The sequence below is a fragment of the Saccopteryx bilineata genome, chromosome 12, assembly GCF_036850765.1.
Source record: "Saccopteryx bilineata isolate mSacBil1 chromosome 12, mSacBil1_pri_phased_curated, whole genome shotgun sequence".
Classification (NCBI taxonomy): domain Eukaryota; kingdom Metazoa; phylum Chordata; class Mammalia; order Chiroptera; family Emballonuridae; genus Saccopteryx; species Saccopteryx bilineata.
Window position 1 is genome coordinate 14,110,915 of NC_089501.1, and position 283,460 is coordinate 14,394,374.

The 283,460-nt window shown below is 39.4% G+C and overlaps 4 protein-coding genes and 2 non-coding genes across 15 annotated transcripts; 4 read left to right on the forward strand and 2 right to left on the reverse strand.

Annotated features, from left to right (window-relative positions):
• The first annotated feature begins 24,738 nt into the window (after positions 1–24,738).
• TRNAA-AGC (transfer RNA alanine (anticodon AGC)) lies at positions 24,739–24,814 on the forward strand. Its single transcript has one exon. It is a non-coding gene; the product is annotated as a tRNA-Ala (tRNA).
• A 6,674-nt stretch (positions 24,815–31,488) lies between these two features.
• On the forward strand, positions 31,489–116,974 carry DCBLD1 (discoidin, CUB and LCCL domain containing 1). 8 transcript variants are annotated; one of them, XR_010727660.1, is made up of 23 exons: positions 31,489–31,814; positions 55,892–56,104; positions 71,380–71,514; positions 72,920–72,971; positions 77,239–77,311; positions 83,821–83,954; positions 90,483–90,523; positions 91,502–91,717; positions 92,095–92,219; positions 92,493–92,640; positions 92,728–92,835; positions 95,023–95,107; positions 95,346–95,395; positions 96,383–96,502; positions 99,297–99,865; positions 101,318–101,590; positions 102,053–102,129; positions 103,844–103,963; positions 104,965–105,180; positions 106,100–106,235; positions 106,525–106,608; positions 108,344–108,508; positions 112,351–116,974. XR_010727660.1 is itself a non-coding variant. In XM_066248012.1 (15 exons), the coding sequence occupies exons 1-15, from the start codon at positions 31,562–31,564 to the stop codon at positions 99,800–99,802; spliced, it is 2,259 nt and encodes a 752-aa protein (XP_066104109.1). In that variant the 5' UTR covers positions 31,490–31,561; the 3' UTR covers positions 99,803–101,093. The 8 variants fall into 8 exon arrangements, 1 of the variants encoding a protein (XP_066104109.1); XR_010727662.1 differs by having other exon boundaries at positions 106,100–106,213; XR_010727661.1 differs by lacking the exon at positions 108,344–108,508.
• On the reverse strand, positions 116,637–155,091 carry GOPC (golgi associated PDZ and coiled-coil motif containing). 3 transcript variants are annotated; one of them, XM_066248017.1, is made up of 9 exons: positions 154,584–155,091; positions 133,483–133,647; positions 131,880–131,903; positions 128,844–129,019; positions 127,337–127,502; positions 123,632–123,727; positions 122,038–122,202; positions 119,790–119,913; positions 116,637–117,316 (listed from the first exon to the last, which is right to left on the reverse strand). In XM_066248017.1, the coding sequence occupies exons 1-9, from the start codon at positions 154,869–154,871 to the stop codon at positions 117,186–117,188; spliced, it is 1,335 nt and encodes a 444-aa protein (XP_066104114.1). In that variant the 5' UTR covers positions 154,872–155,091; the 3' UTR covers positions 116,637–117,185. The 3 variants fall into 3 exon arrangements, with proteins under 3 accessions (XP_066104114.1, XP_066104112.1, XP_066104113.1); XM_066248015.1 differs by having other exon boundaries at positions 119,733–119,913; XM_066248016.1 differs by lacking the exon at positions 131,880–131,903 and having other exon boundaries at positions 119,733–119,913.
• LOC136316523 (small nucleolar RNA SNORA5) lies at positions 137,200–137,332 on the reverse strand. The gene has a single exon (XR_010727753.1). It is a non-coding gene; the product is annotated as a small nucleolar RNA SNORA5 (small nucleolar RNA).
• Positions 155,092–164,568: 9,477 nt separating the features above from the next.
• LOC136316202 (nephrocan-like) lies at positions 164,569–179,538 on the forward strand. Its single transcript, XM_066248064.1, has 3 exons — positions 164,569–164,839; positions 174,358–175,259; positions 177,569–179,538. The coding sequence occupies exons 1-3, from the start codon at positions 164,651–164,653 to the stop codon at positions 178,014–178,016; spliced, it is 1,539 nt and encodes a 512-aa protein (XP_066104161.1). The 5' UTR covers positions 164,569–164,650; the 3' UTR covers positions 178,017–179,538.
• A 17,734-nt stretch (positions 179,539–197,272) lies between these two features.
• On the forward strand, positions 197,273–237,704 carry NUS1 (NUS1 dehydrodolichyl diphosphate synthase subunit). Its single transcript, XM_066248023.1, has 5 exons — positions 197,273–197,814; positions 223,183–223,308; positions 224,705–224,854; positions 230,667–230,766; positions 234,937–237,704. Exons 1-5 carry the CDS (start codon positions 197,400–197,402, stop codon positions 235,025–235,027), a joined length of 882 nt encoding a protein of 293 aa, XP_066104120.1. The 5' UTR covers positions 197,273–197,399; the 3' UTR covers positions 235,028–237,704.
• Positions 237,705–283,460: the final 45,756 nt, after the last annotated feature.

Genomic DNA, 283,460 nt, shown 5'->3' on the forward strand with positions numbered 1-283,460 from the left:
TGAGAAATCAAATTCTTTAAAAAGGAAGTCTTATGAATGTTTACCATTTATAAGTGAGGGTATGTTTATTAATTAGTATGAGCACGACACCAGTTAATTTTGAATATAGACTTCAGACTTAAAAATGTTCTCCCAAGAGTACATCACATTCACCTAGGTAAGAGAAGAGTGGGATTCTTTCAGGTTTCTTTGCTTCAAAAATTATTGCAGTGGTAAAGTGAGCTTCTTGGTAAATCAGGAAATGGTTCTTGACCCTTAATATATATGGAGAGTTTATTAGGTTGAAGATACGGTATTGAGTTTCAAAGAACTTTATTTCTCTTGTTTTCCACTATAGGTCTCTAATGCCAGAGCCCTCACCTTTTCTGTTTACTGGAAACAGCACGGTGAGTAGAACATGGATTCCCCTATTAGCCTATGTCCAATCCTGGCTCCACCTATGAGCTAAGTGACATCGGGAATTACCTAAATTCTGTTGGCCTCAATTTCCTCATGCATAAATGGAGATGATAACAGCCAGCCTAAAAGTTTCAGTACCTGCCACATGGTAACTTCTTAATCAATTTCTTCACACGTTTAAGAGTTTCGTCACTTTATATATTCAGGTTGTTCCAGTTAAGGTTTAAATTAGTCATAATGATTTGTTGAATGAATACCCAATAGTTATTGAGTGCCTACTATTTGCCAAAAATCAGGCAAGGCACTGTGAAAACCATAGTAAGCCAAACAGTTAAAAATATTGTCTTTGTGTGGGTAGGGCCAAGGGAAGACAAATCAGATATAAAGAAACAAAGCATTATTAAGTCATTATATGGCAATCAATTCTAAAGAGAAAAAAGGACAGGTTTGCAGGAATAGAAGGTTAAGTCTTGCAGGTTGCTATTTTAGATATCATACCATTACATAAACTTTATATAATTTTTTTTATTAAACAAGATATAATATTGTGATTTTAATTGCAACCGTGAACTAGTCTTTGCTAACATAACAAGGTTATCTGGTCACAACTTAAAAACATTTGCAGATTGTTTTCTTTAGCTATTTATATTTAATAAAAGTTTTCTCAATCTCTCACATACTTTCAACAAGAGCACTTGAACCACTTACAAGTAAAGATCACGAGTGAGAACAAAGTGTTTCTTTTAGAAGGTCCTATTGCTATGATGATCGTAGATATACTGCTTTAACTGAGAGAAGATGAAGGACTAGGAGACCATGACTTTAGATTTAGCAAGGGTCTGCGTTTCCTCATCTGCATCACTGCATTTGCAAATGTGGCAACATATATGTCAGACAAAGGATCCAATCATATCCAACGTAATTTTAAAATGCATAACGGTTCCAAAACCCCTCTAAAAATAGGGGTTTAGAATAATATAATGTTATATTTAAAATAATTAATATTTGTTCAAATATTAACATTACTGTGTCCTAAATATTTAAAATATTTTAACTAAATATCAAAATATAATTAGTATTGTGTTACTTATAATGTAATAATATAACAAATATAAAATATAATTTCATGTTAGTAAAATATAGTTACAATATAATTGAAAATATTATCATATCTACTTTTCTATTTCAAAGACTGAACTTGGAGAAACAGGTATGTTTAAACCACAGGCACCAGGACATTAATAACAGCCTAGGGAGTGGGGCGCAGTGCGGAGCCACGGCGTCATTACGCAAGCCCGGTGAGAGGGAGGTACACGGCTTTGGGGCCTCAATCAGGGCTTCTGTTTAAAATATAATCATTAAGGAAAAGAGTCTGCAGTTGGAGTTTTGGAGATATGCTATTTGAGTTTTTGCATTCATATGTTATAGTTTAACTTCCCTGTTTTGAAATGTATGTACAATTCATAATGGTTCTGTTGGTTTTCTTCTACCGCGAGTGTTGGATCACAGAGAATCATAGCTGTTGTGAAACAAACACGAGGCAGGTCCTCTTCATACACTCTTAATGAGTAGCGTCTGTGTATACCACATACCGAGAAATGGTTTCTGTGTGATATCTTGCTCCATTTTCTTATTATTCAATACAATAATTATTAGCATGTCCATTTTACAGTTGAGAAAACTGGCCTGAGAAGGTTAAAACAATTTCTTGGGTTCATACAGGTAGGAGGTACCAGAACTGGGACTGAAATCTATATATATCTGACCCTAAAATCTATAATCTTAACTTTAACCTTAACTTTGACATTAAACTACCATTAGCCAGGCAATATTTGCAGTGGGTCATCAGCATTCTTTTCATCTTTTTCAACTGAAATATATAATTAGAATGGTCCTACTCTTTGTAAAAAGGAAATGTATGCATTTTATTTAGTACTATCAACTTAAAGTTTATAGTAGCCCAAGGATCTATTTATTTACTTATAAAAACAGCTTTATTAAAATATGATTCACATACCAAGCAATCCACCCATTTAAAGTGTGCTATTCAGTGGCTTTTAGTATATTTACAGAGTTGTGCAATCATCGGCACTATCTAATCTGAAAATGTTTTCATTATCCAAAAAAGAAATTCCTACCCATTAGCAGTCACTGCCCAGTCCCCTCCCTCCAACCCCTGGCAACCACTAATCTACAGATTTCTCTATCTTGGACATTTCATACAAATAGAATCATATATGTCGCCTTTGTGCCTGCTTTCTTTCATTTAATATGATGTCTTTAAGGTTTATCTATGTTGTAGCATGTATCAGTTCTTCATTCCTTTTGATTGCTGAGTAATAATACTTTATCATATGAATACATCACAGTTTATTTATCCACTCTACAGTTGACAGACTTCTGGATTGCTTCCACTTTAGAGATACTATGAATAATGCTGCTAATGGCATTGGCTCTATTTACTTTTGATTCATTAGAATCTTCTTTTACCCTAAAGAGATTACTATGATCTCTCATAAGTCTGCGACAGATTACTTATAACTAAGAATGTTAAAATCCTATGGCAGAATAGTAGAATGTGTTATAATTAGGGTAATTAACTCATCCTGCTTTCCCAAAACTCCCAAATTTTAGCACTGAAAGTCTTTTGTTCTGGAAAAACTTTTAATTTCAGGCAAACGAGAACAATTGGTCACCCTAGATTGAGATTTAGCTCAGAAGGCAATTCTAGAAAAGCCCACTTCCTGGGATGAGTTTTGTGACTTCTCCTGAAGGTACAGTTATATATATATTTTAAGTTGGCTTATGCAGTAACTATCATTTTACATACTTTCATTTTAGTAGGAAACAATTATTCCTTTAATTCCTACAAGGTGGACAATGCCTGAAAATTTCACATATACTAATGTTTTCTTTTTCTTTCTTTTTTTATTGAGTGGGAGGGTGGGAGGCAGAAAGACAGACTCCTGCATGTGCCTCAACTGGATCCACCTGGCAAGCCCCCTACCAGGTAATGCTTTACCCATCTGGGATGCTGCTCTGTTGCTCGGCAACCAAGCTATTATAGTGCCTGAGGCAAGGCCAAGGAGCCATCCTTAGCACCTGGGGCCAACTTGCTCAAACCATTTGAGCCATGGCTATGGGAGGGAAAGAGAGAGAGAGAGAGAGAGAGAGAGAGAGAGAGGGAGGGAGGGAGGATGGGGGGGAGCAGATGGTCACGTCTCCTGTGTGCTCTTACTGGGAATCGAACCTAGGACTTCCACACACTGGGGCCAATACTCTACTGCTGAGCCAAACAGTGAGGGCCCACATATACTAATTTTAAAGCATATCTATTTATCTATCTATCTATACACACACACACACACACACACACACACTTTATTTGCCCTGCTTTGTGTTGTGTGTAATATATATATATTTTTTTTGTGTGTGTTTTTCTGAAGCTGGAAACGGGGAGAGACAGTCAGATAGACTCCCGCATGCGCCCGACCGGGATCCACCCGGCACGCCCACCAGGGGCGACGCTCTGCCCACCAGGGGGCGATACTCTGCCTCTCGGGGGGCGTCGCTCTGCCGCGAACCAGAGCCACTCTAGCGCCTGGGGCAGAGGCCAAGGAGCCATCCCCAGCGCCCGGGCCATCTTTGCTCCAGTGGAGCCTTGGCTGCGGGAGGGGAAGAGAGAGACAGAGAGGAAGGAGGGGGGGGGTGGAAAAGCAAATGGGCGCTTCTCCTGTGTGCCCTGGCCGGGAATCGAACCCGGGTCCCCCGCACGCCAGGCCGACACTCTACCGCTGAGCCAACCGGCCAGGGCGTGTGTAATATTTTTTATCATATTCATCATTATTATTATTTTGTAGGAACTCAAGGCTCTCAGAAAGAATAAGAAGGTACAGAGATTTGCTATATATCCCTTGTTCCCACATGTGCAGAACCTCTGCCATTATCAAAATCCCCCACCCAAGTGATACATTTTATTATTTTTAAATTATAGTTTATATTCAATATTATTTTATACAAGTTTCAAGTGTACAGCATAGTGGTTAGACAATCATGTATTTCACAAAGAGTTCTCCCTGAAACCTCTAGTACCAACCTGTGTTAACATTTGTTACAAGTGATGGCCCTACATACTATAGTTTTTAGATGGAGTGCGAGTTAATACCAGTAATTACAAGACTTCTCTAAGAAATGAGAAGCCTCATGTCCACAGGGTGGCAGTGTGACACCCATAAACCAAGAGAGAATAGAAATAAAAGCTATATTGATGAAATCTAATCTTTTGTTTGGACTTTAGATGTTTATGGGGAAATGGAAAAGGCCAATTAACTACTTATGAGATCAACTGCTTTTTTTATACTGGTAAACAGCTACACATGGTTAACTATTTTGTCTGTTACTCATAGGTTTAAGACAAGAAAGACAAATTTAGATTTAAGACTTCTATAAAGCTTTTTATTTTAATTGCTTCTGACAGAATTCAAACAGAATTCTAAGACTCTTTGAGAATCTTAGAAGCCTCAGAAAGCACAAAATGTAATGTTTTCTTCATTCTTTCCACTAAAATAAATAAATAGGTAGATAAAATAAGTAAATAAAACCACAGAATAGGTCACATTTTCAGATTCTATACCAGCCCATGACCTTTCATAGAATATAACTTGACCCCTTTCCCTCCACTTAAAGAAAGGATATTAATATGCCAAATTTCAGCTGAAAGACAGGGATATTATAAGGATAACCTAGAGTCTTCTCTATTTTTTTCCCCCATTTTTCTGAAGCTAGAAACAGGGAGAGACAGTCAGACAGACTCCCGCATGCACCCGACCGGGATCCACCCGGCACGCCCACCAGGGGCGATGCTCTGCCCACCAGGGGGCGATGCTCTGCCCATCCTGGGCGTCGCCATGCTGCGACCAGAGCCACTCTAGCGCCTGAGGTAGAGGCCACAGAGCCATCCCCAGCGCCCGGGCCATCTTTGCTCCAATGGAGCCTTGGCTGCGGGAGGGGAAGAGAGAGACAGAGAGGAAAGCGCGGCGGAGGGGTGGAGAAGCAAATGGGCGCTTGTCCTGTGTGCCCTGGCCGGGAATTGAACCCGGGTCCTCCGCACACTAGGCCGACGCTCTACCGCTGAGCCAACCCGCCAGGGCTAGAATCTTCTCTATTTTTAAGTTAATCCTTCACTAGCTTCAATACTTGATTTTTATAAAGAAATTACTTTTATACCAAATCTGAACACGTGAGTGTTAAAATTCTTAAACTAAGAAAACATAATTCTAATACAACCTCTCCTTGAATGCTAAAGCTCATTCTAAACTATTCTTAACTGTTACATATCTGAGAAATGGTCACAAAACTAATTATCATCTACATTGGTTCTATTATTATAAACCCAATGCTTGCAGGTTTGATATTCATAAATTATATACATTTCTTTATTTATAGAATAAAAAAGGAGTCCAGAAGAAAATGTCTATTTTTTCCTTAAAACGGCAACCAACTAGAATTTGGAAACTGTTTCATTGTTTGTTCACATCATTAAAAGCAAGGGTAGGGGAACCCTCTTTCCCAGAACAATACTCAAACCGACAAGAAAAGCAGCTGGTCTGTTAATGATTTCTAATGGTGCTCCTGGTCAGCGTTCGCACTTGGTTAATCAGGAGGCACTATAGACTCAACAACTGGGAAAAGATAAATTAGCAAAGGAAGAATTAAAACATAAATTAAATATGAACCTGGTGACATATATATTGACAGCCTCTTCCTTTTTTATGTCAGCTCACAATGTCCAAGGAATAAAAAGCAATCTGATTCCTAAGGGCTCTCCATGCTGGAATATGTTTTCTTCCAGGAGTCTCTGGTCCTGACCCTAGTTGTTTATCTTTCATTTGCTCATGTTGACTCAGACATTTATTATGGCATTGCTGAAATTTAAACATGTAGACAGTGAATATCTAATCTAAGAAATAATAAGCATATGTTTAAAGCCTTATCCTGCTCTATGAACTTTTGTTTTGAGATCTAAATGCCCACTTCTATTACTCTTCAAAACACAACCACTGTATAATTATAATTAGATTGAACAAAGTTATTTTTGTGTTTTTTTTAATATAAACAACTACCCACCAGGACTTTAACCCACTTGCTGCAGAGGATCTTTGAGTCATAAAATATATATCAAGGACTGTGAAAGTTGCTTTCCTTAAAAAATTAATGTGCCCTGGCTGGTTGGCTCAGCGGTAGAGCGTCGGCCTAGCGTGCGGAGGACCCGGGTTCGATTCCCGGCCAGGGCACACAGGAGAAGCGTCCATTTGCTTCTCCACCCCTCTGCCACGCTTTCCTCTCTGTCTCTCTCTTCCCCTCTCGCAGCCAAGGCTCCATTGGAGCAAAGATGGCCCGGGCGCTGGGGATGGCTCTGTGGCCTCTGCCTCAGGTGCTAGAGTGGCTCTGGTCGCAACATGGCGACGCCCAGGATGGGCAGAGCATCGCCCCCTGGTGGGCAGAGCGTCGCCCCTTGGTGGGCGTGCCGGGTGGATCCCGGTCGGGCGCATGCGGGAGTCTGTCTGACTGTCTCTCCCTGTTTCCAGCTTCAGAAAAATGGAAAAAATAAAAAAAATAAAAAATAAAAAAAAATAAAAAATTAATGTATTGTCTGGCTTAAGCAGTACATTCTTTAAATCAGGGGTAGTCAACCTTTTTATACTTACCACCCACTTTTGTATCTCTGTTAGTAGTAAAATTTTCTAACCGCCCACAAGTTCCACAGTAATGTTGATTTATCAAGTAGGGAAGTAACTTTACTTTATAAAATTTATAAAGCAGAGTTACAGCAAGTTAAAGCATATAATAATAATTACTTACCAAGTACTTTATGTCAGATTTTTGCTAAGTTTGGCAGAATAAATCTTTATAAAACAACTTACAAAACAATTTATAAAACAATTTAACTTAGTTAAATCTACCTTTTTATTTATACTTTGGTTGCTCCACTACCACCCATCATGAAAGCTGGAATGCCCACTAGTGGGCGGTAGGGACCAGGTTGACTACCACTACTTTAAATCATATTGCCTGATACATGTAAGTGACCATTCCTAATTACTTCAAATTAATTACTTTCTCTTTTATAAGAGGCCAGGGACTTCCCACTGACAGTTTCTCAATAGATCCTGAAGTTTATGTAATAATTTCTTTCGATAGAGTGGGCAATACAAACATTCTTCTGATATGAATGATGCTTTTGAGAGCTGAGTCTTTGATATTTTCTTTAAGTTTGGTTGCTCACCTTTATAACAGATTTCAAAGGCCCATTCAGATAACTTGCTTGTTGTTGGTTACTTATTAAGGTTTGTCCCCAGGAAATTCTTCTGTGAGTCGGTTGCTATCAGAGAGGTCCTGAAAGTAAACTAGAACTTCCTGAAGGTGGCAATCACAGCAGCTCTCATTTGTTGAATGATTTACTGACAAGGGCTAGACATCTAATCCTCACAACCCTGAAAAATGGCTATTACCCACAAATGCAGATGAGGAAACTGAGGCTGGAAGGCCCAGTAACTTACCTCGTGCAGACAGTTGTCTGAACCAGGGTTTAATATTCTCCTGCAGCACACTGCTGCCCTGGGATTCCTCACACAAGGGATGACAGGGACTTGTTTGGAACCTGTATCCCTACCCCAAGAGGCAGCATGACAAGGTGACACAGGTCCTACCCCACAAGTTAGAAAGCTGTAGAGCTCTACCCCAGCTCTAGAACAGAGAACTTGCCTTCCATCAAAATATAATTAATGGAATGTGTTTTAAGGTATCTGGGTTTAATTTATTTACTTTTTTACTGTGGCAAAAAAAAAAGCATACAACAGGGGGTTCCGGTTAAGATAATAAAGTTGGTAAGCACTGTGCTCACCTTCTGTCATGACTACATCAAAATTACAATTAAATTATAGAAAAATCAATCTGGAGAACCACTACGAGACTGACTGACTGGAACTCCTATAACTAAGGATATAAATAAGGGCCATGTCGAAACTAGCTGGAGGGGCGAAGGTGCAAAATGGGCTTGTCCCACCTCAGGTGTGGCAGTTGAGAATTGAGCAGGATGTCTCAGCTGTAGCGGTGCCCACCAAGGAGCAAGCGGTCCTAGCTCCATGCCAGGCTCCTGTCGACGAAAGAACATCCAGCCTAAGAGAAATCCTTGTAAGTGTTTACTTGAGCCAAACTGATGACAACTGTTGGGAAGCAAAATCTCAACATATTGAGAAAATGCTCCAGAGAATAGCAGTTTTCTGGCTTATTTTATATGCTGGAATCAAAGAAGACATTGGAGGGAAAGGGTTATATGAAATCTATCAGTGGTAGATTAAGGAGGTGAAAGAAGGCAAAGTGAGGAAATATTTGAGATAAGATAAAAAGTACAATGGGGAGACATGTACTTCTTTTATACTGGTGGATACAGGATAGTTAACATGTACTGCGCACAGAGATGGTATTTGAACAACAAGATAATAATGAGGGGTTCTGTGGTCTTTTGCTCTGGTGCGAGGTTGTACCCTGAGAGATCTGAAAAGAGGGGATTACTTGGACATTCCAAAGGTATGTTATCTTCATTACAAGAGGATAATACACAGAATCACTTAAGGATTGACCTTTGTCAAGGAAGCTACCAGCCTTGGACGTGACTACATCTATGACTCACTTCTAGTTAGGAATGTTTATGTTCAGACCATCTCATGCAGTTACTTTCAGCCTGAGTTTATACAGCCCTTCATGCAGTTTTCCCCTGAGTCGTTAGGATTATTATGTGGCCCCTTTTTGTTCACATTGCCCTGCCTGGGAATCTGGTGCCAGGAAGAATAGTCCCCACAGCAGCTGGCTGTGATATCAGCAGTAATTCCATTCTATCCTGGTGAGACAGAGGGTTGCTGAAAACCCACCAGGCCTTTTAAAGGGTCCATGCACAGATTCATTCACTCACAGGCCCACACCCTGAGCTCCATCAAAGGGTCAGCAGCTCAAAAGGTACCAAAGACATATGGGGAGAAAAGGAGTTGTTTGGCTTCAAGATGTGAGCTTCCATTGTCTTTGTCTTGAGCTCTCCCCTCATGCAGCCCACAGGGGTAGGCAGGCACCAAACCTGAATCTGCATTAACCAGGTAAACACCTCATCCACCCTGGTGACTCCCTGAGACCCTGCTCCACCAAACACTGCCCTTGGCTCCTTCAGCAGCTGTGTCTTTCAGGAAGCTTTAGCTTGTACTGCAAGATTTCTTTAAAAACTCTCTAAGGTCTGCAGGCCCCAGGCAGGCAGCAGCTAACCTCCACATGCCCTATACCTTTTGCAGAATGGCCCAAAGCCCAGTGCAGGTGGCAGCTGGAGTCAGATCATGGTGTAGCATCTCCTATGTGCCTCTGGGCCCAGCACAGAGAGCTACCAACTGAGGATTGCTTTGTAGTTCTGTCCAGGTGGCCCTAGGCTGAGCACAGGCAGTGGCTGATCTCAGCCTACATCTGAGCCCTTCCCGAGAGGCCCCAGAACCAATATACTTAGCAGCCAGCCTCATACCACAACCAAGCACCATTCAATTGGCTCCACAAATTGAATACCTAAAGGGTGGTCTCCATAAGCACCAGACCCCCACAAAGGCAAATCTCACTCCATGGGTTCAGCCCCAGCTGGGTTCACAGCTAGTCCTCACTGCCAGTCAGCCTGAAGGTCAACTCCACCAACTGACGAGCAAAGAGCACTCAAGCCACAACATAATCTATACAAGGGACACTCCTGAAACACATTGCTCAGGGGTCTAGGGAGACTGTGCGACTGAGCCTCACAGGACACCGGACACCTACTATGTAAAGCCACCCTAACAAGACTGGGATACATAGCAGATCCACCTAGAAACAAACACAGAGAGGCAGCCAAAATTAAGAGACAAAGAAACATGTCCCAAAGAAGAGAATAGGCCAAAACTCCAGAAAAAGAACTAAACAAAATGGAGACAAGCAATCAACCAGATACAGAATTTAAAACAATGACTATAAGGATACTCAATAAACTTAGGGGAAGAATAAATCAACTTAGTGAGAACTTCAATAAAGAGATAGTATATATAAAAAAGACAAAGAAACCATAAAAAAGAACTGATCAGAAGAATACAATGGGCCCTTGCCGGTTGGCTCAGTGGTAGAGCGTTGGCCTGGCGTGTGGGGGACCCGGGTTCGATTCCCGGCCAGGGCACATAGGAGAAGCGCCCATTTGCTTCTCCATCCCCCCTCCTTCCTCTCTGTCTCTCTCTTCCCCTCCCGCAGCCAAGGCTCCATTGGAGCAAAGATGGCCCGGGCGCTGGGGATGGCCCCTTGGCCTCTGCCCCAGGTGCTAGAGTGGCTCTGGTCGTGGCAGAGCGACGCCCCAGAGGGGCAGAGCATCGCCCCCTGGTGGGCAGAGCATTGCCCCTGGTGGGCGTGCCAGGTGGATCCTGGTCGGGCGCATGCGGGAGTCTGTCTGACTGTCTCTCCCCATTTCCAGCTTCAGGAAAAAAAAAAAAAAGAAGAAGAAGAATACAATGACTGAAATACAAAATATACTAGAAGAAATCAACAGTAGATTAGATGAAACAGAGAATTGAGTCAGTGACTTGAAAGACAAGGTGGCAAAAACAGAACAGTAAAACAAAAAATATCTAAAGAAGTAAGGATAGTTTAAGGGGGCATCTGGAGACAATATCAAGCATACCAACATTCATATCATAGAGGTACTAGACAGAAAAGAAAGTAAGAAATTGAAAACCTATTTGATGAAATAATGACTAGAAACATCCCTAATCTGGTGAAGGAAACAGACACACAAGTCCAGAGAGCACAGATCCCAAAGAAGATGAACCCAAAAAGACCACACAAAGACATACCATAATTAAAATGGCGAAGTTTAAAGACAAAGAGAGAATCTTAAAAACTGCAACAGAAAAGAAGTTAGTTACTTACAAGGGAGCTCCAATAAGACTGTGAGCTGCTTACTCCACAGAAACTGTAGGCCAGAAGAGGTTGGCATGAAATATTCAAAGTGATGAATAGCAAGGATCTACAACCAAGTTTACTCTACCCAGCAAGGTTATTATTTAAAATTAAAGAGCTCATAAAGAACTTTCAAAACAAGAAAAAGCTTAAGGAATTTATCATCACAAAACCAGTATTACAGGAGATGTTAAAGGAACTTCTTTTATAAGAAGGAAGAAAAAAAAGGAACATAAATATGAATAATCAAATGATAATAACTATTTATTCTATTTCAATGTTTATTTAATGAATTTTGGAGAGAGGAAGGGAGAAAGAAGAACATCAATGTGTTCCTGTATGTTCCCTGACTGAGGATCTAATTGGCAACCTCTGAACTTTGGGATGATTCTCTAACCAACTGAGCTATCCGGCCATGGTGAGTCAAATGACAATAACTAAATGCCTATCAACAATCACTTTAAATGTAAATGAATTAAATGCTCCAATCAAAAGACAGAGAGTGGCTGAATGGATAAGAAAACATGACTCATATATATGCTGTCTACAGGAGACCCATTTCCAATCAAAAGACGCACACTGAACATAAAGGGATGGGTAAAGATATTTCATGCAAATGGAAATGAAAAGAAAAGGCTGGGGTGGCAATATTTATATCAGACAAAATAGACTTTAAAATAAATTGCCCTGGCCATATAGTTCAGTTGGTTAGAGCTTCATCCTAAAGCACAGAGGTTGCCAGTTTGGTCCCCAGTCAGGGCACATACAAAAACAGATTGATGTTTCTGTCATTCTCTCCCTCCTTCTCTCTCTTTCTCTCTCAATTTCTCACTCTCTTAAATCAACAAGTAAAAATAATTTTTTTAAAAGCCAATTACAAGAGAAATAAAGAACACTACATAATGATAAATTGACCAATCCCTTATAAACATTTATGCATCCAATATAGGAGCACTTAATTATATAAAGCAAATATTGACAGACATAAAGGGAAAGATCAACAATAAAACAGTAATTTTTGGGAACTTTAATACCCCATTGACATTAATGGATAGATCACCAGACAGAAAATCAACAGGGAAACAGCAGCCTTAAATGACATATTAGACCATATGGATTTAATATTTTTAGAGCATTTTACCCCAAAGCAGCAGACTATACATTCTTTTCAAGCACATTCAAAACATTTTCCAGGATAGATACAAGTTAGAACACAAATGTTCTCAGTAAATGTAAATAGATTGAAATCATATCAAGTATCTTCTCTAACCACATGGCATGAACCTAGAAATCAGTTACAAAGAAAAACTGAAAAACACACAAACACATGGAGGTTAAATAACATGCTACTCAACAACAAATGTGTTAACAAAGAGATAAAGGAAGAAATCAAAATCTATCTTAAGAAAAAAGAAAATTAGAACACAACAAGCCAAAATTTATGGAAAACTGTGAAAGCAATGTAAGAAAGAAATTCATAGTAATACAGTCTTACCTCAAAAAACAAGAAAAAATTAAAATAACCTAACCTTACACATAAAAAAACTAGGGGGGAAAAGCCTAACAGGAGTAGAAGGAAATAAGATTTGAGTGGAAATAAACAAGATAGTCTTTTAAAGAAGTCATTCAAAAGATCAATAAAAACAAGAGCTGGCTCTTTGAAAGAATAAGCAAAATTGGTAAACCCTGAACCAGCCTCATCAAGAAAAATAGAGGACTCAAATAAATAAATGAAACATAAGAAGTGACAACTGACATAACAGAAATACAAAAAAATATAGGAAAATATACTGCTCACAAAATTTAGGAGGTATTTCAAAATGAAAATGAAGTGACAAAATATCCCCCAATTTTTGTGAGCAGTGTACTACAAACAATTAAATGCCAACAACTTGGACCATTTGGAATAAATGGATGAATTCCTAGAAATATACTATTTTCCAAAACTGAGTCAAGAAGAAACAGAAATTGGAACAAATCAATAATTACTAACAAAATTGAATCAGTAATCAACTTTCTACAAACAGAAGTCCTGAACTGAATGGCTCCAAAGGTGAATTTTACTAAAATTCAAGAAAGAATTAATTTTTCTTCTCAAACTATTCCAAAATATTCAAGAGGAGGAACCTTCTCAAGCTCATTTGATAAGGACAGAATTACCCTGATTCTAAAACTAGGCAAAGACATCACAGAAAAGGAAGATTATAGGCCAATATATTTGATGAACTTAGGTGCAAAAATTCTGAACAAAATATTAGCAAATAGAATTCAGCAATACATTAAAAAGATTGTACACCATGGTCAAGAGGAATTTATTCCTGGGATGCAAGGTTGGTTCAATATCCACAAATCAATTAACCTCATACACAACATAAACAAAATGAAGAATAAAAATTACATAATCATATCAATAGATGCAGAAAAAGCATTTAACAAAATCCAGCATCAATTTATAGCAACAATTTTCAATAAAGTGGGAATAGAGGAAATATACCTCAATAAAGGTCATATGAAAAACCCAATGCTAGCAGCATAATTAATGGTGAAAAGCTGAACTCATTGTCCTTAAGATCAAGAACAAGACAAGGATATCTACTTTCACTACCTTATTCAACATAGAATTGGAAATCTTAGCCACAGCAATCAAACAAGAAAATAAAATAAATGTATCCAATTGGAAAGGAAAAAGTAAAACTGTCATTACTTGCAGATGGTATGATACTATATATAAACAATTCTAAAGATTCCACAAAAAAAACTACCAGAACTGATAAGTGAATTTAGTAAAGTTGCAGGATACAAAGTTAATATTCAGAAATTGGTTGCATAAATATACACCAAAAACCAATTATCAAAGAAAGATTAAGAAAACAATTCCCTTTACAATTGCATCAAAAAATACCTAGGAATAAATTTAACCAAAGAGGAAAAAGATCTATACCTGGAAAATTTAACACATTGAAGAAAAACATTAAAGAACATACAAATAAATGGCCGCCATACCATGCTCATAGATAGAATTAACACCATTAAAATGTCCATACTATCAAAGCAACCTATAGATTTAACATAATTCTTTCAAAATGCCAAAGGCATTTTTCACAAGATAGAACAAATAATGCAAAAATGTATATGGGATCACAAGCTTGAGAGAGGTTTTATTTTCTGTCTATGAGGAATACAGTATTAAAAAATAAAGCAGTTTGTTCAGGGCTCATAGTTAGCAACTGGCAAATCCAGACCTACTAAACCAAGATCTTCTGGTGGGGGCGGTGCTTTTAAGTATAAATGTTTACATCTAATTTTTATTTCTGAGGAAATTCTTTTCAGGCCTATATAAATCAGTTTTATGATGAAAGAAAGAAGGAAAGAAAAGAAAGGAAGGAAGGAAGGAAGGAAGGAAGGAAGGAAGGAAGGAAGGAAGGAAGGAAGGAAGGAGAAAGAAAGAGAGAGAGAGAGAGAGAAGAAAGAAAGAAAGAAAGAGAGAAGAAAGAAAGAAAGAAAGAAAGAAAGAAAGAAAGAAAGGGAAAGAAAGAAAGATAGAAAAGGGAGAGAGAGAAAGAGAAAAAAGAAAGAAAGAGAGAGAGAGGGAGGGAGAGAAGAAAGGAAGGAAAGAAGGAAGGCAGGAAGGAAGGAAGGGGAGAGAGAAAGAGAGAGAGAGAGAGAGAAAGAAAGAGAAAAAGTGAGAAAGTGAGAAAGAAAGAAAGAAAGAAAGAAAGAAAGAAAGAAAGAAAGAAAGAAAGAAAGAAAGAAAGAAAGAAAGAAAGGTTATCTTGTTCACAGTGGCCAGAATATGGAAACAACCAAAAAGCCCATCAATAGATGACTGGATAAAGAAGATATGGCACATATACACTATGGAATACTACTCAGCCATAAGAAATGATGACATTGGATCTTTTACAGCAAAATGGTGGGATCTTGATAACATGATATGAAGCGAAATAAGTAAATCAGAAAAAACCAGGAACTGCATTATTCCATACGTAGGTGGGACATAAAAGTGAAACTAAGAGACATTGATAAAAGTGTGGTGGTTACGGGGGGAGGGGAGAAAGGGAGAGGGAAAGGGGGAGGGGGAGGGGCACAAAGAAAACTAGATAGAAGGTGACAGAGGATAATCTGACTTTGGGTGATGGGTATGCAACATAATTGAATGACAAGATAACCTGGACTTGTTATCTTTGTATATATGTATCCTGATTTATTGATGTCGCCCCATTAAAAAAATAAAATTATTTAAAAACAAACAAACAAACAAAAAACCATATTATGTTCTGCTAAAAAAGAAAGAAAGAAAGAAAGAAAGAAAGAAAGAAAGAAAGAAAGAAAGAAAGAAAGAAAGAAAGAAAGAAAGAAAGAAAGGTTATCCAAAAGAGTGCTTTGGAAATTGTAACTTGGGTTTGAGGGTTAGCTTCTTAGGGATGCCACTGATGTTTTACGAGGTTTATGTTTTGTTTTGTTTGTATTTTTCTGAAGTTGGAAACGGGGAGGCAGTCAGACAGACTCCCGCATGTGTCCGACCGGGATCCACCTGGCATGCCCACCAGGGGGTGATGCTTTGCCCATCTGGGGCGTTGCTCTGTTGCAACCAGAGCCATGCTAGTGCCTGAAGCAGAGGCCATAGAGCCATCCTCAGCGTCCAGGCCATCTTTGCTCCAATGGAGCCTTGGCTGCGGGAGAAGAGAGAGACAGAGAGGAAGGAGAGGGGGAGGGGTGGAGAAGCAGATGGGCGTCTCTCCTGTGTATCCTGGCCGGAAATCAAACCCGGGACTCCTGCTCACCAGGCCGATGCCCTACCACTGGGCTAACTGGCCAGGGCCTGTTTTATGAGGTTTTGTTTGTGTTTTTAATTCTCTCACATTTCTACCTAAACAGAAAGTGTTCAGAAAAGTATTTTGTGAGAAAATGGGTAGATAAAAAGATGAATAAATCAAATAATAAATGAATGAATTAATCAATGAATAAATGAACTTAGAATCATTTATCTATTTAGTTGTTGATGAGAAAATATAACAACATTCATATTAGAACCATTTCTCTATCCATTTATTTAACAAGCACTTTAATCTATTTATTATTTTCTCACTTCAATTAAGCACTGATAATTCAAATATAAAATTGAAAATTACTCTCCCACTTATATTGATGTAACTCTATTTGATATGCCAAGAATTTTGGTTGCAAATCAACAGAGATCAATTGTCTACCTCTTTAACGTACTAGAAAGTGTAAAACGACAAGTTGTTCAGCTTTTGTATCCATCCAGGTGCCAAAGAACTTGGTCTAAATCATCCTTTGCTTTGACAAAGGCAACTATTGCTTTCATTAAAGTTTACACTACTGTCTATACTAGCTATTTTCCTACAAAAAAAAAAAGTTGAAAAGTAATTTGTTCTAGAATTATTAAAAGTAATAATATATAGATAACTGCAAAAGCAGGTTATAAGTGGATGTAAAAGAATTTTGAATAAAGCTGAAGTGAGCCAGGAAAATATCAGGAGACCAAGACAAACAGGCCTAACCAGCTCTTCTTGTTCAAAAGAATGGAATCTAAAATTAGTTGGGTCTAACACCGTACAATGATTCCTCAAAGGCCATCTCATAAATTTACATATATTAAACCAAATATTATCTGCATTTCAAAATTGTATTTATATAATGGTCAATAGAGTCATAATGTAATAATTATACTTAAATATCAATAGAAACATTCTTATAGCAAAAACCAGGCTCAATTCTGGAAGTTCTGGAAAAATACACACCAAAATGTAACTGACTATCTTGAGAAGGTGAGGGAAAGGAATAAAGAAAACAAAAGACTTTAATTCTATCCTTCATTAATTTTTTTTTTTACCTTTCTTACAATAACTTAAAATTACCCTTGCATTTTAAGTTGAAGGGCAATTAAAACTTTGTTTATATTCAACTTCTGGAGTTTATGTGATAAATAATTCCAAGTACCATAGATTTCTACTTTATATTATAAAGATACCTACTTATATTCATATTCATTTCTTTTAGTTCAGCATGCATGAAGACTTAAGCACCTGAATGAATAGGACAACCGCAGAGATCAGAGTACGAGCCTTGGAAGATGCATATTTCTAACCAGATTAGAAACATTATAGCCAGCAAAAGTTTTCACAGTCAGTTTTCTCAAACTGGAACTGAAGAAATTAAAAGTTAAAAGGCATTAATATCATTCTAAGTCAGAAAAAAATTTTGCAAACCCAGCTATATATATAATATACATTTATTATAGATTCTTATTTAACTACAGCTTTCTGAGCAAAGTCTACAATTATATAATACAAAATACACATATTTCAAATTTACAACATTCTGTAATGCAATCACATTTAACATAATGGTTTAAATGGAAGGTACTTCTTTCTTTAAAGCACTTCCATGTGTAACTGGTTTTAACCAAGAACTTAGAATCCATTATAATGAACTTGGGTTTATGAGTTAGATACTGCAGAGAGGCATAAGATGTACATTTTTAGAAGAGTACAAAAAGTAGACTTTGTAATTATACTGATGGTTTTCAAATAGTAATATCAAATCATAACTCACTTATCGAACAAAGGTGGGGACTTAGGTGTGGCACATGAGCAACTGTTCAAATAGCTGAACTTAACACTTTGAAGTGGCTTTTTATTTTTAATGGTAATCTACTAAAATTGAGTTATGTTCTCACATGAATGAACAGACTATATGGAGTAGAAATCAGCTTTGCTTTGTCCTGAGGTTCAGGGACATCAATTATTGTACTGCATGGGCCTCTCCATGACTACTAAGGTTTCATATGCTGTTGGGCTCCCTTACCACCTCGATTGCTGTCCGTTGTTCACAGCATGCTCAAAGCCCCTTGTCTTTTTTGCTTCTTGTACACCACACCCTAGGAACATAGTAGTAATTGAAAGTAGCCAGCAAAACCCTGATAAGCAAGCTTGTTTAATTTGTAAACTTAATTTTGCACACAAACCTGAGTCAATAGGCTCTGATATGAAGCTCTGATAACCCCTCTCTGGTGGTGAGAACATTACCTTTATGCCTCCACTTAGTACGCTGCATTTTGCCAAATGCAGGCTGCACCTTGATGCAGGTGGGTGAGATGGTAGAAAAATTAGTTCCCAAATAGTAAAACCACCCAATGCGAGTTATTGGCATGCCTATAACAGCTGCAGTCTCCAAGAGTGTTCCTAATAAATAGTGCCCATGCCTCCCATTCCGTTATAAACAATTTAAGTCATAAAGTGAAAAATGGGCCTGACCTGTGGTGGCACAGCGGATAAAGCATCGACCTGGAACACTGAGGTCACTGGTTGGAAACCCTGGGCTTGCCCAGTCAAGGTACATATGAGAGTTGATGCTTCCTGTTCCCTGCCCCCCTCCTCTCTAAAATCAATAAGGCCTTTAAAAAAAGAACAGTGAAAGGCATTACCAATAGACCTTGGTAGTGTGAGACCCAACTGGGCCTACTGGCAAAACTATAGAATTAGAAAGATTTGTCCTCCTAATCCTGGTCAGCCCTGAACCCAGGCAGGCCTATATAATGGAGGCTCCCTCCCAAGAAAAAGGGAAGAACTGAGCTGTGTCTTTCTTGATTTACCAATTCCACTTAGCTGATGTTTACCTTACACTATCTCAGTTTACAATTTTATATACAACCAGCTTTCGATGACTTCTTCTTTAATTACCCAAGCACAGAAACCATACTCATTCCAAGGCATAGTCTCATCAATGTCAAGAGTCCATAACATACCCTTTTATTTATTTAGACACTACCCCTTCCTGTTTTCTTCACATGATAGGAGTAGTTTATATGTTTTCTTGATTTTGTATGCAACCTTATAAAAAGTATTGTTATGTGTGTATTTTAAAACTTTATATAAATTTACATGCACAAGGTCTTATTCTGTGTCTTACTTTTCTTATTGCACACAATGCTTTTAAGATCTGCCTGTGCTATTAGATGTTGGCCAGGCTCCTTGCTTTTCTAAATGTTGCATAGTGCTCCAACGTATGGAACAACCACATTTCACTCTTTCCACGTGATAGACATCCTGATTCCTCTGCATCCTCATGCATGACCCAGTATGGTCCGATTATAGAGCTGTGGGTACCTAACCTGATTGAGCACTGCCAAATCAGTCTAGTTCACATTCTCTTCCACAGTGCAGGTGGGTTCCTGTTACCCAACATCCCCGCCAAATTTTGTATTATTTACTGCCCAGCTTCCAATAGGAGTTCTGCTAACAAAGTATCAAGTCTTTGGGATTCCTTCTAACCCGCTTCTCATTCTCCTAATTACATGTTCTCTATTCAGATAAAAATTCCACTAAGAGAATTGTTGTCTAAATAAAGACTCAGAATCAAACCCATAAATGGCTCTTTATTGACTTAGAAATCTCTGTGCTAACAAAGATAACTCAACTTCTTGATGTCAAGATTTCTATCTCCTCTTTTCAGGTCTGTGGTGATCTCCATGGCGTCTGGAGCCCAGGTTCTTTTAAAAAGTCATATGAAACAAATATTAAGTTTTTAGAGAGAATGAAAAACATCCTCTTTGAAAAGGCAAAGCCTGTCTCTCTCAAGCTGAAATTCAATCCTTCACATATTTAACTAAATAAGAACCTGTTCTTGAGACAAAGGTAGGGGAAGGTAGGAGATACCAGGTTATGAAAAGAGAAGTGGATAATAGTTTTTAATAGGAGTCCCATTTCTGACTCCTTATTAAAACTTTTAATTTTAAACTTCATCGAGTTTCAGCAATCAAGACATTTATCAGGATAAGAATTGGTGAGCTTTTATAGAATTGACAAACCACTCCACTGGGTGGAGCCAGTCCGGACAGGGCCTTAGGAAAGGCCAGACACCACTGCCAAGATCTGCCTGCTCTAATGCTTTCCTTTTGCTGGAAAGAAATGCATCTCACACTCTGTGAGAACCAATGGAAAAGAGCCTGAGTTGCTGGAACCATTCCCTATGAATTCATGGCATGATAAGTGTAAAAATAAGTAAAAGACCCCCACTGTATTGATAAAGAAAAAAAAAGAAGCTCATCTCCTGTTTAAATGGCCTGGTGGCCTAAAATGGGCAGTTTTCTTCAAATGATAGAGTCAAATCACACATGGAAGTAAGGAGAAGGAAAGAAGATGAAAATCAGACCCTAATCTCCTAGCTGAGGTTGAGAGAAATAGCCAAAGCTTTTGAATGGAGAGCCATTATTTGTCTCAAGGTCATGGTTTTGCTCACTAAGAGGTGTTCCAGCCTGCATGCCTTCATGGACGCTCTATTCTCACCGCATCACATCACATACTTGTTCTTTAAAACCCTCAGGTCACATGGAAAGGCCAGAGGATGGAAGCCACTTCTCCTTGTTTTAAGCTTCCAGTAATATTTCCCAAAGATGCCAAGGGATCACCTCCACTTCTCCAGTGGCTCACATTAGCATCAGGACAGTGTCCGGGATGGTTAAGCAGAAAGTATCACAGATTGCCCAGTCCAGCCTCCTCCCTGCAACAATGAGTAAACTAAGGCCCAAAGAGGGGGAGCAACTTGCACCAGGTCACAGGCTCTGGAGCTACAACCAGACCCGGTTCTCCTTGACTCCTTATGCAGAGCCTTCCCCTTGTCCCATATATCACAATAGCGTAAGAATTGGAAACAGCGGTGGGGCTGTGCTGGGAGCTGCTCCTTTCTCCTATTCCTTCCTCTCAGCTTCCCCAGCTCTAACTACATTGGTTTTAATCTCAGTGATCAGAGCTAAAGGTCCAAAGGTCAGTTTCAGCCTCAGTATGAGAGGTCCTCCAGCCCTGCACCCTAGGGCTTCTGTCTCCCACTAGGGTACTCTCTCTTACCCTTGTTCCCCAAACTCCCTCTCCAGCTTCTTCTTCCCTGGGTTGTAGGCTCAGATGGAGTACCCAGAGGGCAAACGGGGAGGCACTGGAGCCTGTTAGCTTAGCCTGACATTCAGCTCTGGGTCTGATTCCAACACACAGGTCAACAGTTTGTGGTTATGAGTGATGGGGAGGGCTCTTTTCCCTTACCATGAGGATTCTGAATGATACTTGTTAAAGACTTGTGGAAGGGCCCTGGCTGGTTGGCTCAGCGGTAGAGCATCGGCCTGGCGTGCGGGGGACTGGGGTTCAATTCCCAGCCAGGGCACATAGGAGAAGCGCCCATTTGCTTCTCCACCCCCCCCTTCCTCTCTATCTCTCTCTTCCCCTCCTGCAGCCAAGGCTCCATTGGAGCAAAGATGGCCCGGGCGCTGGGGATGGCTCCTTGGCCTTTGCCCCAGGCGCTAGAGTGGCTCTGGTCGCGGCAGAGCGACGCCCCGGAGGGGCAGAGCATCGCCCCCTGGTGGGCAGAGCTTCGCCCCTGGTGGGCGTGCCCGGTGGATCCCGGGCAGGCGCATGCGGGAGTCTGTCTGACTGTCTCTCCCCGTTTCCAGCTTCAGAAAAGAAAAGAAAAAAAATAATAATAATAAGACTTGTGGAAGTCCGGGGGGATCTCCCCAGAGTACGAAGACCCTGGCTCAGCCTGCTAGATGCAAGTGAGCCTCCACGTTGCCCTCCTTTCCCAGACAAGGGTCCCAGGTCTCTGGGCTGAAGGTGGGAACTGTGACGACAGCGAAGCTCGGGGCTCTCCTCCAGCAGGCCTCACTTGTCTGTCCCCTCCCTCTCGGTCTCACACAGAGTTAGAAGGTAGAAGTGAGCCACTTGTCAGACATGGGCTCCTTTAAACCTGGGACAAAGCCCCCCACCCCCTTTCCCTACCTATTGTCCCTCTACTGAATGTGTTTGGAGACAACAAAACAAAATAAAAATTCTGCCGTTGCCCAGCCCCCCCCCCCCCCAATCATGGAAAACAAAAATGAAATTTCAAATACATCTGGGAAACATAAGTTCAATAAATAAGTTTCTTTGCTTCATACCTTAGTGCACTCTGTAAATCTCCCAGTAGGCATCAACATGTTTCCTGGGGGACACAATTAGGAAACAGCTCTCTTAGAGTTGTTTTAAGAACCAGTTTAGCTCAAGTATTTAAGTATCCTTTCGAAAGTATTTTTTTTAACTATGTAAATTCATTGCAGTCAGGTAGAACTTGAAATAGGGTTACCCCTTTGAAAGTTGCTCCATAAATCAATAAATAATGAGTTGGAAACTGAATATGGGAACATGGGAGAAGGCCCCGGCAGGAGAACACCTGGTTATCTAAGGAAGAAATAAAAATTGGAGAAAGGCCCGTTTAGGAGGCACGGGCAGACAGTGCTCCGCTCAGCTCTGCCCTGGGGAGAGGGTTTAACTGCTATTCCAGCTGCTTAGTGCGGGTGACAGAAATGCCCACATGGGGGTGACAGTATCCTAGACGAAACTAAAGCCAGGCACCCCCAATGCTCCTTTTTTTTACCATGCCTCATCCTTGGACCCTCTCTTTCATCTGCTTAGTCCAGTTTTATTTTTTAATTTTATTAAATTTATTGGGGTGATATTGGTTAATAAGATTATATAAATTTCAAGCGTATAACCCTAGATTATCTGTATACTGCATTGTGTGTTCAGCACTCAAAGTCAAGTCTCCTTTTGTCCTTCTATCCTCTTCTATCCTCTTCTACCTCTCCCTGCTCCTTCCCTTGTGGTAACACCATGCTCTATGTTTGTGGGGATTTTTGTTTGTTCGTTAATTAGTTGCTTTCTGTTTTATATCCCACATATGAGTGAAATTACATGGTTCTTGTTTTTTGCTCTCTGACTTATTTCACTTAGCATATTCTTGAGATCCATCCATATTGTCATAAATAACAGTATTTCATATTTTCTTATGGCTGAGTATTATTCCATAGTATATAAATACACCACATCTTCTGTATCCAAACATCCATGAAAGGATACTTCAGCTGTTTCCATGTCTTGGCCATTGTGAACAATGCACATATAATAAATGTTTTCAAAAGTTTCAGGCAGATATCCAAAAGAGGGATTTCTGGGTTATATGATTTCTTTAATCTTAATTTTTTGAAGGACATCCATATTGTTTTCCACAGTGGCTGAACCAGTCTACATTACCCCCAGCAATGCATGCCCTTTTCCCCTACAACCTCTCCAACACTTGATATTTTTTTGTCTTATTGATAATAGTTATTCGGACAGGTGTGAGGTGCAACTTTAATGTGCTTTTGAGTTGTATTTTCCTTCTAGCCAATGAAGTTGCGCATCTTTTCATCAATTGATTGGCCATTTATATGTCTTCTTGGAAGAAGTGTCTGTTCAGGTTCTCTGCTCATTATTTATTGTATTGTTAAGATATTTTGTTGCTGAGTCGTTTGAATTCTTATACATTTTGCATATTAGCCCCTTATCAAAGGTATTATTTACAAATATCTTCTCCTATTCAGTTGGTTGCCTTTATTGTTTTATTGATGGTTTCTTTGGCTGTGCAGAAGTTTTTTAGTCCTATTCATTTAAAATTGCCACATTTTGCATATAACATGATTCTTTATATAGAAAAAACTCAAAGAAAATACAATAAACAAACACAGTAAAGTTGCAGGATACAAAAATCAATGTATAAAAATCTATTGCATTTTTATATAGCAGTGATTTTCAACCTTTTTCATCTCATGGCACACATAAAATAATTAATAAAATTCTACAGGAAACCAAAAAATATTTTTTTTGCCAATCTGACAATAAATAGGTATAATTAATTTTTATTGTTTTACAAAAAGAATAGTAATTACCTACTCTTTTTGCTCCAAACTGACTTTTTAAAAAATTAAATGCCTATACTTGTATATAAGGATTTCTCGTACCAAGAATCAACTGATTAGATGCAACCTTATTATGTGACATGACCAATAAGATGCAACTCTAACATATGACATATTTATGGTTCAAGACAGAGCATTCCACCAGATAGCTATTGTTGTGTTGGCTGTCAATCTAAGAAAAAATAAGTCAGCACCCCTGACAAACTAGTCAGGTTTGCATGTTTTTAAAAATTCTTGTGGCACACTGGATGAAAATCACTGCTATATACAAATAATGAAATTTCAGAAAAAGAAATTTTAAAATGAATTCCATTTGCAATTGCAACAAAAGTATAAAATACCTAGGAATAAACTTAACAAATGACATGAAGGACCTATACACTGGAAACTGCAGGACATTATTAAAAGAAACTAAAGAAGCAAAGATACAGAAATATAAAATTTTATAAAATAAATCCATGCTCATGGATTGGAAGAATCAACAGAGTTAAAAATGACTTTTTTACCCAAAGCAATATATGGATTAGATGCATCTCAATAAAAATCCCAATGGTGCCCTGGCCGGTTGGCTCAGCGGTAGAGCGTCCGCCTAGCGTGCGGAGGACCCGGGTTCGATTCCCGGCCAGGGCACACAGGAGAAGCGCCCATTTGCTTCTCCACCCCTCCGCCGCGCTTTCCTCTCTGTCTCTCTCTTCCCCTCCCGCAGCCGAGGCTCCATTGGAGCAAAGATGGCCCGGGCGCTGGGGATGGCTCTGTGGCCTCTGCCTCAGGCGCTAGAGTGGCTCTGGTCGCAACATGGCGACGCCCAGGATGGGCAGAGCATCGCCCCCTGGTGGGCAGAGCGTCGCCCCTGGTGGGCGTGCCGGGTGGATCCCGGTCGGGCGCATGCGGGAGTCTGTCTGACTGTCTCTCCCTGTTTCCAGCTTCAGAAAAATGAAAAAAAAAAAAAAAAATGAAAAAAAAATCCCAATGGTATTTTTAAATAAATAGGACCAAAAAAAAAAAAAATCATCAAATTTGTATGAAACCACAAAAAGACTCCAATAGCCAAAGCAATCCTGAGAAAATAGAACAAAGCCAGAAGTATCACTCTCCCTGGCTTCAAACTATACTACAAAGATAATCAAAACAGCATGGTATTGGCAGAAAGACACACAGGCAAATGAAACAGAAGTGAGAACCCAGAAATAAACACACATATATATATGAGCAAGTAATTTTTGACAAAGGAACCAAAGACATAGAATGGAGAAAAGAGCCTGACCAGGCGGTGGCGCAGTGGATAGAGAGCATCGGACTGGGATGTGGAAGACCCAGGTTCGAGACCCCGAGGTTGCCAGCTTGAGCGCGGGCTCATCTGGTTTGAGCGAGGCTCACCAGCTTGAGCCCAAGGTCGCTGGCTCAAGCAAGGGGGTCATTTGGTCTACTGTAGCCCCCCAGTCAAAGCACATATGAGAAATCAATCAATGAACAACTAAGGAGCTGCAAAGAAGAATTGATGTTTCTCATCTCTCTTCCTTCCTGTCTGTCTGCCCCTATCTCTGACTCTCTCTCTGTCTCTGCCACACACACACACAAAAAAAAGATGAAAAGAAAAACTTCAATAAATAGTGATAGGAAAATTTGAAAACTACATGCAAAAGAATGAAGCTAGACTGCTATTTGTCAACATACACAAAAATTAACTCAGAATGGATCAATGACCTAATTATAAGACCTGAAACAAACAAACAAACAAATACACAAAAGCAAATACAAGAAAATAGAGGTACTAAACTTACGGATCTTGGTCTTAGAGATTTTATGAATTTTATCCCAAAGGCAAGGGAAGTAAATTCTTTTTTTTTTTTTTTTTTTTTTTTTTTGTATTTTTCTTAAGTTGGAAACGGAGAGGCAGTTAGACAGACTCCCGCATGCACCCAACTGGGATCCACCTGGCATGCCCACCAGGGGGCGATGCTCTGCCCATCTGTGGCGTAGCTCTGCTGCAATCAGAGCCATTCTAGCGCCTGAGGCAGAGGCCACAGAGCCATCCTCAGTGCCCGGGCAAACTTTGCTCCAATGGAGCCTCGGCTGCGGGAGGGGAAGAGAGAGACAGAGAGGAAGGAGAGGGGGAGGGGTGGAGAAGCAGATGGGCGCTTCTCCTGTGTTCCCTGGCTGGGAATCGAACCCCGGACTCCGGTATGCCAGGCTGACGCTCTACCACTGAGCCAACCAGCCAGGGCCCGAAGTAAATTCTTAGTTCAGTTTTAGCAAGAATCCTGCTAATTTAGTTTACAGAGAATACCCCACCTTTGATGATCTGATCAACCTGGGTATCCGATCAAGTTCCTGTTTTTTCACCTTTGATGTATAAGTCCTTCACCTGCCTTCATCAAGAATCCTGTTAAATGGGTTTAGCAACAATCCCCCCCCCCATATTTAATGTCTTCTCTTAGTAATTTTTTCTTCCACTGCCCCCTTATTCTGCTCCTTGGCTGAAAATCTCTTATCTTCACTGTATTCAGAGTTAAAACTGATATAGTTCTCTTACTGCCAGTCTTTAAAAAAAAATAATTAATTTGCTTATTTTTATTTATTTATATTTTAATTGAATTTATCAGAATGACACTGGTTGGCAAAACCATTCAGGTTTCAAGTGCACAACTTAACCACCTCTCTCTGCATACTGCATCGTGCTCCCTCTCCTTCTGTCCCCATTTTCCTCACATCTGCCCACCTCCACTTTGTCCCCACCCCTCTTTCTCTCTGGCTATCACCACATTGTTGACTATGTCTATGTGTTATGTACATGTGATTTTTGGCTCATCCCTTCACCTTCTTCATCCAGTCCTCCCAACCCCCTCCCCTCTGACAGTTGCCAATCTGTTCCGTGTGGCCATGCCTCTGTTACTATTTTGTTCATCCGTTTATTGTGTTCATTAGCTTCCACATATAAGTGATATCATATGGTATTTGCCTTTCTCTGACTGTTGCCGGTCCGGACACCTATTACAGTAGTTCCAAATAAAGTTTTCCTTACTGTTTTAATAAGTGTCAGAATAAGTTTTTACGTTAACAGGGGTGGTGGTGGGGATCCAGCATTCTTTTTTTTTTTTTTCATTTTTCCAAAGCTGGAAACGGGGAGGCAGTCAGACAGACTCCCGCATGCGCCTGACTGGGATCCACCTGGCATGCCCACCAGGGGCGATGCTCTGCCCCTCTGGGGCGTCGCTCTGTTGCATCCAGAGCCATTCTAGCACCTGAGGCAGAGGCCACAGAGCCATCCTCAGTGCCTGGGCCATCTTTGCTTCAATGGAGCCTTGGCTGAGAGAGGGGAAGAGAGAGACAGAGAGGAAGGAGAGGGGGAGGGGTGGAGAAGCAGATGGTGCTTCTCCTGTGTGCCCTGGCCGGGGATCGAACCCAGGACTCCTGTACGCCAGGCCGACGCTCTACTGCTGAGCCAACCGGCCAGGGCCGGATCCAGCATTCTTACTTTGTTGTCTTCAAACATTAGAACCATTCAAATAATCCATCTCCACCTTGCTTTTTTCTCATGTTTACCTGATAACCTCTGATGGATTCTAGCTTCCAACGTTATTTATAGGTTAAAGAGAATATTCACCATTTTATGATTTTCACTGTTAATTAGTACGTTGGCATTGATGCTGTTTTATATATACCTGTGATTAATCATGGAGTAGTATTCCCAAGGTCACACTGAAAAAAATCAAGTTTCTGGGGTCTGGGGTCACAGATAAAAGAACCAGAAGGTGAGATCTGGCCACAGTGAACAACAATATTTAAGAATCCCTCCTAGATCATAGGAAACACAGCTACCTAATGAACATCAGCAAGCAAAGTTTTTGAAAAGTTGACAGGGAATTAAGGATGAGGAAGTAATGTGGATAATATAAATTATTGTGGCTGCTGTATTCAAAATTTAATCTTTCTTCTCTCCTACTGTGTGTATCTAGGACTCAATCACATCTGTGTTTCTATTTTCTCTCAGATCTACTATGGCTTTTTCCTGACCTGGGGATCTTATTAAAATGCCGATTCTGGTTCAGAGGTTCTGGCAGGGCTGGGGACACCTGTCTGCGTTTCTAGAAAGCTCCCAGGTGTTGCAGATGCTGCTTGTTTGTTGGCCCTCTTGAGCACAATAGGGAAAGTGCATCATATCCAATTTAGGAATAATGCCACAAACTCTTAATTGGCCTCCCTGTCACTCTTACCAACCCGTTCCCCACCCTACAGCCACTGTGGTCTTTCTAAAATGCATATCTGAACAAGTTCCTAACACTTTCCCTACTTCCCACACCCGTGGATCCTGCTCCTGCCTCCCACTCTGCCTTCAGGCTCCCACTCTTGTCTCCAGTTCACTTTCCTGCCCTGATATATGAGGCTCCATTCCTACAAGCACCCTGTGATTTCGACTTCTGAGCTTTCTCACAAGTTCTCATCTGACATTGTTTTTCTTCTAATTCCCATCTTCACCCCTCCCACACCCTCTCAGGCTTTTGAAATCCATTTCTCTACCCTTTCTTCCTCTGTGATTCTATAACTGTACTAATCATTGAACTTATAGATTGTACTTATCAACCTATATTACTCAAATTTCTTTTTATTTTCATTTTTTTAATTGACTTTCTATCATTAGATCATGAATGGGAGAGAGGAGTACCTGTATTCATTTTCAATGTATCTCCGTCACATTGTTTCATATATAGAAATGTTTTTAATATATTTATGAGTTGACTGGAAAAGGGAAAATATTCAAGAAGTAGACACCTTTAAAGGCCTCAAATGTATATCTCTTTAGGTCTTCTTCATAGAGCGGCATTATGAAATGTTAAAGATAAAATTGATTAGGCTGTCAAACTGAACTACAATCTAAAGCTTTGTAACAACTGTGGAAAAATACTAGGCTTACAGTTTGTTTAAATTCTTTCTTACCTAAGGCTAAGCCATACAGAATAGTTTATTTTATATATAAAACAAGGCAGACCTGACCAGTTGTCTTCTATTTTTTACAGAAGAGCTAGCAAATATGAGCATAAACTGCAGTAAGATATGCAAAATAAGGAAAGACTGGATGGTAAGTGATGGGAGGGGGGGGGGTTAAAACGTGAAATAGCCTGTGATAGAGTCCTTTCCAGACACATGTTCCACATGATGAGCAGTTCTTGAATCTTACCATGTGAGATGTTCTAGGTAGATCCTGACAATTCTAATTCTTCTTAATGAAAAATGTTATTTTATGTAAAGTTTTGAGATCCCTTAATGCATTATAATGAAAAAAATCAAAATGAAAATCTTCTTAATAATAAAAAAGTACACATGCTCCACATAAACATGTATGTAGTCAAAGTACAGTATATTAATTCAATCTGGCTTATTTATTTTATTATATACAAAATATAATTGATAACCTGCTATATTTTCATATTTTTCTTTTACTGTGCTTTTAACTAGAGATTTTCTTTTATTTTTCAAAGAAGAAATAGCATAATAAAAGCTCTAGGATCCAGCTGGCCTTTGTTTTCTCCTTGTTACCAGATCTCAAATCTCTCCCCTGTCCTGGATAAGGATTCTAGGGTAGAATAGATTACTTCATTTCCTATCAAGGTATTACCTAGATGGGAAAGGTCAACCCTGGGATCCCACCTGCCTTACTTACCCTGTGAATTCCTCACTAGCAATCAATGCTCCCATTGTCTTTCTTCATGCATAGCTCACGGAGCCACACCTGTCAGACCAGCAACAGCTGCCCAAACTCACCTTCTTAGAAAGAATAAAGAGAATAGGGAGACAGGGAGAGCTGGAGATAGGAAGTGATTCAACAGATCAAAGATATCTTTTTAACTTTTGCATGTGAGAATATTCAATATTTTCATGGATGTGAATCTACTTTCAAGACAAGTGTGATAAACCTACTATTTATTGAGTACCTCTTCAAAGAAACTGAGGCCCAGAGAGAATCAATCCCTATCAGTGGCTGATCCAGGAATCAGACTTTGGACGAGTTTCGTTTCCAATGCCCACGTTCTTTTCTCTAAACTCAGCTGCTATTGAGAAAGCAAAACCCCAAAGAAAATCTCATTTGGGATTTCAATAGCGTTTTTATTTAGTTTAAAAGTAAAGATGGAAAAAAGGGAATATATGTATGAAAGGAATCTCTTCGGGTATCCAAAGAGCACGTGACCACCAGTACATGACCCGGGAAGGACTTGTTTCTCCTCTTCTCCAATACTTCCTCAGTACTTCCTCCTCTCCGCACCTGCAGGTGTAACTTTGGCTGAGAGTAGCCAGGAAAACTGCAGGGCTCCAAGAAATGGTGGGGCTAGGTAGCACGCAGACAAAGCCCGGGAGGACGGCCACCGTACTGGCGACATCATAGAGTGTTTATTATATATACTTATTCTCTCCTTGTTCATTTCCACTGCTACTTCTCCTTTCAATAACCCTGTAATTCTCCACTTTTTCAACTTGCTGTCCTTCAAGACCTCCACACGCCCACCCAGAGAATCAGATTTGATCACTCCTCTGTCTGAACCTTTCGTAGTTGTTCATTGCTCTAAGGATCAAGTTAAACATCCTTCAGGTGCCCCCCACGCCAGGTCCTCATCATTCCCGCTGGTTCCTGTTCTGTTGCTGGGGCTTCCATGTCTGGCCAGGCACCCACCTGTTTACCCTGCTGCAGCCGCCCTGGCTGGCCCTTTCCTCTCTCAGCTCCTTGGCACACTGTGCCTGTTTTTCTGCCCCCTCACCTTCTGCTTTTCCCAAGTTCCACTCACCCTGAGTTTCAGTTTAGATGTCACTTTTTAAGTGAGGCCTTTCCTGGCTGATTCCTCCTCTCCCTGCCACAGTCTTCTCAACCGCCATCTAATTCGATCTCTTGGAATGTGCTTAACTGGCATTCTTCCTGTCACCGATTGCAAATTGCACTGTGGCCGGCAGTCACACTGCCGGGTCTTAGCTCGAATGAATGGATAGATGGATGGACGGACAAATGAGAGAATGGATTAATTAATTTGACTTGGATTTTAAATGTCATCAGCACCATCCTATCATCACAATGTTTCGAGCCCCTCGGGGGCATGCCCAGCCCTTTCGGGCTTCCCCAGCGCGCGCTCAGGCACTCTGGGGAGGACCCGGACACGGCGCGTCCCGGGGCAGGTCTCACGGCTAGGTGTCTCCGCGCTCCCAGGTTCACGTGCACAGGGGAGGAGGGGCGGAGGGAAATGGGAGTGTGAGAGCTGGGAGCTGCGGGTACGCCTCCAGCCCCGCGGACAGCAGCGGCCCGCGAGTGCAACTTCCTCCTTCGGGGGCCGGCGCGCCGGGCTGAGCGGGGCGGGGCGGGAGACACCCGCGCCGGGCTGGGTCGGGGCCGCCCCAATGGGATTCGGAGCCGGGCGGCGGCTTCGCCCAGTCCCGGCGCCGCGCTCAGCCGCGGAGGAGGCGGCCCGGCCGGGGCAGCGGGGGCGCTGCGCCCGCCGAAGGGAAGCCGAGCCTGCCAAGCTGGCGCCCAGCGGGGCCATGGTGCCTGGCGCCCGCGGCGGCTGCGCGCTGGCGGGGGCTGCCCGGTGCGGCCTCCTGGCCCTGCTGCTCGCGCTCTCCGCCCCGCGCGGGCTGCAGGCGGAGGAGCCGGGTGAGTGGGGAGCGTCCGGGGGGCGGCGGGCGGGGCCTGGCGGGACCGCGCGCGGGGGGCTTCGGAGTCGCTGTCTGCACCCCGCGGAGTCCTGCTCTCGCTGGCCGACGCAGCTCGAGTGAAAAATAAGTTACTGCCTTCCGATTGCTGCCCCACCAAACTCCTCTTTGCCCCTCAAACCAGAGAATCAACTTGGCGCTTCCCCACTTTCCCCCCTCGCAGCCCCACTGCGTGGTTTCCAGACTTCCTGACCGCACCGGCCCGGGGAGAAGTGACATGGCCCAGGGATCGCGAGCGGGCGACCCTGGCCGCCGTAGGCGAGGGTCGTGAGCGGGAACACTGCTCTCAGGCGTCGTTTGGACCGAGCTGCTCAGCGGTTGGGCGGCCGGGCCCTCCTGGTCGCCTCTCCCCCCTGCCCAGCTGGGACAGTAGGGAGATGTTTGCCCGCGGCTGGCCCGACTGCGGCGCCGTCACCAGTGTGCCGCCTGTACCCGAGTGGGATTCAGGTGGCTCGGCTCCTTCTGGGGGTAAGAGCGAGTCAGCTCCTACCCAGGCTGATCTTTCTCTGGACCTGGTTCTTGGCTTCCAGTTGGAGCTAATTAATTCACAACTGAGTTTACCTCTGCATTTCCACCAGATTAAAGCAGTAAACTGTACCAGTCTAGGCATATCCTTGATAATTCGCTCTTTATTGATAGCAAGGGGCAACTTTCTGTGGAGTTTGTTCAGTTTTTGATCCTCTCCTCCCCTACTTCTGCCCCTGTACAACGGTAGTTGTTTAATAGCAGTGAACCTATCCAGAATATTTTGACAGCTCCTCCATCCCATGTATTCTGAGACAAGAATGAAAACTTAACCCAATACTGGCATTTTCTCCCCCCCCCCCCAGACCTAATATCCATTCCCAGTCTGAAACATGGATACTCAAGGTCTTGGTAGTGGTTACAAGTTTGCTTACAGACCAAATCATTTTTTTAATGCTAAAGTTTACAGGAGATCGGTCTTGTCACTGTAGCAGAATTCTAGGCATATTGTAAAAATTTTAATATATGGGATTTTGATCATGGGTGTTTTAAACATTAAGAAGTGTTTCTCAAGTTCCTATTTGAGGATCCACGTTTAATACTGCACATCTGTGAATCACTCCAATAATGTGCCCCTGTACTAATCTGGCCAAAACTGTCACCCAATCTTTCCAAATAAAGTTTCAGGTGTTATACAGTCATTCCAGCTATTAACTGGGCACTTTGTAGACCAGTTCTCTGGTGACAAGTGTGTGATGGCCCAGATTCTTACCGAGCTTCAAACTTGGGACTACTGAGCCTGACTGGTGGAAGAAGACATTGTCACTGGAGCTTCCGTGAAACATCCTATATATTTAGGGTGGTAAAAGAACCAATAAAGGTGTGGGTGGTCAGTGACAAAAAAAGTAAAACTTAGATTTGGGACATTTACTGGAAAAAAAAATCAAGGAACTCCAGTTCTGATACCTCTTGAGCGAAGTGGTATAGTCAGTGAGTTTTTGCATATTTCTCACATGTGTGATTTTCCTTTTTAGCCCTCAGTCACTTATTTTTCAAGTTTCCATGAACTAAATGCATACCCACTTTGGGTCTTGAGATATGCTGCTGGCTATAAAGTTGGGTGCTGTCAGAAGGGACATTAATGTTCTCAGTGTTTAGAAAATCAGAGGGCAGGCTTAGCACAACAGTTTGTTTTTGATGAGAAGACATTTATTACATTTTACCTCTATTGTTTTTGGAGTCAGCTTAGCCTGGTGCTTCTTGTGTCCCCAGCCTGCCAGATCACCACTCTCTCCCGGAGGTTATAAAGCCCCAGCACCGTATTGTGAATCAGAATTTCCAAAGGGTGGGGCCTGGGAATATGTGCTCTTAATAAGTTCTCCCAGGTAATTCTGATTCAAATCAGCGTTGAGATACTAGAAACACTTTATGATGTTAGAATTTTGATAAAGTGCTACCATCTGCATCATAGACAATTTAACATTAGAATATTAGAAGGTCTGTTCTTAAGTCATCATTCCTTTATATTTGGCTAAACATGGGAGAGCTGATACCTACTAATTTTGATCAGTGACTTCTTAAAAAGTAAGCACAAACTCCAGCACCTTCTGTATCATTGTGTGCACTCTCCCAGACTTACCTTCCGTCTCTAAGGTCTGAGATCCTATCAGCCTTGTACACTGTAAATTCCTGAGAAGAACAGCTAAGATTGTCTATATCTTCCTAGCACTTGACAGAGGTGTTCAATAACTGTTTCTTGGATTGAGTTGAATAATCTTTTAGTGTTTAGGAGATAATTTCAAATTACTTTCTAATTAATGGCAACTAAGTAATAAAATCTACTGAAGTTCTGCATGAAGGTATGTCTGGTGCTTCCACTAATTAATTTTCTTTAGTAAGCCCAGGTCTCTTGGCATGCTTATTTCTATATGTAAGGATGCCTTTTAAGTGAAAGTACAGCAGAAAGAAAAGAACATGCCAGAAGAACAGTAAGTACCATATATTTTGTCTCCAGTAGATGTAATTTGTAACACTCGAACATTAAGGTACACTATGTATTTCAGGAAAGAAAGACTTTATGTTAAAGGTTTCATTAAACAAATCAAAGGATATTATTAAAGCAGGACTTGAACTCTGAATAGTGTCTCAAGCTGTACAGTGGTACCTTGAGATACGAGTTTAATTCGTTCTGTAACTGAGCTCATAAGTCAGTCAACTCATGTATCAAACAAATTTCTCCCATTTAAAATAACTGAAATAGATTTAATCCGTTCCAGCCCTGTGAAACATCCCCAAACCATCCTAAATTATGAAAAAAGACATTTTTAATTAAGAAACACACTTTACCAATGCATAATAAAATATATGAAATAAAAGGAAAAAGTATTATTTAGTACTGTATTCTTACTTTGGAGACAGATGAGTGTGGCTAACGGAGGTGAATGGTGGAGGAGGGAGGGAGGGAGGAAGGGATGCAGGCACTGTAGACACAGAAACTAAAAATGCACTTTCTTAACACTAAATGTAAACTAAGATTGCATTTCTTTACTTTAAACAAAACTAAAACTGCATTATCTTTACTTAAAATGAAACCACAAAAACCTAATTGTAAAAAAATGCACTTTCTTAACTTTAAACTTAACCTAAGCTTAACATTACATATTTTTCATTTAATTATCACCTGTTTTTGCCTTTTTGGCTGCACTTTCGGCACTTTTACTTGCAGGACTTTTGAATAAAAATCTATCCAAAAAGGTTTGCTTTTGCCTGCCTTTTAAAATGTTATGGAAATGTGACAAACAAGTGTCATTAAAAAGTGCTGAAGCACAACCAGTTGAAACTTTTTCTGGGTGTTTTTTTTCAACGAAACTTGAAAGCTTCTCCCACATTGCCAGCATGTCTTTAATTTCACTTGTAGAAATCACTTCCTCTGACTCTTCCTCCTCCTCACTACTAATCTCTTGCAAAAGTTTCATATGTTGCATCATCTGTAGCTCCTTCAACTACTCAGTTGAGAGTTCCTCCTCATGTTCCTCAATGAGCTCTTTTACATCACCCTCATCTACCTCCAGACCCATCAACTTTCCGAGGGACACAATCTCCTCCAACGCTTCTACCTCAGTCTCGGTCTCTGGTTCGAATCCTTCGAAGTCCCTGTCTACAACAACATCAGGCCATAACTTTTTCCATGCCAAGTTCAAGGTTCTTCTTGTAACCTCTTGCCATGCCAAGTCAATAATGCACAAACATATCACGATGTTGTAGTGATCTTTCCAAAACTCTCAAAGGGTTAGATTTGTACTCTCAGTCACCTCAAAGCAGAGGAAGAACAAGGGCTTTGTGTAAAGCTTTTTAAAGTTGGAAATAGGCCCTGGCCGGTTGGCTCAGTGGTAGAGCGTCAGCCTGGCGTGCAGAAGTCCCGGGTTCGATTCCCGGCCAGGGCACACAGGAGAAGCGCCCATCTGCTTCTCCACCCCTCCCCTTCTCCTTCCTCTCTGTCTCTCTCTTCCCCTCCCTCAGCCGAGGTTCCATTGGAGCAAAGATGGCCCGGGCGCTGGGGATGGCTCCTTGGCCTCTGCCCCAGGCACTAGAGTGGCTCTGGTCACAACAGAGCGACGCCCCGGAGGGGCAGAGCTCGCCCCTTGGTGGGCAGAGCGTCGTCCCCTGGTGGGCGTGCCGGGTGGATCCCAGTTGGGTGTATGAGGGAGTCTGTCTGACTGTCTCTCCCCGTTTCTAGCTTCAGAAAAATACAAAAAAATAAAAAAACAAAAAAATAAAGTTGGAAATACCTGCTGATTTATAGGTTGCAAGACTGAAGTCATGTTGGGTGGGAGGTAGAGGACTTTCATGTATTTTAACTCATTTGAGAATGTCATCTTCAAGACCAGGTGGGTGGGCTGGAGCATTTTCAAGGATTAGTAATGCTTTCATCGGGAGTTTATTTTCTTGAAGATATTTCTTCACCGCAGGACCAAAGATGACATTTACCCATTCAATAAAAAACTGCCGAGTAACCCATGCCCTAGCATTGGCGTGCCACATAACCTGCAGTTTTTCTTTAAGAATCTTTTGAGTCTGAAAGGCTCGAGGATTTTCGGAATGATACACTAGCAGTGGCTTTACTGTACAGTCACCACTAGCATTTGCATGTAATGCAAGGGTCAGATGGTCCTTCATGGGTTTATGGCCTGGCAGCTTCTTCTCCTCTGCAGTGATGAAAGTCCTCTGTGGCATTTTTTCCCAAAACAATCCTGTTTCGTCACAGTTGAACACTTGTTGGGGGATGTAGCTTTCCTTTGCGATAAGCGCAGCAAAACGTGCGATGTACTCCTCAGCTGCCTTAACATCAGCACTCACAGCTTCACCGTGCCTCACCACTGAGTGGATGCCAGATCTCTTCTTGAAATTTTCAAACCAGCCGTGACTTGCCTTAAACAAACGTATCTTCTGCTGCCTCTTTTGAGGTTGATGGTTCTTTCTTCTTCAAGTCGCTGTAAATAATACGTGCCTTTTCCCATATTACAGTCTCCAACACTGTATCTCCTGCCAGCTCTTTCTCTTTCACCCACACCAACAGAAGCTTCTCCATTTCTTCATGGATATTTGTCCTTAATTGGGACAGAATTGTAGTTCCTTTCGCTGGATTTGCACTTTTGATGGCATCCTTTTGTTTAAGGATGGTACAAATAGTAGATGTATTGCGGTCGTACAGCCTTGCCAGTTCAATCACTCGTACACCACGCTCATGTTTTCCTATTATTTCTTGCTTTACTTCTATTGACATCATTCTCTTTTCCTCTCACCACTGTCCTTTACACTCACTTTCTTCGGCCCCATGATAGCACACAAAAATAGTTAGTAAAAAATGCAAAAATGATGTAACAACGAGTACAGCACACGAGATTCTACTTGATTCTGCAGGTAACATGTGAGAAAGAACGAGATACTGGTGTTGTGCTGTCGATACTGGACCCATGCGCCAATGCACCAGCTAGCGGCAGCTTCCCGAATCATGACTTGTATCTCGGAATTTCACTCGGATCTCGAACAAAAATACAGACTGAGTCACAGCTTGTATCTTAAAATTTTTTTTTTTCGTATGTTGGTATCTCAAGGTACCTGCTTGTATCTCAAGGTACCACTGTATTTATCAACTTTTCATTGCATTGAAACCCTTAACCTTGTGCTGACAATCATAAAATAAGAAACATATCTGACATTTACAAGAAATTATGTTTTAAGATTAATGAGGAAATTAAATTAATTGCAGCATTTAGCAAAGATTTTAGTCATGTTACAGCAAAATTACTTTTCCGGGTAAGTATTTTCTTTTTTTCTTTTTCACAGAGACAGAGGAAGAGTCAGAGAGAGGGATAGATAGGGACAGACAGGAACAAAGAGAGATGAGAAGTATCAATCATTAGTTTTTCGTTGCGACACCTTAGTTGTTGATCGATTGCTTTCTCATGTGTGCCTTGACCGGGGGACTATAGCAGACCGAGTGACTCATTGCTCAAGCCAGCGACCTTGGGTCCAAGCTGGTGAGCTTTGCTCAAACCAGATGAGCCCACGCTCAAGCTGGCGACCTCAGGGTCTCAAACCTGGGTCCTCCACATCCCAGTCCAACGCTCTATCCACTGTGCCACCACCTGGTCAGGCAGGAAAGTATTTTCTAGAGAGTTTTGAACCTACTACTCTGTGTATCTTGAAGCATAAAGTCAATTCTATGCATATTAGAGCAGCAAATTGTTTTGCATTTTTAAGGAACTAATACACATAACCCATCTGGAATTGCACTTAGCGCATAGTAAGAGGTCAATAAACGCCAACTATCTTACTATTTCCTACTGTTTATTACCATTATTACTGTTCATCTGACAGACATGGGGCACTTTTGTTCTGCTTCCCCCACGCCTCTCACACTTCATCCTTCAGCATACCTGCCCACATTCCCAGTCATGCCGCTGTCCTGCTATTTCTCAAAGGTGTCAGGCACCCTTCTACCTCAGAGCCTTAGCATGTCCCACTCTCCCTGCCTGGAACCGTCTTGCCCCAAATACCTAGACAACTGCCTCTCCTTCATTTTTATTCAACTGTTGCCTTTTTGTGGCAGGGATCCTTTACCATATGTATCCCACTCATCGCCCGCAGAACTCCATACAGTTTTCCTTTTCCTGTGTTCACTCGTCTCTAGAGCATTTACCATTTTCCATCAGAGTATATAATTTATACATTTAATATCTTTGTATTTCCCTTATAAGAATACAAGGCCCACGAAAAGCTTTGCAGTGTGAACCGTGGTCAGCATGCGCCGGTGCTCCGTGGGGATGGGTGTTCGGTGGAGGACAGGCGGGTGCTCAGCGTGGATGGGGTGAGACGACAGGGAAGACAGCTGCTGCCCTGTTGTTAAAGACGCAGAGCTGACTCTAGTTGAAAATCAAAACCCGTAATAAAATTATATGTCTAGTCCAACTGCTGTTTGTAAATAAAACGTCTGAAAGTAAAGATGTAAAACAGAGGAATCCATTCTGCTCTATTCGAGGTCTGGCACGGAGGGTGAAAGGAAAAGTATAGGCAGACTCCCAGATTGCTTTTTTAAATTATTATTACTTGACTAGGAGTAATTTTGCCTTTTTGCAACTGAAGAGTCATGTTGATGTCATCTTCCAGATGTTCCTTCGCTACCTTGTGTGTATAAAAAATAGTTGTTTGCCTTGGGGGTGAGGGAGCGGGAGAGATTTAACTCATGCAGATGAAATGGCGCTTTCTAACCTGATGTGAAAATGAATTTTAACTGTGGAACCAGCTGCCAGCCTTGCCTTTCAGAGGGAGTTGAAGAGAAGAGGTTTTATTTAGGGGTAGGAGTGGAGTGGGAGAGAGGCTAAAGGATCCATGAGATTAGAGACAAAATGGAGCCTTTTTTTAGTCACCACCAGGGCCTGGTACAGCGCCTGGTAGAGAATAGGCTCCAGAGAACTGTTTCCTGAGTTAGCACATGAGCCGGGCGTGGTGGCGCACGCCTGTAGTCCCAGCTACTCGGGAGGCTGAGGCGGGAGGATCGCTTGAGGCCAGGAGTTCCGGGCTGTAGTGTGCTATGCTGATCGGGTGTCCGCACTAAGTTCGGTATCAATATGGTGACCTCCCGGGAGCGGGGGACCACCAGGTTGCCTAAGGAGGGGTGAACCGGCGCAGGTCGGAAACGGAGCAGGTCCTAAGTTAGCACATGAACACTGTGCTGAGGTTTCAGAGAATGAGGTGAAGGGTGATGTTCACTAAATTGTTTAAAGAGAAATTACATGTGCATGACTATTGTGATGTCTTAGGAAACACTGTGGAGGTATTCAAGAAAATAACTAAATTCAGCTCTGATGAGGGTTGGGAATCTCTGCGCCTCATTTGCAGGAAACACCAGGAAAGCTGCCCTGAGTTAGATGCTGGCAGAGGAGCAGTGGTGTACTGATTTGGACCAGGAGGGTAGTGGTCCCCTAAGATCTGCAGATGCTTATGCACGGAGTTCATCGGGGGCCTATTTTACCCGTGAAGATCATTTTAGGACAGTGTTAAACATTTGTGACATTAGCACTATTCTAAGCCATATTGCCATGTATGCCTTGACTAGTTACTGCCATTTCTATTTGATCTATTAATCTAGTTTTTATGAACTATTTCCTTGGGAGCTACATGCTGTGTGCAAGTATACCTTATGTTTGCAGAAATGACTTATGTCTTATATATGGTCATTTCAGGTTAGGTTGATTTTGTTTTGGTAGAAAAAGCAGCAAATAACATTGAAATAAGGCAAAAGTTAATTGGTTCCATGTTATCCCATTTCTTCCATTTTATAAAGCTACACTGGAGCTTAAAAAAAAAAAAAGAATAAGTTTCTTTTAGGATAGAGATTTTTTTTTTTTCCTGTATGTTTTCCCAAAGATCTTCCTAATGCTTACAAGGCAGAGCAGTTGTGGAATAAGCAGGGTATTGACAAATAATATTGTCCTGACATACCATAACCTTGCAAAGAAGATGTTATACAGAGAACCACTAAAGACATTTTTGGCACACACACATGCCACATACAAATATATATCTCCACAACAAATAAACATGCACACACATACACAATGCACACTTATATACTGTCTACTCTCTACTGTTCATTTTTACTAAACATTAGGTAGACAAATTATATGTATATAAAATTTGTATAATGTATAAATATAGCAATAGAACTAACACATGGATATTCTGTGTAGTATCTACATGATATTATATTCTGCTTTTTTTTTCAACTAAACATTTTATTAAAAGCTTTTCACCATACTATTTGGAAAAAAATTCCAACTTTATTTTTATGTTTATTTTTACAGTTAGCTTTCAAACAAACCAAGAATTCATTTTCAAGTAATTCATTGCAACTGAGGAATATCAAAATGTAAAAGTAGAAATTTTGTTTTGGCCAAACAGATGTGAGTCCTGTCAAGATTCTTGTCTTTTATATGATTCAAATAACTTTTCCTTGCTCTCAGAGTCAGGGTAATTTACTTGTCTGTCTTTTATTTGAGAATAGTTACTAAATCTAACTTTAAATTCACTAAGTATTAGAAAGGAAATGTGTATTTCTTGTTCCCTCTTGAATGAGATTCTTAATTTATATTTAAAGGGGTCAACATTTCAATGATTAGACTGTATGAAGTTTATCTTTACTGAGAACCACATTTGTTTTTATATTGAGCATTTTTCAACTCAAATTTCAACCACTACTCATAGCCTTTTTTTTTTCTGAAGTGAGAAGTGGAGAGGCAGAGAGACAGACTCCTGCATGTGCCTGACTGGGATCCACCTGGCAAGCCCACTAGGGTGTGATGCTCTGCCCATCTGTGCTGTTACTCCGTTGAACCAGAGCCATTCTAGTGCTTGAGGTAGAGGCCATGGTGCCATCCTCAGCTCCCAGGCCAGCTTTGTTCCAATGGAGCCTTGACTGGAAGAGGGAGAGGGGAAGAGAGAGATAGTGAGAAAGGAGAGAAGGAGGGATAGAGAAGCAAATGAGTGCTTCTCCTATGTGCCCTGGCCAGGAATGGAACCCAGGACTTCCACACTCCAGGCCGATGCTCTCCCACTGAGCAAACTGGCCAGGGTTCATAGCCTTTTAATGTTCAACACATTTTACTAGAAGGGCAAAAAACAGTTTGTTCATTCATTACAAATTTAAAAATTTTGGATACCAGTACTATCCAGCTTCATTTCATGATTGAATGTGTATTGTGGCTGTACCTAATGGTTGTAGGTAAATGATATTTATGGAGCTCTCTGTTCTTGAAAAAGGAAAACAAAACTTTATTTTACTATTATTTCTGACAAAGAACAAGGCCAACAGATATTAAAACTTATGAAGTCCAGTCCCGTGTGAACTACTGTTGCATAAGGTTTCCTACAGGGAAAATAGGTAAACAACTCTTTGGATCCCATTTAATTTTTAAATGGCTGAGTGGAGTTCATTCAGCCTTTCTATTGCATTTCACAAGAGCAAATTTACCACAGATTGAAATGTGATTGTTGCCTAAAAGAGGACACTTTTGAGATTTAGTAGCCCATGGGACCACTGGAACATGAGATCTGTTTATTGAGTTGCTCCTTCTCCCAGGAGTTTGGAATGGAGATTGCTTATTTTGAGAAGAGACCAAGACTTGCCTTTTTTTTTTTCTAAGAAGTCCCTGCTTTGCCAAGAAAATAAAATACAAGATAGCTTAACTCTACAGATAGAGAAATGGCCCTGTACCTACTATTGCTTCTAGCTCAAAAGGGTCTAAAAATCTTTTGAGATTTTCTTGCTTTTTAGGGAGAAAACACTTTTTTCTTTCTCTTATTCTTCTATTTCCCTTTTCATCCGCTGCACTACAGTTGCTGTGCTATGCTATTAAGATCTTAACAGACATACTTTTTCTTTTGAGGTATTTAAAATATATCAATGACTTCATGGCATTTTTCCCCTAAATATTTCATTTACATCTCTCATTTTCTTACATAAACACAATGCCATGAGCAGACCTGAAAATACTAGTAGTAACATATAAAGTATATATATTTTAGCAAGACAGATACACAGAGGCAGATAGGCAGGGAGAGAGATGAGAAGCATCAACTTGTAGTTGCACCATTTAAGTTGTTCATTGATTGCTTCTCATATGTGCCTTGACTGGGGGGCTCCAGCCAAGCCAGTAACCCCTTGCTCATGCTAGCAACCTTGGGCTCAAACCAGCAACCTTTAGGCGCTCAAGTCAGCGACCATAGGGTTATGCTTATGATCTCATGTTCAAGCCAGCGATCCCACACTCAAGCTGGTGAGCCCACGCTCAAGCTGATGACCTCAGGGTTTTGAACCTGGGTCCTCAGTGTCCCAGGTCAACATTCTATCCACTGCATCATCTCCTGGTCAGGCACTGATAGTAATATCTTAACATTATCTAATCCTCAAGTCATATTTACATTTCCCCAGTTAAAATAAATGTCTTTTGACCAATTGGTTTGTACAAACAAGGGTCCAAACAAGGTCCACACTTTGAAGTTAGATGTTATGTCTCTCAAGTCACTTCTAATCTACTACTGACCCTCAGCCACAAATGTTTTACTTTCCTGCAAGGAAATCAGGTTCTGTTGTCTTGTGACACAGCTCACGTCCTAAATTGGACTGACAGCTTCTGAGTGTTTTGTCTTTTACTTGGTGTACTATTCCCTGTATTTCTGTATAAACCTGAAGTTAGACCAAAAGACCTGACTAGATTCAGGCTGTTTTGGGTGCCATGTACTGCTAATTGTATCACAAGATGCATATGTTATTGTTGTTATTGTTATTGCCCCCACTTTTCATGTTGTTAAAAATGATCAGTGACTTCAGCCAGGAAATAACAACTCAGTGTCCCCCTCTCCTGTAAGTAATCTGTGGGATGATTTCTTAGTAAAACTGTTCTTCCCCATCAACATTTCATTCAATGGTTTAAGCATCCTTTGATCATTGTTGCATGTCCAATCAGAATTTTGTGTGTAAATAAAAAGTTAAGAACCCATCTTCATATATGTTTTTTTGTTTTGGTTTGTTTTTTTTTTTTTTGTATTTTTCTGAAGCTGGAAACGGGGAGAGACAGTCAGACAGGCTCCTGCATGCGCCCCACCGGGATCCACCCGGCACTCCCACCAGGCCACGCTCTGCCCACCAGGGGGCGATGCTCTGCCCCTCTGGGGCATCGCTCTGTTGCGACCAGAGCCACTCTAGCGCCTGGGGTAAAGGCCAAGGAGCCATCCCCAGCGCACCCGGGCCATCTTTGCTCCAATGGAGCCTCGCTGCGGGAGGGGAAGAGAGAGACAGAGAGGACGGAGACGGGGAGGGGTGGAGAAGCAGATGGGCGCTTCTCCTGTGTTCCCTGGCCGGGAATCAAACCTGGGACTTCTGCACACCAGGCCGATGCTCTACCACTGAGCCAACCGGCCAGGGCCTTCATATACATTTTGATTTACCAAGTTTTAATTTTTTGCGTCTGATTTAATTCCAACAATTTTGAGAGCTGTTGAGGGAAGTGGGGGCTAGAGAGGTTGAACCGGTTGCCCCAGTCACGTTCACAGTGTGTCTCCAGAGTGGGGTGCGGGTGCCTGTCCTCCAGCCCTCTGCTTTGCGGCGGTCTCCTGCTCTTCAGCTTCAAGGGCGGTCCGTGTCCAGCAGAGATCAAGTGAAAGAAAAGAAGTCTTGAAGGAGCAAAATAGACTCAGTAAAGCTTTAAATTAACGGTCTGTGATTTCTCTTAGAGCTGATCAGATTTGCCACTGAAATATATATTAAGACTTTTTCAAATCCCACGTGTTTTTATTGGATTGTGATAAATTCAGCAATCAGAATGCAGAATGGGCAAAAGCAGTACAGTTTTCAGGACTGAAATGTGATATGAATTTTATGAGATTTATTTTTTCTCTCTCATATCTTATATTTCATGCTTCGTTGGCTGTATAATAAGATACCCTCTCTCTCCCAACTGAGATTTGCTACTTTCTGGTCAATAAACATTGACTGCTTTTTCCTTATATGTGATGCATACATGTAGGTTTACAACCCTTCTCATCCTGTTTCTTTGTATTTTCCACTATTTGCTCACATAATTCTTTAAATTGATTCTCTTGTCTTAAATTGACACCCTGGCTTAAATATAGATCTTAAAACATATTGCCTGTCCTAGTCTTATAAATGAAATCTGACATAAAAAGAAATGTTGGAGTACTGAAAAAATATATATAGCTACGTTCCAATTTTAGTAATAGATATTAAAATAAAGCTATATAAACTTGATATCTTAAGGATTTTTTGTTTTAAAAAAGATTCATTGTAAGATCCCAATTAAAAATAAGGGTTTTTCTAGCCTCTTGCTACTCAGAGTATATCTCACATGGACCTACAGAAGAGTCATTGCCTAGAGCCTTGGACATGCAGAATTCTCAGGCCCTGTGTATTTACAAGACCCCGGGTGACTGGTGTGCCCACGGACGTTTGAGAAGTAGCACTTCAATCCACAAAACCCTTCATTTATGAAGCAGAGTGTTTCGTAGGAGCCGCATTGAAGCTCAGCAATGTGAACAGCCTTCACTGGAAGGAAAATAAGCACTTCTCATTAGACTCTTCCCTCAATAGTCTAGTAAAAAGTGCTTACTTAAATAATGAAAAAGAGAGCAATGACATTTCTCATAATCCTAAGTTTCACAAGAAACGAGATGGAACATGGCTACTTTGCTCATGTTAATTTTGAGACGAAAAGAGTAGGAGTATAAATCAGTAAATGTGATGTGGGTTTTAATACCAGTTGTGCTTTTCAGTAGTAGTGTGAGTTTGGGCAGTGTCTTAAATCTCTGCCTCCGTTTCCTCGCCTCTGAGAATGATGGCAAGCCTTAGAGCACAGTGACCAAGTTTCATGGTCTCTAGAGTCAGACAGGCTAGTGCAGGTGCCAGCTCAGCCACCTGGGTTGAGTTACTGAGCTTTTCAAAGCCTCACATCTCCACACGTGCAGCAAGGAGAACCGGAGTGACATAAGAAGAAGAGAGAGTGTTGTGGACCTCAATTGTGTTTACTGAAAATGTCCTATCTTATAAGCTATGGGATATATACTTGGATGTTTCAGATATTACTCTTTGTATATGTATATCTTCTGTATAAATGTGTTATGTATGTTGTCTATATACACATATATGAATTTTTATAGCTTTAATAAAGGAAACATATTTATTAAATATGATCATTGAAAGGATGAAATAAGATAATGTAAAATCCTTAATACACTTTGTATCTGTCACCTTTTTATAATAAATGCTTGGCTAAATGCTAAGGATTAGTAAGAGCCCTTTCACAAGTTTTTTTTTTTTTTCTTATTTCAATAACTTTTTAGCTCTTAATTTTTTGAAAAAGTATTTGTGAAGGCGAAAATACCCATGTATGTGAAAGAGAGAATGCTTACAGTTTTAACTTTAAAACTCAGATTAACTTTGTACTTGGTAGTATTGCATTTTTGGGACTCTAGAGAGAAAAGCCAGTATTGAGTTACATTTATCTAATAATGGTGATATGCTTTTGTAAACTTGGGACCAAGATCGGGAAATATAGCACGCTGTTGGGACAGGAAAGATTTCTCCCATTTATCGTCACCTTCACAAATGCAGCTTGTACAACATCCTGACACTATTAGGAAAGGTCAGCAGCCACTTTTCTCTGACTTCCGTATCCTAAGCATCTATTCAGTAGAGATAAAAACAGTTGTCTTAGACTTGTTTTGCTGTACAAATTTTTTTTCTTTTAACCTGTAAAGTTATGAAGCTTCCTTTCATCCAAATGTGTCAAATTTGTTGCAATACCACCAAACACTTGTTATTAACTTAATAACAACAGTGTGAAAAATCTTGGTTTTGAATATCAGAATCATACAATACAATTTCAGTATTGTTTTTAGAACTGTAAAGGCCAAAGAACACTTCTGCATATGCAATCTTTAATCCCAGAAGCCCCGTTATGCCATCTGTGTGTGTCCCACTTTTGGAGCCTGGCCCAGGGACTGGCCAGTAGGTGCCACTGGACACAACTCACTCATGATGCCCACTGAGGAAAGAGTTCATTGAGAATATTGCAGACTCTCCCCTAGTAGAGCTTCACTGTGCCCTGCAAGGGCTTTGCAATGTCCTGTAGTGCAGAAAAAGGTGGGATTCTGCAGGCTTACTTATTATCTGCAACTTTCCTTTGGAGTGGAGGGCTTGACCTCCATAAAACTAAGGATTTAGGAGTCCACAGTGCCCACTTTGGGAGAGGCTGGCTTAGCAACAAGTGGGCCCGAGGTGCATAGCAGGGGATCCGTTCTAATTAGACTACCCGACAATCCAAAGCACTTAACAGAGACTCCTTCATCTTTACTACACCCACTTATGGCTGGTCATTTTAAAGATGAGGAAAATTGATACACACTAAGTGGGTAACTTCGTAAGCTCACAGAACCAATGGGTGATGAAATTTGGATGAAGTTATCTAATTCAAAGTCTTGATACTTTAATATGTGTAATATTTTTAAATAAAAATACCAATTAAAATGTATTGCGTTATTACTGTTTGTTAGCCTCTATGCTCAATACTTGACTACCATGATCTCCTTAAATGCTCATGATAACCCTGTGAGTTGGGCACTCTCATCTTCTATGTTACAGATGATAAGTTGAAGCTTGGAGAGGTAAAGGGACACCAGTGCTGCAGAGTCAGTACTGGGCAAGGCTGTGCAGGAATCCAGTGTGACAACCATCATTGCTGTCAACTTTCCAAGTATATGAAATAATTTGTAAAATTAGGAAAACAAGAGGTGTGCAAACCCTCTTCCCCACACTCACAACCCTTTCAGTAGAAATCTCTAGACTGGAGTGTGACCTCCCGAGTTTTAACTGATTTTACTTATAGCACATTAAAGAATAGCATTCAACTAGATTTTGAGATTTTTTTCCATTGCATGTATCTTGTACTTGTTAATATATTAATATTAAAATTATTGATGTCTTTGTGCAGTGATGGAAACAGCTCACATTATGTAGAGAGTTGTAGATACTAGGACCTCTTGAAATGATTTGTTCCATTTTTGTACATTCAGACTGATTTAAGTCATTTTTTTAGGCTGGTAGGAAACATTGTGTTAAGAGTTTACATGGAGAGACTTTTGAAAATAAGTCCATTGTGTTTTCTTTCCTTTTAGTTTACTTTAAAATGTCTTTTATCTGCTGAGGCAAAGGTATCATCTTCATTAGACAATTAGTCATATCATCAGCACCGATTTTCTTTGTGGTGAGAATAAAGTTTAAAGAGATTCTGAACAGTTTTCAGAACATAGCCCTGTGTTTCTAGTCCATAACTAACTTCTTTCAGCACAGTATTATTCATTTTCCTTTCAGGAACACTGACGATGTTGAATAACTGAAGTTTTATCATTATAATTTCTGTCTGACTCTTCACTTTCACACAGCCACTTAGCCCTCCTGCCCTTGCATTTCCATTCCTTTCCAGGCAACACACACAGTGAAGAAGTGAAGCACCATGGGAGAAGAGCCTAGTTCAGAAGAGGGTATGGCTGACAATGAAATTAGCAATACCTGGGGAAATCTGTTCGCCTTACCATCATACAAAGAGCTCTGAAGTAATTGCAAGCTCCCCTTTGTGGGTGAAAAGATTGTAGTCATTAGGAGCTCACTTGATCTCAGACATGGGAAAAAATTTTCTCACACCCACACATGAATGATTGTGTATGTGTTGAGACCTGTTGTAACTTATTAGAGGCACAAGAATCGAGCTAATAAAATCATGTTTCTAGAAATGTTTTCACTTCTGTTGTATGTTAGAGCCCTGTTGCCCAAGTTGCAGGGGTGACTTATTAGTAGGCAATAAAATCAGTTCAGTTGGCACTCCCAGCATGTTTTTAATTAAAAAATAAAATGAACAGAGTAGGAAATATCATAGTGCATTACATATAATAACAAGAATTAAACATTTGACTTTGTTATTTATGCATGTTAGGTTGAAATGAAAATCTATATTCTAACTATGGGTCTTAATTAAAAAAAGTTTGAAGGCTTCTGTCTTATTTTAGGGACTAGTTAATAACCTTAAAGATATATTTCCACTATTCTTTTTACTTCATCCAAATTCTTTTTAAACTGGTGCAATTCAGTGAAAAGTTTCTCTTAATGCCTAGATTATGCTTTGTAGCATTGCAGAACTTAGTCTGTTCCAGGTATATCTTCATTTCACTTTTCTGTTAATGAAATATGATTTCTTATCAAAAGGAAATAGTCTTTTAAGGAAGTTATTGTTTTTCTTTCCTAGTGGGTGGAATTACAGTAGACTAAATAAATGGCTGACTCGTGTAGACAAGCATCTAGGATTTGTTCTAAGCTTATTTTAAAAATATCTTCTATACCTATACTTCCCAAATAGCTGATGTTAAAGGCTGTGCGGTAGAGGTGCATCTATTCCTTTAAAGTATTTGGAGAATGGATATTGAGTCCCTGCCTCTGTTTTTGGACCTGTCACTCTACTCTCAGGAATGACTCATTAATATACCTCTCCCCTTGACAGTGAGCAACTTCAAATGGAAACTACATTATACCAACTCCCTAGCTATTTATCGAGCTGGTTTTTAATGACAATTTGGATATAGTGCTTTACAGAGACTTGTTTCAGTCTATACCTTAAGGCTAATAATGCTCAAAGTAGCCCTTAATGTTATAAAAAACATTAAGTGAATTTGATACTTTTAATTATTTTATGTATATATAATGTTTTATAATGTAGAAAAGTTAGAAAATAAATGTATAAATAAAGTTAAAATCACTTAATATCCCAGGCCATAGAAGTAAACACGTTAAGCATATTTTCCCTTCACATCAATGTGTGTACTCCGCATTCTGTTTTAAAATGAAAGGCTTCTGCAAAAGCGTCCTCCCAGGTGCCTCCCTCTTCTGTTGCCTGCCTGCCATGGCCCCAACCTGAAAGCCATGTGACGTGGGTACTTCAACCCTGATGTTGCCTATCCAGTTTTATATTTGTAAGTTGTTTTGAGGAAATGATTGGTCTGTCTCACAAACCAGCTATGGCTCTGAGCAAAGCCCAGGATGTAAGCCCACCATGAGGGACTACCCTTCAAAGTCTATAGACTGGGGGAGCTTTCAGTCTAAGGAGAGGAGGAAATGATACATAGTTTAGTCATCATATGCTTTGGCAATTAAGTTACAGTTCAAGGAAATATAAAAGATAAACATTGTTTGGTAGCCACTTTTGAAGAGTAGACAAACTCCCTGTGGTGAAGCTTCTTCCTTCCCCCTCCTTTCCCCTCCTTTCCACGTCCTCTCCCCTTTGATGTTAGGTGGGTGGCAGTGTGACGTAGCTGTCACCTCAAGCTACTGCATCACTGTGACTCACTGCCCACCAGTCTTCCCAACACCATGTGGAGCTTAATCATAAAAGCAAGACTGTATTTTTTCCCTTAAAGATTGACCTCTATTTGTTTTTAATTTTTAAAAAACCTCATGAACCCTCATCATCCAACTACAGCAACCATCAATATTTCCCCATCCTTTCCCCCTAATTTGCTCCTCACTTTTCTGCTGAACATTTTTGGATACAAATCCCAGACCTCGTGTTATCATGTTATTTTAGCCCTACATATATCATTAGGCATCCCTTAAAAATGACTTCTTAGATACCTTTAATATCATTATTGCATCTAATAAAGTGAATAGTACTTCCCTGATATTATTTAATACCCCAATTATCTTTTTTAAATGGTTTTGTAAGACAGGTATTTCAAATCAGAATCCAAACAAGATTCACTTAGTTGTTGGGGTTCTTAAGCTTTCTTTAGTCTAAAATAGATACTTTTTAAATGTCTATTCATACAATTCATCGTTGAAGAAACTGAGTCACTTACACCTAGACTCTCACAGCCTGGATTTGGCGAATGGCTTCTCCATGGTGTCAATCAACTTGTGTCTCCACCCCTTGCATTTTCTACAGACTGAAGACAGACGTAAAGGCTTAATGAGATTCAGAGTCAATTATTTATTCATATGTTTTGATTTTTTGCAATAGCACTTCATATGTGTTGGTGCGCAGAGCACATTTTACCTATCAGGAGATACATACTGTTTGTGTCACTTGTAGTCATGGTGAAATCTGTCAGTAAGTTTAGACGGTGACATACCTGATATTTTCATGTTAAATTTCTTCCTCCATGGGCCCTGGCCGGTTGGCTCAGTGGTAGAGCGTCGGCCTAGCGTGCGGAGGACCCGGGTTCGATTCCCGGCCAGGGCACACAGGAGAAGCGCCCATTTGCTTCTCCACCCCTCCGCCGCGCTTTCCTCTCTGTCTCTCTCTTCCCCTCCCGCAGCCAAGGCTCCATTGGAGCAGGGATGGCCCGGGCACTGGGGATGGCTCTGTGGCCTCTACCTCAGGCGCTGGAGTGGCTCTGGTCGCGACATGGCAACGCCCAGGATGGGCAGAGCATCGCCCCCTGGTGGGCAGAGCGTCGCCCCTGGTGGGCGTGCCGGGTGGATCCCGGTCGGGCGCATGCGGGAGTCTGTCTGACTGTCTCTCCCCGTTTCCAGCTTCAGAAAAATGAAAAAAAAAAAAAAATTTCTTCCTCCATGTTCTACCTATTGGTTTTCTCTCCGGGTAGACCACTGCCAGGGTCAGTTATTAGAAAACTATTTATTTTAACAGGAAAATGTTATGAAATTATCTAAAAGGAGATTCAATAGGGCAGCGGTGAGGGTGGTTTTCCAAGATTAAACACAAATGCACATATGTTAGAAAAGCAAATAAAGAGGTGAGACAAAAAGTTTTTAAAATTCTAAAGCTATTGTTAGCTCATCTGGGAACTGTAGTCTGGGTCCACCATCAATCAGTTGAGTGGCCTTAAGGAACATCTATCTACATTTTGTTTTCTAATCTGTAAACTGGGATGTATATTATGAAGTCCCTGCAGGTTCGATACCCTATGCTCCTTTAGACAAATGGAAAAAACTTGGATAATAGGTTTGGAATGGAGATTTTTAGAATAAACATCGTCTCTTTTATTGGTTGTCATCATATAGACCTATCTTTTTTATGCAAATTTGTATAAATATTCAGTTAAAATAATTTAAATAGAAGTCATACAAGATAACAAGTTACAAAGAATATAGAAAGGTATAAAATAGAAAATAAAAGCCCTTTCATTTTCACCCACTTCATTTTGCCCCTTTGCCAAACTTAACCAGCCTGACAGATTTTTTTTCAAGTATTTAATCAACCTTTTTATTCTGAGATAACTGTGGATTATGTGAAGTTGTGCTACAGAGCAGTGGTCCCCAACCCCCAGGCCGCTGACCGGTACTGGTCTGTGGGCCATTTGGTACTGGAATAAATAACTTATATTATTTCCGTTTTATTTACATTTAAGTCTGAATGATGTTTTATTTTTTAAAAATGACCAGATTCCCTCTGTTACATCCATCTAAGGCTCACTCTTGACGCTTGTCTCGGTCACGTGATACATTTATCCGTCCCACCCTAAAGGCCGGTCAGTGAAAATATTTTCTGACATTAAACCAGTCTGTGGCCCAGAAAAGGTTGGGGACCACTGCTACAGAGAGATGCTGTCGGCCCTTTACCTAGTTTTACCCAGCGATAACATCTTGTAAAACTACAGTGTAAGATCACAGCCAAGATATTGACATTGATACACAAGATAAGGAACATGAACTGAAGATTTTAAATACCTTTTGTCTTCTTCCTTGTCAGGGATTTTCAGTTAGAGTTAGGCTACAGGAGTTACACTGCCTGAGCGTCAGGCTGAGACCGTGGGAATAGTGCTCCTTATGGCTTTCACTTGCATGTATCTGCCTTATTCATTTTCTCTCCACAGCAGTTTTTCATTTTTCCCTTTGGCATATTTCTAGTCCCCGCCCCCCAGCTTTATTGAGATATAACTGACATATAACACTGTGTAAATTCACGTCTACAATGTGTTGATTTGATACATTTATATATTGTGAAATTATTTCTATTGCCTCACATAATTACTGTGTGTGTGTGTGTGTGTGTGTGTGTGGTGAGAACATTTAAAATCTTTTTTTTTTTAGAAACTTTCAATTATATTATACATCGTGAACTATATCTAGTTTTTGAAGTCATCAGAACTGTGGGGGAAAAGTAGGGTAAAAATTCCTGATGTAGTTCAAACCCTGGAATAAATTTATCGTATTAGTATTTGCTGCAGAAGACTCCGTCAATAGTCTGCTTCCATAGGCAAGCGTGAAGTTACAACTTCTGGTGACAGTTTGCTTTGTAATAAATTAGTACAGTGCAGTTCCTTTCGGGTTTTTTTCTTTTCTTTCTTTTTTTTTTTGCTTCAGAACAAAGACTCAGAATTTTATTTTGCTAGTTGTGGAAAAGGGTCAGAGAGGCACATATCCCCCCCACAGAGTAGTAATGAGAGGGGTGAAGCCTTACACTCGCTCACAGTCTTCCTATCTTAGTGGGTGAAATGAGTTTCCTCTTGGCTTTAGAGTAGAAGTGGTGGGAAGAAATATAATTACGGGGTTGAACAAAAGTGACACCCTGAGATTTCCTTTGTCAGGACATGTCAGTCACTTAAATTTAGAATACAATAATCCCATGTAGGTTGATTCACATATAATCACTCCTCATTTTGTATTTAGCTGTGTTTTCCAGAAAAAGTTCTCACTAGTTCTTCTCTTATTAAAGCAGAATTTCATGATATTAAAAAAAAGAGGCATTTAAATGTTTACCAGGCGATATCTTGGTGGCTTAGTTGTGGGCATGTCTATATGCACAATTATTTGTTTGTACACTAGTTACCCTGGTGTTACTCTATCTGAGTGCTCAAAATTAATGCTTCCAAAGGTGGGTCAAGTCAAAAATGAGTGTCTAGGGCTGGTGGGGAGCTAGGGTGTTTGTCTCTTTTAATGGGGCAGCCACCATATCACTCACTAGTCCTGTGACAATGCCTATTGATATGGTTATCCTGTCTTCCAGTTAAAAACAAAACAAAACACGAAACAACTATAAATTGGATTTTTAAAATGCCTTGATAGGCAGGCAAATCATTCAAATATTAAAATAAAACCCCATGCATTATGTACTTCTCCACCATATACTTCACTCGAGCATAATTTTCATTTAGTTCTCAACAGTCTTACTGCCAGAAAGCCCTAGAAATATAGCTGTCACCTCAAATTTAACAAACAAATTTAAAACCTTTGCCCCAAACCTGCTCGCTCTTCAAGCTTCCCTGTCTGCCTACAGTAGCCGCAGTGTGCCAATTATTTCTGAATTCATCATTTTAGTGTTTATTTCTCCTCTATCTTTCCCACTACCGTTAGTAAAAACCTGAGCCTGTTGACATTTTTCTTGTGACTTTTCTGGCTTTTCTTTCCTCTCCATCCCCTTTTAGCGAGCCCATTTCCAGCCTCCGACTGCTCCTCTGACCTAGATTCTCCCCGCCTTTCTAGTTCCCATCATTACTCAACCAGGTTGACCTACTTATTCAAATACCTCTTTTATTATGTCGCTTCTCAAAAACTTCTCTGGGTCCCTGTTTCCTACAATATAAATTTCCTAACTTCTGCCTAGATGTCCAAGTTGCAGAGAGTAATTTCATCTTAGCTGTCCAGCTACATTTTTCCTGGTGGTCCCTAACTCTGCCTTCTTAAAATCAACTCTCCTGCCAGCCACCCTCCTGGCCAGGGCTGCCCAGAATCTTGTGGGCATTTCTGGATAATGGGAGGGTCCTTTCTCTGTTCCTTGTCTGCTGAAGTGGGGTAGATTCTGGAGTTCTCTGCCCACCCCCCAGAATATTGGAGACATAGGCCTCCATTATTATTTTAGCTGCCAGAGGAAGTGAAACAGAGGATGCCTGCAAGTGAATCCTCTCCAGTGTAGGAAAGAGGTGGGAGAAGGAAGATGGCTGCCTGGGCCTTTGGCCTCCCAGGATGCCCAAGTGGCAGCCTCGGTGGCGAGGCCTTGTTTTACTACCCGAGAGAGCGCTTCCTCCTAATGATTCCTGCTTTCTTGCCCTCCAGCTAAGGGTAGGAATTCTTGTTGTTGTTTTTTATGTGAAGGTATGCTAACCATGGGCATTTTGCAATTTGAATGCCCTGTAAGCTCATCTGCTTTGCAGCCCGCCCACTTCTGTATTCCATTAGATATTTGAGTGGTTAACTTGTTCACTTTAATCTACTGGGGCAACTTGTGGGTCCACTGATGACCTTTCCTATTCAGAGAAGTCTTAAGAAAACTTTGTTTTGCCCTGGCCGGTTGGCTCAGTGGTAGAGCGTCCGCCTGGCGTGCAGAAGTCCCGGGTTCGATTCCCAGCCAGGGCACACAGGAGAAGCGCTCATCTGCTTCTCCACCCCTCCCCCTCTCCTTCCTCTCTGTCTCTCTCTTCCCCTCCCGCAGCCAAGGCTCCATTGGAGCAAAGATAGCCCGGGCGCTGGGGATGGCTCCTTGGCCTCTGCCCCAGTCGCTAGAGTGGCTCTGGTCGCAGCAGAGCGACGCCCCGGAGGGGCAGAGCGTCACCCCCTGCTGGGCGTGCCAGGTGGATCCCGGTCGGGCACATGCAGGAGTCTGTCTGTCTCTCCCCGTTTCCAGCTTCAGAAAAACAAAACAAAACAAAAAAAAACTTTGTTTTAGTAAAATAATGATAATTTATTAAAATAGGTTCTTTCTCAACATTGGCATCAGCACGTTCTTAAAGCTGCTGGTATGGCACGTGGCATCTGGTGTTATAGTTATTTGAATATGTGCCTGTCTCCCATTGTCCTCTGGGTTCTAAGAAGCTGCCACTGTTGCCCTTCGTGTCTCTAACAGCATCAGGGCTGGTGTGTGGCAAGCGCTCGACCCAGGACATCCTGGACTTTCTCCACTGATGCACCCTGAATCTACCAGGAGCCATCAGAGCGATGACTGTCATTAACTGATATGAATGTTGAATAATCATTCCCCAGCTAAATGGCAGGCTCTTCAGATCTTCTCAGCCTAAGTCTCAGATTCTATCAGCAACATAGGTTTTGCATATATTATCTCATTTAATCAGTATCTCCCTGAAGTAAATAATATTATTTTCTTCATTGCACATTTTTACATGATATTGACTTGCTAATAGATAAAACCTCAAATGGCAAATCTGTGAATGCCAAGGGCCCACTGTGCAACTTTGGATGGGTAGATAGATGATTAAAGTAATATGATTAAATGATGTATTTGCTGATGATTTTCTGTTATTATATATGAACCATTTTGATCGACAGTGTTCAGAAGATTAAACTGGGAAATAAGAGATGAAATAACCTAAAATACCACTTAACTGTTTAATAATGCAATCTTATTTTTAAATTTTTTTTTAAAGAAAAAATAAAATACATGACTTGAAAATTGTACTGGACTCTCTGTCAATTCTGATTAGGAATTAACTTCACTTCTTAAATCCTTTTTTCTTTAACAGGTGATGGCTGTGGGCACACAGTGACCTATGTGGACAGTGGCACCATGGCATCTAAGAATTATCCAAGGACTTACCCTAATCACACTACATGTGAAAAGACAATCACGGTACCAAAGGGGAAGAGATTGATCCTGAGGTTAGGAGACTTGGATATTGAGTCCCAGACCTGTGTTTCTGACTACCTTCTCCTCACCAGCAATTCCAATCAGTATGGTAAGAAAAGAGACCTAGATGTCTGTGTGCACGAAAAGACTTGCAGTTTGGTGGGTGCCGGGAGGGAAAATTGTGTGATTTTTAGTAAAATAGCCTGGGAACATTAGAAGAGAAACTTGTTTTTCATAAACTCTCAGGGTAGCTCACAGGGTACATTTGCTTCGTAAGCTACAACAAAGACCTCTGAGGGGATGCTAGTGCCAGCGGGGTGTGCATGTCTCAGGAGCTTGGTTCATGTTTATATCTTGCTGGGAAGAGAATTGGAGATGTATGGCACTTGGCTAAACCATCTACAGTTCATTCATTCCTGTGACATGTATTTATTGAATAGTGATTATGCATTCAGGAACTCTGTGAAGAGCTGGTCGGGATATAGCAGTGAAAAATCAGAGTTCCACCTTCCTGGAGCTTACATTGGTAGGGCGGGAGGAAGGAAACTAAGCAGGTGCATCTATAGTGAGAGAGAGAGTGAGAAAGAAAAAGGAGAATAAGAAAAATAGGACATCCTGAGGTGAAATGGAGCCTGTTTTTGAGTTGTTTGCGCTACTTCAAATGGGATGGTCAGGAAAGTCTCTAATAAGGGGACATCTGAGCAGAGACTCAGATGGTGAGGAAATGGACCGGGTCAGAGTTTCCTGGATAAGGGAGCAGCAAATGCAAAGAACAGTTTCCAAAATAACCTTTTGAAATTAAGCTTTTGGTGCTTTGAGGTTAGCACATCAACATCTGAAATCACCATTAACAGAAACCCTACAATCCCAAAGCCAAAGAAACAGCTTGAATTTAGACCTCTTGAAAACAAAGACAAGATCTTATATACAGGTTCTTTGAGATTAGAGATTTTATTTTAATTCTCTGTGAATACAAATCCACAGATGGTATAGATTTTAGGTAAAATCTAGTCTGTCTGCTCACTCTACAGTGAGCTTCTCAAACACACAGCCTCCGAGGCTGTGGCGACATCGAGCCCAGGGTCATTTCCTCTCTCCTGATGCCTCTGCCAGGTGGAGGTGCAGACCAGCCCTGAGACTATTCAGAGGTCTAAACATCTCTAGGACCCATCAGGGGAAAAGAAAATCTAAGATCTCTTAGCCCTGAGAATATTTTGTCTATTTTGATAATGGTTGAATTCCTTTGACAGAGTAAATAAAGATGGTTGATTTTATTTAATTATTTGTAATTTTTTAACTCTAGTTTGACTCAAATGGGAAAAATGAGAATTCCAGGGATGCATAAGCCCCCTGGAAACACTTCCTGTTCAGTTACCTCCGGTAATCGTATCTCAATTAGTTCATAGAGACACTCTTCAGGGAATCTCTCATCAGCCAGGAATTTTGTTCAGATTCAAAGAAGATTGACCATCAGAGCTCCAGTGTAAACTGTGAGGCAGTGTTGCCAGGCCAGAAACCACTCTTTCACACAGGCATGTCTGAGGAACATCTTCTTTCCCAAAAAATAGGCCGTGAATTCCAGCGGCTGAAAGAGCAGCGGAAGGATCGTTTGCTCACCTCTCAAGTCGAGAGGATCCAGAAAAGGCAGCGATCTTCCCAAAGCAGGGCTGCAGGATGGGTGTGGCTTTCCCACACTGGGAATTTTCTTCATCACCTTTGGTCCGTATTCACAAATACACAGGAAGTAGGACAGGCATGGGATTAACCACATGTTAGGAGCTAGGTTACAAGGTGGTCACGGTCGTCCTCGGGGCACTGTTCTCTCCACATTTCTAGATTCTTACATTTTCAAGACTTAGACTCTTCAAAATGAGTAGTAAATTAAAACTTACTTGTAGCAGTAAAGCCAAGTAAATTAATTTTTCTCTTTAAATATTTTTACATACATTTGTGTGTGTGTGTGTGTGTCTTAGAGATAAAATATAGGCTCATCATAGAAATAGACATAGTCAGTGTCTCTTGTATGCCAGGTACATGCTGGGCCCTTACATAGCTTTTTCTGGCATCCTTCCATCCCCGGCAAGGTAAACATGAACTCCTCTGCACAAAACTGCATCATAGTAACATCTAAGGAAAATGCTGAAGAGCACACAGCTAGATAGGGCTGAAAGGACGATTTATATTTGTCTCTGGCTCCGAGATATCTGTTTCCAGATGCCCCTCCTCTCTCTAGGTTCTGTCACCCAAAGAAAACCACTACAAATTACATCTTTTCCAGGTGACCAGCCCAATATTATATCTTACAGCAATTTTGTTTAAAATGCAGATGTAGCCTGACCTGTGGTGGCGCAGTGGATAAAGCATCGACCTGGAAATGCTGAGGTCGCTGGTTCGAAACCCTGGGCTTGCCTGGTCAAGGCACATATGGGAGTTGATGCTTCCTGCTCCTCCCCCCTTCTCTCTCTCTCTCTCTCTCCTTTCTAAAATGAATTAAAAATAAATAAATAAATAAAGTGGAAATAATGTAAGTTATTTCTTAAAATGCAGATGTAATTACTATTTGCGGCGTGTTTTTAAGGTAAAATATTTAATGATGTTCAGAATTTGTTTTGTGTCTAAAGATTGCCTGATTAGTCATCCTGAGGCAGATCCAGCAGAAGATAGCAGAAATGAGCCGTAAAAGGAATACATGAAAAGAAAATTAGAATATTTCAATTCTGTAAGCATATTTTAAAAGAATTAAATGGCTTAGTGGCATGTATTATGTGTTCACATGCATATATCATGTATGTTGCATGTATATATTTGTGTCTTTTGTGATTTTGAAGAGCATTCTGGGGGTAGTCACTTATTCATATATGTGGAGTACTTCTAATACTTAATCCAGTGACTCAAATGTAGTATTCAGAGAATAAATTATTTTTTAAAAGTTTATCAATAAGTTCAAAGACAAGAAACCATTTAAGTAAAACAAGTTATAGTTACTTAAAATATTAACAGCTATTTTTTTAAAAAGACTGTTAACCTAGAAAGCTGCTTATGATATAGTGTTAGGTAAAATATGAATATACAGTAATGTTGTAATGATAGAAAAAGCCTTTGAGTAAAATAAGTTGGAGCGTAACTATAGCAAAATACTAAAGTAGGACTTCAGAGGGTTTAACTATTGGTATTATGTCTTCTCATTATTTTCAATTCCCTCTTTAATAAATGTAATAAATGTATTTTTTTTCTTTTTCCGTATTTTTCTGAAGCTGGAAACGGGGAGGCAGTCAGACAGACCCTTGCATGCGCCCGACTGGGATCCATCCGGCACGCCCACCAGGGGGCGATGCTCTGCCCATCTGGGGCATCGCTCTGTTGAAACCAGAGCTACCCTAGCACCTGAGGCAGAGGCTACAGAGCCATCCTCAGAGCCCGGGCCAACTTTGCTCCAGTGGAGCCTCGGCTGCGGGAGGGGAAGAGAGAGACAGAGAGGAAGGAGAGGGGGAGGGGTGGAGAAGCAGATGGACGCTTCTCCTGTGTGTCCTGGCCAGGAATTGAACCCGGGACTCCCGCACGCCAGGCTGATGCTCTACCACTGAGCCAACCAGCTAGGGCCAATAAATGTATATTTCTCAATTAAAACAAAAAACAAAAACAAATAGACTTCCTTGGATCAAAACCACTAACTAGACATGTATTTTAACATAGTTAAAAAAGTCCCCTGGTCAGTTTGAACTTTCCCGAGGAAGGCAGGCATCCACAAGAAGGAGTAAGTGCTTTGTGGTCCTGCACTGAGCTCAGGGAGTGGGCATTCCTGGGGCTGGTGCCCAGCTCGGTGGGAGGGTGGGAGGCCCCTCTGCAGCCAGCTTGGCCACAGAAGCTGGCATGACTGCGGAGGGAGGGCCCCAGTGTCAATGCAGGGTCCCAGGGACCCACAGCTTTATTTCCTGGGCCGGTGGTAGACGGGAGCCCTGCTGAAGTGTGGCAGAGGGAGCTGAAGTTCTGGTATACCTCCTGAAATTCTGGTATTTGACGGCTCTGACGATTACATGTATGGCTGAAACAGCTGAATAATTTTAGTTTATCCAGCTCAGTATTTTTTATGAACTAGTTAATTGCTAAAACTCATGGCCAGGGGATTTTAAGACTCATTACTATCAGACTTTTGAATATGCAGTTAATGTTCTGGAAAAGGATAATGTTTTCTGGCATCGGTGTTTGTAAGCTCTGCCAGGAGCAGACCAACTTGGAATGTGATTGCATTGACCATTGTCAGTGTGCTGGAGTTTTACAGTTTTAATCATTATTCAGTTCTTTCTCAATGGTTCACTCCATGACAGTTGTTTGAACTGTTTGGCTCATATACTTGGGGCACTTTTTATGATCGACATTTGTGGTAGCAAAATGTACTCTAAGCAGTGTGTCTCCACCAACATTAACAGTTATCAAGCAAAATACACAATTGATCTCATTGATGTTCAAAGGCCTGATACATACAAGATGGGGTTTTTATATATCTGTTTGTTGTGTCTTATAATTCTGGCTGATGTTTCAGGTTCAAGCATCAATTAAAAGAATGAACTCATTTATCTATGGCTGAGTTAAGACACTGACTCTCCCTTTTAAAATACCCTTGAAATAGCCAGACTTTATCAGCAGCAGAGTTGATAAAGTGAAGTATATCAACCTTATGTTAGCAAATACATTTTTCATGAACAAAATATAAGTTTTTACAGATATTTTTTAAAACAAAATTTTGTGAACTTATTTAAAATTTTTGGATATAAAATATGCATACTGATTTTCAAGATCAAAATATATGCTAATATCCTAGCTAAAGAATTCTTTAAGAAGTATCATACTTTTCTTAGTAGAGATGGTTTTCACTATAACGAAAGAATTTCTGGGGTTTTGTTGGAGACCAAAGTAATTTAAGTAACTGAGACTCCCTTCAAAAGAAACACTAATGCCCTTTTTCTTGTGTAGGATCCAATCCAGGATCACGAAGCATTTAATTGTCATGACTCCTCAATCTTATTTAACCTAAGATGGTTCCTTAATCTTTCTTTGTCTCTTGTACCTTTTTAAAGAATACTAATCAGCTATTTTGTAGAAGGTAAGCTGATTGGTGGTGGTTTGATGTTCCCTCATGATTAAATTCAGACTGAGCATTTTTGGCAAACATACTGCGATTAGTTTTTAAAGTGATCTTTAAAGTCTTGTTTACATTAATCTCCAACACTGGGCACTGTGAGGTCATATATCCCACCAGGAATAACAGCTAAATCTGCAACACATTTCTTTGCTTCCCTTCCCGCTGCCTTTATCAGGTGAACTCCTTTTTTGCATTCAAAACTGCGTTCCTTGAGATTATTTCCAGTCTTGCTCAAACAGTTCTCTGCTGTTCAGAGAGGACGGCGTAATATCAGGCTTTGAAAGGATTCAAATAGAAGGCCACACCTTGTTTTCAGAGGACGCTTTTGGAAAAGCAGCTCATCTTACCTTTTGGACACATAAGGCCACAAGTACTTGACTAAAGTCGCCAGAGCTATTTGAGGGCTGAACAAATTTATTTCTAAACCTGGAATTTGAAGATTCAAACAAGGTGTCTATTTCAATAACATCTCTTTTAAATTTGAAATCGTGGAGTACTGCAGTTCCGATTGCTGCTTTGGTGCTGAGACTCGGGCTAGTTATGTAAAACATTAAACTATGTTTAAGTTGGAAGGAATTGGGTGCTGATTCAGGCATTGTGTCATACTAACATACCTAAATGTAAACTATGGGGGGAAAAAAAGATTTAACATTGTTCTAGTTATGACACTGAAGAGGAAAGGTTGTGAATTCATACCGAAGATCATTCTTCTCAACTCTAAAGCTCTCCAGTGATCCTGTCCCCTGGACTAGCCATCTGGTCACATTCCATTTCCAGTTTGCTGACCACAAAGGACGTAGAGATTTGAGTTCACTCGGGTTTGTTCCTGCCACTACTGATACCTGGGACTCCTGAGGGATTGTCATTTCTGTTTTCCTGATATTTCAAGAAGACTGACTGGGTCCCTGTTTTCCCCTGAAAGCTGATCTTCCCCCAGTGGGTGGAGGTTGGGGTTGTTCCTGGACCCCTTGAAAACCTGCTGGAGGAGTTTCAGTGGGAACCTGGTACTTGACTCCTCGGGATTCAAAAGACTTGTTCTGATGGAATTTCCTAGACTTCCCACCTGCTCACTGAGGCCAGTAAAACCAGGCTGGCCTTCAGAATGGGAAGATTAACAGTTTGTTTCTGTCTAGACTTTTTTTTTTTTTTACTTGTGTTTGATAATGTAGACTCTGGAATTAGACTTCCTGGCTTCAAATTTCTGCCTTAGTGCTGTTTTGAAATTGTTTGTTCTTGAGTAAATCACTTAAATCATCTTTCTATATCTCCATTTTCACATCTTTAAAATGGGTGAAATAATAGTATACCCTATATGGGTGTTTGAGACATGGATGGATGGATGGATGGATGGATGGATGGATGGATGGATGAGTGGGTAGATAGATAGATAGATAGATAGATAGATAGATAGATAGATAGATAGATAGAGGTCTAGACTGTAAAAGAATGATGCTTGCCCAGTCAGTAATGAGCACACAGTACACGTTAGCCAGCATCATCACTCCTCTCCCTCCTCTGCCCCCCCTCTCCCTCTGTCGTTCTCAGTTGTCTGGCACACAGTTTATTCTTTGACTCAGAGATCTTAGAACAGAGAACACATTGGTCCCTTCTCAATACCCCAGTGGTCTCCTTCTCAAGGAAGGAGATTCTTCCTCCACAGCAAGGAAGGTTCTCAAGCCAAGGCTGAGCTGCAGCAGTACATTCTACCCTCCCCGTCCTGGTGCATCCCTGGTGGCCTAAGTTTGCCTGAATTATTCCAAGCACATGGTAGTGGTTCCATAAGCCAGAACTAGCTTCACATGCAGAATTTTTTTTCCCCATTTAGCCTCATGAGATGAGCAGATAGAACACATATTCTCTAAGCCCATGGTATATTCAGCCCTTGGCTTTTTACTTACTTCCACTGCCATTGCCAATCCGTGTTTTTGCATCTTTTTTTTTTTTTTTAATTAAAAGAGCCTCCCGATTTTCCCCTCCCTCCTTTTGCCAGTGTTCATTCGTTGCAGGCCATCTGAGGTCACTTCTTCAATATTGTTGTAATAGTTTCTTATTTTAAAAGTTATTGATTGTGCCTCATTGTCTACAGAAACTTGTTAGCCTGCTGTCCAAACTTGTTAGCTTGCTCATTCTCTTCCCCACGCACGTCTCCACCTCAGCTCTGACCTCCTCATCCTCAGTTTCATGCCCAGGACATTATTGGATGTTGTACCTCCACATGTCTCTCTCTTCCTTCCCCTGCTCTTCTGCCCATTCTAACACACACATAGACACACGCACACATATGCACACACACACAGTGAAGGCAGACCAGATTCAATGCTGCCTAGCCTAGAACCTTCTCTGATGTCCATCAACTTGAGTCACTGCCTCTTTGGAGCTAATTTTTTGAGTCTTTAGGGGAGCACTAATCTTAAGTTGAGATAATTATTTTAGCTTCTCTACCAGATAGGGGGTTACCTCAGCAAAGAATTGCATTTTATTTATCTTTTTAGTATTTCCTATTTCTTAGCATAATCTTGCGATTAAAGATGCTCAATCAACTTTTAATAAATCACATTGCATGTAGCTTGATTTTGGCAGACATTTAAAAGTATTTTTTTTTTACAAAAGATAAGATGGAATATTTTATTTACACTGTAGGAAGATTCACAGCAAGATTCCTCTGTCTAAAAACATCCTGACTACATTGAAAGATAGACTTGGTTTACATAAAGTTTTAAGGCTCTACTTATTTAATAAAGAGATTATAAAATAATGTTGAAGGTTCCTGCGATTGGGCATTCAGATATATATATATATATATATATATATATATATATATATATATATATATATATATATATAATACGCTAGGTTTTAACCTCACAATAGTCTTCTGAGAAAGAACCTGTCTGTATCATCCACACATAAGGAAACAATAGCTTAAAAAGGTCAGGTAGCTTGTTTATGGTCCCTTAACTAGATCTTGGATTCAAGTTTAGGCATTGGACTTTAGACACCCAGCTCATGAGCGCTGTGCCTTCCGATTTGGTGTGACAAAAGCCATCTGATCATGGGCTTATGCATAAGACCTGAGCTGAAGTTCTTGGTTGTCATTTGCTGGAAGAAGTAGAAACTTCTGAGGGCCTTCCCCATGAGGGTGTCCTGGGAATAAAATAGATTTCTGAGAAATCACCCCCATAGAGAGTATTAGCATATATTTAGGGTTTAAAATTACTTAGTCAAAATGCTTAAGGAAGCGTCATGACCAGTGAACCTAATTGTAGTCAGTTAAATTAGTTGTGTTGTGCTAAACTATATGCACTGTAGGAAAACCAGGAAGTTCTAGAATTGTTATCTTACATTTCCTGGACTTCCACCTCCACCCCCAATATGTTATTAATCATTATCATAGACTTAGGAGTACAACCATGTGAAGTCAACTGTTGATATCTGTATTACACTGGGAACAAGAGAAAGGGGGAAAGTAGGAAATAAGACTAAGGGTTTTGCTTCACTATTGCAACAAGATTTGTGACAATATTTTAGAATAATACATAGGTGGCATATTGTAATAAGATCCAATCATTATGCCTTGTCTGTTGATTTTTTTAAAATTCCAAATAGGGAAAAACACAAGATTGGCAGCTTCTATTTTCCAAATGGTTTATGCCTCTCAGTCATAGTATAGAGGTGGCAAAATTCTTATGACTTATATAATATATATATATATATAAAAAGCCTTTGAAGAAATTTACCGCTTATATGAAAAGTTGCTTGGGACCCCCTCAAACTCCCTAGAATTGCCTTCTCCTCTATGATTGGGGCCAGTTGGGTGAAAATTCTTGCGAAAGACTGCTTGGTTTGTTTTGTTTTGCCTTTTGTGCCAAGAAAGAATTCAGATGAACTTTACACTAATAGAAAAACTTTATATCAGCCAGAACGTTCCACACTAGACATCTTATTAACATAATCATAAGCCTTAAGGAGAAAAAGCTCTTGGCCTCCCCCCCCCCCCACGTACTTCCCCGGAGACCACACTGTGATTTAGTTTCAGTAATTACCCTCTTTTGTTGGGAGAGAAGTAATGGCCTAGGTGGGTTGTGAGCTCCAGTGTTAAGGCCCTTCTTGATGTGCCTTCGCCCCAAAGAAAGCCACACTTTTGTTGAGGAGTCTGCCTGGTTCATTTATCATCTGTCACTGATTTCTGTCTGGGAACCGGAGACCGAAACTCTCCAGGGATACCACTTACATTCTTACGTGACTACGGTTTTAATGGCACAGTCCAGGAATATCCTTTTTTTATGTAAATTTTCTTCCTTCTCAAGGAAAATGGCCTTGAAAATTTAGTAATTTTGTACAGTGACACTAATGCAATTAGCAAGCAAGGACAAACCCTTGCCATTTGACTACATTGAAAAAAAAAAAACCCCAAAAAACAAATGGAAAGTAGACTGGAGTCTAATGGCAAGGCGTTTGCAGCGCCAGTGTTTCTGGAGAGTGTTTCGTCATCACGCCTCTGCAAACGGGTCGGGCTCACTAGGTGCCACTTTCCTGGCAGCGGACAGCGTGCCAAGGGGCTGGCTCTACCGCAGCCCTCCCAGGGAGTGTCGCTTAGGCTCATTGTCCTGTTCTTATCTGTCCTAAGAAATTAATTATATGCTCAGAAGGTTAAGGAAGGTTTTTAGGAGGGTGTCTTCTTGTCTGATTTATGACAGATCTCTCACGGGTTGGATTTTCATTTGGTCTCTGTGTTTTTCACCACTGAGAGTGGTTATGGAGGGGAAGGGTCTTTTTTAATTTTTTAATAGGATGTATTCATTTTTGAAGCATATCCCTTTCACAGATGAAACAATAACTTAATTTCATCAGTCTCAAGTTCAAAAGTCTAGATGTGACTTTGGAACAGTTAGTAACCAAACTATCACTGCCTTGGACTGTCCAGAGACAGGCAGACAATCCATGGAGAATGGAGCAGTCCCAGACATTGCCACCCAGATTGTCTGATTGCCAGAGAATCATGGGGGCTCTGGGCTTGGCTCTGGGCTTGGCTCTGGGCAGACAGTTCATTCTTCCTTGTTGGACAGTTTTCTTTTATTTACACATGAAAAGATAAAGGGTTTCCCCTCTCAGCTGCTCATGGAACAGTGGTCCCAAACAAGGGCTGTGTTGAGAGGAACTGGCCTACTGTGCTCAAAGAAGTCGGCTCCTGTGGTTCCTGGCCCTTTATTCCTTTTGTCCAAGGAATCAGTTCATTGTCTGTTAGGTCTTGGTTTCATTCAGGTGCCAAACGCCACAGTGCTACTTCGTTTGGAATCATTGATAGCTCTTCCCACAATCCAGGCCTAAAATTATATTTCACAAAAGGTAGACATATTTATTTTTACTGATTTTTCTGCCTCCTTGATGAATGGCTTTCCTTCCTGCCCCAGTTGGAAGGAATTCAGAACTGTATAAAGTGAGATGGAGCCTGCCTTGCACACGAGGATGGAGGTGAGGGAAGGTGGTAATCAGACTGCAAGGCCCAGTCCTATAGAACATGTAGCTCTGGCAGTTGTAAAGCAGAAGCGTGAGTCCTACTCTCCGTTCTGCTAAAGTTCTTAAGACCCACTCAGAAAGGATGGGGTTCAGTCTGACCGTGAACTGAGGCAGGTTTACCAATCCAGGCACACAGCCTGGGATGGAGAATATAACCATGGCCAAAGGTAGAAGTCACTGTGCTCTTATTTGGGTTTCCAATGATACTGTCTTTGCAAATGTTTAAATACAGGTGGAGACTCTTTTTAAAATCAGGGTGAAGAATACTGACAGTGGGCTATCTCGTTTGGCCAGGTGTGGCCTACAAAGGCTTTCCTAAGAAGAGATCATCCTCAAGGAGTCTGGCTGGCAGCTGAGAACGTGCTGAGCACAGACTTACAGGACCCTTCCCTGTTTCCGCATTAACTACCTTTCCCTCTTACTGCCACTCAGATTTTTCTATTTTCATCTCTTTTCTCTTTTAACTCTAGGAAGACAATTAGTAACTTCCAGTCTGGAAGGGAAACTTTATCTGTCAGACCTTCACACTGGCAATAATTGGGATTTTTGTTTTTGTTTTGTTTTGTTTTTGCCATAGGCAGTATAGCAACTAATACTTAACTTCTGTCCCCCACCCTGTACTAAAACTCCTCCTCCTCTTACGATGTTTGTACCATGATAAACCCATCAAAATAATTTTTAACCAATGGCCCAATGGCATTTATATAGAGAGGGTATATCCCATTCAACCTAGGATTTAGTTACATTTTTGTAGTATATCAGTAAGAGTGTGACAGGGATGGGTGCCTCTGGGTAAAAGAGTATGTGTTTACGTTTTTTTTCTTTTAATTTCTTCCAGAAATATTTGCATGCCTGTCATGACTTTGGGAGAATACAGCCAAATTATAGAGTTTTATTATGTTTATGTGTTTTTTGGTCTAGAAAATCATGTATTGTACAATAACTTAGTGTGATGATATACACACTTATCTATTTATGTAAAATATACACAATTTTGCAACCTTTTTTTTCAACTGTACCATACAATTTTTTTTTAATTCTAATTATTTGGCAATGAGAAAGAAAAACATCCTGCCTTTGCAAGAATATGGATAAACTTTGAGCCTGTTATGCTAAGTGAGGCCAGACAGAGAAAGACAAGTACTGTGTGATATCACATATATGGACTCTAAAAAAGCCAAGGTCATAAAAACATTATAAAACGGAGATCACCAGAGAGTGGGAGGGGGGATAGGGATGTTGTTTAAGGGTACAAACTTGCAACAATAGATAGGCCCTAGCCTAGAGATGTAACACAGTATAGTGAGTATAGCAACAATGTTGTACGATAACCATGAAACTTCCTAAGAAACTAGAACTTAATTATTCCAACCATTGGCCTGACCTGTGGTGGTGCAGTAGGATAAAACGTTGACCTGGAACACTGAGGTCGCTGGTTCGAAACCTTGGGCTTGCCTGGTCAAGGCACATATGGGAGTTGATGCTTCCTGCTCCTCCCCCTTCTCTCTCTCTCTCTCTCTCTCTCTCTCTCCCCCCTCTCTCTAAAAATCAATAAATAAAATATTTTTTAAAAATTATTCCAACCATTAAAAAGAAATGATAATTATGTAGCATGATAAAGGTGATAATTATTCCTACAATGGTAATCATATTAAAATATATACATTTATAATGAACATGTTATATACCTTAAATTTACAGTGTTATGTCAAATAAATTTCAAATAAAAAATATTCCAAACAAGTTCTCAGTAATAATTAATTTAGACTTGTTTACCTCACAATTTTTATTAGAATTCATAGGAATGTTATAGAAATCCTTTTTATTTTATAAATGAAATTTAATGGCATGACATTGGTCAATAAGAGTCCATAGGTTTTAGTTGAACATCTATAGAATGCTATAGAAATTTAAGGAGAGATTAGTACATTAAATTTGGAGAGGAGTACATATATTATTGTTTCCTCAAAGAAATAATATGGCTAGAAAAATATTCTGAGTTATTAATAGCAATAGTTTACTAGTTATTTAATTTTTATTCTTAGGTTTGTGAAACAAGTAATTTCACTTATATATGTAAACAAAATAAATTGCAGAAGTCAAGCATAGTAATCTGACTCACTTAAATTTTGCAAAAATGCTTATCATTCTCTTTTATTAAACAAAAGAATGGGTTTAGGCTTGATCAGGTAGGAGTACAGTGGTTAGAGCATCAACCTGAGACACTGCGGACCCAGGTTCAAAACCCCGGGGGTTTCAGGCTTGCGCACAGGGCCCCTGGGTTGAGCATGGGATCATAGACATGACCCCGTGGTCACTGGTTTGAGCTCAAAAATTGCTGGATTGAGCCCAAAATTGCTGTCTTGAGCAAGGCTCAGATGAAGCCCCCTGGTCAAGGCACATATAAGAAAGCAATCAATGAACAAATAAAGTCCCACAACTACCAGTTGTTGCTTCTCACCTCTCCCTTCCTGTCTCTCTCTCTTATTGTCTTGCTAAAACAAAAACAACAACAACAACAACAAAAAAGGTTTAGTATAAGTTGCCAATCTACCATGCTTGTGAACACCATTAAGGTTCATAAAAATCCATATGTCCATTATGCTAATAATTTCCTTTTATTCTTTCCCACACTTCTCCCCTGACTTCTTCCTGATATTTTAAAATGACAGGATGAAATATTTTACATATCTTTATAATCAGGTTTAATATTTTAAAAAGAGACTGTTGCAAGTGGAAGAATATTAGTTTCATTTTAATTCGGAGTATTTGGGAGGCCACCACAGTCCAGGTATTGAAAAAGCTGCTGGACACGAAGTGGTGGATAGAAAACTTCCTAACCCCAATGGAACACACAGATCCTAAAAGGAAAACAGACTTTATTTGCTTGTTTTAATGTATTCATTTATTTTTTTTCACAAGTTCTTATATACTTCTCATTATATGCTAGATATTCTTCTAAGTAATTTGCAGGTATTAACTCCTGTAATTACATATGATAAGGAAAGTGATCTTTTTTTATTTGGATTTCACTGTAATTTAATAATAGGGAAGAACAGTGATTTGGGGCATGAGGATAAAGACACAGCATCTCTCTTTTATTCTATCACATCCACAATGTGATAGAATAGGACAGGACAGACGAGAAACCCTGTCTCATATCAGGAGAGGAATGCTTGGTTGAGTTCATGATCTTTACCTGAATCTCTTAGCAGTTTGATCCTTTAGTTGGTTTTAGCTGGAGTCATCAGTTTCATTCACTTTGAGTTAGAGTTGTCTTTTTCTTTTCCTCTTTCTTCCTTAACCTTATATTGTTATTGTTGTTGCTGTTGACTCTTTCCATATTGTTTTATTTGGGGAGAAGTTGATGAAGAATACCTGTCTTCAAAATCTGCTTGCTAATCCCTATTTCCAGAGAAACTATTGTGTCTTGCATACATGACTTTTAAGATGGCAATTTACAAGCTAAACTTTAAGCTGAGTAGTCTTAGGAAGATGTTTTGTTTTATTTATTTTTTTAGCTTTACATCTAATTTGTTCTTTGGAAGTTCATTGAGCTTCCTAGTGCTCTTTAAGAAACTTATTCTAGACACATATGTAATACTCTTAATTGCATAATTTATACTATGGTATTTCTAAATGAACTTTAAGGTACAAATCAAAATAAATTATATAGGTTAGCCAGAAGCTACTGTAAGAGGGAGATAAATGTGTAAAGTACATAAGAGTATGATGTTTATCATGCATTAGATAGTTTTTTAATTAATTCTGGAACCTCCTTAAAAAAAAGAGAATTTGTCAGTTTCTTTCAGCATATTTAAGAGGCCCCTACAATATCATTTTTGTGATAACATTTATTTTACTACCTTTCTTAGTAACAAAATACCACAGAATGGATAGCTTAAAAACAACAGACATTTATTTCACACAGTCTAGAGCAGGGATCTCAAACTCGTTGCCATGCGGCCCGCCCACCAATTTTGTGCGGCCCGCAGACTAATCAAACTTCGTGGATTAATAGTCTGCGGGCCACACAAAATTGGTGGGCGGGCCGCATGCGGGCCGCAGCTGCGAGTTTGAGACCTCTGGTCTAGAGCCTGGGAAGTCCTAAATCGTGGTGCAGTGTAATGGCTGGTAAGGGCCCGCTTCCTGGTTCATAGCTGTTTCCCTGTGACTTCACATGGTAAAGAGGCAAGCTAGCTCCTGGGCCTCCTTTATACAGGCACTAATCCCATTCATGAGGGCTCCACCCTCATGACTTAAGCATCTCTCAAAAGACCTGCCTCCTTGTGCCAACACATCAGGGCATTAGAATTTCAATATATGAATTTTGAGGTGACACAAACATTTAGACAATTCTTTAAGCAAATTTATGAACCCCTAAAATATCACTTTTGTGATAAAAATTCCTTTACTGCCTAATGTATATTTGACCTTTGCTTGTTAGTCTTATTTTTACAAAAATCAAAATCTATCTTTGGGTTATTCTATTAACAAGTTCTATCCTATTACTTATCCAGAGGTAGTCACTTTCCCCCTGGGCTTATCAGTATAATCAAGCTCACTATCAGTCTCACTATTAAACAAGATTCCAGGTGAGTGACGATTACAACCTTACAGATGTATTGTTTGTTAGATTTGACCTTTAATGGGGAAAAAATGCTATATACTGATCATTTGTTCTGTCCTAAATTTTGAAATGTGCCAAAAATATGCTTTGTTTTTAGGGCCATATTGTGGAAGTATGAGTGTTCCCAAAGAATTCTTGCTGAACACAAGTGAAGTGACTGTTCGCTTTGCAAGTGGATCCCACATTTCTGGGCGGGGCTTTTTGCTGACCTATACCAGCAGTGACCATCCAGGTATAGCAGAAGAATCGACAAGAACCTGTAAAGCTTTATTTATCAAAGAATTCCTCTTGCTTCTTATCAGTAGCTCTGGACAGAATTGTGACCTCAGGTACAGAATTAAGATGTGATGGAAGAGAGGAATGTAATGTCTTTGTAAGCAGTTAGGTCTGGACTGAACACTTTTATATAGAATGTTAGATTAATCAGCTGACCTATGCGGTAGAGAATTGATGTCATTTTCCTAGTAGCCTTGAGTGGATTATCTTGGGGATATTGTCGTGAACCTTTTAAGGTCTGGCTATTCTCTGAAGTTCTCCACCAACACATTTCTTAGCTCAGGACAAGTCTTTTATCCAGTGTGTCCCCCCATTACACACACACACACACACACACACACACACACACACCCAGCGTACTATCATGGGAGCCGCCATGTGAGTATGGGCAGGGTGTAGTTCCTACCCCAGAGTCCTCTGACCATGCAGTTGACACCTGAGCAGGAGAGAAGGGAAGCATGAACACTGACAAGGGAGGAAAACACGGGCTCTCTCCAGGTCCCCTGTACTCTGGAGCGATCACCACGCATCCCACTCTGTCTGCCTAGGACACACAAGTACCCAGAATTTCTGCTCTCAGTCCCCTCTGGCAGAAGTGCTCTGAGAAGGGGGTGCATTATTCACTTCCCTCTCAGCCAACCAAATCTGACCAATCCCCGTAGGCCCCAGCAATACCAGTGTTCACCATATGTTGCTTCTTTAAGAACTATTAAAAAGATTAAGGAAAGAAAGAACTATTGTAGCAAGTGTGGAATATTTGGGAAGCTAGACTAGGTTGATATGAATACATCAAAATGTACTGTATCTTAGCATCTCCATTGCGGAGTATTAATTTAGTTCCATACTCAAAGAGCACCCTTTTTTTCAAGTCTTTGGTCCTGATTGGTCCAAGTTGAGAGGCTGCTTGTGTTCTCAGTCAACACCTGAGTATTGGGTCACTCTGATGCTACTAGATAAGTTGTTAAATTGCAGTTGTTCCTGAATCTTCTCTGTGATCCACATTGGGCTTTAAAACTGTTTTCCTTCCACGGAGGGAGGTGATATATATGATTTTTGTAGGCAGGTAGTTGATAGTAACTAACCAGAGCTGGTTTTTCTGTTGGAAATAGATTTTGTTGTCACTCACTGGACAAACACTGAAAAACCATCATGGTGAGAGAAATGAGGAATGAAAGAAACTGTTAAATCCTGAGGACATTGTGCTCAGTTTTGATTTATTTTTAAACAGGAAAATTTTAGATAGCCAGATAATGAATAAATGCTTTTTTTAAAAAAATGTCTTTTTATTTTAAAAGAAATCTTTCAAGCATGAGTATCTTAACTTCCATTCAGTCTGCTAATTAAAATTATGTTTACGACAGATTTAATAACGTGTTTGGAACGAGCTAACCATTATTTGAAGACAGAATACAGGTAAATATAGGTGTCCTGGCTGTGCTGCAGTTGTATGTTGTTGAACATTTTGTTTTCCTTGACATTAAACTAGATTATTATTTGTACTTAATTTAAAAAATTATCTATGTTCTAACTCATGAGGAATATTTGAAATGATTTCCTATATAGTAGAGGTCAGCAAACTTTTTCTGTAAAGACCAGACAGTAAATATTTTAGGTTTTACAGGTCATGCAGTCTCTTCTGCATCTATTCCTACAGTTTTTGTTGCCACTGTAAAGCAAAAGCAGCCATAGACTATATGTAAACAAATGGGCAGAGATGTGTTCCAATAAAACTTTACTTACAAAACATCAGCAGGCTGGATTTGGCCCTTGAGCCACAGTTCACTAATGCTTGAGTTCTACGTTGAGCCATAATAGAGTTGAGAGTGCATTTTTTCACCTGACTTGCATTTGGGAGTGACTTTGGTTAATTCTTTAACTTTTGGAAGGTGTTTCCTTTGCCTTTCCCGCAAAAGAGAAACCTACTGAAAATATTTTCATCCCAGTTTTAACTGGAAAAATAGCTTAATCTCTTTGATGTACTTTTCCTCATCTATAGAGTAAAAGAGCCCAGAGCAAGATTTCTCAACCTTGGCACTGTTGATATTTTGGGTTGGAAGATTCTTTGTTGTGAAGAGCTGTTCTGTCCATCCTTGGAGGTACAGCAGTAGTAGCCCTGGCCTCTAACCTCCACATGCCAGTGTGATAACCAAAAATGTTTCCAGATGTTGCCAAAAGTCTCCCAATGGGAAGAAGTCATACTCAGTTGAGAACCACACATCTAGAAATCATTGCCAACAACACACAAACAACAGCTTTTACTCCTTAGATTGGTTTCTTAGTGCCGGGTACTTAATACCAGGAGTTAGCGTATAAGTATCTCATGGGAATGTTCCAACCAGCCTGCAAGGTAGATTCTGTTATGTTCCCAAAACAGAGGCACAAAACAGTTACCTAACTTGCCTAGGACTACATACTTAATTCATATACCCAGAGTCAGGCTCAAGAATCCATGGTCCTAATCATCTCAGACATTCTAATAAATAAGACTATTTTATATAGTCAACTCTAGTGTTAATTAATATTAAGTCTAGTAGAGGAAAAAATAATAATAAAAATTACCAATTATCAAATACGGCCCTGTAAAATTGCCATTCATCCAATATGGATATTTGCCAACCCTCTCTGAGGTCGTTTCAGCTATGCCAATACAGTGCCAGTGGTAACAGGACCTCTGGACATCAGAGATTATTTTCTGTCCTCCTAAAGAAAGGAATATACTGAGAAAGAGTGAAATTGTGGTTCAAGATTATCTAAGCCAGACATTTTCAGCTAGTGTGCCACAAGAATTTTTAAAACATGCAGTGCCTGACTATTTAGTCAAAGGCACTGACCTCTTTTCTCTTAGATTGTCAAAAAAAAGACAGCCAACACAACAATAATTTTCCAGTTTGAATGAATCAAAATTATACCTATTTTTTGTCATGCCGGCCAAAAATGCAACAGTTATTGGTGATTGGTGTGCCACAGAATTTTAGTAATTGGTTTATGTGTGCCATGAGGTGATAAAGGTTGAAAATCACTGATCTAAGCTGTAGCCCAGCCATTTTGTAGTGTTTATTAAAGATGAAGTTTGATGACTAATACCGGTCCATAATCCCTTATCTATAATTGTAAAATTCAGAAAACTTTAAAAGTCAAAAAAGTTTTTTTTAACTCATTTGGTGGCAATACCTGATTAATGTGACCTTAAATTCATTTGAGAGCAAAACTGGACTAAAATTAAGGAGTCTATTTAGTCTTTCTTTTTTTTATTGTTTTTTTCTTTTCTTTTCTTTTCTTTTTTTTCTTTTTTTTTTCATTTTTCTGAAGCTGGAAACAGGGAGAGACAGTCAGACAGACTCCCGCATGCGCCCGACCGGGATCCACCCGGCACGCCCACCATGGGGCGATGCTCTGCCCACCAGGGGGCGATGCTCTGTCCCTCTGGGGCGTCGCCATGTTGCGACCAGAGCCACTCTAGCGCCTGAGGCAGCGGCCACAGAGCCATCCCCAGTGCCCGGGCCATCTTTGCTCCAATGGAGCCTTGGCTGCGGGAGGGGAAGAGAGAAACAGAGAGGAAAGCGCGGCGGAGGGGTGGAGAAGCAAATGTGCGCTTCTCCTGTGTGCCCTGGCCGGGAATCGAACCCGGGTCCTCCGCACACTAGGCCGACGCTCTACCGCTGAGCCAATCGGCCAGGGCTTATTTAGTCTTTCTATATTTGACTTACTATGACTACTCAGGTATTTAATACAGAGATATTAGTGTTTTTGATTAATATGTGCAGACTTCAAAAAATCTTACATAATATACACCATTGGAACTGTTTTACTTTCTAAAACCCAAAAGAAGTCTGAACTCCAAAATACATCCGGCTCTCAGGGTTAGGATGAGGAATTGTAAACCTACATGTAGTAGGATTCTCCATTATTTTTATTTCTTAATTCTATGATTATTGCTGCATTACTGGACTCCATGGGGTCAATGGAAAAGAATTGTGAGTTGTTTACTTGAGTAATTTAGATAATTAGATGCTGCTACTCCTGATTTGCTAAATAAGCAGGAGGAAGCTGAGAGGAAATGAAGTCAAAGCTACTGCTATTTTGGAATGTGTTTGAGCTCGTCCATTCTCTTTCAGCAAGCCAAGTAAACATGATTTTGATGTGGTATATATAGAAACAAGGGCATGTGGCCTTCATCTTCAAAGCTGTTATTGTTCTTATGATATTTAGACTTTCTTTTTGCATGTTTTTATAGGTGTATAGCTATCATTCACAGCCTATTGATGTTGACTCTTGAAGGAACTACAGATGAGGAAACTGCATTTAAGGGGATTATGTGTACTATTAGCATCGCAGAGCAGACTAGATAGTATCCGTACCCCACCCTAGGCCCCTTCAACCATATCATATGCCATGAAATGTTTCTGGAAAGTTTCTTGAAAAATTACTGTGAAGTAAATGAAATCTTATTTTTAAAATATACCTTTATTAGTCAAACTTATGGAAAAGTAGTTGCTAAGGGCTGAGGTGTAAAGAAAATAGGGAGAGATTAGTAAAAGAGTACAAATTTCCAACCACAAGATGAGTAAGGTCTGAAGGTCTAATGTGTAGCATGATGACTATAGCTGACGACACTGTGTAATTGGAATTTACTAAGAGAGTAGAACTAATTGTTCTCACATGTATTTAAATACATATATTTATATATAAAAATATATGTGATTGTGGATGTGTTAACTGGATGGGTAACATAAATCATCATGATTTACACTTTAAATATTTTACAATTTTATCATACTTCAGTAAAGCTGAAAAATATATACACCTTTTTTCTTCTCGTTGCAAAACTAATTCATGACTAATGTGGACCATCACTGTCCAACACTAGTCATGTGTAGTTATGAACTATACTGTGGCTAGTTCAAATTGAGATGTGCTTTAAGTATAAAATATAATGTAGATTTTGAAGACTTGATACAAAAAGGAAGGCTGAAAATACCTCACTGATAATTTTTTCTGTTCATCATATATGGAAATGATAAAAATTTTAATATATTGGGTTAAATAGAATATATTATGAATGTTTGTTTTTTTCTGTTTCTTTCTCCTTTTTTTTAATGTGACTACTAGAATATTCAGATTTACATATGAGCTTCCATTATGTTTCTATTGGATAGTACTAGTACAACGAATTGGGATATTACAGAGTTAAATAACACAAAGTAAAGGTTTCCTGAAATCCCACTAAAATCTAGAAATATAATTCCTTGTCCTTTTTCATCCATTGAAAACATAAGTTATTATTTTATATATTTTGAATTTATCTTTTTTATTAAAAATGAGATCCTTCTATATGCTATGTATAGTGTTTAGAAATTCTGCTTTTTTTCTTAAAATATTTCTTGGACATTTTAGAATCAATTAAGTTGCATTAGGGGAACTCATTGTTTAATAAGGTTTATAACAAATTCTTATATAAAACAAATAATTATTGTATAAAACTTGCTTTCAGAGTAACATTTTAGATTAATCTGTATTTTCATAAATCAGGTTTCTGATTTGTCATTAAAGTAAAATATTCCCTTCTGTGTGTTCTAGGAGGAGAAAAAATGGTTTTAAGTATAATGTAATACTTTTAAATTTAAGTATAATTTAATGAAATATAAATTCTTTCTTTGTTTCTTATTTGTTTGTTTTTTAGCAAATTCTGCCCAGCTGGTTGTAGAGACATAGCAGGAGACATTTTTGGGAACATGGTGGATGGATATAGAGATGTAAGTGATTTAGGGTCATTTTATGGCAGGGAGGAAATTAAAAGGAGTAAGTGCTGTTGCTATGCCTAAATTCATTACAAAGTAACATCAAATAGGATATAAAACTCAGCAAATAGGCACACAGTTCTCTCTTTTCTGAAAATAAATGAAATTAAGTAAGTGTAAAAACCAAGGTTCATGTATCCATTCTTCTTTTTAGTATTTCCCATTCAGCATGCTATAAATGAAATGGTAAGAACCCTTTTCAATCCCTAAGAATTTAATTTCATCATTTTAATAAGAGGTCATCTTTTCATTATAATTGATTTCTTTATTTTAATGCTCCATTTGGTTCAATAATAATAGCCAATGACATGAGCATTCACATCACAGAATACAGGAGTGACATTGTGCCTCAGACCAATGGAGCCCTCTGCTCTGTTATATATTATTCCTCTCCCTTCTCACACCCCAATTTTGTATGCCTAATAAGACTTCTGGGTTATATACATTTTTCCCACTGAAAAATAAATTCATAAGAAGTCATTTTTCTAAAGTATATGTTCTGTCTTCAGATTCACAATCTTTTATTTCTTACTATTTACAAATTTTTATCCTGGAAATCTAATGTCTGGATTTTAAAATGTTACATTGCTATTTAAAATAATTATTTTCCAGGAATTTCCTTGAGCTATTAGAAATGTGATGAGACTTTTCTAAGAGTTATTGGCATGTCTGCAAGCATAGGGAAAACATATATGTTCTAGAAGACTGATAACTCATCTCTCGCAGGGGGAAAAACTTGGCTTTATTTTTGTGCTTTGTACATCCTCATCCTGGAAGCAGTAGGTTTCGTTATTTTGATCTTTATTTCCTTTTTCATATATCATCTTTATTTACAGGATTAACGCAGGATATTCATTTGGCCTATAAATTGTTTGAACCTTAAAATGATTTATACCACCTCAGTCTGAAGATATACTTGGCACAGGTTATTCCTAAATGACTTCAGGAAATTAAAAGAAATAAAAAGTATAGTCTTTCCCCCTAGCAATAGAAATTTTTTTAAATTATTTCCTGTACCTTGCAAGAAACTTAAAAATTATGTGCAATTGGAGAAACTGCATCATTTTTTCTTACTCAGTTGTTTCTCTTGCCTCCTGTTGACAGCTTTTTTTTTTCAGTGCTTTTTTTTTTTTTAGTATAACAAGTAAATGGCTTTCTGTGCAGATCTGAGTACATGATTTGCAAGTAATATACTACAGTTTTCTATTTGAGTCACTCATGGATTTTACACCATTTGCTTTTATCTGGAGGGAAAATTTGTATTTTGAAAACTAATCTCTTAAAAGAAGTCTGATTAGTGCCTTTTCTGTATAGATGTATTAGATATCTATTGCCACATAACAGATCACCACAACCTTAGAAGCTTATAACAATATATGTATTATCTCTCATGTTCTGTGGGTCTTGGGTTTGGGCAGGGCTTAGCAGAGTTGTCTGCTATAGTGTCTGAAGGGTGCATCCAAGGTGTCTGCCAGGTCTGCAGTCTCATCTGAGGCTTGACTGGGGAAGGATTTGCTTCTAAGCTCCCGTGCTGTTGGCAGCATTCAGGTTACTTAGGGATAGTTGGAAGGAGGAGCTGTTTCTTCCTTGGTTTTGGGTGGAGGCTATCCTCAGCTCCTTGCCATGTGGACCTTCCCCACGCCACTACTTGCTCCTTCAAAGCCAGCTAGGGAGCATTTTCTAACAAGGGAGTCTGCTAGCAAGATAGAGTACAATTTTATGTTTTTTTAATGTTATCATGGGAGTGACATCCCATCACCTTCGCTATATTCTATTAGTTAGAAGAAAACCACAGCTCCTGCTCAAACTCAAAGGGATTACACATGAGGAAATACCAGGAGGCAGAGATCACGGGGTTATCTTGGAATCTGTCTTCCATGGTATCTTTATCTTAAGAAATGTGTTCAGTTGTAGCATGTCTTTTTCTGAAAGTATGCAAAACCAAAGCATATATCCTGTAGGACAGGGTGACTGAATTTGTAAAACAAGTTACCAGGGACGCTATTGACGAAACAGGTGCTCTGTCTCAGCGGAGAAAAACGTTGTCTTAAAAAGCAGTTCTGGAAAAGGAATTGTTCCATTCTGTGTTGTTTCAGAAGGCAGAACTAGGATCAGTGGATGAAAGTTACGGGGAGCTGCAGAGAAGGAATCACTGAACAGTGCAAAATGGGATAAGGATGTCTCAAGAAACGGGAGCCCCTAATCCCTGGAAGTGCCCAGTGTCTATGTCACAACCATTTGTCAGAGGTAGCCTGCCATATGTGTGGGACACTCTGTCGGGAAACATCAGCAGAAATCTTTAAAAGATCATTTTGAATTCTTAGATTCTGAGATTTCTCTCCTTGACTGATGAAGTAAGGCATCTGTGTTTGGGTGTGTTTACCACACCAGGTCAGTAGTATGGGCTGCTCTTGAAGATCTGCTTCACCTGGATACCGGAAGTAAAACCCTTAGGACAGTTTTTCTCTCAGCACCTCCTTCTGTATACAATCTGCTTTTAAGTTGGAGATAGCAATGATAGCAATAAACCCATTTCTGTAAATTCTCCAGTCCTCAATCTTTAAGTAGCATTGTAATATAAAGAATATAAATATATATAGTATACTCCCAGTTCAGGAGGAAAAGAGGAGAAATCAGGCCTGTTGTACACACTCACAGGAAGCCAGAGGGAAAGGCATGTTAATGGTGAGTGATCGTCTTCAGGTGACAGTAATATGAGTGATTTTTATTTTTTGTGTTTTCCAAAACTTCTATAATGAACGCAATTCTTTTTGTAAAGAAAATGTTATCAATTTGTAATAACGAGGACTATAACAACACAAGAGCAATTCATATGACCGAATGTGGAATGTATTTTATAATTTAACATTTTATTGTCATTCATTCAAGAGCATTTTTTTTAGTGAGAGAGAGAGAGAGAGAGACGAATGGGGGAAACAGACAGGGACAGACAGACAAGAAGGGAGAGAGATGAGGAGCATCAGCTTGTCACTGTGGCACTTTAGGTATTCATTGATTGCTTTCTCATATATATGTACCTAGGTGGAGGTTGGGGGGCTCCAGCTGAGCTAGTGACCCCTTGCTCAAGCCAGAGACCTTGGGCTTCAAGCCAGCTACATTTGGGCTCAAGCCAGCAACAATGGGGTCATGTCTATGATCCCACACTCAAGCTGGCAACTCCATGCTCAAGCCAGATGAGCCCTTGTTCAAGCCAGTGACCTTGGGGCTTCACCTGAATCCTCAGTGTCCTAGGTCAATGCTCTATCCACTGTGTCACCATCTGGTCAACCTCCACCAGCATTTTTAAACATGTGCTTTATTCATGTTTTATTAAATGAAAGAAAAAACATTCACTTTTAGATTAAATTTTATTTTAATATTTCATTAATATTTTTTAGTACAAGTTGATTTTTCCTAAAGGAAGATTTAAGAAAATGCTCCTTTCTGGGATGATTTGATTATTACATTAAAAATTATTTTAGTCTTACCTTGCATTGATCTGTTTAGACTTCTCTTATGGCTTAGTGATATTCAGAGTTATTTAAAATCACCAACCTGCAATTTCATGAGCCATGCAAGTGTTCTCAGCTATTTTGCACAGATATCCTTTCCTGGAGAATAATATTTAAATTACATTTCACTTTTTTCATATGATTTTGTGTAAGGCAATTTACTAATTAACACAGGCTAGTGGCTTTCTTATATTTATATTTCAGTGAGTCTTAGTCCTTAAAAACAGCCATAAAATCAAAGTATAAATTACAGCACTGTTCAAAAGGGAATTTTTTAAAAATTGGATTCAGTGAATGTCATTTTTAAAGTTGATAGCCAAAAGCCCCAATTTAAGTAAACATTGATTTTATTTAGGTTGTTTCGGAGAAAGATTGATTTTTTCAAAGGAAATAATCCTGGAAAGGGTTGATAATTTTATTATTATATGACAACCAATCCAGTGGTTATCCCAAGGTGATGTATCCTATGACCTGCATTTAGTTATTATGGAAAAATGTGAGCTGCAATTAATAAATTACATTAAAAGGGTATATACCATTGGGTTCTATCAATATTGAGTATTGTAGGAAATGAGAATATTTGTTGGCCAGTGATGCTGGTAGGTACAATGACTCCTTGACACGTGAACCTGTCCTCTTGTACCCAAGGAGGCCCTGGGACATGCCAAGTCCCGTGAGAGCTCTCCCCAGGGCGGGGCCCCTGGAGTGAAGACCATGTCATCCCCTGACCAAATCCCCTGGAAGATATATGACCCCAGGGGCAGTGGGATTAGTCGCTCAGCAGACCACTAGAGCAATTTGCTTTACCTTCCAGGGCTGAAAGAGATCAGCAGGCTGCATACCCTCTGGAATAGCTACATAGGTGACAGACCATTAGAGAGTCCAGCCTTTCCAGTGTATAGATTAATTGGGAAGCTGGGCCCAGACCAGTGACATGACTTGAGCATACCGGGTGAGTTAGACGCAGAGCCAGGCTGATGAGCTAAGGTGCTGAATTTAAATTCAGGACTTTTCCATTACAACTGGCTCCTCCATTTTGTACCCAAAGAGCCTAAAATGGTGATAAGAAATCTTTATAAAAAAAAAAAAATTAAGGAAAATAAAAATGCGAGCTGCCTATGTCATTTAAAGAGCACTATATTTTTCTCTCTTTTTAAATTCTTTTTATTCTTATCCCAAATCAAAAAGGATAGCATCTACATCTGTGTTTTAACATTCTCATATTCTCAGTTGTGAAATCTTTTCTCTTTTTTGGCTATGAGAGCAATTACTACAAAAATGACGCACTTTGCCAAATCTATACTAGTTTGGGAAATTTGAGCTCTTTAAATTGAAGACCGCAAACATTCTCAATTTTATCGCAGCCATGTTGATTATAAAAATGGTTGGTCTCATTGGTCCTCCTAATTGTATAACTTAAATCTAAGAGAATTTTTCTGCTGAAATGAGGTAAACAGCATTACCATTAGCACAGGAAGAAACTCATGAGTACTGAAATGCAATTTTATAAGCTGCTCTTCTCTTTTTGGCATTTGCCATCATGGAAAAGTAGAGCACTGCTCAAATTTATTTAGAAAATGATGTTTCTCGGCCCTGTCAAGTTGGCTCAGTGGTAGAGCATCAGGCTGGCGTGTGGAAGTTTCGAGTTCGATTCCCAGCCAGGGCACACAGGAGAAGCACCCATCTACTTCTCCACCCTTTCCCCCTCTCCTCTCTATCTCTCTCTTCCCCTCCCACAGCCAAGGCTCCATTAGAGCAAAGTTTGCCTAGGCACTGAAGACAGCTCCATGGTCTTCGTCTCAGGCACTAGAATGGCTCCGGTTGCAAGGGAGCAATACCCCAGAGGGGCAGAGCATAGCCCCCTAGTGGGCATGTCATGTGGATCCCAGTTGGGCGCATGTGGGAGCCTGTCTGTCTGCCTCCCCACTTCTCATTTCAGAAAAATACAAAAAAGAAAGAAAGAAAGAAAGAAAGAAAGAAAGAAAGAAAGAAAGAAAGAAAGAAAGAAAGAAAAAGAAAGAAAAGAAAATGATGCTTCTCAGTTTCTCAGTCTGGGCTGAAGATCTAATCATCCTCCCACCAGGTGTCTTCATGGGAACCTAGGACCTGGGCACCCCATAGGAAAGTCCAGTCCTGCCTCCAGCCCCACTTTTCAACAGACCAGTTTCAGTCACAGGGCCACCTGCTGCTCAGCCAGTCAGGTGGTTCTCCTTGGGTTGTCACACCAGATAGCAGCCATTTAGTGTTCTGACATTACTGTTTTGTTTTTTATGCCTTTTTACATTTCTAATTATAAAATGAAACTGTGGTGTGGAAGGTTCATATTTCTCAAATGATGCTCAGTATGTACATCTGATAAACCAAACGTAAGAAACTGATCAGTTACTTATTTCTGCCGAACAGTTACCTATTTTTGCCACCCCAAAACTTAGTAGCTTAAAATAACAACCCTTTTTTTATCTGTTGATGAGTTTATGGGTCAGCTTTTTGGTCTGGTCAGTTTTTTAGCTCCCTTTGGCTAGAACTGCTCCAGCGGCTGTAGTCATATGGAGGATAAGCTTGGGCTAGAGTGTCCAAGGTGGCCTCACAGATATCTGCAGCTGCACACAACAAGCTACATGGTCAGTTCAGCCAGTGTGGGAGGTAACTACCCAAGGGCATAGCTGCTGGGAGGTCTTATTCACTGCGGGGGGGGGGGGGGGAGGGTACTATTACTGTAAATTACCTATTTACCTACGTAATTTACCATGCATATGGTGACTCTTATATCAGTGAGATAGTTATGTATAAACATTTTCCTCCCCCTTCTTTACTTTTTCTTTTTAATGAATTATAGTTAAGCAATGCCGTGGGTTAATTAGAGGTCCTAACCACAAGTCATAACAAAATGGAAATGTATAATTTAAGCGTATTCTTGAGTAAGCTATGAGTGACAACGTTGCTGTGTTTCAGAACTCTTTATTGTGCAAAGCTGCCGTCCACGCAGGAATAATTGCAGATGAACTGGGCGGTCAGATCAGCGTGCTTCAGCGCAAAGGGATAAGTCGATACCAAGGAATCCTGGCCAATGGCGTGCTGTCAAGGGAGTAAGTACTTTGCCTTTTGTTTTGAGTGGAAGGCATAACCAGCTCACAATTTTGAAAGAACAGCAGATATGTGATACCAAGGCTTTGTCAACTGGGAAAAATACGTGTTAGCGTTAGAGTAGCATTTATGGTGTCTGTGAAGGAGGAAGATGCAGCAACATAGAAGCCCACTGGTTGTGCTGATAAGTAAATTAAAGTGGCACACATCTGGAGTACCAGGGCAGAGGAGGACTTCTACTCAGGTGCTTTAGTGGGAGAGAGTAAAGGCTTATTCCTTTTTAGCATTTCAAGTTTCAGTAATGTGTTGGTTCATCTCCAATATTATCAAAGATACTGAAGGGAGACTAGACAAATGAAATATTTTAGTGGGAGAGAGTAAAGGCTTATTCCTTTTTAGTGTTTCAAGTTTCAGTAATGTGTTGGTTCATCTCCAATATTATCGAAGATACTGAAGGGAGACTAGACAACTGAAATATAAACTCATTCTGAACTATACAGCTCCCCAGAACACCCCTAGAGATAATCTCTTAATGATGAATAATATTTGGGAAGTCTGGTTAGAACATCGTCCCAACATGCTGAGGTTGTGGGTTCTATCCCTGGTCAGGGTACACACAAGAATCGACCAATGGTGGCATGAGTAAGTTGGGACAATAAAATCGATGTTTCTCTTTCTCTCCCTCTCTCTATTTCTCTTCCTTCCTCTCACTCTAAAATGCAATAAATTAAAATAAAAGAAAATAGTTGGGAAGCGAAGAAAGATGACTTTTGTTAATGTTGCTAACTTCTGTGTTTGGTGTTATCCTCTGCTCTTTTAGCTTTATAAGAAAAAAGTATGTCAATTACTTTAAATGTTTTAGCCTCAGCTTTTAATGCTTTTGGGTTTCCTTGGTTTCTAGAGCAGAAAACTAGAGCCATGAGAACTAAATATAGGCCACCTTGTGGTCCAGATGTCCACACATATAAACTGGCAGCCAGGAATGGTCCAAAGGGAGGCCCCCCTTGGACGGTCGCCTAGTGAGGGAACAGTGCTCTGCAAGCTACTGTTGATCTCTCTCCCTCACCGTCTGCCCCTGGAATTGCCTTCTCACTACTGCAACTCTAGTTCTTCTGACAGGTTGCCACATGGTCTTGGTTCTGAGGATATTGCAGAAGACGAAGACGATAGGCATTTCAGGATTCACAAGTAGGAAAAGTAGGTCAGGACCTGTGTCTTCTACCACGGGCTTGCTTGCACCAAGTTGTCCTCCCCCAACACTTGGCCCTAGTGCCATCTTGCATGCAGAAAGAACATAATCATATTTTACTGTTTCATTCTTACAGTGGGTTGCAGACTATCTGGTTTGGTAAAAAGAAAAAAATCACAATATAGGGGTGTGCAATGGTTCCCAAGTTAGCATAAATACAGAAACTCGAATGTCCCTCTGAGAAAGTTATATAAATTCTTTCTCTCCCTACTACTTTTTACTTTAATGTACTATAGTCTGGTAATATTGTGGGTCAAACAAAGATCCTGACCACAGTGATGACATTGTTTTTATAAGAAAATGTATTTCATGTTTCAAAGAACCAATTTATGAAGTCACTAGTAAACTTTGATACAAAAAACAATTTCTGGATTTGAGGGTGTTGGCCTAAGCTCACCAAGTTACCATCCAAAGGCCATGTGCCTGATGCTTCAAAAGGCCAAAACTCAAAATGTCAGAGTTTGGAGTAAGGAAAGATTTATCAATCAAGAAGGTACAAACCAAGAAGCCTGACCAGGCGGTGGCACAGTGGATAGAGCGTCAGACTGGGATGCAGAGGACCCCGGTTCAAGACTCTGAGGTCACCAGCTTAGGCGTGGGCTCATCTGGTTTGAGCAAAGCTCACCAGTTGGACCCAAGGTCGCTGGCTTGAGCAAGGGATTACTCGGTCTGCTGTAGCCCCACGGTCAAAGCACATATGAAAAAGCAATCAATGAACAACTAAGGTGTCACAACAAAAAACTGATGATTGATGCTTCTTATCTTTCTCCATTCCTGTCTGTCTGTCCCTATCTATCCCTCTCTCTAACTCTCACTCTGTCTCTGTAAAAAAAAGAAGGTAAGGTACCAACCAAGAAAATGTAGACCTAATTTTCAAATCCAGTTTAAGAAAGTACAAAGTTCAGGATTCTTCCCTTTTTTATTTTTATTTTCTTTTCTTTCTTTTTCTTTCTTTCTTTCTTAAGAGAGAGAGAGATGAGAAGCACCTACTCGTAGTTGTATTACGTCAGTTGTTCATTGATTGCTTCTCATAATGGTGGAGGGGGGCTCCAGCTGAGCCAGTGACCCCTTGCTCAAGCCAGCAACGTTGGGCTCAAGCCAGTGATCAAGGGGTTGTGTTGATGATCCCATGCTCAAACTAGCAAGCCTGTGAGCTGATGACCTCCGACCTTGGGGTTTCAAACCTGGGACCTCAGCATCCCAGGTTGAAGCTCTATTCACCGTGCCACCACCAGTCAGGCAGAATTCAGGTTTGTTTTATGTCAAGGGAAGGGGAAAAAGGAGGGCTGTGTTTTTAAAACTCAAGCATCAAGCAGCATTCCCTAATGATTAGCATATCTATGTGCAAGACAAAGCAGGAGCTATTAGCTTGAAGGCCACTGGAACAATGAGGGCTTGAACAAGATGGAGTCTGAGACTGAACATTTCACTCTGTTACAACGGGAGTGGGGAAGCAGTGATAGGAGCGGAGGCAAGGGGGAGTGTGCTAGGCACCTTCACAAAGAAGGCAAGCCTTGGGTTTGATGGAGGGCGGGCCTCAGGCTTAGGGGGACACAGTGGTAGAATCAAGATGTGGGAAGAGATGCCAGAGGGGAGGTGTGGTGGCCGTCAGCACCCCAAGCTCACAGCCAGCTCACATGGTCAGGCTGGCTGGCGGTGGCGGAGGAGGAAAGGCTGAGCCCCCACTGGCAGTTCTGAGCTGGGGGTGTGGGTGGGGTCTGGAAAGGCTGTTCCAGTCCAGCCCTTGCCCGGGCATTGCAAGCAGTGCTGTGTGAGCTGTAGAAGGTGGCCACCCACTAGGGACAGGGCACCGCTGCTCGCTCAGATGTGCTCACCTCGGGGTGTTTGAGCTCTCTGTCTGCCATGACCTTCCTATTACTTTCCCCTCTGTATAGGAATTTTTGCAACAAGAGGCCCCAAAGTGTTTTTTCTTTCATATTATTTGAACATTCAAAGACAAATTAATTCTAAATTTATGCCAAACTTATGATCTAAAAGCTTACAGATGCCTATAGAAACTAAAATCCTTACTCAAATAAATAAAATATAAATATATTTATCTGTGTATCTATCTATATATTAGCACATACAAATGTACAATAATAAATGAAAATTTATATATGTATTATGTATACTCATGCATACACATGTACATATATTTTCTCACTTAATGTATTTTTTTCAAACTCTCTTTGGAACTTAAAATGATGTCCTGATTTATAGTAAAAGGAATTGCTTGTTCACCAGATGTTTTAAATGTTAGCTTGCCCCTGACTTTTGAGTCTGTGTTGCTTTTCCTGTTTTTTATGTGTTTTTTTCTGTTGACAGTCCTGTGCTGTTTTAGGAAGGCATCCGGCTGGGGCCTAGACTTGTTGGGGGCTGCTACCTTCAAAATGAATGAAGAACTGAACTTAAATCTGTTTTCTGGAATCTCTTGCCTCTGTTTGTATACACTTGAATGCTTCTTCTGTAGAAATATAGGATAGTATGAAGGTTAGCTTGGATTTTATTTTACTTTCAAAGAAAAATTATTAAAACTATTGAATAATAGTAAACATTATATTCTCAATTTTTCTGTGCCATCGATTGAGCTTAATACAACTGAAGTTGCTTTATATAATTTGAAATTAAACTTCAATGCAAAACAAAAAAAGATACAGAAAATGAATTAGGAAAATGTTGCTTCTCATTCTATATCATCATCTGGATAGATTTCTCTATTGTTGTGTTTGTGTGGGTAGGTAGAAAATCCAGAATTCCATCAAGGCCCCTTCTTCCTTCCAGCTCTCTGGTTTTGCACTGACTTCTTGTGCGGTGAGAGCCGAAAACAGGAGGCTAATGCAGCCTCTTCCACTTGTTTAGATTCCCAGGTCTTCAGGCAGCAGTTGTTTTTATCTGTGCTGTTTTGCTGTTGGGGCACCAGTGTACATGCGGTCACTGAACTTCTGTTCCCACACGTGATTGTTTAGTGTTCAGGAAAAAACACAGAAGGAAGCACTGCAGCTGAGGAAGAAGGAGTCCCTAAAGTAAATATCCAGGGTTTTTCTGGGGTTCATCCGGGGTCAGGCGACTTCCTGGATCTGAGGAGACCAGAATGGAATCAGGAAGAGGTGCTCACTTCACACAGAGGATGACAGCTCAAACCACAGGCAGGGTCGGCTTTTCTTTCTGTTTATATCAGACTGTTCTTGACTGCTTCTGTGGCCCTCTGGGGAGGCTGGAAGTTCCTGGAATCTGGTTGAATTCATTCATCCTAGTGTATAAAAGTCTCAAACTCCAAACTCCCTAAGGGATTTTCTCTTTCCTTTTTTTTTTTCTTTTAATTTTTTCCATTAATCAGAGAGAGAGAGAGAGAGACACCAATTTATTGTTTCACTTAATCATGCACTCATTGATTGCTTCTTGCACATACCCTGACCAGGGATTGAACCTGTGATCTCTGGTGCACCAGGTCGCCGCGTTATCCACTGAGACACCAGCCAGAGTGGGCAGTTTCTTTTTTAAAAGAGGATACTTACTTACCTATAGAATTCTCTATTAGTTCAACAGAGTGAAATGGAAAGACCTATTCCCTCTGATAATGGAGGAGAGCCAGGAAGGAGCTGTCAGAAGCCGAGGCTGCCTTGGCATCTTCTCAGGGGTCCCTGCAAGTTACCCTTCTTACCATAACTTCACTTTTTCAACAACAACAACAAAAATATTTTAATGTTTCCTGGCAGTGGGAACAAATTTAGGCTCTCTGGGTTGCAGCAGTATTATTTGGGTTTATTTGGGTCAAAGTTCAAAGAAAATACTGAGTGCAGGAACATTAGAGAAAATGGAAAAGTTGGTCAAAGAAAGGCTTTGACTAAATCTTAATAAAAAATTTAAATATGAATTGCAACGATACACATAATTTCTTAAAGTCAGGAGACATAGGTCCACTTCCCAGGTTTGCCACTAAATATGATCTTAGTCAAGTCCCGTGGCCCAAGTGGGCCTGAGTTTTCTCCTCTGAGAAATGATTGGTGCCTGATATTAATTGAGATTATAATAGAACCGTTATGTGGAATACCTGGGTTGATACGTCTCTGCCTGAGAGTGGACAAAGAATAGGAAAGAGAGTATTCATTCCAGAAAGTTTGAGTACCTGTTACTTCTAAGAAAAACACTGATGGGAAGGTACTTATACTCTTGTCTAACTATTTTGGGGTTCTCTGTGGATTTCATAGTTTCATACTCTATCTGTTATTGCCATACATAATTCAGAGCTAAACATTTAAAAGACAAATCTTATTCTCAGATTATAGAATAATGAAACACACAGTGATTCTGTATCTACTGTTTTGTGTTTACCTCCGGTATCTAGTATGGTAAGCACTACTCACAGAAGATTAATCTTGGGAGTTCCAAATTTTCTATTCTTTCTATGTATTTTTACACCATTGAGTTGGCAATGGATTTTTAAAAGTTAAATGTGGTATTAGGCCTTAGAGAATCTCACCTCTTCCAAAGATGACAACTGCAGAACAAGGCAGTTGATTTGATGAGTTCTCCCATGTGATTAACACAGGCTGCAGAGCAGCAGGGCTCTGGAGGCCCACAGATCAATGCTGATGAATTGGAGGACTGTCGTGCAGCCGTGAGGGCCAGTTAAGGCCAGTCAGATGCTTTGGATTTTCTCTCGATGACAGCTGCACCTTGTCACGGGGAAGCAGGCGCCGGTTCATGACTCGGCGCTGGTTGCTGCAGGGTGACTGGAGAGAGAGCCTGGGCCAAACAACATGCTGGGGCAGGACCCTTAAAAAAAGGAGTCAAGTCTGCAGAGAAGGCAGCTGGCAGATGACATGCTGTTCTAAACATGATTAGCCTTCTTCATTTCTCTCAATGGCCCTTGCTTGTTGACAATGAGCGGGGCATTTACGGTGACTGTTGAATCAGAGGAAGTATTCAGGGCAGTGATCCTTCCTACCTCTATCATTGTACATTCATTAATTGAGATTTAAGGTTGTTCCTGAACCTGCCTATCTGAACATTTCTTTTCAATACAACGACTTTGATTCAGTATCTCAGAGTCCTACTCCCTTGTCACCTATATGAATTTAAGGAAGTTGCTTACCTTCAATGGGCTTGATATTCTAGACCTATAAAATACCAGTGATGAAGATGCTAACAGTGGCCTTTCTGGGGTGCTGTGGAGGTCACATGGGGTGTGGAAAGGCTCTGCGAGCCCTGTGTTATAGCGCGAGTCAGTCATTAAGTTAAGCACATGAGTGCCTTACATTTGTGTTTTCTGTTTCAGTGGCTCCTTGTCAGACAAGCGGGTTCTGTTTACCTCCAACGGTAAGGCTCATGCTTTCCTGAGAATCTGATATTTTAGAATCCCCAGTGGTCTTTTTGTCCTCCATATCTCTCAGATGGTACAGTTTAAAGGCTTGTTTTTCTTTTTTCCTCAGCTCACACATCATCAAGCATGATGTGACTTAGAAGTTCACAAGCAATAAGCCCAATTAATAATAAGCAGAAAATATTTTTCTTTATAATCTTAGCTCTCTCAAACTTTTGTCAAAAAGAATGCAAGTTTGAAATAACATTTATTGTAAGATAAATTCTTTTATGTTGGATTTAACAGAAAAAGCTTTTAAATAGCGCAATTTGATGTATGGGTTTCTTGAATTAAGTTATTGAACATGAGTATATAAAATATAATCTGGAATATGTCTGTGTAAATATTCTCCCTCTCATAAAGTAGAAGATTTTAAGGAGAACAATGTGAATACAATATGACTGAATCTTCTTTGCCCAGGAAAAGGGGTGTGGCCTTTATCTGGGCCTGAGTCCCTCCACATTGCCTTGGACATGGTTTAGTTAAGGTTGTAAGGGTGGTTGTCAGGTACAATTACTTGTTTTCAGAGCACGTGATATACCTGCTCTTCAAGGGTACAGAGAGCCCCACTCTGATCAAGTGAGAACGTCAGCATTTTAAACCTTTAAGGCACCTTGTATTTTGTTAAAGTCAGGGTGAATGAATTTAGGCTAAAAAGGAAAATCTATTCTAGGAACAGAGAGATGTCACTGACAGGGGCTGCGACTTCAGTGAAGTCCATTAAAAAGAAAAGCAGCAACAATTTCAAGATATTGCAGTACAAAGGAGTCAAGTGCAAATCTGAGTTATTAAAACACTAATCATTAAACAGTTGGTTTGCTAGCACAATAGAAGTTAAACAGCTGACTCGTTCAATTCCAGGTGAGGGGGGATACTGATTTTTGGGGGTTTTTTGCTTTAATTTTGTTTTACACTTTACCTCTCTTTTCTCCTAGGTTGCAGCAGATCCTTAAGTTTGGAAACTGATGGGCAAATTGGAGCTGCTGCTTCTTGGCAATGGGTCGATGAGTTTGGAGAACAAGTTCATTGGTCTCCTGGTCGAGCCCGGCTTCAGGACCAAGGGTCGTCATGGTCTTTGGGAGACAGTAGCAAGAACCATAAACAACAAGAGTGGCTGGAGATAGATTTGGGAGAGGAAAAGAAAATAACAGGTACAGACACAGAGCAGTGTCGCGAATGTGAATGACTTGTGGTTGAAATCATTTTTGATTTCATAGATTTACATAGATGCCTCAAAGAGCACTACAGCTTAATCCTCACGTTGTCTCCGTTGAAGAGCTTGTGCGAAGGCTGTAGGTCTGAATGTGTGGACTAGAGAACTGATACCTTAATGGTGAACCCTTTCATGGCATGTCGGTGTGAAAACCCTCATCTGGGACCAGGTTTCTAAATGCAAATGCAAATAAGAACAGTTGGCCTGGGACATGATTTGAGATTTCAATTGAGTGGGGGGGGCCTGAAATGAAAATATATGTCATATAGAATGTATTTTTAAAACTACCCTGTAAATAATATTTTCTTTTACAAGGAATTAGGACCACAGAATCCACACAGCCCAATTTCAACTTTTATGTCAAGAGTTTTGTGATGAACTTCAAAAATAACAACTCGAAGTGGAGGACCTACAAAGGAATTGTGACTAATGAAAAGAAGGTAAGAGAAACTCTGGAGGGAAGAACTAAGTAGAAGATCCAGCCTCCAACTATTTTCATCAGCGTGTTTCCAGGAAACAGATTCGCAGCACCACCTTAGTTAGGTAACCTGGGCTTTCTTTGCAAATCCTTGTATCTTGGCTTTCAAGGGTGTCTACAAATGCAACAAACATAGAATTCCCAGTTTGGTGTATGTAATCAGGTATAAATGAGTTCTCAAAAACCTCGAAACTAACTGATAGAACCTTCAGGTTAAAGTTACCTGTTTCCACAGGTGTTTCGGGGCAACTTTAATTTTCGGGATCCAGTGACAAACAATTTCATCCCTCCCATCGTGGCCAGATACGTGCGGGTAGTCCCCCAAACGTGGCATCAGAGGATTGCCTTAAAAGTGGAGCTCATTGGTTGCCAAATTACACAAGGTAAGATTCAGGGCGAGTCAGTTAATAATTTAGTTCTGGTCATCTCCTTTCACTAATGTACTTTTTCCAATATCTCTTCTATCTCAGGTAACGATTCATTGGTACGGCGCCGAACCAATTCAAATTCTGTCGATTCAACTAAAAGAGAAGATGAGACGATCACAAAAATCGTCCCTTCTAAAGAAATGCCCACAGGTAGAGCACTTATTGTTGTGTGATTTCCTCAGGAGTATAACTGATAACTGCAACCAATATCACAGTAGTGTCAATAGAAGTTGTTTTCTCTGTCATATACACGTCTGGAAGTAGATGGTTCAGAGGTGTGATGTATGTCTACAACTATATATTGCAGTATTGTAAGTAGAAAGAAAGAGTCTTTGCCCTTGGAACACTAAGCAAATATTTTATGGAAAAATAATAGCACATCCATGTAATAAAATATTCTTCAGCCATCACAAAAGAATGTGTTAGTACTCTAGAAAACTCTCTGAGATAAATTGACAATTTAAATGAATAAGTAAAGTATAAAACAGTTTATTTAACACTCTAATATGTGTGTAAAATTATATATATATATATAATATATATATATTCATTCTAGTATTTCCAGAACAATGGCAGGAAACATAATCTTTCTTTCTGTGGAGGAGAAATAGGCAGGAGATAGATATTCCATTCCATACCTTTATATACTTTTAAATTCTGAACATATAAGTGTATAATTTATTCAAATAATGAACATCAAAAGTACATTTATTTTTTCAGAATATAAAATACCTTGTATATTGATTTTATAAAATTTGGAAAGGTTAGAGAAATATAACTAGTATACATATAAATGCCATAAATCAGCATGCATGGATAATCTCCAAATTCCACTGTATCCAATCAATTATCATTATAACTTTGAGACAAAATGGTAACATTCCATATATTCTGTTTGGCAGCATATATTTTTCACTTGTATTATGAGCATTTTTCAATATTAAATAGTTTAAAAATTATTAATATCTTTATAATATTTTTCCTGTGGATATACCATTATTTAATTATCCATTCCCTTGTTGTTAGATGTTTAAGTTATTAAATGTTCCCCAAATTTCCACTTTTATACGTAACACCACAAATATTTATATAAGTTTTGTTACTTTCTAAGTTCCTTATCCTTTCTTTTCATGAACTACACTATTCTATTTCTGGTTGTCTCTATATTTTCTTCCCAGGGATCACAGATAAAGAGGGTGAAGAACAAATATTTCTCCTTTAGTTTGTATCATTTCTACAAGCTTGGGGCCTGCTGTAGTGTCCAGTGAAGCGGCCTCCCTTTTTAAAGCAGTAAGAGTTGTAGGAAGACATGGCCTGCTGTTTCATGCAGCAGGGTGGAAATGCCGTTTGAGGTCATCGGGCTGGATTTCCGTTCACTCCACAGCTCCGAAGCTCTCGTAATGAGAAGCCCAGGCTCCCCAGACTTCTGTTATTGTCCAGGTCCAAACCCACCCACTGTCAGGGAGTAACTGGCTGCTTCAGCCAAGCAAAGAGCTCCACACCGCTGAAATTCTTTACCTGTCTCAATAGCTCCTGGCTGGTGGGACAGCTTTACACCTTCCCCCTCAATTCTGACTTTTGGAGTCTAATAGGGTCCAAGCAACAGCTCAGAATAAATGTTAATCCCTGAAGAATGTTGAAAACTGGCATTTGGAATGAAATCTTGCCAATTGCCAGAACATGGATTGTCCTAGAAGATATTATACTAAATGAAATAAATCAGACATTGAAAGACAAGTACCATATAATTTCACTTATATGTGGAGTCTAAAAAAAAAAACAAAATAAGCAAACAAGCAAAACGGAAATAAACTCATAGATATAGAGAATACATTGCTGGTTGCAGGTGGGAGGGAGACTGGGCATGGGTGAAAAGGGGGACGGGATTAAGGTGTACAATTGCCAGTCAGGGGATGTAAAGTACAGCACAGAGAATATAGTCAATTATATCGGAGTAACTGTGGATGGTGTTAGATGCAACTAGACTTACTGGGGTGATCACTTTGTAAGTTATATAAATGTCTAATCGCTATGTTTTACATATGAAACTAATATAATATTGTATGTCAACCATAACTGAAAAAAAAATTTAATTATTAAAAAAAGAAAGCTGCCTTTGGAAGCGGGGTGGGAATAAATTTTATTTTCCTAAACCTTAGCCAGAATTTTGAATTCTGTCTTTTCGTTTTCCAATGTCAGTAAATGTCATGTGTGTGTTCATTTTCCCATATATAATATTAATCCTTTGAAGACCTTTCAAATCCAGGTTGAGTGTTAGATAACGAAACGTGACTGCAGGTCACTTCTGTTGTAATGCGATGCTTACTCCACTCTCAGGAGTCAACGCCACAATGGTTGCTATCCCACTGGTGCTCCTTGCCCTGCTGATCGCTGGAATGGGAATCTCTGCAGCCTTTATAAAGTACGTGACTTTACATTTTTAAATTGCTTCTCTAATTCTGTACACAATCACAAAACCAAAAAGTTAACTCTTCAGATGTTCATCTGTAGAAAAGCAACATTACTTCCTCTAAGATGAAATGTTAACTTATATTTTACAAGCAAGCTGGACAGAAGTAGAAAGTATCAAGTACTGTATTATTTTATAAACAGTTCTTTTCATTGAGAAATCTTTTCAATTGGATTTATTGTCTTAATAGGAGAAAGAAGAAAGGAAATCTTTATGCATCTGCTAAAGCTCAGAAAACAGGTTGGTTGAAATCTCCGTCTACAATTTTATTCTGTCTTTGAGGGACAGGATCTGCTGTTTAAATGCAATATTTGGCCTTTTAAAATAAAATAAAAAAGAAAATATATAGCCTCTAAGTTAGCAAATTTATAAGGGAGGAATATGTTTTATCCTATCTTTTTAATTCCGAGTTTTCAGAGAGTTTTGTTCAAAATCATCCCATCATTTATTAACACCCATTTTTCTTTCTTTCTTTCTTTCTTTCTTTCTTTCTTTCTTTCTTTTTCTTTCTTTCTTCCTTCCTTCCTTCCTTCCTTCCTTCCTTCCTTCCTTCCTTCCTTCCTTCTTTTTTCTTTTCTTTTCTTTCTTTTTTTTTTTTTTTGCCACTGGAGTTTAGGCCAACACATTACCTGTCATCAAGAAATTATAAAAGCCCCATCTGTGAACTTAACATTGTCCAGCACTCAGCATCTGCAGGCTTCCATTGTATTTTCCTCTCTGGGAAAGTAGGGGAAGGACTAGGCAGGGCTCATGTTCAGGTTTCAGAGAATCCTTAGGACACACGATGCCCAAGCAATGCATCAACAGCGGTCCAGAGAGAGGGCAGCAGACAGGAGCAGCTTGGGACACCCCAGGGTCTAAGCAGCCAGCTGTGTTGATTCTTCTGGGTCATAAAAGCTGTGGAAAGCCACGGCCAGGTGGTCTAGCACAGGGAGAGTCCAGGACCTGATGGGTACACAAATACATTTTAAAGGCACAGTGGAAAACATAGTTGGGATAGTGTTTGCTGTGGTTATAACAACCTCAGCATGCTGCTTCTACCACACACACACACACACACACACACACACACACACACACACGAAGCACTATGCCCTTGAATTTATCACCAGGTTACCCAGCAGAAGGGAGCCTGACCTGTGGCTCACGAAGAACATGCCATGGAGCAGTAGAGACTCTGTGTTATACTTCTAAGACAATACTTCTTTCCTGTTCTCTTTCTTCCAGACTGTTGGAAACAGATTAAATACCCCTTTGCCAGACATCAGTCAGCTGAGTTTACCATCAGCTATGACAATGAAAAGGAGATGACTCAAAAGTTAGATCTCATCACAAGTGATATGGCCGGTAAGTATCGAGCCTCTGTGACAGTGCTAAGAAGGAGGGGTCACTCGTGGGAGAGGGAAGACTGAAGAGAAATAAGACCAAAATCCTGTTGTTTAGTGAGGTCCTATAAATCAGTAATGAGTGAAGGTTTCTTTCTGCACTCTGTACAGAGATTCAAACTGACACTGAGGTCTTTCTCAAAAGGCCCATTTGGCCAAAACTCGTGCACCAGTAGGGCTATAATGACACCCAAAGTATGGCTCTGAAGTGCCACTTAAATCTGGTTCATCTCTTAGCTAACCTGATTTTGTTACTAAGATTATTAAGACACTAGGAAAGAAGGACTAGAAAGATGGACCAAGTACAGCTCCTGACTTTGAGGAAGAGGAGAGAGGAGATTAAAAAGTCTGTCCAGTGTTCGAATGGCCTCAGTGTCCCTGATAAGCCATCATCCAGAGTCAAGTTTCTCAAACTATCTGCGGGAAAGGTCCATTTTTTGCTTTTTTGAAAAATTCCTAATCCATCCAGGACTAATACTTTTATAAAATACAATATAAATTAGTAGGAATAATGAAGTTTTTAAAAAGACATATAAAACACAAAGCTCTTAATTTTTTATTAGACTCAAGGGGAATAAAATTTCTCTGTCAGATTGTTGTAAGTTTCTAAACACTTGCCCTCAATTTGTGTACTCATGTCTCTGCAGACTTGTCACAGATAGTTCAGATATGGGGCATCCACAGAGCACACTCTGCGTAGTGGCATGCTCTAGCTTCTTACTTCTCCATGTGTGTTCTGAGGACCAGCAGCACCAGCAGCATCTGGGAGCTTGCAAGAAAGGCAGAAGTTCCTAGGTGGTGCATTTATATGTCAAAGTCAGAGAAATGCCAGTGGAGAGGTGGCCTGAGATGCTTCAGTAGCAAAGAGAACATCTCTCCAACCAAAATCCATCTTTTTTGTTCCTTTCCATTGAAAATTCAAGTTCTATTAATGGGTGCGAGCCAGGAGAGGGGAAAACCCCTCATCTGTCCTCTCCATCCTTTCATTCTACTTCAGCTTCCAGGGCAGTCTCTCCTCCTCCCTCCCTGCGTCATCCTTCTCAGAATCCTAAATGTGCCAGGCCCAGGTCCTGCTCTTGCCTTCACGCAGCTGCAGTCTCCTCGCTAAGCAGTCTGCACTCCAGAGCTCCCTGCAGAGCCCTTGTGGATTTGTCTGCTCAGCTGCTCACATTCAAACTCCTCCTGGTCCTAAGTCACGAATCCTCACCTGCTGGACATCTCCACCTGCAGGTGTTCTTCAGGGTGTCCAAAATCAAACCTATTGTTCTGCCCTGGCCGGTTGGCTCGGCGGTAGAGCTTCGGCCTGGCATGCGGGGGACCCGGGTTCTATTCCCGGCCAGGGCACATAGGAGAAGCGCCCATTTGCTTCTCCACCCCCTCCCTTCCTCTCTGTCTCTCTCTTCCCCTCCTGCAGCTAAGGCTCCATTGGAGCAAAGATGGCCCGGGGCACTGAGGATGGCTCCTTGGCCTCTGCCCCAGGTGCTAGAGTGGCTCTGGTCGCGGCAGAGCGACGCCCTGGAGGGGCAGAGCATCGCCCCCTGGTGGGCAGAGCGTCGCCCCTGGTGGGCGTGCCGGGTGGATCCCGGTCGGGCGCATGCGGGAGTCTGACTGTCTCTCCCCGTTTCCAGCTTCAGAAAAATACAAAAAACAAACAAACAAAAAGAAAAACCTATTGTTCTGAAACCTCCCCACAGTACTCTGTGCATTGTTCTTCGAAGTGTCTTCCCAACTATGCATCCGGGTCTTCCGGGCTTCACCGGGGAAGGGTTCGACACCTTCTTTCCGCCTCCCACTCCCACATTATTGGTAATACTTATCTCTGAGTCCCGTCTCCGAAGCATGGCCTTCCCTAGGCTGGTGCCAGTTCCCTAGTTTGTGATTTCTATGTTTCATTTCTCTTTGCTTTTTACTTCTCGTTTGTTTGTTTGCTGTTATTGTTGTTTTGTCGTTCTTCAGTCCACCTACAGAGTTACCACTAACTGTGCCAGTCTCTAATTTGGAATCCTCAGTAGGTTTCTTCAGAATTAAATCAAACTTCCTAGCAACACACTTGGTGCTTCTCAAGCTCAAGCTAATAATGGTCAACAGTGCACACTTGGGCCATGTGCTCCAGTTCCAGCTCCACCGGCTGACAGTTGTGTGCTCTGGAAAAGTCTGAATCTCTGTGTCAGTTTTCCGTTTGTAAAAATAAAACAATAGTTCCTACTTCGTTGTACTTTTCTTTCTCTTTTTTTTTTCTTTGAGGTTTTAATAATTGATAGCTTAATATCTTAGAATGTTGCCTGTCATGGAATAATGACTCAAGAAATGTGGGTTTTATTATTATCATTAATTCCCAATCTACTATTTTTGTCTTTATAGTCTATTAAAACACTTCATATCCCTCATACTCTGGCCAAATCAAACTCTATTTTCATGGTGCTTATAAGGTTGTTAAATGACTCTCTGCCCAATTCCAAAATTTGGCATTTCAACAGCTAGTTTAGGGGCTCCGTGAACTATTTTTGCCCACACAGCCAGTGTTAAACGTGATCTCTGTCTCTTGTTTCCTGTGACTGCTGGCTTCTCGGTACAGGTGTGTGGTGTGTCAGCCTCCGAGTGTGATAATCTTTGCCTTTGGTACTGTGGTCTTTCTCGTGCTGGTGCACTTTAGGCACTCAGCGGAGAGTTGGTTGAGCAGAACACCCTTCTCTACAAACTGCTCCGTGTACCCGTGTGTCACACAAATGATGTGACTTCTGCGTTTTTTATTTCAGATTACCAGCAGCCTCTCATGATTGGCACCGGGACAGTCACGAGGAAGGGCTCCACCTTCCGGCCCATGGACACTGAGGCCAGCGAGGCTGGGGAGAGCGCCGAGACCAGCGGCCACTACCGCCGCCCGCACGCCCGCAGCCACGAGTACGCGCTGCCTCTGACCAGCGCCGAGCCCGAGTACGCCACGCCCATCGTGGAGCGGCCCCTGGCCCGCGCGCACACCTTCTCGGCGCGGGGCGGCTACCGCGTGCCGGCGCACAGGCACTCACTGTCTTCCGGCAGCTTCTCCGCCGCTACCGCTGCAGCCGGCGCCGCCGACCGGGGCTATCAAACGCCGCAGAGCCCCGTGCTCCCGGGCCCGGGCTACGACCAGCCCAAAGCCGGCGGCTGCTCAGCCGGTGAGTGTGCGGAGCCCGGCTCCCGGCGCCGGGAGGACGATGCCTACTCGGCACCCCGAGACTGCCTCAAACCCCTGCAGCAGACGGCCGTGACCGCTCTTCTGTGAGCAGAACGTGAGAGCAGCCCGCTGTGGCACTGAGCGTGGGGCTGCGTGCGGCACTGGGTTCAGGTGTGTGCGCGTGTGCGTGTGCGTGTGCGTGTGATTGAATAGGATCCTGCGGTGGAATCCTAGAGACCACCTCTCATACTGTTTACAAAGTTGTGCAGCTGGTTTTGTTCTGACCCTTAGGGCAAGAGTCTGTTGGGTGTTGTTGGGCTAGAAAAATGAAACAATTTTAGGTGGCATTTTCATTTCTCTAACTGTGATATTGAGCTGCTTTGGTGTAAAGTGTGCAGTCTGTACAGAGTTGTATTTAACAAGAATTAAAGTAACTTAAAAGTTTTTTAGTTCTGCAAAGAGGTTCAGTGGGAGAATGCAGCTGTTGCAAAATCGTATATATAGTATTAGTCTGATCACTTGTTAAATATCTTTTCTCCGATGCTGCGTTGGCAGCAAGTCTGTTTAAACTTAATCTTGTTGTTATTGTGGCCCATTTCCGTTCCTTTGATAACTAGAACTAAAAGCATTTTTAACATTCTTCTGGAAGGAATGAAATTACTTGAAGCATGAAAAGCACACCAGGGTGGTTGTTAGCGATTATGATTGTAGATTAGAAAAGCACATGCACTCAGCCACCTCAGCAACGTCAGTGGGAATGTGCGGAGGCCCGTCAGGGCACGCACGAGCAGGGCCCTCGCCGCCCTGCCTGCGGCGGGACCGGGTCCCTGAGTTCCTGAGGAACTGGCCTCATCAGGCTTTGCTTCTTCCTCACGTCAGACCTGGCCAGGACTGTGTGGCTTCCCCACACAAATCCACCTTTTCAAACTCTCTGCAGAGCCAAATGCTGAGACCTCACTGCAACCAAAACTGCTGTCCCAACAAACTGAACGGAGGTGGCACAGCAGTTACAGCCTGAATCCCTGGGTCCCACGCTTTTGTGCCTCAGATTAAAAATAGTGCTGAGGTCAAACGCCCACACTTTTCATGACTTTCTCCAGCAATAGCTCATTGTACTCTGAAACACAAAAATAGTTATTTGAAGTGTGTTCTTACAAAAGTGACTAAATCTAAATCTAAGGAGAGCTGTTTCTACTGATTGTTGGGAGCTGAACTGATTTTGTAAGCACACTTTCCCCCTCCAGTATGTGTCTATAAATCCAGATCAGCTCACACCTTAGCTGTACCTCATGCTCAGTGGGTTTTACCTGAGTTTGCTTTGTGAATTCACTGTGGGGGATTTAACCTCTTTGCCAAAGAGGAAAACATGTGTTTGGTAGTTTGTTTGTTCAATAGAAAATGTGGACCAAAAAAATCCTTTCTCCAAACAATGTATTATAATCTTACTTGTATGATTATAACTTTCTGTGAAAAGTATAAATATTAAAATAGTGAGGATGCTGGACAGTCACAGACTATCTGTTGGTTATTGTAGAGGATAATGATACTTTGTGGCCTTTACATGGTTTTGTATGCACACTAATAAATGCCTGTGCTTCTCACTGGTGTCTGCTTGCGGCTCAGGCTCCATAAAAGGACAGGTGGTACAGTGGAAGAAGCATGGACTTGGGGGCAGATGGGTCTTGGTTCCAGATCCTGATATGCGACACAATAGCTGAAGGATGGGCCAGTTATTGTGGGAAGAAGTGAAGACCAACCACTTGAGAACAAGCAGAGGCTATTCAAGACCTTGCCGTAGCAGTGGAATCATCCGCCATCATTTGCAATTTGGCAGAGAGAGACTGAAAGGCAGCAGAGGAATGGAAAGGCTTTAGAGTGGGAAAGGGGAAGCTTCAGGTATGCCCTTTTGGGAGGCTGTTGGCCTGGGGAAACTCATGGAGGGGTTAACTAGAAGTGGACCTTCTGATAATTGGGGAGGGGAGCATATCTTGTTTTCTCTGGTTGGTCCTAAGTTAGAAGTGAAACAAAGATTAGGGAAGCTAACAGTTAGTAATCAAATCCTAAAGATTTGAGGTTGATTATTACAGGTGTTATTGTTTGGCTTCCTGGATTGTTACCGGAAATAGTGGTCTGACTTCGTAGAGGTCTGATTTATAGCATAATGACTTTCTAGGCTGGCTACTGTCAATAATGGGTGGGTTTCTTGCATCTATTGCTGTAGGCTGGCAATCAGAGTTATATTTTTATATATATTGATAGTATGACCATTATCCATTTGTATATTCAGTCTGCCATTTTATAACCCTGAATCCCAGTTTCCTCATGTGTAAAAATGTTGTTAATATGTCTTCCTCCAAGGCTTACAGATGACAATCTACTGGGACAACACTTACAAAGTGTCTGTTCTACAATAGGTCCTACCCCGCCCCTCCCAGGTGAGTACTTCAACATTAAAATATTAGTCCATAAGAATAGATAAGGGAGCCGTTTCCACCCATCACATTTCTTCCCTGTGCTCATGATCTTAATCATGACAGAAAGGGGAGAACAAGACTTTGGTTTGGGGCAGCACTTCTGCAGGGTGGCCTTGCTGTGTAGATCAGAGTGGGTGAGTGGGAAGGTCTAAGAGACCCTACACAGCCAAGCCTAAAACAAAATGATAAGAGCAGAAAAAAGACTACGTCTTTCTTGGTGTTTCGCAACATTAGCACATACGACAATGCAAGAATGAGATCATTCCAAATTTCTGGTTTCTTCGTTATCAGATTCTGTTGGGAGACAAAGATTGCTTTGCTTTCTGTCACATCTTCCAGTTGTGATGGAAACCCCTCTGCTCTGACATTTACACAGATCACAGAGGCAGCTGAAACTTTGCTCTAGGGCAGGGGTCGGGAACTTACGGCTCGCGAGCCAGATGTGGCTCTTTTGATGGCTACATCTGGCTCGCAGACAAATCTTTAATAAAAATAATAATAACGTTAAAAATATAAAACATTCTCATGTATTACAATCCATTCATTTCCTACCGCTCATGTTCATGGTTGCGGGTGGCTGGAGCCAATCACAGCTGTCCTCCGGGACAACACCAAATTTTTGTTGGATAATGCGTAAGGTACACGGGTCGTTGTATGGCTCTCATGGAATTATATTTTAATATATGTGGCATTCATGGCTCTCTCAGCCAAAAAGCTTCCCGACCCCTGCTCTAGGGTTTACTACTATTATTAAAACTTTTATTAGTATTTATAATAGCCTAGAAAACATCTAGAAAGGATGTGAGAGATTGTTTTGTTTATTACACTTGCTTTGGATTCTTCGAGAGTGAAATCACATTTGTATTTTGGGCACGGCTTTAGACACTATGGACAAACTTTCATAAATACATCAGTTCAGCAGTCCAAATTGGCCTCACTATTTTCAGAATGCTTCTCTTGTGTTCATTCATACACCCAACCATTGCTAAAGTTCTGGCAGCAGCATTTGCTCTGTACTTACTGAAGTTGAGAGAGCATGCCTAGGCTCTGGCCAGGGCCTGGGAGCAGTTGCATTCCACTAATGGGAAGTTGGGTTGATTACAGTCCTGCCCCAAACACAGCCCATCCAGTTACCCAGCGCTCGCCTTGAACCCCCAGCGCCACATTCACGGCCCACTACAGGTCTTATCTCACACTGCAGGTATCTTTCCTGGTCTCTGTGTTCTGGGAAAAAAATTCCCCTAGAGCAATGTTTTTCAACCCGTGACCTGCAGACTGGTCTGCCAGAAATTTCGTGCGGGTCTGCACACGAGTTAGCCATCTTGATGTTGTATGAAGATTATAGGCCCAATGACCTTATGCTCAGAGTGATTTCTGCCTTAGCTGTCCCTGAAATAATTCTGTTCTCACTGGACCCCAAGTATAAAAATGTTGAAAACCACTGCCCTACAGTCTTGAAAGATTTTTGCTCTGCAATTTTACTATACTATATCTTCGGCTGTGAATTTGTTTGTATTCATACAACTTAGGACTGTGCTTCTGGAATTTTAGGATTCATCATTATGAACTCTGAAAAATTCTCAGTTCCCCCCTTTATCCCCAATACTACTTCCCCTGAACTCATGTTGGAGAATTCGGCGTCTGACATGGTGACTTTATTTATTTTTACCTCTAGTGATCTCCATTCCATTTACTCCACTTCCATCCTCTCGGGTACAGCAAGAGCTCCAGCTCCAACATCTCAGCAATCCTGTCTCTGCTCAGAACCGGCTCGTCTTCTGATACCTCCTACTTAGTAAGCTTTTTATCCTCCTTATTTATAGATCTCATTAAGATATTTAATGCCTGAGTCCCGTTATTTTCCTCTGGTTGTTAAACTTTTACAATTGTATTCCATCCCCATCTGTCACTTGCACTGTTTTCTCCCAGCGTTTTCACTCCATTGTCCTTCCAGCAACGCCAAACATTGAGGCCCCAAATATAATATGTAAGTTCCCCCCACCCCCCAGGATACTTTCTCTATACCCCCTCCTGGAAACAGGAGGACATGTATAACTATTCACACCGGGGCTCTTACAAACTCCTAGTTTCCAGTTTACCTGGGGCCCACTGCCCCTCAACCCTTTTACTTATGTTTGACTGCTAACTATTCCAAAGCAATGCCACTCTCCACAGTTCCCTCTACTGAGAATGCCACCTTCTTCACCTGGTAAAGTCATTAAAATCAGGGCCTGCGAATGTCCGTTCATCCCTCTTCCTACAAAAAGCTGCGTCCACTCCAATTCTTTCCCCCTTCCCTCTGTGTCAGTGGAAAAGGGGTCTGCAAACCTCACCGTGCCTTTCGGTTCCCACTGCCTTCTCCGCGTTTCAGATTTGGCTCCAGTTGTCCCCTCTTTCCTTATCTTCGTCTTCTCCCTCTTGACAGGCATCTCAGCCTTCTCTCGGCCTATAAACTTGTTCAGCTCTCTCTCGAGTGTAAGGAATTCTCCCTGAATTTCCCAGGAGCTTTTGATTACCTGTCCTCTTTCTCCCAAGAGTGACCTGAGTTTATAATTTTCATATGCCTTGTCTCCCATTCATTTTTTTCTAGTGTAAATTTTATTTTTTTATTATATAGTTATACATGTACACAAAACATAGTAGCCCCTTCCATTTGTTCAGTCTTTCTTGTGCATTATTTCAGGGCATTTTTAATGGTTTCATATAAATACTACACATGTTCTAATTTATGCTGAGGCATTTTTTTTTATTGTTAACATTGCAAATGGTCCTATGCCTCTCCTTTTATATATCTAGAACCACTCTGGCCCTAGTCGGGAAAAATGCATGGATCCTGGGACTCATGAGCTGGAGTCAAATTCTGCTCTGGTTGTGATCAAGGAAGTGTTATTTTACCTCTATGACTCCATTTCCTATTTACAAATGGAGATAATGGTATATACCTCATCAGGCTGTAGTGGTGATCACAAGGGTTTATACATGTAAAACCACTAGAACAGCGCCTGACCCATGGTAAGTACCATGTCGCTACTACCTGTTTTATATGTTATTTAAATTTAAAATTTTAAATTAAGATATCTTTTCTTCTTGTTTGATTTTATATGCTGTTCCTTTATTATATTGCTCACAAAAATTAGGGGATATTTCAAAATGAATATGAAACTATAAAATATGCCCTAATTTTTGTGAGCAGTATATATTTCCTTATTGTTTCTAGTAAGTTTTTAGTTTATTCTTTTAGATTTTGAGAACGTGATCTTAATATCCATAAATAGTGCTGGTACAATCTCCTTTACAATATATTATATATGCACTTAATTCCATTGTCAATATTTCTAGTGCCATATTAAACGCACCTAATATCTCCCTATTAAGAATGATGCTGGCTTTGGGACCAAGATTATGTGGAAGTATATGTTATTATGTTAAGAAAGCATCCATTTAGCCCCTTGTTTTTCCTCATTAGGAACAGGTGTTGAATTTTGACCAATGCTTTTTCAGCATCTATGGAATTAGAAGCAAATAATTTTTTCCCTTCCAGGCATCCCCAAACTACAGCCCGCGAGACGCATGTGGCCCCCTGAAATCACTTATACAGCTCCCGCCGCACTTCTGGAAAGGGGCACCTCTTTCACTGGTGGTCAGTGAGAGGAGCACTGTATGTGGCGGTCCCCCAACGGTCTGAGGGACAGTGAACTGGCCCCCTGTGTAAAAAGTTTGGGGACCCCTGCACCCAGCCATATGATTACTAACATCATTATATGTCCCAATATTAAACATTTGGTGATAATGGATGAGTTCATTAAAGTGCTGCTGAAAAAAATAAAAAATAAAAATTAAGTGCTGCTGAACTCACGTTGATAACATTTTAAGATTTTTGCATTACTATTCTTTTGTGAGATAGGTCTGTAATTTTCTTTCTTTGTGTCAGTCTTCTCAGGTGTTATTAGCTTGACAAAAACAATTCAGAAGTTTTCAACATTTTCAAGTTTTCTCATGCTCGGCATTGGAATTACCGGCTTTTAAAAAAGGGTTGATAGTGTTGGTCCGTGCAACTGGATATTGTGGTAATGTGGTGGGAGGGGGTAACACTCTGATCATTTTTTTAATGGAAATTTGTTTAAATTTTTAAATTTTAGTTTTGATAAAATTATATTATCTTACATTTATTCATAAATAATTGAGCAAAATAGTCTATTATCCTTTTAGTTTCCTCTGCTCTGATGGCTGTTTTTACCTCATTTCTTATTTTATACGTGCCTTGACTCTATCTTTTCATGGTTATTTTTCCAGAAGTTTATCTATTTTGTCATTTTTTCCCATGAAATAAAAATCAGTTTTTAATTTTTTTTTTAGTTCTACTGTTTTTCAGAAGTTGACGAGCCATTGGTTACTGCCCAAGACAGAAGTAAAAATGTCCTAACCCTAGGGAGGCACTTGGTAAGATTGACACCTTCCTCTGATGTCACAAGTATCCCTGTTACAGCCTTGCCCCTAAAGAAAGTGGGGACTGTGTGTGCACACTGAGAGGTCACCTGTGTTTGGACGGGGTGGGGACCGGAATGCAGTAGCCCCAGGACCTGAACCCCTACTGTGTAACTTCAATTCTGGCATGCTAACATTCACTCGACTAGAGAAAAATTATTTCTAGTTAACTTCAAATCCAGCTCAATCATCGTTTTGAAAATCAAAACTGGATCAGTCTGGGATTCATCAAACCTGGTACCATTTAAGAAAAAGTAATATAATTATTGAGGAGAAAGACTGAAAAGCTGACAATTTCATCTGTATTTCCTCTTTCGCTCTTTGAAAGTGGCCCGTTCAAGTAAAATCAAGAGCGGGATTTGAGTCCTGACTTTGACGCTTACTACCCGTGTGACCCTGGACAAATAATATAACTTTTCTAGTCCTCAATTTATTCACCCTCATAATAAAGAGTATTTTATTTGATAATCTTTGTCAAGCATTCCAGCCCTAATAGGCAAAGTGATCACATTTGGATTCTGCTGCCCCCTGCTGTCACTTTACCAAATTGCAAATTTTACCTTTCCAAAGCCATAGAATCCAAGTTTTTGTCAGCTTTACATTTATCTAATTTTCCTTCTTATAGTTCATTCATCTATCCTCCTACTTATAAGCCATATGTCTTTCTTTGACAACCAGACACCCTATTAACTTGAACATTAAAACAATCTTCTTACTTTTGCTGTTCAAATCTTCCTTTCCTGATTTCTTTGAAAGTTTTGTTGTAATCTCCCACTATTGTGATGGAATTTTATAATGTTCTACAGTTCTATTAATTTTTGTTTTATATACTTTGAGACAATTTTAAATATGTATATTCAATATTAGAATCATTTTAACTTTGTAGTGAATTGATTCTTTAAGAATTTAAGTAGCTTTCTCTACCCCTTTTGCTTTTTTTTTTTTTTAATCTGCTTTTTAAGTCTGTTTTCTCTGATGAGAGTATCTCAGTGGCCTTTGGAGAACAGATAATCAATGTATATTTTTTACCCTTTCACCTTCAAACTCTGAGTCTTTATTTTTCGGTGTGTTCCTTATAAACAACTTGTCACTGGATTATTTTTTCCAATTAGAATTCTTTCTTTTAACTGGAGAATTTAGTCTTTGATCAAGCACTCTCAAAATCCAATTCCAATTACACCTGCTTGGCTCCTGCCAGTATATCCTAGCTAATTCTTTTCCATGTCTAGTCTCCCTCACCAATCCCAGCACATCTCCAGCCAGACTTGGCTAGAATTTTACCCTGGTTATAAACCTTGAAGCCCAGAATAAAATGGGGGCAGTTAGTTATTCTCTGGAGAGGTGCGGGGATTGGTGAGTAGCAGTCTCTGCAACATCTTCTAGCCTGAACAGAGGTGATTCACTGGGGAGAGCTACCTTTGCAAGACCAAGGGCAGTAGGGACTGCAGAGTCAGCATCCTCAAGGGGATCCCTCCAGATGTACCCATGGCATGTTTCAAGGTCCTAGGTTTTCTCCATCAGAGCCTTGACTTTCACAAAATAAAACTTGGTGGCAGATTTGCTCAGTGTTAGAGCATTGGGCCAGCATGTGGTTGTCTCAGGTTCAATTCCTGGTCAAGGCACACAGGAGAAATGACCATCTACTTCTCTACCCTTCCCCCTTCTCTCTCTCTCTCTTCCTCTCCTGCAGCCACGGCTCAATTGGTTCCAGTGCATTGGCCCCAGGCACCGAGGATGACTCCCTGGAGCCTCCATCTCAGATGTTAAAAATAGATGGGCAGATATTTTTCTTTTTCTGCCTGGCTTATTTCACTTAACATAATAGTTTCCAGGTCCATCCATGTTGTTGCAAAAGGTAAGATTTCCTTCTTTTTCATGGCCCCATAGTAATCCACTCGTCCACTGACAGACACTTGGGCTGTTTCCAGATCTTCGCTATGACCTCGCTCATTTGAGGAATCCAATGAACAATATGAACTGAGGAATGGAATTGAGACAGAGGAGGGATCAAAGGGACCAGAGTAAAAGAGGACAGAGGGAAGGGGGATGATAGGATGGGATAAACCTGAAGGGAAGGGGGGAGGGCGCTGTAGGGAGGGGTACAAGGGAGATGTTGAGGGGATTACGGGGGAAGGGGAATGCATTTGGGGCCACACCAGAATCTATGTAAACACAATAAATTAAAATCAGTTAAAAAAAATAGATGGGCAGACCATAGGCCCCAGATGGGGGTTGCCAGGTGGATTCCAGTTGGGGCTCATATGGGAGTCTGTCTCTCTATGTCCCCTCTTCTCACTTGGAAAAGAAGAAAAAAAAATGGATGAATGTTATCTATGTCCTAGCTTCAATTACACATAATGCATGACACAAATTTAAGAAACAAAACAGAAAAAGCAAAACTGAACTTGGCTAAATATTCAAGTTTCTGAAGTTCTGTGACTATAATAATTAAATAGCCTGCCTGAAGCTCAGCTGTTTCCATCCAGGCCTCCTTGTAAGCTTCCCACACGTCCTCCAGGCCTCTTATTTTGGCACGAACAGCTTGATGACAGCCCCCAGTCTCTCGTTATCCTGCTGTAAGTCATCAATACAACCCAGTAGGAACTAGCCAACTCTGCTCTTGTAGGCATTTTTCTCCCCATATTTATCAAATGCTTTTGTCATTGAACTTCTAAAGAATTCCTTTTCTTGGGGGGCATTTGCCCAAGTTACCACCTGTGTCTGGGGTGTCCAAGACCACCCCCAGGTTGAGTGATTTGTTAGAAAAACCCACAGGACTAAGCATAAAAGTGTACTCATGACCATGACTTAGAGCAGCGGTAGTCAACCTTTTTATACTGTTAGCAGTAAAATTTTTGTATCTCTGTTAGCAGTAAAATTTTCTAACCGCCCACCAGTTCCACAGTAATGGTGATTTATAAAGTAGGGAAGTAACTTTACTTTATAAAATTTATAAAGCAGAGTTACAGCAAGTTAAAGCACATAATAATAATTACTTACCAACTACTTTATGTCGGATTTTCGCTAAGTTTGGCAGAATAAATCTTTATGAAACAACTTACTATAGTTAAATCTGTTTTTATTTATACTTTGGTTGCTCCGCTACCACCCACCATGAAAGCTGGAACGCCCACTAGTGTGCGGTAGGGACAGGTTGACTACCACTGAATTTTAGAGAAAGAACATCAAACAGAATCAACCGAGGGAAAAGCACATGAACAAACCAGAGGGAACCAGACACAAGCTCCATGGGTCTTGTCCCAGAAGAGTCACAGAGGATGAGCTCAATTCCTCCAGCAACGATGTGTAACATCTATGAAGTATTGTTCATCAGGGAAGCTTGCCCAAGCCTAGGCATAGGCCAAGGTTTTGAGGTTTTCTTTGTCTAATCTATTTTTAATTCATTGGGATGACATGGTTTGCCAAACCATACAGGTTTTAAGTGTACAATTCAATGTAACACCATCTACCCGTAGCGTCTGGCACCCTCCACCCCAGGCGAAGTCTCTTTTTCACCCCTCCCCCCCACTTTGCCCCCCTCCCTCTCCTTCCACCCCCACTTTCCCTCTGGCTGTTGCCACCCTGTTGTCTGTGTCTGTGTGTTATGGATATATGTTTTTTGACTACTCCCTTCACCTTCTTTCATCCAGTCCCCTCACCCTTCTCCCCTCTAACTGCTATTCATCTATTCCTTGTGTCCGTGCCTGTTTCTATTTTGTTCATAGATTTATAATGTTCGTTAGATTCCATATATGTGAGATCATATGGTATTTGTCTTCCTCTGCCTGGCTTATTTCATTTAGCATAATAATCTCCAGGTCCACTCATGCTGTTGCAAAAGGTAGGATTTTATTCTTTTTTTATGGCCACATAGTATTCCATTGTGTATATGTACCACAGCTTTTTTATACACTAGCCCACTGATGGACACTTGGGCTGTTTCCAGACCTTGGCTATTGTAAATAATGCTGCAAATGAACATAGGGGTACATGTATTCTTTCAAATTAGTGTTTAGAGGTTTTTAGGATATATTCCCAGAAGTGGGATAGCTGGGTCAAAAGGCAGTTCCATTTTTAATTTTTTGAAGAAACCGCATAGTGTATTCCACAGTGGCTGCACAAGTCCACATTCCCACCAGCAGTGCAGGAGGATTCCCTTTTCTCCACGTCTGCACCAGCGCTTATTTGTTGATTTATTGATGATAGACATTCTGGCAGCTGTGAGGTGATGATATCTCATTGTGGTCTTAATTTGCATCTCTGATGATTAGTGATGAGCATTTTTTCATATGCCCGTTGGCCATCTGTATGTTCTTGTTGAAGAAGTGTCTATCTACTCAGGCCCTATGCCCATTTTTTTAATTAGAATGTTTGTCTCCCTGGTGTTGAGTTCTATAAGTTTTTTATAAATTTTGGTTATTAGCCCCTTATCAAATATATCAGCTAATATGTTCTCCTATTGAGTGGGTTGTTTTTCATTTTGTTGATTTTGGTTTATTTTGCTGTGCAAAAGCCTTTTTATTTGATGTAGTTCCCATTTATTTTTTCCTTTGTTTCACTTGCTTGAGGAGACATAATATTGGCAAAATGCTGGCAAAAATATTGCTATGAGAGATGTCTGAGATTCTACTGCCTGTTTTCTTCTAAGATTTTTATCATTTTGTGACTTACATTTAAGTCTTTTATCCATTTTGGATTTCTTCTTGTGTATGGTGTGAGTTGGTGGTCTAGTTTCATTTTCTTTTTTGCATGTACCTGTCCAATTTTCCCATCATTGTTTATTGAATAGACTCTGTTTACTCCATTGTATGCTCTTGCCTCCTTTGTCAAATATTCATTGACCACAAAGGCCTGGGTTTATTTCTGGGGTTTCTGTTCCGCAAAACCAGAATTTTTATTGGATTTAGTCATATGGGTGCACTCTGACTAGCTTGTACCAAAATTTCAGATTCCCAGAAAGAAAGCAGGTATTCAACATAAACCCATTTGTTTGTACGAACATTTCCGGTACAGTAAACCACTCTTATCAGTTAGGAAATGGGGTAAAACACTTCTGAAATCACTGCCAGACATTAGACCAAGGCGAACTTGCAAACAGGACTTCATAAGGGTAACAGGTTAGAGGCCTGCTATGGTAACTCTTTTTTTTTAAAGTTTTTATTTATTTTATTTTTTATTTTTCCGAAGCTGGAAACAGGGAGGCAGTCAGACAGACTCCCACATGCGCCTGACCGGGATCCACCCAGCATGCCCACCAGGGGGTGATGCTCTGCCCATCTTGGGACGTCGCTCTGCCGCAATCAGAGCCATTCTAGCACCTGAGGCAGAGGCCACAGAGCCATCCTCAGCGCCTGGGCAAACTTTGCTCCAGTGGAACCTTGGCTGTAGGAGAAGAGAGAGACAGAGAGGAAGGAGAGGGGGAGGGGTGGAGAAGCAGATGGGCGCTTCTCCTGTGTGCCTTGGCCGGGAATCGAACCTGGGACTCCTGCACACCAGGCTGATGCTCTACCACTAAGCCAACTGGCCAAGGCTGTGGTAACACTTTACTGAGCATCATCTGTGAAATGCTTAGTGACCGAGCCATGGCCTCGTGCCAAAGACTGCATGTATCCCACTTACAGATCGGGATGGAGTCTTCTTTACTGTGGGGGTGGGAGATGAGCCAGCACCTGATCTCCTTTTACCCTCTTTCCTCAGCTCTCCTTGTCCACCTATGTTAGTCTGGGTCCTCCAAGAAGCAGACACCAAGACCAAGAAGGGGTCAACTGTGTAATGGATTAAATAGGGGCAATGCTGGTGGGGAAAAACCAGGAGGGAGCTGGGAGGCAACCAGACCCCGATGCAGGTATGACTCCAGAAGATGAAAGCAGGAAAAGAGGTGAGGTGAAAGCAACTGAAACTACAACATGATGCTCAGGGAGTCTGGCAAGACCATCAGGGAGCCCTCAAGCCAAAGTCAAGGTGGAAGATCCCTCTCAAGATCTGTCCTCGGCTGGCCCAGCATGTGAGAAGCAGAGCCCCATGTTAACACAGCAATAGGCTTCAGGGTATAGGAGCTGGGCAGGCCGCGGCCCAGTCCAATTCCTCCTGGTGGAGTGGACAGATGTTCTCACGGCTGCCACGAGCCATTGCAGCTTTCAAAGTGCACCTGAAAATGACTGTCAGACAAAACTTGAGCACCAACACATGGGTATTTGCAATACCTTTTAGTTATATATATTTATATATACAGTGTGTCCGTAAAGTCATGGTGCACTTTTGACTGGTCACAGGAAAGCAACAAAAGTCGACAGAAATGTGAAATCTGCACCAAATAAAAGGAAAACCCTCCCAGTTTCTGTAGGATGATGTGGCAGCATGTGTGCATGCGCAGATGATGACTTAACACCGTGATTACAGCGGAGCAGCCCACGCCATGCCAGTCGAGATATGGACCGTACAGAGGAGAGTTCAGTATGTCTGTGGCTCGCTAAATTCGAATCCATGACCAAAGTGCAACATGAATAGCGGCGTGTTTATAACATAGGAATAACATTACTGGGTGGGATAAGCCGTTGAAGGAAACCGGCAGTTTGGTGGAGAAACCCCGTTCTGGTAGGCCATCAGTCAGTGGCGAGTCTGTAGAGGCTATACGGGATAGCTACCTAAGGAGCCCTTAAAAATCTGTGCGTGAGCCCACATCGAACTGCACTGAACAGGTATGAAACTGGGAGTTTTCCTTTTATTTGGTGCAGATTTCACATTTCTATCGTTTTTTTATTGCTTTCCTGTGACCTGTCAAAAATGCACCATGACTTTACGGACACATTGTATATAAAACCACCTAAAATAGAATGCCGATTAACAAAGAAAAGACAAAAATAATCTTTGATATAAACTGAACGATATCCTACAAGATACTGTTCTGGGGGAAAAGCTTTTCCAAATTACTTGTTTCACTGGGAATTTAAACAGATACATAGACAGCATTTTTAAATTAGGACTAAATCCAGGTTAGAGACAAAAAATAATGTTTATAAATATTCATAACAAGTAATTTTCTGAAATGATTTATGAGTGCAAAATACCATTTGGAGGTGTCTCTTTCTGACTAACCTCACATATTCTAAGCAAAGACAGGGCATTCCTGCACATATTGTATCTAGTTCTGATGTGAGCTATAGACAGACAACTTCTGAGGAAAAAAAAAACAAAAAACAAAAAAAAACAGCAGTATAGATTTTCCTAAAATTTATTTTACACACAATGTAATTTCTAAATTATATATGCTTAGATGATAAAGTGGAAGAATACTCTCATACTAATAGTATTGCTAGTTGTTGGTTTTCTGATTTTTATCAATGTTATCCTCATAGATAACACTGGCTATCAATATTTGTCATACAAAACTAACCCAAGGAGACTGGAGTTTTTGCTAAGTTTTAACAGAAACTATTCCCACAGCTACTCTGACAGTTCCTTCCAACCAACATGTTTTTAACTCGGATTAAACAGTTCCTAAGACCAGTTAATTCCTACTGCCCCCCCCCAAAAAAATTGTTCTATTCAGCCTTTGCATACACTTTATGACTTGGTACAAATAATAGAAACTATAAGAAATAAATGATATACCAAAATATTAATGTGAAACGAAATTTATTATTTAAAAAATGAGATCAATACATTTTCAATGTAGATGTCATATTTATTTACAGGCTAATAAAAAATATTAAACTCAACTAGATATATTTGTCATAAATCCTATAGATTTGAGAGCAACTCTTAAGTGGAAGGGCAACCAAATACGTGGAATAGGACATCAATTACAATTATAATAAGGATGTCAAATAATGTGCAATTTAGGCATGAATTAATATCTTTTGTTTCTAAACAAAAAACAAAAGTTCACTGTAGTCCAGGAATAAAACCAGCAGCAAGACAAACTGCTAACTTTTGACAACTGTTTAGTTATAACTACCAAGACTCACAAATTTTCAACTCTCTTAAATCTATTTTAACAAGTCTAAAAACCTAAATGTTTTTCCATCATACTTGTAACAGCTACTGTAGAAGAGAATTTAGAGGTTAAAATGTAACTGCATACATGCATACTTACAACCCTCCCACTCTTGTTAAAATTTTTCTTAGCTATTGTTTGTGCATTTGTGTCCCTGTCTTTTTTTTAACGGTAATGACCTTACAGCAGTTGCCTAGATACCTGTTTGGTTTGGCCCTAGAAACTTGAGTGTTATGAGTTTCTTCCCTATATATGTGAAAATAGAAAACTGCTTCTCATTCAGCCCTTTGGGGAAAGTCTTTAATTCTTCGTTCATCCCCCAAAGACCGCAGAGCTAAAATGAACTTTTAACTGGGTAGTTTCTCCACCTCTGTCAGGAAGCTCAGAGTAGCATCTGAGCAACAGTGCTCTCAGGGAGGCTTGCAGACCAGGGCGAAGCAGGACGGAAAGGGCACTGACCCCTGCAATTTTCAATTTTAAACTATGGGAAAAAATTTTTCGTTCTGAAAGGAGTTAAATATTGTAACATCTCACACGTTCCTTTATATTACATGGCATCCTCATAGATATGCTAATTGAAGGCTCTTAAAAAATTCTGCATAGATGTATTAGTTCTTGAAAAAGCAAAAAGTTTTAGCTAATATTTCCTAAGAACTCAGTCATAGAAATTCTCTGAAAAAAATGTCATGGTCATCCCATTCCAGATTTAAAAAAATTTAAAAACATGGTTTCAAGTCACAACAAAAAAGTTTTCAAATATGCCACAATGTCAAATTTTTTTGACTAAATGAACATACTGTACTGGCTAAAATCCAGTTTGTGGATCTTATGTCATGCACGGAGGCTGTGTATGAGTAGGGTGAATGCATAAGGAAAAAACATATGGTTTCTTTTAAGAGGCTTTTTGCCTAGCATGTCAGAGCAACAACAACATGTAGCTTGTTTATTCAGTTGTACAAGTAAATACTAGCATTTGCTTAGAGACAACTTTATCCTACAAGGTATTTTAATATCAGTTAACTATATGCTATTGAGTACATTTGTATTACAAATTAACATGGAGATACACAGATGAATGAAACCATCCAAAACAAACCATAAATGAGCAATAGTTAAAACATAAAATTTATAAATAGCAAAACCACCAAATAAAGTATATACATTTTATAGATTTACCTATGAACAAATATATAGTGCATCTAGGAAAGACAAGAAAATGTGTATTATATCACATAACATCTAAATATTAGAAATGAAGGACTGATAATGCTCTAAAAGCCTTGTAGGCTTTCCCCTACCACTTACCAGACCCTTAAATGTATACCCTTTAAAACAGTGATACTGGAAAAACTATCACCTCTGTGAATGTATTATTTTCACTTTCCTTAACAAGGAACAACAACAAAAAAAGAGGTACTCCATGCTTATTCCTGGGATAAAAGAACTAGCAAATTTCCTGTAGTTTGCATCTGAAAAGGACTGTAGTCAAACACAAGCTGTCATGAAAAGCCAACCAAAACAACTGTTGTATCAAAACATCTTCACTTAGGTTTCCCACCAGTAACGCAGCTGGAAAATTGGTTACTTTAAGAGAGAACTGCTGTCTGAACACCCTGTATTTTGTTGACACAGGAATAAATTTGAGCTTTTACTGCCAGCAAGATGTATCTTTTAAGTGCCAGGACTAGCACAGCAAGACAAACTTTCCCAACAACTCAAAATGTATAAATTTTGTAGATCCCAGAAAAATATTTGTGAGTAAACAGTAATAACATAATGCTCCAATACCATGCACAGAGATCAACATAATTGAAAACGGATATTTTACACTCATCTGCATTTTTTTAAAAACCAGAAAAGTCCAATGTACAGTAAATTTATAGAAACTCTTTCTAATGCAGCACTGATTGATCAAGGATTGTGTAGAGAAAACCACTTTGTACATACAGCATTGCAGAAAGCGGACCAGCAAACGCATCACAAAAAATGATCACTAAGAACTGATTTATTGATAGGTATTAAGATGCAAAACGAATTTAAAAAGAAATTAAAACCATTCTTTCAGTTTAAAAAAATTAAGTCAAGCCTATATTCTGCAATTCATCGAGTTAAGGTCTGTCCTTTGAAATACCACACTTGACATTCTGGGATATATAACATGAATTCATTTATTCTCTTGTATTTAAAGGCTATTTTCTTATAAAATACTGGTTTGCACTATCCTTCTACTCCATAGAAAAGATAAAATAAAACAGTAGTGCTTCTTTTGGTACCTAAGACCCTAGTAATACCCCTTTGGGAAACACATGCTTTGGTGTTTTACAATTTTTAAGAAAATCAAAATTGCTTTACATGCAACAGCCAATTACGATCCACCACAGGAACAGGAAGTAGGCATTTAGAATTGTTCACATGAAGCCCTGAGGTACTGCCTTTCATTCAGGCAACAAACAGCCTCCCTTTATCTTGTATATTGTATAAAGTCTTTGTCATAGTCTGAGTGGACTTTACAGTCTTGTCCGGGGTTACAGTCCCCTTAGTAAGATTTTTTATGATACAGGCTGTGCAGGTCATCTAAGTTAGAAGCCCTGTCTTCTGGCGGGGTTTCACTCGAAGTTCCTAGGTCTCCGTTTTCATGTCCATCAGTTGCTGCCTTCTTATTAAAGCCTAAAAGAAAGGGGAAAAGCAGTTAAGCAGTTCCTTTCTTGTCTAAAAGGAAAAGGTCTTGTGATTTTACTGAGCAAAAACAAAGCAATCAATGCCCACTGTGATTAAGAATGGTAATCTGAGGCAAGCCATGGGGCCCTAGATTAATCAAGTTAGCAATTTCTGAAAAAGGAATTTTTCCTTTTTATAGCGAATATCAAACAATGTAGAAATTTAAAAAATATTATCTATTGGACCTACCTAAAAATTGTGTAAAAGTTTGTTGACAAGACAATGTCCAGGTAACAAATTTAATTAATCTTGGTTAATCTACAAAATAGATAATAGGCTTTAAATAAGTGAGAGTTGACTATGTCATCTATTTAGTGAGCTGTGAAGTATGGACATGTGCTAAACAATAACCAGTGTGTCTATTTTGTGTGTGTGTGATTTGAGCAGTTAATAGCAATATATCCTAAGAGCATACATTTTTAGCTGAGTCACAATTTAAGTGGTCTGCAATTTACATAAGTAACAGAGAAGTCTTTTAGCCTGAGTGACAAAGAAAAGAAAGCACAAGCCTTCTAATCCTGACAAAATGGTAGAAAGGATAAAAGACAATGAAATCATAGGGAGAGAAGCCCAGCTGTGTAAGGTATTGACATAATGCCACAAGAGTTTTGTTCAAGATTCAAGAGAATAATAGTAACTGCTGTCTTTGTGTCGCTAACTTATACAAGTTTAGCAGAAGGGCAACAAGTTCATCAAATTCACTATAAAACTATCCTGGAAGTTCTCAAACGATTGGTCTTAGGATGCCTTTATCCTCTTAATAAATACTCCAAAGAGCTTTTATGTGCATTATTATAGTATTATATGTGGGTTACTGGTTGTATTAGTAAAACTAAGAAATCTAAAAAAATTATAACTGTTAAAAATGACAAAAAAAACCAATAAATGTTAACATAAATAACACTCCTATTTAGTGAAAATAACCGTTTTCCTCAAGAAATTTAATAGAAGAGTGGCATTATTTTACAATTCTGCCAATATCCCTAATGCCTGGCTTTACAGACAGCCGGGTTCTCACACTTGCTTCTGCCCAGTCTGCTTCCACGTAAAAAGGTCGCTCTCGCACAGACATGCAGTTGGAAGAAGAGTAGTTTAACAGTCTTTCCAGATAACTGTCAATAGTCTTGATATTATATCAAAACTTGACAATATAGAATTTGAAACCAGACCTACAAACTTTTTGTACTCTGTTACACTGAAATCCATTCATCTATCATGTACTTTGCCTGGCTATTTTGCCCATACAGGATTTTGTAGTATCATACACTGGTCATTAGAGATATTAGCTCACTGAATTATACAGCATTTCTAAAAGTTGCTATGTATCATTTTATATATGAAAAGAACACATTCATTAATATCACCACCATTCTTATTAGAAAAGGTCTGAAAGTGTTGAGAAGCTGTCAAGCTCAATGTGGTTGATGCATGTTTTACAACATTCTAATTTTCACTTGCAAGCTCACATTTTATCATTTGTAATAAATACTGTCAGTTGTTTTTTCTTGAAGTGACAGACTCACTTTATTTTCAAGAAAATGACTGCCAACTTGTCTGAACAACCATAATTTGTCAGTCATTCTTTCAACTAAATATTGTCTTCCGTGAAAACAAATGGCTAGTTCAGCTAGCATCTTATTCACTCAAGTACTTTCCCTTGAGACCAGCATCTTAGTCCAGCATATGGACCAAGTGCTTTATGCATACTTCCCATCTCATCACACAGAATATTAAAAAAATAGTGTACTCAAGCATCAAGATTTAATAAAATGAAGTTTTCACTATTTCATCAAGGATATTTGTAAGTAAGACTAGTGTTTTCTTCTTCTTTTTACTCTGAGTGGATGGCAAGGCAGAAGACAATGACAGTGGCAGCACTGCCCTGTTCCAGACCATGGCACCAGTTCTGTCGCCACTGCTTTTGCAGCATCAGTGTAAATATTAACACAAAAACAAGATCACATACCCTGATTCTAGTAGTAACTATGATATAATGGTCTCACCACTTATTCACTATTATGAGAGAAAAAGTATTTGTATCAAGACAGAGAGATGACATTAAGATGCATTTAATCTAAAAGGCATGTTGGTCTTTGCTTCAGAGTTAGGAAACTTTATTTATTTTTCAAAGATCACTTGTAGTTAAGTAACTGTAATGTTCTCATCTCGAGGTCCAAGATGAATCCAGAACTTATAAGTAAATAAAATGTTAGCACATTTTCTGATGTACAAAAAAACTATAAGCAAAGGAAAGCTATTCATGCTCTTAATGATGGTTTCCCCATTATTAAAAGTGTTGCTGAAGGAACATCTGAGGCTTTCACGTTTAAACACTTTATTAATAATAACTTTTAGTGATTTTTACCTTGTAACACTTTGATTTCCCCACTTGTGTCTTTGCAACTAGCACCGGGATTATTACCTCCATCTAACTCATCAAGATACAAACGGTAACGATGTCCGCTCTCATCTTCATACTCTACATTTTCGTCATCAGAATCCACTTCAGGAGCTACATAAACTACTTCAAATTCAATCTCTCCTCTCTAAAATGGGGAAAGAAAATGAGGAAGACAAGTTATGGTAACTGTAATTACAAAAGGATTTCTAAATTCTTTGGGGTAGGGGATGAAAATGAGGAATAGTCATCAGATCTCAAATGTAGCTTCTCTCAAAACAATAAATAATGACATTCTAGAATCTCAAAGAGGCAGAAGAAAACTTAGAGACCGTGTCCAGACCAAACCTATTAATCCACTCTACAAGTAATTTCTTTTTATACTGTAATTTTTGGTAATAGACCTAAAATAAGGATGCTTAACTATGCAACTAATAGAATTCTGGAACAAATGTTTAAGTCATTTTGCCATTTTGTACATTACATAGCAATTCAGCAAATCCATCTAAATAGTCAGATATTAAATAAAATTGCACCTAAAAGCATCACACAAACTTTTTGTTGACTAATTCAAGGAACCTCTACACAATGATTTCTTGTTTCTTAGACTAGATTTTGAACCTTTTCCTGAGTACCAGACATGGTGATAATCAAAGTATTCTGTTCAGTAATAACAGACTTCACTATATTTATTGTGCAAAATCATATCCCTTAGTCCTGAGAATAACACTATTGTAGTCTCTCTTACATGAATGAGAAACCCAAGTGAGTCCCAGAGAAAACACTAACTCTTCTAATATGATGAACAAGTAAAATAAGAAATTTGACTATAAAGCCCTTGCTCTTTCTACTATAACTAGACTAATTGTGTAATATTTGTACAATTATTCTTTAATAACAACTTTATGTTCAAGTAAAAAGTTACGGATCATTTTATGTTAAAAAAAATTCCAAGCTATAATTGTCATTTAATAAGAGACTGCAAGCTTGACACACAAGTCTGGTATGTGCAATCTCTGAAAATTATGCCTTTGCTCAAAAGAAAGCATGCCATTTTTTATTGCTACTCACTAAGTTAGTCGCTTTGGTGCTCCTCTTTTCCCAGCAGTTTAAAGTTATGTTTCAGAATTTTAATATGTGCTTAGCGTTTCCTGAACACGCCATGCCTGCCTATTTGTGTCTCCTTCAGCACAGCTGCCAGCCAGCCACCCTCCTGCTGCTAGACAACAGTGTTTCCTGGGCTGAGAAAACACTCACTTAAAGAGTCTCGGGCTGCTTTCTAGATCTCCCTTATCAGAATATGCTTTAAAAATACCACTTTGGAGAGACAGATGGATAACACAGTGGTTTTAAGTAAAATTCTAGGTGACAGAATTAGGTCTATGGGTCATGGTCACAGACACACAAGATTTTAAGCTTAATATGAGAAACAGCTTTCTAAAACTCATCAATATACTGTAATGCAATGGGCTGCTTTATCAACAAGTCCTTTAATGCAATTATTTAATTGGCAATATTGTAGAGGTTTGTGCATCATGTGGAGTTGAACCAAATGAGCTATAAATTCACTTTCAACTCTGAGATTTAATTCTACATTTGCATACCACGCTTACGATCCAACAAACATGTCAATGTACTACCGATGCCCCTCTGATTCCCTCAACCCTAATCTTCAGGGAAAAACAATACAAAAAAATCTTAAGTACACTAAATAATAAATACAAAATCCTAACTCTATCATTTATTTGCCTGCAACTTTGAGCAAATCATTTATTTTTCTAAAAACCTTAGTTTTCTTCTTTTTAAATAAGAAAGTTGAGCTAAATGACTTCTAAATATCCTTTTAGATCTAACATTTATGATATAAAATAAATCCTCTTCCAGCATCGCTTTTTCTGTATCACCTTATATTCATATAGTGTTTTAGTGATTAAGGATGTTGTGCTCTCTAACGTCAAGTCCTGTTCTGAGGACTTGATGTAATGTGTTAACGTACTTGAGCCTATGGCTCTCAGGGGAGGGCCCTGCAGCACAGAAGACTTGAGTTGCTCAAAGTTATCCAGCCATGGAATCGAGCAGATAAAATCTCCTCCTTCAATAAATGTGGCTAAATGTCTTCTATAAAAGCTTAAAAAAAAACAAAAAACACCCCAAAACTAGTATCTATATAAAAACACTTTACTACTTGAATAACTTCCTGGAAAGTATAGAATATTCAATAGATTCAATTGATAGATCCAGTTTTAATTGGATATTCATAAAGGGAACATACCTGCTGGGAAAGAATGGTTACAGCTTCTTTATGTTTTGTATCCCTTAAATTCACTCCATTAACAGCCAGAATAGCATCCCCAACATGCAGCCCTCCACATCTATCAGCAGGCTGCCCTGGGTGGATCTCAGAAATGAGGATGGGGACACCATGTTCTTTCCCACCCTTACAAAAAACAAAACAAAACAAAGGCAATAAATTAGTTTACTCTTTGTATAATCACAGACTATGCTAACAATAGTTTCTTAAAAATATATTTCATAAGCACCTATACTGTCTTTATAAACTCTGAATGAAATACAGTGGTTGGTACCTTGAGATACGAACAGACCAACATACGAATTTTATTTTAAGATACGAGCTGCAACTCGGTCAGTAATTTTGTTCGAGATCCGAGCGAAATTCCAAGATACAAGTATTCATTCGGGAAGCTGCCGCTAGTTGGAGCGTTGGTGCACGGGTCCAGTATCGGCAGTTTGATATACGAGTTGACTGACTTATGAGCTCGATTATAGAATGAATTACATTTGCATCTCAAGGTACCACTGTACTTGCTTCTTAAGTAATGATGAAAAATTATTATGAGTATCTTAGTAAAACAATAATATACATGTGCTTTTCTAAAAAACATTTTAAAGCCAAAAACAAAACAACTCCAATCAGCTAAACTCTTAAATACAAATAAAAATATTTTATGTGTTAGTAGTCTACAGCACAATTAGATTCTATGAAATCTAAATCGCTATAAATGGTAAAACAAACCATTCTTTCATGTACCACAAAAATAACTGTAAGATCATAAAATTAATCTGAATTTCAGATATGTTAAATATGAAAAAATATGCAACACAGAACTAATGAAATGCAGTATTTGGTACATATCACTTTCTAGCTTGAATCATAGTTATTTGTGTGTCTGTGTGCATCTGTGTGCATCTGTGTATCTTATTTTTCCATTGTATAAACTTTTTATTATAAGAAACATTACATTAAGCAATACCAGAAATAAAATGAACTTATGCAGTGCCTAAGTATTACCAAATAAAATTAAGAATAAAACCAGCTCATTCATTCATCTGGAACAAAGAAAGCACTGAACAATAATAGTAAAATGACTCCAAATATATATATTTATAATAGATTTCTCTCAGGAATGTTACCCAAGACAATTCTTTGTAAATGCATCAAATTTAAAAAGGAACACTATTTAGGCCCAAGAGCTAGTCAAATCTGATAAAGATATGAAACAAGAGAAAGATAACACATACTCTAGAGATAAAAACAATACAATCTGAAGCCATTTAACACAGAAAATGGTCATATCCATTCCCAAAGGATCTTAAAGGCACCACAGAATATGATAAAGAACTGATCTCAGTCATAAAAAAAATGCTTAACTCAGTTTACTAAAGGTGTACTTAACTGTCATTAGGAAGACATACCAAAAAAAGTTTACACAAAAAGGGTACCCATGGGGATAAATTTAGTTCTTTAGGAAATATATCCAGAATGCTCTGTTTCTCAATGATGACCCATGAACGAGCACTATTACACTAGATAACTGGCAAAGAAGACTGGAAGCACTACTTCTTACTGTAATTGAAATGCCAAGGCCTTCATGATCTTCCTTAAGGAGGAGAACTTTTCTAATTGGACCAACACCTTGGCTTTTCTTTAAAGAATCTTGATCCTTATTGGGAAGAAAAGAAAAAAAGAAAACTTAGTATTTTTTAAATTCTTTACCAAATAGAGTAAACCCATATCATATATCTTGGTTTTATTAAATCTTCAAAATTTCCTATAATGGATAAAGAAAGTAATAACAAATAAAATGGAAAAGTGAAAATAGTTGTCCTATTAATATAGTAGACTGTACAGATGACTTTCTCACCCTCTTGTCAAATTCTTTAATACTGCTAAATCTCTTTTTAAATTGTAGAACATTGGCCCTGGCAGGTTGGCTCAGCAATAGAGTGTTGGCCCGGCGTGTGGAAGTCCCACAATCAATTCCTGGTCAGGGCACACAGGAGAAGTGCCCATCTGCTTCTCCACCATTCTCCCTCTCCTTTCTCTCTTTCTCTCTTCCCCTCCCGCAACCAAGGCTTCACTGGAGCAAAGTTGGCCTGGGAGCTGAGGATGGCTCCATGGCCTCCACCTCAGGCACTAGAATGGCTCTGATTGCAGCGGAGCATCGCCCCAGATGGGCATGCTGGATGGATCCTGGCCCGGCGCATGTGGGAGTCTGTCTACGCCACCTTCTCACTTTGGAAAAATTAAAAAAAAAAAAAATTGTAGGACATTACAAAAAAATCATTGCCAGGAATTAACTGATGAACAATGTCCAGAAATGAAGGCGGGTAATTGTTTACGGGAAAATATCGTAAAGCTCTATATCCATTTTAACTGATGTGTAGAATTGAAAAACAAATTACCAATTGCATTATTCATTATTTTTCCATTCCTTTGAGCTTCTGGAGTCTACCTTTTAAATAAAGGACCTGTCTGCATTAATACTTCCTTCTCTGATCACCTTTTCTCTCCCTCTCTACTAAAGCTCCTTCCCTATTCAGCATATAAACTAAAACTCCAAGCCTCTTCCAGCTTTAAAATACTAACTATATATAAACAAAAAACAAAATAAAACCCTTCATTCAATCACTATCCTCTTTAGCCACAATCCTCCATCATCCTTTCTTAATCTTCACACAAAATTAATCCTCACCTTATCTACCTGATTGCCTCCCACATTCATTATTCCAACAACTGTAGGGTTTTGCCCCTACTGCTCCACTAAATTGTCTTCTCTACAGTAAACTGGTAACCAACTAGCACTTTTTAGTCACTACTCAATTTGAACCTTCAGAAAGTTGATACTGTTCACTAACCCCTCCTAGAAACGCTCTCTTTTCTTTAGTTTCTTTTATACTACTTTCCTAGATGGCCTGTATCTGACAGCTCCTTCTGACACTGATCCATTTCCTTCTTCACTCCATAATGGTTTTTTTTCCCTCCTTGTCCTCCTATTCTTATTTAACCTAAATATACTTTCCCTGGGTGACTTAATTCTGTAGTTTCAATTATAAATAGATGAATGATTTGTCTAATATTTCTTTCTTTCTTTTTTTATTAAGAAGGAGGCAAGGAAGCAGAGAGACAGACTCCCACATGCACACCGACCAGGATCTACCCCACAAGCCCCAACCCAGCAATGCCTTGCCCATCTGGGGCCACTGCTCTGTTGCTAAGTAAACGAGCTATTTTACCACCTGCAACAAGGCCATGGAGCCATGCTCAGCTCCCAGGGCCACCTTTGCTCAAACCATTTGAGCCATGGATGCAGGGCTAGAGAGAGAGAAAGAGAGAAGTGGTAAGGGTAGAAAAGCATATGGTTGCTTCTCCTGTGTGCCCTGACAGGAAATCGAACCCAGGACTTCCACACACCAGGCTGACGCTCTACCGCTGAGCCAACCTGCCAGGGCCTAATAATACTTCTTTAACTCAAGACTTCTCTCCTGAGTTCCAGAGTGACACACAATTGAATATAGCTTAGCTGTCCACTGGCACCTCAGATACTACATGTCTAAAATTGATCATCTTTTCTCCAAAACTTCTTTTCCTCTACTTGCTTTATAAATGAATGCCACCAACTCACTCAGCTGCCCAAATCTAAAACCCGTGTCTTCCTTCCCACTTACCTACTTAACCAAAAGTGGTTATTCATCAAGTCCTCTTGATTGTACTTCTTTCAAAGCTGTCCTTCCTCTCAAATGTACTTGCCTACTCTCATCACTTTCTCCACAGATTAGTATATATCTTTCTAATCTATCTGCTCACCTCTCATTGGGCCCTCTTCCAATATATCCTCTTCATTATACTAAAGTATATTAAATATTATACTAAAGTATGTCAAATATTAAAGCTTATTAAATCCACTAGTTTATTTAAAAATCTCATAATTATCAAGTAAAAGTTCATATTTCTTTATTTAGCATAAAATAACCTTTGTCATCCAGTCACTGCTTAGAAGTTAATGGAGACCACCAATGTCCCAAAGAAGACAATAGCTAAGTGTTTCTTGCTATCCCCAATCCTCTCCTATCACCTCCATGTACACAGCCATTCTTCTTATAATACTCTTTGCATTATTAAAGCCAACAAATAATTTTACTCTTTAAGGTCATGCTTTATCTGATGCTAAGATATGTGAGCCATGGGTAGGAGTTTGACATGCTCTTAAGGTTTGTACTATCAGACAGCAGTTGTAACCAGATTGCCTGGCCTGTGGTGGCGTAGTGGATACAGCATCGACCTGGAATGTTGAGATTGGTGGGTCAAAACCCTGGGTTTGCCCAATCAAGGCACATAAAACAAGCAAGCAATGAACAACTAAAGTGAAGCAACTATGAGTTGATAATTCTTGCTCCCCACCCCCTGTAAAATAAAATCTAAAAAAAAAAAAAAAAAAAAAAAAAAAAAAGATTTTTGCAGATAAAAATACAATACCTCCCCATGTATAAGACACACCATTTTTTGAAAAATTTGGGGTCTAAAAACTGGATGCATCATACATAGTGGTTGTCAAGTCATTTAAGAAGTGTGGCATTTCAAATGCCATAGATGGAACTGAGGACAAGCCAATATATGAAGACGGTGATTCATCATCAGACACAGATGAGGACAAGCTAATGGATGGGAGTTTTGACAGTGATGAGGAGTTATATGAATTTTATGATGAATAAAACTTGAGTTCAATAACTGCTATTTTTTTTTTTTCAAATTTCGGGCCCCAAAATTAAGGTGTCTTATACATGGGGAAATACGATATTCCTTTACATGTTGGCTAAGAAAGCAGACAGATATAGACACAGATGCCAAATTCCATCTTAATTCAAGAACAAACAAGTATAAATATTAGTTTAGAATCTACATTTGAATTGAGTTACTGAAATTTCCCCTAAAGAACTACCCAAAATATTTATCAGACTACATACTCTCTGTTAAGCTTAAAACAAATTTAAAACATAATCATGCCTGATCACGATCCAGGAAAATTTTGAAATATGAGCTAGAGTATTAGTAATATGCATTTACTAGCAAAAGTTCACTATCGTCAGAAATATCCCTTTCAGGGCATCAGTAAGTCCATAAAGACCTATGAGTTATTGAAACTTAAATAGTTATCTGTTTTATATAAATTTAATCCAATTTTTTACTTTAAATACTAATAGAATAGAAAAAAAACTCTGGATTAAAAAAGAAGGAAGCAGATGAGCGGGAAACCATAGCAAAGCTCACGTACGTGGCCCGGCGGCGCCTGCATGGGGCGTTTCAGGTCGTTCCGTCCTCGGCAGGCTCTGATGACTGTTTTGTGGCGATGCAAATGTATTTCAGCTTCTAATTGGTTCCAAAGCTTGTCATGAGCAGGTCCCTTCATATCTCGTCCTAATAATTGTATTTGTTGAACCCTTCATATCGTGAAAAGAGTTAATTTGGTTAGTTTTTCATTTTGTGTACTATAGAGAGAATTCAAAAGAATTACTGAAGATAAGTAGCTTATGAAAGATCTAAGTAATAAAAATACTCAGGAACTTCCTAATGTCTCTCAGATTCACAAAGATACAAAACTCTGAAAAGAACAGAGGTCATCAAGAGAAAACCAGTTCAAAAACAAAATAAATAAGACCTTCTTTGGTCATACACCCCATTCAAATATATCTAAGAAAAAATTTATGAGACTGTCAGTTAATATGTGTTTCATGTTGTGCACAAAATCAAGGTAGGTCATTGATCTCGGATACTAGATACTTGAACACTGGTCTTCAGGTGAGACTAACTGTACAACATTTCTAACAATAGTTTCTTTTTACAAAATAAATGTGCTAAGTCATTAGAAAATGTGCACTGCAAGGTGATATAATTTTTGTTTGTTCCACATCATTTTTAATGTGACATTAAGACAATGGTCAGTGGCACAGTGGATAGAGCACCAGCCTGGGATGCAGAGGACCCAGGTTCAAAACCCCGAGGTTGCTGGCTTGAGTGCAGGCTCACCAGCTTAAGCACAGGGTCACTGGCTTGAGCGTGGAATCATAGACATGACCCATGGTCACTGGCTTGAACCCAAAGGTTGCTGGCTTGAAGCCCAAGTCTCTGGCTTGGCTGCAGCCCCCCCCCCCCCCGGGTCAATGCACATATAAGACAGTAATCAATGAACAACTAAAGTGCCACAAAGTAGAACTGATGCTTCTCATCTCTCTCTCTTCCTGATTGTCTGTCCTTATCTGTCCCTCTTCCTCTCTCTCTGTCTCACAAAAAAGAAAAAATGAATATTTATTACTAATAATAAATCATCAAAGTTTCTGAGTAAGTCACTGTGAAAACTTAATGCGAGCAAAACTCTATAAATATTACTGTTATTCCAACATATTTTTGAGGGGTAAGGCAGATCACGTTTCAGTGATCACACAAAGAATTCCTTCTGGAAGTTGTGCTATATATGTGAACATTATCTGTTATGGTGTTAAGGCAGAAAATAGCTGAAAAGCACAGCTGCAGAATTATTTGCATTTCATAGTAAATTGTTATCAGTATGTGCATGTGTGTGTGCATGCAAACCAAAAATACTTATTTAGTATGGCTAAATAAATCTGCAATATATAAGGTTATCCATATTAAATTAACAACAGTAAGTTATAACCAACTATAAAATAATCGTTACAGTAATGACTGATGTTTCATTTACCAAAGAGGGAAAAGTCAACCTCATTAAATATCCCTTTGTCACCTGAGAGTAAACCTTTACTCACCTTCCTGCCAATTCCTTGTCTAAGTACTTGGCAGCCAGTCTCGCCCCATAAACTTCAGCCTGGAGAACAGCTATATGTCTACGAAGGGCTTCGTTCTCTTTTCTCAGCAACTTCACTTCAGCTTCCAGCTGAACTTCTTTCATTTTTTCTTTCTTGTTTGCTTCAAGCTCTCTCTCCTATTGTAATTAATAATATTAATAATGTAATGAAAATACTTTAAGACTCTTTACAATAGACCATGTTCCCTAAAATACTCAAAAGCACACAATCTAAACGTCAACAATGAAAGCATATGATAAAAATTAGCACTTCATTTCTATAAAATAACACCAAGATTTGTATCCAGTTCTTTTTAACTAGTACCAGGCGCTGTTGGACCCACTTCTAATGAGAGCACTAAGAGAAGTAGCCTTCTTCCTGCTCATGTTATCACATACTAATAGCAGTGGCTTCAATGGATAACTGAATCTGCTCTTTATATTCTGAAAATGACTCAAGAAACTATACTAAATAAAATAGTCACTCTGGCGGTTGTGCCCAAATATTTATTTAACTATAAAGCAATAATTCTGTAAAGCCAGTCAAAATTATTCAATTACATAGAGATATGTTCAATAGCTCATCTATCTTAAGAGGACTACAAGAAACTTGGAATGCTTAAATTAAAACAAATACTATTAAAAGAAAACATTCTTATGGTCTTGGCGAAATACTGATAACAACTGCATTAAGTCATTTATACATTAAAAATTTCCATAAATAAGCATATCTGTGGTATATAACTGAATTTTAGCATCTGGCTCATTTTTGTCCATATGTTAAACTGAATGAAGAACTGTTTTCTGAAGAAAATACTGGCCTTACTTCCCTAGTAATGGAAGGGTGCATATCAACTTTTAGCTCTCATAAAAAGATGTCATCCTATGCTCCACTTGGTAGATAATTCCTATGTGTGAATTTATAAGTGTTAGCCAGAGACTATAACCTCAAGATCTTTGTCATCAAATTTTTATCATAAGCTCACATGTGAGAAATAATATTTAATTTACCTTAAAAGTATGAAGTACAGTACCTACAAATAGAAATGCCTTCAGGATCCAAGCACAGAGCAGACAAGAAGGTACAAGACAAAGTAGACTGAAAAACTGAAGGTATAAAATCCTGCCTGCAGGCAAATTCAAATTCACACACACACACAAACTGTGTGGCCAAACAAAACCCTTGGAGCACTGATAAGGGTCCTGATAGATATTTTATGTGTTATTTATGGATGAAAAAAAAATACAAACACGGCAAACTTGCATCTATCCTTAATAGAATGGCTTTTACTGTTTACAGAATTACTTTTCCTGCCTCACTGATTTCCAGACTCTGTAAAGCCTGTGAAAATATGGTTGTATTTGTTGACAGGCTGTGGGAGACACTTCACTATACCACTGTATCCCCTTTATGAGACTTCAAAGATGTACCATAGCATCAGGTAAAACTGTTTATCTTGGGCAAATGGCAAATAATAGTTTCTATTGTACAGGTACCGATTGTTATAACTATTTCTTTTTTTTTATTCTGGATATAAAGAAGCTGAGAAATTTAAGCAAATTTTTAGTATTTATGGAATATATTATAGTACTAATTTAATTGTCTACTTTGGTCTATTGTTTTGATTACATTATACCACCATATGCTATATTTAAACATCAATATAAATTCAATAATATATTTAAATACAAGGTAGTGAATATCACAATATTAAAAATAAAAAAATGTATGAGTGAACAATGAATGACAATTTCTGTGATTAAAAGTATGTATTTGTTATTATATATGTGGTAGACAGAAGGAAAATCAAGCAAGTAAGCTTTTTCAACTCACGTAAAAAAAATAATAGCCAGTAGAACAAAACTTCTAGATATTGTTTTTAAAGAATTTGCAGAATAATCTAGAATTCTCCTTTTTAAACAACTTTGGAATTAATATGTCAATTTATTTCAGGATCTATTTCTAAAAAACAGCAGGTATCAGTTATAAAAGAAACCACAGTTAAGGTAACAGGAACTCTTTTTTTATAATATTTATTGAGGTTAATAATATTTATTTTAGTAAGAGAGTTCCTTAAAGACCAAGAATTCTCTGGTTTACTGGCTAAATAAACTTTATATTGAGAATTATCTACTGACAATTATTTTAATGAGTTATTTATACAAAATTTATAAAATCTGAGAAACATTAGTCCACTGTTTTGCTTTACTGATTCAAACCCCTAATGAATCTGACAAACTCTCAAGCCTGAAATTAACAGATGCAAGTAAAAAAAGGACTGAGAAAACTAAAGCTGATCACTTTTAGATTTAAAGAAAAAAACTAAAAATTTTTTGTTAACCTGTTTGTTATTATTAGCTATTAGGCAGTAAGTAACCAAGAAGTTTATTTTGTATTTATTTAGATAGCTAAACAGTATATTTTTTAAAAAAAAAAGGTGAAGCCATGTCACAAATTGGAACCTGATTAGGTTGGGGTAGTGGGGAAAGTATTAAGAATACATATGTTGTTATTTTCTACAATAATTTCTGGTGAAGGGTTTTAAAATTTAGTAAAGGCCACACAATTATTCTAAAGACTGCATAAAAGTTACAACACATGCATTGGCTGATTAAGAAACCAACATGCACATCCTTTCTCTGGAAATAAAATTCAGGTAGCAAAGCGGGCCTACTGAATATATCTGCAAAAACTCAACTGGGAAACCCAATTGCTCTTTTGGAGTAGAAGTGTAAGCAACACGTCAGGCTCAGAAGTTGCCAAAACTTGATGAGTTCTGCAAATAATGACTACAAAGCAGAAACCCAAGGAAAAACCTTTTAACAACATGCAGTGAGGAGACAGCAATGGGCCACACACTGACCTTCTCAGGTACTGGCACAGCAAAAAAATTGCCACCATTAACATCATTTTCAAATACAAGGTGACAACATGTAATATGCAAAGAAAACACTTCAGCACAACATTATTACAGCAAAACAGAAACAACATACTTACCAGCTCCTCCATAGAGGGGACAGACTTAAGATACAAAAAAAAGTTTTATAATTAGAAAAACACCAAACAAATTAATTTATCTAGTGGTATAATCACAAGGAAAATTTCCATATGTTGAATATCATTTGGCTAAGAGTCTTTAAAAGAAATACATGTGCAAATCTATAAGCAATAAATAGTAACTGTATAGTATTAGATTAAATTTTGATGTTTTATCCAAATTAGTCAACACACCTGGTTCAGTGTCATTCCACGATGGCAGCCTGTTTTAAATCTAATGTGAAAACTTTCAATAAATTCTTTTCTAGTGAAAATGTACATTGTTTTCTCAATGTTAAGAAGATATTCCAAAAGCAGTTATCTGACTCATGTCAGTTAAATATAACACTACTTAGATTCGCAGAATGTCAGAATTTAAGAAGACTTTAGTAGAACGTAAATATTCATTTAAATAAATTCTAATATATCATTATTAAAAACTAATTAACCAAACGGAATTAACTGAAAACAAGTAAAAGTTAAAATGTATTTACTCTCATCATTAACATCATTTTATCTCCTACCTTTCACAATCTGCATCTGTCTGATTTATTGCTGTGTCCCCTCCAGTTAACAAAGTGTCTGGCACATGGTGAATACTCAATACATACGAAGTTAAACTCAAATGAACTTAAAAAAATATTTATTTAAATAACCTATACTGATTAAGAAGGCAATGGTTAATTATGGAAAATCTGTATGAAACATCATGCAAAATAACAAAGTGTTAAGTGGCAAGGAAAATGCCTATAATATATTAAGAGCAAAAGGAAGCACGTGCCACTGATTGGCACCCAATTCCATTTCCCCCTTCTTCCTTACTAACAGAACTCCAGTTTCAATGGAGGTGGCCATATGACCAACTCGAGACTAAGGATAACCAACGAGATAGCTAAATCAACCGGCAAAAACTGCTGAAGACGATTTCACAAAAAGTTCTTTAAAGAAGGCTAATGCAGCTGGGAAGTATCCTTTTGTCCTTCCCTTGGACTCTCCCTTCTTCCTGCCTGGGGTGCAAACATGAACAAATCCTGAGGAGAGAAGTCATGAGCTAAAAATGGCAGAAAAACAAAAGGAAGTTGGATCCCCAATATTTGTGGAGTGGCCGTATCAGCTTGGACTGTCTCCGGCTTCCTTAATTGAGAAAATAACATCTACTATTCAACAACAAATAATTTGTACTATTTATAATTCAAAATAATTTGTACTATTAAAGAATAATCCCAATGTTACTTGGCATTTCTAATTTAATCCTAACTGATAATGGGCAAAAAACTGTTTACCAGTATATGCTATAATCACAAATATCTTTAAATATATTTATACAGATATTTTTAAATAGAAAAAAATCTTACTCTAAGTATACATTGGTTATTGATATCATCACTGATCATCTCTGGGAGATAAGATTTGGGGTGATCAGGTTGATCTTTACATTTCTTATATTTTTTTAAATTCCCACAATGCACACATACTACCTTTTATAATTAAAAAGCCTCACTAAAAATTGTCCCCTTCATCCTTAAAATACATGTAAGTATATGTCACCCTCTAAACTACTTACCAGTTTTGCTTTAATGGTACCAGAGTCGACACTTGGACCAGTCTTAGCATGAAGCTGGAGCTGAATCGAATGCAACTGTAAAAGCTGATCATGCACTTCTTTCTCCAACACCACTTTCTCTGCCTGGGTCTCTGTCAGTTCAGACTTCAGATCCACCAACTGTGCCTTATGAAACAATAACAAACATAAAGTATGCTCCATTTGCTTTATTTAGACTCTGATAATGATTATTAAAGAATGACATAGAGAAACTGTCTTTGATATGAACAGATTAACACTAGAAGACATCTGACTGAGCTATAGGACATCTACGTAAACTGCCATAAAACCAGTAATACAAGATATCTGAGTGACAAGAGAACTCTACCTTAAATAGTTATCTTCTAATAACACAGAATACTACTTCACTTTGCTTAAAAAAGCTTTCACTGTTTCACCTCCATCGACAAGGTTTATGAAAATATACAGATATCACACAGTTCATCATCCTGTAGAGACAGTATGTGCTATAGTGGTCCACTAACATTAATAGTTTCTTAGAGGAGAGGCCAGTAAGTGGTGCTTTGGCTTCACCCTGAAGAACACTAGCCCAAATCAGCCTAACCACTATCTAGCAGTTACTTTAGGTGCTAAAGTAAGAGCTACTGAGGCTACAGTGGGTCTAAAGATCAGAATTAACAGAGCTCCAGTTAACTGTTACAACATAACAGAACACCTCATGAGAACCACTTACCCATGTAATCTGAAGTTCTTCATTTTTCACAACTGACTCATTGCTTTACAATAGTGCTCAGGATATGTCCTTTGTGTGTATTAGGTCTTCCCCACCAGTCATAGATTCAAGGTCAAGGCAAAGCCTTAACTTTTTTTTTTTAAGTATATGAGTAAAGAAAAAAACTATCTGCAGTTTTAGATATCCACCAGGGGGTTTGGAGCATATCCACTATGGATAAGGGGGACGATCTGTCGAAGTAAAATGCATGACAACAGCACCAAGGCCTGGTGATGGGAAAAGAAACCTACCGCAAGGTGTTTACACCATATGTGAAATGGTATATTATCACTTGAAAGCTGACTGTACTAGACAAGGGATGCCCACTATAAACTCTAAAGGAACCACTGGTTGGGTTTAAATTCATCATCTTGCAGTTTGTTTTCTGTTTCATCCGTGTGTTCTTTGCTTCATTTTTTAAAATATTTTTCTGGGTTTTTTTTTCCAGTTGAGTATTTTTATGATTTCATTTTATTTCCTTTGATGGTTATGAGCTATGTGTTCTGCTTTGTTTTAGTGGCTGCCTTAACTTTTTTTATTCAACATAATTTTACTAAGCATTTATGGACCCAGAACTATGCCAGCACAATGAGAAAAAAATGTGAAAAATACTTTTAAAATTATAGATAAATTATGCCCTTGAGAAGCTTTTTCATCAACTGAGGTGATAAATATGCATGCAATCCAAGTAGGAAAAATATGGCAAAGCTACAGATATCTTTAGAATTTGTCTGGTCCCATGGAATTCAAAGTAGGGGAAGGCTTAAAGAATGTTGAATTTAGAAGGGCTTTGAAAGAAAATAACAAGACAAAACAGAAGCAGTAAAACAGTCTAGAGATGGGAAGATGACTAGCAGAGGCAAGAGCAACTAGAAGCAACTCAGGTAAATTCTGAGTACAGCGACCAGAGGATATATCTCTATATCCCAACTATACTAACCACTTCCTACTACATAAAAGATGCTCACTCAGTATCTTTAAGTTGAAATGACTTCTAATATTAGCCTTGTGATTTCAGATAAATCATTCTGTTCCCCAATTTTAAAATCGGGATATATATCTGGCTTAGACTATTTTCATAAGATTATTATCTTAGTACAAAAGTTTTTCTAGAATATGGAAGTGCTATTATTGAGGAAATGAGACTACTTACAGAAGTTCTGTATTTACAGACTAGATAAGACAGTAAGAATGTAAGGTTTTGGATATTAAACCAAAACCTAGATTTAATCTGATAGGAAACAACTATAGGCTCTCACACATTTTTGTTTTTAATAACAGCTTTACTGAGATATTCACATACCATAAAATTCATTCTTTTAAGATGTACAATTCAGTGGTTTTTTGTATATTCATAGAGTTGGTCAACCATCATCACTATATAACTTTGGAACATGTCCTCTCAGTGACATTTTAACAACATAATATTTGCAGATGAGGTGAACACAGGGAAACTAGCCAATACCCTATTGTAGCCTTCTAAATAATGCTCCTTAGGTAACTTTGTAAATGAAGATAAAGCATTTTATAATGCTAAAAAGCAACAGTTACAGATTGGCTGTCCAGTGTAAGATTAGGTCAACAATAACTCAAAGATTTTAAGTTTAGAGAACAGTGAAACCACTGATGGAAATAGATTAGAATAGTAGCCTATTTAGACGAGATCAGGCATGTTCAGGGTGGTATGGCCATAGATGGTAGCTTATTTAGATATGATGGTGAAAGAGAAATAAGTTTAAGTTTTAGACACACTGATTTCTGTCAGCCGTGACATAATCAACAGAAATTATTCTACAGAATGTTGAAAATAAATAAGAGAACAGGTGATAATAAAGAGAACACATGACCAAAGACGAGGATTTGGGTAATAATCAGTCAGGCTGGCCAAAGGAGAAGAAAAGAGGTGCCATGCTATAAACCAAACCAACATATTTCACAATATATAAACATTGTGCTGCAGCCTGCTTTGCATTTGTTTTGTTTGTTTTTTACTTCCTGGAGAACTTCCTCATTCTTTTGTATAACCTTCTTATTTATATATAACTTACATTTAAGAGAAGTACACAAATAATTACAGTAAACATGCCCATTTAACTACCACTGCATAAAAACATAGGGCAGTACTAGCAGACCAGAGCTCTCCTTGTTGCCCCTTCCCAACCACTACCTCTTCCTTCATCCATGAAGGAAACCATGAGTACACACTGAATTCTCAAACACACAGATAGTGTTGCCTGTTTCTGAATGTTAATATGAATGAAATCATACAGTATGCACTCACTCATGTCTGACTTTTGCTTATGCGATTCATTCAGGTTGTTTTGTGTAGCTGCTTCATTCACTTTCATTGCTTATACAGTATTCACTAAGCACACCTACCCACATTCTGGAGTCTGGGAGGAAACCTCCGCATCTAAGTTTGCTGAAGAGACTGTCATTAGTTTTCTTCTTTTGTGAGTCTAGTGTTTGTTTTTTTAAAAGGTCGTATTTTGAAATGTAAAACTATGCATTCATTGTGATCTTTCTCAGACCGAAAATCCTCACTCAAATCTTTTTTTATGTTTATTTTAGATTTTAGAGAGAGAAAGGGAGAGAGCAAGAGAGAGACAGGAACACTGATCTGTTTCTCTATGTGCCCTGACAGGGGACTGAACCTGCAACATCTGTGCTTTGGGACGACACTAACCAACAGTTATTTGGCTGGGGCTCACATACTTTCACTGTAGTAGGAAAGCTGTGATATTCTAGTCCAGTACTGCCCAATAGAATATAATATGAGCTGCATATGTAATTTTAAATTTTCTAGTAGCCACATTAAAAAAATAATTAACAGGTGATATAAATTTTTTTAATTTAATATATTCTATTTAACAAATCTAAAATATTATCATTCGAACCATAATATAAAACTATTAAAATATTACATTTGTCTTTTTTTTCTTTGTCCATGTCCACAACTAAACATCCCCAGGTCCCAGGGCAGGAACCCAGAGCTCAGAGCGGTGGAGCTTGCTGTAGCAGCCATCTAGGCCAGCCCCTGCTATGGGGGGAGCAGGGGCTGAATTTGACTTGGCTGCGGCTAAAGGGTAGATTTTAGCTAGTAAGTAAGCCAATCCCAAAAACGTTGGTGAGACTAAGAAAACCTTTAGGTCAGGGGTCTCAAACTCAACTCAGCATGTGGGCCGCAGAGCAAGATCACAGCCGTTCGGCAAATACAAGTAGGCCCCTAGGCTTACTTAATTTTATCCAAAATATTTTGAACTTCGTGGATTAGTCTGCGGGCCGCACAAAATTGTTCGACGGGCCGCGAGTTTGAGACCCCTGCTTTAGGTTAAATGGAAGTTTAGGTTTCTTGTATTTTGTTCCTTTTTGTCGTTCCTGACGTGTAATGCCGATGGAAATACTGTATGCAAGCCGCTAGGAGCCACGTACGAGCAGAATTTCGGTTGCCTTTCCCCAGAAACTGAACTTACAGATTGGAGTGTTCCTGAGTATAGTTAGTAAGCAAGCAACACAGTTGAATACCCTTCCCCCACTTTCGTCTTTGCCCTCCGTGGTTTTTTCCACTGGAGGGACCCAGTGGAAAACCGTACTCTTTAAAGCACTGAGGTTAATAGAAGAAAGGAAGGCAGCCTCTTCACTTCCCCAACCCCTTGTGGTCAAGAAGGGCACTATCTGGCTTACCGGAATCTTCTTCACAGGGCGTCTCAGAGGACTCCGGGTCGAGGTTGGGCTAACCTTTGGTGAGTCCATTGGCAGTCTAGCCAGAGCCTGAAGCTCCTCCTAGATCCCCACAAAGGGTTGGGGCAAAGGGGGAGCTCGAAACTCTCAAATTGCCACAAAGTAGTCCGGAGAGTTCCACATAGCCCAGAAATAGCGAAAAAAATTCAAAATTCACACAAAACGTGGTGAAAGGAACAGCTAAATGGTCTCACATTCGTCTTTTTATACTGAGCCTTCAAACCCCATTGTGCATTACACTTATAGCACATCTCAATTTGGATCAGCCACATTTCAAGTAAACAGCCATAGCGCAGGATCAGGGTAGCTACTGTATCGGACAGTAAAAGTCTAGCCCTTTTATTATGAATCTGAAGCAGTAATAAATTTCATTAAGATTTACATGCTAAAATAAATAATAGTAATAGACTGTTCTTTAAATACAGTAAACATATACACAAAATTAAATCAATCAGAACTTTGTTTCCATTGCTTTATAGATGAGTATATAAATTGTGTTACACAGTATCTTTCACAAACACTCCAAATAAATTTAGAGAAAAAAACTTACTTGTATGATAAAAACGTCTCATCTATTTAACACATTGCTAATACAATAAAAATTATACACATTTAAAATCACCTGTTACTTAAACAATGTTCAGTACACCCTGCTCTTTTACAGTACAAGTAAGCCTGGTCTAGAAAGTGATTACTAAAAAAAAAAAAAAACAAAAAAACAAAAGAAAAGAAAAAACCAAACAAAAAACAACTATAGGGCTTTATGGTCTTTGAAACAATCACAAAAAGAAAATAAAAATTTATGTGTTTTTGAACAACATGTAGCTTATGCTAAAGTGAGTCTACCCAGAAATATATTGTTTAAAATGAGCCATTTAATCTATAACAACCCTTATCTCTTTTTTTCATTACAGTGACTTCCATTCTTCTGTATTTGTCTTCCTATTTCTTTGTGGTTTTGTCTAATATATTGCTCTCCATTATTTCCTATAAACTGGAAGTTAGATCTAAAGGCTTAATTAGCTTTAAATCTTGGTGGCAAAAGGTATATTGTATCTCAAAACATATATTGTCTGCTTGTCCCATTAAGATTTGTTTTTTTAACCAAAAATCCTATGATTACTGAGTAAAAACTTGTAGAGTTAAGAAAGAAGTTAAAGAGACAGTCATTAATTAATTTCACTGGCCAATATTCATATCAGAAATGAGTGTATTCTAAAAGGACAAAAAAACACAACAGAGAAGAGTGCAGGTCTTTGGAAAGTGGCCATAATAAACATAGGCAGTTAAGTGAAATAATTTCTCAAGAGGTTGTTCAAATTTTTTAAAAATTTAAAATTCTTTTCAAAGAGATGATGTAGGTATCAAAGTTCAAAGCACAATTTTTTTGGGGGGGGGGAACAAGACAAATATTTAGAATTCACTCTAAAATTAGTAATATTTAGGTAACTCTTACCTATAAGTTTATCTGACTTTAGCTGCTAAGAAGTTAATCTTTAGTAAATATGTCTATATTACAAAACTCCGTATTTTATTTAATGGTTACCCTCCTAATATCACAGATTTTTAGAATTCAAAGAGATCTTAGAGAACATAAAGACTATACTTCTGGCCTGACCAGGCAGTGGTGCAGTGGATACAGCGTCAGACTGGGATGCGGAGGACACAGGTTCGAGACCCTGAGGTCGCCAGCTTGAGCGCAGGCTCATCTGGTTTGAGCAAAGCTCACCAGCTCGGATCCAAGGTCGCTGGCTCGAGCAAGGGGTTGCTAGGTTTGCTGTGGCCCCACGGTCAAGGCACATATGAGAAAGCAATCAATGAACAACTGAGGTTTCACAACGCGCAACAAAAAACTAATGATTGATGCTTCTCATCTCTCCGTTCCTGTCTGTCTGTCCCTGTCTATCCCTCTCTCTCTGTCTCCGAAAATAAAATAAAAAAAGACTATGCTTCTGACAATACTGAGATAATAAACCCAAGGCCTATCAAAGCTGCTTTTATATTTCAGGCTACTCAATCTGTCAGTGGCAAAAGAGCACTTTGAACCCAATTCTACTCCCAAGGCAAGGCAGTAGAAGTGTTATTAAGCAGTAAGTCATAAGGAAAAATGTTTCTATAACATGTATGTTTAACTTACTAACAATATGCACAGCTACCACAAAGCAAGCATCCACTTACCATATGGCAGGTATGCATATCATACATTATCTGTAATTCTTATCATACTCAAAACTGTAAGTCAGAATTAAGCAATTCGCCCAAGATCACACAGCTTCAGTAAGATTCAAAACCAGCTGCACCATAAAAAAGAGCAACTTTTCATTTCCCTGTCTTATCTTGTACCTTGGCCACACTGTAACTAGCAAACAGTGAAACTTAAAAGAAAACAGCTGATTTTGACTTTGAATTCTTAAATTTTCAAGTGATATCCAAAAAACGTTTTAAAAATCAAAACCAAAAACATTTAAAAACTATATTACATATAGACTCTATTAAGGAATACAATCTTTTCCCTTTTCTACATTTGCTTCTGCAGACTCACTCACAAAATAAAACTGACGATCAAGCCATCCTTTCCCTAAAAACTCATTTAGAATAAAATGATCTATTCTAGGAGGACCTCTGGGTATTAAGATCATGGCTTTCACTTCACCCAAGCCATTAAATCAACCACTGGTGAAATTTTCTAAAGTAACGATTTTCAAAATATGGTCCCTGGATCACAACTATCAGCTGGAATAGAGTCGGGAGACGGATGAAAACTCAGGTCATAACGTGTAAAGTAGCAACAAAATATCGTCAAGAATGCAAAAGAAGCCCTGGCCGGTTGGCTCAGCAGTAGAGCGTCGCCCTGGCGTGCGGGGGACCCAGGTTCGATTCCTGGCCAGGGCACATAGGAGAGGCACCCATCTGCTTCTCCACCCGCCCCTTCCTTCCTCTCTGTCTCTCTCTTCCCCTCCCGCAGCAGAGGCTCCATTGGAGCAAAGATGGCCCGGGCGCTGGGGATGGCTCCTTGGCCGCTGCCCCAAGTGCTAGAGTGGCTCTGGTCGCGGCAGAGCGACGCCCCGGAGGGGCAGAGCATCGCCCCCTGGTGGGCAGAGCATCGCCCCCTGGTGGGCAGAGCGTCGCCCCCTGGTGGGCGTGCCGGGTGGATCCCGGTGGGGCGCATGCGGGAGTCTGTCAGACTGTCTGTCTCTCCCCGTTTCCAGCTTCAAGAAAAAAAATACAAAAAAAAAAAAAAGAATGCAAAAGATAGAGAGGCAGTTTATCTAAACAACATTATAGGATTATCATCACCATTTATTTGTATTTAATGTAGTCATTACTATTCTTTTTCTTATCTCATACTCTCAAAATATCCAAAATTTTCCATCCAGATAATTTCTTCCTAATAGAACTCTTAACTCCTGGATTCCACTCTGTGGCACCAAAATAAAAGTAATTTTTTATTCGGTTTCCTATTATTCCACTTTGCAAGACCTTAATCTTCTGTCTATATAATCCTTGAAAAATATACAAGAGCTATACTGTTGTTTTCTTTCTAAACATGAACTAGTATTTTTTTAACCCTCTTATGGATAATACTGGCAATTACTGGCAAGACATCTTATTTTGCATATGAAGAAACTGAGGCCCAAAAAGATTGAGTTGCCCCAATGGGATCAAAACTAAAATCTCCTGACAGCCTGTCATTCTGAGAGTAATAGGAAAAATGATAGGGAAACAGTCCATGTGAATGCACATTACCAAATCTCACAAATACACACAGATCTAAGAAAGAGCCCCACACATGCAAACACAACATACTTCACATGTGCTGCGTGCACACATGCACAGAACACACACACACACACACACACACACACAAGAATTCATATGCATAAACAGACATGAAGATACACAGAAATGGCCCTGGCCAGTGACTCAGTGAACAGAGCATTTGCCTTAGTCAGGCATATGGATGTCCTGGGTTCAATTACCAGTCAGGTCACACAGAAGTAACCATCTGCTTTTCCTCCCTCCCTCTCCCCCTACCACAGTCAGTGACTTGATTGGTTCAAGTGCAGCCCCAGGTGCCAAGGATAGCTCCATCCAGGTGCAGCAGCCTCAGGTGCTAAAAATAGCTCAGTACTCAAGCATCAGCCCAAGATGGGGATGCCAGGTGGATCCCAGTACGGACGCGTGTGGGAGTCTGCCTCACTACCTCTCCTCCTCTCTCTCTCTCTCTCTCTCTCTCTCTCTCACACACACACACACACACACACACAAAGATACACAGACACACACAAAGATACACAGACACACATGTACATAAAAGCACACATTCCCCCAATTTGTTTAAGAATTACAAAGAAAATAGTTCATTCCATATAGTTTAACTATAAGAGCCATAGCACAGAAAGCTGTTGATAAAGATGTAAATATTATTTCATATCTACCTGTAAATGTTTCCACACCTTTTTTGGGGGAGGAACAACTGTGTGTCAAATCTCTGTCCATCACCATTTAACCCCGATACCCTTCTCCACTCCTCACACCCAGCAATCAACACACTCTTGTCCGTGTCCATGAGTTGTTGTTTTTGTCCTTTTTTGCTCAATCCCTCCAAACCGCTCAGCCAGCACTCCCCACACCAACTGTCAGCCTGCTCTCAACTAGGAATCTGTCTCTATTTTGTTTGCTAGTTAATTTTGTTCATTAGATTCCACACAGGAGTGAAATCGTATGGTACTTGTCTTTCTCTGACTGGTTTATTTTACTTAGCATAATGATCTCCAGGTCCATCCATGCTATCATGAAAGGTATATTTCCTTCTTGTTTATGGCCAAGTGATATTCTATTATGTAAATATACCATAGCTTTTTTATCCACCTGTCTCCTGATAGGCATTTTGCTTCCTCCAAATCTTTGCTATTGTAAATAATGTAGCAATGAACAAAGGGGTGCATATGTTCATTCAAATTAGTGTTTTGGGTTTCTTTGGATGAATTCCCAGAAATAAAATCACTGGGTCAAAAGGCAGTTCCATTTTTAATTTTCTGAGGTAACTCTATACTGCTTTCCACAGTAGCTGTACCAATCTGTATTTCCAAAAACAGTGCACAAGGGTTCCCTTTTCTCCACACCTCTGCAAACACTTGTTAATTTATTGATGATAGCCATTCTGACAAGTCTGAGGTGATATCTCAAATTTGCATTTCTCTGATGATTAGTGATGCTGGGCATCTTTTCATCTATTGGCCATCTGTACGTCCTCTTTGGAGAAGTGTCTATTCAGGTCCTCCTTTGCCCATTTTTAAACTGGATTGTTTTTTCGTGTTAAGTTCTATAAATTCTTTATAAACTTTACATATTAACACCTTATCAGATGTATTGGCGAACATGTCTGCCTATTCAGTGGGTTATTTTCATTCTGTTGATGGTTTCCTTTGCTGAGCAAAACCTTTTTTTTTGTTTCCCTTGCCTGATACATCAGAAAAATATACAGATAAAATAAATGTCTGAGATTTTACTACCTACATTTTCTTCTAGAATTTTTATGGTCTTGATCTAATTTTGAAGTCTTTAATAGGTTTTGAGTTTATTCTTGTATATGGTGTAAGAAGGTGGTCTATTTCATTTTTTTTTTTTTTGCACATATCTGTCCAGTGTTCCCAACACCATTTATTGAATAAACTATCTTTATACTACTGTATGTTTTGGCCTCCTTTGTCAAATATTAATAACTATAAAAGCATGAGTTTATTTCTGGGCTCTCTGTTCTGTTCCACTGCTCTGTTTTTAGGACAGTGCCATGCTGTTTTGATTGCTATTGCCTTATATATAGTATGATAACAGGTAGTGTGATTCTTTCTCAACATTGCTCTTCCTACTTGGCAGTTTTTGTGGTTCTATATAACTTTCTGGAATATCTGTTCTAGTTGTGTGAAATACACCACTGGTATCTTGATAGGAATTGAGCTGAATCTATAGGTTGCTTTGGGTAGTATGGACACTTTAATGATGTTCATTCTTCCTATCCATGAACACAGTCCATGCTTCTACTTATTTGTGTCTTCATTAACTTATTTCTTTAGTGTCTTATAATTTTCCAAGTACAGGTTTTTAATATCTTTGGTTAAATTTATTTCTAGGCAGTTTATTCTTTTTGAAGCAATTGTGAAAGGGATTGTTTTCTTAGTTTCCCTTTCAGATAGTTCATTATTGGTTTATAAATATGCAACTGATTTCTAAACATTTATTTTGTATACAGCTACTTTACTGAATTCTTTTATGACTTCTAGTAGTTTTTTGGTGAAATCTTTAGGGTTCTCTATAAACAGTATCATCTCATCAGCCAAGAACAGTTTTACTTCTTCTTTCCCAATTTGGATTCTTTTTATTTCTTCTTCTTATCTGATTGCTGTGGCTAGGATTTCCAGTAATGTGTTGAATAAGAGTGGTGAAAGTGGACATCCCTTTCTTGTTCCTGATCTTAAGGGAAATACTTGTAGTTTTTGCCCATTAAATATGATGTTGGCTGTGGGTTTGTTCCATCTTTTGTTTTAAAGTATGTGTATAAAGGGTAATCAAAAGAAACAATTGTACTTTTATATGTCTATATGTTTTTTATGTTTGAAATACCATTTTGGATGAAAAGTATAGCAATTTAAATCTCTAGCAATTATACCATTTCTAAAATTTATTATATATACCTACCAACTTCCTAAAAGGCTTTAAAACTCATAAGGTAAATACAAGTAAAAAATAAAAATCTGATAGAGATGATAGGATATCACTACAAACAAATACTAATTTATTACAGTTTATTAATGAGTATTAAATTTAATACTGAGTGTCCTAATAGGAAAACCTTTATAGATTATATAATTCTCTTTTTCTCATTAAAAAAAAAGCAATGTCATTTTACCTGGTGAGACTGGCTTTTTTTTTTCCTGGAACTAAACTTTTAAAAGGGGGTATCATAAAGATTTTTTTTTAATGTTTATTTTATTGATTTTAGAGAGAGAGGACAGGGGAGTGGAAGACTGGAACACCAATCTGTTCCCATACATGCCCTGGCCAGGGATAGATCTGTCAACCTCTGTGCTTCGGGACGATGCTCTAACCAACTGAGCATCCGGTAAGGGCACACAGAGATTCTCATATAAGTGATCCTAAACTACTTGACACTCAGCAAAGACATAACCATTCTTCACAGGGCCTTTTTTCTTATGACAAAAGTCAAGGGGAAAATGCAACTAATGAAAGCATTTTGATCCCTTTCTTTTTTCTACTCCTTCAAAATAGCAGAACAAAGTCTTAGAGTTCATTTAATTTAACTCAGTTCTTTTCTAAAGAATATTCCTCTATTTTCTCTTTTCTCCCTCTGTCTGAGGTGGTTAATGTTGCTCCTACTATTCAAGATTATAGAATGTCATTGAGTTCTATTCTAAAACAAAGACTATGGCCAAACAGAAAATACATTCAAAGGTCAAATATGAAAACCCTTGCTGTCCCTCAAGATAGGAAATAAATTCCTTTTTATTACAAGTCAGCTCTTGAAACAATCTACTCATTTGCTTTATGAAAGTTCTGTGAGAAAACTCCACCTACTTACTTAAATTTCCTCTACCCAAGCATAACAATCACTAACTTCATCTGTCATTATTTCTCCCCAAACTGTTCTGCAGTTCAAGACAAGCAAATATATTTTTACTTTCAGTCTCCAATAGCATCACATATTCATTCAACGAGAATTTATTAAGCATTAAATATATACCAAGGATGCCTGACCTGTGGTGGCGCAACAGATAAAGCATTGACCTGGAATGCTAAGGTTGCCATTTCAAATCCCCAGGCTTGCCTGGTCAAGGCACATATGAGAAGCAACTGCTTCTCCCCCTTCCCTTCTGTCTCTCTTTCTCTCCTCTCTCTAAAATCAATAAATAAAATCTTTCAAAAAATGTATACGGTAAGCACTGGGCTGGGTTCCGGGGATACAATGGTAGACAAAACAAATGTGGATCCTGCCCTGCAAAGTTCGGGGTGGCCTTGTGCAGGAGGCAGCTTATAAAGATAACAACTGGCATATATAATAGCAGCATTACATGAGCCACACACTGTTTTGAACATATTTATATTTCAATTGCCTTAGTCCTCACAATACTCCTGAGACATAATTTTTGTATAGAGAAGGAAACAGAAGCTTGGAGAGGTTAGCTAACTTGTCCAAGGTCATTACAAAGCCTGAGATACATATAATTACCAACTGTAATGAGCCATATGAAAGAAACTAAAAGAAGAGAACCACTGTGGTGGGAGTGTATGGTTATCTATCTGAGAAGTGTCTGGTTATTATAAGAGCAGTTCTCATCGGTCTGTGGGATCTTTTCAGAAGATCAAAAAAGTCAAAACTGTTCTCAGCATAATAAAACATTAGTTGCCTTTTTCACTGTGTTGACATTTGTACTGAAGATGCAAAAGCAACAATAAGTAACATGCTGCCATTTTAGTACAAATCAGTGCAGTGGTACCAGACTGTACCAGCAGTCACTACACTCTTTACTATGCACTCACAATTTTTTTAAAAAGCTCATTTAACAATGTCCTTGATGGCTTGACCAGGCGGTGGTGCAGTGGACAGTGCGTTGAACTGGGATGCCGAGGACCCAGGTTCGAGACCCCGAGGTCGCCATCTTGAGCGCGGGCTCATCTGGTTTGAGCAAAAGCTCACCAGCTTGGACCCAAGGTCGCTGGCTCGAGCAAGGGGTTACTCCGTCTGCTGAAGGCCCACGGTTAGGGCACATATGAGAAAGCAATCAATGAACAACTAAGGTGTCACAACGCGCAACGAAAAACTAATGATTGATGCTTCTTATCTCTCCTTTCCTGTCTGTCTGTCCCTGTCTATCCCTCTCTGTCCCTGTCTGACTCTCTCTCTGTCTCTGAAAAAGAAAAAGGAAAAAAAAAAAAAGAATGTCCTTGATGAAACAGTAAAAATTATTGATTTTTAAAAATCTTGACCCTTGAGTACATGTCTTTTTAATATCTGGTGTGAGGAAATGGGAAGTATGCACAAAGTATATCTACTGCTTATCAAACTACGTTATTTCAAGGAAACAATACCATTGCTTGAGTTGCAAGTTGAACATTTTTTTGTGTGTGTAACACTATTTTTATTTAAAAGAAGAACAATGGTTCTTAAGATTAATACACTTGGCAGACACATTCTTGAGAATAAATAGTTATTTCAAGGAAAACAACTGATAACATTTGTTGCCAATGACAAAATAAGTTGTGCTTTCAAGGGAGAAGTACAATTTTCTTAAGCCTGAGTTCATCTCCAACACTTAAAGATTTTCCTGATGAGAAAAATACTAACAAATTTATTTTCTGACACTGCATAATGAAATGTGTTAACATTTGGAAGATCTGCATAACTCAGTAAACCAATACTTTCAAAATGACCACTGTATGCTGCTAAAATCATGTCTGGGTAAAAGATCCATTCAAAGACTGAATAGATAAATCAATGTATTTTGATTCAATAGTGCAGGAGTCCCCAAACTATGGCCCGCGGGACGCATGCAGCCCCCTGAGGCCATTTATCCGGCCCCCGCCACACTTCTGGAAGGGGCATCTCTTTTATTGGTGGTCCATGAGAGGAGCACAGGATGCAGATGCATCCTGGAGTACTGTATGTGGCGGTGCTGCAAAGCGCGGTGTCGCTCACATTCATTACTACTTCCAGTGACGCGGGACGCACGCATCACAGCTCCAGAAGCGCGTCATATTACTTGTTATGGCTAGCAGTGACAGATATGGAAGCGACATTGACCATCTCATTAGCCAAAAGCAGGCTCATAGTTCCCATTAAAATACTAGTCAGTTTGTTGATTTAAATTTACTTGTTCTTTATTTTAAATATTGTATTTGTTCCCGTTTTGTTTTTTACTTTAAAATAAGATATGTGCAGTGTGCATAGGGATTTGTTCATAGTTTTTTTTTATAGTCCGGCCCTCCAACGGTCTGAGGGACAGTGAACTGGCTCCCTGTGTAAAAAGTTTGGGGACCCCTGCAATAGTGTATAGAAAGTTCAAGGGTAGAGTTTCAGACCCCAAACTGTAACTAACCTTAAGAAACTACCTTACTATCAAAGAAGAAAATCTATAATTATCTGAAAAAGATATTAATGTATTCCTTTCTTATCCAACTACAAACTTTTGTGAGGACAAATTTTCTCCCCATATTATACCAAAGTCACACATCACAACTGTTAGAAATACAGAAGCAGATGTGAGAATTAAGCCAGCTGTCTCCTATTGAGCCAGATATTTTTGGAAAATTTGAAAATGTAAAAACAATGCTACTATTTCTAACTAATATTTTTGACTATGCACTTATTTTCTTCATTAAAAATGATATTTTTATTTATATGTAATGGCTTATTGTTGCTATTGTTACAATATAATATATATTTAAAGTTTTCTCAGTTTTAATATCTAACACAGTATATTCCAGTAGTTACAGACCACATTAAAAAATAACCACAATAAAAATGCTATTTTAGGAACTAGTAAATTTGTAGGGTGTAAAGGGTCCTGAAACCAAAAAGTTTGAGAACTGTTGTCTAAGAGATTCTGAAAGAAGGTCCATGTGACTAGACCATATAGAATAAGAGGAAAGCAGTGATGTTGTGAGTTGGAAACCCTGGGCTTACCCAGTCAAGGTACATATGACAAGCAATCCATCACTGAACAACAAGCCTGACCAGGTGGTGGCGCAATGGATAGAGCACCGACATAGGATGCTGAGTACCCAGGTTTGAAACCCAGAGGTTGCCAGCATGAGTGTAGGCTCATCTGGATTGAGCATGGGATCCTCCCATGGTCACTGGCTTGAGCACAAGGTCACTGGCTTGGCTGGAGCCTTCCACCCCCACCCTCATCAAAGCAATCAATGAACAACTAAGGTGGTGCAACTACAAGTTGATGCTTCTCATTTTCCTTTCCGTCTGTCCCTGTCTGTCCATCTCTCTCTCATTAAAAAAATAAAATATTAAGTGAAGCATCTATAAGTTGGTACTTCTCATTCCCCATCTCTCTCTCTCTCTCTCACTCTGTAAAATCAATAAATAACAATTTTTTTTAAAAAAAAAGAGGAAAAAATAGGAAGATATGTCATTGGAGATTCATCCTACAGATCATGTCAGCCATAATAAGGAATTTGAATTTTATTCAAAGTACAATTAAAAAATTTTAAACAGACTGACATGATCAAATTTATGTTTTTAAAAAGGCAGCTGTGCCTGACTGGTGGTGGAACAGTGGATAGAGCGTCAACATGGGGCACTGAGGTCCCAGGTTCAAAACCCCAAGGTCGCTGGCTTGAGCGCAAGTTCATACAGCTTGAGTGTGGCGTCACTGGCTTGAGCGTGGGATCACAGACATGATCCCACGGTCACTGGCTTAAGCCCAAAGGTTGCTGGCTTGAGCCCAAGGTCACAGGCTTGAGCAAGGGGTCACTGACTTGGCTGCCGCCCCCCGGGGCCAAGGCACATATGAGAAGCAATCAATCAACAACTAAAGTGCTGAATTACGAGTTGATACTTCTCATCTCTCTCCCCCCATCTCTCTCTTTCTCCTCCTAGCTACAAAATAAAAAATTAAATTAAAAAAGCAGCTGTACATAAGAGCCAGCATGAATGAACTAGGGATGGCAGATCTAATATGCAGAAATAGTGATAAATCTGTGATGTATTTTAAAGTACTTTGGTCCTGGCTGGATAGCTCAGTTGGTTGCAGCATTGGTCCAATAGGTAAAGGTGGCCAATTTGATCCCCATTAAGGGCACATACAGAAGTAGATCAATGTTTCTGTCTTTCTCTTTCCTTCTCTCTTTGAAATCAATCAATAAAAAATAATTTAAAAAAAATAAAGTACTTTGATATTAACCTCAAAATGAAGTTCCAAACAATATAAAATGTTTTTGTTTCCATTTTAATATTTAATGTTTCCTGTTTCCATTTTAATGATCAAACTGAAGGTGGGGGTGAGAAGAATCAACCTACCCAATATTTTAGAAATGTCACAAGTACACTAAATCCATACTTGATGTTCTTATATAATGTTTAACATTATTTTTAGCCAGTTTCAAATTTTTCTTAAAATGGAATACCATGAAATATTAACTCACAAATCTTATCCTTATAAGTTACATACCAAGGGAATAAATGAACCTGAAGATTCAGTCATTCAATAGTATAGCAGGCACTGTGTTAGACACTATAGATAGAGTCAACAAGATAAGACACTCTCTCAGCTCTCATGGAACTTGTATTACAAAATGATTATTGGTGATCTTTGAGGATTCAAGGCAGAACACTAGAAGTGTTTCAAATAATTTAATTCATTCAGATAAACACATATTGAGCATATACTGTATGCCAGGATCTAGAGACAAAAAGATATGACTAAGACAGGGATTCTGCCCTAAGACTTTCACTATCTAGTAGACAGAACTTTAAAAAATGTACTTCTGATTACGATGTTGAATGTTGTAAGCACTATTATAGAGACATGTGTGATGCACAAATTCAACAATAAATGGAGTCAGTCACAAAGGAGAAAATGTTTACCCGCATGTTGAATGGGAATCAGCTAATGTGAGTAGGGAAAAGGAAAGGTCTGAGATAGGAATCCCCTAGCAGGTGACAAAGGGATATAAGTAGGTCAGAAAGGTTGGTGTTTAATGTGTGAGTTTCAAATTTTTAATTTTAAAAAAGAGGTTAAACATCATTTCTGTAACCTACATATAAATCAACCTGATATCCATACTCAAAGAAATTACTCACTACTCAATATGGTTTAGAAGCACTTTGGAGGAAAAAGCAAACAACTCCTAGAAACCAAAATGGGTTCATAAAGAGATATTGTTACCCCCTAAAATCATCTTCACAAAGTACATAACAGTTCTGGTAAGTTCACCTAAACATAGTCCTGATCCTCAAAGAGCTTACTTTCCACTGCTAGAGAGCTGTGGTAACGACAAGTACTGTACGCACGATGTAACAAATCTAACAGTCCAAGTGAGTTCAAGGTGTTATGACAGCCTCTTCTGATAGAGAGCAGAGAGGAGTGGGGTGAGGAAAGCCTTCACTGAGACGGTGATGTAAGTGGTATCCTGAAAGTGGGTGTTGGTTACTGTAAATAAAGGGGACAGGGAAGGCATTATAGACAAAAGCCTATGTCAAAGTAGAGATGCCACAAAGAGGAAGGCCTATTTATACCAGGACTGCCAATACACCAGTTTGAGGCAAATGTAGCTAAGAAGGTGTGAAAAAACTAAAGACAGACAGACTGGGCACTGGTCACCATGCTAGAGTTTGAATTTTAGCCAACAAGAAATAGGGAGGTATAAAAAGAAGATGACAATATCAGAGTTGCCTTTTTTGACATGAATCATTAAAATGAAACATTTTAGAATGATTTTGACAACTAGAAGATGGTTTGAAGGGGGTAAGAAGCAATTAGGAGACTGTTAGGAATACACAAGAAAGGAAAGGGACCTGCACAATCTCCTAAATTCAACTCATTATCTTTCCTGCCAGACTTGATCCTCCTGGTGAATGGTACGTAAAGAGAATTTTAAAAGTCTCTTAGGGCTGTCATAACAAAACCCCACAAACTGGTGGCTTAAAAGAACAAATATTTATTCTCTCACAGTTCAGGATGCCAGGAACCCAAAATCAAGATGCTGGCTGGGCTGGTTCCTTCTGAAGACCCTGAACAAGAAACTGTCCTATGTCCATCTCTCAGCTTCTGGCAACTGCCAGCAACCACTGGCATTTCTTGGCTTGTAGACCTGTCACTACAAACTCTGATTCCATCATCACATAGCCTTCTTCTCTGTGTGTCTGTATGTCCTCTGAGTTTCTTTGATCAGGACACTTTCTTTGAATTTAGGGCCCACTCTAATCTGCTAGGATTTTATCTCTATCCTTACATTAATTACATTTGCAAAGACCCTATTTCCAAATGAGGACACATTCTGAGGTTCTAGGTGGACATAAATTTGGAGAGACAATACTGAACCCATTACAGGCATCAACCAATGCACTTCCCAAACAGATATATGGTGTCATCCCTAACCCTCCTCTTCCTCATCCTCTGCAACTACATTATCAAATCCTGTTTCGACTTCTTTTGTTTTTGAAGATTTTATTTATTCAATTTTCAGAGAGGAGAGAGAGAGAGAGAAGGGGGGGAAGAACAGAAAGCATCAACTCCCACATGTGCCTTGACCAGGCAAGCCCAGGGTTTCGAACCAGCAACCTCAGTGTTCCAGGCTGACGCTTTATCCCATTGCACCACCACAGGTCAGGCCTGTTTCTACTTCTTTAACTGAAGATTATCTCCTGCCTAACCAGGTGGAGGCGCAGTGGATAGAGCGTTGGACTGGGATCAGGAGGACCCAGGTTCGAGACCCCGAGGTCACCAGCTTGAGCGCGGGCTCATCTGGTTTGAGCAAAGCCCACCAGCTTGGACCCAAGGTCACTGGCTCAGCAAGGTGTTACTCGGTCTGCTGAAGGCCCACAGTCAAGGCACATATGAGAAAGCAATCAATGAACAACTAAGCTTTGCAACGAAAAACTGATGATTGATTCTTCTCATCTCTCTCCATTCCTGTCTGTCTGTCCCTCTCTCTGACTCTGTCTCTGTAAAAAAATAAATAAAAGATTATCTCCTTTTCTTCATCTCTATTACTACTTTCATTTCAGTAACAATCTTGTCTATATAAGGTGAACAATCATCCCCCTTTAGGGAGGACAGTCCTTCTTTTGTAAGTTTCATCCTCCTTCAAAAAGTGTCCTCCTACATGTCCTCCTTTTCAATATTGGAAGACCAATCTGTAAACGTATTCAATCGATGCAGAGTTGATCCATTTCGTGTGATGTGATATAGATGTATTTGACATGATGATTCGTAAGGATCAGTACAGTGCAGCAAGACGTGATTATAAGTACTCATAATATTATCTAAATGAGTACTTTTTTCTTACAATTATTAAAAATTAACAGGCATGTAAGCATAATTACAATATAAAATATTACAAATGTTTTTATTATGCATTTTTCATATTATAGTATATATATTATTGTTGCAATGAATAAAATGTTTCTTTTCTTTACGATATTGTTTTCTTCCATTTATTTTTGTCCTCCTTTTCATTGTAAAAAAGTTGGTCACCTTACTATACAGCAAATGCCTTGCTACAGCACTGCATGAACTCAATCAATTATTACTGTCATTACTCTGCCTATTACTAAACAAGAATTGCTGAAGAAAGTCACACAACAAGGCAGACTGGTTGTACCATGAATCTATGATAATTAATTCCAAATAAGTCAACAATATTGCCTGGCAGTCCTACCTCTCTGGCCAACTGGCTCTGCCACTCTGCTATAACTATTTCAAATCTTTCTCACTCCCCTACAGTTCTTACTTTCACCCACTTTCAGCAGTTGTCCCGGTTCCTACTTTACAGAGAATAAAGAAACCATCATAGAAAACCTCCCTGAACCTCCCATCTTCTGCTCTCATCATCTCTCCTTTTGCTCTAAGTAGTAATAGCTGTCCTTTCAACATTAGGCCATTCTCTCTACATGCATTTTGGATCTCTTCTTCATTCAGAAACTGACCAATTATCCATCTCTTTCTCTAAGAATATTCAGCTTTCCCCTAGACTAGATGATTCCTACTGGCTTATAAATATGTTAAAGTTTACTTTTTCATTTAAAAACAAAATGAAAATAATACCTCCCTTGAACGCCACACTCTTCCTTCCAGCTACAGATCCAGCCACACTCACTAACTATTTCTACCTGCTTTTCTCACTACCTCCTTCTTCTCCCACCAGACATAAATAAATGTGTCTTTGGACAGACTGATTTCTTTAGTTCTGCAATCTCAAGCCCCTTACTTAATTCCTGTAAAATGGGAATAATACTATTAAACCTGCTCCACAGGGCTGTTGTGAGAATTAGATAAATCTATATACGTAAAAGACATAGGACTGTAACTAAGGAAGGACATGATACTCTCGTGTTTACCCTACTAAGTTTTCCAAAGAGCTTTGATCAAATTCCACGAAATAATTCATGCATGCAGTATGTCTGTGTGCAACAAGACATTGATCTGAAATTGTTAAAAATAATCAGGACTGTATTTGTCTGGTGATATGCAAATCCAGTTTATCAATTTGAAGGTAGACCTAAAAACTCAAAACATTAAAAGGTGGGCTAAAGTATTCTTATGACAGAATCTCTGACCTCAAGTCTTAGGTTAATGTATGAACAAGTAGGCTGATGTCATTAGTTCCTCCTCATATAGTAGAAGAGAATGAAGGGACCCACGGAGACCCACCCGTCGATCTACACCCCTTTTTCTACTCCAACTTCACCTCATTCCTTTCCTTCATACATATTTCCCGTCACATTTGAGGCCCAAGATGCCCAGTGGGCAGTTTTCTAGTCGTTACACTGATGTGTCAAATGGGATCTAATGACTAGGTTTGAACGCCACCCGCTCCAGCGCCCAAAGCTCACCTCTAGCTTGTGGTTGATTTGGGACACAGTTTGGACTTTGTGGCAAAGCTGCGCAAAGCAGGAGCTCAGGCTGGTCATCTTCTGTCGCCCCTCGTAAGTGATGTCCGCCTGGTCCGGATCGATCTCGCCCAGGAGGAGATCCACATCCACGAAAGCTTTGTCGAACTCCTTCTCCAGCACCTCCAGCCACCGGAACATGGACACCCCACCCGGGGAGACCCCCAGGGCGCAAGAGGCGCCCCCTGGTCCCCCTCCGGCTCCTGCCGGGCACGGGCCGCCCGCGGACATGGCGCCGTCTAGGGCCTCCCCGGTCTGCTGCTGAACCCGGCCGCCCACCCTGCGCGAGGGGAACTGCTGGGACTGCGGGGATCCCCGCGCCCGCACGCTGTGTCCGTCTCCTCCCTTCCCCTCGCGCGGCTAACGCCGGCAATGCAACCCCGGAAGGGCACGAGCAGCGAGGCTGAGGTAGCGACCGTGGCACACGGAAAAACCCACTGTCCCACCTCTCTTCCAGCCCAGGATGCGCATGCGTAGTAAGAACTTAGGTATACGCAGGCGGAGGGACGAAATGGGCGGGGCTAGAATGCGACCTTGGCCTATGAAAAGCTTCTGCCGGGGACCGGCCCATCAGCGGCCATATTGACAACTGGCAAACTTCAGCTTGAATGCCCGAGAAACAGAGGCGCACGGTGCAGGCTTCCCAATTGGAAAGGCCGGCGGAAGGGCAGGGTGTCCACGTCTCAGACAGGAGCTGCTTCCGCTCGTTTGACTTCACAGTGGGCGGGAACTGTTCTAAACTTGTCGGAGAAAGTGGTGGCGGAGACTTCCAGAGACGGGGAGAATGAGGAACGTCGGGGAGAGCATGCGCAAGGGCCACGTTTTACCTTGAACATCCTAGTTCCTGTTTAGGGTGCGGTGGGTGGGCATGCTGGCTCTTCTTGATATAACAGGGCTTAAATTCCGGGTGAAACTGCAAATTGAAGGGCAGCGGCTGATCAGGTTTTGCTGAATGGATATGAGACTTGTGATTAAGAGTGAGACAGTCTTGCGTTCAAGTCGTAAACCCTTTCACATATTAGCTTTGCCATTTGCGTTGTACTCTGTAAACTCGAAGCCTTAATTTCCAAACTTTGCTTCACCCAGTAGTAAGGTAAAATGCTTAGCTTCAGAGCTTGGCACTTGGTATTTCTTATTATTAAACCAGAGGTCATACATTTACAAAACACCTACTTTTAAAAGGTGTATTTATTTCAAAAATTGGACCAGTGTTCCCACATATGGCATTTCGGAATAACAAAATTATGACAATCCGTATATTCATAAATATTAAGGTGACCAACATTTTTAAAATGAAAAGAACAAAAATAAATTGAAGAAAACAATATTGTAAATTAAAAAAAACATTTTATTCATTGCAATGATACACTAAAATATGATAAATATATAACATTTAATATTTTATATTGTAATTATGCTTTCATGCCTATTAATTTTTAATAATAATTGTAAGATAAAAGTACTCATTTAGATACAAATACATCACATCACACACAATGGATCGGCTCTGCATCGATCGAATACGGACATTTACAGATCAGTCTTCCAATATCAAAAAGGAGGACACGTAGGAGGACACTTTTCGAGGGAGGATGGAACTTAGAAAAGAAAAACTGTCCTCCCTAAAGTTGGACGATTGGTCACCTTATAGCGCAGAGCCACGTTGAGGCATTGGGTACACTAAAATGAATGAGACATGATTCTCACTTAAGCAGAACTCACAGCCTAGTGAATCTAAGAGCTACAATTCGAATTTTAATTTTGCAATATCTTTGGGTGTGTTTAGCAACTGCTCTTTACCATCCCAAGAACTCACTTTCAACTTAAAATTTATATTTTAAGTTACCAATATAAATATAATAGGCATGAAAGCATAAGACTAGCACAGGCTTGGAAATCAAAGGAAAAGCCTGTCTGAACACTGTAGGCTGATAGGAACTGTCTCTCCTGAATTGCCTAGAGGAAATTTTTTCCTGGCTAACTACAGACTCTTCTATTTAATCACCACCAAAGATTGCACTGTGTTCCCCTTGCCAACGCAATGCCAATGAGGAATAAGAAATCATAGTTTTAGTTTGTTCTCTGAGTACTGCATGGCCTACTGGTTAGCATCAGGAAATAAAATCCATTGGCTTCAGCCAACTTAGCTAAGCAGAACTAACCATGAGATCCTTGCCTTGAGCCTTTATGCAAGTTTTAATACACAGAAATAATATAAGACTAAAATTTATATCTTTCTCCATTACCCTCCAACCCAACTTTATTTTCATCTTTAGCATTTGCAAGAACATCTTTATTACAGCTACCGATTACCCACCCACTTTATCCATAATTTAGTTAGCAGTTCATTTTCAGGAATTTGAAGTAAAAAATTTAAAGTGGGGTCATATCTAGAATCACAGCAATAATAGCTTTCAATTATAGAGTGCATACTATGTGTTAAGCATGTGCTATTTGCTTTACTTCTTTGACACCCACAAAAACCTGTGAGGTAACTATTATCACTTTTTTACAAATGAGTTACAGAGAGCGTAAGTATTTCGGTCAAGTCATACAGCTAAAAAATTGATTGAGGTGAGATTTCAATCTATGTATCTCTTTCTCCAGTCTTAGTGGTTAGCATGCATTATAGAAGGATGAAGGAAATCATTTCTTCTTGTTTAAGTTACCAATATAAATACATTAACAATCCAGTCAAAAGCTTTTTCAAAAAAAATTATTTCTTCCCAGTTATAGCCATATACAGATCTATTAATATATAAGAAATAATATAAAAGAGTAATTGTAATGCTCATTTTTTATTATTTATCACTCTCTTCAGTTATATGGACTACACTTGAAAATAAATTTCATTTCTTTCAAAAAATATATTCAACTAGCTGCTATAATGTGGGTATGATTGAAATGCATTTGTAGTGTTTATTCTCCAATGCTCCAATCTTGGTACATACCCTCGTCGCAGGATTTTAGAACCCAGACCCATTTCTGTTTACAGTCTTTACTTCTTTAAGTCACACCCTTTGTGTCTCAGAATGCTTTCATCTCATATTGTCCCTTCTCATTACCATGCAGTGTAGCAGCTGCCACATCCCTATGTGCTTGCTATCTTAGTGCTGCATGGCTATTTCAAGTACTCATATGGTGCTCTCTATGTGGACATTATGTTTTCCTAAATTGATTAGGGTTTTGCATTTCTGCAAGTCACAATCTAACATGGAAGTGAAAAGTAAGGATTAATGTTTAAGTGCTGCCATCTGTTGGCAATGTGCTCTATCTACATTTATTGCTTTATCTTGACCTGGAATTTGGATGTGTTATCTCAGTACTTATGGGATTTATTTTGCAAGAAACAATAAAATCTTGATATTTATATTTGTAATTATATTAGCAGAAACTTCCAATAACTGTTTCATGAATTATGCTAATGTGATTAAATATTTCTAATATAACTTAAATGTGACGGTCTTATTTTAAGATTTTATACTTTGAGAATTTTACAAAGTATTACTAAGAATAAATAGGGTGGGGACTGAAGAAACTGAGAAGAAGGGATGATGCTAAGGATTTCTTTGGTAGATACTGATACTTGGCTGTAAAGTTAGAGTTCAGATATTTATGAGAACATCATTGATTGCAAAGGCACTTTAGTGAATAGACATAGAAGGTCTACCTTGGACTAGAAAGGAGATCTACCATATTGAACGCTTACTGTGTGCCAGGTCCTACACTAAGCTTCACATGTATCATGTGTTCTTCAACATCCCTAGCAGGAAAAGGAAAAGTTATTAAGTCAATGCTGTTGATTGCGATAAACAGTTATAGGATGAATAAGGAAAGCCAAGGAAAACTCACTACCTTTTTACTTGAGCTGTGTGGGGAAATTCCTGGAATATGTCATATTTATGTGTATTATTTATGTTATATTCATTAACATAGCAACTATTCATTTAGCAAGCAGAGCTCATAGGCTAGTAAGTCAAACCCTCAGAGCTACGGCTTTAATTTGAATTTTGCAGCACCATTTGGGAGTGTTTAGCAACTGCTCTTTACCATCGTGCCTATTCACTTTCAAAATTTATTCTAATTTGAAATTTTGTGACAGACATGATAATGAAGTAAGTTTGGGCATTCCAAAGTGGTTTATTAGCCTCATTCTCCTGATCATTTCTTTTATATACATCTATGGAACAACTGTTTGCTCTCTTGTTTCTAAAATTTGAGGATTTGGGTGCAGTGATTTAGGATTAGCTCAGATACCTCTTCCAGGAAGCCTTTCTTTTTTCTCTTCATATGAAGCTATGGACTCCATCCCCCATTCAGTCCTGCAAATACCTGCTATATCATTTATCATATATATTCAGGGAGCCCCTTAGTCTGTGAGATCCTTAGCAGCAATAGCTGTATGTTATTTCTCTTTGAAGCCCAGGTCTTAACACAGGACCTGGAATATAGTTGGAATGCTAAAAATATTTGTGTGATCAGTTGAATAATTAAGATAACACAATAGTGTACCTAGGGAATTCTTTTTAAAATGTCACTTTTTAAGACATACTTTGATACCTGCTAGAAAGCAAAGGTAAACATTTTATACTGGCTCAGGGGTTAGGAATATCTATAAGACATGTTAAATATATTCTATAAGATACATATTTTGTTTAATTCAAGAACTATTTTTCCCAGCCTGAAAAATTTAACAATTATCAATTTGATTGACTAGTAAGTCCAGCATAATTTAGGCTCTGAGAATTATTTTACCTATTCCACAATTAAAATACAGATGATAATACCTTTTTGTTTGGTGTACCCAAAACTAAAAACAAAACATAACAAAAATTTTTTTTTAATTTTTACTACTATATTTTTATTTACTTACCCTCTCAAAGACTGACTTTTCCACTGTTACCTGATCTACATTCTTCATTTACCCTTTCCCACAGCTCCAGGTATGGGTCAGCATTATCTAAAACCACCCTTTATCAACAATGGTATCAGAGTTTACTAATATTGATTCTTCTTCTTTCATCCACTGTCGAGTCAATGAGTGTTTCTCAGATTGTCAGACTTTACAGATCAAATGTAGACTCCCCCTTATCAGCCTCAGCCATTTATATTTCTTCTAAATTAGTTCTATAAGGGGCTCAAAACAATTGCATTTTGAACATCTTTAACATTTATCTTTGCATTTATATAAAAGTGTATGAATACTTTAAATGATCTCATTAGAAATTTCATAGTCTTCTAAATGAACAAGTCAGACAAATATAATGAAACAGTTACACAAAAAGCCATGTCAAAACAGTTGTTGGAAATAGAATTTGTTTGGTCCCTAGTTGATTATAAATAACTCAAAACCCATTTGGCTTGTATGGTGATGGTGATCAAAAGGAGTAGGAGTGAAAAGATTTCTATAGCGCACATTTGTGACTATAAATGGAGAACAGTTCATATGTAAATCCCCTTCCCCTGTTTAAGGAATTCCCTACCATATGTGACTTGAATATTGGAAATAGAGGCCTCCTCCCATATGAACTGAAAATATCAGATCATCACTTTCCCAGCTCTAGTGCAAAGGCTTATGGCCTAGGCTCTCCTAAACAAAATCACCCACCTGAAATTTTTAATGTAGAAACAGTGAGGCAAGGCTTTGGAGAGTTTTTCTTGGTAGGCAGTAAAGATGGGAGCAGGAATAGCAGCATCCTTTTGTAGTAGCAGCAGTGCCAACAATGGTATCCAATTTCCCATTCAGTGGTGGAGGTCAGGACATCCATGTTCTGTGATGACTATAGATGGAAGTGTAATTTTGTCTGTGGTTCTGACTATATAGCCTTACTTTATTCTTGTCCATCTCCAAATTTGGCTCTCCAGGCCTTCCTACATCCTGTGTGCTGCCTAATTATCTTTCAGTAAATTCCTTTCCTGCTTAAATCAGCCAGAATTTGTTTGTGTTGCTTGTAACTAATCATCCGAGTTTGATACCGCTGTCATTACTGAGACTCTCTTTTTTTTGCCCATGGACTTGATATGCCTTAGTTCATTTTGTCTCTACCTTTCTGTAAAATGGAAAGTATTTCACCCATTTTTACTTTATTCTATAAAAGAAAAAGTTGAGGTATAAAGAGGATAAGTAGTAGGAAATTTTATTTTTTGTTTTACTTTCAACTTATGCTCTTTTTTGCAACATTCTCCAGAAGCAAACAAGTTAAAAAGAATCATATTCACAATTATTTTGTTCTTTAAATTAAAAAAATTTTTATCTCAGGAAGAGATTTTCATAAGTTAAAGTCCTCTGTTTAGCTCTTGGTTGATCAGTTCCATGATAGCAATCACAAGTCAATGTTTCTGTACCCCAGTCAGGGAGAATTTAGTTTAGTTTCTTCTCTGGAATTCATTTTCCTCTCTATAATGGAAACTTGCCCCTTGCTTTTAATAACACCAAAGTGCCAAAATCCATTGCATATAGGCACACATTTATTTATTGCATGGTTTCTTAACAATGGCACTATTGACATTGGACTGTATAGTTCTTTGTTGTGTGTGTGTGTGTGTGGGGGGGTGTCCTGTGCATTGTAGGCTGCTCAGTAGCATCCCTGGTCATTACCCCCTAGAAGCCAGTCCCACTGCCTACCTAACCACCCCCAACCTTTTATTGTCATCAATAATGTCTCCAGACATTGCCAAATTGACCCTGGTTGAGAACTAGTGGATTATAGGAATAAAAGTAAGAAAGCAAGTCAGAAAGGATTGTGGCTTGAGAATCTGAACAAAGACATAAGTCTAATTCAGTCCGAGTTCAAATGCAAGAGTAACACGAGAGAAATGGTGGTGTGAGAGATCCCCTTGGTCTCTCTCCCCTTGAAGTTACAATAATTTGAACAGCTATAACTCAACAAACACTATATCATGATCAAGTGGGGTTCATTCCAGGGGCACAAGGATGGTTCAACACATGCAAATCAGTTTATGTAACACCACATTAATAAAAAAAAAAGATGAAAATCATATGATCTTATCAATAGATACAGAAAAAGCATTAGATAAGATACAACATTCATTTATGATTAAAACACTCAATAAAATGAGTGTAGAAGGAAAGTAGTTTAACATAATAAAGGCCATATATGACAAACCCTCTGCCAATATCATACGCAATGGTAAAAAACTGAAAGCTTTTCTTCTAAAATTAGGAACAAGACAAGGATGCCCACTCTTACTATTCCTATTTAACATACTTCTGGAAATCTTAGCCAGAGCAATCAGGCAAAACAAAGAGAGAAAAGGTATTCAAATTGAGACGGAAGAAATAAAAATGTTACTTTTTTTGCAGATGACATAATTTATATATAGAAAACCCTAAAGCCTGACCAGGTGGTGGTGCAGTGGATAGAGCGTCGGACTGGGATGTGGAAGACCCAGGTTCGAGACCCCGAAGTCGCCAGCTTGAGCGCGGGCTCATCGGTTTTGAGCAAGGTTCACCAGCTTGGACCCAATGTCGCTGGCTCGAGCAAGGGGTCACTCCATCTGCTGTAGCCCCCCAGTCAAGGCACATATGAGAAATCAATCAATGAACAACTAAGGAACTACAACGAAGAATTGGTGTTTCTCATCTGTCTACCTTCCTGTGTGTCTGTCCCTATCTGTCCCTCTCTCTGACTCTGTCTCTGCCACAAAACAAACAAAAAATAACAATAATATAGAAAACCCTAAAGACTATATTAAAAAAACTATTAGAAACAATAACAGCCTGACATGTGGTGGCACAGTGGATAAAGCGTCGACCTGGAATGCTGATGCCGCCAGTTCAAAACCCTGGGCTTGCCTGGTCAAGGCACATATGGGAGTTGATGCTTCCAGCTCCTCCCCCCTTCTCTCTCTCTGTCTCTTTCTCCTCTCTCTCCCTCTCTCTCTGTCTCTCTCTCCTCTCTAAAAATGAATAAATTTAAAAAAAATTAAAAAAAAGAAACAATAACAAATACAGTAAAGTTGCATGATACAAAATCAATGTACAAAAATCTACTACTTTCCTACATATTAACAATGAAACTTCAATAAAGAAATGAAAAAAATTCCTTTTGAAATTGCAACCAAAAAATAAAATAAGTTGGTGTGTGGTCTGAAGAACAGATAGATCTTTTATTCTTCAAAACATTCTCAAACTTTTTATGGTCAAAATCATTTAGTTATAATGGTAAAATTGAGAAACAACCTAAAAATCCAACTTAGAAAATAATCAAATTTAGACAATACTCTTGATGGACTATCAAACATTTGAATTTATGTTTATAAAGACAATGAAGTAATGTGGAAAAAAATATAATGGAAATTGCAGACTATGAAGTCTGCCTCTATTTACAACTTGATAAATAAAATTATTCACAGTGTAAAATAGTAGTATATTACAGATAATGCCAAAATTGCACAGAAGCTATCTAAATACCATTAAAAAAAAAGAAGGGGAAAAAATGTATACAGTGTAATTTTAAGGCTTACTCAAAGAAGAGAGACTCCTGTGGCCACTATCAGAGGACTAAAAATGGAACTCAGAGCCATGCTGCATAACAAAATAATCAGCTGTCATTGTGGCAGATGAGAGGTTAGGATTTTGCAGGCATTTTGTTTTCAGTAACTAAATAGGAATTTAACTTTTTAGCAACACAGGAATACAAAGTGTTCAGTAAGTATTTCTCTTCATTGATTCAAAGCCTAGGCAGAAAAAACAGACTGGAAATATGTTTAATTTGGATTTTTCCCCTCCTTGTCTTTTTTGAATTTTTTTAATTGAGCATTACTTTGCTGGTTGAAAATTTGAAAAATTGATAAATCTATTATCAGGCAAAAGAAATAAATAATAAAGATGGTTGAAAATCAGAATATTGACAGAAAAGAAATCTCTTATCACTCCTTCTCTCTTATAGTGAGAAAAAAAGAAAACAGAGAAAAACAATCAGGAAAGAAAAGTAGAAAAGTCTTTGGGAAAAGCACACAGAAATCCTTTGCTCCGGGAATAGAATGAACTGATTATCATATCAAAGAAACTTTTGGCTTCAAAATAAAAACTAGCAAAGAGATCTTTTCAATATTATAAAAGATTTCTTTTAGAAGAGGCTGCTGTGTTCGACCAACACGGGGAATTTTAGGTCTTTTATTTGGGGTGACAGAACTCCTCTATATTATCTTTTACTTAAAATGCATTTAAATCCTCCAGCAGGATGACCTTGAAGACAAGAAGCCACAACAAAGGAGCGCCCAGGACAAGTGAGATTTTCCCTCTCCAGTCAGGTTTCACAACCAACGAATTCCTCTGACGAAATGAGAGGCGTTTTCTTTTATTTTTAAAAGTAGATGGAGATAGTAGACTCATTTCGATGTTTCATTCTCACTTGAGTCAACAATATTTTTAACAAAAATATTTTTAAATATGATATTTAGAAATCAAGTGGATCAAGTGATGGATGGATCAAACACGTTATCTGTAGCTCTAAATATCTCTTTATTGTACCCCATTGTCTCACCTAGCAATAAAATGTTACTGAAACAACAATATTAAATCGAAAACCTGCCTATTTTCCCATACTAGTTAATGGGAGAAGCAAACACCTGCCCGTTGCAGTCCTGCAAAAATGGTTTTAATATAGGGTCACAGAAAATTCAAAGGGTTTATAGCCCCCTATAAAACAGCTCTTTGTCTTTTCCCACTAATTCCCTCGTGTCACGTTTAACAAAACAAGGAAACTACAGATAATAGAGGTGTTTGCAGATTAGCCTTCCAAGCCATAAATAACATAGGGTTTTGCTCACCTACAAATATTAAGGCAGCTTATCAATGTTTAAGCCCTTTCCTCTTTGTAATGGTTGCTAACATTTTAACCCAGGCAAATGGAGAATTTTTCTTTCCTGTCTTCTTACATTGACAGAGTACACACTCATAAGATTCTATTATCAGATTTCGTGGTATAAAGAGTGAGACATCACCTAAAGCCTTGCCTGCTGCCTTAGAGGCCCTGTTTCGGAAGATGCATCTGCTTTACGCATCCCTTGTTCTGTTCTCTCTTGGTGAAGGCTTCCATCCCAGCTGTCCTGGGAGATGCAGCTGTGACCCTGCGCAGTCGGTGCAGTGCTACAGGCTGACGGAGGTGCCGCCAGGCATCCCCTCCAGCACCAGGAAGCTCTACATCAGCCACAGCAAAATCCAGCACCTTCAGGTAACTACTCATTTTCCACTCAAGTAGCTGCAATTTTATTTTGCATGGCATGGTGAGAGGTGAGTGTGGGATCGAGTTAATTTAAAGAATTGAAACTTAAAACTTAAAAACTCAAAACTTAAAGGTTAAAACTAAAAACTCAAAAAAAAAATCAAAATATATCAAGTTTGGGTAGTTGCATTAGTTACCAGCTTGCTTGCTCTGTTCTACTGAGATGAGTATATTCCTCCAGCTATTTCTTTTAAGAGAAGTAGCCAAAAAACAAAACAAAATAACACAAAACAACAAACAAAAAACTAGAATCTATAATTTATAACATTTTATTTCAGTTTTTACTCATAAAACTTTCTAATTATCTTGTTGCAAAGTAAAAGTAGAGTAAATGAAACATGTTTAAGAGCATATGGCCACTTTATGTCCCCAGGATTAAGAATAAGTCCTTTTATGCCATAGAAGGAAGATGATAATAAAGCATTATAAGGCTATGAAGATAAACCCAGCATATGAGAATTATTCATACAGACCTTACATCCAAGCAAGCATTAGCGTCTTTGTGAAAAGCTATACTGAGGAAATCCGTGTTTTTATTTTGCCATAGTTGCTACTATTCTCATTCTATGTGGTTTTCATTATGACTTTTACTTTTATGCTTACCTATGCAGAGATCACCGAAAGGAGTGCTACAGATTTGTCTGACTTTTATGACATAAGTGAACTTTTGTTTTTGGCCTTCAGTGTTTGAAAGGGATCAAGAGATTAAGGATTCTCTTCCTAGTTTGCTCACTGCCTACAGAGACAACCATCTTAGGCAAGCTGTTAAAAATTCTGGGTCTCATTTACCTTTGTGAAGTGAGTAAGGTAGGGTACCATAGGTGATCCCAGGCCCTTTCTGGGTGGGAAATGCTATAGCTCTCTGACTTTGCCTTTACTGGTCACTGCTTCTCCCTCCTCCATCCGAATCCCCGGATAAGGAAATGCCTCTGTGATCCAGGTGCAGAGCCAGCTGGTGCGTGTACTTTCTCTTCAAACAGAACCCCCGCCCCTTTCATTTGGTTAAGAAATTTTAATGTAAGTGCACATCAACACAGAGGGTTTAAAATATGTGGCATGGTATTTATTTTGAGTCTTAATAAGCATGATTGCCTAGTCATCATCTGTTTACTTTCCTCTTCTAACCCAGTAGTGTCTAATGCCAGAGAGTAAGTCTGACCTGGTCAGGTCTCAGCATCCAAGCAAGACACCTGCTTAAATGGCAAGATGCTTAAAGATTTGTCCTGAGGACTTGAGGTGCCAAGGGCTAGACCAGGGGTCCCCAAACTACGGCCCGTGGGCCGCATACGGCCCCCTGAGGCCATTTATCCGGCCCCCACCGCACTTCAGAAGGGGCACCTCTTTCATTGGCGTCAGTGAGAGGAGCACATTGACCATCTCATTAGCCAAAAGCAGGCCCATAGTTCCCATTGAAATACTGGTTTGTTGATTTTAATTTACTTGTTCTTTATTTTAAATATTGTATTTTTTCCTGTTTTGTTTTTTTTACTTTATAATAAGATATGTGCAGTGTGCATAGGGATTTGTTCATAGTTTTTTTATAGTCCGGCCCTCCAATGGTCTGAGGGACAGTGAACTGGCCCCCTGTGTAAAAAGTTTGGGGACCCCTGGGCTAGATACTAGAGGGTCGCTATACCTGGTAACGATCCTACACTGCTGCTCTGCCACCAATAAGATAAAACTTTACCTCTTATCAAATTGAATCGACCCATTTGTCATTGGTTTAGGTTCATTGAACAGCAGCAATATTGCTGCTTCCCTGACTTTAGGCCAGTTAACTGTCTCTTGGAAGGACAGTTCCCAGTAGAAAGGTTGATGAAACAGAATTGGTCTGTGAAGGAAATAAAAAGCTATGAGCAATAATATTTTTATCTCTTCTTTAAAAGCTCTTACATTTTAAATGGCCATATTTCACTTGTATTTAGCAAATAAAAGGTACATTCAGTTTATTTGGTTTGAATTACATAATAGGATGCCTATATTTAAAAAAAATACCTTAAAATGGATCTTCAGATTAATTGCAATAGGAATTACCTGTACATATAAGCACATAAGATATGCACACATATCACACGTTTATATACATGTATACATAAATATGTGTGGGTGCATCACAGTTTAAAATATTTCTATTACTTGTTTACATAATTCAATTATGTCTGAAACTGTATATAAAAGATAAAAAATTCACAGTTCCTGCCCTCAAGGAAAGAGAGATTTTATTTATCTATAAAAACTCCTACTTTTTTGAAGGTGCATGCATCGGTTATAAAACTCTTTATTCTCTGGTCTGTCCTATACTGTTCCCCTGGTCCCTTCCCTCCTGGCTCTTGTCTTCCTCCCCACCCTAAACCCTGCATTACTTGAATGCCTTCAATGTCCAATATCCTAGTCTCTTACTTCCTAGAACTCATAAAAAAGTATCTGTCTATATTTCCATTTGACCACAGCCACCTACTGTCTTAGTTATATCATAGTCATCTTTATACCTGAAACTTATCCACTCATTAAACTTGAATTTCAATATCCACTCTCTGATCCTCATCTCCTTTCCTTTCAGCTCTCATATTCTTCACTTACCTTTCCACCTCATGAAAACTTATTTACTTATTTATTTATTTGCATTAGATGAGAAGAGGGGAGCTAGTGAGGCAGACTCCCACATGTGCCTCAACCAGAATCCACCTGGCAACCCTGTCTTGAGCCAGTGCTCAAATACCGAGCTATTTTTAGCTCCTGAGGCTGACACTAAGACCAACAGAGCTATCCTTAGTCCCCAGGGCCACGTTTGAACCAATAGTGCCACTGCTGTGGGAGAAAAGACACAGATGGTCACTTCTCCTGTGTGCCCTGACCAGGAATCGAACATAGGACATTGATACACCAGGCCAATGCTCTATCCACTGAGCTACTGGCCAGGGCCTCATGGAGACTTCTAACCCTAGATCTACCCATATTCTCCTTAGATAATCAGTTTATTTCTTATCTATCTTCTTTTTCTACCCTTTCCCTTTTGCATCCTACAGTGAATTAACTCTACGCCTATCCAGCAAAGCCACACTCTTAAATTAGGGTGATCATTTTCCTTGATTTCTCCTGTACCTGAACATTTGGGTGCTGCTGGTGAGGAACACACACACAGACACACACCACACACACACACACACAGAACCATCACACATTTGTAGAATCACCACAAATCCAAGTTTTCTAACCTCATCTGGGTCTTCCTTGTCATCCATATGGCCTTTCACTTCTCTGTCAGGCTTGCCCTATATTCTCTCAACATCTTCCAAAACATCAGTATGGTTTTGGATTCTCTTCTCAATTCCTACCCTCCTATTCTCACCAAATGGCTGGCCTCCAATTTTATGCACAAATCATGATGAAACAAAGGCCATTTGTCTTGATCTACTTCAATTCCTGCTGACTGTATATTAATATTGCAAGCTCTCTCCTCCAGAGAGATGTCCCTCTTGCTATTCAAAGCAACCTCTCTCTCATGCTCTTGACTCCATCTTTCTAGCCTCTCTGCTCCATTATTCTCTCCACTCCCATATCTTTAGTCGCTCTTTCTTTACTAGCTCCCTGTCCTAGTCTATAAATATGCTTTCATTACATAAAAATAAAAATCTTTTAATTCTGTGTCTACTCTTGCTACTGTCTTTACTTGCAAAACTGTGAAAGTAAATTATTGCCTCCACTTCATCTTCTGTTTATTAATTCACCACTGTCTGGTTTGTACCTATTTCACACAGCTAAACCAGTTTTATCTCAGACATTGGTTTACTCCTATTTTTTGAAATTCTCACATTCTTGCCTTCCACGACTCCCCACTTTTATGTCCTCATTAGGCCTACCAGATATTTATTTTCTTTTTTTTTTATTACATGAGATGCAGGGAGGCAGAGACAGACTCCCATAACCGCCCTGATCAAGATCCACCCAACAAGCCCCCTACTGGGCAATGCTCTGCCTATCTGGGGCGGTTGCTTGGCAACTGAGATATTTTAGCACCTGAGGTGAGGCCATGGAGCCATCCTCAGCACCTGGGGCCAACTTTGCTTGAAAGATTCCAACCATGGCTGTGGGAGAGGAAGAGAGAGAGAAAGAGATGGAGAGAGGGGGATGTAGAAGCAGCTGGTCGCTTCTCTTGTGTGCCCTGACCAGTAATTGAACCTGGTACTACCACACGCTGGGCTGAGACTCTACCACTGAAGATTAAAAATGGCCATTAAGCACATGAAACATCATAGTTCAATATCATTTGTCATTAGCCACGTGAAAGTCAAACCATAATAAGATACCACCTGACACTCATTAGGATGGCTACAATCTAGAAAGCCAACCAGCCAGGGTTAATATTTCTTTTCTGCCATTTTCATAGGTTTCTTTTCCTCCACTGTCCTTTAGTTTTGGGCTTTTGCAGGGAGTCTCAATCCTCAGCCATCCCTTTTCTTACTGTGCACACTCATCTCAGGCGACTTCACTTCATGTAAGTGATCAGAGCTCGCCTACTGAGTTTCTATGTAACGTTCCCCATGTTTCAGACTAATCCAGCAGTCTACTAGACCTATACTTAAAATAATGTATCAAGGTTTATCCATGTTGTAGAATTTCCTTCATATGTCAGAATTTCCTTCCTTTTAAAGTCTGAATAATATTTCATTGTACATACTACATATTGTATGTGCCACATTTTGTCCATTCATCAGTTGATAGACAGTTGAGTTATTTCCTCTTTTCGGTTATTATGTATAATGTTATTGTGAACATTTATGTGCGTGTTTTTGGGTGGGCATATGCTTTCATTTTCTTAGAATTGAAATTTCTGGGTCATATGGCAACTGTCCGTGTAACATTTTGAGAAACTGCTTCATTTTTCATTCCCACAACAGTATAAAACAGTTTCAGTTTTTCCACATCTTCGCTAATATTTCTCACCTTTTTTTGTTTGTTTGTTTTTTAGATTGTAGCCATCCTAACGAGTGTCAGGTGGTATCTTATTATGGTTTGACTTTCACATGGCTAATGACAAATGATATTGAGCTATGATGTTTCATGTGCTTAATGGCCATTTTTAATCTTCTTTGGAGAAAAGACAACATGAATCCTTTGCTTATTTTTAGTTGGGTTATTTGTCTTTTTATTATTGAGTTGTAAGAGTTAATTATATATGCTAAATACTAATCTTCTATCAGATATATTTATTATTTGCAAAATTTTTCTCCCATTCTGTTGGTTGTCTTTTCATTTTCTTGATGATATTCTTTGAAGCACAAAGGTATTCAATTTTAGTCTAATTTATCTATTTTTTTCTTGTTCATTTTTGCTTTTGATGTCATATCTAAAATAGCTTTTACCAAATCCAAGGTCATGAAAATTTATGCCCATATTTTCTTCTAAGAGTTTTATATTTTTAGCTTTTACATTTAGAAAAAAAATAGGAACGTTTTTATGATGATGGTCAATTAAAATGATTGTACTTTACATCTTTTACGGAAGAAGTTACTTAACATTCTTCCTTGGTAAAAAATATATATAAACAGAGTTTACCACTGAGTGGGAGAATTATAAAAACATTTTATACTCTCACCATACTTTGCAGAAATTTAAAATCGTTTACAGAGAACAAGTGTTGATTTGATGATCAGAAAAATTTCCGCCCTGGCCGGTTGGCTCAGTGGTAGAGCATCGGCCTGGCGTGCGGAAGTCCCGGGTTTGATTCCCGGCCAGGGCACACAGGAGAGGCGCCCATCTGCTTCTCCACCTCTCCCCCTCTCCTTCCTCTCTGTCTCTCTCTTCCCCTCCCGCAGTCGACGCTCCATTGGAGCAAAAGATGGCCCGGGCGCTGGGGAAGGCTCCTTGGCCTCTGCCCCAGGCGCTAGAGTGGCTCTGGTCGTGACAGAGCGACGCCCCGGATGGGCAGAGCATCGCCCCCTGGTGGGCGTGCCGGGTGGATCCCGGTTGGGCGCATGCGGGAGTCTGTCTGACTGCCTCCCCGTTTCCAGCTTCAGAAAAATACAAAAAAAAAAAAATTTCCTTTCCAACACTGTTTTGAAAACTTTCTGGCTTGATTCACATATACCTGTGGCAGTCCCTGTGAGGGTATGTCAGATTTTTGTGTGCATTAGACCTATGAGAAGCCCAGGAAAGATGTGTGGCCCTCTAATGCTTGGAGCAGGACCTGCCCAGAATTGAAACCAAAAACAGAGCCTTTCCTGGGGAAGCCAGTAGTAGTTGCCCTTCTGATCTACTTCACCTTACTTGCCTTGCTTATTTTTTTAAACTTTTCATACTGTATTGTAATATGTGCGCACACACACACACACACATACACACACATATTGGGCTGACTAAACTGTAAAACTTTGACGGCAGGAATTATACTTAGCTAAGATTCTGGCACCTGATTGTTAACACCAAGCCATACTTTCTTTGCTTTCTAAGCAACCATTGACAAGACTACCAGCAACCCCAAGGTTATCTCTAGGGCAAAAGCATCCCATTCCACATCTCTTGAGCACAATCCTGCTTAGGCCAGGGAAATGGAAAAACAGGTCTGGCAGAGTTATTTTCTTCCTTTGTCAGCTCTGCAAACTCCCCTGAAAAGTTGTAACTTAGAGGGTGTCTTCCTCGCTGTTTGTTCCACTAGAACTCTATAGAACTCTATATTCTTGAGCTAAATGTATATGATAGCAATAAGGTTAAAGCCCAAGTTTTCTACTTGCTAGCTAGACATACTTGGACAGATGTTTTCACCCTCTTGAGCCTTAGTTTCCCGCTGTGAACAGAGAGAATAATCAAGATTACACATGGGGTTTTGTAATGGTAAACAGAGTAAATACTTAAATAATGGTAGCTAATTAATAATCAAAAGTAATCTACATTGACTTTGACAAAAAGAAAAATAAACAGTTCTCCATGCTTAATTAAAAAAAACCAAAACTACCCATTGGATTTAGTTCAGAATATGGGCTGTATTAACTAGTTAGACCAGTCCCTATACTTACAAAGAGAGATGAAGACAGACAAACTGAAGTTCTGACACCGCTCTTTGCTCCCCAAATGTACTGCCCATTTAGATCCATGCCATCACTGAGACTTGCTGCGTTGTCAACAGTCTTTTAGGGTTTGTGGTCACTCAAATAGAAGTGGAAGTATTAGAAACACAGTTCTTCTTTTGGGAAACCAAACAGTCCAAGAACTGAAGATCCGTGTTTAGAGTAATTTCTAACTTTATATGAAAGAAAAGCTTAGAAAAGGGCACTTCGGAATGGAGAGTAGATGAAAGAACACTGAGTTTTGGTCAGGTCATTTACTTTTTTTTTTTTTTTTTTTTTTTTTTTGCCTAAAAGTGTTCATCCCTTAAATGATAGATTTGAACTTAATCTCTAAGACCTCTGCTTCTCTAAAACTCTGTGGTTTGTGTCCAGATCTTGAGTCTTTTCTGAAAACATTAGTTATAGACCAAATGTAATAGAAAATGGTGAGCTGAGGAAGAAAGATCTCTGGAGTCCAACAGAGCTTGTTGAAATTCTCAATTCTTTCACTGACTTTCTAGTTTCCTCATCTAAAACCAGTATTGACAATGGTAAAGTTGTAGGGTTATTAGGAGTGTTAATGATAACCTTTAAAAAAGCACTTCACACTTATAGATAGATATTCAACAAATGTAAAAAATTTTGCTATTACTATTGGGATTAGGACTAATCAATACAACTGATTAATCAGTAGGAAAAAATCAAATGTTATCAGCCATATATAACCAAAGGCAGCTGTCAAAACTAGCAAGATTAAAAACATCTGTTTATGGAAATTTTAACATGAGATTCTTATAACAGAATATCATATTAAGAGATTCTTGAATATATACTTTATCATAATTCATATCACATGTCCTCCCAGAATTTAAGTACCTATAATAAATATGGGATGCAAAATTAATCCATTTTGAAAATGTTAATTGTGCATTGGTATTCTCAAAGGACTTAATTACATAATGAAATCAAACATTTATAAACTGTGGGTACTAAGACATATAAAATTTGCATTAAAAGTTCCACCTTAATTAAATTATGCTGAATAATTTGTGCAATTTATCAAGCTGACGAAAACAATTCCTGCCCTGGCCGGTTGGCTCAGCGGTAGAGCGTCGGCCTAGCGTGCGGAGGACCCGGGTTTGATTCCTGGCCAGGGCACACAGGAGAAGTGCCCATTTGCTTCTCCACCCCTCCGCCGCACTTTCCTCTCTGTCTCTCTCTTCCCCTCCCGCAGCCAAGGCTCCATTGGAGCAAAGATGGCCCGGGCGCTGGGGATGGCTCTGTGGCCTCTGCCTCAGGCGCTAGAGTGGCTCTGGTCGCAACATGGCGATGCCCAGGATGGGCAGAGCATCGCCCCCTGGTGGGCAGAGCGTCGCCCCTGGTGGGCGTGCCGGGTGGATCCCGGTCGGCGCATGCGGGAGTCTGTCTGACTGTCTCTCCCTGTTTCCAGCTTCAGAAAAATGAAAAAAAAAAAAAAAGAAAGAAAACAATTCCTCTTTTTACCTAAACATGATCTTACTCTGAGGACCAAGTACAGAGGATTTCATCAACCCACAAAAGAGGTGGATGTCAAGCTAGGAAGTTGGTGAACAAGTAGAGAGATGGGAGGGCTTGAACATGCGAATCATGGACAAAGTATGCCAGATTTGCCATTCCCTAATAGCTAGGAAAGGAGTAGCATTAGATTTGGGATATATGTATGAATGGACTTCTTGCTCTATAGTGATGGAGACACATGTTATCCTGTTTGTTCACAGATATAGTTCATCAGTGAAATGCAAATTGGGGGACAGACAGCGGGAGGCTAGTTTCCAAAATATAATATAGTTGCAAACATTTCTCTAGTAGGCCCATCCTCATGATAGGAGTATTTGGGACATTTAAATTTTTTACTTTTAATACTTTTTAAAGAATTAAAGGTAATTTATAATTTAAAAAATCCAAACAATGCACAATGTAGACAGATAATAAAAATGCCTTGTAATCGTCTACCCTACAGTTAGTAACTATTAATAGTTTGGTGAAAGATACCCAAATTGTTTTGATTTTTGGCTCTTATAAGATGATACAACAAAGAACAGCACATCCTATAAAGCATTGTACAATTTTTAAGAACTTTCTGCCTAGAAGTAAACTTGTTGGGTCAGAGAACATACAGCAAATGTGGCCAATATTACCAGTCTAACAGCAGTGTGTGAAAGTGCATAAAATATTTATCATCTCTTCCAGTGTTAGCAATCATAAATAAAAAAATAAAAATAGACAATACCTGAGTGTCTTTCCTTTCCAAGAGATCATTTAAAATAGATCCTGAAGGGAAATTAGAAGTATCACTTGTATTGAATGATAGTTCATATGCTGTTTTTGTCCCATGATAATCTCAGTTTACTGTTTTTGTTCCCCCTCCCTACCCCTGCCTTGTAGATATCTAACTTCACCCAAATGTTGGCTTTAGAAGATTTTGTTCTTCTGGCCAGTGGAACAGAATCAATAGAAAATGATACTTTTAAAACTCTAAATACCTTGAAGACCCTGGAACTCTGGAAAAATAAGCTGAGACAAGTCCCCAGTGCTCTACCAGCCTGTCTTGAAGTGTTAAAACTAAATGATAATTCAATATCTGCCCTACACGGATCCGATTTTGAAGGACTGAAGAAATTAAAAACCCTTGAACTTAAAAACAACCTGATTTCTTCCCTCTCTCCCAGCGTGCTCTCTTCTCTTGCCAGTTTGCAAAGTTTGATGTTGGATGGCAATAATATCGAGTCTGTAGCTGGGCCACTGGCACTTCCCCATCTGAAACATATGAGTATGGAGAATAATAAACTACATCTTATACCAGCTAGCTTCTTTATTTCTCTTCAGTCTTTGCAGTTTCTCAGTTTCAGTGGTAACTTTCTGACTAAAATTCCCATTAATCTGCCCAAATCCTTGCTCTCTTTAAAGATGGAGAGAAACCAGCTCAAAGTGGTGAGGTTCCGAGATATGAAACACTTGGAAAACCTATCCCATCTTTACCTGTCAGAAAACTCGATCTCTTCCATCGATGAGGCACAGCTCCTTTCCAATTTAACCACTCTTGAGTTGTCCCAAAACCAGCTTCAAATGTTGCCCCTCAAATTACCAGCAAGGCTACAGAAGCTTGATATTAGCAATAATCTGATTCAGAGAGTTACCGTGCAAGACTTCCAGGATCTCCGAGACCTGAAACATTTGTTTCTAGACAACAACATTGTCAGCTTGTTTGAAGCTGGAGCCCTGCAGAGCTGTTCCCAGCTCTCCAACCTGGCGCTGGAGCAGAACCTGCTGCTGTCCATACCCCTAAGGTAAGTGGGTGTTACCATTTATGGTTACTACTATAAAAGTTCTCCTAAGATGGGCGAAGTCAGCACAATATACAAGCAAGAACACGTGTTAAAGCAGACATAAATGATCTGATCAAGGTCGGGGACGGAAGTTTTCAACAAGGGTTAGGAATCGGATCCAGCCTTCAGACTGAATACTGCACTAACTTCATTTATTCTTGCCTGTGTGTCTGTGAGTATGTGAGTTCATTTGTGTTGCTCTTACCTTTTGGTTTTGGTTGCGTCTTCAATCTCCCCACACACACACACACACACATCCTCAGAATCTGACAATTTCTCTTTGCAAATATCCCTCCTTCTATAGCCAACCCAAGTACCTATTCCTCCAAACCAGTCATAATGTATAACTAATGTACACTTTATATTAATTGACACTATTTATTTTTTAATCCTGTGTTCTATATTTTAAAGTAGATACATTAAAAAAAGATATTATGGACTGACTAGGTGCTAGCGCAGTGGATAGAGGTTCAAAACCCGAGGTCTCCGACTTGAGCGTGGGCTCACCAGCTTGAGCGCAGGCAAGGGCACTGGCTTACGCTTGGTATCATAGACAGGACACCACGGTTGCCGGCTTGAGCCCAAGGTCACTGGCATGAGCAAGCGGTCACTCGCTCTGCTGTAGCCCCCAGTCAAGGCACATATGAGAAAGCAATCAATGAACAACTAAGGAGCCGCAATAAAGAATTGATGCTTCTCATCTGTCTCCCTTCCTGTCTGTCTGTCTCTATCTGTCCCTCTCTCTGTCTCACTCTGTTTCTGTCTCTCTTGCTAAAAAAACAGTTTAATAAAAAGATATATGATGCTTATTATATGTACCTACCAGAGAATTCTTTTTTTTTAGCTCTTTATTAAAAAAAAAAAAAAAAAGGCTTCTTGCCCTGCTTATTATCATTGTCACATTTACTGCCACCTTCTGGTTTCTGTGGAATCCTGTGGCTCTCCGTTTACTTATTTTCATTGTTAGTGACAATCATGTTTCTTACCAATGGCAAAGGTAAAAATTATCTTTGGTATATACAAATATTAACTTTTTCTACTTGAAAAAAGAGATTTCTTTTTTAAGTCATACAGTCTGGTAACCGTACACAAAACAAAGCATCAAAGAGTGATTGTTTTCCAACTGAAATCCACCCCTATTTTAAAATTTATACTGATGTCCAGACCTCACTTGAAACCAATCAAATCAGACCCCCAGAGCAGGGACCCAGACATTAGTATTTTCAGACAGTCACTGGTTGAACTGCACGTGCACCAGGGTTGAGAACTGGTGGGCAAGCGCACAGAGCGTGTAACACGAGACAGGACGGGCTTTTCCTGTGAAGCTGAAATGAAGAAACAGAACTACCTGCTCTGCCGAGAACTCGGCCAAGTATGAAAGCAAAGTTCTTGCAGAGAGTGATTGTTAAATTTCCCGTCACCCTCCCCCCCAAACTCCCTACCTCTTCTTAGAATTGAAAAGCAGGAATGACTCAGAAATTTCCCTCCCATAAATTATGAATTAAAAATACAATAATGTCTTTTTTCCTATATTTAAAATTTAAAACTTTTATTTAAAAGTTTTAAACAACGCACTCTTCCTTTCTTTTTATTTGCATGCTTCTTATCCATACACAAAATTAGTTTAAAATTTAGTTTTCTATACACTGTAAACGTATACAACCTACTTCTATCACAGACTATTTCCACATATCCTTTCTTTTGCCCACCATCTTCCATTCTATGTTTTATCAAGAATAATGGTACATAGTTTTAGGTACACATATATTAAAATATCTACTACATTTGCCTCAATATGCTGAGATAGAAAAATAGTACCTAACATTTATTAACTGCTGACTAAGATCAGCAGTAAATTTATATACATATTTGCTTCCTAACAGCATTCCTGTGAAGGGAGGAACATTGTTTTACTTCTATAAATTATTGATTCACGGCCTTCTTCAACTAAAATATTGGGAACTTACTATTTTTCTTATCAATTTATTTATGTAATCCCATTTGACAAGAAAAATATTAAAGAGTTTTATGACTAGGAACCAGAAAAAAACTAGAGGGTTAGAAAACAAGACTTATGAGGAAGGGTTAAAGACCTATAGATAAGGCAGAAGTGTGCACATTAAATGACTTTTTTAAAATAAAGTTTGGTTTCCTAGCTTCAGAAAGGCCAGAACTATAGAAAAGGCAAGTGTGGCTCAATCAGGGCTTCTTCGCAGTTGTGGAACAGGGGTCATGACCCTCTCTCACATCCTGTGTCCATGCTTTCACAGGCTCCCGGGGACCCTAGCCAGGCTGGACCTGAAAGGCAACGCCATCCAGGATATTGCCGAGAAGGAGCTCAAGGATCTAAAGCAGCTTCAGGTTCTAAACCTTAGGAACAATAAGATCTCTGCCTTAGACCTCAAAGCCTTGGAAGGGCTGCCCCGCCTCCGGCACCTGTATCTGGATGGAAACCCGTGGAACTGCACCTGCAATCTCCTAAGGGCGAGGGAGGTCCTGAAGGCCAAGGGAACAGATGTGAGGGGAGGACAGTGTGCAGCGCCCGCTGAAAGACAAGGGGAGAGCTGGATGTCCTCCAAGAAGATCATGCGGCAATGTGAGCAAGACTTGCATCTGAGCGAGAAAAGCAAAGAGACCAAAAAGAAATCCAAACCTGAAGAGCATTCCAGCATCAGATTCAACGTGGATGATGATTATTACGATTATGAAATCGATTAAGTGTGAACTTAGTTTACTGTTTAGAAAAAGGGTTTTTTTTTAAGTAGACTTTGTTTTTAGAACAATTTTAGGTTCCAAGCAAAACTGAGAGGGTACAGGGATCTCCCACACATACACAGCCCCCCGTAACCAGAGTGGCACATTTGTGATAGTTAATGATACTGCACTGACACATCCTCATAACCTAATGGCCACAGTTGACATTGGGATTCGTGCTTGCATTTGTAAATTCTGTGGGTTTTGACAAATGCATAATGGCAAGTATCCATCATTGTAGATCATACAGAGTAGTTTCGCTGCCCTAAAAATTCTCTGTGCTCCAGAAACAGGATTTTTTGGTTTGTTTGTTTTTGTTTTTGTATTTTTCTGAAGTGAGAAGTGGGGAGGCAGGCAGACAGACTCTCATATGGGCCTGAGTGGGATCCACCCGGCATGCTCACCAGGGGCGATGCTCCGCCCATCTGGGGCATTGCTCTGTTGCAACCAGAGCCATTCTAGTGCCTGAGGTGGAGGCCATGGAGCCATCCTCAGTGCCCCGGCCAACTTTGCTCCAATGGAGCTGTGGCTGCAGAAGGGGAAGAGAAAGACAGAGAGAAAGGACAGGGGCAAGGGTGGAGAAGCAGATAGGCGCTTCTCCTGTGTGCCCTGACAGGGAATTGAACCCGGGACTTCCACACACCAGGCCAATGCTCTACCACTGAGCCAGCTGGCCAGGGCCCAGAAACAGCTTTTTAATGTTCAATCTTATAGGCAGAAATATATATTTAGATATATAAATGACTTCCTTTTGTAACATTTTCTTTCTTTTTTTTAAGAATTAAATGAGGGTTAAAATAACTTGAGGTAGGAGGAGGAAAGTAGAAAGAAACAGTGGTAAGAAGGTGTAAGATTCCTTCTATGTTAAATGTAATTTCTTTATGTTTTATACTGAAACCTACACAAATACCAGTGCCAAATAAAATCGCCATCTGGCTAACTTTCTGCAAACAGAGTAGCTCGTTTTATAAAAATAAAGTGATGACTTTGTGTATGAAGCTGGTATAGGTATGTATACTACAGGCTTTTGGTTACAAGCAATATAAACTATGACCAATTTAAGCAAGAAAGAGTTTGTTTAGAAGACAGGGAGCAGGTCACAGAGTCAAAGGAACATCTAAAGAACATCTAAAGGATGGGTCAGGGAGGAGAACTGCTCCGGGGCCCCTGGCAGAAGGACCTCACGGAGAGGCCAGGCCCTCAGCTTCCTCGGGGTTCTCTGCAGAATGAAGTGCTCCTGCTACTGTGTTAGCTTTCTTCTTCTTAAGATTCATATCTGCAGGGAAAGAGGCTAAATGACCTCTCTTGAGTCACATGTTTGCCCTTGGTTAAGGAAAACTAAGTCTTGACAGTCTTACCAAGACCAAAGGGTAATCAGAAAGGAAAAATATAAATTGGCACCTTGAATACTACAGATGTCCCTACAAAACCGTCCTGAAAAGAACTGTGCTTTGAGCTTTATTAGGTTTTTCCTAAGTTGACCACAATCCCCACAGTGCCTTCTTTTTGATTTACTGTATGCTTTTGAGAGCTTTCTGTCTGGAAATAGAGGTATAACTGTAGAATTTTGTTTTTCTATCAATCTACTTATGAATACAATCTACTTGCAAATAAATCTGAAACCCCGTACAAATTGGTTTCTGTTTTAATTGGTAAGATTTATCTGTTGCAATGTTTTATAATGTTTTCCATCAAAACATCCCCCAGAAGCAGAGAAAGTGAACAGTAGAGGTTGAGTGGATGAGCAAAGATGCCCACCAGAAGCCACAATTTATTTCCTGAGTGTCATGCTTTATCTTAAACTTTTATGAAAATTTTGCGTTATCTGCTTTATATCCATATTTTCTTCTCCCCAAATCATTATAATATTGACACTCCTTGGAGAAGACTCTTATTTAAATTGTGGTTTCTAGTACTCTCTGGCATATGGACAGGTATCCCAAGTCCATAAAGCACAGAAATACAGAAGTGAGGGAACTGTGACACAATTTTCCTTGTTATTATGTCAGGCTTCAAGTCTTTTAATGTGTTCGACCTACAGTTTTCTCTTGGAAACACTAATGGTGTTTGATGTGTAATAATTTATACCCACTGACATTGCCTAAATATTAATAATCAGAATCCCCAAGCTGTGAGGACTTTGAGAAAGAATCTAGTCTTTGACAGCTGAGGGAGCTCAAGCTCATGGGAGTGAAGTGACTATCAGATTCACACACGTGGGAAGTGATAGAACTAGAACTTGGAAATCTGCCTCTATCTCCAAATGGAGATGAGACATATCTCTCTCTATACTTGAGGTTCCAATCACAATAGCAGCATAGGTAAGTGGAGCCCCCTGGGGTTATGCAGTGGACAGCACGTGTCCATACTGAAGACCTTCTTTTATCTCACTGAGATCCCCCAACAAATCAAATCATACCTGCTTAGACCAACCAGGTGTCTGAACTGAGCCACTGCCTTCCTGGTCATAACCCTGCTATTGACTGCTCCTTTGGTCACACCAATCCTGGTATGAGAGATTTAAATTGCACTTCGCAGCCCTGGCCGGTTGGCTCAGTGGTAGAGCGTCGGCCTGGCGTGTAGGGGTCCCGGGTTCGATTCCCGGCCAGGGCACACAGGGGAAGCAACCATCTGCTTCTCCACCCCTCCCCCTCTCCTTCCTCTCTGTCTCTCTCTTCCCCTCCCGCAGCCAAGGCTCCATTGGAGCAAAGATGGCCCGGGCGCTGGGGATGGCTCCTTGGCCTCTGCCCCAGGCGCTAGAGTGGCTCTGGTCGCGACAGAGTGATGCCCCAGAGGGGCAGAGCATCGCCCCCTGGTGGGCAGAGCGTCGCCCCCTGGTGGGCGTGCCGGGTGGATGCCGGTCGGGCGCATGCGGGAGTCTGTCTGACTGTCTCTCCCCGTTTCTAGCTTCAGAAAAATACAAAATAAAATAAATAAATTGTACCTCGCAAGGGTCTGATTGTTCTTAGATGAATGACTGGTCTCCCTTTATGCCTTGAGGAAGAGGGTGAAAATCTCATCTCCGTTTGGCAGCCCAGAGGAATAGCTGAAACCAACGATGTGGAAAGAAGGCATCAGCCTCCTATCTGGTCCTCACTCACAGTCACACACGAACATCCCGCTTTTATCAGTGCTGATATTTTCATTCAGGAGCATTCTTAGTTTCTCCTCAAAATTGCTCAGAATTTCTAATCTTTAAAGAATTTTCCCTCACAGACTTTATAAATTTCTGTTCATAAATATATGCCACAGCAGGAAGCTGTAGACTTGTCTTTTTTTGGTGGGTAGACTTTCTGCTAATGCTTTGCGAAGGGGCTCACGGGTCTTCTCACATCTCTGCGTGGTCCCATCTGTGGGTCTCCTCCCCTTCTCCAAAAGGAGGAGGTTCAACGGATGTCCTGGTTTCAGCTGAGCAAGGTGTGGTTGGTGCTGACATTCAGAAAACTCTCCTTCCTCTGAAGGGTGCTTTTTCTCTCCAGGTCTTCACCATGTCCCTCTGGTGTGGAGGCTGTAGCCCAAACTCCTGGTTTCCTCATTATAAAGGAGCCAAGGAGGAGGGCAAAGGAGGGAACGCGGGGAGGGAGTCTGTTGATGTTTAACTCTCTTGTGTCTTCTGTAGATAGGTTTTATCGATTTTACTTGTCCCGAGAAACTGAAGAATGATAATTTTTTATAAACTCTACCTTGCCAGAGGTCATGGCTCACTTATGTCACTCATCATTCAGTTAACGAGATATTTTGCTCTTAGCTAATTTTGCTTAAATAAATATGGACACACATTAAATACCTACTGTCTTTACAAGTCAGCCAGAAACTCAGTGTTTTTCCATCATATAATTGTGTAGTGAATGTTAGAAATTGGATTCTTACCAGTTTATCAGTCTGAAGCCTGGAGGAATGAAAATAATGCCCAAAAGCACAGTTTTAAGACAATTTATGTAGAAGTGGTGCCATACCAGTGAAAACAGTGGATTATCTTAACATTTTGATTCAGGAACGCACTGGCACTATCTCTGAGCCCTAGGACTGCCTTCAGTCTAAAACAGTATCTCTTTCTGACAGAGAAGAGCTGGTATGATGGGTTTACCTGGGGGTTTTTTTCTCTCTAAGGCAAGACATTATTCTAATATTCTCTATAGGTTTTCACAAAACACTGTTTCCAAGAATCTAATATAAAGTATTTGATTTAATAGCTATTACTCAACTTTCAAAACACTCACTGACAATTGCCTTTAGAGTATTCTTTTTCCAATCTATCTTGGTTTCAGTAAAATACCTCATGTATAGTCGTTCCTTCTCACCTGTTCTCTCTGCACAACACAACCCCCACAACTCCTCTGCTCCATGTTGGATGATTGTTATTCAGGCCCATAGTGCTCACTTCCGCTTTAGGATTCATCATCCTTTTTTTTTTTAATCACAAATGCACTAAAAATAATGCTGTCTGAATAGACAAAAATGTCCATGTATTAAATGAAATGTAGCTCATGATAATTATTCACTTGGAAATGTAGTAAAATTCCAAAATGGGATCCGTGTGTTAAGATGTATGTATATTTTTTAGTTTTAATTGTTCCCAGCAGATCACTCCTTCAAAATGTTGTATATATAGCTTGGCCAGGTGGTGGCGCAGTGGATAGAGCGTCGGACTGGGATGCGGAAGACCCAGGTTCAAGACCCCGAGGTCCCCAGCTTGAGCGCGGGCTCATCTGGTTTGAGCAAAAGCCCACCAACTTGAACCCAAGGTCACTGGCCCCAGCAAGGGGTTACTTGGTCTGCTGAAGACCCGCGGTCAAGGCACATATGAGAAAGCAATCAATGAACAACTAAGGTGCTGCAACGCTCAACGAAAAACTAATGATTGATGCTTCAAGGGGTTACTTGGTCTGCTGAAGGCCCGCGGTCAAGGCACATATGAGAAAGCAATCAATGAACAACTAAGGTGTTGCAACGCTCAACGAAAAACTAATGATTGATGCTTTTCATCTCTCTTCATTCCTGTCTGTCTGTCCCTCTCTATCCCTTTCTCTGACTCACTGTCTCTGTAAAAAAAAAAAAAAAAGTTGTATATATAAACTCATTAGCAATGTTTGTAGTTACCTGTTTTGAAACAGTCCTCAGTTCTGACAATTTTGCTAGTCTCATGGGTGTGAAAACAGTATCTCATGGTTTTGGTTTTCACTTTCCTGACTACTAGTGAGGTTGAGCATCTGTTTTATATACTTATAAGCCTTTGCATTTCCTCTTCTATTTTTGACCCATTCATATCCTTTGCTCATTTTTTAAAATTCAGTTCTTTATCTTTTCTAAAAATCAATTTATAGGATTTTTTTTGTATAGTAGGGATCATTAGCTCTATTTTCCCAGCTATATTACTAATATTGTCTCGCAGACTATCCTTCTCCTTTTGGCTTAGTTTATGTTTTTGCTTTACAGAAAATTTAAACCTTTACGTAGTCAAATCGGTCAATCTTTTGTATATAAAATACACATTATCTACATAAGTGTGTATATGTATAGTAAGGTCTATTTTGTGTGTATGTATGTCTGTGTATTTATATAATATATGTATATAGAATATGTAAATATAAGATATATCTATCAATGGATATATAGATATATAGTTTTAGTAACCTATGTTTCTGAATTCTGTTATTTAGAAGTTATTTATGTAGCTCAAAACAATTAAATAATTAACTGACTTAATATTATTTCCAACTGTTAGAGTTAACTGAGGATCTTGGAAATTCTATTTAAAATTACATACTACAGATTATAATGTTTACATAAAAAGTTCATCAGAATGTATATAGTTCTAAATTGTTGAACATATAATTTTATCTTTTACCTAATTTTGAACTTACTCTGGTCAAATTAACCCAGTATAAGAAATTCAGAAAGTTCAGATTAACTAGTCTCTAAGAGGACAAAACCAGGGAATGAATTTACAAATTTATTAAAAATCAAAACTCTCAAACAAGTATCATTTACCCAAGGGTTTTAGTTTCTTGTATAAAAATGCCTATGACCTACCAGTTTCTGTAAGAAAGTGATTTGTTTTTTCCTTAAAAAGATAGCTCAGTTTTGTTATTTTCTGGGAATTCTAGAACTATTAGGCTTATATAAGTCAATATAAGTACTTTTTAACTTCTTACAAACCTATCAGAAAAAAAGCTCCTATTACTTTAGAGATTTTGCAATGAAAATTAGGTGTTGCTCAATTTTTAATGTGAATGAGAAGATAGTATATATATATATATATATATATATATTTTTTTTTTTTTTTTTTTAAAGAACTGCTTCTTTTTTTTTTTTTAACAGAGACAGAGAGTCAGAGAGAGGGATAGACAGGGACAGACAGACAGGAATGGAGAGATGAGAAGCATCAATCATTATTTTTTTGTTGCGCATTGCAACACCTTAGTTGTTCATTGATTGCTTTCTCATATGTGCCTTGACTATGGGGCTACAGCAGACTGACTAACCCCTTGCTTGAGCCAGTGACCTTGGGTTGAAGCTGGTGAGCTTTTGCTCAAACCAGATGAGCCCGCGCTCAAGCTGGCGACCTTGGGGTCTCAAACCTGGGTCCTCTGCATCCCAGTCCGATGCTCTATCCACTGTGCAACCGCCTGGTCAGGCGAGAAGATAGTATATATTTTAGAATTTGTGGGCCTTGTGGTCTCTGTTGCAACTACTCAGCTCTGCTATAGATAATTCATAAATGAATGGACATAGCTATGTTCAAATAAAACTTTAAAAAATGGTGGTATAGGCCCTGGCCAGTTGGCTCAGTGGTAGAGCGTCAGCCTGGCATGTAGGAGTCCCGGGTTCGATTCCCGGCCAGGGTACACGAGAGAGGCACCCATCTGCTTCTCCACCCCTCCCCCTCTCCTTCCTCTCTGTCTCTCTCTTCCCCTCCCACAGCCAAGGCTCCATTGGAGCAAAGTTGGCCCGGGCACTGAGAATGGCTCTGTGGCACAAGAATGGCTCTGGTTGCAACAGAGTGATGCCCCAGATGGGTAGAGCATCACCCCCTGGTGGGCGTGCTGGGTGGATCCTGGTCCGGCGCATGCGGGAGTCTGTCTGACTGCCTCCCCGTTTCCAACTTCAGAAAAATACACACAAAAAAAATGGTGGTAGATTTCTGATTAATGATGTAAGGAGCTTAGATGTTGTCAATCCATCATAATAACAAGTAAAACACTGGAAAAACTGAAAAATCAACAACTCTTCTTGAACCCATTAGAGAAGTGAGGTCACAAAGCAAATTGTGACCCCAACCTGGAGAGACAGACAGGATCCAGAATAGAGAATCACTGCTGACCAGAGCAGAAACCCCCTCGGGCCCCAGGGCTGTGGAACAACACCTGAGCTGGGTTTCAGGAATGGCTGGAGGTTCAGAAAGGACAAGTCTGAGAATTAAAAAACCAGGGGGGCCCAGACCCAAGAGGACTCACCCACTTTTGTGAGCTTTACCTCCAGGAACTGAATGAACCAAGTTCTCAATTAAATATTAGAGAAAATCCCCTCACGCTTTTGGCAGCAGGAGGGAGAAAGGAACCACTTTGGAATATGCCAGAGCATTCTGTTCTTCCTAAAAAGGCCTGTCATCAAAAGAAACTATCTTACTGAGGCCTAAACTATTGGGGCTTTATCAGAGCCCAACCGATCTAGGGGAAGAAAAATATTCAACCCCTGCCCCTCCAGAATCTTGTCCTGCATGAGAGAGTGAGTTGAGTAAAGAAAAAAAAGCACTTGTTAAGTTCACAGATCAGAGGCAAGGTTCACTAAAAAACTGAGACTTAATCACAGACTATGGAACACTTCCCAGCAATGAACAAATGGAATCTGAAATGAAAACCACACCACTATTACATTGAAGTCCATGGACTCTCAGTCCTGCAGAGAGCAGATACCCATATAAGTGACATGGTCAGTCACAAGATTTGCTGGAAGTAAGGAACTACTCTGAGAAGCGGGGAGAGAGGTTTTGGGGGAACTTGAGAAGTTCATGCGGGGAGATGGGATTTAAGCAGAACATGAAAGAATGAGCAGGAGTGAGGGATGCTCTAATTGTCAGGTTTAGGTTTCAGTCAAATCCTGAGAGCAATGGAATTTCCCTAAAGATAAAGATGTGAAGAGAATGATTTAGGAGTATTGGTATGAAGGACAGAAACTAATGTTTTCTTCTCTACTCAATCACATAAATTACTGATATGCTTCACAGATGCTACAACTTAAGTTTTAATCTTTAATCTTCATCATATAAGTAGATTTAAGAGTAGGCTATGTCAGAAGTGGTAGGCAGAGGTTTTATTAACTCTTACAGGGTGTTAGAGTAATCATTGATTTACTTATAACCTTTCTTGCAACCAGCAAGTAATATGGTGACTGGGGAGCCTATTATCACCAAATAATGATTTGCCCCATAGGGTAAAATTAAATATACTTGGGTTGACATTTTATGGAACTTGTCAAAAACTGAGGAGACCAATAGAAATAATGAGACTGTATAGGGAGACATAATCTTTACCTAAAACTAGGCAACAGATAGATACATTGACTGGGGAACAAAGTAAATGGAGCAGAAATTAAACTAGATAAAGCCCTTAAACAATGTGGTAAATTGACTTATAAAATAAATCACTTACAGGGAGGTAATTCTTTAAAGCAAGGTTCTTTAAATTAAAGTAGAGGCAGAAAAAAGTATAGCTACATAGTTTAACTTTGTCATACTTCCTTCTTCTGACAATTTCTGTTATTGAATTGCTGTAATTCAGAAATACGCTTTATCATATTCTGTAAAAGAAACAACTACACATACACACACACGCACGTGTATATTGGTTTGTCTAAACACTATGCTGTATACCTGAAGTAGGTACAAAATATTATTGAATGTAAAATGTAATTTTAAAAAAAGGACTGAAAGAAAGACAGAGCCCTGCTCTCAGAGATATTCTACTCTAGTGAGAAAATATTAAGCAGTTGGTTTAAAAATCAGTCAGTTTCTTTTCATCTCTACTATGCTCTGGGAATCAATGGTCCAGGGATCTGAATTCCCTGGGAAACAAGGAAGGAATATGACAAGAATGGCCTCTGAACTGTAAGATTTTAAACACTACATACTTGATTTAAAATAAATAAATAAATAAATAAATAAATAAATAAATAAATAAAAGATTGGAGTCTGACCAGGCAGTGGCGCAGTGAATAGAGCGCTGACCTAGGACATTGAGCACACAGGTTGGAAACCTGGAGGTCACCAGCTTGAGCGTGAGCTCATCCAGTTTGAGAACAGGCTCACCAGCTTGAGAGTGGGGTCACCAGCTTGAGCTTGGGATCATAAACATCATCCCGTAGTCTCTGGCTTGAGCCCAAGGTCACTAGCTTGAGCAAGAGACTCAAGCTGGAGTCCCTGCCAAGGCACGTCTGAGAAAGCAATCAATGAACAACTAAAGTGCCACAAGAACAAGTTGGTGCTTCTCATCTCTCTCCCTTCCTGTCTGTCTGTCCCTGATGGGCCCTCTCTCAATCTCTCTCTCTCTCACTAAAAAAGAAAGAAAGAAAGAAAGAAAGAAAGAAAGAAAGAAAGAAAGAAAGAAAGAAAGAAGAAAGAAAGAAAGAAAGAAAGAAAGAAAGAAAGAAAGAAAGAAAGAAAGAAAGAAAGAAAAAGACAGAAGTCAAGCTGACCAAGTATTGATTGACAACTGAAAGAAGTTTTACAGAGCATTTTCAGTAAATGGACTTAGAGTACTTTATGTCCTATATAACCAGTTTCAAATATATTTTAAGGGGTAAGAGATAATTTCATTGCTTTAAATAAGAGACTAGAAGTATTGAAAGCCTAAAGTTAAATATGATTACAGTTTTATATATTGAACAATGAAAACTAGTATAACTGGCTTGCCTTACTTAGTTGGTAACTCATGTACAGGAGCGTTCTGTTTCTAATCTTCACCTTTGTATGGGTCACCTCTGCCACAGATCATATTTCAGGATTATCTTAGCATTAGGAAATGTGCTCTTACCCAAAAGGCTAGCTACTTGTCAGGAGGCTACCATAGATCCTTGTATGTCCCTTCCATTACCTCCTAGGTAGCCTCTCTCAACTATTCCAACCCCAATTTTGCTCTGTTTTTTGAAAGCTCTTTCCTACATTTAACTGTTAAAAATGACCTCATTCTCTGTATACCCCTCTATATAACCATACAACTGGATCTACATATGAAAACAAACTTTTACTTAACAATTAATGGTTATAATTACTCTCTGTTGAATTCTTATTCTGTACCATATACTGTGCAAAAAGTACATTAAATCCTAAGCAGTTTTACACATCAAGAAACTTGAGACTTAAAAAGCAAGAACCCATATCTAGCAAGCAGAGAACTAGAATTTGAACCAGATTTTATTCCAAAGCTTTGTACTTAATTATTTTAGTGTGACCACAATACAATCACTTACAGTACTATTCCTGATTAGGTGTGGTCACCTTAGAGAAGTGGTTCTCAAAGTGTGCGCCAGGGGTGCACTGGTATGCCCCAGAGGATTTCCAGGTGCACCCTCTGGTATTCCAAAGAAATATGTGCCTGTTGGGGACCAAAAAACCAACAGGGTTTTTGGAGTTTAGATTTTTGGAGGACAGAGGTGTGGGCAATTGACTGTAAGCTGATAGTCTGCCCGACGCCCCATCTCACTTGCCTGATTAGGTTGCAAAAGGCTGTTAAACTGTGATGCTGGATTGTTTACACTATCCCCCATGTTCCCTGGAAAGGCTGGAGGCAAGTTTCTTCTATCCTTTGTTTGGTGTAAAGATGACATGTATGGTAGGGATTTTCTGCACTTGGTAAAATTCTTGGGTTGCCTTGGAAATGTGATCGAAGACCATTGATTTGCTAATGGCCTCACTTTGCCCTATAAATAAAGCAAGATGCGGTTTTTGGGCGCGCTTTGTTTTTGCCATTAGCAATTACAGGGCCCTCCTATGGACACCGTATTTTCTTAATTTCGCACCGTTACCACTCAGGACCTGGAATTACTAGCTGCGCTGGTTCGCGGCATATGCCCAGATATAAAAATAAATATAGTTACTCTATTATACCATTTCATTATGGAAATATCACTCTTTTTGTTAACACATCATCATTATACTTATTATTAACACATCATTATATTATTTTTAGATAAATACACCCAAATAAAATGGATAGATTTCTCAAAAAGAAGTGTGATATTGAAGAATCCGATTCTGAAAGTGATTGATCAAAAGTTAAGTATAAATAGGATAGGATTTGAAGGCTGATGGGCAGAATTTAATTTGTAGCATTTTTCATCACTTAACACTGAACAATATGTTTGTATTAGAAACCCATTCATGGAAGCTTCAAGAGATTTTGGTTTAACATTAACAGAAGAAGAACTGGCAGCTATATCCACTGATTGTGGATTGATGATTAAACATAAGGAATTGTCTCTTGAAGCCTTTTGGATTTCTATAAAAGAAGAATTTGCGGTAATATCTAAAAAGCTTTGAACATTTTACTACAATTTTCAACATTCTATTTATGTTAATTAGGATTTTCTACCCTCAACACAATTAAGAGTAAAAAGAGAGGAATTCTTTAATGTATTGACGAGGAAATGAGAGTTTGCCTTTCAAATATAAGGCCAAACATTGAAGAAATCGCTAGGACACATCAGGCTCATGTTTCTCATACAGACAAGAGTGAAAAAACTTAACACATTCGTGCCGGGGCCTGCCAAATTTACTAAATCTTACTAAGAATGTATCTATATATATATAAAAATATAACTTTTTGGTTGTTTTTTATTTTTAATTCCTCTTTTTTATGAATTCTAAAAAACATAACAAAAAATGTAACATAAAAATATTTATTAATGTCAGAATAAATTTAATTATTTATACTTATTTTGTTTAATTACCATAAAAGCACGCTTGGACTTTATATTTTTTCTTTAATATTGACTTAATTATTATAACATATTTCTCAGAAATTTGTATATAGTGCACCTACAATTATTTGTAGGATTTTAAATGCACTCCAACTTCAAAAAGTTTGAGAACCACTGTATTAGAGCCTTGGTAAAGTGATACTATGATCTTTACAGGTGATAGAAATGATTGGTAAAAGACAGTTAAAGTAAATAGAAATTTTTTCTTCATATCAGTAAGATTCATCCTATGAATCAAAGAACTCACTTTTCTTTTTTATTTATTTTTATTTTTGTGGCAGAGATGGAGAGAGATAGAGAGAGGGACAGATAGGGGGGACAGACAGACAGGAAATGAGAGAGATGAGAAGCATCAATTCTTCGTTGTGGCACCTTAGCTGTTCTTTGGTTGCTTTCTCATATGCGTCTTGACTGGGGTGGGGTGGGGGGCTCCAGCAGACGGAGTGACTCCTTGCACAAGCCAGCAACCTTGGGCTCAAGCTAGTGAGTCTTGCTCAAACCAGATGAGCCAGCGCTCAAGCTGGCAACCTTGAGGTTTCTAACCTGAGTCCTCCACATCCCAGTCCAACGCTCTATCCATTGCGCTACTGCCTGGTCAGGCTCACTTTTCTTTTTTAAATCAAATAAATTTAATTTAGTGGAGCATCTGCTCTGTATTGAACTACTTTTGCCAGGTCAGAGTTTTTTGACAGAGCAGAGACTGTGAAGATATTCTTATTTTTAAAATGTATAAGCAGATGCTGAGAAAGTTTATGTGGCTAGTACATTTTACACATCTCTTTTGCTTAAGTGCTGGGACTTAAATTCCAGCAGTCATTCCATTATACAACACCATTTGCTTTAGCACTGCCCCTCCGCAAGTGAAATATTTAGGTATGAATCTAACAAAACATGTACAAGATCTAGATGACAAAAACTGCAAAACACTGGTGAAAGAATCAAAGAAATAAGATTCAGTGCCATAAAATACATCAAGTATTCCAAATCATTCATAATATGATTTCTGGACACAGTGTAATTAACCTGAAAATTGATAATAAATCTCCCAAATGTCTGGTAATTAAACAATGTACTTCTAAATACTACACAATCACAAGTCATATTAGAAATAAAATATTTGCAATTGAATAACAATAAATATTACATAGCTGGAATGGCTAAAGGAGTTGAGTTTTTGTCTGTTTCTGTTTTTTTAATCTTCCTGTAGACCAGGGGTCAGGAACCTATGGCTCGCAAGCAGATGTGGCTCTTTTGATGGCTGCATCTGGCTCGCAGACAAATCTTTAATAAAAAAAATAATAACGTTAAAAATATAAAACATTCTCATGTATTACAATCCATTCATTTCCTACTGCTCATGTTCATGGATGCAGGTGGCTGGAGCCAATCACAGCTGTCCTCCGGGACAACACCAAATTTTTATTGGATAATGTGTAACGTACATGGGTCATTGTATGGCTTTCACTGAATTACATTTTAAAATATGTGGTGTTCATGGCTCTCTCAGCCAAAAAGTTTCCCGACCCCTGCTGTAGACAATGTGAGACACACACTGAAGTGTAATGGGACCTGTTACTTCTTTCTTCTCTTTCTTGCTGTGACCTAAAACTGCTCTATTTACCAGTCTCTTTAAAAAAGAAATGAATAAAATAAACAGGTAATGGAATAGATTTGACACATGACCATGGTTTGTTGACAGTTGGTCTAAATTTTTAATATCCCACAGAGGGTGGTGATCATGCTACACTTCACCAAAGAAATACAGACAGTGGGAAACTTCACAGAACAATCTTAAAAAATAAACAGGAAGAACAATAGACAGATGGAGACTGCAGAAACATATCAGTCAGTTGCAAAGTGTGGATCTCACATGGATCCTACTCAAATTGCACATATAAAAATTTAAAAATTCATGATATATATTAAACAATTAAAAATGTAAACACTGATTTAACCCTTTGAGTAGTAAGTTTTGTTCATGCTTGCTGACCCCAGGGAGTGAGGTTTTTTTTTTTTCAAAAAATGAAATTAGTTCCAGTTACAGTTTTATTAACTTAAAATCATGTTTGTTTGATAACCAATTTATGGAAACAAGAAGAACATACATTTGCCTTTTATTAATGTTGCCTTACACATGAACGATCGTACTCTGGATGGTCAGGAGGCACGAGGACGTACATGAACGTTCGTACTACTCAAAAGGTTAATGATATTCAAGAACTAGTGTCAATTTTAAATATCTTTTAAGTACAATAATGGTATTGTGGACATCTATTAAAAATGAGTTTGCATCATTTGAGGTAGGATGAATAATATAATGCTAAAGTTTTGAAATATTATTAAGGGCGATTTAGCTGTATATTATGAGAGGAGTGAATGGGGGATAGGTCTGTCCATGAATCAGTGACTATTAAAGCTGGGTGATGATTCATGGGAGTTCATCCCACTTTAATGTGTTTACTATTGTCCAAATAAAAGTTAAAGCAAGCAAACAAACCTCGCTGCATTTCGCGGCCCTATTTGCTTCCCCATCACATGTAATTCTTACAAATTTTTTTCAGTTTCATGTATACTTAAGCTGCATTCTTTTAAAACTAAGCACATATATCTAATCTAGTGATATCTGGGAGTAAATTTAGACAATATAGTCAATTTATATAAAACTGCCTTCCCAATTGTTTTATCTGACCTGACTTAAAAGTGCTACACAATTTGCAAAATTAATCCCGTCATGCTGGTTTGCATACTAATAATAGGGTATAACTGAATAATCAGCATTGCCTCTGTGTTGTGCAACTGCACAGGATTAACGTTTAAATTATCAGGTAATTTATCACATAAATTCTATCTACTAGATCCATAACTGCTGTCAGAATACTTTTCAGTGGCTATTCAAGTCATTTTCTCCTTTGCTATATAAATGATATGCAACCAAATATGGTGAGATTAGTTTTTTGTGTGAGTAAGAAATTGTTCCCATAACTGTCTTTTCCTTTTTTTTCTGTTTTGCCTTAAAAAGCTTACTGACAAATTCAGCATGAAGGTTTTTGTGTTTTGTTTTTTGTGATGGAGACAGAGAGAAAGACAGAGAGAGGGACAGTGAGCAACAGACAGGGAGGGAGGGAGATGAGAAGCATCAATTCTTCATTGCAGCGCTTTAGTTATTCATTGATTGATTTCTCATATGTGCCTTGACCGGGCGGGGGGGGGGGACTACAGCAGACCGAGTGACCCCTTGCTCAAGCCAGTGACATTGGACTCAAGCCAATGACTATCGGGTCATGTCTATGATCCCACGCTCAAGCCAGTGACCCCATGCTCATACTGGTGAGCCCGTGCTAAAGTTGGTTGAGCCCACGCTCAAGCCCGCAACCTTGGAGTTTTGAACCTGGGTCCTCTGCATCCTAGTCCGATGCTCTATCCATTGTACCACTGCCTGGTCAGGCCAGCATGGAGTTTTAATTATTTTTTTAAGGTACATAAGACTATTTCATTGTTTGAAATAAGAAAACTTCAATTTACCCATTCTTGGTTTTAGTTAATTCATTTATTCTTTCATTCATTCATTCAACAGGTGACAGACAATTGAGTATCTATTAAATGCTAGATATCACTCTAGGCATGAGGTTGGAGTACGAAACAAAACAGACAAAGATCACTATGCTTGTAGAACTTACACTTTAGTGGAAGTCTGACTAAAATATGTGGTATACTAAATAAAAAGTGCGATGAGGAAAAAAGAAAGCAGAGAAGGTAATAATGTTGAAAGTCAGTGGTGGAAGAGGGCGTGCAATTTAAAACAGGGAGGCTAAGGAGAACGTCAGTGACGTTGCATATAGTCCTGAAAACAGATGAGGAAGCTAGCCACATGGATATGAGAGAAAAGTCCTTTTCAGGGGAAGTATGGAGCCTTAAGCTTTATTCATTTCCCTCAAATAGAGTTTTACTTAAGCTATTTCTATATAGATATTTGGCATTAAAAAAATCCTGTTGACTACTCATAAACGCCAGATTTATTACATACCTTCTGTGACAGAAAGCACAGGGACACAAACAAGTACAAGAACGGTGTCCCTTAAAGAGTTTACACTCAAGTTAGAGCAACTCCTAAAAAGTAATAGAAGCCATAGCTTTTCAACCTTTTTCATCTCATGGCACACATAAACTAATTATACAAATTCTGCAGCACTTCAGAAAATATATGATATTATTTTGCCTGACAAAAAAAAATAGGTATAATTTTGATTCATTCACACCAGATGACTATTGTTGTGTTGGCTGTTGCCTTTTCTTTTTTTTATTTGACAATTTAAGTGAAAAGAGGTCAGTCTAATATATAAATGCTAGTGAGTGCTAAGAGTCTTTATATAAGGAGAGAAAGAGAAAAGCCTGAGGAGCCGGGCTACCCCATATAACCTTGGTAAGGAAGGGGGTGAAATTTGAGCTGGACCTTGCAAAAATAGGTAGAATTTATACTAACATACATAGGACTGTGTTCTCCCTCTCACTCACACACTCTGAGTGTGTATGTATTTGTGCGTTTGTGTGAATGTTCCCATGGCAGCATTTGCATTAGAGTAGCTTGAACAACAAGTGGAGTGTTTGGAATAAGTACAATAGATAAGTTTATGTAATAAAAATTTAAAAATAAAGTAGGATTAAGGCTTGGGCAATTGCTCTGGTTATCTATTATGTTGTCCTTTACCCCATAGGATGGTGTTTAAAACAACACTTGTTTTTTTGAAAATTTATTGATGTGAGAGAGAGAGGAAAGGAGAGAGACAGTGTGAGTGAGAAACAACATCAGTTTATTTTCCCTTTATCCATTCATTGCTTGTTTCTTATCTGTGCCTTGACCAGGGATCAAACCAACAATCTTGGTGCATTGGGAGGACACTCTAACCAACTGAGCTACCTGGCCTGGGCCAACACTGCTTGTCTTGACTGTTCAGTAGGGCATTTTTTTCCTGGGTCCCACTCATTAGATCCAGTCAGATAGTGGCTGTGACATCAAAGTTTCTCATTATATATCTGGTGCCTTATTTGTGGTGGCTGGAATAAACGAGGGCAGGTTGGTCATGTGTCTTTACATGGTCTTTCCATGTTCCTAGCTTGGTAGTCCTATTGGTAGTAGTACAACTTCAAAGGTGGCCAGTTTGTCCCAGAACATGTCCCCAGAGACCTAATCATAGCCAGAGCTACAAGACTTCTTATGAATTAGCTTAGGAAATTATGCACTGTTACTCCTGCTGTGTTCTCTTGGTCTGAGAAGACACAGGTCGGCTTCAAATCAAGAAAATGGAGAAACCAACTTTACTTCTCAATGAGGAAATGGCTTGTGCACAAATGTTGTGGGTTGAAGGGGTTTGAGATGCCAGGATATGCACATTTGCATGGTGGGGGGTGGTGGTGGTCCAGAGTCCTTTGTTTAAATTTATAAATTCAAAGACGTACAAAAGTTGCAGCCTGCATGTGTCTGCACACCTGAGAGTTGGCCCTGGAGAGATGTGATTGGTGACTCTAATCTTGTCAGAAGTGGTAAAGGGGTTAGTACATCAGGGTTATGTTGCAGGGTGTCAGTATGGGGCAGGGCTGGAGGCAGTTTTGTGGAACATGTAGGCAAATTTCACAGAGACATTGGTGCTTGGGAGCTTCGTTAGCAGAGCATCCTGGATTTACATAAATGGCCAGTGGGGAAGAAGGCTATTGCAGACTGTCCTAGTCATCACCTTTCCTCTTTCCCTCTTCTTTAGCCATCATCATAGCAGCAGGTGCAGAGCAGACATAGATACAAAAGTGTGTGAAGGATGTGCCTGGTGCCCAACCCTCACTTCTTCAGGGTAAGCTACCATAGAGAGGGAAACCTTGAGATAGACTTGAGATTCAAGTTTTAAAATAAAGTGAGTCTTAAAAACGTAAATAAGAATAGTTGAAACAGTATCAGTGATTGAAATATTAAGGCATGAAGCCAAAATGTTAACAGATATTTCCCAGTGGGAAAAGAAGTCATGGCAGAACGAAGATTAGGTAGGTATCACTAAAACAACATTGTTTGATTTCAGGTATAAAGAAAACATATACAATACAATATATAGCATATAATGATACAATACATAATATGTAACAATGTTACATATACAGACCACATATAATATATATGAAAGAGGGGCATGCTATAAGTAGCGCCATGAAATTTATCAGTCACTTCAGCGTAGGGACTCAAGGGAAGTTTCAATGAAGAGGTACCGTATAAACTGAGCCTTGGGAAATGAGTTGCGGTTTGGGCAATACCTCGTTCAGACACAGGGATTCAGGGGAAGGCAAGAGATTGCACAAAGAGGGCAAAAATGGTACAGAATTGCTGCAGAAGTACCCTTCTGGCCTGGAGGACCACTTTGAAGTCCAAGTCGACTGGACATTAGGCTGTGTGAAGGGGATGATAAGGCTGGATGGGCAGTTTACACAAAATATGATAATAGTGGTGACTGAGGACAGTGGTGCTGGTAGTTAGGAATGGCCTTCTGAATGAATGAATACAGGAATGAAGTGACTGGATTGCCAGGGGTGGAGCCTCTTCCTTACGTACTAAACAATGGACAACAGTAAGGATTCCCTTTAGGGATAAATGATATGGGCTGAATTGTTTCAGTAACATTAGCAAGGATTCTCATTCCCACTCTTGGAAGAACTAGCCTCGCTAGAAGGTTTGACTGAAGAGCGGTAGCAGGACCTCTCTAAGAGGCACTCTTTCCGCTCTGCTGACACTTAGGGACCCCGCTTGATCCCAGCATCAACACTTGCTACTGAGGGCTCCATTCTACCCCTAGGTTCTTTCTGGCGTTTGTAATTCCCAATCCACCAGGACGACTTTTACTGCTTGAAAACCGTTTCTGGCGGGACCTTGAGAGGAAACAGCGTAAGTCGTCCAGGACCCAAGGGACGCTGCGTCTCCGCAATCACCCTTTCCTATCCGGACGCCAGCACCTTCCGGGAACTGCACCGCTGTCGGCGGCGTCCGCTTCTAGACCTCCACGCCACGAGGGGGTGCGACCGATCCCCGGCCCACCTAGTTCCCAGGCGGAGCTCTCGCTCGCCAAGCCGGGCCAGACCGCAGCCTCGAACCCCGAAGCCACGTCAGAGTTCCACGCCGACCAATCAGAACTGTCTATGTAGTAGAGGGGGTGGGGCTGCCGAGGCCGGAGGAACATGGCGGTGTGGGCGAGGTGAGGTGCTGGCACTAGACAGGGTTCGGGCGCGGGGAACGGGGGAACGCGGAGCGATGGCCCGCGCCGGCCGCAGGGGTAGATAGAGAGCCGTCGCGCCGCGGGTGTGGGAGGGAGGGAGGGTAGGACAGCCTGGCGCCACGAGAGTATGACGGGGCTGTACGAGCTGGTGTGGCGGGTGCTACACGCGCTGCTCTGCCTGCACCGCACGCTCACCTACTGGCTCCGCGTTCGGTTCGGCACCTGGAACTGGATCTGGCGGCGCTGCTGCCGCGCCGCCTCCGCCGCGGTCCTAGCGCCGCTCGGCTTCACGCTCCGCAAGCCCCCGGCTGTAGGCAGGAACCGGCGTCTGCACCGGCACCCGCGAGGGGGGCCGGGCCCGGGCGCCACCCACCCCCGGCTGCGCTGGCGTGCGGACGGCCGTTCCCTGGAGAAGCTGCCGGTGCACATGGGCCTGGTGATCACCGAGGAAGAGCAGGAGACCAGCTTCTCGGACATCGCAAGCCTCGTGGTGTGGTGTATGGCCGTGGGCATCTCCTACATTAGCGTCTACGACCACCAAGGTGAGGCCCGGCGCGGGGAGGGAATCTCACATCCGGCAGGTGTACCGGGTACGCCGCTCACCGCAGCACCCCAGGCTCCTGTCCGCGGCCCTTAGGTGCAAGTCACATACAGGGTTAACGCTTTCGAGGAAGGGAGACAGACTTTATTAAATTCGGTTCAGTCGCTGTCGATACATTTTGGAAACATTTCTTATTCTTCATAATTCCCCAGTAAGGTAAAATGGTCTTTGTATTCCTTCGTTTCACAAGTGAGGGAACTGAAAATCAACATTCACTGATTTGTCCAAAGCACAAAGGTAATAGAGGGATTGACATTTTAGCCAGTCTGCTTTTCTGCATATTTGCCCTTTTATGACACTCCAGGGTTTCTTCAGAGAGGTGTAAGGCACTCATCTTAAGTCAGTCAGGCTGGGGAGGATTTACGCTTAAGCTGGATAGTTGGAGTCAGGTGGCATTTGACTGAGCTTATGAAAGATGTGTGAGAGACTGGAAAGGGAGAAAAGAAGACAGTCACCTGTCTTGGGAGGTCTGGGATGGATTCTTGAGCCTCAGTGGCCAGCACTGTCCTAACACATTAATTGTCCTCTCCTAGTTTTAATTGGGGTAATTTTTGTAAAAGTTTACCAGGCGGCTACAAACCTAAAGCACTGCGCGAGGCGTTATTCTTAGAATCTTACATTTAATTCATGGACTCTGGGGCTTGCAGGTAGCTGACAACCACATAAGTGACAGGGTCAATAACAAAACTTGGTGGAGTAAGGAACTAGTATGGGGGGGGCAGGTGGAGATTCTCAATGAGGGAGTTGAGAAGTTCATGCAGGGAGATGAGATTTAAGCAGAACATGAATGAATAAGCAAGAATGAGGGATGCTCTGATTGTCAGGTTTAGGTTTCAGTCAAATCCTGAAAGCAGTGGAATTTCCTTGAAGATAAAGATGTGAAGAGAATGACAGGAGTATTTGTATGAAAGACAGAACTTTGTTCAGTAACTAAAATTACTAGTTTTAGTCTCTGTTCAATAACTTAAATTTCACATTAACTACAACTTGATTTTAATCTTTAAACCTTTGTAAGATAGGTGTGTATAAGTGTGTGTGTGTGTGTGTTTTCAGAAAGGGTGTGTAAAGGTCTGGCTAACTCTTACAGGGTGTTAGTTTAATCTTTGACCTATAACCTTTCTTGTAGCCAACACGAAATAGGGTGACTAGATAGCCTGTCATCAAATGATGATTTGCCTTGTAGGGTAAAGTTTAATATACTCGTGCTGACATTTCATGGAACTTGTCAAAGAACTTGGCAGAGAACAGAAATCATGAGACTGTTATGAGGCCACAAAATCTTCACTTAAACCAGTACAACAGATAGATACATTGCCTGGGAGACAGATTATGTGAAGGAGAAATGGAAATTAAAGTCTTTAAGCGATGTGCTGAATTTACTTAAAAATGAATCACTATATCCACGTGATTCTTTTAAAGCAAGGGCTTTTACCTTCCAGTAGAGAAGGAAAAGATAGAGCTAAATTGTTGAACTTGGTGACTGCGTGGTAATACAGATTACAGGATTGCCACACTTCCTTGTTCCAGCAATTCTCGTCACTGAATTGCTGAAGGGATTCAGGAGTATCCTGTCTCATATTTGCCAAAAGAAAACAATTGATAAGGAAAAGGAAGAAGTGAAACTGTCCAAGTATTGACTGACAACCTAAAGGAGATTTATGGAGCATTTTCACTGAATGAACTGAGAGCACTTTGTGTTTTAATATAAAAGCTGTTTCAGTTATTTCTTAAGGGGTAAGGAATAATTTCATTGTCTAAAATAAGAGACTTTCCATTTACCCATTCTTGGTTTTGATTGATTGATTGAGTCATTCATTCATTCATTCATTTACCAGGTGACAAATAGGCATCTATTAAGTACCAGATACTGTTCTAGATAAGAGGGTGCAGCAGTAAACAAAACAGACAAAAAACCCTATATTTTGGAACTTAAATTTTAGTGGAAGTCTGACAAATATAAATGAACAAAATATGCAGTGTATTAGATCGTAAGAGTAATGAGGAAAACTAAATCAGGGAAGGGGAATAAAGTACTGAAAGTCAGTGGTGGAGGTGGGGCGGAGTTTTAAATAGAGTGACTTAGGAAAGCCTCAGGGACTTGAGACTAGTCCTGAAAGGTGTGAGGGAGCATAAGTCCTTTTCAGGGACGTATAGATTATGAAGCTTTACTCAATTTTCCCTAACAAAATTTTTTTTCTATATAGATATTTAACTTGAAAGCAAAATCTAATGCCAGATTTATTGACTATTTTCTGTGATATAAAGCACTGGGATACAGAGAGGTACAAGAAATGGTGTCTTTTAAGGAGTTTTCACTCAAATTAGGGATAACTGCTAAAAATTATTATAAGCAAATATATAAATGCTAGTGAGTGACATTTTAAAAATGAATATTCATTCTGATTTAATTGGCTCTAAATTATATTTAATCCTTAGACCAAAAAAAAAAAAAAATTCCATTGATATTTTCCTTGGATTGACTCCTGCCAGCAAACTGATTCTGAAGTTTTTATCTGCTTGCACTTACTTGATTATAATAATTTCTACCAGTAATCCTTTTATCCTCAATTGGAGTCAATCTCTGAGGAATTTCTTGAGCTTGAAATTCTAGTATGGCAGGAGACTTGGCGATTTTTTCTACATGAATATAATTCAAGAAATGACTAACTGATATGCTACAAAAAAATGGAGTTTGGGGGCTTTTGGTGGCAGCCGTAGGAGTGCTATGTTGCCTTGATCTCACTTCAAGTATGCCTAGATCCAAGGTTTCTGGATGTGTATTATTACCTTCCGTGATGGAACCTGTTCATATTGCCCAGCTGTATTCATGTGGTGCTGGGAACCTTGCCGGAGGGCAGTATTTTCAAAGCAAGGTCTAGGGACCATCTGTGAAGTGAGTCACTGGGGATGCTTGTAAGAAATACAGATTCAACACTATTATTGATTAGACTTAATTAGGACATGGAAGCTGAGCATCTCTGTTTTTATCAAACGATCCTTACGGTACCCTAAAGTGTGACCCTAAACAAATCTCCCTGCTACTTGCCTTATATCCAATTATTCATCTTTCATGTTCCTTTTTTGTGAGTGAGGATAATCTGGGATGGGTCTTAGTATATGTAGTACTACTTAGGATAGCTTTGAGTGCTCCAGAATACAGCATTGATATCGGTGTAATTCAGTATAAGACAAAAGAATTCTATTTTGTAGCTCTTTTTAGTGTTACTTCCGTAATTATAAATCTGCACTAGGTGTCTTATGAAATGGTTTGGGGGCACAGAATTCGCACACCCTCGATAGGTCTGCCCAGTGTGCCAACACCTTCCCGGTCCCTTTCTCACTATTTTACATATCCTTTGCTGAATCCATTATTAGGTTACTTGATGTTCCTTCTTCCTAAAGTGTCCTTGTCCTCTTCTCCTTTTCCTGCCTATCTACCTGTCAAAAGGCTATTATTGATCCTTGTAAGTGCATCCTAACGATCACTTCTTAGGTAGTTTCTCTCTACTATTCATTTCCTAATCTTGTTCTCTCCTTGAATCTCCTTAGCACTTTGTGCATCTCTAAAGATACTATAAAGTATTAGTGTATGTATATGTGCCTGAATTTGCTTTCTAGAGTATAAGTTCCTCAGATGCTATCAATCTCATTTTTCTTTTTCTACAGACTGTAACTTGGTGCTATGCACATAGTCAGTATATATCCCTTGAATTGAAAGAAGACTGCATTTTCTGTAATGAGAATAATGAACTGGGTTATAAATTGTTTCTCAACACAAATACTACCCAGAAGCCTTGAAATAATGGAAGAAAATGAACATGGTTTTTCTCTAGTTTATTTGGCACACTGACACATGCTATTAGTAAATGGGATTTTATTAAGTGTTAATTACCTTATTTTGAGATACAGAGTTGCCAGAAATGTTGAATGTCAAAATATAAATGTGATTATATTTTAATATACAAACCAATGGAAACTGGGGTACTTGGCTTCCTTTATTTGGTAACTCATGTACAATACCATTCTCTTCCTAATGTTCACCTTTGTATGGTTCACTTCGAGCACAAAATTTCACATTTATGATAGCATTCTGGAATGTCCTCTTCTTTTTCTGTCAAAGAGCTAGCTGCCTATCAGGAAGCTATCATAGATCCTTGTATGTCCATTCTGACTGTCACCTCCTAGACAGCCTCTCTCGACTCTTCTATCCCCATTCTCTGTGTACCCTTCTAGTTAATCACACAGCTCAATCAATGTATGAAAATAAACCTTTACTTAATTACCAGCAACAATTAGTCTGTACCAGGTACTGTTCAAAGAAGCACATTTAATCATCAGCAGTATTACACATCAAGAAACTAAGATTTAGAAAACAAGGACCCATGTCTAGCAAAGAGAAGATCAGGAATTTGAACCAAAGCTTTTGTACTTAACTGTTATGCTATACTGACTTCTATTGGTAAAAGAATATGACCGCAATACATCACTTATAGTGCTATTCCTGATTGTGTATGGTCCTTATCTGCAGATTATAGAAATGATTGTAAAAGATATTTAAAGGCATATGGAATTTTCTTGTTTTTTCTTAATTTTTTATTTATTGATTTCAGCGAGAGAGGAAGGAAGAGAGAGGGAGAGAGACAGGAACATAGAGCTGTTCCTGTATGTGCCCTGACCAGGGATCAAACCACAACCTTTGTGCTTCGGGACGATGCTCTAACCAACTGAGCTGTCCGGCAGGGCCAGATGGAGTTTTCTTCATGCCTCTATTATAAATGTTTATCATAGGACTCACCTTTTTTTAATCAAACGAATTGAACTTTATGGGGCTCCTGCTCTGTATCTGAATACAGTGTATTTATTTGTCAGGTAAGCAGAGTCAGTGAAGTTAGTTGCATTTTTTAAGTGTATAGCCAGGGACTGAGAAAGTCCATGAGGCTTGTTCATTTTACACATTTCTTCTGCTGAAGAGCTAGGACTGGCAGTCCAGCACTCATTCCATTATACAGTGCCACCATTACACATACGTGCTCCCTTGCTGCAACATGCTAATTCCATTGTAACTGTTTTCTGTGAGGAATCCTGGGGCTCTCTATTGAAGGAAAGCTGTTCCGTAGGTTATAAATTTTATTTTGTTATGACTGCTTCATTCATCTAAAATTTTAATGGCAGTTTTTTAAAAATTTTAAATAATTGCTGTATAAGTATATGTTTTCAGCTGTGAAGTTTGCCTCTGGTAGTGTTATAATTTGATTGTTAGAGAATTAAATGAGGAAAACCACTAGGTAATTTACATAGTTGTCTAGTTTAAAAAGAAAAAAGGTCGGCTACTTTAATGACTGCACTTATTTATAAAGATGTATTACTTTAATTCCATAGCTGGAGAGATGCTTTGTAAATAAGAGATATTATTTCGGTGTTTATCTCATTTTTCTCCCCTTTGATTCTTTTGCTCTTTTTAATACTTGATGTCAGATTTTTTAAAAATTTATTTCTATAGAAGGAATGAATAACCACAATAAAAATTCTAATATCAAATTTAGAAGAAGATATATTAAGACTTTTAAAAGTTTCATTTTATAGAATTGTTTATTTCACAGAAGTTTTAAAGGAAGTAGTATATATTTCAGTATTTAAGGGACACAGATTTGATTTGCCGATTGAACACTTGTCTGACTAAACTCCTTGTTACTTGGTTTTAAGTAGAAAAAAGTATTATGACATGACATTATCACCCAGTTAAGTGTCCATGTTTGAACATAGTATAGATAATTTAAATATTGAAACTTATAAGTAATTCTAAAATGCCATTTTAACTGATATAGTAGAGATTTTTGAAGACTCCAATAATGTATCTGAATATAGTGTATAATCTAATAGGTGGGTAAGGTGTACTTAATTCCCTCTCTTTGAAGTATTTTCTCTCCATGCTTCTGTGACATCACATATGGTTGTATTTCTTCCTATCTTATTGCCTGTTTCTTATGAGTTTTCTGTCTGGCTTATGCTCATTTGCTCCTATTCCAAATGTTGGGATGTCCTAGAGTTTTGTGCTTGTCTTTGCCCTTGTCTTTCTGTTGTTCACTGTGTCTTCTAGATCAGTACTCCACAAACATTTTCTTAAAGGACTGCTAGTAAATATTTTAGGTTTAGTAGGTTATGTGGTCTCTGTTTCTACTAATCAGCTCTGCTGATGTAGCCAGAAAGCAGCCATGTGGCTGTGTTTTTGTAGCAGTAGTTTGCTGACCTTGTCTCACTCCCAGTTTTTCCTATTTCTGAAAATGCTACTACCTTCCAGCCAACTGCTCAAACTAAAACTTAGATGTCACACAGAAGTCTTTTCCTGTATCATGTTTAACCTGCAGTCTGTCAGCAGGCCTCCTTGGTCTTATGGCTAGAATATGTCCCAGATTTTTCACTTGTTTTGGTTCTCTGTTGTTGCAGACACCCAAGGTTGAGTTTTCATTATTTTTTGTTTGGAAAATTGCTATCGCCTCTTGATGTGTCTTTATTTCTATTCTGGCCCCTGTACAGTAGCCTCCCTGCCCCCTTATGGGGATCCATTCCACCACCCCCCTGAAACTGCAGAAGGTACCAAACCCTGTGTGTATTTTTTCCTGTGCATACAGGCATGTGCCACTTAACAGTGGGAATATGCTATGAGAAATGTGTTAGGTGATTTTGTTGTTGTGCAAACATACAGGGCACTTAAACAAATATAGATGGTATAGTCTGCTACTCACCTAGGCTGTTCCCGCTCAGGGGTCGGGAACCTATGGCTCGTGAGACAGATGTGGCTCTTTTGGTGGCTGCATCTGGCTCGCAGACAAATCTTTAATAAAAAAAATAATGTTAAAAATATAAAACATTCTCATGTATTACAATTCATTCATTTCCTACCGCTCATTTTCTATGGTTGCGGGTGGCTAGAGCCAATCACAGCTGTCTGGAGCCAATCACAGCTGTCTGGAACAACCCCAAATTTTTATTGGATAATGCGTAAGGTACATGGGTCGTTGTGAGGTCAGGAAGTAAACTTCCCTCCTTTTAATCAAGTAGTCAGCTAGCTAATTGCAGAAACCCTTTTGACAAAGAAGGCTAAAAGAGAAAAAGATGAGGAGTATCGTACTTTTTAGTAGGAATGGACAGAGGAATTAGCCTTTGTGGAGAGAGCAGGTTCTGCAGTGTGTCTAATATGCAATGATAAAATTGCATCGATGAAACGGTCAAATATAAAGCGGCACTTCGACACATGCCATACTACATTTGCATCGAAATATCCAGCGAGGGACAGCAGGAAGAAAGCATGTCAAGAGCTACTGTGCAGAGTGTAAGCTAGTCAGCAGCAACTTCGTGTTTGGACCCAACAAGGTGACTGGAATTCGGCTAGCTTTGCTGGTGCTTTAGCAATTGTGAGAAACGGAAAGCCATTCACAGATGGGGAGTATGCCAAAACATTCATGTTTGATGTAGCCAATGAACTTTTTGACGACTTTTCGGATAAAGACAAGATAATCAAACAAATAAAAGACATGCCCCTGTCAGCAAGAACTGTTCACGATCGTATCATCATGATGGCAAATCAAATAGAGGCAACACAAGTGAAGGACATAAATGCAGCACCATTCTTTTTTCTCGCTTTGGATGAGTCAACAGATGTAAGCCATTTATCCCAGTTCAGCGTGATTGCAAGGTATGCTGTTGGTGACACACTACGTGAGGAAAGTCTTGCTGTTTTGCCTATGAAAGAGACAACCAGAGGGGTGGATTTATTCAAGTCTTTCACTGAGTTCCTTAAAGAAAAAAAAATCTACTGATGGATAAACTTATTTCGGTGTGTACTGATGGTGCTCCGTGCATGGTGGGGAAAAACAGAGGATTCGTAGTGCTTCTTCGTGAACATGAAAAGAGACCCATCCTAAGTTTTCACTGCATCCTACATCAGGAGGCACTTTGTGCTCAGATGTGTGGCGAGCAGCTTGGTGAGGTGATGTCACTGGTTTTTTGGATGGTCAGCTTTATTGTTGCCTGAGGTTTAAATTATCGCCAGTTTAAAACACTGCTGGATGAAGTAAGTGGGCATAATTATCCTGGCCTGCTTCTGCACAGCAATGTGCGTTAGTTGTTAAGAGGGAAGGTGCTCAGCTGTTTCGCAGCTTGTCTGAGCGAAATCCGGACTTTTCTTGAAATGAAAAACGTCAAGCATCCTGAGTTAGCTAACACTGAGTGGCTCCTGAAGTTCTACTATCTCATGGACATGACTGAACATCTGAACCAGCTCAATGTGAAAATGCAAGGCGTTGGAAATACAGTCTTATCCCTTCAACAAACAGTGTTTACATTTGAAAACAAGCTGGAACTCTTCATTGCCGACATTGAAACAGGTTGTTTACTACACTTTGAAAAACTGGGAGAGTTTATTTTTTTTATTTTTTTTTAAATATGTTATTTATTTATTAATTTTACAGAGGGAAAGAAAGAGAGAGAGAGAGAGAGATGGGGAAGAGCAGGAAGCATCAACTCCCATATGTGCCTTGTCCACACAGTGCAGGGTTTCGAACCAGTGACCTCAGCGTTCCACGTCAACGCTTTATCCACTACGCCACCACAGGTCAGGCTGAAAAACTGGGAGAGTTTAAAGATGCATGCACAACAAGTGACCCTGCTCAACATCTTGATCTCCAGCAGCTAGCAGGCTTCACATCTAATCTCCTGCAGTCATTCAAAGCGCGCTTTGGAGAATTTTGTGAGCGCACTCGTCTTTTTAAGTTCATCACCCATCCACACGAGTGTGCAGTGGACAGCGCCGACCTGAGTTATATATATCCCCAGTGTTTCTGTCAGAGATTTTGAGCTACAAGCTGCTGACCTGAAGGTCTCAGACATGTGGGTGAATAAGTTCAAGTCACTAAATGAAGATTTGGAAAGACTTGCATGACAGCAAGCAGAGTTGGTGAGTAAACACAAGTGAGGAGAAATGATAAAACTTCAACCTGCGGACCAGCTGATTATCAAAACTTGGAACGCACTTCCCGTCACATACCACACACTACAGCGTGTGAGTATTGCTGTACTGACAATGTTTGGCTCTACATATGCACGTGAGCAGTCTTTCTCACATCTAAAGAATGTTGACCAACCTACGATCACGTTTAACAGATGGAAGTCTCAATGCCTGCATGAAGCTTAACGTCACCACGTATTAACCAGACTACAAAACCATCAGCAAAACCATGCGGCACCAGAAGTCGCATTAATGGTAAGAAGTACTTTATTCATCATTGGTTAGCAACAGCATAACAACGTTATTAAAAAGAATTCAGAGACTTATTGAACTTTAAAAGTGTTGGTCTTACATAAAATGCACACATTTACTTGTATTTATGTTAAACATATTGTATGGCTCTCACAGAATTACATTTTAAAATATGTGGCGTTCATGGCTCTCTCAGCCAAAAGAGGTTCCAGACCCCTGGTATAGCCTATTGCTCCTAGGCTACAAACCTGTACAGCATATAACTACACTAACTACTATAGGCAATTGTAACACTGTACTTGTGTATCTAAACATACAAGAGGTGCAGAAAAAATCCAGTATAAAGGAGAACGAGAGTGTGCGTGCGTGCACTCCACCCTAATGGAGCAAAGGACTAGGGAAGTGCCAGAGGAGGGAGAGTAGATGTAAGGAGGAGGGAGAGAGGGAAGAGGAGAAAGGGAGACGAAAGAGACTCAGAGAAATGAAGCTTGAGAGGAGAAACGATAAGAGGGAGAGAGGGAGAAGGGGAACGGGGGAGGAACTGGGAAGGGGAGAAAGAGGTATAGAGAGAAATGGACGGAAGCGAAGAGTTGTGTTTAACAGTGTGTGCTTGTGTCTCTGTGCAGGGATGGCATGGCAGGCTCCTGGGCTCTCCCCGGCCAGCTTCTGGCTCTCCCCGGCCAGCTCCTGGGCTCTCCATGGTCCCTAAGACCATGCTCCTGGTCCCTAGCCATGGTTAGGCAAAAGGGCTTGAACAGCATGTTGAGCCTTCTTTTTTAGTTAAAACTACCCAGAGTGGCTAAATTCAGCATCTTAGTCAGGTCCAGCTTTTTCTTTCAGAATGGCAAGCAAACTTTTTGCTTATAATCCATTTTAATCTTTTGAGACCACCATCTTATATATGGTCAGTTGTAAAATGAAATGTGTATATGTAGTGCAGGATGTATATACCTATGATCAAGTTTAATTTATTAAAAAATTTTTTAATTTAATTTATTGGGTTGACACTGGTTAACAAAATTATACAGGTTTCTGATGCACAGTCTACATCATCTGTATACTGATTTTGTGTTTAGCACCCCAAGTCACGTCTCCATCCATCACCATTATCCCCCCATACCCTGCTCCGCCTCCCCCTCAGCAGTTACCACACTGGTGTTCCTGGGCTTTTTCATTTTGCTCATGCATTTTTTTCCTTTTTTCTACCTTTTTTGCTAAATCCCTCCAGCCTGCCCTACTCAGCCCCCCACCTCCCCAATAGCGTCAGCCTGCTCTCTGTCATTAAGTTCGTCTCCATTTTGTATGTTTGTTGATTTGTTCATTAGATTCCACATATGAGTGGAATCATATGTGCTAGTCTTTCTCTGCCTGGCTTATTTCACTTAGCATAATGCTCTCCAGGTCCATCCGTGCTGTCACAAAAGGTAAGATTTCCTTTTTTTTTTTCCTTAATGTATGAGTAGTATGCCACTGTGAAATCTACCACAGCATTTTTATCCACTCATCTACTGATGGACACATGGGCTGCTTCCAAATCTTGGCTATTGTAAATAATGCTGCACTGAACATAGGGGTGCATATACATACATATATACATTCTCTGGAATTCATGTCTTGGGGTTCTTCAGATAAATTCTCAGAAGTAGAATTGCTGGATCAAAAGGCAGTTCCATTAAAAAAATTTTTTTAAGTGAGAGGAGGGGAGATAGAGATAGATCCACATGTATCCCAACCAGAATCCACCTGGCAACTCCCGGCTGGGCTGATGCTCAAATCAGCCAAGCTATCCTCAGCACCTGTGGCTGATGCTCTTAACAAACCTAGCAATTCTCAGTGCCTAGGGTCCATGCTGGAACTAACCAAGCCGTTGACTGCTAGAGGGAGGAGAGAGAAGCAGATGGTTGCTTCTCAAGTGTACCCTTATTGGGGATTGAATCCTGGACATCCGCACACTGGACCGATTCTCCATCCACTCAACCTACCAACCATGGTCCATTTTTAATTTTTTGAGATAACACCGTATTACTTTCCACAGTGGCTGCACCAATCTGCTTTCCCACCAGCAGTGCACAAGGCTTTCCTTTTCCAAAACACATCCTTGCCAACACTTGTTAGTTGATTTATTGATGATAGCCATTCTGACAGGTGTGAGGTGATACCTAATTGTGGTTTTAATTTACATTTCTCTGATGATTAGTGACGTTGATCATCTTTTCATAAGTCTGTTGGCAATCTGTGTGTTCTCTTTGGAGAAATGTCTATTCAGGTCCTTTGCCCATTTTAATTGGATTGGATGTTGTTGTTTTTTTGGTGTTGAGTTTTATAAGTTCTTTATAAATTTTGGGTATATCTGTGAATATGTTCTCCCATTCACTGGGCTTTTTATTTTATTGATGGTTTTCTTTGCTGTGCAAAAACTTTTTAGTTTGTTGTAGTCCCATGTTTATTTTTTCTTTTGTTTTCTTTCCCCAAGGAGATGACTGAGATTTTACTGCCTATGTTTTCTTCTAGGATTTTTATGGTTTCATAACCTACATTTAAGTCTTTAATCCATTTTTAGTTTATCCTTATGTATGGTGTAAGAAGGTGGTCCAGTTTCATTTCTTTGCAGGTATCAGTCCAATTTTCCCAACACCACTTATTGAATATACTATCTTTACTCCATTATATGTTCTTGCCTCCTTTGTCAAATATTAATTGACCATGAGGGCGTGGATTTATTTCTGAGCTCTCGATTCTGTTTCAGTGATCTATATATGTTTTTATGCCAGTACCACACTGTTTACATTACTATGACATTGTAGTATAGTTTGATATCAGGTAGCATGATTCCTCCAACTATGCTCTTCCTCAAGATTACTGTAGCTGTTCGGGGTTTTTTGTGGTTCCATATAAATTTTTGGAGTATGTGTTCTAGTTCTGTGAAAGGTATCAATACCATTGGTATCTTCATAGGAATTATGTTGACTCTAAAGATTGGTTTGGGTAGTATGAACATTTTAGTAATGTTCATTTTTTCTATCCATGAACACAGTATATGCTTCCACTTATTATGTCTTCTTCAATTTCTTTCTTTAGTGTCTTATTTTTTTTAAGTGAGAGGAGGGGAGATAGACTCCTGCATGTACCCCAATCAGGATCTACCTGGCAGCCCCCATTTGGGGCCAATGCTCACATCAACTGAGGTATACTCAGCACCTGAGGCTTACTGTTGGGCCAGCCGAGCTATGCTCAGCACCCAGGGCTAATGCTCAAACCAGTTGAGCCATTCTTGTGAGAGGAGGAGAGAGAGAACGGCGAGAAGGTGGGAAAGAGAAGCAGAGGGTCGCTTCTCATGTGTGCCCTTACCAGGGATTGAACCTGGATGTCCAGACACTGGGCTGATGCTCTATCCACTGAGCCAACCAGCCAGGGCCAGTGTCTTAAAATTTATTGAGTGCAGGTTTTTTACATCCTTGGTTAAATTTATTCCTAGTTGTTTTGTTTGTTTGTTTGTTTTAAGCAGTTATAAATTGGATTGCTTTCTTAGATATCTTTTGTTAGCTCATTATTGGTGTAGAAAAATGCAGTTGGTTGCTGGTTATTTCCTTTGTATCCTGCTACTTTACTGAATTCATTTATCAGTTCTAGTAGTTTTTTCATGGAATCTTTTGGGTTGTTTTTATACAGTATCATGTCATTTGAAAATAATGATGGTTTTACTTCTTCTTTTCCTATTTGGACACCTTTTATTTCTCCTTGTTTGATTGCTGTGCCTAGGAATTCCAGTACTGTGTTGAATAAGAATGATAAAAGTGGACATCCCTGTCTTGTTCCCAATCTTAAGGGAAACACTTGTAGTGTTTTTGCCTGGTGAATGTGCTGTTGGCTTTAGGTTTGTCATATATGGCCATTATAATGTTGAGGTATGTTCCCTCTATTCCCACTTTGTTGAGTTTCTGCATCTATTGATATGATTTGTGGTTTTTATCCTTCATTTTGTTTACACGGTATATTATGTTAATTGGTTTGCGAATATCATACCAACCTTGCATCCTTAGTAAAACGTCATGAGGTATGATCTTTTTAATGAAAGCTGAATCCAGTTTGTTAGTATTTTGTTGAGGATTTTAATATCTATATTGATCAGGGAGATTGGCCTATACTTTCCTTTTTGTAGTGTCTTTATCTGGTTTTAGAACTAGGATAATGCTGGCCTTAAAAATGAGCCTGAGAGTCTTCCCTCTTGAATTTTTTGGAATTGTTTGAGAATATAGGTGTTAGTTCTTTGAATGTTTGGTAAAGTTACCTGTGAAGCCATCCAGGCCAGGACTTTGGTTTGTTGGGAGTTTTTTGATTACTGCTTCCACTTCATTAGTTATAATCTGTCTACTCAGATTCTCTGATTCTTTCTAATTTGGTTTTGGAAGATTGTATGGTTATAGGACTTAACCCATATTTATTATTATATATATATATAAAATCCTTTGTATTTCTTTTGTGTCAGTTCTGTTTTGTTTCTGATTTTATTTATTTGGGTCATCTCTTTTTTTCTTGGTGAGTCTAGTTAAAGGTTTGTCAATCTTGTTTATCTTTTCAGAAAGCAGCTCTTGTATTGTTTTTATAGACTATTTTGTTTAGTTCTGTTCTGGTCATTATTATTTTCTTCCATCTACTTGCTTTGGGCTTTGTTTTTTGTTCTTTTTCAAGTTCCTTTAAGTGTAAAGTTAGATTGTTTATTTGAAATTTGTGTTTTTGAAATAGGACTATAATGCTGTGAATTTCCCTCTTAAAGCTGCTTTTGCTGTATCCTATAGATTCTGGGATGTTGTGTTCTTGTTTTCATTTGTTTCAAGTATCTTTTGATATTTCCCTTGATCTCATTGTTAACTTAATTATTGTTTAGTAACATGTTAGCTAGTTTCCATGTCTGTTGTTTTTTCAGGTTTTTTTCTTATGATTGATTTCTAATTTCATGCCCTTATGGTCAGACTAGGTGTTTGATATGATTTCAATCTTCTCAAATGTATTGAGACTTGTTCTGTGTCCTAACATGTGGTCTGTCCTAAAATACATTTCATGTGGACTTGAAAAGAATGTATATTCTGCCTTGGAGCAAAGGTGCTCTGAAAATATCAATTAAATCCACCTGGTCTAATGGGTTATTTAACTGCTATTTCCTTTTTGATTTTCTATCTGGAAAATCTATCGATGTCAATGGGGTTTTAAACTCTTTTACTCTGACCATCTTACTGTCAATCTCTCCCTTTCTGTCCATCAAGATTTCCTTTAAACTACAGATTGCTTATAGCTCCAAACAGGTTGCTGAGTGCCAGTCAGGCAATGTCTTACCTTGAGCTATACCAGAGTCCATCCCAAGACACCAAAAACCAGCACACCCAATGGACAGCTTCAGACAACATCAAAGCAGCATCCAGTAAGTTTCACAAGCAGCATATTGAAAGGGAGACCGTGGCAGAAACCAAACACTGATAAGGCGAATTCTGCTTCGAGAGGTCAGCACTCACACACCAGTTTGCATGCCGTGCAAACCTATATTTAGGTACTCTTATGTTGGGTGCATAAATGTTTAAAAGGGTTATATCCTCTTGTTGGACCATTTTCTTTATCATTATGTAGTGTTCTTCTTTGTCTCTTTGCCTTTGTTTCAAAGTTTATTTTGTCAGATGCGAGTATTGCTACTCCTCTTTTTTTCTTTTCATTTGCATGGAATATCTTTTTCCATTTCTTTACTTTTAGTCTGTGTGTATCTTTTGTTCTAAGTTGGGTATCTTGTAGACAGCATATATATCTGTTTTATTTTCTTATACATTCAGCTATCCTTTGTCTTTTGATTGGAGCATTTAAGCCATTTACATTTAAAGTTATTTGATAGGAATGTATTTGTTGCCACTCTATTCTTTTAACTGTGTTTCTGTTTTCTTCTTCTTGTTCTTCCTTCTTCAGCCTTCTTCAGCCTTTAACATTTCTTGTAATACTGATTTGGTGCTAACAAACTTGTTTAGCTTTTTCTTGTCTGGGAAGGTTTGTATTTCTCTTTCAATTTTAAATGAAAACCTTGCTGAGTATAGTCTTCTTGGTTGTAGGTCCTTGCTTTTCATCACTCTGAATATGTCATGCCAATCCCTTCTGGCCTGAAATGTTTCTTTTGAGAAATGAGCTGACAGTATTATGGGAGCTTCCTTGTAGATAACTGTCTTTCTCATGCAGCTTTTAAATGTTACTCTGTCTTTAAGCTTTGCCATTTTAATTATGATGTGTCTTGGTGTGGGCCTTTTTGGGTATATCTTGTTCAGGACTCCTTACTCTTCCTTGACTTGTGTGTCTTTTTCCTGCACCAGGTTAGAGGAGTTTTCAGTCATTTCTTCAAATAAGTTCTTGATTCCGTGATCTCTCTCTTTCACCTCTGGTACACATATGATGCAAGTAATGCTACACTTCATATTGTCTTAAAGGTCTTTTAAAGTATCCTCATTTTTTAAAATGCTTTATTCTTTGTCTGCTCTGGTTAAATTTTTTTTTCTACTTTGTTTTTCAAATTGCTGATTCAGTCCTCTGTTTCATCCAACCTACTCTTTATTCCTTCCAGTGTATTCTTCATTTCAGATATTGTTGTCTTCATTTCTGACTAGTCTTGTTTTATGGTTTTTGTGTCCATTTTCATGCTGTTAAACATCCTTATAACCATTCATTTAACTCTGTGTCTGATAACTTGCTTGCCTTCATTTTATTTAGCTCTTTTTCAAGAGATTTTCTCCTGTTCTTTCGTTTGAAGTCTGTTTCTTTGTCTTCCAATTTTGGCTGTTTTTGTGTGTGTTTGTTTCTATGTAGTAGATAAATCTGCTATGACTCCTAATCTTTTTGGGATGGCCTAATGTAGTGGATTTCCTGTGTGGTCCAGTGGTACAGTCTCCCTGATCATCTGAGGAATGTCCATTGTGGGTTATGTGGGCCCTCCTATTGTAATTGACTCTTGGATGCTGTTGGCCCATTTGTGCTTGGGATTGACCATTAGGCTGGCAGACTGTGAGGCTTAACCTGGGCCACGGCATGCAAACTGGTGTGTGAGTGCTGACCTCTCAAAGCAGAATTTGCCTTATCAGCGTTTGGTTTCTGCCACGGTCTCCCTTTCAATATGCTGCTTGTGAAACTTACTGGATGCTGCTTTGATGTTGTCTGAAGCTGTCCATTGGGTGTGCTGGTTTTTGGTGTCTTGGGATGGACTCTGGTATAGCTCAAGGTAAGACGTTGCCTGACTGGCACTCAGCAACCTGTTTGGCGCTATAAGCAATCTGTAGTTTGAGGTGCCTCTTCTGGGCCTGGTGCATGTGGGAAGGACCAACTGCACACCACGCCAGCTTACAAGCCCTTGGCCTGGGGGCAAGTCAGCAAAAGTGTGAGGGCACCCCGAGATCTGCCTCTGCCTGCCAGTTGCGTATTAGGCTAAGTCACTGAAAGAGCCTCTGGCTGTGCTCCTCAGAAGGGCCTTAGCTCCACAGGGCAGGGCATGAGGTGAAACTTGCTTTTCCCCGGGCAGATGCCTGAAGTAGGAGAGTGCTCCACCCAGGAAGATGGTGTATATGGTATGGTGGTTGTCCCTTTAGTTTTCTCCCCGGAGCTACAAACCCCAGTCTCTCATGTGATTCTAGTCCACTCCACCCTCCCCCTGCCAGGGCCCAGAGTGAGTGGCTGAGAATGATGCTCTGTTTGTTGGTCCTTTAAGAGGGTACCTGTGTCTCTAGGGGACTGCTGTCTCTCCCTGGCGGACAGAAACCGCGCTGCCTTTCATAGTCAGGTGTTATGTGGGTGCCTCTTCCTGGCTCTGGTGTTCTAGGCTGGGTAGTCCCGCTTGGGGGGTAGACCCCACAATTCTCAAGGGAAACCCCGTTTCCTTCCTGTAGCTGAGTTATTCCTGTGGAACCTCACCACCACCTGTGGGAGTCGGGCAGCCCTTTCGCATCTCTGCCCTTCCTGCCAGTCTCGATTTGGCTTCTTCTGTTAATCCTGGTTATAAGACTTCTCAGCTAATCTTCAGTTAATTATTCAGGGTAATTGTTCTATAATTTAGTTGTAATTATAGTGTGGTCCTGGGAGGAAGTGAGTGTAGCTTCCACTTTCATTTGTCATCTTGGATCTCTTTCAAAGTTTAATTTATAAGTTATACTAAGTGAGAGATTAATAGCAAGAACTACAGTAGCAAGAAAATAGAGTGATAATAGTATACTGAAATGAAGGTTATGTGAATGTGGTCTCTCTCTCTCTCTCAGATAACTTATTTGATAACCTTGACAACTGCTAGGTGACTCACAGGCAGGAAGCCTGTACCATGTGGATAGGCTGGACCAAGGGATCAGGATGGAATGGGATAGCGTGAGATTTCGTCATGCTACTCAGAAAGGGAACAGTTTAAAATTTATGAATTGTTTAGTTCTGGAACTTTTTATTGAATATATTTGGACCATGACTGACTACAGATAACTGAAACCTTAGAAAGCAAAACCATGGTTTGGGTGATTATTATGTAATCTATTCCTCAACTACTAGCAAAATGATTTTTTTGACAACATCATTCAAATTATGACTAAAACCTTCCGACAACTGCTTATTATACTTGGAATGTTTTCTGATCTCCTTACCAAGGCTCACAGACCTCTTCAGGTTAAGACCTTTGCCTACATCTCTGATAATTGTATTCCTACCTGATTTTTTGTGTTCACCAGTGTTACTGCCACTTTCTTTTTCCTTGAATATGGTGAAAACCTAAATGTGAAGGGAATATATAGTACCTGTAGTGGTACTAATTTCAATTGGGAAAATATTGATTTTTGTATTTTAAGATCTGAACAAAATCAGCAAAGACCTTTTTTGTTAAATATATAATACAGTTGTTAAAATAATCATGAGATTAGCAGCAAGGAAGGAGAGATGTTATATAAGTGAAAAAAGCAGGATATGGAATTACATGATTATTACATGTGCCAGGATTGTACATACATGTGGACAAGGACTGGGAAATAATTAAAAACTGGAAACAGTTATGTTATAATGGTAAGGTGGACAAGTGGTTAGGGACCTTCCTTTATTGTCTAAACTTTGAACATCTTATGTAGTTTTTAATATTAGAATTTAAAATGGGTATTTCTTAGAATATAAAAAGAAGGGTATTTGGTCTTCAAAGTATATAGTCTTTCTGAGGTCCAGCTTTCCTAGCCTAATATTTTATTCTTTCATGGAATTTGCAGATTTTTATGGGTGTGTGCATGTGTGTTTTTAATTTTTTTTGATTTTCTAGCCCTGGTTGGGTAGCTCATTTGGTTAGGGCATTGTCCTGATATGCCAAGGTTGTGAGTTCAATCCCTGGTCAAGGTACATAGAAGAATCAACTACTGAATGCATAAAAAGGTGGAATAACAAACAATGTCTCTCTTTCTCTCAAATTAATAAATTTTAAAAAAGTTTGGCTTTTTTATATATCTTCTTTATGTATATTTCTCTATGTATAATTTATACTTGGGAAACTAAGAGAAACTGCATGAAATATCAATAAAACGTAATGTAAAATTTTTAAAATTGTTATTGCAAAAACTTATTTTATATTCCCAAATCATTCTTTAAGAATTTAATTATCTGTTATCCCTGGGAAAATTTCTTCAAAAGCCTTTTAAGAACAAAGTCTAGTCCTATTGAAACCAGAAATATTGGTGTTTGTGCTGCCTGTCACCACTCAGCAAAATAAATAGAGATAGGGTTGAATTTTTTTTTTTTAATCAAGTGAGAGTCAGGGAGGCAGAGACAGACTCCACGTGTGCTTCAACCAGGGTCCACCTGGCAACCCCCCCACCCCCCCACCCCACCCCCAGGCAATGCTCTGTTCGTTTAGGGCCGCTGCTCCATTGCTTGGCAACAGAGCCATTTTTTTTAGCACCTGAGGCGAAGCCATGGTGTCATCCCCAGTGCCAGCCTGCTCAGACCATTTTTTTTTTTTTTTTTTTGAGCCATGACTGCAGGAGGAGAAGAGAGAGGAAAAAGAGAGAGAAAGAGAGAAGGGGGAGGGGTGGAGAAGGAGAATTGAACCCAGGACTTCCACATACCAGGCTGACGCCCTACCATTGAGCCAACTTGCCAGGGCTAGGGGTCAAATCTTTATAGGCGCTTTATTCAGATTCAGATGGCCTGTGATCTGAGAAGATTGGGGGGGGGGGGCATTATCCCTAGCCACCCTTTATATGAGGAAGAAAAGTGTAGGTAAGAGGTTTTGGAATTTCAAGGGAAAGTTAATTAGATTATAATCAAAGTTAATTGGATTGTAATTAAACAGCTTTCCATTCTTGGAGCACAAAGACTTTGGTTATAGACCCCTGGGGTGTAACTGTGGATTACTTGCAGACTCTTGGGGCACAATGGTGGATTGCTTGCAGATTTCATTAAGTCATGTAGGCCCATTCAGCTATTTCAGTTCCTGGAACATAGCTTTTACTGTATTAACCATTAAGTCTATCGATTATAACCAAAGTCACTATTACTCAAGCTAAAACTTAACTTTTGAATTTCTTTTATAACTAGTTTTGTTTAAAAAAATACTGTTCATTTGTAAAAAATGTCATTTTATGAAGTTTAACTTTTGTGAGAGGAGATTTGAAAATTTAATAATAAACTAGATTTATTTTTTTATCAGTGTTAGAAGTAGTTACTGAACTGAATAATTAGAAACCAGGAGACTTGGATTTCATGGCAAAGTCAGGCTCTTGACCAAGGACAATTGCTTGACCTTTCTGGGTCTTACTTCCTCATCTGTAAAAGGATGGGATGAAATAATTATTGAAGCTTATTACTATATCATTCTGTAAATTGTGGTTTTCTCAAAAATTTGAGTATTTGCAAATGTTTTTCTTTTATATCAGTTATTCTTGAACAAATATAGTATCAACTTCCTTTTACATAAAATGACTTGTGATAGTCTACTTTTATTATCTTATTTTGGCTTTAGTTTAGATTCTAGGAAAACAAGCAAGATGGATTATGATATGAGAAAAATAATCTCCACATAAACTATGATATTGCTAGAGGAATTGCCTATTTTAGTCAAAGGTACACTTACATCTTGTTTCATTTCTTGTATGTCATGTGAAGGGTGTGTACACTTTGAATCCTGAAGAAAATTGTATAAACTGATAATCTTGTTTATGTGTAAGTGAAATAAGCACTTTTGAATGGGGATCACACTATGTGGTATCAAAAGTCATCTTGCTGATAATCTGTCTACACATTTAGCATATCTCAGACACTATACTTTTTAAATTTCATCTCTTTATTTAGATTAGCCAAGACAAAGTTTCTTTTTAAAAAGTAACTTTTATAAAAGGCTTTTAAAAGTCCATTGTAACTATTCCTCTGTGTAATATTCTTTTTAACAGAATGTCTGCCTGTGTGAAACAAGGAAGTTTCTGCTTTTATTGTTAGAAGTTCCTGGAAACTATGAAAAAATTCCATGCAGAGACATGTTTTAGGTTTTGTTACTGTTAGATGGCATTTTGTGTACTGCGCTGATAATTCAGTTTATTAAATAAATGTTTAAATCCTGTGTGGAAGGTGCACTGGAGGAATAGGGATGAGTAAAACACAGGTTCACAGCTAAGTACAGTTTAGCTGGGGGGTGTGGGGGTGGTAGAGATTTAACCATAATGAAAAGTAAAATACTGGTTTGTTAACGAGTTTGAGGCCCTGGCTGGTTGGCTTAGCAGTAGAGTGTTGACCTGGTGTGCGGAAGTCCCAGGTTCGATTCCTGGTCAGGGCACATAGGGGAAGCAACCATCTGCTTCTCCACCCCTCCTCCTTCTCTCTTTCTCTCTCCCTCTCCCCTGCTCCCTCTCCCTTTTGCCCTCCCCTCTCCCTTCCCCCCTCCCCCTCTCCTGTTCCCATCCTCTCCCATCCCTCCCCAGCAGCTATGGCTCGATTGATTCACAGCGTTGACCCCAGGCGCTGAGGATGTCTCCGTGGAACCTCTGCCTCAGGTGCTAAAAATAGCTTGGTTGCCAGCATGGCCAAAGATGATGCAGAGCACGGCCCCAGATAAGGGTTGCCAGGTGGATCCCAGTTGGAGTGCATGCAGGAGTCTGTCTGTCTTCCCTCCACTCAAAAAACAAAAACACAAAAACAGGAGTTTGGACCAAATGTGTGTTTTGGAGGGGGTGAGAATCATTTGAGAAAAGGGGGCACATCTGGCTGAGGGATTGAGGCTAAGAGATGGTTCAGATGGCCTGTGAAGAACTAGGAGAATTTTACAGGTATGGGGCTGGGTAGGTAACATAATAAAGGATGGAGGCTGGCTCTACTCCATGTGTTTTTGGAGGAATATAAGGCAAGCTAATTTGCTGGCAGTGTGGTACTATAGAGAAATATATAGAAAGATGCATTTATTTCACCAATATAAATTATTTCCACTCACCAAGTATGGAAGCCTAAGCTGGAATGTTAATACTGATCTGAACAGCTTGTTCTTAATATATTCAGTATTTGGGGAGCCATTGAAGATATTAAAGTTGGAATGTGCCAGGATTGAAGATGTACCCAGAGAAGATTAATCTTGTAGTCAGTCTAGCAATTCATGAGAAGGGGCAGAGAAGACACATTAGAAAGTGGTTGTACTATTATAATATAATGGACCAAAGGAAATGGGTCCAGGAAACATTGCTGACGAGTATATGGGTTCTGTGTATTAATAGAGCACTGGTGGTGGTGATAATGCCGGAGCATAGAGAAGATGCCTGGGGTGGCTGAACAGGTCGTGGTGCCTTTGTTAGAAATAGGAAGAAGGACTATGGATGGTTTGTATGTATGTACGCATGTATGTATTATATAAACAGCTTTACTGAAGTTACGATATTAAATCACCTATTGTCCCATTGCCCTTGTACATTTACTGTTCTCCTATTGCCTGTTCTCTTCCAGGCCTTGTCTCTAAGTGCATGTAAGCTTCCCCCACCCCCCTTTTTATTAACTTGATGTAATACAAGTATTTGAGAGCTAGCTTTGAAAGATAAGCTGCCATGGTTTAAATGTGCTTAAGATGCTTACAGAACTTTTGGGTAGGATTAGATGTTTGAATGAACTGGAAATTATAGGAACCAAACGCTAATTCTGTCTTTCCTTAAAGTCTTAATGTTTTTTTCATCGTGGATGCTTTGCATTAATTTTAAGTTTTTAAAGAGAGTGCATTATTGTTTATCTTACTTACTAAGTTTTAGACCCCCTTAAAGTTGGCCTTACTCCTCTTACCTGTCCTGGTCTGGAGTGGTTTTAAAACCAAGTGAGTAACTAGGATCAGAGAAGGGGAGCAGTTAAACAGAAAGAGAGGGCTGATTAGGGGCTGGGGGTGGGGTGAGGGAAGAGGAAAAGCACGCGTGCGGAGTGAGCTAGGGCTGTTCCCGGAGCAGCCTGAGAGTTGAACCAGGAGAGGACATTCAGACAAGCTTTAATGAGGACAGGGTTTGAGAAGGTAGCAAGGTGGTCATTAATGGTAAAGGTCAGGAAGGTTGAGAAGGAAGGAGTACAGCTTGAGAAGAGGTAGCGACCATTTTGCTGATGAAGAATGTCAACCATTGGGTTGGAAGTGCAAGAGTTTCTGAAAAGTAATAAACTCTTAAGTCCTGGCAGTAGTGTTATAGAAATTTTATGTTTTTAAATTAAGAAAAATTTGAAATTCATGTGCCTTCCACAATTTATGCCTATAATATAGACCAAAGTGTGGTATATAAATGATTTTTTTCTTGATAGGTAATTGGAAATCTTGTAACAGTTGTAAGCCTTTATCATATATTTATATACTATTTTTGTATCTTTCATGTGAATTTTATAATTGGAGGATAATGCTTATGTCCTATATCTGTGTTGTTACTACATAAGTATTGTATTTTAAACATTGTTATTCAAATAGCTTCTGATATTTATCACCTTCCTTAACAATATTCTTTGTATTTGGGAATACATTTGTTCTGCTGAGCCTTGCTCTGGACTGGGGTATTACAAAATGTCCCCCTTTATCTTCCCCAGCTTGGATCCTAACGATTGTGGACTTTCAGATGGAGCCACAGCCTCAGCCCTCTGCTCTTCCCACGTGTACTCCTTTACCTTTGGAAATGGTGTTTTTCATTTCTTGTGTGTGTGGCCCTCACCTGAATGAGGATGACTCCACGTATGTCTATATTTTCATCCTCCACTTTTTGTTATGTTATCTTCCCAGCCCCACACCTAGAAAATTCTCCTAATTCTTCAGGGGCCAACTGAAAAGTCACTTAAACTAAAGAGGCCTTTTCCAATTCCCCAGCTGGTCTCTGACTTTCTTCTTTCTGTAGATGTTTATTTGTTGATTGTTCTGTCCCAGGCACTATGCTAGCCCCCTGGTACACAAAACAGGGATTGGTGCTTACAATGAGGACCTCTTTTTAGCGTTCTTCCCTTGTGTCTCTTATTCGTTTTTACAATAACCCTTACCTAAGTATTTAATCATCAGCTATGTAATTACTTTTCCTTTAAACCAGTTCTCTTGTAGAATTTTATGTATTGGAGTGACAGTGGTTAATAAGATCATATAGGTTTTAAGTGTACATTTCTATGATACTTGATCTCTATATTGCATTGTATGCCCACCACCCAAAGTCAAATCAAGAATTTCCCTACTTTAATAAAAAGATGTTCACGTTTTCTGTTACCAAGAATTAAATCCATGGAATTTTCCGTGTTTGCTTCTAATTAAGTCATGCTCTTTATTCTATCAATTCTTCCTTGTAGTGACTCCTTTTCCATTGCCTCATCAAATTATATATGGATTATTGCCAGAGTCTGCTTACAGGACTTCTTTGTACTGTAACCAGGTTAATTTTCCTGAAGAAATAAATTTCCACACATCCCACATTGCTCAGAAATTGGTTACCCGTTGAGCAGATAAAAAGAAATGTAAATTTAGGACTATCCCTCATCCTCTTTTCAGATCCTTTACAGCAGCAGCGTTTTTCTGTCTCTTGCGCATTCCATGTTTTAAGTATTTTCTCCACCTAGATATCCTTTCCATTTTCTTCTCTTAAGTCTTGTGTATTTTACAAAGCCTTTCCCCTACCGAAGGACACTGCTTTTGTCTTTGAACTACTATTACATGTATACTACAAAGTTGGCATTTTTATCCAGCATATTCAATAGCTGTGCTGTTTTTTATATATTTATTCTCTCTCCCAGTTAATCTTTGAACTGTTTAAAAATCATATCCGACTAAGAGAAAGAAATACTTGGTAAAGGGCAAAAAGGCAATGGCCACTTGAAGACTAGCTTCTCTGCATATAGCCAAAAACTTGTCACTTGTTTTTAATTAGAGCTTTTTATATTAGTTTTACATTAGATATATGCCACATAGTTAGTTCCTTCATCCTTCTTCATGACATGATAAAGTTTAACTTTTCTGTGCCTGTTGGAGGATCAAAAACACTTTTACATCACATATTTCCATACTTTGTTGAATATACTAAATGTTGTTAGTCTTGTCTGTTTTCTCCCTTTTTACATAATTCATATTAGTCCCTCTTACCATTAAAAACACTACTCAGAATGTCGTTACCATTTTGAATGTGCAGAGTCGGTCTGCAGGGAGTAAGAGGCTGGGAGTCCGGAAGATACGGGTCCTAGCGCACTGCTGCAGTCTATAAATTCTTGCACAAGACCTTCCAAAGGACATTGGGTCTCAGTTTCATAATCTGTAAATAAAGTTTTCAAGCAATTTGTCTCTTAAAATTTTTTTCTAGGTCTAAATTTTTGTTGTATTTATAGTGACACTAAATAGTTACCCTGTTCTGTTTTGTTTTTTACTTTAGCCTGAAGCTGGGCTATATTGTTTTAACCAAGTCTTGTTATAATTTCCTTTCAGGTTCTAGTTCAGAATTAGTCATCAGTACTTCCTTTGGAATTTGTTCTGTTTGGATCCAGCGTTGTTTTCACAGCAAACACACACTAATTATTAAGGAGAATAAATTACCCTAGTTGGGATTGACTTGCTTTTTTTTTTTAAAGGTATTTTCAAAAGAAATAATTCCAGATTGATGGATGAAATTTTAAAACAGCAACAGGAACTTCTGGGCTTAGATTGTTCCAAATACTCAACTGAGTTTGCAAATAGTAATGACAAAGATGATCAAGGTAAGCCTGAATTGAAAATTGAGTATCTGACATAGCCAGATGTGTTTTGTGGTGCAAGGCAAATTCTGTCACTCTTGCTGTAGTCATTCATTTTGCCCTGTTAGTCTTTATTGTCACCACCTTTCATCATCAGATTTAGACTTTTCTGTCTTCATTTCGTTAATTTCAGAAAAAGGATAAAATCATGACTTTCATAGATACTTTAAAAAAATGTGCCTGACCAAGTGGTGGTGCAGTGGAAAGAGCTTCGGACTGGGACACGGAGGTCCCAGGCTCAAAAATCCCGAGGTCGCCAGCTTGAGCGTGGGATCATAGACATGACCCCATGGTTGCTGGCTTGAAGCCTAAGGTCGCTGGGTTGAGCCTATGGCCACTGACTTGAGCAAGGGGTCACTCACTCTGCTGACCCCTTGCTCAACTAGCCCCCCAGTTAAGGCACATATAAGAAAGCAATCAATGAACAAGGTGCCACAATGAAGAATTGATGCTTCTTATCTCTGTCTCTTCCTGTTTGTCCCTATTGGTCTCTCTGATTCTCTCTGTCAAAAAAAAAATGTGTTAAAGATTTCATTTAACTTGTAAACCACCAGGAACCGGACAGATTTTATAACTAGTTCAAAAGAGAAGCCATAGAACGGACACATTTCTAGTTTCTGGAACACTGAGATGGTTTTTATGTGGGGTTGGCGGGAACCTCTCTAGAGAAGAATTTGACATTGCTGTCACTTTACCTAGAATTCTTTCAATTGTAAAATAGCTTTGATAGAATCATAAATTTGAGCCCTGGCCAGGTTGCTCATTTGTTTAGAGTCTCGTCCTGACACTCTAAGGTTACGGGTTCAATCCTGGTCGGGGCACATACAAGAATAAACCGATGAATGCGTAAATAAGTGGGAGAACAAATCAATGTTTCTTTATCTTGCTCTCTTCTTTCCTCTCTCTCAAATCAATTTAAAAATATTTTAGAAAAAGAGTCAAATTTGATAAGGTGTATATTATAGACAATGCATATTCCATTTAAACCTTTTTTGTTTTTGAATATATGTTACTGCTAATTGTACTATAATTGTAGATGCTGTTTTAAACTTATAGCAACTGTAATTTACCATATAATTAAAATTCCTGTTCGAGGATTTATTCACAGATACAAGGTCATTCTGAGTGCTTAAAAAGAAGGCAGTTTATAAATATATACACAACTTGATGTGTGGGTCTTTTCAGAGGAAAGTATATAGTTTAAGTATATTTGATATGGAAATTGAAAGGTTTAGATGATTCTTGTTTACTGTAAGAACTGTACCATTATTTTGGTCTGAACTTTATATATCTTGAAACTGAATTTGAAATATATCTGAAGAGGGTGTTTTTTTAATACCTTGTTTATGTTTTCCTCCAGTTTTAAATTGCCAATCGGCAGTGAAGGTCCTGTCCCCAGAAGACGGAAAAGCAGATATTGTGCGAGCTGCTCAGGAATTCTGCCAGTTAGTAGCCCAGCAGCAGAGGAAATCCACAGATTTGGATGTGCATATGTTAGACAGTTTACTAAGTAAGTCATAGTTATATGTTTTTAGTTTTGTCCCACAAATGCACAGTAGGAAGAAGAAAATCTAGGTTCCTTTTGCGTTTTAAAGCCTGATGTTGTTTCACATAGAACTGTGTTCCTGAAGTTTAAAGATCCTATGTGAAAATGATTTGTAGTTAATGAAATTTGTAGTCAACTCACTTTCATGAGGACTTACTGGTAAAGGAGGGGACCTAAGAGGATTGGGTGAAGGGGGGTGAATATTCTTAAAAAGAAGACTTGTGTGTTAAAAGTCTTCTCTCTGGAATGTTTTTCTATACTGACAATGGATTTTCTAATTCTCCAGACACCAAGTGGGTGTCCAACGATTCAGTTTAATTTCAGTACTAATTATCCAGAGTTCGTGTCAGATTCTACCAGGTTTAAGGGCTTAGTCATACAAGACTGCCCCCACTTCACATGCCAGTTGCAGTTCTCTGGCCACCTGTATTCGGATCAACCAACTATAATGGGGGTTCCCATGACTCCCTCCTAAAGTTTGACAATTTGCTAGAATGGCTCACAGAACTCAGGGCGGCACATGTGTTTACCAATTTGTTACAAAGGGTACAACTCAGAGTGAACTAAATAAAAGAGGTGTACATGGCAATGTTATGTTGGAGGGTGAGGAGAGTGTTGTTGCATGCCTCTGATACCAAATCCTGATGGCTGCAAGTTACACCCTCTAATTGCATGGTTAATTTCTCTGGCAATTGGCCTCTATCCTGAAGTTATCTAGGGGCCTACCAAGAGTTACCTTATTAACATAAACTTTGCTTTAGTTTAAAAGGGCTTATGAATAACTAAAGATATTCCCTTACCTCCATTTCTCTGGAAATTTCTAGGGGTTTAGACCAAATATGTATTTTTTATTATACTATAATATCACACTCTTCCCTCCCCTCTTTCTTTTTAGTTTGAACTCTATTAAGTTTAAATTTAATAGCTATTAGAAAGCAGTCCTAAGAATCATCTGTCATCCATAACTCCTTTTTTAGTATTTCTTCTATAATGGTATATCAAATATTCCACTTTATCGGTCATTTTATATCAAATATAACATTTTATTTTTTTTTTCTTCAGCTGTTTTTGTAAAAGCCGTTAGTTTGCTTATTCTGTCTAGAGCTTCCTCGCCTCAGAACTTTGCCTTCACTTTATGGTCATCCTTGATTCTTTTGAATAAAGGCAATACTTACAACAAATTTATGGCCATTGATAATTTCTATAGCCGTATAATTTTAGACATATATTTTTGTTCATTCCATAGAACCTCCATTAATCTTAGTTATTAATCATGCATTTTCTGTCTTACTCATTTATTTCGGAGAGGTGCTAAAGTATTGAGCCCAGGTGTTGCATGCAGGGATTGCAAACTGATGATAAATGAGAATGTGCACAATCGTAAGTTAACTCATTAACTTGACAGAAGTAAACCTTCTGAATATTATCACTCTGAGAAGGTCCCTAGTGACTGCAGTTAATCTCTCTCCTCTGATCCCTAACATGAGGCAACTACTGATCTATTTTGTGACTGATTTAGCTTTTTCTAGAAATTTTATAAATAGAATCATATAATATAAAGTCTTTTCTGTCTCGCTGTGTTTGCTAAGCGTATTTTTTGAGGTTCATTCATATTGTGCATCTATTAGTAATTTGTTATTTTTTTTGGTGAGTAGTACTTTATAGGTATGTCACATTTTGTTGATGTCATTTGGTTTGTTTGAATAATGCTGTTGTGACCATTTACATACAAGTCTGTATGTGGACATGCTTTCCTTTTTCTTGAGTAGATAACTTATAGTGGAATTGCTAGATTGTGTGGTAAATGAATATGTAACTTAAGAAACTGCCATACTGTTTTCCAAAGAGGCTGTACTGTTTTATATCTCACCAGCAAAGTAAAGGAATCTAGATTGTCCATCCTTGCCAAGACAGTATTGTCAGGGTTATTTTTGTTTGTTTTTGTTTTTTAGTTTTAGCCATTCTAGCGGGTGTGTAATAATATCTCATTGTGGTTTTAATTTCTGTTTTTCTAATGATTAATGATATTGAGCATTTTTCATATACTATTTGTCATTTGTTCAAGTTTCTTACCTATTTTTAATGGGTTTGGTTTATATTGAGTTTTAAGAAGTCTTTAAATATTCTGGGTATAATTCTTTTATCAGTAATAAGATATGTGATTTGCAAATACTGTCAGTTTATGGCTCAGCTCACCTTTTCCTTAATGGTTTTATTAAAGAGTTTAATATTTACGAAATCCAGTTTATCAGTTTTTCTTCTATGGATCATACATTTGGGGTCATAGCTAAGAATTTTTTGCCAAATCCAAAGTCAATTATTTTCTCCTGTGTTTTCTTCTAGAATTTTTATAGCTTTAGCTGTTAAATATATCTAAGTCTGTAACCCATTTTGACCCAATTTTTGTTAATGGTGTGAGGTACAGGATACCAGTTTTTCTTCTACTACCATTTATTAAAAAGACTAATCTTCCTTGAATTACTTTAGCTCTTTTGTTGAAAATCAGTTTATCATAAATATGCAAGTTTACTTTTGGTCTTTCTATTCTCTTGTTCTATATTCTGTACTTATAATGCTACACTGTCTCGGTTACTATAGCCTACTACAGGGGTCCCCAAACATTTTACACAGGGGGCCAGTTCACTGTCCCTCAGACCATTGGAGGGCCAGACTATAAAAAAAACTATGAACAAATCCCTACGCACACCGCACATATCTTATTTTAAAGTAAAAAAAAAAAAGGGAACAAATACAATATTTAAAATAAAGAACAAGTAAATTTAAATCAACAAACTGACCAGTATTTCAATGGGAACTATGGGCCTGCTTTTGGCTAATGAGATGGTCAATGTCCGGTTCCATATTTGTCACTGCTAGCCGTAGCAGGTGATATGACGCGCTTCCGGAGCCGTGATGCGTGCATCCCACGTCACTGGAAGTAGTACTGTACGTGAGCCATGCTGCGCTTTGTGGCGCCGCCACATACAGTACTCCCGGAGCACAGGATGAGGATGGATCCTGTGCTCCTCTCACTGACCACCAATGAAAGAGGTGCCCCTATCGGAGGTGCAGCGGGGGCGGATAAATGGCCTCAGGGGCCGCATGTGGCCCACGGGCTGTAGTTTGGGGACCCCTGGCCTACTATATATAGTAAGCTTTGAAATGAGGTAATATAAGGGTTTCAACTTTGATATTATTTTTCAAAATTTATTTGGCTACTTGAGGTCCTTTCCGTTTCCATATACATTATAGGGTCAGCTTGTGAGTTCCTCTTCCTATCCCCCACCCCAAAATACCCTCTTTTTTGATAAGGATTGAGTTGATTCTATAGGTCAGTTTGGGGAGAATTGCCGTATTAACAATAGTATTCCAATCCTTGAACATAGTATATCTCTCCATTTATTTGGGTCTTAATTTTTCTTTTAAAAATATTTTGTAATTTTAGGATATAGAGTTTCTACTTCTTTTGTTAAATTTATTCCTAAGTATTTTGTTCTTTTTGATGCTGTTGTTAATGGGATTATTTTCTTAACTTTATTTTTAGATTGTTGATACTATATGGAAATGCAATTAGTTTTTTAATATTGATATCAGTATCCTGTAGCCTTGCTAAAATTTCATTAATATTTCTAATAGTTCTTTTTGTAGAATTTAGAATTTTCCAAGTACAAGATTATGTTGTCTATACATAAAGATTACCACTGCTGTCGCTGCTCAGTTTGTGTCAGCCAGTAATCTGCACACTGTTGTACTCAAACACCTTGTCTGTAAGGTTTCTGAAACCTTTGTGTGATATTGGAGAGTACATTCAGGTCAGTTTGCAAGTCTCCTCGGCTCTTCCTTTTCACTGGGCTTTCCTGCTGCCTGCATTACCCTTCCTCCCCCACCCCATCCTCCTTCCTCCTCTGGGGTGTCATTTCCCATTCAGCTGTGAATGTGTGGAGAGCTTATCTGAGCCCTTGTTTTCGGGATCTCCCTGTTAAGTTTCTGGCCGTTATTGCTTGCCCTGGGGCTGCAGCATCAGAGGGGCCACGCTGTAGGTTTTCCTCACCCATTCCCCTATAAGCTTGTCGCTTTCCGCTGGCAGAACCCTAGGTTTTCACCATTGTCCCCTCCCTTCTGCTCACAGCCTCACTTCCAAATCGGGTCCCTATGTTTTGGGTGTAAGCAGTAAACCTGCTGGTTTTTGCAGTCAGCTCCATGCTGGTAAAACTCAAGTTCTCTCCAGTGGGTGGGCGGTAGAGGCGAGAGCACTGGGAGCATTACCGGGCTGGCAGGCTAAAGATACTTGCCATTCTTAACCTGAAGCTCCAGCTGGTATTCTGTTGTTTTGTTTTTAAAGAATAAAAGTCTGCTTCTGGTTAATATCCAGTGCCCTTAACTGACTGGTTTTGTCCAACTTTTTAATACATTTTTTGAGAGGATTTATCACTTTTTTTCTACCACTGTTAACAAGAAGTCCTTTGTTATAATTTTTTTTTTTAATAAAAAGACTGCTTTTTCAAGAAGCAGAGCAATATGTGTTCTACTTAATGCACTCACTCTACCAGCGTGGACTTTTAAAGAGACTTTGTTAGGAAAATAATTCTTTATTTCTACTGGGTGGACCTGTCTTATGTAGTCTCCTTATTTAACAAATGAAGGAACTCAGCCCTGCGGAGGTTATGTGACAGGAAAGTTAGTGGCAGACTAAGGTGATTAGGAAGTGTTGGAACCTGAGTCTTTTGGATTATAGCATCCTTTTCCTCTACCAGTGACTTTTAAGATTTATTTTACAGCCATTCAGCTACCTTTATTCTTTTTCCCTCATTCCAGTTGTAAAGCAAAAAAGGGCCGTTTCTTTGTCTCCGCTTCCCCTTCTATGGGGCCTAGGCTCTGGGGAACACTGAGGACATTTGTACTGTATAGTTGGGAGTTGGTTTTTCTGAGTCCTTAGCTACAAATGAGGGGCAAGGAGGAAGGAAGGAGAGTAGAGATTTTTAAAGTTTCTTTTCATCCGAAGTTATCTGTGTGACCAGAATAAACATTTGTGTCCTTAAAGCAGTGTGGTTCCCAGGCTGCCATGAGAACACTGAAGTTGAGTCTTGTGAGATAGATGGGGTCAGGGGGATGCCTGTAGGGTTTAGTGTGGGAGCTGGGTTATCCCCCAGTTAAATGAACTTTAGAGAAAACTTCCTATTTGGAAATAGCATAGATATTAAAGTATATGTTGGGCAGTGGGGTGAAGGTATGGAAAGTAAAGCATCAGAAAGAAACCTGATACTCAAAGCACAAGAATCTGATTTGATGAACAGATTTTGCCCCTGGTCATTTTATTTTTAAAGAATGCATGTTGCCTCACCAGGCACTGGTGCAGTGGATAGAGCATCAACCTTGGATGCTTAGGACCCAGGTTCAAAACTCCAAGGTCACTGACTTGAGCACGGCCTCATCTGGCTTGAGTGTGGACTCACCAACTTGAGCATGGGGTCGCTGGCTTGAGTGTGGGATCATAGACATGACCCCATTGTCGCTGGCTTGAAGCCCAAGGTCACTGACTTGAGCCCAAGGTCGCTGGCTTGAACAAGAGGTCACTTGCTCTATTGTAGCCCCTTGGTCAAGGCATGTATGAGGAAACAGTCAATGAACAACGAAAGTGCCACAACTATGAGTTGATGCTTCTCATCTCTCTCCCTTCCTGTCTGTCTATCCCTGTCTGTCTGTCTCCTTCTCTCTCTTAGTTTAAAAAAAAAAAAAGAGTGCATGTTAAATTTATGTGTATTTCTTTCTTTCCAAGGTTCAAATGGTTTCCCTGATCCTGATGTAGTGTTGAAGTTTGGTCCTGTGGAGAGCACGTTAGGCTTTCTTCCCTGGCAAATCAGATTGACTGAGATTATGTAAGTAATTAAAGGTGTACTAACTTGGGCTCGATTCAGTGCAAGTTTCTTGAACCCAGCTCTGTACTAGGCTTAGTGGGAATTCCCAAAGAATTACGGTACTGGAGTCTTCCCTCAGGTGTCTCTCAGTATCAGTGGTAAATACTTAAGATACCAATGCTCAGACACAGGAGAGTGTGTGGTATTGACACCGGTTATCATAGGATACAGGAGTGAGAGATATCTCTGTGGGCCAGAGTTGTTGACTGTCTATCTAGAAGAGGTGTGACTTGGTCTGGAGTATATGAAATGGGTGGGATTTTTGTGACTAGAGAACAGGGGAGACATGCAGGGTATCGGCAGGGAGGAGAAAGGCGGGCCGCGAGGGACAGACCAGCACGTTTACAGACACAGGGAGGGAGCTGGCCACACCAGAGCCAGGAGGTGGCCTTGGAGAGTAGGGAGGTGGAATAGGGCGGTTGGGATGTAGGCACGGGAACACTGGAAGTAGCAGTGTAAGAGGTGTGTAGTTGTTTGGGCGGAAGGAAAGCGGTGAGCCTGTGGATAATGCAGGAATAGTGATCTTGGAAATGTGCTTGGCATCTGCAGAATCAAGTGGATTGGATTTGGGAAAGGGTGAGGTGAAAACACAAGTGAAGATGCCATAGCTGTAATTTAGGGGAGAATACAGTGATGAGAATGAAAATGCTTATTTAGCATCGCTTGACAAGCTTTTTGTATGAAGGACCAGATAGTAAATATTTTAGGCCTCCTGGGGTCCTGCGGTTTCGTGCGGTGACTCCTGTTGTAACTACTCAACATTGGTTAGTATACCTAAACAACCACAAGCCACGTGTGAACAAATGTGTGTGACTGCATTCTAATAAAACTTGATTTACAGAAACAGGTGGCTGGATCCTGGGCTGTATTTGTCGACAGCTGATTTAAAGCAAAGGAGAGACTTAGGAGCCTTAAAGCCTTAAAATATATTTAAATTCTGGGTTTGATGAGGAAAATACTATAAATTCTGTCTCTCATGAGGAGTAACTAGCAAGTATAATAACTACCTAGCACTTTACTAATTGTGGTAAAAGATACAGAAGAAATGAAGGGACTCCTGAGTTTTTAAGCCTAAGTGACTGGGTGAATTATGTTACTGAGAGAAATGGCAAAGTCAAGGGGACATTGATTTTTGAAAGGAAGCTGTTGACTTCAGGAATAAGACAATTGTGAGGCCATAGTGTGTTTAGATGGAAGCTTGTAGGAGGGCGGGAGAAAATGTAGAATTGGTGCTTGGGGAAGTCAAGGCTAAAGCTGAACGTTTGGGGAGCACCAATTCCTTGGAAGTAGAAGTAGTGAAGATGTGCGAACAGGACCTCTCTGAAGTGGACCTAGTGGAACATGGTGCCACCGGGTCACGTGCTTCAAGCTCGAGGGGAGGAAGGTGGCAGAGAGGCAGAAAAGAGCCCATAGTTTGGTGGAGTCAGAAAGGGCTGGCGATCACCTGATGCTGCCTCCTCATCTTACAGGTGATGAAAGTGGGAGAGACATTGCTCAGCCTTGTAACGAAGGGGAATCAGAGCTCAGGCCCCCAGGTTTTGGGTTCTTTATGGGGGGGTATATTTTTCTTGTCTTTTGTTTCCCAGGGGTCCCAAGTCCTTTTGAGTGCATTTCAGGTGTGGTCTAAGAGAGGCAGCAGTGATACTTTGTGACATTGGGAGTAGTTTAGAGAGAAGAGTGTATTTTCAGAGAGATCTTGGTTTTAATCTTTGCTGTGCAGCTCAATAATGTGACTTTGAAAGCCAGTAGCCACGGCCACCATCACAGCCGCCTGGCCCGTGCAGGTTCGCATTAGATTTGGACAGACGGTAACGAAACAATGGAGCCAAAAACTCCGAGTTTCCTAGAATCAAAGGTTTCTAGCTCACCAGCCTTATTCACCTCTGTTCCCCATCTCCTTCTCTCTGCACAAACTGGCTTCTCCTTCAGCACTCTGCCATCTTGGCTGCTTCTCCTCTCCTCCATGTGAACTTTCTCTGCTCTCCTACAGCATAGGCTTCTCCTAGAATGTAATCACTCTTCTCTCTAATGCTAAGCTCAGGAACCGAGAGAGAGCAAGTTCCTGGTCTGCCCCCATTTTTAAATATAGTGAAGAAATCAAAACCTTTAATCCAATTACAAACAAGGAAGTCTCTGATACAAAGTCACTTATCTGAAGCATAATGGGATTCCTCCTGAGAGTGCACCACCCCATATCATGCAACAGTCAAGGATGTGGGGAAAAGCTTAGTCTTAAAATAAGCCTCAGGCTATAACGACCCAGCCTGCTTACAGCCTATCCCTCATAACCAATACAAACTATAAGTGAGCAAACATGTATCATATTTAAAAACTTATTTGACCAACAGGCCCTGGCCGGTTGGCTCAGTGGTAGAGTGTCGGCCTGGTGTGCGGAGGACCCGGGTTCGATTCCCGGCCAGGGCACACAGGAGAAGCGCCCATTTGCTTCTCCACTTCCCCCCTCCTTCCTCTCTGTCTCTCTCTTCCCCTCCCGCAGCCAAGGCTCCATTGGAGCAAAGATGGCCCAGGCGCTGGGGATGGCTCCTTGGCCTCTGCCCCAGGCGCTAGAGTGGCTCTGGTCGCGGCAGAGCGACGCCCCAGAGGGGCAGAGCATCGCCCCCTGGTGGGCAGAGCATCGCCCCTGGTGGGCGTGCCGGGTGGATCCCGGTCGGGCGCATGCGGGAGTCTGTCTGACTGTCTCTCCCCGTTTCCAGCTTCAGAAAAATACAAAAAACAAAAACAAAAAGACAAAACTTATTTGACCAACAGACTTTGAAAGCTATTTAAACTTCTCTATTTTTGTAAAATGGGCAGTTAAATATAGAGTTGAGGATTTGAATCTAATGATGGACATAAGATACCAAGCACATAACAGGCTTTCTCTTGGGTCTTTGTACATATGTCTGTCATAGTTTTCTGTTATGTTGAGGTTTTCTCTGTGTCTGTCCACCGTCCACCAGACCAGGCGCCCTGATAGCAGGAAGGTGTCATATCATAGTACAGAAGAAACGGTGGAGCCTGACAAAGCAGGCCAGGAGGAAGCATGACCACTGCTGAGGCACTGAGCTGCGGTGCCAGGTGCTTCTTGAGGCGGGCAGGAGGTGGGCATCGATAAAGGGGGTAAAATGGGGAAGCCCTTGGAAAGGGGGTGGTTTGAGGAGGACATGTGAAGCAGGCTTTAGCATTTCACAGGAAGCAGTCATTAAATTTGTCCTTTGAGGATATAATTTCAGTAGAGTGAATAAGATAAAAGATTACTAGCAGAGATTATTAAGATAGGGAAATGATGTGGTTGATTTGTTTTAGGATCCTTGGCAGGCAGAGGAAGGGTTAAGCTGGGTGGAAGGGAGGCTAAAGAAAGTGCAGCGAAGAGAACCACAGGGTCAGGCCATTCGCTCACATCGGTTTGTTGAGCCTTTTGTGGTGCATGTGACTCCAGAATTCTGAATGTGACTCTTGTACAATAATCAGGTGTTTGGCTCTGATACTGTTTAGAATTTCCAAAACTTCACAATAAAGCTGTATAAAGTAGAAAAAAATTTTTAAATGTTAATTATAGAAAATTATTTAAGTGTTTAAAATACTTAAAGGGGAACTCTCCGGCTGTCACTCTGCCTTTAAAGTCTTTGTCTTCACACTGTAATCGTCCCTTGGAGCAGTCGGCATTGGTGGAGGTAAATACCGGTCACTGACTGGTCGCTCAGCCCGTGGCCCCTGCACTGTCCAGTGGGGTAAGCGGCCGTGCTGCTCAGCGGGTGCTGGGCCTGGCGCTCACAGATATTCTGGGAGCACCAGCTTCACTCGGGTAGGCTAGCTGTTGGATTAAATTTTAGTGAAATCCTTTACAAATAGATCTCCAGTTTTGCATTAATCCAGACTTATGCTGTAAGAGGTTCTGAATCTCTATCTCACTGCAAGTTGCTTTTCTCTTCTTGTGGAAAAGAGATTTTTTTTTAACTTGAATTGTTTCACAGTGGGTTGAACAACCAGTTTGTAGAAATGGTTTGCATTCTCTGTCTTATAGTTTACTTTCTTCTGTCCTTGACCTCTTTTTGGTTGTTACTCTCTTGCTCTGCCTCCAAGTCACAGTATGCCATCTAATTGCTTTTCTCCCCCCATGTTTCTTTTCAGCTCCTTGCCTTCCCACCTAAACATCAGATATGAGGACTTTTTCTCTGCCCTCCGTCAGTACGCAGCGTGTGAACAGCGTCTGGGAAAGTAGTGATCCCTGGTTGCATCATTTGATTTCAGGCTTTTGGAGAAAAGGACCCATGTGACTGATGTTTACAAAGCACCTATGAAACCCTGTAAACACCTAGTTCATTATCCTCATAATTTATCAACAAACACAAAAAAGTGTCTTACTTGAGAGTAAGTATGTGTGAGTATGTGTGAGTGTGTGTGCGCGTGTGTGTATGGAAGTAAACTTATAAATGGGAAGTTTTACAGAAGGAAATACATGAACTTTCACCTCTGAGCAAATAGCAGTAATGTTATTGGAGCTGGAAGGTCAGTGTTGAAGGCTTCAGCCCCAACTACTTCCCTGTTTTTGTAGGAAGAGGAGTGGATGTTAAGAGCTGTTAGGTTGTTATTTTGGAGGGAGGGGATAATTTTTTCAGTCTTTCTTTGTGACCAAATTTTAATTTTTAAGAATAATATATTGACTTATTAAATGGAAGCATTCTAAGTTTGAGGGATTTTCCAGAGGAATGGAGTTCTGTGTTGCTCACATGTTACAAACTTGTTCATTGTTGGAGCAGAGGGAATACCTGTTTTCAGATATCCGTCCATTTTCATCTCATCTTTTAATTGTCAAACAATGTCACTTGAGAGTGTTCATCTGGTGTCTTTGTTTTGGATTGTGATGATTATTTGGGGAAAGAAAACTTACAACATTGAAATGCAGAATTTAAAAAATTTAAGTATTAGGCAGTCCAAAAAAAGGTGAAGAAGAATTTGTCATCTTAAAAGTAAAGGTGGAAAGTTTCTTAAAAAAGAAAAGAAAGTTTGGATTTTCTTTTTTGTTTGGTGGACAGTTTGCTACTTATTATCCAAGTTGGTTTAAAAAATATTTTCATTAACTATGTCTATTTTAAATGAGCACTTGAGGGAAGTTACAAGACAGCTCTTTTCTTCAAAAGTAACCTGTTCCTCTTTGGAATAGCGCAGTTAGGACCATGTTCATACTCAGGATTTTTACTCAGTAAATCCTGATGATGACTTTGTTTGAAAGATCTTTAAATAAGATTGAGGCCTGTGCAGGTAATAAAACATTACCAAAGTCTACAAAAGCAATCTAATTATACTTGTTCTCTTTCATGATAGAGAACAGCACTGGTTCTGTTTTTTTAAATGTATGAATGATTTTTTGATAGGTGTTAATTTTTTTTTTCTTCACTGCTGATCCTTGGACAGAAACTATTCTCTATATTTTATGGCTTATTTTCAGAAAAATCTTACCAACAAATATATAATAGTTATCTAAAATTGTACATTTAGAATGGAGAAGTTTAAATATATACTAGGTCTCTAAAGTCTGAAAAATAGCAGAGAAGACTGGATTTGGAAAGCAAGGTTTGGAATTGCTTGTCAGATTCTGAAGATAGGAAGAATAAATGTTTCAACTTTGGATTATAAAACCCCATTTATGATTTTAAAAATATACTTGAAATAAAATGATTAAATTTTGGTTTAGTGACATTACTTTGCACTTCATAGTTTTGTACATTGTAAGATTTTTTTTAAAGTCAGTTTATTGCATCTCTAAACTTTACCAGAAAATTTTTTATTTCTGTTCCCCTGTACTGTGATTCGTGTTCAATTAAGGCTTTTTTTTTTTTTTTTGCCTTAGTTTAAGACTGGATTTTTGCCTTTTATGAACATATGTCTTTTTTTAAACATTCTGGAATATATATATAGCTTTAATGAATTAAATCTAATGTGCCCAATGGCAGTGAAGAGATTTAATCTTTGTTAAAATGAAGTTAGTCAAATAAATTACCCACTGGGATATAGCCAAAGTTGCTAAAGGTTTAGTAGTTGTCTTTGTATTTTATTTTCTTTCATTTTATAACAGTGTAGTGTTACACATCAGAGGAAACCTATAATCTGTGACCCGAGTCCATTACAGTCCTAGGAAGAGACCCTTAAAACAAGTTGCTAAGGATTCTGAATTCAGATATAGGCAATCCAGCTCCTTCTCCTCACGACTTCAACTACTATTTGATCTACACAGCTTGAATGGCATTGGTCATTCTGTAATCCCTGCTAAAATGATCACTAGTTACGCATTATCAGGGCTCCCTTTGCACTCCCAAGAAGAACTGATAATTTTAAAGAAAAGTATTGTTTGTCTTTATGTCTATTGAAAGATATTGTCTTCAAATTGTTTCTTCTTGACACTCCCCTTAATGGAAAACCTATCGAATTCAACCTACATAATAGATGGCAGTTTGGAGCATAGCAAGAAGTCAGCGGGTTTGAATTCCATTCCCAATTCTGGTTTGGTTTTGTTTTTTAAAAATTTTTACTGTTACAAAGTTTGAAAGCTGGTTTTGATGCGATAACAAATTGTGGTGTATTGTGATGTTTAATAATGCCTGTCTTAAGAGAGGGAGGTATTGTTAATAAACAGTGCCAAATACACTGTGCATATCTACAAATTAATCTTTGAATGTATATTACTTGATAGCTCCCTCCTCCTGTTGTGTGATAGTACCATGCAGGATCAAATCCTTGTGATGTTTTGTATGACTGTAGATTGGTGACATGTGACATGTAAATAATGTGTAAAGCAAGTTTTTATGATTAAGGAATCAAATTTATTGAATTTTATGATTGAAAGTTGAAACTTAACATGTATGAACAAAAACAATAAAAGGATATACTCTTTTCATGGACTATAGTATTATATGAATGCTACATTTATTCTAAACATGTAGGACTTGCAGAAATGTAATGAGAAACTCCTATGACTAGATAGCAATACTATTTTTTTAGATGATATGTTCTTGGTTAAAACATAGACTCATTTTTACAGGTTAAACATTTGGAATCTTACAATGTTATTTGCTTTTTGCTCTATAACAGTGATGTAAAATTCATCTTCTCCATGGCTTTAATTGTCAGAATTTCACAGTAATTAAAATCTGCATTGATTTTTACAGAATATGGAATGCCAAATTTAAAAAGTATAGGTGTACTCTTTTAAAAAGAAGTTTGACAGCTTTTGTTAAACCGGAAAATAGAAGGATAAGAGCTGTCACCTGTTGTAGAGTGTTCACTTTCTGCCTTGAGGATCTAATGGTAAGATAGTTGGCTGTTATGCATAATTTTCATCTGAAATCAAATTTTTCAAAGCTCACATTTTAACTTTGGTTAATGGGAAATACCTTTAACAAAAATGAATGTAGGAAAAGTTCAGGATAGTTTGAAATAATCCCAGGAAATCTCAGCAATTGTATTGTACAAGAATCCTAGTTGATAGGTTGTAAGCTCTGATAGAATTGGCGGGAATGGGGAGTGCCAACAGAATTTGTTAAGGTTTTAAAAAGATACACATTTATTATAAAAAAAATTAAAGAATCTGGAGAAGGAAAGTAACTTATAATACCATAACTCATTGATTCCATTTTTTGGTGACAATCCTAGAATTCTTTTGTACTTATATTTAAAAAAATGGATCCTACTGTAACAGGTTTAATAAAGAGATTCTTTTTAAACTATATACTATGAAATGAGAGTCTTTGCATTCTGTTTTGTATTTTGTTAATGCTTTTAGATATAAACAATTAAATTGCATTAGCATCATGATAAAATGTTTGGAAAAAAATCATAGTTCACATTCAGTTATCCTTAATAAATATATAACCTTGGTCCATAATCTATAAATTATTTTATAATTATCTCTCTTTCCTCTATCTTCTAGAGATTCAAGAATTATAGATTAGTCCTGGCCGGTTGGCTCAGTGGTAGAGCGTCGGCCTGGCGTGGGGAAGTCCCGGGTTTGATTCCCGGCCAGGGCACACAGGAGAGGCGCCCATATGCTTCTCTCCCCCTCCCCCTCTCCTTCCTCTCTGTCTCTCTCTTCCCCTCCTGCAGCCAAAGCTCCATTGGAGCAAAAGATGGCCCGGGCGCTGGGGATGGCTCCTTGGCCTCTGCCCCAGGCGCTAGAGTGGCTCTGGTCGCGACAGAGCAATGCCCCAGATGGGCAGAGCATCGCCCCCTGGTGGGCGTGCCGGGTGGATCCCGGTTGGGCGCATGCGGGAGTCTGACTGCCTCCCCGTTTCCAGCTTCAGAAAAGTACAAAGAAGAAAAAAGAATTATAGATTAATTTTTGGCATTTGGAGTCATATCCAGATGATGGCAAAAAGTAACAAGTAGATGTACTCTCAGATCAAGCTGTCTGGTGTTGACCTTGTTCATACTTCCCTTTATTAGTACCAGTAATATAAGTTGCTTTTATGCAGATGAGAAAAGATTTGTTGGTCTTGGAGAAAGAAAATTTGAGCAAAATGAAGACAAAATGTAGGCAAGTGCTAACAGCACAGTTATACTTGTGTGTATCTAGTAAAGTATTTCTATTCTGATGATCAATTTTGGCTCCTGTATATTTTATGGATTTGGTTCTGTGAAGCCTTTATTCTGATAAAAGTTTATTTTGCAATCTTATTCCTCAGTAACAGCTGTACATAACTGCCGAAAATTTTTATTTTTACAAACGTTAATGGAGAAGTAGATGGGTAATGATAACAGTAACTAACTGTTTTCTCCAGACAGGAACCTATATTTTAACTAGATTTTAGATAATAATAAAAAAAAAAAGGGACATAACGATGTGGATGTTACATAACTGGAGGGAGATGTTTGACAAAGCATTTGTCCGGTCAGAGGTTCTCAGCTGGAGTGAGTATGCCCTCCAGTGGACATTTGACAATGGAGACATTTTTATTTCACACTTGGTGGGAGTGTAGGGCAGGGGACAGGAATACTACTGTTATCTAGTGAGAAAGGCCACGACAATCTTCAAAACAAAGAATTATTGGGCCTCAAATGTCAGTAGTGCTGAAGCAGAGACTCCTTTATTTCTTTTATTTGGGGAGGGGTAGTGATGTTGCTAAAATATAAGATAATTGTAAAAACACAAGTTTGTTTAAATAATGTATAGATCATAGTTTAGAGATGAAATAAATGTGCATATTTTAATTATATTAAATAATATATTAACTTTTTCCGCTCATGAATTCTGTTCATTATTTTCACATTTATCTTTGACATTTTGAGATACCTATCAGTTTTCCAAAGCTTATCAGCTTGTGTTTTTGATAGAAAGTAACGTTTTTCAAGAGAGTAATGTAAACATGTATATGGTAAGAAATCCCATGCTTCAAATTACCCATTCTATAAACATCAAGTTAGCAACTTTTTTCATCCTGTAGGTAATTGATTTCATATTGTTCTTAAAAATGATCTTTCAAGTGCTTGTTATAACACATCCTGCACTTGTTTTGGGGGTCATATCTTTAAGAATAATGACTATATCATTGGTAAATTTCTTTGCCTCATGTTTTTAAATAATTCATCCTATGGTCTTTTTTAGTCCTCTGAAATTAACATTGATTGAAATTTAAGTGTGATATTCCCAAATATTACCTGCAGTTCAAATAAGTAATTTTTATAAAGAGATTTTTGTTGACCTGGGGAAAAAATGACTTATGAGGGCTAATAATAAAGAAAAAGTTGCTTATGCTCAGGTGTACACAAGATATGTATGAGGATGTAAAAATAGTCCTGATAAATCTGTAATTGATTTTGGAATGTGGGGTACAACACCAAATCTAAAGTATTCAGGAGATTAACAAGACGGCACAAGAAATACCAGGCAAGTGATTTCATTAAATATTAATTCATGAGTTACTTGGAAACTGAAGCTCATCTGTATATAAACGTGCAGAATATCAAGTTGCTTGCAAAACAAACCCTCTGTCAGATATACTCTGAGATCCTCAGCTTATCAGATGCAATAGAAGACCAGCCCTGGTACTCACAGGATATCAGTTGATGCTTTTAATTCATTTAAAAGAAAGAAATCGGCCTGACCTGTGGTGGCACAGTGGATAAAGCGTCGACCTGGAAATGCTGAGGTCGCCGGTTCGAAACCCTGGGCTTGCCTGGTCAGGCACATATGGGAGTTGATGCTTCCAGCTCCTCCCCCCTGTCTCTCTCTCTCTCTCTCCTCTCTAAAATGAATAAATGAATAAAGAAAAAAGAAAAAAAAATTAAATAAATAAATAAATAAATAAATAAAAGAAAGAAATCATAACTTCCCCACTGCCTGTACTGTGGGCCCAAAACAAAAATGAAGTTAATAAAATCAAGTGTGTGTACGTATGTCACTTGTGGAGGTAGTAGGATTATGATTGCTGTGTGACAAAGGGTGATGTTGCCCAATTCCCCTCCATTGGACCTGTGCCATATTCCCACTTGCAATACATGAGAGTATGATTTCTTGAGAGTTTATTGTCAACCTTCAGATTTTTGCCAATTTGATGGATGAGAAATATTTTGGTTGTTTAAATTTGTATCTTATGGTAAGTAGATTGTGTTTCCAAAGATGGTTGTAATAATAGTTCCCATCCCACATGCTTTATTTTGCAATTTACCTTGCCAGTTTTCCATACCCTTGAATCTGGGCTGACCCTGTGACTGACTATAATATGTGTCAGAAGTGACATTGTGCAGTTTGCAAGGCTGTTAAAAGATATTTCTTCTTCTTCCTTGTTCTTGGATCCCTGAGTCAAATAATGAGACCACAAGGAGAGAGAGACACAGATTACAAGTGATATTGAAGTGCTTTCCGATGTTTATAAAACATGACCTTTTTTTTTCTTTCTGTAAATGTTCATGTGCTTGCCCATTTTTCTTCTGTTTTCTGGTATATATTTTTCTTTCTGTGAGCTCTTTACAGATTATTGTTATTTGTCTCCTTTGTGATTTAAGTTGCAAACGTTCTCATCTCAGTTTTTTGTCGTCAACAATTTTAATTTTGTGGCTAAATTTATCATTTTATTGGTTCTAGAGTTTGATTCATAATTAAAAAGTTTTTTCCAACTTACAGATTATAGAGGAATTCATCCATGTTTTTTCTAATATTGCTATAGTTTATCATTCTCTTCCTCCCCTTCCCTCCCCTTTTTTTCTCCTTTCTTTTTTCTCTTTTTAACATTTTGATTCTGATCATCTGAAGTTTATTGTGAGGGTTTTTTTTTTTTAAGATTTTTTTATTGATTTTAGAGAGAGGAGGAAGAGAGAGAGATAGAAAGGCAGAGGATGTGAAGGAGCAGGAAGAATCAACTCATAGTTGCTTCTAGTATGTGCCTTGACTGGGCAAGTCTGAGGTTTCAAACTGGCAACCTCAGTGTTCCAGGTCAGTGCTGTATCCACTGCACCACCACAGGTCAGGCTGTGATATATTGTTTTGACATGAATCTAATTTTATCTTTTTCTAAATGGCTTTTTTAAAGGCCCATCTTTTGTCCAGTGATTTGAGATTGCCATCTGTTTTATACACTGAATTTTGATTTCTTGGAAAAATTTTTGGATTCTTATTAGGTTCCACTGATCTGTTTATTAATAAAGCAATATAACATGATTATAGTATGATTTTATATCTGGTAAGGCTTGGCATCCCTATTGTTCTTTTTAGTATTTATCAGCTATTTTTATTTGCATAGTGGACTTCAAAATAAGCTATTTACTTCCAGGAAATAATGTGGGGTTTTTTTTGTTAGTTATTTTTTGTTTCAGGTTAAATTTATAAACTTGGAAAGAATTGACTTTTTCATGATGTTGAATTGAATTTCTAAGAACAAGGGATATCATTCCATTTGTTCAAATTTACTCTTGAATTTTTCAATCCTTTTTAGGAGTGTTTTATTACTCAAGAATTTAATCCTGTTTTATTTCTTTTTTGATTTATTGCTTTTTTTTTTTTTTTTTGCATTTTTCTGAAGCTGGAAACAGGGAGAGACAGACAGACTCCCTCATGCGCCCGACCGGGATCCACCCGGCACGCCCACCAGGGGGCGACGCTCTGCCCACCAGGGGGCGATGCTCTGCCCATCCTGGGCGTCGCCATGTTGCGACCCTCCTGGGTGTCGCCATGTTGCGACCAGAGCCACTCTAGCGCCTGGGGCAGAGGCCACAGAGCCATCCCCAGCTCCCGGGCCATCTTTGCTCCAATGGAGCCTTGGCTGCGGGAGGGGAAGAGAGAGACAGAGAGGAAGGCGCGGCGGAGGGGTGGAGAAGCAAATGGGCGCTTCTCCTGTGTGCCCTGGCCGGGAATCGAACCCGGGTCCTCCGCACGCTAGGCCGACGCTCTACCGCTGAGCCAACCGGCCAGGGCGATTTATTGCTTTTTTATGTTAATTTTATATTCTACCTTATTGAATTCTCATATTATTTACATTAGTTTCATCTTTCTTTTTTTTAGGTTTCCAGGTATTATATGATATCGTCAGCAAATAGAAATAATTTTTACCTTTTTTTCCAATTCTTATCTCTTTAATAGTTTTTTATTTTTTAATTGTGTTGGCTAATACCTCCAATATAATGAGTGGTGGAGATAATGAGTATCCATGTCTAAAACTTGACTTCATTGGGAATGCCTCTAGTGTTTCCCCTCTTACCAGATGCTGATTTGGAAGCTAAGTGTGTGTGTGTGTGTGTGTGTGTGTGTGTGTGTATGTATACTGTATACCTATATATGTACACACATATATATGTACATATCATTGTTATTAGGATATAAGTACAGTAGTCCTCCCCATACCTGTGGTTTTGTTTTTTTTATTTTTAGTTACCTGAAGTAAAGCACAAATGGAGAATTCCAGAAATAATTCATAAATTTTAAAATGCACCTTTCAGAGTAGTATAATGAAATCTAGCACGGTAGTACCTGACTTTTGTCATGAGTTCTCTCTTTGTCAGTGTACCCATGCAGTATACACTCCCTGCCTGTTAGTCACTTAGTAGCCATGTGGGTTATCAGGTCATTTGTTGCAGTATAGCATTGCTTATGTTCAAGTCACCTGTATTTTCATTCATAATGGCCCCAAAGCATAGGAGTAGTGATGCTGGCCGTTCGCGAATATGACAAAGAGAGGCCATAAAAGTGCTTTATAATGCATCGTCAGGTAATAGTAGCCTGATGTTGCGTCAGAAGGCATGCATTGTTCACCTCCCTGTGTCTCATCACATAGGTGCTTTTAAATTTCCCATCATCACAAGCGTGAGTTCAGTATAATACGATTTTAAGAGGGGAAGACCACATTCACATAACTTTTATTACAGTATATTGTTAGAACTGTTCTATTTCATTAGTAGTTATTAATCTCTTACTGTGCCTCATTTGTAAATTAAACTTATGGTTATGTCTGTGTGGGGAAAGACAGTGCATATAGGGTTTGGTTCTTTGGGGTTTCAGGCGGTCATGGAACATATCCTTCATCATGTATTAAAGGGATCTACTGTATTCATCACTTTCTATTTAGCAATTATCAGGAATCAATGCTAAATTTTATTCAAGACTTTTTTAGAGGATATATGAATATGATCACATAATTTTTCTTAGATCTTTTAATTTGATGAATTATTAATGGTTTCCTAATACTGAATCATCTTTATATTCCTTGAATAAACCATACCCAGATGTTTAATAATTTTTATTTTGGGTTTTTTTGTGTGTTTTTTTTTTAGAGAGTGAGGAAGGGAGAGAGAGAAAAAGAGAGACCTTGCTTTGTTGTTCCACGCATTCATTGGTTGATTTTTGTATTTGCCCTGATGGATTGAACCCACAACCTTGGCGTGTCCAAACAATGCTCTAACCAACTGAGCTTACCTGGCCAGGGTCTGTGACTTTTTTCTTAAAAATGTACTGTTGGATTCTATCTGCTAAATATATTAGTTAGAATTTTGCAATGACTTTCATAAGTGAGGTGGGTCTGAAGTTTACTGTCCTTTGCAATATAATTCAGGTTTTGGAATCAATGTTAAATTTTATTTATAACAATAAGAAGTTTTTCTTCTTTTAGAATAGTTTAAATAGCATTAAGATTATTTGGTCTTTGAAGATTTGGTAGAATTTCCCTCTGAAACCACCTAGACTTGGTGCTTTTCTGGGAGTTAGTTCTTTGACAGTTTTTTTTATTTCAGTTTATACTTTCTGTGTCAACAGAAGCCAAATTCAGTAAAGTATATTATTCTAAGAAGTTACCCATTTCATTTGTTTTAAAATTAATTTACAAAGACATGTACTGAATAGTCTCTCAGTGTTTTCTTTGATTCCAACTTATTTTTCTCTTTTCATTTGCTATTTTGTGTATTTGTTTTCTTTTTTTTTGATTAGTTATCTAGTGCCTTGTTTATTTTGTTGATTAATTTTTAAGAACCAGCTTTTTAATTTGCTAGTTCTGTTGTTTCATTTAGTTTCTAAATCACTATTTGTACCCTATCTTTATTATTGAATTTTCTTGGTTTTCTCTGTTGCTCTTTATATAATTTTTAAAATGAGTATTTAATTCAAGCTCTAAATTTTCTACCAATCACTGATTTAGTTGTATTCTGTATATTCTGATATGCATTGTTTTATTTTTTTTATTATAATTTTTTTATAAATTATTCAAACAAGTTGTAAGGGCCAAGCACAACACCATCAGGCATGCTAGAGCAGCGTACTTTGGGGGGAAATTACCAGAGACAGGATCAGTAATCTCCAGGAACCCCATAGTCCGTACATGCTAGGGAAATGCACAGAGATAGGTGTATAAAAGCAGAGCTAGGTGTTCCATTCCAGGAGGACACTTGGATTGTTTTACTTCTAGGCTGCGTGACTAAGAGCGAGCACGGGGCCTTCTGCTGGTGTGATCAGGGCCAAGGGAAACCTTGGGTCAGCCCTGTTCCAGTAACTCCCTCAGGCTTTGTGGCTAGGGTGTGTGTGTGTGAGGATGTGGGTTGAAGTACTTCTGCCCTTAAAATCGGGCTGGTTCTACGTGCTATGTTGCAAGCTAATTGCATGATTCACCTGGCCCTTCCCTGTTATGGCCAAAACATAGGGGTTCAAGATTCAGGGTTGACTGGAAGTGGTCGCCTCAAGTACTAGGCATACCCAGTTTCTGTGGAGTTTTGCAGGTTCCAACTCGCTGTCTGGGAGACCAGTCTTTAGGAAATAAAAATTAGACAAATAACCTTCGATTTCAATTGCAGAAAGACTGTTATGTTACTTAATGTTTCTCTCAGAAGCACTATGTGTTTATATAAAAATATTTACATGTTTGAAATGGCTTTCATTGATGTCACCACATTATGATTTGAATCTTGGGTCAATTGAGAGTTACTTTTGATTGCAACACTTAAATTTAGATGTTTTTAATATGCAAAAGAGAAAAATACCAATTATCTTAAAGAGAAAATGAGTTCCTTGGATATGAAATTTGCTTCCTTGAAGGGAAATATATTTTAATTAGTACAAATAATTTTCAGCTTCTACATTATTAAACCTAGTTTTTATTATAATGCAATTCCCCTAACAAATAACATCATGTGATGCATTTTTGATATATTATTAAACTAAAAAATGGATTCAGAATAGGAAATAAGAAAGAGAAACTTTGGATGGAGGTCTGAGGGAGATGGTTTAACCTATATTTTTTACACATGTGAAAATGAAATACGAATAACTGAAAAAAAATGAAATCTTTCTTGTTTCATGCTTCCTAAATTTTTAATAATTCATATTTTATTTTATAAAGGCAGACCTGTATAGTAAGCTTTATATTTAAAAAGCCAGGGTTTTAGGTTTTAAGACCATGGTACATATTTTATAATACTTTTATAAACATTTTGTATAGTATATTTTATTTTCAAATAGTCTATAACTTTTCTTTTTTTCTTTGGATGACAGCTAAAATAATCAAATGTGTTTAGTATTTTTATTGATATATTCTTTAGTTCCTTTTTGCTATACCATCTCTCACCCCCATAGTGACAAGCTCGTAGTGGGTATTTGATGAATACCGGGTAAACGGATGACTGTCCCTTGGCAACTTGAACTCTGTTTGAATGTGTCTGTTGGAGCCAAACCTGTGTCCTAAGTAGAGAGTATCAACAGTGCTCAGCTGAGCAGTTGACCCAGTTGCGATTCTTTTTTCAAACATACGGTAATTCTAAATACTGCTGAGCATCATCTCCTCGATCCCCAGCCTCCTCTCAGCCAAGTCTGTCATTCTTACTTAACATCGTACTTTTTCATCTTTGTTATTTATACAGAACTTCAAGGAGGTAGACATTTAAACAGTGTGCAGCCATAGGTCATGATGGTGGAGTAGGTGGCATAATGCCCCCCTCTCCCAAAGGTATCAAGTCTTAAACTCTGGAATATATAAATGTTACTTCAAGATTTGGAAAAGGGTTTTGCAGATGTGACTGATTTAGGATCCTCAGCCAAGGACATTTTATGGGGGGCCCTAAATGCCATCACAAGTGCCCTGAAAAGAGAGGCAGAGGGAGAAAGCAGAGACACAGGAGGACGTACAGGTGGAGGTGCAGCGAGACCCTGGGGGCCGACAGTGGAGAGTGCGCCCCAAGCAAGGAATGCCTGGAGCCACCAGATGCTGGGAGAACGAGGAATGTGTCCTTCCCTAGGCTCCTCGGAGGGACTCGGCCCTGCGGACACCTTGATTCGGGCTTTAGGCATCAGGGACTGTGAGAGAACGAATTTCTGTTATTTTAAGCCACCAAGTTTATAATTTATTAAAACAGCCACAGGAAACTAATGCAGATGGAAAAGATGGAATGTTACTAAAATGATCATTAAAATGATTTTTGTGGTAGGAAATAGCTTGACTGGTTAATGTGTGTGTGTAGACTAAAGTGTGTATTGACTGGTGTGGGTGTCTAATAAAATTATAAGTAACCAATTTGTTTTACTGTATAATTACTTAAAATCTTTATACAATCTGTTGCTATTTGTCTATAAAAATCTCTGAATTCTGAATTAAGTCAAATACTGTGCTAGTGAAGACAAAGTTTTTAAGGCTAATTGCTTAAAAGACGGAATCTGTTTAAGCCTGAAGAAACGTGGATTTGGCCTTGTAAGTGAAGGATGGCTTGCCCCAGAATCACCGCCCCTGCAACCACCTGGTGAAACATAATTTTTGAACAACTAGTTGTAAGTGGGACACCAGTCTCATGTTGCTATGTCTAACCATTCAAAGGTGCAGTAGACAGTCAACATTTTTTTTATGGCTGTCCAGCTTCCAAACTTTCCCCTCTGTTTGGCATAATCCAACAATGGTTTCAATGGTACACAGGGTTCTACCTCCAGGTATAGTAATCAAAATGCCAGTTCCTCCCTCTCTTCTTGTTAGAGCCAGGACTTGGTCATGCGACCAGGGCTTAGTTAATCAAATAGCCCCACCCAGGACCCTGAATCTTTCGTGACTGACATTTGCGTAGACAGTTAGGCTTGGTGCTCAGCAGCAGGGGCAGTGCTTCTGCCAAAAGTTTCCCGATTCTGCCCTTCAGCGCTGCCTTGATGTTGGCAGTGGTCCTCCCAGGACCCAGGCGTGGTCCTCCAGCACCCCACCAATATTGCGAACTTCCAGTGCCCTTTCTGCAAGTTCCATTTTTACTTGAGAGAACTGGTGTCAGATTGATTCTGTTACTTTCAGTTTGTTTTCTAACAGATATAACGGTTCTTCTTACTACCCATTATTATATTAAAATTTTCTTAGGAGTTTAGGCTTCACATTAATCCAATAGAGTTCTGACTCAGAGATAGTGAAAGTGAGCCATCATATATGGCCTTAAAATTATTACTATTGATTATCTTTTTCAAGATGTATCAGGAACTAAAACATCTAGGCAGGTCTTTGTGGTCTGCTAGCAAGTGTAGGGGCACCCTTATTATCCTCCGGGATAATGAGAGTTTGGCCTGATACTTTAAGATAACAATGATGCGCTATTTTTTGTTGATTAACCGATATGCTGCATATAGAGGAAAATGTAGATAAAATTGATTATTGAGTGCTTACTTCATGCCAGCCATTGTTTTATGCATTTCATACACATTGTTAATCCTTATAACAATACTACGAGGCAGGTACCATTAAAATTCCCAGAGAAGGAAATGGAGACATGGGCAAAAGAAGGAGGGGCAGGGGCAGCTGACAGTTCTGTTACTGTCAGAAATTCAACCAGTATTAGAAAGTCGGTTCTGGAAGACGTTCTGGCTTCTCAGCTGCAGCCAGAACCTGTAAAGACTTAATGTGTCCTTTATCAGTGACAAGTGCAGCTCTTAGGACAGCACCACACACAGATGGGGAACTAGCCCAGCTGATGCAAATTGAAGCCATCTGTATAATTTTTAAAATGAATCTGTAGCTTAATTCCCTAATATATATCTAATCATAGTGTGTTTTCTTAATGCATAATTATTTTTTTTAAAGGAATACCTTCCTCATCTAGAAAATCATTTGTGATTAGTTAAGGCAATCTCAATTTTATAGCTGAGCTGAAAACCACATGGAGAATCTTGATACAGAGGTATAGACTAAAACTAGTATTTAAAGAAGTCAGCATGGCTTAGGTTTCATGACCGGACTGGCAGAAACAGCTAACTTTGGCTGTTCTGTCCTAGTACCACACTTGGACCCAATTCTATTTTTCCTCTTTGTTGTGGTGGGCTGGCACTGGGAATGGCCTGATACCAGGGTCCACAGGATAGGCCTGGCTCTGAGTCTGTGGGGGCTGCCATGGTACCAAGTCCACAGAGGCAGGCCTGGCGTGTGGGGCTGTGGTGTTGGGACTGAAGACTGGGTCTGAAGTAGTGGCCTGAATCTTGGCTTTGTGAAGGCCAGCCAGGTGCGGGGGATGAGCCTGGAGCCTGAGTTCAAAGGGGCAGTTCTGGGGTCTGGGTCTCTGGGAGCCAGCCCAGCATCAAGATCTGTGGCCTCATTCTTAATTCTATTGCTCCTTCCATTTGAGACATTTAAACATTTAGAATTGTCTCCTGTTTCTTCCTTGTAAGGTCAGCTGAGGGAGGACACTGAGTTCAGGTTAAGAAAAGTTTATTAGGGAGTCATCTGCCGGGCTGACTCCTAAGGCGGAGGTCAGCCCCTGTTCTCTAACAGGTAGAGTTACAGAGGGGATTCGAGGGTGGGGGCTGGTACTCGTTAAGGAAAGATGTAACTTTCAGCGATTTATGTAAGATTAACTGTAAGTAAGCTAGGGGACCTTCCACACCCGGGTTAGTCACCTGGATGCCCAGGGGGTAGTGACCTGGAACATCCAGTTTGTCAGTGACCCTTTGTCCACTTTAGGGAGGAGGAGGTCCTGGTCCCCACCAGCAACCCTATCACTCCTCATAACTGTTCCTCCATTCCCACTGCCTCTATCTTGTTTGGAGCCCATGGTCTCTATGGTGGACCTTCCAGAACTTCCCAATAGCTCCCCCCATTACCACTTCTCCTCAAACCCCTATACACAGCAGGAGAGTGACCTTGTTCTTATTTTTTTTATAGATTTTTTTTGTGAGGGGGGGGGAGAGAGAGAGAGAGAGAGAGAGAGAGACATCGATTTGTTGTTCTACTTATTTATGCATTCATTGGTTGATTCTTATATGTGCTCTACCAGGGATCAAAACCACAACCTTGGGGTATCAGGACAATGCTCCAACCAATTGAGCTACTTGGCCAGGGTAGAGAGTAATCTTAAAACAAACAAAAAATTTAGATCACACCACTTCCTACTCATGCCCCACCCCAAGCTTCTCATTCAACTTCAAATAAAGCACAAACTCCTCAGGTCACCCCAGCCAGCCTCTCCAATGTCACTTCCTCTCACTCTACTCCACCTGTTGTCTGTCCTTATACTTACCAAACTCCAGAGCCTAATTTAGATGAGTCAAGCACAGTAAAGAACAGCAAATGAATAAACACAAAGCAGATACGCCTGAGGTAGTCTGAGGGTGCATACTGATTATTTTCAATAGATAAATTTCACATTTGCCTTTGCCTGGATCCATTCAGGTTCTCTCTCATCTATTAGCTTCTAGTTCATTTTGTCAAATGACAATGTAATTGAGGATTTCGTATCAGAAGCAGATTAATGCAGCTTGCTTTCTCTGCCATTACTCTCCAAGGTGAGTGAAGATGACCCATTTGGCTGTTGAGTTCATCTTTTGCTGACAGTTAAAAGATCCATAATGTATTGGTTTGATGAAGTGTAGCAATAATATCAGTGGGCCAGATATTTTGTGGTATTTAAAAACCGGGCAATGGGTTGTGAGCCTGAGACAAATTTATTTGTTAATTAAATTTCCTTTTCCTCAGCTCACCAGTTCCCATGAATAGACATTTTCTAGTTTTCATAAATAACCTGTTAACAACTTTGGAAACTACTCATTGGCCAAGTCCTTAAAAAAGAGGTACATATCCTTGGTTAAACAAAACACCACTACACTGAGCAGTCTTGAATGGAAAAAATGAAATTATTAATCATTCTCAATGCTCTTCAGAAAGAGCAGTATCTATTTCAGCAAAGCAAATCATTTCTCTTTTGGTTAAATGACTCTAAATTCTCCTCATTTTTGGGTCATACTTGAGAGTCTAAGTGTGAAGGTTCTGTTCAGCCTGTTCCTTTTCTATGGTTTCTCTCTCCCAGTTGTCTCTGAACGATGGACAGAGTTGAGGCCAAGCTTAGCTCACCTCTCTTGGAGATTTTATGTCATGATTCACACAGTTCTTTCAAAGCACATCCCTATGTGATAGGCTTCAAGTCCTCAGATAAAAACCAAGGCTATGTGTAAGACATAAAATTCCATACTAAGATGATGAAAATAAACAGAAACTCGTACATTAAAACCGTTTATCACTGCCTCCAGCGAGGCAAAGAAATGCCTATTAGGCACCTACAGGTTGCTTAGTGCTTGGCTAGGATGAATTAACCATTTTGGGGAGCACCCAGTAATGACATGTACAAGAATAAATAATAAAAATAATATATGACATGATGAAGACTCCATCAGACTATAGGAATCAACAAGCAGAGACCAAGAAGACTGAGGTAATCAGCAAAGATTTCAAGAGTCTTCAATTTCAAGTCTGTCCAGTTTGGGTTAAATACGCCCCTTCTCCTTTCATTACACTTCACAATTACCTGTTCCATTTCCCTTAGCAGAAGTTATTTTATCTACCTGTTTACTTCTCTAGCTGTTCACTACCATCTGAGGTTCTTGAAGGCACTCGGGATTAGTGCTTCACACAGAGTAAGAGCTCAACAAGAGTGTGTGAACTGAACCAAGCAGAGAGATTATACGTGGAGACCACTAACACATGGGGTCTGCTCATTGTTGGCATGTGAACTTTGTTTACCATTTCAAAATACTTGAAATTAGTGATGGAGATAACACTTCCTGGTCTTTGTTCAGTGTTTGTAGAAGCTCTCAAGGCACACAATGTGTACCTCAGGAGTTTCTAGGACTCTAAAACCGATTAGCGGGCTCTGTGAGCACCTGCTCCCTTTACTTGGGTACCCATGGGCGCTTAATGATTCCTAACTGACTCGTTCTATCTTTCTCTGTTGCTTTCCCATATGCTTGAAGTTAGTTTCCTTTGCCACTGTCCTTTTTCTAGATTTTTTTTTCGCAGAGTAGAAATAGTGTCAAGATGCACATAAGAACACCCTCAAATCATCCTGTTTTATATTTTGGGTGCTTTTTCAAATTCCACTTCTATTTCAATCACTTCAGGGAAACTAAATAATTTATCTCTTTGGTTCTCTGTAGCCCTGTAATTTTGTTAGATAAAAAAGGTGTCCAAATTGTGATTTAGCTGTAGTTCCAGATTCGTATTGCCTGCAGCCATGTGATTTAAAATTCTAGAGAGGATGCCACACTTACTACAGGCTAAACCTGTGTCTTTGTTGACTTGAGTAAACCTCTGGGGAAAATACAGCTCTGTGAGCAGGAAAGAAAGACGTCGCCTTCAGTCATCAGATGAGGTGAAGTCACTTGGAACAGATTAAGCACACAATAGGAAAGGAACATTTCTTCAGAGTAATCTTTTAAATTATTGCCCAAATTGCAGTTAAAACTTTTACTCACTTGCCCTTCCCATTGTCATCTCTCACTGTTTCCCAAGGAAGAGTAACAAAGAGTAGAAAAAATTAATTTCTCAAATCCTTAAGAATGGAGAACTTTAAACCTGTTATATTAGAGCGCTTGTCTTTCTTGTGCAAATACTGTTGATGATGATTTGAATTTTGCTTATGATTGAAATACAACAGTGGTAGTCAACCTGGTCCCTACCACCCACTAGTGGGATTCCAGCTTTCATGGTGGGCGGTAGTGGAGCAACCAAAGTATAAATAAAAAGATAGATTTAACTATAGTAAAGTTGTTTTATAAAGATCTAGTCTGCCAAATTTAGCAAAAATCCGACATAAAGTACTTGGTAAGTAATTATTATTATATGCTTTAACTTGCTGTAACTCTGCTTTATAAATTTTATAAAGTTACTTCCCTACTTTATAAATCACCATTACTGTGAAACCAGTGGGTGGTTAGAAAATTTTACTACTAACAGAGATACAAAAGTGGGCAGTAGGTATAAAAAGGTTGACTACCCCTGGAATACAAGTACTCTTTCATCATGTGATCCTTGCTGCAGTGTCCTAATTGCATTACCTTTCTTAGACCATTCTCACTTTCTTTCTAAGGCTTGTGTATGTTGTGAATGTCCAACCAACAAGGCTGGTATTTATTAATTTCATGTTAGCATTAAGGAATGTCAGGGAATTAGCACTTATTGATCACACATGCTGTGCTAGAACAGTGCTAGGTGCTTACATATGCTATTTTATTTGATTCTCATTATAATTTAGTGATGAAGAGATTGTTTTCATCCTGGTAGATAAGTACACTGGGATTCAGAAAGTTTACATCAATTTGATTTGACTAACAGAGCACAGAATGTGGGGGAACCTGAATCCAATTATGGTTGATCCCAAAAGCCCATTATCTTTCTACTACATAATGCTACAATCTTATTGTGACTAGTGGGTATCACAAAAATGAATAATTTTTTTTATTCTTATTGATTTTATTTTCTTAAATATTTTATTGTGGTTCCTAATAGGTGCTCTCTGTCTTCTGTAAATTGCTTTGGAAGGTACTGTGTGTGCACATACACATACATGGCTAGGCATTAGAAATTATAGTTTTAGCCCTGGCCGGTTGGCTCAGTGGTAGAGCGTCGGCCTGGCATGTGGGGGACCGGGGTTCGATTCCCGGCCAGGGCACACAGGAGAAGCACCTGTCTGCTTCTCCACCCCCCCTCTTCCTCTCTGTCTCTCTCTTCCCCTCCCGCAGCCAAGGCTCCATTGGAGCAAAGATGGCCCGGGTGCTGGGGATGGCTCCTTGGCCTCTGCCCCAGGCGCTAGAGTGGCTCTGGTCGCGACAGAGCGACGCCCCGAATGGGCAGAGCATCGCCCCCTGGTGGGCATGCCGAGTGGATCTTGGTTGGGCGCATGAGGGAGTCTGTCTGACTGCCTCCCTGTTTCCAACTTCAGAAAAATACAAAACAAAAAAATTATAGTTTTATTTAGATATTTAGCCAATAGTACTTTTTACTGAGAATTTCCCTTTTCTGTAATTCCCAATTTGAGAACTTTATAAAAATTGTTTATAACTTACAAAATCAAAATAGGCAACAACAAATGGCTTTTCTCCACACATTTTAGAGTCCTTGACATGGTTCCAACTCTCCTGCTCTCCTTTGTCCATCCTCCTCTCCTCCACCCTCCTTCTCCTCTGTGCTCCATTGCATTCACTACCTCTTGCTCTCAACTGATACCAATTTCTAGCAGCTGACTTCGCGTCATCTGCCCTTTGCTCCTCTCTTGGGCCAGCCTGTCTCCTTTCCTATGAAACCTTCCTCTATCTGCTCTCCTCTTTGATCTTTTAGTCAAAACATCACAGCTGAAACAATGAGATAAATACTGTAGTCTTTATCTCTTTATGTAGATAAAGACTACAGTATTTATCTCGTGGCTAGCAGTATTTCCACAGCTAAGTTAAAAGAGCAAGATCATTGGTTTATGAAGTTGTTGTTGTTTTTGTTGTTGTTGTTGTTGTTATTTGATTCTTTTTAAAACTCATCCACAGTGTTCGGACAACACGGTGTATGGTGAGCCCTCAACAAATATTTCCATGTTGCTGGTCCAGCTGCTCTGAAGCTATACAGGTACAGGGGTTCCACAAAATGGCATAATTGAACTGTTGTTGGTTTCCATGTCATGCACTTTGTTTGTTTGTTTGTTTTGTGTTTTTCTGAAGTTGGAAACGGGGAGGCAGACAGACTCTTGCATGCGCCTGACCGGGATCCACCCGGCATGCCCACCAGGGGGCGATGCTCTGCCCATCTGGGGTGTCGCTCTGTTGCAACCAGAGACATTCTAGTGCCTGAGGCAGAGGCCACAGAGCCATCCTCAGCACCCGGGCCAACTTTGCTCCAATGGAGCCTTGGCTGCGGGAGGGGAAGAGAGAGACAGAGAAGAAGGAGAGGGGGAGGGGTGGAGAAGCAGATGGGTGCCTCTCCTGTGTGCCCTGGCCGGGAATTGAACCCAGGACTCCTGAACGCCAGACTGATGCTCTACCACTGAGCCAACCGGCCAGGGCCCATGTCATGCACTTTGAAAGTGGCCAGTGTTGTGGACCATAAATGGCAGAAAGCCATTGTAGATTTGAGGCTTAGCAAAAGGCTAAGTTCTCCCCCCCTCCATCTCCATATTTGGCTATTATGCTGAGTATTTGCACCCACTTCACTTGCTTCCTTAAGTTGCTGGAAGCAATTTATATGCCCTTCCTCTAACTCTTTGTTTGTTTTCAGATGTTGGTAGATTTCACTAATACATCCTGTTTATGCTTTGGGAGAGTTCCTGTTTTAGCCTTGGATGTGTAACTTTGTATCAAGGACTTCCTTGATTTGCATATGGCTATATATCGATAATACAGCAAACTGGGGCTATGGGGCACTCGGATATTGCCATCGGCATTTGAAGAGTCCTCCCCGTCCCATTTTTTCTTGATGAGTATGTTTCCTTAATTCTGCACTGTTATTAGGGACCGTGCTCGTCCCTGGCAGGCCAGCTCCGTGAATAGGGCATGGCCTACCATCTTCCAGGAACAGCTAGAGGAGGAGTTTTTAATGAGGAAAGGCTCCTTAATACAAGGAATACTTTGCCATTATTTAGTGCCGAGATAATTAAGAGATGTGATGGAATTCATACGTAGTACTCAATGAACTTGCTAGCTTTATTGTTCTTCTGTCCTGAACCAATGCAGTGCTTTGGCCTCCTAACATCACTTTGTGCCCTCCACCCCAAGTACAGTTTGTTTTCCATTTCACTTGCTGAAGTTCTTATAGGCCGGTGCATGCTTCCAGAGCAAAGCCTAGGCACAGCATGAAAAACTTCTCACCGCGAAGGCCAATATGGATAGATGGGTCAGGGGCCACTTCTCAGTGGTGATGCATGGGCTCATAGCAAACATCAGACTGAATGTTGGCTGTCTCAGCAGATGCGGGTAGACAGGTGGCTTCAAGTAGCCTCAAGGGACTGTGTTGCTCTTCCCAGTCCCTCCCCACCAACTCTTCAACACTTTGCAAAACCCCATCACCCATGCAGCCGACAGAAAGAGGAGGTCTTTGATGGGCTAAGATAAAATTTCTGCTCCTCTCTGAGGGAATGGCAGTGTGAAATAAAAAGGTTGAGTTAAGAAACATAAATTTTCACTACCGAATCTAAAGACTAAGATTCATCCCTGCTTCCTCATTTGCTTCTGTGTTTCTTGCTGCACTGTGGACATTATGAGTTAGACTGTCCAGTTCACCAGGGTGTCCCCAATACCCAGCACACAGCTGGCACTCAATAACTAGTAATGAGCAAATGAATAGTCTGAGGGTGAGAGTGCTTCCCTTCCTGTCTGTCTGGTGACTGTGGGCAATAATTTCAAATCGGCAAGAGCAGAGGAGCAGGCTGAGAGAGCCTTCTGTTGCAGATTTTGTTCTTTTCTTGTAAAGGTCAAAAAGCTAAATATCACTGAATCTATTTCCTAGGAGAAAACAAGTAGCTACTGGGTCTTAAAATTAAAATGACCAATGGCAGAACACTGTCACCTTTGTGAAAGACTTCTTCTCATCCACATTTAACATTCAGGGTCCTAGGCTCTGAAGACAATAAGCAGAAGTTGTGGTGTGCTTCCACTCTGACACTTATTTTTAAAAAAGAACAAGTTTATACATTTCACATACCGCATCTCCATAACACTGATTTCAGTCTTGATGAACACAAGCAAGTATCAATAGTGCTTTAACATGTAAATGATACATCTGTTAGTGACTTGAGAATGGTTATTTCTGATGTACAACGGTGTAAGATAATTTCATTACCAGGTTTTAATATTATATATAATTACAATCACAACAATAATTATCAACATTATCATGGTGAAGACTATTTGTTGAGTGCTTATTTGGAATATATGATAAGTTGTTTTATTAATTACTTTGACCCTATGGTTTAATTTTCTAACTTAGGCCTAAGGAAATAGAAGGTCTCCTTCCCCTGTTGATCTTAAGATCACATCTTGAGAGGTGTATGGGGGTACCAGAAACTCACAGAATGATCTAGAGCGGCGATTTTCAACCACTGTGTGGCCAGGAAGAAAGAGGTACATTATGGAGGAAAGATGGGTGGCAGTTTGTAACCCAGGAGCCTCTCTGTCCACCGCCAGGGCACAGCACGAGCTGCCTGCGTGGTTTTGTTATTCAAGAAGGGAAGGGGTGGTGAGAAGAAGGAAAGCCTGAAAACAATATTTACTCAGAAAAGACCAAGTATTTACCTGAAAGACACTATGATATACTGGAAAGTTACTTTTTTTTTTTTTTTTGTATTTTTCTGAAGCTGGAAACGGGGATAGACAGTCAGACAGACTCCCGCATGCGCCCGACCGGGATCCACCCGGCATGCCCACCAAGGGGCGACGCTCTGCCCACCAGGGGGCGATGCTCTGCCCCTCCGGGGCATCGCTATGTTGCAACCAGAGCCACTCTAGCGCCTGGGGCAGAGGCCAAGGAGCCATCCCCAGCGCCAGGGCCATCTTTGCTCCAATGGAGCCTCGGCTGGGGCTGCGGGAGGGGAAGAGAGAGACAGAGAGGAAGGAGAGGGGGAGGGGTGGAGAAGCAGATGGGCACTTCTCCTGTGCGCCCTGGCAGGGAATCAAACCCGGGACTTCTGCATGCCAGGCCGATGCTCTACCACTGAGCCAACCGGCCAGGGCTGGAAAGTTACTTTTAATTGACATGTTTAATTTTTTTTCCTGGTATTTGTTACATGGGAGGCTCAAGGAAAAGGTGAATAATACAAAACAACCTCCTTCTTAGCACATCAGAGTTGTTTGTGTGGATTCGAGACTTCTATACTTTATTCCCATCTTATCTAGGATGTCTCCTCCAGGAGACTCTTGTGCCTGTCATGGCCTAGGATATCTTCTCCAGGAGACTCTTGTGCCTGTCATGGCTTCCAGATGGCTCAGACAGAATGAGGTCCTAGCAGGAACCAGTGTAAACTCCCGATGAGACTTTACCTAATGTGTAGTAGAGGGCTCACCAGTTGTGAGTTTCTTTTCCCTTTCCCTCCCCAACTTCTATCATGAAAACTTTCAAATAGGCAAAATAGTTGAGATTAGTTCAATGAACATTCTCATACTCCTCACTCACCTAAATTCAACAATTGCCAACATTTTTCTATTCTTCTACTCTCCATACATATCTGCATACGTATATATGTATGCATACCTCTATGTATTTTATTGAAGTATAGTTGACAATAAATAGCCTATATTAAAGTGCCCAATTTGATGAATTTTGATATATGTAAGCATCCTTGAAACTAGCAGGATAATCAAGATAACAAACATGACCATAACTTTTACCCAAAAGTTTCTTTCCATCCTTTTTTGATACACCCTCTCCCATCCTCCTTTCTCGCCCTTTATTCCTGGCCAATCTCTGATCTGTTTTCTGTCACAATAGACTAACTCTTGTTTCCTAGAATTTTATATGAAGGGATTCATAAAATATATACTCTTTACTGAAGAGGCTTCTTTTGCTCAGCATCATTATTTTGAGATTCATCCAGGTTGTTGTATGTACTAATAGTTTATTTCTTTTATGCCTGATTGTTGTCCTGTTACAAGTAAACTATAATTCATTTATCCATTCAGTTGGTGCAAATTTTGGTGGTTCTAAAAAATAGAGCTACTGTGGACATTTCCACACAAGTCTTTGTTTGGCAAACATTTTCATTTGGGGGGCAGGGTAAATATGTAGGAGTGATGGAATGACTAGGTCATGTTACCATATGTGCACTTTTAACATTTTAAGAAACTACCAAGTTGTTTTCCGAAATGGTTGTATTTCCACCAGTGGTGTATGAGAGTTCCAGTTGCTTCAAGTCCTTCCCAACACTTTTTATCTTCACTTTTTGCGATTTTAGCCATGCTAGAAGGTGTATAGAGGAGTCTCATTATGGTTTTTACTTGAATTTCCCGAATGTGTAATGATGTTGCACATTGTTTCATGTCCTCATTTACCTCTTCTATATACCTGCTTTGGTGAAGTGTTCAAATCTTATGTCCCTTTTAGAAAATGGTCTTGTTAATGTAAGAAATGTCTAAACCTGTAAAAAAATTTTATAAGAGTTTATTTGAGCCAAACTGACGACATATGCCAGAACGGAAGATCTCAAATGCTCCAGAGAATGACAGCTTTGCAGTCTCTTTAATATGTATTTGGACTTAAGGAGGGAATGTGAGGAAGATTTTATGAGGTGGGAAAAAGTAAGGTGGGATTGGATTACAGGATAGTTGTCAAGATTATGTTATGTGTTCTCTTGAGGATGGTTATGCTTCCAAGAGGTCTTGAAAAGAGGCATTTCAAAGATATGTTAGATTAGTGGTTCTCAAAGTGTGTGCCAGGGTGCACTGGTGTGCCCTAGAAGATTTCCAGGTGCACCCTATGGTATTCCAGAGAAATATGTGCCTGTTGGGGACCAAAAAACTAACAGGGTTTTTGGGGTTTAGATTTTGGGGGGGCAAAGGTGTAGGGAATTGGCTAAAAGCTGACAGTCTGCCCAATCCCCCACCTCACTTGCCTGATTAGGTTGCAAAAGGCTGTTAAGCTTTGGTGCTGGATTGTTTACACTACTCCCCACATTCCCCAGAAAGACAGGAGGCAAGTTTCTTCTATCCTTTGTTTGGTGTAGTTAAGATGATATGTATGGTGGGGGTTTTCTGCACTCAACACAATTAAGAGTAAAAAGAGAGGAATTATTCAATGTATTGATGAGGAAATGAGAGTTTACCTTTCAAATATATGTCCAAACATTGAAGAAATCACTAGGACACATCAGGCTCATGTTTCTCATAAAGACAAGAATGAAAAAACTTAACACATTTGTGCTGGGACCTGCTGAATTTACTAAATCTTACTAAGAATGTATTTATTGTATATATATATATATATATATATATATATATAAAGATAACTTTTTATCATTTTTTAAATTTTTTAACCCCTCTTTTTTACGAATTCTAAAAAGCAAAAAATGTAACATAAAAATGTTTTGGGTTTTTTTTTATATTTTTCCGAAGCTGGAAATGGGGAGAGACAGTCAGACAGACTCTTGCATGCGCCCGACCGGGATCCACCCGGCACGCCCACCAGGGGCGACGTTCTGCCCACCAGTGGCGATGCTCTGCCCACCAGGGGACGATGCTCTGCCCCTCCGGGGCGTCGCTCCGCCGCGACCAGAGCCACTCTAGCGCCTGGGGCAGAGGCCAAGGAGCCATCCCCAGCGCCCGGGCCATCTTTGCTCCAATGGAGCCTTGGCTGCGGGAGGGGAAGAGAGAGACAGAGAGGAAGGAGGGGGAGGGGGTGCAGAAGCAAATGGGCGCTTCTCCTATGTGCCCTGGCCGGGAATCGAACCCGGGACCCCCGCATGCCAGGCCGACGCTCTACCGCTGAGCCAACCGGCAAGTGCCAAAATGTTTTTTAATGTCAGAATAAATTTAATTTTGTTGTATTTATTTCATTTAATTACCATAAAAGTATGCTTAGACTTTATATACTATATTTTTCTCTAACATTTGACTTAATTATTAAACATATTTCTCAGAAATTTGTATATAGTGTGCCTACAATTATTTGTAGGATTTTAAATGCACCCCAACTTCAAAAAGTTTGAGAACCACTGACCTAGATGCATAAAAACAATGGACAGGGCTTGCTTAAAGATAAACCTTTTACTAAAGAAGTTATGCACCTGGAGTGTGGCTACCCACCATGACCTGCTCAGTTAGGAATTTATAATCAGATCATCTTAGGAGGTTACTTTCAGTCACTGGACTTGTCAGATTTCTTATAGAGCCCCTTTTTTTCATCTAGAGGCTGACTATCTTACTATTCAGCTGTTGATATATTCTTTATATATTCCAGAAAACATATTTTATTGAATATATATATATACACACATATATGCATATATATTTAATTTTTTCATTGATTTAAGAGAGAATGAGAGGAACAGAGAGGGGGGTTGGGAGTTGGGGGAGAGAGAGAGAAACATCAGTTTATTTCACTCAGTTGTTCTATTTAGTTGTGTACTCATTGATTGCTTCTCATACGTGCTGGGTGGATGGTCAACCCACAAGCTCTAGTGCATCAGATCAATGCTATTTCCACTGAGCAACCCAGCCAGGGCCTCTATCAAATATATATTTTGAAAATATTTTTCAGTTGTGTGACTTGCCTTTTAATTTTTAATAACAGTGTCGTTTGAAGAACAAAGTATGTAATTTTGTTGATGGTGAAGCAAGCAGTTTTTGTAGATCTAGGAGGTTCACCAGGGCCTGAAGTCTATGGTTGTAGAAGCAGTGGCTTCACAATCCCTGAATTGGACTATGGCAGGGGTTGCTGGAGTTAACAGCTGTAGCAGGTGTTTTCTGATTCCCTAATGTGTTGGTCATTTGCCTGTTTGCCCCAACTACTCCCTGACCTTCTGTGCTCTCCTTTGTAAGGTGGGGAGACAATAGAAACTGCAATTTACAAGCTCCCTCCAAACTGGTGTCTAGTTAGACTTGGCCAATAGGTGGCAGTGTCAGGAGCCTAGCAAGTCAGGAATAGCAGAGAAACGAATTCCATCCTTACAGCGTTTGGAGGCATAGCTGCTGCAGCAGCAGAGGTGGTGACGAAGGTGCTGTGGCTGGACTAGCGAACACAGTGACCAGAGTGCAGGTTCCTAGTCCCTGCAAGGTAGCTTAGGTCTGTTTCCCCTTTCTGCTTCTCAGCTATGGCCCATCGTGGTTTCCTGCAGTTACAGATCTTTGGGGGAACCTTATTTTTCTTCTTTCGTCCTTCTAGCCCTTCTAACACCCTTGCATCCAATGCCTGTATTAAACTTCCTTTTTTTATGTTTATTTATTTATTCATTTTAGAGAGAAGAGAGAGAGAGAGAAGGGAGGAGGAGCAGGAAGCATCAACTTCCATATGTGCCTTGACAGGCAAGCCCAGGGTTTCAAACTGGCGACCTCAGCATATCCAGGTCGATGCTTTATCCACTGCGCCACCACAGGTCAAGCTAAACTTCCCTTTTGATGTACGAAGAGAAGCTTCTTTTCCCCCCAATTGAGCCTGACTGCTACATCTTACTTCCCATTGCGGAGGAGAAGGCTGTACTCCTGCAGGCTAGTTCTGTGGACTTGTGCTAGTTCTGTGGATTCGTTCTAGGAAACATTTCTGGAGGCTCCACCTGAACACTCTCCTCCAACCCTCCTCTCAATTACTCAGGAAGCACCAAACTTTCTACACTAACATTAAAACACTGGTTTAAGTTTGAAATAGCCAGAATAATTTTCATTCTCTACAACTGAACCTTGACAGAAACAACAAGATTCTGGGATTCAAAGGTCATCTTTCCGATCTGTTTCTAAGACATTTATATACCTATCTCCCTAGCCCAGCCCTGGGCTGTGGCCAGTGAGCCACACAGAAATCCTGGTGGGCAGAGATCCAGAATCTCTGAGGGGCCTAAGAGAAGCTGCTGATTGTTGGCAAGGAAACAGCAGACACGTTAGGGGAGTTGGTAGCTTTTACTTTGTTGGGTATTTATGACCACCATGGTCAATTACATGATATCATTTGGAAGTGGTTTATTTTATCTACTTTGCACACATTTACAGTAAAAGGAAGTGTGGCAGATGTGCTCACAGTTTTAGTCAAACAGACTGGAGTGACTTAAACTCCTCCAGGATGGCCTACAGGTCTACCTCATGTGGTCTCTGCCTTCCCATTGCAGTGAAGGTCAGATGTCAGTAACTTCCTTGTGAGATTCTTATACAGGAATAAGAGAGATTTATTATGTGTATATATACACATACACACATACACATACATATACAAGGGTAGGCAAAAGTAGGTTTACTGTTGTTCATATTTGAAATAATCTAATAATTAATAAATAATGCAAGAATAAACTGTTTTGTGTACTCACAACTATAAACTTACTTTTGCCCTCCATATCTGTATGTGGGGGGAATAACAAGTTAGCTGGGGGATTCTAAGAAAGATCTACCTTCTTACTACAGGGGAGTCAACTCATTCTGCGTTGGAACTTTTCATGCAAAGTTGTGATGGCTGGAGCTGCTGCAGTCATCTTACAACCATGAGGTCTAGAGACTCAGAGATGCACATATAGAGCTCTTATATCTTTAAATCACTGACCCTGGCCTGAAAGTGCCTACCTCTAGATTTCTTGTTAAGTGAAATAAGGGGCTGGTCTGTTATAAATAAATGCTTTGTCCCTGATTCAGTCTGGATACATGATGTCCTAGTTAGAGTTTGAGAAGATCATTTAGCACAATTATAGTTGGTAATTTCTGCTTATATGTTGCTCTCAAATTCTCATTATACTCTCTGTACTGGAGTATGTTATATATGATAAAACAGTCTGACTCCACTGATAGATACTTTCTGTCCCTGAACCAACCTGGAATAAAGGAGTATTGTCAGAGTGTGGGTGCCCTAGATCCTGGTGTGCCTCTGATAAACGAACTCATTCACACAGTCATGATGGGGAAGCAGAAATTGCCATACTGAGAGGTCTTCAGTGATATTTTTATTGTTTTTAAACATTTTATTTATTGACTTGAGAAAGAGAGAGAAGGGTGTGTGGCAACTCATAGTAGTTGCTTCTCATATGTGCCTTGACCAGGTAAGCTCGGGTTTCTAAGCAGTGACTTCAGCGTTCCAGGAAGATGCCCTACCCACTGCGCCACCACAGGTCAGGCTTCAGTGATATTATTGCTAGTTGTTTATAGGCACGGTCTTGCTTGCTGTCAAAGCCTTAACAATTGGTTCTACAGAAAAACAAATACAAAAAACCCCCCATAAAAACCCAAATAATATCTTTCCAATGATTGTATTTTTTTATTCTTTATATTGGCTTTTTAGAGTATTTCTTTACATTATTATTATTATTTTGTATTTTTCTGAAGTGAGAAGCAGGGAGGCCAAGAGACAGACTCCCACATGCACCCGACTGGGATCCACCCGGCAAGCCCACTAAGAGACCATCTTATTGGGTTTTTTTAGCTTTTTAAAAATCTACTGCATGCTTGAAACATAAAAATGTGTTTTGCTTGTCCTAATGGATAACTAATTGAAATAGGAGAAAAAAAATCTCAAATACTAACTGATTGACAACATAAGCTTGGAAGTTACCACCTACATGTGAAACTACTCTTTTTCAATGAAAATATTTCATAGCATTTTATTAATCCACAAAGAAGCTTAAACTGTATCTTTTGGAAGAAGAGGAAGCAGGCTTCCTGTGGGAAGACCCTAGTGACCTCTATTTAATCTGAACAAAGACCTTTTTATATGTTTATAGCTCCGGCACATTTTAGAGTCAGGAATGGGCAATGAAATTTCTGGAATTTTTGCACAAATCACTTGACTGGATGTACATATTTAATAAGGAGTTTTAGAAAAGTTAAAATAAGACAGAAATATTACATAAAATATAATATTTATATATAACATCAGTTTAATAACATTCTGTAAACTTGTAAAGAGAGATACTTAGGTTTTGATTACATTCAAATGTTCAGAAGTGATGTGTGGAATTTCCCCTGTGAGCTCCCCTCCCAGCATTAACTGCTGCTGACTGTTTAGAGCCCAGACTTCCAGTGTAACACATACATAATATCTTTATATAAATGGGATCTTACTCAACCTACTGTTTTATAAACTGCTTTTGTCACTTCAAATATAGGTTTTGAATACCTTTCCAAGTCCAAAGTTGCATCCTTCATTTTTCAAAACAGATGTAAATAAGGGGGAAAACAGAAAAAAGATGCTATTCCAAAAGCAACAAGAGACTGAAGGTAACATAGGAATGCATAATAAAAGTTATCCATGGACTATATTAGCATACATTACTGAAGGATGTTAAAAAAATACTGAACAGAGGTGTATACTATGTTAATAGAAGGAAAAAATTGGTATTTTAATTGAGGCCATTTCTTCCCTCTTAAAATACTTACAAACTCAATAACATTCCAATAATATCCCAACAGAGTTTTTCATGGAACTTGAAAAATTGATCCTGAAAATCATATGAAAAAGGCCAAGAGAACTCTCATATAAAGATCCAAAGGGAGCTAAAAATCATTTTAAAGAAAGCAAGGATGAGAGGCTGGCCTTTCAGATATGAAGATAAATTATAAAGCAATGGTACCACAAGGTGGTGCTTTTCTCCCCAGAGATAAACAGAAAATTTAATGGAACAGATTGGTACAAAATAGAGCTCAGCAAAAGCCCACACTCATGCGAGCACTTCATACATGCTAGGGATACTACCACAAGTCAGTCGAGAAAAGATGGATGTTATTAGTATCAGTACAATTCAGTAGCACTAGGTAAATTCAAAGATGAAGTTCAGGCAGATTAGAGAATTAAATACAAAGGGCAGAATTTTAAAATACTTAGAAGAGAATATAGATGAGTATCTTTATAATCTCAATGTAGGGAAAGATTTCTTAAATATAAAAACATGAAAAGCACAAACAAAAATGTTGATAAATTTCATTAATACTGAAGAGCTTTTTTTATTATAAGAGCTATTTAAAAGGCTCAATTACAATCTACAGACTGGGAAAGATATTTGAAATAAATATAATTGAAAAAGAATTCACATCTAGGGTATGCAGACAACACCTATGAATCAATAAGAAAAAGGCAAACAGATCACAATAGAAATGGATAAAAGATATGTATGAATTGTCAATCATGGCAAAAGAGAACAACTGAATGCCGTTAAACATATGAAACCCAGCTCAAATTGCATTAAAAAAGTGAAGTTAAGAACAATAATGAAATAAAATCTCATTTAGTCCAAAATATTTTTGCCACATTTGTATTTGTCCATAACACACAGTATTGTTTTTGCATGTGTTTAAACTTTAAATAAATGATATTTTACCATATAGATCAGTCTGTGTGTTGTTTTTCAGTTAACATCGTGTTTTTGACATTTATCAGTGCTGTCCATGTAGCTCTTCCAAGACTGGATGAATATACCACAATTTGCTTATCTATTTTCCTCCTATTCATTTGATCAGTTTGCTTTCTGCTATAATAAATAATGTTGCAGCACAAATTATTGTGTACGTCTCTTGAGCACATTGGAAGTGTGTGAAAAGCTTTAGCTTTAGCAGGTACTAACAAATAGAAATACCTATCATTTGTAGATTATTAACTCTATGTGAAGGCACCATTTAACACTTCTCATATAATTCTCACATAGCTTATAAAGTACCTTAGAACAGGGCCTGGTTAGATGTAGGCAAGTTCTTTTAGAGTTTGACTATTATTATTTTTGAGTTTACAGGTTTTTGGAAAGATAGGAATTCTCTTCAGTGACCTTTGAAGCTCAGAGGGTGGAAATCCTAGTGTTTAAGAGTGTAAACTCCAGAGGAAGCTGTCCTTGCTTGCTTAGCTGTGCAACATTGTCAAGCTACTTCGATGCCCAGGTGTCCTCATCTGTGAAACTCAAAAATAATAATAGTCAAACTCTAAAAGAACTTGCCTGCATCTAACCAGGCCCTGTTCTAAGGTACTTTATAAGCTATGTGAGAATTATATGAGAAGTGTTAAATGGTGCCTTCACATAGAGTTAATAATCTACAAATGATAGGTATTTCTATTTGTTAGTACCTGCTAAAGCTAAAGCTTTTCACACACTTCCAATGTGCTCAAGAGACGTACACAATAATTTGTGCTGCAACATTATTTATTATAGCAGAAAGCAAACTGATCAAATGAATAGGAGGAAAATAGATAAGCAAATTGTGGTATATTCATCCAGTCTTGGAAGAGCTACATGGACAGCACTGATAAATGTCAAAAACACGATGTTAACTGAAAAACAACACACAGACTGATCTATATGGTAAAATATCATTTATTTAAAGTTTAAACACATGCAAAAACAATACTGTGTGTTATGGACAAATACAAATGTGGCAAAAATATAAAAACAGCTATAATGGACTTCAACAACTTCAAGGTAATGGTAAAATGAGGGAAAGAAAGGGGCATCGAGAATAAGGGGAATCAGACATCCAGGCTGATGGGACATGGTCTATTGTGTTGGCAACGTGGGTAGCATACAACCTCCTCTGTTGCTGTGGAAGCAGATAAGCAAGATGGAAAAAGCATCAATTAGCTTTCTATCACCTCGGCCCAGAAATGCTCGGATTTCATTGGCCAGAACTGGTCATTTGGCCCCACCCATTGCAGAAGAACTGGGAAGGGCTTTCTTCTGGTAAACACTGGTGATATCCTCCATACTTGGCCTGTGGACTAAATGTAAACAAAGCACACTTAGCTCCAGAATAGATAATGTCACATCGTCTTTTTGTTTGTTTGTTTTTAATCTGAAACTGCTCAGTAATTGAGACTCCCTGGATCCTTCTATTCTTGGATCTTCAGTGACTGAATCTGTCATTAATTGCCTCAAATGCCTTCATGGAGACCAACTGTTGATTTCATAGAAATACCATGTGGGAGCAGAGGTTAGCAGTATTTTCTCCAACAGTGACTTGGAGAGGAAGTCTGGAGTGGTTCCACATCTTTTGAAGGTTTTGTACAAGTGTCCAGAATACTTCTGGTGTTAAAAAGTAGTAGTCATTTGTTATTCTTTTAAAATAATGTAGGTTTTACCCCTTCGTGACTTAATAAAGCTCTACCATTACAAAGTCTTTGAGTGAGGCACATGCTGCCTGGTGGATCATCGACAAGCTAGGGAGGCTTTGAAAGGCTCATTCATCAAAGCCCAAGTTTTGGCAAACTCTGAGCTACAGCTTTAATTAGCATTATGTTGCTTTCTTCAGTCTGGATTTTGCATAAGTTAAAGCAGCCAGGGAAATATTTTACTCACATCCACCTGCTCGCTCAGCATCACCTCACTCTTTGGTTTTTCATAAATAGCTCAGAATGAAGCATTGACTGTTTATTTGTTTCTGTACTTACAGCTTGGATGCGTCAACTGAACATATGGAGAGATAGAGTTTGGGGGCTCTGGGACGCCTCTTGAGCCAGGGACGTGAGTACCTGAGGCTGCGTTCTCAGTGCCCTCCAGGATCCCCATATGGTTCTCAGGTTTGGAGCATGCCTTGTGATTAAGTCAGGGCTCTCACTGGCTTTGAGGTTGCCCTGGCATGGCTTTTTACTGTTTTCTGAATATCCTTAGAAATCAGCATGCTTATAAATCACTCTCAGAGCAGCCTGGATCCTTTATTTAGGCACTTGTGTCAATCTGTCTTTTAATTAAGTATGAGTGATGAATAATTTAGGTTTATCATTAGGCCCATTTCTATAAGCATAGAATTGAAAATAGAACAAAAACTATTCTGCTAACACAGGATATACTGCATTTGCCCTGTTATTGGTGTGTTTTTCACTCACTTCCATTCAAAAAGAGTTTCTCTCTAGCCCTGGAGGGGAGAGGAAGAGGAAGGGACATACGAGAAGGGGTGGCGGTCATGACGGTGCCAGCCATTCACCATGATAGGGAGCAATGCTTTATGGCAGTTTGGGTGGATTGTCCTGGCCTTCTACTGTTTCTGGAAGTGAATCCCTGACTACAGAGAGACCTCATGTCTCACCAAGCTTATTGATCCCCTTTGAACCAGTTGAGTACTTTCGATACCTTCCAGGATAAAAGGGAAATGGATCCTTTCTTCCCACATTTCATTTTCTCTCTAGTGTAACTGGTGCAGACCGAGAATGAATGTGATCACCTTAGGTGAGCAGAGTACGCTGGACAAGGCACCTTCCAAGTTCCCTGCCCTGGAGGACTTACCTCCCAGCTGTCCACAGGGAGCCTCCAGCTGCTCCTCCAGGGTGTGCCTCAGGCGCCAAGAGCAGCTTTGCTCAAGGGTTTGACTGTACATTTTGGTCTAATGTGGGTCAACCCTGATGGCTAATATTTACTCCTGGGGTTCCCATGGGTTTGGCCAAAGCTTTATTATGCCTGCATCACAGACTTTTCCCTCCATCCAGTACAGCTTCTTTCCTCTCCCTTCCTCAGTTGTTGCTCCTTAATAGTTCCCTCTATGCCATACTGTCTCTGCACCTGCTTTTGGACTCTTTCCTTGCCTGTTAGCCTTACACACCAAACACAGCTATGACTTCTCACACGCAGAATGGCGGCCCAGGTGGGGAATGGGTACAATACCTGGTGGGGCCATCACTGTGGATTCCAAAGATACAGAAAGCAAGGATGTGCGTCCTTCAAGTTCATTGAGTCCAGTTTTCTAAAACTGCATGTTTTAAAGATATTGTTAATTGATTTTGGAGAGAGAAAGAAAAGAGGGGGGTCAAGGAGCTGGAAGCATCAACTCATAGTAGTTGTTTCCCATATGTCCCTTGACTAGGCAGGTTTCAAACAAGCAACCTCAGCGTTCCAGGCCGATACTTTATCCACTACACCACCACAGGTCAGGCTAAAATTGTATTTTGAGGAAGGTGTTAACATTTGGTGACATTTGGAAATGACAACACACTACATTTCTCTTTGGAGATTTGTAATGCATATTAATGAGAAAGCCTGTTATAATGAACATAAATTTAACTTTAGCTTAATGATTATCGTTCAAAATTATTTAATTTTGGAATTCTTTCATCCCCATGAAAAAACCCTTAGTAGCCCACAGTGCCTCTCTTTTTTGAAAACCCTATGGGAAGCTTTGATGGAGGTATATGTAAAAACTGAGTCTCAAATCTACAAAAATCATTTCCAAAGACTACGGAATTATTCTCGACAGAATCAGGACTAGAACTTGGGGCTTCTGATTTTCTTCCAGTACTTTACCTGTGAGGTGCAGCTACCTCTCTCATATAAGCCTAACAGGGTGTTAAAATAAGGTTATTTGGCATCATATTTGGCTGAGGCTCAGAAGCAGTAAAAATAAATGACTCCCACATCCCAGATGCAGTGTTGGCGACCTCAGCAGAATTCCTCAGCAACGAGGCTGACCAGCAGCAGCCAGCCCTCCCCAGAAGGCTGAAGCTGGAAATTTGAAAGTGGTTGTTAGGCCGATAGAATGACACGAGGGACATCATCCCTTCCTTCTAGGAAAGTGACAGTGGCTGCTAGGGCCAGCCCCAAAGGTTGGGTCACATCCCCTGCAGTGTGGGAAGCCGCGAGCTGAAGGGATGCTCGACCCTAGAACAGGAACCAGCGGTTTCAGGAGTGATAGCACCACCAGTGATAGGACAAAGGGGTTTTTTTCTGCTGTGGGCTCGAAAGAGCTGACCAGGAATCCTAAAACACCTTACCACGAGAGGTCTGCTGCAGAGAGACAATGGTCTGTGCTGGTGGGTCACGGAGGGTCGGAGCCAAGAAGCTAGTTGGAAGGCACGTTGCACACAGAGGACTTGAGGTGTGCGATCCCAGTGATGGGGCTCTCCAAGAGCTCACAGAAGTCACCCAGAGACCAAGTCGGCTTTTAGCAAGGAGCATTTATGCAGGCTGAATGCTGAAGGGGAAGCCTGACCCTTCCCTGCCTTCCCCTCCCTTCCAGATTGCCAGCCTTTGAGAAGGAATATCACAGCCAGCTAGGAGGGGAGCGGGAGACAGACTGAACACAGAAGCGGCCAGCCCAGGCCCCTCCCCTGCACCCACGCCCCTCCCCCAGACCCACGCCCCTCCCCCAGACCATGCCCCTCTCCCAGACCCACGCCCCTCCCCCAGACCCACGCTGCAGCAGCCCCTCACTGGAAGCTCTTAGGTGCTGGGCAATGCTTTCTTTGGAGCTTTAAAAATTCCCATTGGGCCTGACCTGTGGTGGCGCAGTCGACCTGGAAATGCTGAGGTCGCCGGTTCTAAACCCTGGGCTTGCCTGGTCAAGGCACATATGGGAGTTGATGCTTCCTGCTCCTCCCCCCCTTCTTTCTCTGTCTCTCTCTCTCTCTCCCTCTCTCTCTCCTTTCTAAAATGAATAAATAAAATAAAAATTTTAAAAAAATAAAAATTCACATTGTACCTCAGCCATTATTTACTTAATGGTGACTGTACTTATGCTTCCAAGTTACTGAGGACTGATATTCTCCAGGACAAAGGCTGAGACCCGCCTAGGGTTTGATGTAAGGAGGCACGGGCACAGGTTGTGCACGGAAGGGAGCTGACAGCAAACTAGCAGAGGCAGTTCTGAGAAGAAAGGGGCTGCTGTGCAGATCCACGAGGATAGGGTAGCGGTCCAGAGTAGGGGCCTTGCAGCCAGGTGACCCGAATTCACACCCTACACTCTGCTGTTTCACCTTGGGCAAGCTACTTAAACACTCTGTGCCTCTGCTTCGTCGTCTGTGAATTGGGAATAATACTACAATCTACGTCATAAAGTTATTTTGATAATTAAATTGATAACACGTAACAAACAAATACTGTAGAACAGTGCCAGACATAATAAATGCTGTCTAAATCTTGGCTATTTATGGGTCTGGTGCTTTCGTTGCCTGTTAGATAAGCAGGTATGAAGATCTCAAGAATAACTTCTTACAAAGTTATTGGTAAGTCAAAAAAGCAACTTCGTTAAGTGAATTTCCTCCGTGTTGAACCAGGGAAACCTGTAGTCCAGAGGAGGCAAGCTCATTATCATTCTGTTGATAGTTCTGCAGATTTTCTCTCTAGAAATGCATTATGTGCACAGCTGGCTGTGTGCAGTCTGGCATAACCCCTAGTAGGCACTGGAGAATGTCTACAATATTATTTATTTTTAAAATATCTTTATTTTAATTTATTGTGTTGACATGGTTTCAAATGCCCCACTCAGTATACCACCCTCTACCTCCTGCCTCGTGCCTCCCACGCCCCATGCAAAGTCTCCTTCCATTCCCATTTCACCCCTTTTGTCTCCTCCATCCCCCTTTTGCTCTGGGAATTGCTATCCTGTTGTCCATATCTATGAGTTCTGTATATATAATTTGGCTAATCCCTTCAGAAGGACAGCTGTCAGAGGTATGGGGAAAGAGGAGATAGAATCAAAGAAAGTGAAGGGATTGCCTACTGTTTTATTTCAAATGGAGAAAGCTTTCTGCCTTCCCCAAGGCCTCTGAACCAGAGCTTAATGTTGAAGGTAGATTTCACCTGCATGTCAGCAGGAGGCGCTGTCCCTGTGCAAATCTAGTAGAACAGGCACATTTCTTTCAGCATTCAGATTATTGTGCTCTAAAGTGAATGTTTAGCATCATTTGAAAAAGATTTCTAGTCTGTTTTGTTGATTCATATAGTCTATGGATTCCGGTGTTAGATAATAGAAATCTATTTGGTTCCTTACCCATGACTTCACTCTTTTTGCAAAGGACGAGGAAGTAAAAAGCTAGCTTTTTCTTCATTGCTTGGAAAATGAGATGTTGAGGTTTGGAATCTGTTTAGTGGTTTTCAAGTACTCAAAGCAAAATTTAAAATAAGAAATCTAAAGAGAATTTAACATTTAATGTCTATATCAATGAATCATGTCTCTTGTTCTTAACTATGATCTATATATTTAACATTTAGAATCAATAATCCATTATGCACCATATGCAGGTGAGTTAAAAAATAGTCATATATGAACAAGAAGATCAAGGATTTATGTTTTTTAGTTTTGTGTTTTCAGTTTGCTTGTCTTTGTATGTATTTGCTTTCTCTCATCACATAAACAATCTGAAACATGATTTTCCAGTACTGGGGGAAAGACCGAGACTTGATATATGAATGTACTTTACATATGAATGTAATGTAATCATCACAAATAAAGGACAGATAACTCCTTGCCAACATGGAACATAGATAGACACACAAGTTAACTGGAGGTGCACATTTGTTTTTTGTGGATCTTGATCTTTGTGACAATTTTTTTAAAAGACTATTTTTATTGATTTTAAAGAGAAGAGAGAAAGAAAAAGGGATAGGAGTGGGAAGCCTCAACTTGTAGTAGTTGCTTCAACTATGTACTTTGACCAGGCAAACCCAGGGTTTCAAACCAGCAACCTCAACATTCCAGATAGAAGCTCTATCCACTGCGCCACCACAGGCCAGGCTCTGTGACAGATTTTTGTGTTTTTAAAAAATATAACTGAGATTAATTACTTGTTCACTTTGTCCCCCATATTAGTCTTTGAAACACATGCCCAAGTTTAGTGACGTTGGCTGGTTCTCTGGTCCCAAAGGTTGCTGTCACTTATGTTGGAAACTGCTTCAGCCAACTTTCAACTGCAGTGACTAAGCTACTCTACAATGTTAATTTTCTGGAAGGTTTTTATTTATTTATTTTTAACATTTTGCCATGTACCCATTAGAAGGAGGAACTTGTCCAAGTTCTGTTTGTGGTTGGAGAGTGTTTGCAATATAGACTGAGCATTTAACGTCTCTTGTGATACTAGTTTCACAAGATGCAATTGACTCCTACACACAAAGGGAAAACATGAGAATATGTGTTTCCTTTAATGTGATTTCAAGGATATGTATTCTCGAAAACTCCAGATCTCTTATACACTTTGAGTATTAAAATTCATAAGCAAAGCTCTTACCAATCGTACATATTCTAGGTAATAAAGAGACCCTAAGAAATCTACTAGTTCCATAAGGCAAAACCATTGATCTTATGCAATTTAACATAGCCTAATTATACCCAACCCTAGCAGCAGACCTATCTGGTATAAAATATAATACAGTTAGCTCCTTCTGGGTAATACTTTCTATAAACTCCCTGGACATGTCTCACCCAGAAATAGAGTAAATTAGTGAGTCAATTGCTGAAGATTCTAATGCATCTCCTAAGGGAGAGGAAAGCCAGATAGGGATGTTACTAGCCCAAAAGTTGAACTCAGTCATGAGAGGACTGGAGGAAATTTGCTCTGTAGGGAGAATTAGGATTCAAGTCAGTCTGGGAAACATCTGAATTAGATTGTATATTCACAAGAGGCCAGAGATAACAGAAGAAATCTTTGGCCCTGGAGAGAAGGAATATGTTATTTTCTGGTAAACCCTTTACAAAGGCCAGGGAGACCAATGCAAGAGCTTTGTAACAACCATTAAGGGTAACAGGGTAGAAGAAGGTTAAGCTGATAAGGAAGAGTCTCTTTATGTTGGAGGACATCTGAAAATGTACCTGTGTTGTCTTTCATCTTTTCTTTCCTTCATTTTCCTATTGATCACTCCCTGGCCCCTGTGGGTAGATACAGTGCCACGAACACTTGTGGTAATAGACTTCATGTAAATATGGCAGTTGACACACAATTTGATGTAAGATAATGTTTTAAATAGAGTCCCAGGTTGTTGCTGAGGATTTACTTAGCATTTCTGAGGATTCTTTTAGCATTTGGGTTTTGGTTTAATTACTAACAGACGACAAAACAGAAAACATTCTGAATGATGGTTATATGTGTAGAAGTAATTATAAAAGTGAGAAAGATTTATTCCTCAACACTTTAATGTAGTTTACTTTAATCTTAGTATAGCAACTTTAAAGAGTTTTCTTCACTTGGAATTATTATTGGCAACTTGTTAATAACCCACTAAAGACATTAAAAAGTGTCAGTGATTGAAGTATTCCCACCTCATTCCACTTGCAAATTAAGTGAAAAGTGTTTATCCAGTTTTGATAAATTTTTCATAAATACCTGATATCTTCAGATTGTCACTCAATGCAGTCAGGTCACATTTATTCAGTTAATAAATGGTAAAAAAGAACTATATCAATGATAAAAAGAAGGCTATATTTTTCTATGTCACAAGTGACATCCGGGGGCAGACTACACAAGTGGCCTGATGCTTGACAGATGAGTCTACAGCTATGCTGTGAGTGGCCTCACACCGAAGATAGCATCACACAGTTGAAAGCATAACAACCTTGATTTAGACAGACACTTTGGGGAAAACGTCATAGCCATTGGGATTTCATGAATCAGGGCCCAAGTTAGGGCTGGAGAGATGATACAGGTTCTGCTAATTGACCCAGGCCTAACTTTCTGTATACGCAGGGGCTTTATTTCAGATTTTGTTGTCATTTCCAAATCAGGCCGTCCAACTGTCACAGAGATACAGTTGCAGCATTTGAAGAAGACATTTATCACCAAATTCCATTTTCATTCATTCCCAGATCACATTGACTATAATGGACTATAAATTAATTCTATTGTTATTTTATTTCTATTTTATTTCAAAGGACTTATTTATTAAATATAAGCATTCAAAATATACAGAAAATTTATAACTTCATATTTTTAACATAATGGTATTCTTGAAAAAAATAAGTAGTTGTTTTACCTCTGTTATATTGTATGGATAAATAATTTGCAGTCTACTTAAAAGTGGTTAGTTAGCATTTGAAAAATTCTAATTAGTTCATACTCCAGAGGTACCTAGTAAAATATTGTTATCTCTGTTATATTGTATGTAATTTGCAGTCTACTTAAAAGTGGTTAGTTAGCATTTGAAAAATTCTAATTAGTTTATACTCCAGAGGTACCTAGTAAAATATTGTTATCTAAATTTGCCCCAGAAGATTTTGTTATTTAGCCAGAAAGATGTTACAAATAATTCTTCACTGAAGAAATGAGTGTTGTCAAGGCATATGGTTGGCTAGAAAGATATTATAGGCATATTCATCCCTATATATATCAATATATCTATATCTATCTATATCTATCTATCATCTATCTATCTATCTATCTATCTATCTATCTATCTATCTAATTTTTTTAAAGGACCCAGTAAATGCAGCAGTATCAAATGTTTGAGTGATGCCTTAGTCTAGAACTCCTTTTAGTCATTTGTGACTCCTGTAATGGAGGACTATAAAAGGCTTATTGATCCTGTCTTCAAAGTATTGTTAGGGCCCTAGCCGATTGGCTCAGTGGTAGAGCGTCGGCCTGGCGTGCGGAAGTCTTGGGTTTGATTCCCGGCCAGGGCACATAGGAGAAGCGCCCATCTGCTTCTCCACCCCTCCCCCTCTCCTTCCTCTCTCTCTCTCTTCCCCTCCTGCAGCCAAGGCTCCACTGGCACAAAGTTGGCCCCGGGCGCTGAAGATGGCTTCATGGCCTCTGCCTCAGGCACTAGACTGGCTCTGGTCGCAACAGACAGACGCCCCAGATGGGCAGAGCATCGCCCCCTGGTGGGCGTGCCGGGTAGATCCCGGTCGGGCGCATGCAAGAGTCTGTCTGACTGCCTCCCCGTTTCCAGCTTCAGAAAAATACAAAAAAAAAAAAGTATTGTTAGATCTGCTTTGGAGTTTCCCATGTGGTGTTTTTTAGAGCCAAGAGTTGTCTTAGTTTGGGCTGCAATAACAAAATACCATATAGTGTATGGCTTAAACAACAGGCATTTATCTACCACAGTTCCGGAGACTGGAAAGTCTGAGATCAGGGTGCCAGTGTTGTAGGGTTCTGGTGGCAACTCTCTTCTTGACTTGCATGTGGCTGCCTTACTGCTGTATCCTCACCTGATGGAAAGAGAGAGAAAGAGAGCTCTGGTCTCTCTTCCTCTTATTATATGGTCAATAATTCTTTCATGGAAAATCAACTCTCATGTCTTCATTTAGACCTAATTACCATTCTTCCCCATGTATAAGATGCTTCCATGTATAAGATACACCTTAAATTTGGGACCCAAAATTTGAAAATAAAAAGTATACATAAAGTTTTTGAACTCAAGTTTTAGTCATCATAAAATTCATACAACTCCTCATCACTGTCAAAACTCCCATCCATTAGCTTGTCTTCATCTGTGTCTGATGACGAATCACTGTCTTCATATATTGCCTTATCCTTAGTTCCATCTATGGCATTTGAAATGCCACACTTCTTAAATGAATTGACAACTACTGTATAAGACGCACCCAGTTTTTTACCCTAATTTTTTTGTAAAAGGGTGCTTCTTATACATGGGGAAATACAGTGCCCCCCAAAGGCCCCACCTCCAAATACCATTGCATCAGTGCATAGGGCTTCAACTATGAATTTTGGGGGGACGCAAGTATACAGTCCATAACAGGGGTACTTTGAGGGAAGACTTTAGAAAACTTAGAAGAATAGGTTGTATGACTGTTTCTGTGCCTGTTTGTACATAAATTTCTGTTTATGTGGTGCAATTCAGTCTGACTTGTTTTCATTCAACAGTCTGGCAGTCAGTGGTGGGGAGAAGGCATGTAGTATTCAGTTATCTTAATGTTGCTGTCAACCTTAGGAGACCCTGCTTTTCATGAAATTTTTTTTTAATTTATTTTTTTTACAGTGACAGAGAGTGAGTCAGAGAGAGGGTTGGACAGGGACAGACAGACAGGAACGGAGATAGAGGAGAAGCATCAATCATCAGTTTCTCACTGCGCATTGCAACACCCTAGTTGTTCATTGATTGCTCTCTCATATGTGCCTTGACCGCGGGCCCTCAGCAGATTAAGCAACCCCCCGCTGGAGCCAGCGACCTTGGGTTCAAGCTGGTGGGCTTTTTGCTCAAACCAGATGAGCCCGTGCTCAAGCTGGCGACCTCGGGGTCTTGAACCTGGGTCCTCCGCATCCCAGTCCGACGCTCCATCCACTGCGCCACCGCCTGGTCAGGCGAGACCCTGCTTTTAATATAACAACTTCCTTCGTATCATTCATTAGCCTCTCACCCTGGAGGGGCAGTCCTTCTCAACTGGATTATAATTTTTCATCAACACACTTAAACCACATAAATAATGTGAAATCATATTAATAAACTATGTACATGAAGAACTTCAAATATGATCTTGAGATATTTCTTTAAGCAAAGAAGTCATTCTTTATAGCACTGAGTCTTGAACCATAGGTATGGTTGAAGTTGGTCACAACAGAAGCTGTAAGGCATAGAAATCTGTTATTTATGCTGTGCAGAAGGAATGGGGGCAATCAATTTATTGTTTAATTCTCAGTGACTCAGATTCTTTTAGAAGTGAACCATGGGCATCTACTTAATTTTCATCTTTCTAGTCTACAACTCAAAAAAAGCAATCTTTAGTGTGAGTTGTACAATGTCCATGGAAAACAAATTATTATTATTTATTTTTTTTAAGTGTTGAGAGGCTTATGAGTTTAGAAGGATGAACATTTTGAATTTCTTTGCATTGGTGACAATGTGGTTTTTTTTTTTTAACTATTACAGATACTTTATTGGCACTATTGACTCAGGGATGAGGCCTTTGGGATGAGGGAGTTTGAACTAGAAATTCAAAAAGTGAAGGAACAAATAGCTACATGATTCAAGGCACAGACTGGTGACAAATTAGAATAACATGCCTTAAAGATTTGCCTATGCTAGAGTAAGAACCTTGTCTATTAAAATCACTGTATAAATGGAGCTGAGTATAGTATCCTGTGCAATTAGGGACATAGTAAATTTTCATTTGATCAGTATTTGGAAAGAATATCTTAACATGCTCTGAGGCATTAAATGAGCCAGGCAAAAACAGGTTTCATCTTCCCATGTTGGATGTTTGCTCACATATTCGGAGACCCCACCTGCCAGTGGAGAAATTAGACCCACTGACTTTAGAAACCAAAATCTCCTCTGTAGTCTTTCATGTGGGTGGAGTTTAAGGGCGATCTGTCAGCTCCTAGCCATCATTTTGTCAATGATTCTGATTAAATTTGTGAGTTTCTTCAAAAATTTAGCAAACTATATTTATCTATTTTACTTTCTAATATCTTTTGAGTTGTTGTAGAATATCAACGTGTTTACTATTATTCTATGTAATATGTTTGATCTCATTACTTCAAAAGGCAATTTGAAAGTGGAAATCTTTTACTAAATATTCCTGCAAAAAAAATCAAACGAATACATTTTTTTTTAAACTGAGTACTCCTTATGTTCAAGGCACTGTACTAAATGCTCTAAACAACAATGAAAGCCATGTTGCTTTTTGCTTTTAAATCTACTGATTATACCCTTTGCTCTATGATTATGAAAGAGTCCTTCAGAGTTTAACCTGGTTCTCTCTCTTTGCAATTTAAGAAATGCATTTTTATTCCTTTGCAAAGTTCTACTTGTTTGTTGGATAAATTTCTAAGACTTTCTTAAAAAAAGAAAAACCCACCCTCAAATTCCATTATTAGTCCACTATAAGTGTGGAAGATAGGAAAGCAGTACTAGAAGTAGGTATTAAGTATTAATATAACACTTTTAAACATTGCAGTTTTCTTGTACTTAATGCAAATAGAAACATTTCTACATTCAGAACTGTTTTATTGTTGAACTCCATAGAAGAGAATGATGATGTGCACATTACTTCCTAGGTAATGAGAAAATTGACAGATGTAATAGACTTGGCTGGGAAGAAACAACCATACTGTTGAAATGCATACAACTTTCTGTGAGGCATAAAAAAATGTTTTCTCAAGACAAAAACATCCTGACTGTGAATGGAATCATTAGCTTTCCAAGAAGCTATATAAAGAAGGCAACCACCCCTCCTTTTCAGCAACTTCCACCTTGTCTTCCAAGGGATCTTTTGTGATTTCACACCAGGCCTACCTGAGTCTAAACAAAATCAGCTGGGGAACCTTGTGCCTCTGGATCTTGCAGGTCTATTGTATGTCACCAGGTTGGGCGGGAGTTGCCAGGGTCAAGCTTAGTCCTTAGTGGAAGCTCTCTTAGCTCTAATAGCATGCTGATACTTCACCTTTATGCCTACAGAATAAAGTGTTCATTGCTTCAAACTTTCATAAAGATGATGCTTTCACTTTTCAAACTGGGACTCTCTCTAGAATATCAATTAGGGGAAACAACTGTGATTCATGGTCACAGCTTGGATGCCCACTCTTTTCTTTTAACCCCTTCACTTCAATTCTTTGCACATTATATGTTAATACACATTTCTGTTCTTGTTTCTTAGAGAGAAAAAGAGGCATCAGAGTTGAAATTTGCTAATAAATCATGTGACCCTCTGTAGTACAAATTTTATTGAAAAATGGACTAGAATTATGCAGATCTCCCTAGCTGCCTGAGTCTCGACATTTCCTCCTTCATAGAATTAATTTGATTCGGGGCTCTAGGAAGCCAGAAGATGAATAAGATATTAATAAGATTGATTTATGCAAAGGAAGCCACAACAATGAATATATTGTGCATTATGCAAACCAGCGGCAACGCGCTTCAGAACCAGAGTCACTTGAAGGCTTAATTACAGTGGTTATGTATTGAAGTACACAGCAATGACAATGTTTCATACTAAATATTTAACCTCAGAGTTGTCAAATAAAAAATGTGGTCTTAAAAGGAAATTTTAAAAAAGAAATGAAAAAAGTACAACATCTAAACTGTTATGAATGTATATGTATTTCATGACTTAATAAGTTGTGAATAGATGACAAGTGATTGAAGACAATTGAGCACATTTGACATGTGCCTTTCTGCTTGACAGCACACCTTATATGCCTAATGAGGATGCTTATAGCCTTCTCTATTATAACACAACTCACATCCCACTAGGGAATGAGGCAGCCATTAATCCACAGCTATTAGCTTCTGTGTAATAGATAAGAACAAAACATCTTTTATTTAGCTGTTGTTTTTTTGTGAAACAACAGTGAAATGTCCTACAATAATAGTAATGATAATACTCCCTTACATTTACTTAGCGATTTACAGTTTACAAAATTTTAAAGAATACACTAACAATGGCTATTCACTGTTGTGTGTTGTTTTAGGCACTTTCTTAAGTGCACTGTATGTATTTTGTTGGCTTAAGTCTTACAAATCTGTGAAGTGGTCATTGTTATTTACACTCTCCAAATAAGAAACTGAGCTAAAATCAAGTGACTAGTAAGAGGTCAGAGCTGAGAGCTATGTGACTATAAAATCAACTATCAAAACCTATGTTGTACTGCCTCTTTTGATGTCACAAAAATACATTCTTACTTTTACTCATTTTTTCCCCAATGAATATATTCTGATGTAAAATAATTATAGTGGCTCCCTACCATAATCCCAAAGTATTGCATACTCTTCTAATTTGAAAAATAATATATTTGCATAAAAGGAAAATAATGGAGAGAGCTGTTAACTCACTAAAATCTTTATTTTTATTTGCTTAATTATCCTCTGTGTCTTCTTCACTCTATATATGTACTATCACCTCAGACAAAGCCTGCCATTTTTAGCCTGTCACCTGCTGTCCCTTAGCTTAGAGATCCTCCTGGCTACCCAGTCATGAGACAAGCTCTGTTTAGTTGGGGACTCCGTTCTTTTACCACAAATATTCTGTTCTTTGTGTGTGTGCATGTGTGCGTGTGTGTGTGTGTGAGAGAGAGAGAGAGAGAGAGAGAGAGAGAGAGAGAAGAAGAAGAAGAAGAAGAAGAAGAAGAAGAAGAAGAAGAAGAAGAAGAAGAAGAAGAAGGAAGAGGAGGAGAAGGAGGAGCAGGGGAAGGGTTAAGGAGCTAGGGAGAGAGAAGAGAGAGAACAGTTAGATCCAAGCAGAGCCAAATTGCCAAGTTTAAAAAGATCACATATAAAGGGAACAACTGATTTTTTTTATGATAACAGTAGTAACTCTCTTACATTAACTTTGAGATTTTTCTGAGTCATCTTATTTAGGATAGTGCTCATGTTCACTCACTCATTCACTAAATAATATTTGAGCATCTACTCTATGCCAGAGTTTGTTCTAGATGCTGAGAATATAGTTAAACATACAAATACATTCCTGCCTTCATTGAGCTTATAGTCCAGCTAGGAAATAGACATTGCCCATTACAATATAGAGTGAACAGAAATTTTTTTAAATGAGTGACAAACCATGAGTCAGATACCAGTAAAGAACAAAGTAGCTTTTGTAAATGGGGAACACTGACTCCCAGCTCCTGATGTTTCCATCCTTGTTGGGGACATGAATTAGTGTAACATTCAACATCTTTCAGTTTGTATTTCAAAGTAGTCGTCACTCTTGTCTTTCCTCTTGCTCTCCACCATTCTCCATTCAAACTTACTTGTTTGGTGAGATTTGGATGAGGGACCAAGACACATACAACTCTACTCCGTCCTCTCTCTTTCTCTTTGACAGCTCCTGCCTACTGGAAGCGTATGCTTTCCTCTGGGAAGGCCTGTGGGTTTCTGCCCTGCCTGAAACTGGATGAGTGAGTCTAATTCTGTGGCACAATATTAGGAACATATTGTTGCTGCACATTTAAGTCTCATTCTTCTATGTCAGCTGAAAGACTAATAAAGGTGATATTTTAACCCTAATGTATTTTACTTACTCTTTAGTCATATTTCTTAAATGTCTGTCTGAGCCATTTGAGTGGGAGAGAGACTGGTATAAACTATTAAGTTCTGATTATAACAAGTATCTTTCAAAACATCTCTGCTTTAGAGAATAACTAGAATTATTCTTATAACTCCATAGTCAACATGATTACTGCCTGTTATTTAATTTCCAACAGCAGTGCCATTTGAATAACAGTAGTCCTGGAATGAAAAGTTAAGACATCTTTCTGTATTCAATTATTGATATCTAATTCCTCTTTGACCCCTACAGATCTAATTATTAATGGTAAATTTAACTTGGGACTTTTTATGAATGAGTTTTTCTTTTTCCACAATATTAAGCCATGGAGATTTACTTTTTAAAAGTCATTATATAACATTTATACAGAAAAGTTCACAAAATATACATGTCCACCAACATGAATTGCATTACTGAATTATCTGAGTTATCACTGGGCATGCAAGTGTTTCATGTGTGAATTCTGATGAGGAAAATCATATGATGGGCTTCCTTTTACATTTGTTGATTTCTTCATTTGTCAGTGAGGTTCGGGAAGCACCGACATCAGCCGGCATTTTGGTTCTTTATTCTCATCTTAGCAGTGGCATCTCTCAGAATGCGGCCATGCTCAGGACCACACCGCCCGCGGTGTGAATTGCCTCTTACCGATTGTGTGGGTCCTATGGAAACTCGTTTCCTCTTACCTCATCCAGCTCTG

What these genes read in the sequence shown, in the direction of transcription:
- DCBLD1 (XM_066248012.1), top strand. Translation starts at nt 31,562, where the DNA reads ATGGGATTCGGAGCCGGGCGGCGGCTTCGCCCAGTCCCGGCGCCGCGC. An exon ending in TTCTAAAGAAATGCCCACAG is followed by an intron (nt 92,836 to 95,022) that starts GTAGAGCACTTA and finishes CTCCACTCTCAG; the next exon opens with GAGTCAACGCCACAATGGTT. An exon ending in ATCTCTGCAGCCTTTATAAA is followed by an intron (nt 95,108 to 95,345) that starts GTACGTGACTTT and finishes TTGTCTTAATAG; the next exon opens with GAGAAAGAAGAAAGGAAATC.
- GOPC (XM_066248015.1), bottom strand. Translation starts at nt 154,871, where the DNA reads ATGTCCGCGGGCGGCCCGTGCCCGGCAGGAGCCGGAGGGGGACCAGGG. An exon ending in GACAAGGAATTGGCAGGAAG is followed by an intron (nt 127,503 to 128,843) that starts GTGAGTAAAGGT and finishes CACGATATGAAG; the next exon opens with GGTTCAACAAATACAATTAT. An exon ending in TAACCATTCTTTCCCAGCAG is followed by an intron (nt 119,914 to 122,037) that starts GTATGTTCCCTT and finishes TCCCCATTTTAG; the next exon opens with AGAGGAGAGATTGAATTTGA.
- LOC136316202 (XM_066248064.1), top strand. Translation starts at nt 164,651, where the DNA reads ATGCATCTGCTTTACGCATCCCTTGTTCTGTTCTCTCTTGGTGAAGGC. An exon ending in GCAAAATCCAGCACCTTCAG is followed by an intron (nt 164,840 to 174,357) that starts GTAACTACTCAT and finishes CCTGCCTTGTAG; the next exon opens with ATATCTAACTTCACCCAAAT. An exon ending in CTGCTGTCCATACCCCTAAG is followed by an intron (nt 175,260 to 177,568) that starts GTAAGTGGGTGT and finishes ATGCTTTCACAG; the next exon opens with GCTCCCGGGGACCCTAGCCA.
- NUS1 (XM_066248023.1), top strand. Translation starts at nt 197,400, where the DNA reads ATGACGGGGCTGTACGAGCTGGTGTGGCGGGTGCTACACGCGCTGCTC. An exon ending in TAGCGTCTACGACCACCAAG is followed by an intron (nt 197,815 to 223,182) that starts GTGAGGCCCGGC and finishes TTTTTTTTAAAG; the next exon opens with GTATTTTCAAAAGAAATAAT. An exon ending in TATGTTAGACAGTTTACTAA is followed by an intron (nt 224,855 to 230,666) that starts GTAAGTCATAGT and finishes TTTCTTTCCAAG; the next exon opens with GTTCAAATGGTTTCCCTGAT.